General features: G+C 40.0%; 2 protein-coding genes and 1 long non-coding RNA gene across 6 annotated transcripts; 1 reads left to right on the top strand and 2 right to left on the bottom strand.

The window, feature by feature from the left end:
- Positions 1–4,967: 4,967 nt before the first annotated feature.
- Positions 4,968–124,445, top strand: ROS1 (ROS proto-oncogene 1, receptor tyrosine kinase). 2 transcript variants are annotated; one of them, XM_027551129.1, is made up of 44 exons: positions 4,968–5,534; positions 17,581–17,625; positions 20,043–20,102; positions 22,663–22,689; positions 27,523–27,583; positions 29,927–30,075; positions 31,026–31,164; positions 34,127–34,328; positions 34,990–35,066; positions 36,549–36,671; positions 36,829–37,013; positions 38,153–38,250; positions 40,120–40,616; positions 42,041–42,253; positions 42,955–43,065; positions 44,040–44,218; positions 46,358–46,549; positions 49,894–49,994; positions 60,590–60,804; positions 61,137–61,297; positions 61,659–61,803; positions 64,539–64,801; positions 66,934–66,997; positions 67,600–67,802; positions 69,571–69,776; positions 70,830–71,113; positions 75,482–75,661; positions 77,514–77,716; positions 79,440–79,584; positions 80,455–80,687; positions 80,775–80,951; positions 84,991–85,159; positions 86,149–86,266; positions 89,245–89,435; positions 91,382–91,465; positions 95,158–95,290; positions 96,573–96,735; positions 98,029–98,093; positions 98,978–99,107; positions 105,493–105,590; positions 105,804–106,007; positions 107,433–107,567; positions 115,257–115,420; positions 121,034–124,445. In XM_027551129.1, the coding sequence occupies exons 1-44, from the start codon at positions 5,412–5,414 to the stop codon at positions 121,342–121,344; spliced, it is 7,026 nt and encodes a 2,341-aa protein (XP_027406930.1). In that variant the 5' UTR covers positions 4,968–5,411; the 3' UTR covers positions 121,345–124,445. The 2 variants fall into 2 exon arrangements, with proteins under 2 accessions (XP_027406930.1, XP_027406931.1); XM_027551130.1 differs by having other exon boundaries at positions 75,485–75,661.
- Positions 46,457–99,194, bottom strand: LOC113898205. The gene is made up of 3 exons (XR_003512575.1): positions 99,080–99,194; positions 81,228–81,283; positions 46,457–46,538 (listed from the first exon to the last, which is right to left on the bottom strand). It is a non-coding gene; the product is annotated as an uncharacterized LOC113898205 (long non-coding RNA).
- A 15,898-nt stretch (positions 124,446–140,343) lies between the features above and the next one.
- Positions 140,344–148,141, bottom strand: VGLL2 (vestigial like family member 2). 3 transcript variants are annotated; one of them, XM_027551134.1, is made up of 4 exons: positions 147,840–148,141; positions 145,276–145,588; positions 142,797–143,321; positions 140,344–141,541 (listed from the first exon to the last, which is right to left on the bottom strand). In XM_027551134.1, exons 1-4 carry the CDS (start codon positions 147,918–147,920, stop codon positions 141,501–141,503), a joined length of 960 nt encoding a protein of 319 aa, XP_027406935.1. In that variant the 5' UTR covers positions 147,921–148,141; the 3' UTR covers positions 140,344–141,500. The 3 variants fall into 3 exon arrangements, with proteins under 3 accessions (XP_027406935.1, XP_027406934.1, XP_027406932.1); XM_027551133.1 differs by having other exon boundaries at positions 140,344–141,686; XM_027551131.1 differs by having other exon boundaries at positions 140,344–143,321.
- Between the last annotated feature and the right edge of the window lie 140,217 nt (positions 148,142–288,358).

Below are 288,358 nucleotides of genomic sequence, written 5' to 3' on the forward strand. Positions count from 1 at the left end.
ATCCCCATTTTCCTGCAACATAATTAGTTATTGGGTAAGTTTTCCTGTGTTCCCCCCTGTTTTATTTGTTTCTCAATATCTGTATTAAGGATGATGTTGAAGTTTTTCCCACATCACTCACAGCTTAATAATTACAGCTATAATCCCACATTTCTTAGGGTGTGCAACTTCATTACAAGATAAAAGTCCTGGGACTTGGTTCTCATGGGTCAGAGTCGCTGCCTCCCTCACCTGCTCCCATGTCCCATTGAGGTTCCCTGGCTCAGTGAGCTGCATCGGTGCTTTCCTGTCCTGTGACCACCTTCTGTCCTTTAGCAGTTGCTCTCTTTGTTCTGCTCATGTATTTCATGCCTGGAGTAGGGTTTGAAACAGCAGCGGTTGTTCCAGTGGGGTGCTGGTGCTGTGCATGGCGGTCTGCAAGGTGGTGCTGTGCGATACTGCGGGGTTCCTGGGCCCCAGTGCCACACTTAGAGATGCTTCATTAAGAACAAAGGTTGGGACTTCCCTGGCAGTCCAGTCCAGTCTTAACGACACCGCACCTCCACTGCAGAGAGCACAGGTTCTATCCCTGGTAGGGGAACTGGGATCCTGCATGCTGTGGGGTGTGGTCAAAAAGCAGAAAAAAAGGAAGCAAAAGTTGGGGGCACTTTTGTCAGAGGGGAACCATGAGAACCCTGCTGTAGATTCTGACTCCTCTGATCTGGAGGCTGGGAGAAGAGGGCCTGATTTGGCTTTTGAAAACCTCTCAACTTTATTACAAAAGCAGTTTTCACTTCAGGGCTGGCTGTAGGTAAAATGTTAAGTGGTCATCCAGTGTCTGGATTCAATCTCTGAAAGGATTTTCCATGAAAACGCAAGGCTTTTTAGTCTCAATTAGATTTAAAAGGCTCAAAAAGTGCAAATACTTTCAAAATAAAACCGAAAAAAAAATTGGTAGAAATATATCAGAATATTTTTTCTCTGAGTGGTGAAGAAAGAAAGGAGAAAGGTGTGAGGGAGGGTAGGAAAGATGGGCGAGGAAGGCAGAGAGGGAGCTAGTTTTACTTTACATACTTGAGACCAGTCTCAGAATACATACATAATTTTATACATTCCTTTCTACCTAATATTACAGCATTAATTTATTCAAGCCATTAAAAAACTCCTCCTGAGGCAGATTTTTAAGAACCATTAAGTACCTCATACAAAGAGCAACCACTTAAAAACCAGCCTCCTAGAACTTGATGAATCTGAGAAAGCTCCAAACTTGGAAGCAGCAGGTAAACAGGCTCTGAACAACAACAACAATAAAATCCCCTGAGCACTCAGAGGTAAATAAATGTATGAGAAGAGCTGGAAAAAAAAATGATGTCTTTCTATTGTGATTTTTATCTTTTGTTGTTCTGTGCAAAAGGGGTGGCGTAATTGATCCTATTTCCACCTTCAAGTCTCAGGGAAGGAGTGTGGAGGACACAAGTGTCTAATAACTCCTCACTTGTGCATTTCAGCCACTGAGGTCCCAGGCTAAAATACAACTTAAATTTGATAATAATGTAGCAAATCCAAATTGCAGAGCAGAAACTGAAATGTGTGTCTCTGGCCTCTGTTCCTCCTGGCGAGGACGTTGGCTGTTGAACCTGAAAAGCTAATAATTTAATACTTTCCTCCTTGGCATGCTGTAGCATCACCCCTTCCTTGAGGCATGGAGAGGAGATGCACTGGCTCTGATGAATGTCAGTGGGGGACCACACCCCCTCGATTGATACCCACCATAGGAATAATTATTGTCTTGGTGATGGCTAGTGTATCTGTCTTTTTAGCCAATTTCAAGGTTCAGCACATGTGCCATGGCAGACCGTGATCAGGCTTCTAGTGGGTCTGATAAAGTAGTAACGCAGGATGGCAAGGCCATGTGCTGGAGTAAGAATTTGCTTGCATGGCAAATTGTTAGGCCATGAATGTTGACATGGCCCTTCTCAAGCCTGGTAGTATGAAAGGTCCTTCTCTGGGGCTCCTTTAGAGGATTGTAAAATTTTATTTCCCTGTAAAATTTCATTCCCCATGTGGTACTGATAGACTGCAACTGAATTAGAGGATGTAGATTGTATATTTTCAGCATATATAATTTCAAAACTCAGATGTATTTGATCACATCAAATCTGTTGTTAACCATCTGTAAAGCTTATTCTAACGAAATAGGATTAGAATAAAGTAAAGTGAAAGTGAAGTTGCTCAGTTGTGTCTGACTCTTTGTGACCCCATGGACAGTAGCCTGCACCAGGCTCCTCTGTCCATGGGATTTTTCTAGGCAAGAGTACTAAAGTGGGTTGCCATTTCCTCCTCCAGGGAATCTTTCTGACCCAGGGATCGAACTCAGGTCTCCCATTTTAGACAGACGCTTTACCATCTGAGCCACCAGGGATTATAAAGGAACATTTTAACAATTTCTCCTCTCATAGTGCCACCTCACTGATTCAACTATGAACCAGGCCATTGTTTCAGAATGTGATCTGTTCATTGCAGAATTGATCCCATGGGAAAGTCAATTTATTCTAAGGGATTTGCGGGAGTTTTAAGTCTTATTTGTTAGGATAACATTTTTAATGCATGTACAAAAATTTTGTTCAAAGCCATCTTGGAGAAACTTGTTTGGTGTGAACTCTAGTCATGTGTTTCAAGTATCCTATTCTAACTTGAGATGAATTTGGAGCTTGCAATCGATGCTTTCAAATTCTCATTCAGAATATGTTAAAAAGTTATTAATTTTTTGAAGCTGTAGTGTGTACACATGGTACAAAACTCAGACATTACAAATAAATATTAACCTCTTGTCAGATATGTGATTTGCAAATATTTTCTCTCATTCTGTAGGTTGCTTTTTCATTTTGTTGATGAGTTCCTTAGCTATGCAGAAACTGCTTAGTTTGCTATAGTTCTTTTTGTTTATTTTTGCTTTTGTTGCCTTTGTTTTTGGTATCAAATCCTCCATTTACATTTGATTCAAATATCACTTCCAGTTTTATCAGTTCTTATTTCTCTGCTGCAATTTTATCTTTGTCGGCCAATTCCTTTTTTCAATTATCCATTTTTCTAAACATCATTTTGCAAAATGTCATGTGGGTTTATCACCGGGAGACAAGGAGGCAACATGCCGCCTTGCTTTGCTGTCTGTGTAAGAGCGGAATAACAGATATGCAGTGAGTGGCCAATCACTGATAAACTTTGAAAGAGGTGACGTGACTGATATCTGATCTTAATGTGCATCTGTTATATACATCTGATTTGTGGACTGCAGAGATAGCAGAGAAGTTTGTATTTAATGCACAATACTCACAGGTAATATATTGTGCTAACTGAAGTTTGAACTGTATTGTTAGTTAACTAAACTGTGGTAACTGAAACTTCTACATTCCAGTCATGACTGCCTACACGGTGGCAGATTTTATTCCAAAGATGATGCAATAGTCTCTCCCATCCTACATGTTCTTCTAGGACTTTGCTATTCCCATCCCAAAAGGTAGGGTCTAACTCCCCTTTCCTTGAATCAGGGCAGTTTTGTGCCTTTCTGGTAACCAATAAAATGGGGAAAATAGCCTCATTTAAAAAAAATAGCTGAATGATTTCTAAAGATGAATCATGAAAGTCAATACACTTAACCCCAGCACACTTTTATCAAAGCTCTAAGTCACCATGCAAGCTACCCAATTGCTTGGTGACTATTGTGCTGTGAAGAAGTCCAAAGAAGTCTATTTGGAGAAATCACCTGGACAAGTTGTGTGAATTAATGGTTGATCCACTATTAGATTATAGATATTTTAGGTTAAGTCTTTTGCTAATATGATTAATTTTATAACAAACATCTTGGAACATACTTTATTTTTCACAAGTGCGAATCTATGTGCCAGTTAAATTTCTCAAATCAGAATAAGCACAAATCTTGATATTGAAAGGATATACCAAAAATTAGATTAAGTAAGAGTAAAGATTATATTTAGGTTTTCAAGGAAGTACTTAGTAGTCCACTTAGTGAAGTAACAGTTACAAATATTACTTGTGCTAATAAGACAGAAAGGGCTAGTGGCACCAGGAAAAGATACTTTTCTTTGGGAAGAGAAAATTCCATAGGCAATAAAGTTTATTCTCTAATTTAAACATGCTTTTGTAGAAAAATGGCTATATCCTCTGACCAAGTAATTGGAGAGTTGCATATTCTGTGATCTATGTTCTTTCAAATGCAGACAATGAACAAAAAATAGGCAGAGGGTGGGGAATTTTTTCAAGAGACCAGGTTTTAGGGGTCAATCTAGAGTCAGTTCATTCTTCTTCATGTTGGTCATCAGTTTGGTTAGCATTTACTAAAGGATGCTCAGCTCGAAACAAACCCTCAGGTGGGTGTTCCTCACAATGAGAACTTCATGTCATTAACACAAGGGTAAGTTACAACAGTATAATTTATTTAAGAAGACAAGGAAGTTGATTTGAAACTATAGATTGTCATGAGAAAAAATACCAACATGACAATATCTGGCCTTAAAGAGTTAACCCCTGGCGATCTAAAAAGTAGCTATCCAGAATGACTCACTTCTGTACGTTGCAAATATTTAAAATTCTTTGTTTTGGGCTTGAACTTTATCTCCATGCTGAGCAGATTGAAATTTGTACAATATTTCCTTTTCAAGACAATTACCCTCAGACATATCTTAAGTTTCTGTGGTGGCTAGTTCCAGTTCTCTGTCTCAATAGTCTTGATAAGGCAGTGTTTAGTTAATATGTAGTGAAGTTCTGAAAGTGCCTAACAAACTTCCTTGTCTTTAGCTGACCCTCAGAGTATCTGTCTATTAATTTCAGGCTTGTTTGCTTTTTTATTTTAAAGTATGTATGTTTGATTTCAAAGGGTTATGTTTTTCCTCTCTGCTGCATCATTTGATTTGGGTGCTTTGATTTTTTTTTTTTTTCTGATAATTCTTTATTAGAATAGTGTTACTGTTTGCTAAACATGCTTAAAATCCAGTTTCCTGCATAGCTGAACAAACCTCAAAGAAGTGAAGTGGTGGAGGGTCCACTGAGTCTGATCCGTCTCAGACTGTGCACGTGTCACATGCTTGCTGAAATGTAATTTGCCTTCTCCGCTTTGTTTACTTTCCTTGTGAAGCGCTCTCCTAAGACCTAACCTTTACTCTGTGGGTGACTTTCTTTATGAGAGTAAAAGGAAGCCTCGTTTTGAAATAGCTGTTATGGGAATGATACAAACTATCTAGTATTCAAAGTTCTGAACATTATTGAAAAGGCAAAGATATCCCAACACATCAAAACAAGACCAAAAAGTCCGCCAGCCACTCTTTCAACTCAAGTGATGAAACCCAAAGAATTCAGATAGCGAGATGGAGAAAATGAGAAGAAAGTTCATCTGAAAATCCGCCATCAGTGAAGTGATGAAGAACGTGTACTGGCTTAGTCTGAAACTTGTCAATTTTGCAACTCTTGGCTGCGTATGGATTTCTGTGGTCCAGTGTACAGTTTTAAACAGCTGTTTAAAGTCATGTGTAACTAACCTGGTAAGTTTTCCTGGTCTAATATTTGTCTTTATAGGAAGCAGAAGAGATAGAATTCAGCTTATTATATTGGTTGAATTATTTTCTCTTTATGAGAAGTTTTCTCATGAGAAATGATGGCAAGGCAAGAGTCCTTTTTCCAAAATAAGTTAGGAAAGTTAGTGATTATAGTAAGTAGGGCAGAGCTACTTTATTTCTTTCAAGTTGTCTGTTCATAGATTATTATTATTATTTTTGCAACAGGGGGCATGGGATTCGGGCAAAGGATGCGTAAATGAAATCAATTTGCACACCTTAAAAAATATCAGTTAAACTCATTTGTTACAAAATCATTTATATTTGTCTTGAAGCATGAAATAGGTTTGGCCACAGGGCAATACCTTGTCATTGCAGGCAAAAGTACTATTTATATTGTGGATAGACAATTGTATCGGGAGGGGGATGATGAGGGAAGCAGATGCGGATGCCATGTAGAACACTTTTTCTTATTATTAATCATTATGTATTTACATGTTATTTTATGTATTATATACTTATAAGATTATCATTATTAAATGATAGAATTGTTTGTAAATTCCTGTCTGTGCATTTATAATATTTTTGCTGAGTTTTTCTGGACGTTTATGATTTTCTCCTCATTTCTGGGTGTCATTCCTCCTAAATAGTGTTTCACATCTTTACAGTTATTGAGACTTATTTGTGCTTAAAACAGTCACTGAATCAACTTTAAAAGCCAAATACATTCTAGTCAGGGAAAGATACGCTCTTCTTATCTAAAGACCATGTGATAAGACTTATAGTCATATTTTTAAAATAAAAAAATACCAAATACGATTCATTATTAGGCTAAAGTATTAGAGATAGAAGTCTGTGGTAGAGTGAAAAAGGAAAGGTATTTGTGTTATACTCTTGGTTTAATTTAAACTATCATTTTAAACACTGCTTAAGCTTACTATTGTTTCAGCACTTTTTAAAAACATGGTTGAAAAAAAATAATAAAAATATGGTTGGTATTTTATAGAATTCTCTGCTGAAGACGTCACTACACGAATGTAGAAATATGTGCTTTAGGGTTTTATAAACCTAAATATCCAAATTTAAAAATGGAAAACTGGGACTATTAAATATTTTCTTTTTTATTACATTTTTTTCTCTGATTATAAGAACAATACATATTCACTGTAAAATGTTTATGATAGAGAAGAATAAAAGAAAAAATCCTGTACTTCCACAACTATTGACCTATAATTGTATTTTCTTTCAGTGACTTTTTTCCTCAAGTATGTATATAATTTTTCACACACTGTGCACCCAGCTCTTTCATTGAACATTACTTTGTGGATTTTCCTGTACACAGGAAAACAGTTTATTGCACTGTTTGAATGCTTGATGTTTTTATGGCAGTACAGTCCTTAATATATTGTAAATATTCCATCACATGAATGTGCCACTATACTTTATTTATTAATTTCCCGACTATCAAAACTGATGCTGGCTGTTTCTATTATTGGAGTCTCCATTTTGTGTTTTAGCTAAACTTAGTTTTATCTTATTTTTGTGTGTGGGCTCCTTGATTTCAGGGTTTGGCAGAAGGAGCAGACAGTCTGTTCCTTTGCTGAGTTGCCTTCCGTTCACCTCCTACAGAGAAAGGCACAGCTGATAGGGTGGCAACTGCAGAAGACACGGTCTGCCAGTTTGACTAGTGATTGTAATCATGTTCTCCATCTGTTCCTCCCACATCAGGGCAGGGGAGACAAAAGCTAGGTGAAGGAACAATGAATAGAGCCACGGATCAGAGGAACGACATGAAAAGTGCTGGAGTTTATTGCACTGTTTGAATTTTTTTTTTTTTCTATGCTATCATTTTTAGCTTGGACTTTGCTATGCAGGTCATCTTTGATGTCATTGGGTGGTTCTTTTTGTTAATTAATTTTTTGTTATCATGCTTGGTAAATAACGTACAACATACTCACTGTAACTGCCAATTCATGTATCTCAACATTTTTAGAAAATTATTAGTCATTATTTCTCAAAAGGTTGCCTCTACTATATCCTTTTCTTGCCTACTGATACTCTGTGCATGTTCAGTCACTCAGTCATATCTGTTTCTTTGGGCCCATGGATTGTAACCTGCCAGGCTCCTCTGGAATTTCCCAGGCAAGGTACGGGAGTGGGTTGCCATCTCCTCCAGCAATCTTCCCTACCCAGGGATCAAAACTGCGTCCCCTGCGTCTCTTACATTGGCGGGCAGATTCTTTACCACTGAACCACCTGGGAAGCCCTGAGACTCAGATTAGATGTATATTATATTATCATTCTCACTGGGTGATTCTTGATATTGAGGCATCTTTGCCTTTTAAAAAGAAACAAAAGTGTCTTGTAGAAAGGAATGTTAAAACTGCTGTCCCAAAATGCACAAATCATAGTTCTATGTTTGAGCGTGGGTTTTACACTAATGGAGGAATCTGTATGTATTAGTTGAATGTATTAACTGACCTGATATTTTAAGATTGTATGTGCCATGTGCTGCAGAGAACAAAAAAATAATTACTATTTTTCAGAACACTAGCATTGTGAGATCCTTTATGGAAAAAAAAAAGAGATTTATGGCCAAATAATCTATGGAAATGCTTTTTGCCCATACCCTCGTTTTGTACATTCAACAGGATACAACCTCATCTTGATGGCTTTGTTGAATCACAATTTTGTGATCTTCTTTGGCAATAAAACTTTTTTTTTTTTTTCGAGTAACAAATCCCAATAGTTGAGGACCTAGTGCTCAGAAGTGCTCTTTTAGAAGCCTCAAGTCAATTCAATATGATTGTCAGAAATAATGAGATTCAGAAGGTTGTCCTGTTTAAAAAAGTATATATATATGTATATATATAATACCTTTCTTATATATCAATATACAACTTTATAACATGTGGGCTAAGTTGCTTCAGTCGTGTCCAACTCTTTGTGACCCTATGGACTGTAGACCTCCAGGCTCCTCTGTCCATGGGGATTCTCCAGGCAAGAATAATGGGGTGGTTTGCCATGTCCTCCTCCGGGGACCTTCCCAACCCAGGGATCCAACCTGCGTCTCTTATGTCTCCTGCATTGACAAGTGGGTTCTTTACCACTAGTGCCACCAAACCGTAATTCCAAAATTCTATAAAATATCCAGAAATTAGTACAATATGTACCAATACAGGAATAGGCAAGCCAGTAAAACAGAATATGCTCCAGAAATTCTACTGTGTACATAAGGGAGTGTGGAATATGATAAAGATGATAATTGAAACCAAAGTGAAGCTATCCATTTAGAATGAAAAATAACTCCTTCCCTCAGTAGGTGAAAGAATAAGCAAACTGACAGTTCAGGTAAGGAAATATTATTCAAAGCTATTATAAAAAGAAATGAGCTATCAAGCCATGAAAGACATGGAGGAAACCTAAATGCCTAACTAAGTGAATGAAGCCAATCTGAAAAGGCTGTATGGCTCCAACTGTATGATGTTCTGGAGAGGGCAAAGCTACAGAGATACTGGAAAGATCCATGGTTGAGAGCGATGGCACTGGGCTGTGGGGAGATGAATGGGCAGAACACAGAGGATTGCCAGAGCAGTGAAAGTACTCTGTATGGTATTATATTATTATACTTTTGTCCAAATACCAAGACTGAACCCTAAGGTAAATTATGGACTTTGGGTGATTGTGATTATTCCACTGTAGGCTCATGCTTACTAAAAATGTGCTATTCTGGTGAATGGTGTTGATAATGGGAGAAGCTATGCATGTGTGGGAGCAGGGAGTTGATGGGAAATCTCTGTACCTTAAACTCAGTTCTGTCATACACCTTAAGCTAATCTAAACAAAATAAAGTAAAAAATAAAGTACTCCTTTCTTTGAAAAGAAAAGTGAAAAAAAAAAGATTCAAAAAGTTTCAACTCCTATTAACATATTACTACCAGATTAAAATAAATTCCATGAGGTATTTTAAAAAGATATAATTTAAATACAAACAGACAACAAAAACAGAACAAGACCTCATCCTATAAAATATTTTGATAAGTTAGGGAAGACTGTTTGTATAATCTTGGAGTGGGAAAGAAGTCTGTTTCAAAAACCTAGATTCACTAAAAGAAATTATTAATAAATTCAACTGCTTAGAAATTAACTATATGACAATAAACAGAAGACAATAAAAACAAAGTCAAAGAATGGAAAAAAGTTTTACATATGATAAACACAATTTTACCAACTCTTGTAAAGGAGAGTATTTAAATATTGTTCAGAACAAGGCGGCCTGCTTTTTAAAGAAAAGAAACATTAATGGCTAAAAAACACTAATGACTAAAAAATGTGATTGATGTTCAACCTCACAGCAACATAAAATTGCATAGGAAAAATGAATTATCAATTTTTATTCTATCAGATTTGCAGAGATAAAGACATCTTAAAAATTGGCCAAGTTTGGATAAGCTGGAACTTCCATGTGCTTTTCGTTAGGATGTAAGTTGATAGCATTCTAGAAAATAGTGGGTAAATAAATACCAAAATTAAAAGAGAAAGCTTACCTTTAACCCTGAACATCAAGAAATTTATCTGAAGAGATTATTGCATCACTAATGATATGTCTGCAAAAGGCTGTTTATAGCAAATTTGCACATAATATTAATAATAAATTTCTAAGTGCCTGGAACTGTACTATAATAATGAATGTATAATTTAATTTAATCCTCACAGAACTTTAAGCACTAATTATTATCCTACTGATGTTTCAGATGAAAATACCAAGTTTAAACAACGCAGCTAACTTTTAAAATGATCACATCAGGAGCAAATATATGTGGGATTAAAATGCAGATCATTCTGCTCTGTTTCATTAATAAGGTAGGAAGTGAAGAGTGAAGTTAGTTCTGCCTGAGGTGGGCAATATAAGGACACTTGTGCCAAGAAGTAGGAGTTGGGTTGAGGATTTAAGATCTGGGACTGGGACAGTGTCTTTCAAGCAGGTAATTGGAAGAGGTGAGCTCAGGTAAATGACGAGAACTCTCACTCCAAAGTGAGGAATTTGGTACAGATTAGAGGTGGCATCTGTGCTTTGGTTAAGGGCACAGGCTTTGGAGGCAACTAGGAGAAGGCGATGGCACCCCACTCCAGTACTCTTGCCTGGAAAATCCCATGGACGGAGGAGCCTGGTGGGCTGCAGTCCATGGGGTCGCGAAGAGTCAGACACGGAGCGACTTCACTTTCACTTTTCACTTTCATGCATTGGAGAAGGAAATGGCAACCCACTCCAGTGTTCTTGCCTGGAGAATCCCAGGGACGGGGGAGCCTGGTGGGCTGCTGTCTATGGGGTCACACAGAGTCGGACACGACTGAAGCGACTTAGCAGCAGCAGCAGCAGCAGTGCCCCATTAAAATCCTAACTCTTGGACAACTTACTAGACCTCCCTGTCTCTCAGCTGCAAAATGAAGTTAATAAAAGTATCTCCCAAATAGGGTTGTTGGGACGTTGAATGAGATTCAGTGTAGAACGCCAAGAAGAGTGCCTGGAACTTGAGACTCACTCACTAATGTTAGCTATGATTATGGGGAGGAGGGGGATGGAGAGGCAGTTGGAAATTAGGGAAGAGTGTTGACAAAATCATCTTCATCTGAACCCCCTAGACCTGACTCATGAAGCTACCTTGCCCAAGACCATTTGATGGGCACGCCATTAGGTTTATTAAACTTAATTTTGAGAACTGCCAACAGAAGGACTCAATACTATTACAGTGTGACTTAAAGGTCACCAAGAAACGTCTCTGCTGTTTCATTGTTTAAAAACTACCCAGGTATTCACCCTTTTGCTTTTATGAGCTAACACCAATTTTTGAAGGGATAGGAAAAAATTCAATTGCAGATTCACTCTCTTACATGTCATTGTATTTGGCTGTGTTTCAATCACATAAGGGGGAATCAAAAGCTTCATTTTGAACAAAATTATGAACACAAAGAACTAGGAAGCATTTGGTTGCACAATTAACCTAAAAGATACAGTTCTAACTCTCTATGTACTTAATTATCTAAAAACAAAAAATATTAAGCTTTCTTCTCCTTTCTCTACAAATATAAATGGTTAGGGAATGGAGATCAGAGGAATCTTTATTCACACACCAAATGAGAGGAAAAAAAGTCAACATTTGTCCTTTGGTTCCTATGTCTGATTACGTCTCAAGAAATGAGAGTAATCCCTCATGATCCTAGGCCACTGGGTGATGCTTCCAAGGTACTTCTGGACCTTTCCTGAATAGTAGGCCATCTTGAATTCTTGGATTTATTCCTTCAGCATATAGTTATGGAACACCATTATCTTTTTGGCATTGTTCTAGAGGTTGGAGAGAATGAGCAGCAAAGTGGATGGTGCTTACATGGAATGGAAAGAGAGGGCTCCATGAGCTCAGTGATGGTCTTCTTTTTGCTACCTTCTGAAAAGCACAGGATGTTCCAAAGGCCACAACAGATGCTTAAGCCACCTTCCAAGCCCTTTTAGATTTTCTGTTGTTTCTTGAAATGTATCTTGCTCGTAGTGCTGGGTCACACCAGGACAGATGGTGTGCTCCTTGCTAAACTAATCACCTCTCCAATTCAAAGGCTCAAATTCAGCAACTTTTAAGGAGAGGTTCTGGTCAGTACTGGACCTTCTAAGTGACTCAGTGGGAAAAGAATTTGCCTGCCAAGGCAGGAGTCACAGGAGGCACTGGTTCCATTCCTGGGTCAGGAAGATACCCTAGATGAAGAAATGGCTATCCACTCCAGTATTCTTGACTGGAAAGCCCATGGACAGAGGAGTCTGGCGGGCTACCATCCATAGCGTCCTAAAGAGTTGAACACAGCTGAGCGTAGGCTGGTGCTGGTTAGTGCCAGTTAGAGTTACTAAAAATATTCACTTAGTTTTCCTCTGCTTATAATTCTAAGTCAATGAGTAGGGCTGGTTGACAACAATATCATACTTATGTAAGGTCATTTGGGTGCATACCAGGTTATCATAGACTCAGCATTGCCATCTTTCATAAGCCTTTCTGCTCATGAAGGACTCCACTCAAAAATGACCAGAGAGAGGATAAACAATTTATAGACTCTTCCTTCTTAGTTTCCACTTATTTTCCTTCAGCAAAAAAAAAGTTCTTAAAATTTGTGAAAATGTGAGAAATAAACAGAGGAATCTCTTGTTTCACTATATGCAATATTCTGAATTGGTATATTTCCCTTTGCTCTTAATAAGACTGCTTAAAAAAAAAATGCCATGTGCCATGAGATAGGGTTAGAAGATCTGACCCCTAATTTGTCACATGGCAGCTGTTGCACTTGCTTGCACACATGTATGCAGACACACTGCCTCTGTGTAAAGTCTCAAATGTGTTTGAAAACTAGGCTTTAAGAATGAATATCAATCTCATATCTATCTATGAGAAAAATGAGACTTTAGTTTTTGTTTTTTTTTTAAGAAAAGAACCCTGGGCTTCAATGAACCATCAGCAAAAAATGTTGAGGCCATGACTATATGAATGAAAATAGGATGGTCTTCAATCAAAATGCTGTTAAACCTGCACCAAGCTTGACCTATTGTACTACTTGTGAACAATTTAGAAATTTCTGGGTTGTGATTGTATGCTAACTTGGTGATTCATGGGAAATCCAGATGGGAATCTAATAATTCTTTTTGCCCGGCATGTGGGATCTTAGTTCCCACAGCAGGGATTGAACCCATGCCCCCTACAGCAGAAGGGCGGAGTCCCAGGGGAGTCTGGTGGGAATCTAGTAACTCTTGACGACAATGGGTGGTATTCTGTTTCATTTTACAGTAACAGGCTCTAGTAGTCACGTACAAGTTGTTTTGTCTGTGAGATTTAAGCAATGTGAAGGAAGATGGATACAGATACTCAAAAGCTTAAATACTAAACAAGGTTGATGGCCCTTATATTTATGAGAAGCTGAGAAAGATGGAAAAAATGTTTATTTTTTTTTTAAGATTGGCATCCAAGTTATAGAGATATGAGTAGAGAAATCTTTTAAATAGGAGCACAATTTTAGACTCTGTGCCTTAAGTCTTCATGCAACTAGTTGAAAATGTAGCACTGCTCTTCATTTAACCATGGATAGTTGACATTTTAAAGGACTGGGTGGCAGAAAATTATGTTTATATAAAAATTGCTTCATCAAATGTGAACACTTTGCTAAGTGGCTTATCATGAAATTTGCCAAATCTCTGAAAAAGCAACAGTTCAAAATGAGGTTGAGAGTGTAATTTGAAACAGGATGTCCTGTTTTTTTGGTTTGGCCACTTTGATTAAAACCTTCTGTGAGGCAACTTTCATGATGGGCTGAGATGCAAGTTAACATGACAACAACATGTTGATCTAGAAAACAAAAAGCACAATGGCTCTGTAATCATGAACAGATACAGTTACTTCACTAATTAGTGAAAAGAGCACACCCTACCCCTTAAAAACCAGTTTCAGCAGTGGCTTCTTTTGGACATATATAAATCCCTTCATGGAAAAGTTACGAAACCCCAGGAAATCCCACTTGTGAATCATTGTAGATTTTGACCCAGAGGTTAGTTCCTATAATGCTCATTTCATGAAAAACTTCCCCCAACCCCCATTTTCAGTGGTTAGTTTGTATAAAAAAAGCTTAAGACTATAAACCTGAAAAACCATAATTTTCCCAAACAGGATTTTTAGCACTTAACAGGTTAAGCTCATTATTCAGACAAAGTCAAAGTCTCTGAGTATGATTGTATGTGTGTCTGTGCCTGCTTAGTCCCTTAGTCTTGTCTGACTCTTTGTGACCCCATGCACTCTAGCCAGCCAGGCTCCTCTGTCCGTGGAATTTTCCAGGCAAATATAATGGAGAGAGTTGCCAGGTCCTGCTACAGAGGATCTTCCTGACCCAGGGATCGAATCCATGTCTCTTGTGTCTCCTGCATTGGCAGGCAGCTTCTTTACCACTGAGCCACCTGGGAAGCCCCATGATGGTATAAGCCACAGATTAATGACTATGCTAATCACTATGCTAATCATGCATGTGATTATATATTGTTGTTGTTTAGTTGCTCAGTCGTGTCTCATTCTTTGCAACCCCATGGACTGTAGCACTCCAGGCATCCCTGTCCTCTGCCAACTCCAGGAGGTTGCTCAAACTCAAGTCCATTGAGTCAGTGATGCCATCCAACCATCTCATCCTCTGTCATCACCCCCCTCTCCTCCTGCCTTCAATCTTTCCCAGCATCAGGGTCTCTTCAAATGAGTCAGTTCTTCACATCAGGTGGCCAAAGTATTAGAGTTTCAGTTTCAACATCAGTCCTTCCAGTGAATATTCAGGACTGATTTCCTTTAGGATTGACTGAATTGATTTCTTTGCAGTCCAAGGGACTCTCAAAAGTCTTCTCCAACACAACAGTTCAAAAGCATCAATTCTTCAGCGTTCAGCTTTCTTTAGGGTCCAACTCTCACATCCATACGTGACTACTAGAAAAACCGTAACTTTGACTATATGGATCTTTGTTGGCAAAGTAATGTTTCTGCTTTTTAACATGCTGTCTAGGTTGGTCATAGCTTTTCTTCCAAGGAGCAAGTGTGTTTTAATTTCACAGCTGCAGTCACCATCAGCACTGATTTTGGAGCCCAAGAAAATAAAGTTTGTCACTGTTTCCATTGTTTCCCTATCTATTTGCCATGAAGTAGTGGATGCCATGATCTTCATTTTTTTGAATGTTGAGTTTTAAGCCAGCTTTTTCACTCTCCTCTTTCACCTTCATCAAGAGAATCTTTAGTTCCTCTTCATTTTCTGCCTTAAGGGTGGTATCATCTGCATATCTGAGGTTATTGATATTTCTCCCAGCAATCTTGATTCTAGCTTGTGCTTCATCCAGCCTGGCATTTTGCATGATATACTCTGCATATAAGTTAAATAAGCGGGGTGACAATATACAGCCTTGATGTACTCCTTTCCCAATTTAGAACTATGATTATATGTGTCATGTGGAAAAAATCATTCAAAGGACCCCCAAGGTGATGATGGAATAGGCCACCGAAACCTTGGGGTACTTTGAGTTTTTGCATGACACATATAATTGTATGTCTGATTAGCCTAGTCATTAATCTATTTCTGGTATGCATATTCTACATTTATGTTTCCCAATACCACCTTTGTCTCTGTTTGAGACAGTTTAAGTGACTTGTGTTATAAGGGCGTTGTGGCATTCTCCAAATCATGTGCTTGGCAATTTACTCAAGTAAAATTGAATACAATGTTTTTTCATTATTCCTCTTCTGGGGGGCTTCCAGGGCTTCCCAGGTGGCACTAGTGATAAAGAACCCACCTGCCAATACAGGAGACTTAAGAGATGTGGGTTCAATCAGGAAGATTCCTTGGAGAAGGAAATGGTCACCCACTCCAGTATTTTTGCCTGGAAAATCCCATGGACAGAGCAGCTTGACAGGATATGGTCCATAGGGTCGCAAACAGCCCAGCATGACTGAAGTGACTTTGCACACAGACACTAATTTTTACACCATAGCTTTATACAAAACTGTTTAATCTGTCTTCTGGTTGTATAGTATTTACAACAGAAATGTTGTATGTTAAATGGTGTACTTTTCAAGCAACCCAAACACCTGGTTAGCATAAATCTTTTAGTGGTAATGCCATTCCATTAGCTCCTTTGTTTCCAGAACTTCTGAAAATCCCTTTGCTAAAGAGTTGGAGAGTGACTGGTCATATAAACCTCAAATATTGCATAGCCCAATGACTCAGCTGGTAAAGCACTTGCCTGCTAATGCAGGAGATGCAAAAGACGTGGATCTGATCCCTGGGTTCAGAAGATGCCCTGGAGAAGGAAATGGCAACCCACTCCAGTATTCTTGCCTGGAGAATCCCATGGACAGAGTAGCCCAGCAGGCTACAGTCTGTGGGGTCGCAAAGAGTCAGACATGACTGAGCATGCATGCACACACACACACATTGCCTAGCCATGAGAATTAAGAAACACTGTTCATATTAGTACATGAGACTTTATGAAGAACAAAATCAAGTGTTTCTGGGCTTCAGGTTATTAACCTCATGGTCAAATAGTCTGTTTAGCTTATGATTTTATTTTTCCATTTCTTAATTCTGGATGCAAGGGCACTAATGATATTTATATAGGAAGTACTTTCTTGGATGGAGGAAAATAGCTTTTCACATTATAAAAAAAAAATCCAAGATAATAAGCACAGAAACACGAGGAAGAAATACACCTTAAAAAAACCTTGCCTAGGGCAGCTGTTATTCACACTTTGACCTTGTGTGTCGTGAACAAAAATGTATACAGATTTAGGTTAGAATATGAATGCATTTTTTGTATGGTTTGTTATATAATGTTAATTAAATGCAGTCCATTGTTGTTTTAGTCTCTTAAAAAAAAGAAAAATGCAAATGTAGTTCATCTCTAATCCAGGAGTCCTTGATTGACTAATGTCACAGGCTTATTTAATACTGTGTCTCCTCATTGGTCTTAACTACTTCTTTCGGCTACATGCTAACTCCCACTTTTATCATTTCTGCAGAATCTATAGGCATTGCATCTTATCCAGGCACACTTTGTTTTATTGCACTCTGCATATATTGTGGTTTTTTACAAATTGAAGATTTGTGATGACCTTGTGTTGTTTCATGATGGTTAGCATTTGTTAGCAATAAAACTTAAATTAAAGCATGTACTTTTTTAATAGTACATAATAGATTTTTTAATAGATCATAGTATAGTGTGAACGTACTTGTACACCCACTGGGAAGCCCCCAAATTTGTTGATTTCCTTTGTTTCAGTAGCCTGGAACCAAACTCATGGGATCTCCAAGGTATTCCTGTTAACTTGCAGAGGCATCTTGTCTGGTTTTATGACTGATTTAATGACTTTAAAACATTTGGCTCCTTAATTGACAGTTAGAAAACACTGGAGAGGCAAAAAAGGAAGCTCTTTTTTTCTTTTTTTAATGTTGTGGTGGTTACACCGTCCCTCCTTCTTCATTTCAGGGCAGACAGCTTGACGTCGGCACACCTCACAACCTGAGTGAACCGGTGAGTAATTGCTTCTACTGCCCGGGACTTTACAGTGTTTGCATTGATAAAAAAGGGACAAAAGTCAGGTTTGATTACTGTAATAATTCCTAAGTAAAAGCTCATTTAATTGTGCCCGATGGAGGAAGCTGGATGGAAAATAGAGAGAAGTCTGCATCACAGATTATTCAAACATGAGTTCAGGGACAGTGTGTTGAAGTGGAAAGAACATAGGACTAAGCCAAGACCATGATTTTGATTATACCTAGCTGTGTTCAGTTCAGGTCAGTTGCTCAGTCCTGTCTGACTCTCTGAGACCCCATGGACTGCAGAATGCCAGGCTTCCCTGTCCATCACCAACTCCCAGAGCTTGCTCAAACTCATGTCCATCGAATCAGTGATGTCATCCAACCATCTCATCCTCTGTTGTCCCCTTCTCCTGCCTTCAATCTTTCCCAACATCAGGGTCTTTTCTAATGAGTCAGTTCTTCGCATGAAGTGGCCAAAATATTGGAGCTTCAGCTTTAGCATCAGTCCTTCCAATGAATGTGGCTTTGGCCAAATTACTTAAAATTTCTGAGATGTAGTTAAAACTACTAAAATATGGGTATTCTAAGAGGGTTGGATTAGACAGTGTCTGCTCTTTTCTCTATCAGTTACATTTATAGTCTTCTTTCCTGAACCTGTATCCATTTACGCAATACGTGTTTGGTGACTCCAAGTATAGGTAAAAACCAGGCACTGTGCTGGGTAGTAGAGACTTAAGAATGAGTAAAATAGGGTCTCTGTTTCAAAGGACTCACAGTCTTGTAGGAGAGACAGACATGTACATAAAATCATAGCCAGACAGCATTGTGAGAGTCAGAACAGCGGTGGGTGGGAGGAGAAAGAATACACAGGAGGAAAAGCAGCTTGCTTGCCTGCAGGTCTTGCATGGCTAAAACTAGAAAGATGAAATGTTTTCTAGAAGGACTAGAGGGGAAAGGTACACTAATCAGAGGGAGCCCTTTGTATCCGGACCCAAAAGTTTGAGACAGCTGAGTTGTGCAGAAAAGGAGGGGTACTTCAGCTTGCTTGGAGTAAGCAAGTAAGGAGTGTGCGTGTGCAGAGACAGGAAGTAGAAGACTGGGCTGACAAGCTAGTTGGGCTAGATGGTGGAGAGCTCGGTATACCATGTTGGGAATATTTGGTTTCAATGACACATGGGGTTTTAGACAGGATAAGTATATGATTAGGTTTTGTTGTCCCCTATGAAGCTGTTAGCAAGCAGTGGTGGGCCCAGAAAAACAAGGACAGTGAGTGAGCAAGGAACCAAGACAGAGTCCAGGCAACAAAGAAGTGAATCCATAGAACTTGGTGATGGATTGTCTGTGAGGATGGCGTGGGAAGGCAGTGAAAGGAGGAGAAGCTGCCCTGACTCCTGGCTCAGGCAGCTCAGAAGACTGAAGCATGTTAATAGAAAACATAGGAGACAGCAAATTTGAGGGTACAAAGGGAGGAATTTGATGTTTCATCTGCTAAATTTGGGGCTTCCCAGGTGGCCCTAGTGGTGAAGAACCTGCTTGCCAATGCAGGAGTTGTAAGAGACACGAGTTCGATCCCTGGGTAGAGAAGATCCCCTGGAAGAGGAAATGGCAACTCACTCCAGTATCTGAGGTGTTTGTCAGGACTCAAATGGAACTGTTTAACAAACAATTGAAATCTGGGTCTGGAGCTCAGGAAGGGGTCTCCGCTGAAGTTCAGATTCGGATGGTTGATACTGAGAAGGGAGACGAACTCAGTCTTGGAGAACCTGAAGAGTGAAAAGAGAAAAAGTTGAGGATAGGACATAGACATGAAAGGAAAAAGGAGGAAAAAAAAATAGAGATGGCAGAGCAGAAGGAACTGAGGGAAGGGGAAGGCAATTGAGGTGTTATTGCAGCCTGGTCCACGCAATCACTGGCGCAGACAAACCAGGCAAGGAGGCACAAACTGCATCTGTCCAGTGGGAGGTCAGGGCAGCCGACTTCCCAGACTATCCACCTACCCCGGTTTTGATGTGCTGCTTCTGCTTGAGTCTCCAGCTTTAGGTTTTGCCTGTTGCGTGACACACCCCAAGGACCTATATAATGTGCTCGACACCACGCTGTCCTGGACTTCCCCTGCACCAGGTGCCCAGTGGACAGTGTGTTCCCAGACATTCTGTTGCTCCCTGGGATCTAGGCCTGCCCGCCCCAGGCTAGACTCCATTCAGCAACCCTGAGCCACTCCAAGCCCTCCTCTGTCTGTGAATACGACAGCTCTGCTTACAATCTCAAAAGTCCTGCTTGCTGCCAAGGCCACAGATTCCTTGGTAGATAGATTTCTACTTCGGGAACACTTTGTTACTATTTGCATTTTCAGGTGACTAGAAAAATCACACTTCTTCAGTCATCACTGTCTCTTACTCTCTCTTACAGTGCATCCAAGGATGTCATTTCTGGAATTCGGCAGATCAGGAAAACTGTGCCTTAAAGTGTGTAAGTATTAATTATGTTTCTGTTTTGATATTAATGTTTCCCTCAAGAGAGACATTCTCCACGAGGATTCCCATGTGAGTTTCCATTGGCTTTTAATTAGCTTGCTTGACTCTAAAGCAAAAGTATGAGAAATACATAATGGAAATGGAGTAATGGAGAAAATGAGATCACTTTTGTTTTTTTAATGAATTTGGCTTTGTGGGGTCTTAGTTGTGGCACATGGAGTCTTTGTTTGCATCATGGGAGATCTTTCATTGTGGTGCATAGACTCTTTGGTTGTGGAGTGAGCTCAGTAGTTGCAGTGTGAGGGCTTAGTTGCTCTGTGGCATGCGAGACTTTAATTTCCCAACCAGGGATTGAACATGCATCCTCTGCATTGCCAAGTGGACTCTTAACCCCTGGACCATCAGGGAAGTCCCAAAATCAACTTATTAATGCAACTGGTGAACTGGCAACCAAAAGAAGTTAATGCAAACCATGGAAGCCAGAATGACCAATTGCTCCAAACTATAGTGACCTTTTAGTAGAATGTTAAGTATTTGTTAAATGTCCTAGTCCTATACTTCTCAAATTTTAATATGCAAATATCTGGGATCTTGCTAAAATGCAGATTCTGATTCACTAGGTTTTGTGTGGGGACTAGAAATTCTGTGCTTATAACATGCGCCTAGGTGATGCAATGCTGGGTGTTTCCAGACCACACTTTGAAAGGACTTAGATCACATTCAAGGTTTCTCTGTGGGGAACATGGAAACAGTCTAACCCAGAGGGCACACACACCTAGGTTTACTTCACTTCGTGTAGGAAATACATTCCCTAATACTTTTTCATTTATCCTGGCTTTGCCAATTAGTGTGTGACTTCGTTAAGGTACTTGGTACTTTACTTTCCTAATAGGTAAATTAAGATAATAAGCAAATCCGTGCTAAGGATAGTGGTTGTTACACTATAATTAATTACTTCAATCTCATGGATAAGAGTTTTGTAATTTAAAAATGGGTTGCTTTATTCAGTTCAGAGATTAAATTAGGATCATGATAACTTAAGGTAATATCATTTTCTTGAACTTCCTTGGTGTCTGAGATGGTAAAGAATCCACTTGCAATACGGGAGACCTGGGTTCAGTCCCTGACTTGTGAAGATCCCCTGGAGGGGTGCATGGCAACCCACTCCAGTATTTTTGCCTGGAGAATCCCCACGGAGAGAGGAGCTTGATGGGGTAGAGTCCATGCAGTCGCAAAAGAGTTGGACACGACTGAGCTACTAAGCACACAGAATATCATTTTCTATTAAAGACTCAAATTACAGCATTGAGATTTAAATAAGGATATTAACGTCTTCTTGTGTATAGTCAGTCCTCACAGCTTTTCTTGTACAGGTGTCCTCACAGATCTCAGCTCCAGGAGTCACTAACACCCACTCTCCTGCTTGTGATGGTGTGCTTCATAGACTGGAAGTTACCAAAGGTTGGAGCAGGTGCTGTTTGGACTTGTGAACAATCACACACTCTACATACACTTTTCCAGGGACTTCCTGGGTGGCCTGGTGGCTGAGACTCCACACTCCCAGTGCAGAGGGCTGTAGTTTGATCCCTGGTTGGGAAACTAGATCCCACACGCTGCAACTAAGACCCAGTGCAGTCAAGCAAATACACAAGCGAAAAAATAAAAACACTGTTCCGTGTCCTTGGTAGCACATTGTCCAGATGGTAGTTTGAATCATTATTTGCCTAGTCATGTGTTTAATATCCTTTGCCGACATGTAGGGCCATCAGGGCAGGACGCTTTCTGTCTTGTTCACACTGTCCCCTGCATCAAACACAGTGAGGGGCACGTAGCTAGTGCTCAGACTGCACTGAACAAGTGAAGGAATGAGAAGTACCATTTGTTGGGGGAATCAGTCCAGCAAGCAGAGTGGATGCTGGAGTGGCCAGTTTGGGCAGAAGAATCTGCTGGCCTTTCCTAACCAGACCTATTGGTGGCTTTTCATTTCCGATTCTGTCGCCCTGGGCACCTACCAACATCCCTTCATTCTCTAACCTGGTCCATCGCCGATTACTGCTTATTTTGAAATTTTCTAGTAGACATCGTGTGTCCTTTTTTTTTCCCCAGTGATGCAAAGAGCATACTTTTTATAGCAGTTTGTACAGTGGCCTTCCTGCACAGAAGGCCCAGCTCTGGAATCTTTTGCTTTGGATTATTCTTTATTGATTATTTTGTCATGTGCTCATGCCCCATTGCTCAGCCTTATCCAACTCTTTGTGACCCTTTGGACCATAGCCCACCAGACTCCTTTGTCCAAGGGGTTTTTCAGGCAAGAATATTGGAATGGGTTGCCATATCCTCCTCCAGGTGGTCTTCCTAACCCAGGGATTGAAGCTGAGTCTCCTGTGTCTCCTGCATTGAAGGTGGATTCTTTTACCCACTGAACCACAGGGGAAGCATTTTGTCAATGGTGGGGCATAAATTAATTTGGTAGAAATGCCTAGCTAAGTGTCATTAAAATTATTTACAACTCTAAAGGTTTTAAGTAATTTTTCTTTCCTTTTTCCTCCATGCAGAATGAAACCTATGCTGCAGTTTGTGAGGTGAGTGCCAGTCACTTGCGAAAAAGATGTCATTAAACCCCACGTCCTTCTCTCTTATCCTTAAAACACGATTAAAATAAGGATGAAGAAGGCTGAGTCATCCTTGGTGCACAGAAATGTTCTTCCTAGGAGTGCTCTAACTCTGGGTGTAAAAATGACTGTGTTTCTATCTTTGATTCAGGTATTTGCTGTGCTCCACATATCTATGTGCATATATAAAATGCATATATGAACGTACATAGATGTGTGTATGCACTCATACACATTCACACGTGTACATATATATTACTCTAATCTGGTTTGAAAGGTTCTTCTGATTCCTGAAGCCTGGGTGGTGGGAAGAGAGGAAAAGGCACAGTGGGGATACCCTCATATCTGCTGATTTCACCTCTTCCCCCTAAAGCCTGTAGGTTATCATTAAATACAGTGCATTCGAAGATAACCTTTTATTTATTTGTTTATTTATTTTCTCTTTTGGCCACATTCCACAGCAGGGATTGAACCCATGCTATCTGCATAGGAAGTGCAGGAGCTTAACCACTTGACTACCAGGAAAGTCGCAGAAGAGTACTCTTGGGTTGCAATCTTCTTCCTTATTCAGCAAACTCCTTTGGCAACACAGCTTTTTAAAATTTAAATTTCAGTTAATTTACTTCTTGCTATGATAATAAGGGACCTCATACTGACTCTGGCTGCCCAGGTATCTTCCAATTACTCTCTCCTCTAGCCCCACGGGAGGTGTCTCCCCTGCACTTGACCTTCTTTTCCTTCAGTCTTCTTCAATTAAAATTTCCTGTCCAGGATTCTATACCCTGCAAAATTTATTTTAGTTTATTTGACAATAGGTACTTATGATGAAACTGCATTATTTCTCAGTTTCACATCTATGCTGTATTCTATTTAAAATGTCCTTGAAACCGGAAAACAGAACTATCCTATCATGCCTGAGGAAGAGATACAGATGAGCATTCATTAGTAAAATAGAAAAAATTCCTTCAAATAGAAAATAAAAGCCAAAAATTAAATTGGGATATTCTCTCAATAGTCTGTGGTGACCCTGTATCTGAGTGATTTTTCCTTGGGAGTGAATGGTGGTTGAGTTAGCTAAGAAGAAATAAAACAAAGAGGAAAAATTGCTCCTTATGTAAATAGACAATTAAAGCTCATTCCTGGATGAGATTTAAAAAAAACAAAAACAAAAAGACAAGCCTGAGAACTCTTTTATGTGACCAAAACAAAAGCAGCAGCCAAAATAACAGTCCCGTAGAGGATTGCGTTAGAAGCCAGAGAGAGCGAATGTGCCTGAAGCATCCAAGCAGTTCAGGACTGGGTTTCATTCTCTTTTTTTAAACTTTGTTAATGTAAAGCCTTTTTTTTTTTTCAGTTGGAGGATAATTGCTTTACACTGTTGTGTTAATTTCTGCTGTACAACAACGTGAATCTGCAGAATGTATACATATATCCCCTCCCTCTAAAGCCTCCCTCCCACTCCCTGCATTGCGCCCGTCTAGGTCATCACAGCGCACAGAGCTGAGCTCCCTGCGTTATACAGCAGCTTCCCACTAGCTATTTATGTTACATACGGCAGTGTATACTCATCAATGCTGTTTTCTCAATTCGCCCCACCCGGCTCCCGCCCTGTGTCCACACGTTCATTCTCTGCATTGGCATCTCTGTTCCTCGAGAACTCGGTCTCTAGTGTGATAGTTCACTGTTCATCACTATGCTGCCCCGTCCTGCTTATGTAATGTGTACCCTTGCTCTCTATCGTAACATGTAATCATTCTATTCTTTCCTATTATATTTTGATACTTTATACATTAAATAATGTAGACCTGAACAGTCATACATGCTCGATAGAGGTGGAGGTAAAGAGAGATACAGAGAGAGATATTTTTAACTCAGCTGCTCACACCTTTAGGAAATTTGAACTCCTTGACCATCTCAACGCTTCCACCTAGAAAGCTTGGGATTTGACCACACGTTTCTTGGAGGGAATAGTTTTAGAAGTGGTAGCTTGCAAGGTGTAATTCAGAAACTGATGTGAGCAAGTGAGATGGCTTATCCCTGATAATTTAGAACACAAATTAGATTATCCTGATCTAGAAGTTTCCAAAAACCTTTCTCATTGCCATTTAAGAAAAAGTACAAACTACCAGTGTTTGCTGGCTCATCCACCTCATCTTGCCTCCTGTTCCTTGTTCTCTGCACCAGCCATACTGGCTTTTCCCTCATCTCCGAGTCTATGTGGCATATTCCTCCCTCAAGGCATTTGCCCTTGTCCAGATTTTTTCAAGGCCAGCTCCTTCTAATCACTCAGGTCTTGTCTTTAAGGTCACCTCTGCGTGGTTCTTTCTGACCACCCTAACTAAAGTTAGCCCCCTTCCTGTCTGGTCATGCCTTATGTCTTTGACTTTTATATTCCTCATGGGTGCATGCTAAGTCTCCTCATTCATGTCCAGCTCTTTGTGACCTTTGGACCATAGCCCACCAGGCTCCTCTGTCCATGGGATTCCCCAGGCAAGAATACATTATCCAAGTGTACTTTATTTTTTAAGTTAGTTACTTTGTTATTGTGTATTTTCTTCTAAGAGAACATAAATTCCATGAAGTCAGGGAACTTACTGATCTTATACATTGCCGTAGCCTTAAAATCTAAAACAGTGCTTGGCATGTAAAAGGTATCAGTAAATATTTTTTGAATGAATGACTTTTTAGGAGATGAAGCCACAGTTCATATGGAGACTCTGCAATAGAGGCATCCAGGGAGGGTGGCGGGGCCTATCCTTGAGCTGCAGGAATAACAAAAGACAGCAGATGTGACAGTCAGGGAAACATAGGAGTGGAGCCAGAGGGATGATGATAAAAGTGATCTTACTGCCAGGAGAACAAAGACAGCAGATGGGTGTAGCCCCTGGGAAGGATGAACTTGGCTTTCACAGTGGGAATGGCAGCTCAGTAGCCTGGAATATGCTGTATAAATGCCCCATCCAGGGCTTTCGGCTCAGATTCTGTGGACTTCTTAAACCCAAATTCCTTTAAGTTCTCTCCAGGACAACTTGAGTTTGAGAAACACTGGATAACTTCATTTGAAGTCTAATGTTAGATTAGAGAGAGAGAGAGAGAGAGAAAGCGAGATAGAGGGAGGAACAAAAGAAGGAAATCCTATTCAATAGCTTTGCCTCCACTCGAGATAACATTTAAACTCTTTGGAGTACAAACTTCTAGTTATAAGATTAACAAGTTCTGGGAATCTAACGTACAACATGGTGATTACAGCTAATAACACTGTATTATGTTCTTGAATGCTGCTAAAGAGTTGATTTTAAGTATTCTCATCACAAAGCAGAAATGGTAATTATATGATGGAATGAAGGTGTCAGCTTATGGTGGTAATCATTTATCTTAATAAAGCTGGGAAAAAAAGGCAAGCTTCATTGAAGTAAACAAAACATTTAAGCTCCTGGATAGGTCAGAACTAGCTGTGTTACCACATACTCATTATTCCATTTCCTTCCTTCTTCCTCAGTTTTCTTTCTTGAAAAGAAAATCCCAGGTTAATGATAATTTTGCTGCCACTTGGTACATTTATTCTCTGCAGTTAATGAATGTGTTGAGTGTATTTTACTGCAACCTCAAAGAAGATGTGAAAAGTATACTAGACCCTTAAGTTAAATAATCCTGAGCCCAGACTGAAGTATTTAATCCTTAACTAAGCAAACCTGGGCTTATCAGGCTCCACTTCCTTGGAGAGCACAGATCAAATATGGGATAGTTGAATATTTGCAAATTAAACAGCCCTTCTCTACCTGGACATGCAGAGTAAATGCATTGAGTCATGGTTTCCCCTATTATCATGAGAAACAATAGAATGTTGTCCTAGGTATTATAAATATAAACTGAAAGAGAGAGAGAAGATTGATCATGATTGTGTTGTAGTTTTATGCTGTGCACCTCTTCTCCTTGTTTTTTCTCCTCCTAACTATTGTTAATGTTAAAAGTCGCAGGAAATTTGTGTCTCAGCCACCAAAATGTTTACTCTTTTTCAGTTAATGAGATGAGATGTTAATCACCATTAGGTTTTTGTAGATCTTAAAATTTAACTTTGGCCCTAAGTCATTCATTGAAATGTTCAGTTGCTCTAAAGTTTATAGTCCACTTTTAATTTTTCAAGGAAGGCATGGATACATAAAATAAATAGGCTTCATTTTAGGCTAGAGTTTTAAGTAACTCACTAAACCTTTGACTAAGATAGTAAACATATAATTGCATTGTTGAGCTCAGTATTTTGTCACCTTGTGGGGTGTCACCCGTTAGAAGGTTATGAAATTAACTTATTGAATAAAGAGTCACAATAAATAAAATGACATAGAATAGAACATATAAGATTGCATCATAGCTCAGGATTCCTTTTGGAGATAAAAATGTTCTAAATTCAGATTGTAATGATGACTTTACAATTCTTTGAATATTCTAAAAACCATTGAATTATGTGCTTTAAATGGTAGATTTTATGGTATGTAAAATATACTTCAATAAAACTGTTTAAAAAAGGGGAAAAACTACCATTTCAGCAATCTTTTTTCCCCAACTTGTATGTGTGTAAAAAGTTGTTTTGTTAAATGTATTTTGGAATTTGGGACATGGTCAAAAAAGATTGAAAGGTGTTGTTCTAATCCCACTAGCAAATGGGAACTTGAGTATTACAGTTCACATTCTTGATATACAGGTATAGTTATATATCAGGCATTCATATTTCAAAATTTGGTTGAAGCTTGTGAGCAAAAGCAGTACAAAGGCTGCGCTGACTGACACGTTATCTGTCTTCCATAGAGAGAATCCTGTGAAGTCGGCTGCAGCAGTGGGGAAGGCGCATATGAAGAGGAAGTGCTAGGTAAGCAGACTCACACAACTATTATTGAAAATAATCTACACCACTCCAGGGACCTGTCCTAATGTAGGGGCAATGAGCAAACTCTTAAAATATCTAGACTTCTATGTCTCAATATGATATATATATATATATATATATATATATATATATACACATATATATATATATACATATATATAGAATCGAATATATATATTTTTAATTAACTTCAAATGTGTAATCCATATTTAGAGACTCAGCAAAAGTCTTCTTTCAGAGAAAAATAGGGGAAACAGCATATGCCGTGTTTAGAATTTGAGATTTTGCCCTCAGTTCAGTGGATGCAATCACTTTTCTCTTAATATGAGGGACAAATGTGAATCCTGAGCAACTTGATTATCAGGAAATGCCACTGTTTTAATGAACTGAAAGTGTAGAAATATTTTATTTAATGTGAATTTCATCACTCAGCTAACTGTTATTCAATTGAGTGCCTTCTATAGTTATGGCTCCTTATAACATAGTGGGAAATTTGCAGAATGTATAGAAGTTATGCTTCCCAGTGTTAGATTTGGAGTAAGGAACTTGACTGTATATGTTTCCAGTTCCCTCTGACTTATTTCAGAGCAGGTTGGGTGTCTTCAAGAGACTTTGCCTGAGTGTTTTAATTCTCTAGTCATTTCTGAAGGATCAGCACTTTGATAAACTATAGCCTATGTTAGCAGCTAGGTTTTCCAGAATTCCCCAGTTTTCCCTCCCACTGGAAGATAAACAGTTCCTTCCAGAACAAGAGATGATTGGCTTTTCCATAAGCTGCAGTCCTTGTTTCAATGGTTGATGAAAATTGGCAGGTGGATCTTGCCTTGCTCTCCTGATTTGCTTCTGAATCAGAGTGGTGAAGAAACCTTATCTTCTAAGTTCAGGAAAAGATGCCTGCTTTTGCCACTTCTATAATACTGGATGTCCAAGCCAAAGCAAGTAGGCAAGAAGAAGGCATCCAAATTTGAAAGGTGGAAATAAAATTATCTTTGTTTGCAGATGATATGATCTTATATGCAGAAAACCCCAAAGATACCACAAAATACCCTGTTAGAACTAATAAACAAATTTGGCAAAGTAGCAGGAAACAAAGTTAAAACTAGAAAATCAATTGCATTACTATGCACAAATAATGAACCATCTGAAAAGGAAATTATGATGAAAATTTCATTTAGAATAGCATCAATAAAATACTTAGAAGTTAACCAAGAAGGTGAATGATTTGTAAAGTGAAATGTTCACAAAACATTTCTGAAACAAATTAAAGAAGGCAAGTAAATGGAAAGACATCCCACATTCATGAATTAAAAAACTTGGTATATTGTCAAGATGTCAGTATTATCAGAGCAATCTACAGATTTAATGCAATCCCTATCAAAATTCCAAATACATTTTTGCAGATGTTTTACATAGGATAGAAAGACCGATTCTGCAATTTACGTGGAATCTCAAGTGACCCCAAATTCTGAAAAGAACAGAGTTGGAGGATTCATACTTCCTGATTTCAAACTTATTGCAAGCCTATAATAATCAAAACAGTATGGTTCTGGCATTCAGAATTCTAACACTTATACAGCGTCTGGGAAGTAGTACCAATGACTGCATGTACCAATTGTAATGTTGCTAATGCTTAAAAGTCATGAAATATTTCACAATAAAAAAGAGCAGACTATAGGATCCTTTGGAGCTCAAACAGTTACTTGCACATATAAAAATAATATGTTTGACACAATGGGCTATAGGTGTATAGTGTAAAATTTAAAAATATCTTGAGATATGTGCCCTGGGTCAGTGGATGGTTCTGTTGCCCTACACATACCCTTGGCACCCACCCCTCTAAACTATATAGAAGTGGTATGATGAGAGAAAAGCAGTCTCAGAACACTCCATTTTGCTGGCCTGTAAGAAAAACTATCTTCAAAGATTAGATGGCTCAGTAGGTAAAGAACCTACCTGCAATGCTGGAGACACAGGATATGCAGGTTTGATCCCTGGGTCAGAAAGATCCCCTGGAGAAGGAAATGGCAACCCACTCCAATATTTTTGCTTGGAAAACCCCATGGACAGGGGAGCCTGGTGGGCTACATCCAAAGGGTCACAAAGAGTTGGACACGACTAAGCAGGTAGGCAGGATGAGGGGAAAAAAGCTGCCAGACCAACTGGTTGATTTAAAGAAATAAACCAACTGAATTATAGGCATAAGTTACTGTGCAGATGAATAACTGTGGGAAGATGTAGCAGGAGAGTGCTGAGATGAAGCAGGGACACACTGTCCTGCATCAACAGACATGGGATGTGGTGAATGAAATCTTGTTTTCTCCCCAGAAAACGCAGACCTCCCCACTGCACCCTTTGCTTCTTCCATTGGAAGCCATGGTATGACATTACGATGGAAATCGGCCAACATCTCTGGAGTAAAATACATCATTCAGTGGAAATACACACAACTTCCTGGAAGCTGGACTTACACTGAGGTATGAACCACTGCCCATGTACCTGCGTGCCCATTCAGTCATGCGACCGCATGGATTGTAGCCCTCCTGGCTCCTCTGCCCATGGGATTCTCCAGGCAAGAATACTGGAGTGGGTTGCCACTTCCTACTCCAGGGGATCCCAATCCATGGATCTAATCTGTGCCTCTTGTGTCTCCTGCATTGGTAGGTGGATGCTTTACCACCATTGAACTTCAATCTTTGCTACTCTTCATGTTAAACCTTTTATTTTTGAGGAAAATATATTATTGGATATAGATATTATTCCTTCAGCTCAGCATCACATAACCAACTACTCACATCATTGGTCATTATCTGTCCATCCCATTGAAAATGATGCCAACTAGGGTGGAGGTCAGGGAGGTCATCCGGGGGGGTCCCTATTAAGACAGCAAAAGCAGGTTCAGAGAACAGTCCCAAGACACCAAGTATTTTAACACAGAAAATTAAAGGAAAGCCTTGAGGTAAATGCCAAATAATTGAATCCATAATTTTGCAGGTTTGAAGACGGAAGGAATTTCAGTGTGAATTGTGTGGACTGAGATCAGGGTATCTCAGCTCTGAGCTCCAGGCCTCCTTTCCAGCTGGCCTGGCAGGCCCTGTGCTGTGTGTGCTTAGTCGCTCAGTCCTGTCTGACTCTGTGTGACCCCATGGACTGTAGCCCTCCAGGCTCCTCTGTCCATGGGATTCTCCAGGCAAGAATATAGGAGTGGGTGGCCATTCCCTTCTCCAGGGGATCTTCCCGACCTAAGGGATTGAACCCAGGTCTCCTGCATTGCAGGTGGATTCTTTACTGTCTGAGCCACCAGGGAAGCCCTGGATCACTTCATATCCGGAAGGCCATGCATCATCTACAAATGAATCTGTATTCTTGAGTTACAATATACAGAAGCGATTCCATAAATACTGATGTTTGATCTCTCATTGATTAGGCCGTGTCCAAGCTCTCCTATGTGGTAGAGCCCCTGCACCCCTTCACTGAGTATGTTTTTCGAGTGGTTTGGATCTTCACAGCCCAGCTGCACCTGTATTCCCCTCCAAGTCCCAGTTACAGGACTCATCCTTATGGAGGTATGGCATGCATACCTTGCTCGAGAAATCAGGGGTCATTCCAAAGCTTTGTTTAGTTCGCTTTTATTTTAAATAGTGAAACAGATTTATTCCTTTGTTAATCAATCCATCTAACAATGGGGTACATAGCTGGGTGTCAACTCGTCTTCCAGGTGCTCACCATGAAAAGTGAAAGTGTTAGTTGCTCAGTCCTGTCTGACTTTTTGTGACCCTGTGGACTGTAGCCTACCAGGCTCCTCTCTCCATGGGATTTCCCAGGCAAGAACACCGGAGTGGGCTGCCATTTCCTTCTCCAAGGGATCTTCTTGACCCGGGGATTGAACCCAGGTCTCCCGCATTGCAGGCAGATTCTTTACCATCTGAGACACCAGGGAAGCCCAGGTGCCCACCATACCTTTGATCAAAAGAAAAATCTCTGCTCTAGTGAAGCTAGAGCAGAGAAAGGAAAGGAAAGGAAATTTTGGTGGAAAGGAAATTCCCTCGACAGTAAATCTAATAAATAAGGAAAGTATACTGTGAGTAGGAAGACATGGGTTGCTATGGTAAGAAAAATGCTTTGAGCAGGGTCTGTCCAGGAAAAATGGGGAGTGCATTAAAGCAGTTGGTCGGAATAAGCATCATTATGTGATTAGGAGTTATGGAAGGTTTTAAAGGAATAATTGCTTCAAATGCTCCTTAAAAAGATAATTGGCAAATACACATAGAATGCGTTGAATGACATTGAGTGATAGAGACTGGGAAGTACAGAGGTAGGAAGACCAGCTGGGAGGTTATTATTGTACTTCAACTTTTGGTTAGAGATGATTTAAAAAAACAGTCGATACGTTGGAACATTTTCTGATTTATTCTTTCAAAGATTTGACTTCCATACTGGGAAAAGGATTCAAGCCTAGAGCCTTTCAGGGAGATAAATGCCAGGGGAAGACATTCAGGGAGAGTTGCTGGTGTTCTCAACATCTGAGTTAGCCGAGGGGACTTGGGAGGGCTTATTCCAAGCCAGATGTTGGATGTCCCTACCCCTCAGTTCTGGAGAATCAGCTGCATGCAGAGACCCTCACACTGAACTAGGCCTTGGACCAAACCTCAGCAGGACAGCTGATGAAGCTGGTTGGGGCATTTTCCCTCTCCCCTGATTAATGCCTTCTTTTTGCTTATAGATTTTAGGGTACATGTGGTCCCTCTGCTGATTATTCCCTGACCATCCTCAGGACCTCAGATTAGACACGGGTCTGGGGTGATATTTGAAATGTTCCAGATCAGAGTAGAATACCTAGATCCTTTTTGTTCAGAGCAGTGCCTCATGGACTCCAACACTATGGGAACATTTTCCAGTACTGGAGACATACTGTGGTCCAGGGCAGATGGCTAGTTACATCAAAGTAGCGAAGAAGGCAAATTTTGCTTTCCATTTCTGAGTCTTTCTCTGGATATGCAAGCCCCCAAACCCTCCATATGTTTCAGTTCTCATACTGGGTATCCTTTCCATGGATAACATCTCATGCTTCAATTCTGTCTCACTTTTTTAGCCACATCAAAACTTACAGAGTTATCCATTTGTGTTCCGTCACCTTGTGGCCCTTTTCTCTTTCAGCTATGGGAAATATATGACTTTAGATGGTTATTATCGCCTTTTAATTGGGGACTTTATGAAGATAATTTCTTAATCAGATGGAATAATCACCTTGCCTAACCTGACCAGCCTTTTCAGAGACGACTTTTGTCAGAGAGATTTGGACTACTCACAACTGGCCACGGAGGTGGCATGGAATGTACTTGCAGCGGGGTAGATCATGCCTGTCTGGGTGTGGACTAAAGGGTTAGGTTTTCTGACATCCTAATTCCGATTGGCTAGGAGATGATTCCTTCTTCCCGGTCCACCTGAGTCACTTAGTGCAGGGAGCTGAGGAGTGAGGCAATGATATCTGTGTTTGCTCAAGCTCTGTCTGAGAGTTGGGGAGGTACCCTATCAGAGATCAGTTGAAGAGCCTTTTTAAAACAGCCAGCAGGAGGGCGGCTCTGTCTTCCCTCTCCCCACTCTAAGGGGACAGGGGTGATGCAGTGCACCTCCCAAAGCCTGCTGAAGAGGACAGGGGTGATGCAGTGCACCTCCCAAAAACTGTTCAGAGGGAGAGAGCCTGCTGAAGGGCAAAGTGGTATCAGTCTGCCTTTCTATGAACAGAGGAAATAAACGGGTGGGGCTACAGGCACAGGAGGTAAGGGAAGCAGGTGCGGACTGGCTGTCAGATCATTTGTTTTCCTTTCTGTTCTTTGCCACTGGGGCAGATCCTACAGTCTGTAGGTGAATGCTTGGTTAGCAAATGCATGCTCATTTTCGTCCTTCATGAGGGAAGGGATGCTGCTAAGGCACAGAAAACCTGGATTTGGGGAACCTTGAGAACTTTGGGGAGGAGAGTACTGTCTGGGTCAGCAGAGCTGATGCCAGCAAAAGGGAAGCAGGCTGTTCTAATTCAGGCTTATCTAAATCCCTATCTTTAGCTAGAACTGGTCCAGCCACAGGACCCTAATGAGGGAAAAGGCCTCAGGCCTTACTTCTTTCAACTCATGTTAATCATTGACTTCAGTTTTGTAATAGAGTCTCTTCTCCTTCCTAACCTGGTTCCATCCCGTTTTTTAACTCAGTCAGGTATCTGGAGATTTTTAACATTTTTTTTTTCCCCTACAGTATTATCCTATTTGTATACTTCCACATTTAATTTTATGGCATAAATTAGAAGTGAGGAAAATAACACTTTCTTTAAAGAGTCCCTTAGAAGAGTAGCTAACTGACATTGTTTAGGGATCAAGAATTGCAGTTCATATATTACCACCTCCTACCACTTATTGTGACTATTAAAGAAAATATTCATTTATGCTGTTTTCAAAAAACAAGACTTTGACTCTACGCTGTTTACGTTTTTCTCTGTATATTTTCTGCTCACCGTGTTACCATTATCTCTTCTAGTTCCTGAAACTGCTCCTTTCATTAGGAATATTGAAAGCTCAAGTCCCGACTCGGTGGAAGTCAGTTGGGCTCCACCTCAATTCCCAGGTGGACCTATTTTAGGCTATAACTTAAGGCTGATCAGCAAAAACCAGAAACTAGATTCAGGGACACAGAGAACCAGTTTCCAGTTTTACTCCACTCTACCAAATACCACCTACAGGTAAGAATTTAGTGGTGCATGGAGAATGTAACCAGCATGGGTGCATTCATGATAATTATCTAAGAAATATGGCTACAAAATAATTTAAAATGTATTTTGAGAAGTCTCATTGACTTTGTGCTGCTGGTTTGAAGTTGTGGTTTCCCTCAAGTTTGTATGCTTATTAGATTACACCATCCTAGGCAAAAGCATTTTCAAGCCTTTCTATTATATTCAGAGAAAAATACAAATGTGAGCTAATAAATATGGGCTAAAAAAGACAACATAAGCACCATCAATATCATTTCTTCATTTAATCCAACATGAAAAAAGTAAAGAGGTAGAATTATGTTAATGGTATTTTTACATTAACTGTTAAGGGAATTATTTTATTATTGTTAGCTTTTCTAGCATTTACTAAGATCTCTGTAAATTAGGGCATGAGGGTCATGCAGATAGCAGAGTTCTGTTTTTGACCTCTGTGACCCTGAACTATTCTGTGGGGAATGCAAACAAGGACATGATTGATGGTCATTTTAGTGCTGAGCAGCAGCACCAAGTAACTAGATACACGCATTGCTACCTTGTCCTTTAAATAGAAACGTTATTGCTCCTTCTATTTTTATCCTAAGTTCACACCATGCCATGTAAAACACATCTCTCCAAATTGTTTTTGGAATAGGTTTTCTATTGCAGCAGTAAATGAAGTTGGTGAGGGGCCGGAAGCAGAATCTAGTATTACCACTCCATCTCCAGCAGGTATAGACTGGGGGTGTGCCTCCTGTTACTGGGAAGTTGATGGGTGGAAGGGTGGATTCAGATCTTACAGGTCCTGTGTCATCCAGTGTTCCTTAAGCCCCTACTTGTCTGCCCAAATAACTGTCTTGTGAATACTTGATAAGTTTCGATTTTAAATGAGAAATCAGTCCCAGCTGACAAACAGGAGTAAGTTGTCAGAGCAAAGTTTTCACATTGAAATTTAAAAATTAAAAAAAGGAAAAAAAAAAGGAATTAAAAAAATGGCCCCAAGTAAACTCTTGGTTTCAGTTAAAGTCACTAGTGATTATGACTTTCATTTACATACTTAGGGAATACATATATCCTACTCTAACCTCCGCTTTATGGGCCATCATTTAATAAAGATCAGATATCTTTTTCTTCCAGTTTCCTTTAGGTTTTCAAATCTATCTGGACTTAGTAAGTTACATTTTACTATTCTGATATTCAAACTACCAAATTAGCTTTTGTTATTAATTGGCAAGTATCTTTTTTTTTTTTTTTTCCGGCTTCAGCATTTTAACGTTTGCCTTGGGAGACTAAATATTTACTGCATGATTCCCACGTAAGCAAAATCTTAATAAAATAAAATGCTGTCTAAGAAGCACCAGAAATATTTTGGGGAAAGTTAGTTCAAAATGTTTGGAATAACACGCGAAAACTCAAAATACTAGGAGTGTGTTTTCTGTCTTGGTGGCAACCCTGTTTGCTGACTTGACCTCCCATTCCCTGAATCTGCCCCCAGATATGCCGGTGGGTGTTTATTGAATGTCATCCATTACCAACCTTTAGTTTCTTTGGCTGTTACTAGACTCTAGGAAAGGAGAGGTATTTTTGTTATGCAAGAAGCATCCAAAGGACGAGTTAAATATAGAGCAGGTTTAAGGTTGTTATTACTATGATTACTGCATAACATTTATTAATTACCCTAAAAGTGTTGATCAAGGCACAATGCATCAGTCTCCAGTCAAATAGGACATCACGCAGAGTTCTGCAGTCCTCAAATTTCATTATTACAGGCCTTTCTCCTGCCTCAAAGGGAGAGATAATTGAAGACAAAACAGAGCAACCAAAGTCTGTCTATATGTGTGTGTTATGCAACCAGCCCCTCCAGCCTGGGCTGGACTACCTCCACCAAGCAGTCAGATTCCCAGGGTGGAGGATAATGAGCCGAGCTCCTATTTGGGCAAGGCTGTTGAGAACAGTGATACTGCATGTGGTGTGATTTTGAGGGCATTCAGGGGCACATACCCAGAAATCCTACTTGGTTGACACAGTACTTCCCACCCCAATCATAGAATTGTGATTTATACCACAGTTGAAATACCCCAGTATCTTCAGAGAATATCTGGCAAAGCTCTTCCGTGTCCCAGTCCCCTTGTTTTTAAGGGTGATATTGATCTTTTTTGTGTCAATATGTATATGATTGGTCTGTCTGTCTATAAAGTCGTGTTGTTCTTTTAGTTCAAGAAGAGGAACAGTGGCTCTTTTTATCCAGGAAAACTTCTCTAAGAAAGAGGTCTTTAAAACATTTAGTAGATGAAGCGCATTGCCTTCAGTCAGAGGCCACACACCATAATATTACAGGTCAGTGTAATAGAGAAAAATGTTTCCTTAGTGTGTAAGGAAAGATCCAGGTTGGCTTTAATACCTTTGCTAACGATTAAATAAATGAGTTCTCTGTAGTGTCAGTGTTTTGTCTGGTTGTTACATAGTAACACGTGTATTTGCATCACTTTTCCAGGAGTATCGGTTAATGTCCACCAGCAAGCTGTTTATTTCTCTGAAGGAACTCTTATATGGGTGAAGGACGTTGCCAACATGTCTGATGTGTCTGGCCTGAGGATTTTTTACAGAGGCTCAGGATTAATTTCTTCCATCTCCATAGACTGGCTTTATCAGAAAATGTATTTCATCATGGATGAACTGGTTAGTCTGAGAATTTAAAGTGAACAACTAGATATTGAAAATCTAATACATATCTCGACATATTAATATTTATAAGTAAACATAATTCTTTCATTCAATAATTAATCATTGAGTGTTTACTATGTTTTAGATACTGGGTTAGCAATGAATCATACATAGAGTCTTATAGGAGGGTCTAGATTTTACCTAGTACTAAGTACTTTATTTAGTCCTGATATACCATTAAATCATCTTTCTTGTGATTTTTCAGAGCTGTGAGTTTTCACTAATGATAATTTGACTTCCATGAGACAGTGGTAACCTGAATTATCACTGGGTAACAACTGCCAATCATGATTAAAATCAGCTGTGAGCATTTTAAATTATGTAATAACCATGGATAACTTTAGTAGGTCTCTGAAAATATTGGTATTATCGAATCAAGTTTCCTTTTTTGAAAGAGAGGCTGGGCTCAGTCACTGTGGCTGGAAGCCCATAAGCTTCAGTTCAGTTCAGTTGCTCAGTTGTGTCCGACTCTTTGCCACCCCATGGACTGCAGAGCGCCGGGCTTCCCTGTCTATCACCAACTCCCAGAGTTTACTCACTCTTGTCCATGAGTTGGTGATGCCATCCAACCATCTCATCCTCTGTGGTCCCCTTCTTCTCCCGCCTTTAATCTTTCCCAGCATCAGGGTCTTTTCAAGTGAGTCAGCTCTTTGCCTCAGGTGGCCAAAGTATTGGAGTTTCAGCTTCAACATCAGTCCTTCCAATGAATATTCAGGACTGATTTCCTTTAGGATATACTGGTTGGATCTCCTTCCTGTTCAAGGGACTCTCAAGAATCTTCTCCAACACCAAAGTTCAAAAACTCAATTCTTCGGTGCTTAGATAGGCCCATAAGCTTAGATATAGCTAAAATATTAATAAAAGTAGTTGAGTGTCTCCACAAATATGAAAAATATGTACTTGTATTTCATGGATACCAATAGAATATGAACTCATTAGGATATAGGATATAAAACTGTCTTTTAAGGGCTTTTTTATGTTTTCAAAAAGTGCTCTGCGACTAGTGAAATTCTAAGCACAGAACAGTTGCTTAAGGAATATTTGTTGGCCAAGTTGACTAGAGACACTAATGCTACTGATGTACTTTTCTCTAGGTATGTGTCTGTGATTTAGAGAACTGCTCAAACATTGAGACAATTGCACCTCCCTCAATCATTGCACCTCAAAAAATTGTGGCTGATTCATACAATGGGTAAGTGTTAGCCTTGTAAATGTGAATTCTCTTCCTTTTGGCAAGAATCTTAGGGAAACTTGCTTGCTAATAATATCATAGTGCCAGATGAGCCAATCTGATTTCATATTTAATTAAATCCAGGCAAAGTTTTCATTCTTATAGAGCCAAGAGGAAATTTCTTTCAAACTTCACCCACAACTTTTCTAGGTAAGCAGGTTTTCCTTTCTCCTTTGCAGTAGCTTATGGGCATATGGGAAAAATCTCTTCTCTGGGACTCAGGGACCTGGCTTCTCTTCTTGGGTTTGTCATGATTTTATGCATGACTCAGAGTTTTATTCCCCCTCTGCTCTCCCCATGAGAAGCCCTTCCTGCCTATCTTCTTTTCATTACACCATTTTCTCTTGCTGAGCAGTTCAGTGCCTGTTTGTTTTTCTGGTCTGGTTATCATGGGTTTAGCATTCTTCCACTGACTCCTTTCTGCTGATTTTGGGTGGTTCTTCCCAGCTGTTTTTACTCAATTTTGGGGTACTTCATCATGATTTTGTAAAATGCTAACACTATTGCCTCACTTAATTGTAAATATTTTTAAAAGCTTGTTACTGTTGTTCAGTTCCTAAGTCGTATCTGACTCTTTGTGACCCCATGAACTGCAGCATGCCAGGCTTCCCTGTCCTTCACTTTCTCCAGGAGTTTGCTCAAACTCAAGTCCACTGAGTCAGTGATGCCATCCAACCATCTCATCCTCAGTTGCCCCCTTCTTCTCCTGCCCTTAATCTTCCCCAGCATCAGGGTCTTTTCCAATGAGTTGGCTTTTCGCATCAAGTGTCCAAAGTATTGGAGCTGCAGCTTCAGTACCAGTTCTTCCAATGAATATTTAGTGTTGATGTCCTATAGGATTGGCCTGTTTAATCTCCTTGCAGTCCAAGGGACTCTCAAGAGTCTTCTCCAACACCACAATTTGAAGGCATCAATTCTTCGGCACTCAGCCTTCTTTATGGTCCAGCTCTCACATCCATACTACTGGATAAACCATAGCTATGACTATATGGACCTTTGTCAGCAAAAAGCTTCAGTTCAGTTCAGTTCAGTTCAGTCGCTCAGTCGTGTCCAACTCCTTGCGACCCCATGAATCGCATCATGCCAGGCCTCCCTGTCCATCTGCAACTCCTGGAGTTCACTCAAACTCACGTCCATCGAGTTGGTGATACCATCCAGCCATCTCATTCTCTGTCATCCCCTTTTCCTCCTGCCCCTAATCCCTCCCAGCATCAGAGTCTTTTCCAATGAGGCAACTCTTCGCATGAGGTGGCCAAAGTACTGGAGTTTCAGCTTTAGCATCGTTCCTAGTCTAATACAAATGCAGGATTAGTATTGCTGGGTAGCAACTGTGCAAAATAATACCATGAAGTTTCAAAAAATGGCTTAAATGTTTATGTTTTCTTCCGTTTTGTCATTCACAACGCATGGGAATATTTATTGACAGATTTTGACTAAGAATTTCTGTGTATTGGAGAAAAATGTTTCATAATAAATGACAAGTTCAGTCATGTAAGTTTTACATAATATGCTTTCCTTTAAGAGTAGACGTCATTAGAAAACCTTTAAAGACCCCTATTGTCCTTAAATTCTGATTCCTTAAGAAGTCACATGTAATAATTAGGAGATTAAGATTATAAGAGAGGCTGACATTTTCCAGGATTCCAACTTCTAACTTAAATGAATAGAGCATATTTGTAATAAATGCCTTTACCAGTTTGCATCTTGGGAAACCCTGTACTTCCCCACTCTGGAGATACTTGGTTCTGATTGCCCAGCAGGATAAGACAATGGTGCTCCTCCTTCACCTGTGCACTGACTCACACCAGGCTTCTTTTGCTCCTGTGTCAGGTATGTCTTTTATCTCCTGAGAGACGGCATTTATAGAGTCGATCTTCCTGTGCCTTCTGGTGGGGGCTCAGAAGCCATGCGTATTGTGCAGAGTGGTACTTTAAAGGACTTTGCAATCAAGCCACAGTCCAAGCGAATCATTTATTTCAATGACACTGCCCAAGTCTTCATGTCAACCTTTCTGGACGGCTCCGCATCCCACATCATCCTACCTCACGTCCCCTTCACTAATGTGAAGAGCTTCGCTTGTGAAAACAACGACTTCCTGGTCACAGATGGCAAGGCCGTTTTCCAACAGGATTCTCTGTCTTTTAATGAATTCATCGTGGGATGTGACCTGAGTCACATAGAAGAATTTGGCTTTGGCAACTTGGTCATCTTTGGCTCATACACCCAGCCACACCCGCTGCCGGGTCGCCCGCAGCAGCTCTCCGTGCTGTTCGGCTCCCACCAGGCCCTGGTTCAGTGGAAGCCCCCCACGCTCGCCATTGGAGCCAGTGAGTTCCCTGTCCCCTGCCTGGAGGCTGGCCTTGTCAGAAGGAGAGGAAAACTTAATAGGCTTGGCATGGCAACTCAGCTTTGAGAGCCCTTATGTGATTATTTAGCCATTAACCCAAAGCGCTACTTAGCACTCTGTCTCCTCTCTCTCACACATACACACAGTGTTATTACGTTTGTTCTACATTTACCAGTTTTGATAAATAAAGAGAATTTCTATATTTTATCATGTACATCCCAACAGAAGGGTTGGAACATTTATTGAGTGTCTCCTTGGAGCCAGGCACTGACATTCTAGTTGGAGGGAATGCATTAGCCAGGGGAATGGAACACTTGGGTTGAGATTTTGTATCCAGGGAGACCTTGCATGAATTTGAGCCTAAAACTCTCGGGACTTGAATTTTCATCTCTGGAGAGGCAGCATGTGTGGTGGGTATGCAGGTGGGCTCTAGAGCCAGCCTGCATGGATTCAAAGGCTAGTCTCATCAATTATTAGCAGAATGACCTGGGCAAGTTACTTAGCCACTTCATGCATGTTTCCACTGCTGGAAATAAAAATATTAATTATATCCTTCTAAGGGATTGTCATATAGACCGAATTAAGATGTATAGGTAGAACCCAGAACAGCATCTAGCATAGCAGTTGGCAATTTTTTTTTTTTTAATAAAAGAAGGACCAGATAATAAATATTTTCTGTTTTGTGGGTCATACATTTTCTGGGATAGCTACTCAACTCTGTCTTTGTGGTATGTAAGCAGCCATAGATAATACGTAAATAAGTCACTGTGACTGTGTTCCGTTACAACTTTATTTATAAAAACAGGCAGTGGGCCAGATTTGTGGGCTGCAAACTGTGGGCTGCAGTTTGCCAGCCTCTGGTCCCCTAGCAAACATTGTCTGCTGCTGCTGCTGCTAAGTCACTTCAGTCGTGTCCGACTCTGTGCGACCCCATAGACGGCAGCCCTACTTTTACTTTAAGACCGAGTTAGTTATGCCTGTTTGTTGTATATATCAAAGATGGCTGAAAATGAATCAGCAAAATTTTTTAATTTTTATTTTTTGGGCTTCTAGGAAGTGATATTCTGCTGACACTGGAATAATACTAGAGATTTGTCATTAAACGTTTATTAGGAGCTTGTATAGTGTACCCTTCTGATAGTTCCACGCAGCCAGTGACACAGCACAGAGAGGGACAGTGGCCTCCCACTTGTTGGCAAGACGTCTCCTTTGATGAGACAAAATGAGTGGGTAGAATGGCCACTGTCCTAATCGTATCATCAGGTTAACCCTGGCGATTAAGGGGTAACAGGCCCAATTATCCTTCCACTCAAGGTGAAGCTGTAGATAAGTTTACTGAAAATCCTTTGTTTGCCCTTGCTGATGTCATCCTGGTGAGTAATATTGTTTAACTCTTCTGCGTAGGTCCTTCTGCCTGGCAGGACTGGACTTATGAGGTGAAAGTATCAACCCAAGACCTTCCTGAAACCACTCACGTGTTCTCTAATATAAGTGGGACCGTCCTTAATGTACATGACCTTCAGAGTGCTACAAAATATGAGGTTTCTGTGAGAGCGAGTTCTCCCAAGGGGCCAGGCCCTTGGTCAGAGCCCTCAGTGGGAACCACTCTGGTACCAGGTGAGAGAATGCTCCTGATTTAGGGAGTGATTCTGACAAAAAAGGCTTTCTCCCTGTCTTCTTTAAAATTTCTCACCTTAGGTGTGGTAAAGAAATGAGCATGAGGGTGCATTGACCCTTGAGCATGTTTATTGTCTGAGATTAGGAAAGCAAGTAAAGCACAGTGTAATATTAATGTTTCTAACGTTCTATTTTATACTGTCCAAGATGTTTTTGAACAAACAATATAATTTTCTTCTTCTTCGTGGTTTTCTCCTTTCTCATGGCTTATTAAGCTGTAGCACTGCTTGGATGCTGAAAGTCTCGACAAGAGAAGTTGAGGGGCTGTGAATTATGTTGAATTCTGTCCTCTTGGTTGAAAGAAAACGGAAAGAACTGACCCATTTATACTACTGTTGCTTCTGAATATCACCAATAGCTAAAGCAAAACAACAAAAAAATTTGCCATGATGTGACATTGCTGTAGTGGCAGCATCAATACACATTTCTCTTCACGTTCAATTACAAATATTTACATAAAAATCAAAGTGTGTTTAATATGATAGAGTATTCTTCTAAGCAGATATGATTATTCGTATACTTCCAGTGTATTTTTCAAAATGCTGATTTACTTTATAAAAGAAATCTAACAAACAAGATGTGTACCTAAAAATGTGTGTTTTCTGTGATATTTCTTTCAATTTTTTTTTTAAACCAAACAGCTGCAGAACCACCATTTATCATGGCCGTGAAAGAAGATGGACTTTGGAGTAAGCCATTAAATAGCTTTGGCCCAGGAGAATTCCTATCCTCTGATATAGGAAATGTGTCAGGTAAACACCAAGTTCCCTGTACACTTGGATGGCAGGTTTCTAGTTGTTAGACTTCCTGAGATATTCGACCAATCAGAAGAATTGAGTGTTTTAATATTAGGTCAATAAGGAAAGGAAAAAATATTGACTGAATTATACTGCCCGTGACATGATGAAGAAAATGTCTGTCCTCAAGGAGGAGGGCCATTTATTACTCCACAAAATGTGAGGTTATTTAATGATGTATGCCCATTTCAGGAAGGCTTTGATACACTTCTCGTGTATTTTAATCTCTCAGTGTCATCTCAAACTAACAGCCTATCCTGTTCCATGAAGATAGCTATAGTTAAGTGATTTGTTATGAGTTTGCTATAAGACTGGAGCACAGAACAGCTATATGAAGTTCTAAATAAAACATAAGAAAGAATTTCATGGCAAAGCAGATTATGTAATAAATGCCTAAGGCAAAACTACCCATTTATTACTTAATGGCATCTTCTGTAATTATCTAATTATTTGATTTCTTTATTTGGTCATTAAAAATTACCGTAGCACTTCTGACCAAAATGAGCTGGACTTAGGACGTAGTGTGGTACTAATGGAAAGAATGATACTTTGAAGTTGGTTCAAGTCTGGGTTCCTCCTCTTTTCATCTGTGAGACCTTGGGCAAAATAGATAATTTCACCTAGTCTTGGGTTTGCCATGTCAAAAAATGGAAATGATTTCTACTTTAGAGCTTTAAGAGTTGAGTGAGATACATAAAAGTGCCCAGGACGATGTTGGCGAAGAGTAGATGCTCAATGAATATTAGTTCCTGTGTCTAGTTCCAGGGCTTAAGATTTTAGAATAATGTTATTGAAGCATTCTTGACACATCTCTGAAGCTCTAGTGAATATCCATGTTATTGCTGAGGTGCATGTGTGATTTGCTGACACGCTGTGTTTACACTGGCATACACGAGAAAATAACTGCTACCAATTCACTTTGTTTTGAGACATGGATTGGTATAACAACAGCCTCTACTACAGCGACATGAAAGGTGATGTTTATGTATGGCTGCTGAATGGGACAGACGTCTCAGAGAATTATCACATACCCAACATTGCAGGAGCAGGGGCTTTAGCTTTTGAGTGGCTGGGTCACTTTCTCTACTGGGCTGGAAAGACCTATGTGGTAAGTTAAAGCCTGACATCCTACATGCTCTCAAACAATGCCTACCCACTTCAGTGACTGGAATGTCATTTTCATGATTTTTTTCATACTTGTGTTTCACCTATGTTATTATTTACTTAATATTTGTCTCTAAGCCTACTCACCTTTTAATTAAAATATTCATGTAGAAAGGAAAGTCTATATCACTATTTGATTAGTTATGTATTTTCAATAATATCTTGAAATAAATATATTAAAATGTTCACCGGTGGAGTAGTGTCCTGGGGAAGATGGCACACCCCAAAGGCATAATGAAAAGAAACTAAGGGAGGGGACTATTTTCAACAGCATGGACAGGGCTAAGGAAATGAGCATCGGATGGTGAAGCACGCTCTGGGCTAGCAAGTGTGGGAGGATATTACTGCCTCTAGGCAGAGAGGACAAGGGAAAGAAGGGAAAGAATGGTGAGGGCTGTAGCTTTAGCAGAGTTGCCAACATGAAAACCAGCCATTGTCAAAAGGTATAGTCCAGCAAGGAATGATACGATAGTACACATGTACCTCCATCCCTCTTTTCTTCTGCCCTCTGATCTTCTGCCACTGCTTCCATTGGCTGCACCTCCCTGGAAGCCAGAGAACAGGGAGCTAGGTTGGTGCAGGCCATCACTGTCAGGCTCAGGGGGCACTGAGGAGGGCAGACAGGGTGGGATTTGGGGGCCAGATGAAGACATCCTGTGCATTGTGCACACTGAAGAAAAGAACGGTTGATGATGAGATCAACGGTCTAATAGATCAAGAAAAAGATTGCTTCAGTTTTACGATACAGAAGAGTCATTTTGGTTTTATGGTACAAAATTGTTTCCTAATCAGGAGGGCACATATCCATTTGTTTATTTATTCATTATCTGTTACCAGTATGTTTAGAGCCTTGACAATTGGCATAGTAGAGAATATGAGGAAAATAGTAGTCATGTCCCTGCCCTTGAAAAAAATATATCAGCTTTGTTGAGATATAATTTATGTACCATAAAACTCAACCTTCGATTATATAAAATGCAGTGGTTTTTAGTGTGTTTGCTGCACAACCATCACCACTTGCCCCTGCTCTTTTCATGACATAAAAATAAATTCATGGGGACTTCCTTGGTGGTCTAGTGGGTAAGACATTCCCAATTCCTGGGGGGGCCTGGGTTCGATTCCTGGTTAGGAAACTAGATAGCACATGCCACAGCTAAGACCAGTGCCAAAAAAGAAAACATCGTGAATCATTAGAAGAAGCACACAGGGCATTGTTGTTGTGTGTGCTCAGTCGTGTCCGATTCTTTGTGACTCCATAGACTGTAGCCCACCAGGCTCCTCCGTCCATGGAATTTTCCAGGCAAGTATACTAGAGTGGGTTGCCATTTCTCCAGGGACAGAGCATTGTATTTAGAAGCAAAGTAATATGATATAGTCTGAATTCATAAGTGCCAATGACTTGAAGGCAGAATGGAGCTGAGTGGGGTTAATCAGAGAATGATTCCCAAAATGGATTAGTATGAAAATAGTTTTGAAGGAGGAAGTGGTAGAGTAGTATAAAAACTGGTCTCAAGTATTTGCTCTGTTTCTTATAAAATGATTTAACTTCTTGAAAAATCACTTCACCTCTTTGAACCCAGCTTTACTTGTGAAAAAGTAGGAAATGGAAATTCTTTACAGGCTTAATGTGAGGGTTATAATAACTAATATTTTAAAGATAAAAAAGAAGTACGGTGCCTGGCATATAATAGGCACTTAATTATAGTAATTAATATTAGGGAGATTAAACAGAGAGGAGCAAGGAGAGACATCACTATTTGGAGTATACATCTTTGGGAATCTAATCAAATACATTCTTATGTTTTGATTATGTGTTGATTGTCTAGGTGTATGATTAGAAACAGCAAGTATTAACTCAAAATAAGTGTATCTCCTTTCTCTTTGGAGACATGAAAAGGAGTAAGCTTCCTTGTAATTACATTCCCCAAGCTAGGCGCATGACTCAGCACAGAGTGCCAGTAAATATTTATGGTTGGAGAAATGAATGGATGAATGCAGTAATTTACTAACAATTGCAATAAACTATTCAGAAATAATGATGCCATTTAAAAATCACTAAAACTGAGTTATGATTATTTCATAGATTCAAAGGCAGTCTGTGTTGACAGGACACACAGACATCGTGACTCACGTGAAGTTGCTGGTAAATGATATGGTGGTGGACTCGGTCGGTGGATATCTCTACTGGACCACGTTATATTCAGTTGAAAGTACCAGGCTAAATGGAGAAAGTCCACTTGTATTACAGGCACAGCCTTGGTTTTCTGGGAAAAAGGTGAAAGTTCAAAACATAAGATCTGATCATTTAATTATACTAAATAATGCTGTTGTATAGTTATAATAATACTATTTCCACTTGTTGTGAATACTTCAGGTAGAATCTGAAAGGAAATACTACTATGGTAAGATCTTGGTATAACCAAATTTCTCTAGGTCTTATTTGATTGTCATAATTGATTAAATAAAATATAATATGGAGATTTTTATATTTTGCTTTATCTTGAATGGACTCACACTTTAAGAGCATCTTAATTTGTCCATTTTTATAGTCTTTAGGAATTCTATCAGATATTTGAGAACGTCTTCTTGGGTGATTATTAGGTGTTTTATTATTTTTAGTCAATTTCTGGTACTGACTGCTCTAATAACTATGCAGCTCCTAGGAAAGTTATTTGACTTCTCTGTGACTGCTTCATTAACTGAGTAATGGGAATATTAACAATTGTCCTCCTTCTTAGGGTTGTTGTGATGATTAAATGAGATAATTCATGGGAAGTAGTGAGAACAACCACTCAATAGTTGTTATATTTTGTAACTCAATCTAAAAAATGCACTAATATATTAAGAGAAATGATTCTAAGGCAAATTTTTTTTTTACTTCCTCAACTTCTAGAAGCAATATCTATTTTTTTTTGATCCTGTTTAGGTTCCCTCTAGCTATCCATCTATATTTTGAAATTTTATTTTTTCTGATGATCTTAAGAATATGTCTACTGTAGAAATTTTAGAAATTACTGAAAAGTATGAGGAAGAAATAAATCATTCATACTATTTCTATCTATATAATATTTCTTAAAATTTTTATCCCTTTTTGTTGTCAGTAGAGATAAAACATACATAGTATAGGTATACCAGATCATTTATAAACAAACAAACAAATTGTTGAGTCATTTGATCCTCAATTCCAAAAGACATGCTGGTTATAATTCCTAAGATTTTCATATACAGATTATAATACAGGTATTTAAAAGAAATAGAAGTTTACACACCAGAGATTATTCATTTCTGTCAAATAATGAAAAGATCCCTTAATTGTATTTTGGGGCCACTTGAGTCTGAATACAAAGTATATTTTTTATGTTTCAATAAAAAAATTTTAGGGGAAAAACTCTTTTTTTAAAGGCATATTAAAGATAATAGTATCTCAAGAGTAACTTCCTATTCATCCCCTTGACTTCGTCTGCAATCACCCTGCTGTCCTGATCTCGTCCTTTGGGAAACATCTAATCAGGATTGCCCTGGAGTGGCCCTGGGAACTTTTCTATAAATGAGTGAATTTTTAGACATCTCAGCATGTTTGAGGAAATACATTTTTATTTAAAATCCACTCCAGATTTCTCTCTCAGGCTGGCTAATGGTGCTGCTGCTTGTGCCAATATGTGTTCTGGTTCCGCTGTTTGATGTTTTATTCATCTGTCTCTGTTACTGCTAGTGAGTGTTTTGAAGGTAATATGTTTTACACTGAGTAAAGCCTTCCCTCTCATTGTCATTCCTTTACATGTTACTCACAAATTTATCATGGAGTCATAAGATAACTTTGAAACCAACAGGTATAATAAAAGTCATTTATAGAAAGACTCATTTGTATGATGAAAAGGGAAAATGAAATGAGATATTCCTTTAAAGTGAAAAGATGTAGGACTCATAGTATATAGTACATTTTACCACAGGATTAAACTTCAAGGTTTTAATTTAGATCAAAGGGATTATTTCCAAGGGATGGGCTTTGTTAGACATAATGATGGTTTCCAAAGGTTTAAGGAACACCCTCTGACACTCTTTAACCATGGGCTCCAATGGCTTGTGTAAAGGAATGGGGTAATGACCCATCCCCTGAATTTGACTTATGGCTGACATAGTTTGTCGTATTTCAGCAAAGGGAGTCATAGAATCTTCTTTTTTAAGAGATAAAGTAGAGTTAATCTGTGATTTATAAAACTCGAGGGCATCTCATTATAGATAAAAAGCAATATTAACTTGGTTTCACTTTAACTGGAAAAATTATCAATAAATCTCTTTTAGCCTGAAGCAAGGACATAATTCAATTCCCCAAAGGCTGGGAATTGCTAGAATAGTTTTCTACCTTTTGGAAAAAGAGTAGGTTGAGTTTTCTTAAAGACAAAAGGCTGTGATTCATATGATGACTGAAGGTTCTGGCAGCCATGAAACTTGAGATTATTTCTTTATAGCAAGTCTTGGGTAACCAAGTACTTTTAGTTCTTGGATACTTCATTGCATTCTTTTTATATTTTTCCCTGATTGATGTTTTTGTTTATATGCTGTTATATCTTGCTAAAGGTATAGTCATCAACTTTATTTTATCTGATACCTCTTAGCCTCCAGGTCTGCTCTAGAAAGACTCCACTACTCTGAGGTCAGACTCCTTGTAATCTCAATACCTATAAAGCCAAAGAAAGCAAAAAAGATCCCTTGGATTGTAAATTCTATCTCTTGCACTCTATTTCATAGGAGACTCAGTCTTTCCACAGGTCTCACCTAATCAACTGGACTTAAGACACAAATTGTAACAAGAAGACAAAGAGAGAGTAATAAAAAGTGGTTGTAAGATGTCAGCTGGAAATGGGACTAAAGTTCCATATGTACACGACTCTATCCAATTGTATCACGTGAAAACCATGTCTATATTGTATTTTAGAAAATTATCAGCATGTTTTCAGTTGTAATTAACAGATATTAATATAATTTAAAATGGCTTGAATGGTTGGTTCTCAAACTTGGTGACACATTGGAATTATCTGGGGAATTTGAAGACACACTGGAGACTGGGTACCATCTCCAGAGATCAAAATTTAACAGAATGCCAGACTGGAAATTGATATATTTAAAGAATCACAGGTAATTCTAATCTGCAGCAATGTTTGAGAACAACTGATTTAAACAACGATCAGATTCACTGACTTATGTGGCTGAAGAGTCCAAAGTTGTGCTAGCTTTAGACAAGGCTTGGCACAGTGGTTCAAAGTTCCTCATTCAGTAGGACCTGGAGTGTGGTTGAAAATTTGTATTTGTAACAAGTTCCCAGGTGATGCTGATCCTGGTAGTCCAAAAATCAAACTTTGAGAACCACTAGAGATAAGTATATAGAAGTGAATAATAGATAGTTCCTGCCATTTGAGGATTTTTAGGAAACCAGTGCTTATATCCAAACTACATAGTAATAAGCATATATACATGATATTTATACTCAGTAAAAGGTAAAAATCACTAAGTTTATTATTCCAAAGAGGATGCTAAAGAGAAATCTGTAGCTTAAGCATGATGTAATCACAAAGATTAAACATGTATTTGATTTGTTTTCTTTCCTTATTTTCTATTTAGGTAATTGCTTTAACTTTAGACCTTAGTGATGGGTTCCTATATTGGTTGGTTCAAGACAGTCAGTGTATTCACCTGTATACAGCTGTTCTTCGGGGTCAAAGGTGAGTAATACTGAAGGTAATTGGTTGAAAAAGAGAAAGTAACTTGCCCCTTAGTTATAAATGATAGTGCTTAAGAATTCATTTATTCTTTCACTAAACATTCACTAATTATCCACTGTGTTTGCAGACATTGTGCTTGCAAGGAAAGATGAGTTTGTAAACAACTAATTAGTGTAGAACATGGTGAATATTCTATGGCTTTCCTCTTAGCTCAGTTGGTAAAGAATGTACCTGCAATGACAGAGACTTGGGTTCGATTCCTGGGTTGGAAAGATCTCCTGGAGAAGGAAATGGCACCCCACTCCAGTGTTCTTGCCTGGAGAATCCTATGGACAGAGGAACCTGGTGGGCTACAGACCATGAGATCGCAAGAGTGAGACATGACTTAGCTGACTAAACTGCCACCAGGGTGAATATGGCAATGGGGTATAAAGAGAGTCCAGTAGAGGCACTGAGGAGCATGCCCCTCAAGAGCCTAGGCAATGAGTGGATAGGTTTCTATGCTTCTTAACACAGCCTCTAACTATGATTATAGACAGGCCTGTAGACATCTTTTGGAGAAGGCAATGGCAACCCACTCCAGTGTTCTTGCCTGGAGAATCCCAGGGACGGCAGAGCCTGGTGGGCTGCCGTCTACGGGGTCGCACAGAGTTGGACACGACTGAAGCGACTTAGCAGCAGCAGCAGCAGTAGACCTCTTTAGTTGATCAATTTGAATGCTTTGTGTTTAGTATTCTTATCTATATACTTGATTATATTTCCTTTTGTCACTATAAAATATTCTCATTAATCTATGGTAATACTCTTAATCTTAAAGACTATTTTGGTATTCAGTTCAGTTCAGTTCAGTCACTCAGTCATGTCCGACTCTTTGCACCCCATGAACTGCAGCACGCCAGGCCTCCCTGTCCATCACCAGCTCCTGGAGTACACCCAAACCCATGTCCATTGAGTCAGTGATGCCATCCAACCATCTCATCCTCTGTCACCCCCTTCTCCTCCTGCCCTCAATCTTTCCCAGGATTATGGTCTTTTGCAGTGAGTCAGCTCTTCGCATGAGGTGGCCAAAGTATTGGAGTTTCAGCTTCAACATCAGTCCTCCCAATGAACACCCAGGACTGATCTCCTTTAGGATGGACTGGTTGGATCTCCTTGCAGTCTAAGGGACTCTCAAGAGTCTTCTCCAACACCACAGTTCAAAAGCATCTTTTGCACTCAACCCTCTTTATAGTCCAAATCTCACATCCATACATGACCACTGGAAAAACCATAGCTTTGACTAGACGGACCTTTGTTGGCAAAGTAATGTCTCTACTTTTTAATATGCTATCTAGGATGGTCATAACTTTCTTTCTAAGGAGCAAGTGTCTTTTAATTTCATGGCTGCAATCACCATCTGCAATGATTTTGGAGCCCAGAAAAATAAAGTCAGCCACTGTTTCCACTCTTTCCCCATTTATTTGCCATGAAGAGATGAGACTGGATGCCATGACCTTAGTTTTCTGAATGTGAGCTTTAAGCCAACTTTTTCACTCTCCTCTTTCACTTTCATCAAGAGTTCTTCTTCACTTTCTGCCATAAGGGTGGTGTCATCTGTATATCTGAGGTTATAGATATTTCTCCCGGTAATCTTGATTCCAGCTTGTGCTTCTTCCAGCCCAGCATTTCTCATGATGTATTCTGCATATAAGTTAAATAAGCAGGGTGACAATATACAGCCTTGACATACTCATTTTCCTCTGTGGAACCACTCTGTTGTTCCATGTCCAGTTCTAACTGTTGCTTCCTGACCTGCATATAGGTTTCTCAAGAGGCAGGTCAGGTGTTCTGGTATTCCCATCCCTTTCAGAATTTTCCACAGTTTATTGTGATCCACACAGTCAAAGGCTTTGGCATAGTCAATAAAGCAGAAATAGATGTTTTTCTGGAACTCTCTTGCTTTTTTGATAATCCAGTGGATGTTGGCAATTTGATCTCTGGTTCCTCTGCCTTTTCTAAAACCAGCTTGAATATCTGGAAGTTCACAGTTCACGTATTGCTGAAGCCTGGCTTGGAGAATTTTGAGCATTACTTTACTAGCTTGTGAGATGAGTGCAATTGTGTGGTAGTTTGAGCATTCTTTGGCATTGCCTTTCTTTGGGATTGGAATGAAAACTGACCTTTTCCAGTCCTGTTACACTGCTGAGTTTTCCAAATTTGCTGGCATATTGAGAGCAGCACTTTCACCAGCATCATCTTTTAGGATTTGAAAGAGCTCAACTGGAATTCCATCATCTCCACTAGCTTTGTTCGTAGTGATGCTTTCTTTTTTATTTTTTTTTTAAATTTTATTTTATTTTTAAACTTTACAATATTGTATTAGTTTTGTGATGCTTTCTAAGGCCCACTTGACTTCACATTCCAGGATGTCTGGCTCTAGGTGAGTGATCACACCATTGTGATTATCTGGGTTGTGAAGATCTTTTTTGTACAGTTCTTCTGTGTGTTCTTGCACCTCTTCTTAATATCTTCTGCTTCTGTTAGGTCCCTATCATTTCTGTTCTTTATTGAGCCCATCTTTGCATAAAATGTTCCCTTGGTATCTCTAATTTTCTTGAAGAGATCTAGTCTTTCCCATTCTATTGTTTTCCTCTATTTCTTTGCATTGATCTCTGAAGAAGGCTTTCTTATCTCCCCTTGCTATTCTTTAGAACTCTGCATTCAAATGGTTATATCTTTCCTTTTCCCCTTTGCTTTTCACTTCCCTTCTTTTCACAGCTATTTGCAAGGCCTTTTCAGACAGCCATTTTGCTTTTTTGCATTTTTTTTCTTCGGGATTGTCCTAATTCCTGTCTCCTGTACAATGTCACGAACCTCCGTCCATAGTTCATCAGGGACTCTGTCTATCAGATCTAGTCCTTTAAATCTACTTCTCACTTCCACTGTATAATCATAAGGGATTTGATTTAGGTCTACCTGAATGGCCTAGTGGTTTTCTCCACTTTCTTCAATTTCAGTCTGAATTTGGCAATAAGGAGTTCATGATCTGAGCCACAGTCAGCTCCCGGTCTTGTTTTTGCTGACTTATATAGAGTTTCTCTCTCTTTGGATGCAAAGAATATAATCAGTCTGATATCAGTGTTGACCATCTGGTGATGTCCATGTGTAGAGTCTTCTCTTGTGTTGTTGGAAGAGGGTGTTTGCTATGACCAGTGCATTCTCTTGGCAGAACTCTATTAGCCTTTGCCCTGCTTCATTCTGTACTCCAAGGCCAAATTTGCCTGTTACTCCAGGTGTTTATTGACTTTCTACTTTTGCATTCCAGTCCCCTATAATGAAAAGGACATCTTTTTTGGGTGTTAGTTCTAGAAGGTCTTGTAGGTCTTCATAGAACTGTTCAACTTCAGCTTCTTCAGCATTACTGGTCAGGGCATAGACTTGGATTACTGTGATATTGAATGGTTTGCCTTGGAAATGCAGAGATCATTCTGTAGTTTTTGAGATTGCATCCAAAAGATGCATTTGAGTACTGCATTTCGGACTCTCTTGTTGACCATGATGGCTACTCCATTTCTTCTAAGGGGTTCCTGTCCACAGTAGTAGATATAATGGTCATCTGAGTTAAATTCACCCATTCCAGTCCATCTTAGTTCGCTGATTCCTAGAATGTCGATGTTCACTCTTGCCATCTCCTGTTTGACCACTTCCAATTTGCCTTGATTCATGGACCTGACATTCCAGGTTCCTATGCAATATTGCTCTTTACAGCATCAGACCTTGCTTCTATCACCAGTCACATCCACAGCTGGGTATTGTTTTTGCTTTGGCTCCATCCCTTCATTCTTTCTGGAGTTATTTCTCCACTGATCTCCAGTAGCATATTGAGCACCTACTGACCTGGGGAGTTTCTCTTTCAGTGTCCTATTTTTGCCTTTTCATACTGTTCATGGGGTTCTCAAGGCAAGAATACTGAAGTGGTTTGCCATTCCCTTCTCCAGTGGACCACATTCTGTCAGGTCTCTCCACCATGACCCATCTGTCTTGGGTGGCCCCACACAGCATGGCTTAGTTTCACTGAGTTAGACAAGGCTGTGGTCCGTGTGATCAGATTGGCTAGCTGTCTGTGATTGTGGTTTCTGTCTGTCTGCCCTCTGATGCCCTCTCTCAGTGCCTACCATCTTACATGGGTTTCTCTTACCTTGGATGGGGTATCTCTTCACGGCTGCTCCAGCAAAGCACAGCCGCTGCTTTTTACCTTGGACATTAATATTTTTGATATTAGGACATTAAGAAAGTCATAGCAGCATTCTTATGCTTAGTTTGCAGGGCATAGCTCTTTATCTCTTTACTTTCAATTTTTGTCTTTACCCTTAAAGTGTGTTCCTTGTAAACAGCATATAAGTTTTTGCTTTTTTATGCAGTCTGACAGTTTCTGCCTTTTAATTGGGGTGTTTGGTTCATTTACATCTAATATAATTATTTATTGATATGCTTGAATTTAAGTCTACCATCTTGGTGTTTGACTTCAATTAGTCTCATCAGCTATTTATTCCTCTATTCTACTTTACGCCTTTTTGACAGTGAATAAAACACTATTTTAGTATTCCATTTTATCTCCTCTCATGACATTTAAATTATGTGTATTTATAATTTTCTTTAGATTGCTTTAGAGAGTAAAATAAGCACTTTTGTTTTTTTTTATTTATTTATTTTTAGTCTCTTTTATTTTATTTTATTTTTTTTATTGAAATGAATCCGCCCCAGATATACATGTGTTCCCCATCCTGAACCCTCCTCCCTCCTCCCTCCCCATACCATCCCTCTGGGTCGTCCCAGTGCACCAGCCCCAAGCATCCAGCATCGTGCATCGAACCTGGACTGGCGACTTGTTTCATACATGATATTATACATGTTTTAACAGTAAACATCTTCAATTTACCATTGTCATATTCAAAGTGTTCTTATTTCATAAATGATTTTATTTTATTATATTTTTTAGTTTTTATGTTGCACTTTTATTTTTTTATTTTTTTTATTTTTTACTTTACAATATTGTATTGGTTTTGCCATACATCAACATGAATCCACCATGGGTATACACGTGTTCCCCATCCTGAACCCCCCTCCCACCTCCCTCCCCGTACCATCCCTCTGGGTCATGCCAGTGCACCAGCCCCAAGCATCCTGTATAATACATCGAACCTGGACTGGCGATTTGTTTCATATATGATATTATACATGATTCAATGCCATTCTCCCAAATCATCCCACTCTCTCAGAGTCCAAAAGACTGTTCTATACATCTGTATCTCTTTTGCTGTCTCGCATACAGGGTTATCGTTACCATCTTTCTAAATTCTATATATATGTGTTAGTATACTGTTTTTCTTTCTGGCTTACTTCACTCTGTATAATAGGCTCCAGTTTCATCCACCTCATTAGAACTGATTCAAATGTATTCTTTTTAATGGCTGAATAATACTCCATTGTGTATATGTACCACAGCTTTCTTATCCATTCATCTGCTGATGGACATCTAGGTTGCTTCCATGTCCTGGCTATTATAAACAGTGCTGCGATGAACATTGGGGTACATGTGTCTCTCTCCCTTCTGGTTTCCTCAGTGTGTATGCCCAGCAGTGGGATTGCTGGGTCATAAGGCAGTTCTATTTCCAGTTTTTTAAGGAATCTCCACACTGTTCTCCATAGTGGCTGTACTAGTTTGCATTCCCACCAACAGTGTAAGAGGGTTCCCTTTTCTCCACACCCTCTCCAGCATTTATTGCTTGTAGACTTTTGGATCACAGCCATTCTGACTGGCGTGAAATGGTACCTTATAGTGGTTTTGATTTGCATTTCTCTGATAATGAGTGATGTTGAGCATTTTTTCATGTGTTTGTTAGCCATTTGTATGTCTTCTTTGGAGAAATGTCTATTTAGTTCTTTGGCCCATTTTTTGATTGGGTCGTTTATTTTTCTGGAATTGAGCTGTAGGAGTTGCTTGTATATTTTTGAGATTAGTTGTTTGTCAGTTACTTCATTTGCTGTTATTTTCTCCCATTCTGAAGGCTGTCTTTTCACCTTACTTATAGTTTCCTTTGTTGTGCAGAAGCTTTTAATTTTAATTAGGTCCCATTTGTTTATTTTTGCTTTGATTTCCAATATTCTGGGAGGTGGGTCATAGAGGATCCTGCTGTGATGTATGTCGGAGAGTGTTTCGCCTATGTTCTCCTCTAGGAGTTTTATAGTTTCTGGTCTTACGTTTAGATCTTTAATCCATTTTGAGTTTATTTTTGTGTATGGTGTTAGAAAGTGTTCTAGTTTCATTCTTTTACAAGTGGTTGACCAGTTTTCCCAGCACCACTTGTTAAAGAGATGATTTAAAACTTTATAATGATATGTTTCCAATTATTACCCTCCACTCTTTGTGCTCTTATTGTCATATATTTTACTTTTACCTATACTATAAAATCCATGTTTATTACTATTTTTAGTTTAAACAGCCAATAGTTTTTAACTTCAAGGAAACAGTTACATATCTCAAATTAAAATAAGGACAAAAAGTCATTAGAGAACAGCAGTCAGTGGGAGAATTTAGAGGTCATATTATTTCATAGACGAGGACATTGAAACAGAGATGTGTATAAATTTGCTGACTGTCACACAGTAAATTGGAGAGGTAGTCAGGAAAAGGTTAAAGTAAAGCAAAAGGTCCTGCTCTAGGGCAGAGATTTCTAATGCTGGGTTCTTGGACCCCCATTCATGGCCGGCGTTAGGATGTGTGTGAGTGCTTGGAAGCTGAGCATCCATCATTTCATCAAATTTTCAAGAGTCTAATCTTACAAAGGCCAAAAGTTCCTGTTCTATGAATACAATTTCAAGATTACTTTTAGATTAAAAAATATTTTTGTTTGGCTTATGGAAAAATTCTTAATCATAGAGAATATGAAAAAGGAATATGTATACATATATAAACATATAATGGAGTGTATATGTGTATATATATATATATATGTATATATGTATATAAAGGTGTATGTATCCTCAGTCACTCAGTTGTGTAAAACTCTTTGTGACCCCATGGACTATAGCCTGCCAGGCTCCTCTGTCCTGGAATTCTCCAGGCAAGAATACTGGAGTGGGTAGCCATTCCCTTCTCCAGGGGATATTCCCAACTCAGGAATCGAACCCAGGTCTCCTGCATTGCAGGCAGACTTTTGCCATCTGAGCCACCAGGAAGCTATATATATATATGTATATGTATACCTATAATGCATATAAGCGTATACAGAGCAATCTGATTAATCATTTATTTTATATCAGCTATAACGTATAGCTCTAGCTAGTTTCCCAGTTGTGAACCATAGAAAACTGGCTATTCCTTTTCCTAGAAATTGTGAAGTACTGGCAATCTGATTATCAAAAGAATCTGTCTGTGTGATACAGACAGTGCTCAAATGACAGTGTCCTGAAGGATCACAATTCTCTGTACGCGTCTGCACATCTCAGAGGACAATCTAACTGGCGTTGTTTGAGAGTCCTGCTCTCAAGTGTCCAGAAAATCAATACTGTTGGATTCAGCAGATAAGAGAAGGGAGTTTCTCCTTTAAAAATGCATTTCTTTGTCTCAAGGTTAATTTTCCTTGTATGCATGCCCAATGGAGTGCAGCAGATCTTGACAAGGTTATACAAATGACAGGCATTTTGCCCTCCAAGTAAGTGCTGCCTTTTTATCACACCAGAAAAAAGAGTGGTAGATAAAGATAGGAATTCCAGAACCATCTTACAAGTAGAAAATTTTCCCTAATTTAAAACCAAAATTCCTTCTTCGGCATTTCAAGTTCCTTACCTCTAGTCTAGATCATCACTGCCCAATACAAATAATGTGAGCTACATACATAATTATAAACTTCCTAGTTGCTTCATTTTAAAAAGTAAAAACATAGGTAAATTATTAATGAGATATTTGCATTTTTTTCACATTAATTCTAATTAATAGCCTGGGTGTATTTTACAGACATAGCACATCTCAATTTGCACACTAAATTTTTATAGGAAATATTTGATCTGCAGTTAGATTTTATAAAATTTACAGTTGAAAAAGTTGATTTATGTACCCAAGTTTTTCCAAAATACTTAAAAGTTTTCTAGTAAATCATATATATATTTATAATGTATAAATAAAATATTAGCTTAAAATTTTAACCTAGGTTAACTAAGATTAAATAACATAAAAATTCAGTTCCTTAATTTTGGTAGCTAAGGGCTCAGTAGTCACCTGTAGCCTACCTTATTGAACAGTGTAATTCTAGCATACAGTAGAGATGAGATTGGGCTTCCCTGGTGGCTCAGTGGTAAAGAATTCACCTGCCAATTCAGGAGACGCAGGTTTGATCTCTGGGTCAGAAAGATTGCCTGGAGAAGGAAATGGCAACCCACTCCAATATTCTTGCCTGGAGAAATCCCATGGACAGAGAAGCCTGGTAGGCTGCAATCCATGGAGTCACAAAGAGTCAGATGTGACTTAGTGACTAAGCAACAATAGAGATGAGATTAGCTCTTTACTGTCTTTCAGCATACTCTGAACTTGATGACAACTGTAAGTGGCTTTTCAGACTGTTCTTCCCTCTGCTATGTACAACCATTCCCTTTGGTTTATTAAATAATGAATCTATTATCAGTATAACACCATATCTGTGTTGGAGGTTAAAAAGAGTGCATCTGTCATAAAAGTTCAGGCATATTTAGTCATGTCAGAACTGAGTATATTGCTCTAAAGTTGCCTATGCCTTGCTGTTCTCTCTGAATAAAATGGTCCCCAAACTTGCTTCTCTTGGTTAATTTGTGTTCAGACTGCATGGCTCAGCTTAAACATGGTTTTCTCTAAGACAGGCTTTCTCTGACCAGACCAGCCCATTCTGCCTTTCCATTTAAAGTGTCATTCAGTGATGTAGTTATTTGCTTCTTACCTGCCTGTTCTACTAGGCTGTATATTCTAGGAGAGCAGGAATTGCATTTGTCTTATTTACCACTGTATTCCTAGTGGCCACCACAGAACTGGCACCCAACACTTGCTGAATAAATGAGTAAACCTCCAGTAGAGTAACCTCAGCTGACCTCTATACGTATCTCATGCTTCATGGAAGGATTTACCTTTTAGTGATTTTTTTTGTTGAGCTTAGATTTAAATCCAGCTTTACCTGTTGCTGTGGACTGAAGGGTTTGAGGTACTGACTTCCTGCAAGTGAGGAGGTTGTGCTGAAATTGTGATGAACACCAGATGTCAAGAATTTTTAGATTGGCCCAGAAGATACTCACAGAATAAAAGTCTTCAGCTGGGCATGAGGGGCAATCCCAGCCAATGACAATTAAGGGATTTCCAGTCTCAGCCTGCAGGGAAGTCTCTGTCCTGGAGACTGTTTTGGGAATGCTGAATAAACCACTTGTGAACAAGGCTAACAGGAACAGATCTGTAGGATCTAGGCTGCAGCAGCCCTGTGCACGGTCCAGAAGTGCCGGCCTTCTCAGGTCAAGTGCATCCTGCTTGGTGAGTTTCCTTCTATATGGAATTTGGTTTTATATATTTCACCAAGAGATATACTGGAAAGGTCTCATGAGAAGTGGAAACAAGAAAGTGTAAAATTAGAAGAGGTGCAAGTCCAAAAGGCAAGCCAGGTGCTGTCTTCACATCTGAATCGGTATGAATAACGAATCTTTTACAAGAAAAAGAACTATGGGAATAGTACGCGTGAATGTAGTTTCTCTTTATAAGGCTCACAACTCCCAGGTCCTCTGAGGTAATTTCGGTTTTCTCGAGGAGGTATTATGAAACTCTCAAAACAAAACTTGTATTTATTTTTATTTTAAGTGCCATATTTTTCTAAAAGGGGAGTGTCAACACTTTAAAAGATTTAGAGAAATCATTTTTTTAAAATGAAATGACTACTCTAAAAGGCTGAGAATCCCTGAGGCAGTTATTATTGAGTACTAGAAAAGCAGAGTAATTAATACTAGAAAACCGGAGTAAACCAAGCAGATTTTTAAAGTAAAAATCATTATAAAATTCCTCATCATTGAGAAAAAACTTTAAAAGCAGTTTTAAATGACATTCTGTTTACTTGAATTCCCTGGTCTGAAACAGAGCATTTGGACTAAACTGTGGAAATTGGTAAGTATCAATGAAGCAACAGACAGTTGTGAATAGTATAAAGCGAAGGATGAAACAGCTTAGAATAAAGATTGGTGAGTAAATAGTATGACTAACCAAGAACAAGAGGAAGGCAGTGAGGAGAAACCAATCAGTGGGCTGTACCTTCGATGTGGGGTTATTACGAAAAATCATGAGGATTTATTAAGATCTGTGTAACACTTGCTATTGCAATATCACGTTCGTAAGGAAAGCCCTGGAAAATCTACTTTAGGAATATTTCCTGAAAAAAATGCAAAAAGTCAACTTTACATAGAATTAAGAATAACGAGAATTATTGTCGCAAAGTTTGTTCTCAAACACACACACTAAACAAACACACATTCTCTCCTCTTGAATTCTCTACTTGAATGTACCAACCTTTATCCCACTCCAGACACACACGCTAATTGGCGTCCTGTTTCAGCAGTGCTGGGGATACCACCATCACAGAATTCGCAGCCTGGAGCACCTCCGACATTTCCCAGAATGCACTGATGTACTACAGTGGTCGGCTGTTCTGGATCAATGGTTTTCGGATTATCACAGCTCAGGAAATCGGTCAGAGGACCAGCGTCTCTGTTTTGGAACCAGCCAAATTTAATCAGTTCACAATTGTTCAGACATCCCTCAAGCCTCTGCCAGGTACGATATTTTATTCCTGCTTACCCTCTCTTCTCCATACTTTCTGTTAAATAAATTTTAAGGTTGGGTTTTTTTTTTTCCTTTAAAATTATGTTTTAAGAGGGAAAAAAAGCTTTAGTAGTTTCTGTTGATTTGCTTGCAATCCTTTTAACTCCTAACCCAAATTTACAGCCTGAAACAGTCAGAAAAGGATGATTTTCAGAGTATATTAAAGGAAGGAAAAATTTTATTTTGGTTCTAATTATCAGTGATTTTTATTAATATTCCATGTGTCTGCAATAATTGATAATCCCCCCCTTTTTTTTCTCTCTGTTCTTTCTTTCATCCCATAGGGAACTTTTCCTTTACCCCTAAGGTTATCCCAGATGCCATTCCAGAGTCTTCATTTATGATTGAAGGAAATGCTTCGAGATTTCACATCCTCTGGAATGCTCCCCCAGCAGTGGATTGGGGCATCATTTTCTACAGTGTGGAATTTAGTGCTCATTCTAAGGTATGGCATTGGTTCTAGTAACTTCTAGTTTTCAAACAGACTGTACCATCTTCATCAGGCCTGCCTATACTGATTTGCACTTTCTTAGCTGAGTCCATCTCCCTCGCTGTTCTGTAGCATTTGGTTATAAAGATTACTCCTGAGCATTCTGTTTTACAGCTCGTCTCTGCTGTATGGTTAGTGTTAACCATTCGTGTGTTACATACACTAGTGTTGTGGAACAACATGGACTGACCAACATTAGCATTTCCAAAACTGCAAGGTTAACTTTCATGTGGACCAAAGTTTAAAGATTGTAATGTGGAAAAAAAAGGTTATGATTCTCTTCCTAAGAAAATAATATTTTGTGCTTCTATTTTAGCTCCTGGCTAGTGAACAACAATCTAAACCTGGATTTACTGTGGAAGGGCTGGAGCCCTACGCCTTATTTAATCTCTCTGTCATTCCATATACCTATTGGGGAAAGGGTCCCAAAACATCTCTATCACTCCGAACACCCGAAACAGGTACAGGGGCTAAAATCTCTTTTTAGAAAAGGTAAAATCTTGCTTTCCATGATTTAGAATGGATAATTAATCATTTTTAACAATAATTTTTAGTTTTGTGTAGATGTATTTAGATTCAATACTCTTTCAGTCACTTTTTGGGGATTAGAATAGCACAATTAAATCTGCATAATTCATTTCGAAATAATATTTCAGATTCCTTAAAGACTGTTTCACTTGACTGTGATGATGTATGTATGTAATGCAGAAATATTAAAATTTCAGGTTATTTGTAAAATGCTTCATAAGGACAAAGGGGATTTAAGAATGTAAAAATTTCCTGGAAGGCAGGTTTACCAGGAAGTGTTCTTACAGATGGTAATTCAGAATCTTCTGTAGGTGAACAACCGATGTCTAAACTTTTAAAAAAATGTTTTTCTTTGGAATATATTTTTAAAAAGAAAATTAGCTACATCTTTACATGTGTATATCACTTAAAAATGTACAAAGTACATTTATATGTATCATTTCTTTATTAAACATTTATTACATCCCTATCATGTGTCAGAAACATCATTGTATCATTTATTTGATCCTTACATAGCTCTGCTGTAGGTAGAACAGGTGTTATTATCTCCGTTATGCTAAGAGATAACAATCTCTTAGCAGGTTATTATGTTATGTTAAGCCTAGAAGTTGCCCCATGTAAGAGTTGGTAAGTGGCGGGGCTGGGGCTTACTCTGAACTTTTCACTCTAGTTTCTTCAAATCTCCATTCAGTCATTTTTGTAAACATTGGCAAATGATCATATCATGTTAATTTAATTTATATAAACTTCCCAGCATGGGACCTGGCAGGCAGTAAGAGCTCAATAAACATAGAAATACATTTGCCATTGCATTTTTTTTTAACTGTTAAGATTTTATCAGCAGTATTTATTCATGAGTCTCATAACAGGAGCATAGTGGAACCTGGGCAGGTTCTGGAGTAGTTAGTGTTTGGATCCAGGTGTGCACTCTTTGAGATTGTCTTGGGATGTTAGCTTTGGTAGAATTCTTCTGTGGAAATGGACTTGACTGCATCCATCAGGGGATGCACTGAGACCAACGGATCTTCAGTACTCAGGAATAAGGAAGAATGATACGATTTGGCACTTGCCTTGGGGGAAATTTATAATATAGTTGGAAATTATTCAAATTGACAAATATTTATTAAGGACTTACCATGTGCCGGTCCTCTACTAGATTTGGGGGGATTTAATAAGGATCAAGAAAAGGTGCTTTCTCTCTTTCTCTGATGAAGCTCATAAAACAGTTATGAGTTCTGGGGATCAATGTACATCATGGTAACTGTAGTCAACAATACTGTATCATATACCTGAAAGTTGCTAAGAGAGTAGATAGTAAATATTATTGCCACATCAAACAATTATAATTATGTAAGTTGATGTGTTAATTGACCTTAATCATTTTGCAATATATATGTGTGTATCACACCATCACACTGTACACCGTAAACCTAAACGTTATATGTCTATTGAAAGTATTAGTCACTCAGTCGTATACGACTCTTTGCAACCCCATGGACTCTAGCCTGCCAGGCTCTTCTGTCCATGCAATTCTCCAGGCAAGAATACTGCAGTGGGTGCCATTCCCTTCTCCAGGGGACTTTCCTGACTCAGGGATTGAATCTGGATCTCCTGTATTACAGGAGATTCTTTACCACCTAGGAAAGAATTCTTTGCCACTGTCTGAGCCACCAGGGAAGCCTGTATATCAATTATATCTTAATAAAGCTGGGGGAAAAAGTTAAAAAAGACACAGAGAGAAAAACACAGATACTGCTAATAATAATAGAAATGAGACAGTGACAGTTGACTAGCAATAGCATAGAGCGAATAAACAAGCCACAAAACCTTCACCTCTATCAAGTGAAGCATTCTTAAGAGAGGGCCGTGCTTGTGGACTGGTGTGGCCAGGGAAAGCCTTCCTTCGGGGAGTGGAGACTTTAGCTGGGTTCTAAGGGATGAAGCAAGAAGAGGTTTATCCCATGTACGTACAATCTAAGAAGGCCTGGGGATTGGATAATGATGTGAGGGCTGAACATTAAGGAGCAAGGGGATTGGAATGACAGAGAGAAGACCTTGTGGGGGAGTCCTGAGAAAGAAGAGGACTGTCTTGGATGGCACGACTTGGAAAACGGGCAGAAGAGTTTCTCTTGATTGGCATACACACAGAGAGAGAAATTAATTAAAGGACTGTGAGAGGCTCAGTTGCTTGGTTTGGCTCTAGAATAAATGGCAACAGTCAAGCCATACTCTTAGAGAGGGTTCAAGATGAGATGACCTGGACCCAGGATATGCTTTATTTTATACCCTGAACTGGCTAAAATCTAGGTAGAGATAGTGTCTTCCTTCCAATGGAGACTGCCATTTCCACCTCCAGAATGAGAGTAAATATTGTATTTTATAAGGAGAACTAGCCAGCTTCCATGTACACAAACACAGACTAGAAAGATGAGCCTCAATCATAGTAAGCAGGATTTGGGTTGGAGAAAAGGAAGACTAGCAGAAATATCAGGATAGGTTCCTGAAGAAATCTATGGCATATTCTCTCCAGAAGATCTTTAAGGACAAGATAGATGCACCTTAACTGTCTGGAATGAGAAATATTTATTACTGTGTTGCTCCGTACCCTCATCGTGAGTGATAGAAGTTGACCTTATACTCTTTTCTGCCCTGTATCTCTGCTTTTCAGTTCCATCAGCACCAGAGAATCCCAGAATATTTATATTACCAAGTGAAAAACACCGTAACAAGAATGTAGTTGTGGTGGAATTTAGGTGGAATAAGCCTCAGTATGAAAATGGTGTGTTGACAAGATTCGAAATTTTCTACCAAATATCCAACCAAAACGACACAAACAAAACAGTTGAAGACTGGATTGCTGTCAGTGTCACTCCCTCAGTGATGTCTTTTCAACTTGAGGGCATGAGTCCTGGGTACAGTGTTGCCTTCCAGGTACGAGAGTGAAAATGGGGATACGGGGGTCTTAGTGTAAACAGAGAGTGGATTAAAGGACCAGGTTAAGAAGTCTGCTCTGTTAATAACCTGATGTATGCTGTACTCACAGAGGTCAAGTGGGCAGCAAATATAAAGCAGGGAGAGGGTACAGCTAGGATAAAGGACATCCTGACACTTTCTTGCTTCCAGATTCAGAACAAATCATTATTTTTGGCTCCATCACTAAAGGCCATGTATCACGGTAGGTGCTTTTATATTGATTATCTCATTCGATCTTCACATCGTCTGTGAAGAAAAAGCCATGTCCCTGGGTGCATCGGTGAGGTACCAGAGCTGTGTGGTTGGGAAGTAGTGTGCTGTTTGGTCTGGCTCCTAGAATCCTCTCCATCACATCACATCACATCAATTCCTGGGAGGCATCCAGCAAGTGGGGATGCCCTTACTTCCAGTTATCGAAGGAAATAAAAGCTGAGGGTCTAGGTAGTTGACATCTCACATTTTTCACCTGGCTGCTGAGAGAGAAGAAAGTGAAAGAGAGTAGGAGTCAAAAGGAAAAAGCTACTGCCACCTGTTTGGGCATTTTTAATTTAATATGACAAAGCTTTCCCCTTATGGTAGATGGCTTGATGATTTTTACATCCTCATTATGTATCAGACTAGTGACAAGGTTGTGCATATTTAGAGTTATTTTCCATCCTTTTGGGGAGAGTTTTAGAGATTTGTGATTTCCAGAAGATCTATTTAATTTTTATAAAATTTTAATTCAACAATTATTTTTATAATAGGTTAATATATACTAATAAAAATTATACATAAAAGTGAGAGATAATACACATTCTTATTTGTTAAGAATTATGTGTGTTCCAATTAAACAAATATTCTGGTTAAGTGTACTTGCCTCTATGGTTTGTTGATGTTGTTTAGCCTCACAGTTGTGTCCGACTCGCTTGTGACCCTGTGGACTGTATCTCACCAGGCTTCTCTGTCCATGGGATATCCCAGGCGAGAATGTTGGAGTGGCTTGCCATTTCCTCCTCCAGGGGCTCTTCCCACGTCTCCAGCATTGGCAGGGAGATTCTTTACTGCTGAGCTATATGGTTATAGTTGTTCAGATCTCAGCACAGAACTTTGCAAAGTGACACACATGCATAGGCATGAGTTTTACTTGAATAGTCCAGTACAAAAGTGAAGCCTGCTTGATATATATAAAAATATGTGTATATATACATGCACCACATTACACACACACACACACACACACCAGGGATAGATAGTAATAAATAGAATACAGTAGAATTGATTTAATAGAGGTATAATAAAAATGAACCAATATTTTGTTGATTGAGACAACCCTTGAGGATCTGTCTTTTCCAGGTCATCATTATGGACGGCAATTTTCTCGTAGGCTATAGTACACAGGCAAGGTTTGGAAGTGGAAATAATTATTATATAATAAAAGACATTTAATAAAAATTGTTAAAAAATGTTGCTATTGGAATGCAATGTGGCGCAGTGGGAAGAAATGCACACAGGCCTCAGAAGACTTAGTTCTCATGCCAGTCCCTCCCTGTGTCCTTTTGGCTGGGTTACCTACCCTGATGAGGATCTTTGTCCAGTTTCTACTCTCAGTAGTTGTGGAGATGATCTATGTAAAAGTGGTTTGAAACACACTATTCATTTTCAAACATGAGGGTTAATTACTATTTTCTTTTCATAAATCCCCTTTTTAAAAAGTACAGGAAATTTAGTTATCTGAAACTTCATGTTGATTTCATGATAAGTGGAAGTTTACCATAATCTATATAGTTTTGTTTCTGTTAAATATTCCATGTAACTTAATTTTGGAAATAGCTAAAAACCTTTTTAAAAAACTTTAGATCTTCTGCAATAGGGATTTGTGCCATTACTTTGTACTTTTCTGGACAAAAAAGCCCTAGAAATCATAGTTTAGGACAATATTTTTCCTCATAGTTTATTGCTGTATACTTAGATGTGACTAACTGAAACTATTCATAACGTATCCCATAACTCTGAAATGAAGCATTCAATAATTTATCAGTCTCAGAACTCAATTATTGTCACTCAGGACACTTCTGAAGGCACTGCTTTATATTCTTTTCTTTCTTTAGGTTCGAGTCTTCACATCCAAAGGACCTGGACCATTTTCTGACATAGTAAAGTCCAAAACATCAGGTATTTATTATCTGAAACCTGTACAAATGTTAATAACAATTAGTGATTTAATTATAAAATATCAATATTAATTTTTATAAAAGTATTAATAGTATATTAATTTTATATAATATAAATTTGATTTGATTATCAAATATTAATAACAATTAGTGATTTAATTATCAGGAACTTCCCTAATAGCTCTGGGTTTGATCCCTAGGGTTGGGAAGATCACCTGGAGAAGGGAATGGTTACCCACTCCAGTATTCTGGCATGGAGAATTCCATGGACAGTCCATGGGGTCACAAAGAGTCAGGCATGACTGAGTGACTTTCACTTCACTCTCTCTCTAGTGATTTAAAAACATTTTGACCCTTAGTATTCTCAGGGATACCCACGTACTATCTCTGAGCTGAAATTAAAGTCAAACAAAGTAATCGACTTTTATCATCACCTAACCTGCTTATATAAACCTAGGCTTAGAGTGCCTGGGCAGTCTCCACTGAAACAGGTATAGGTGTAATCCATGAGCCCAGAGACTCATGGGTTTCAAAATGGTCTGATACAAGGGGTTTTGCTAAAGTTCTTTTTCTCATACATATTATCTACATGTTTGTTTTTAGAAATTAACCCATTTCCATACCTCATAACTCTTGTTGACAACAAGATAGCTTTGTTAGATATGGATCGAAATCAGGTCACATGGACGTTTTCGGCAGAAGGCGATGTCGGTGCCATGGGCTACACAGCTGATGATGCAGTGGGGTACTGTGCTCAGGGAGACTCCCTCTTCCTCCTCAGGATGGACAACCGGTCCAGCACTGAGGTATTTTGCTATGTAATTCCTTTGAACGAAAGTGGAGTATCTGCCTATCACACAAACCTGTGATTAAAATGACTGGCCAGTGGTTGAGACATTAAGATTAGAATGGCTGAAAAAGACAGGTGTTGTACAATTATTTAGTTACAAATGATTTCAGGTTATATTTGGGGCAAATGTGATTCAGGCTTAATTTAGCAAACAGTGGGTTTAAGGCACTGTGTTACCTGAGATAGAGGTAAAAAAAAAAAAATAGTCACTGTCTTTGAGCAAATCCAGTCTTGCATTAGTCTAAGATAAGGAAGACAGGGTTGCATAGTGGTTAAGAGGGTGAGCTTTGAAATCTGACAAGCTAGAGTTTAATTCTGACTCTATTACATGCTAGATCTGTGACCGTCAGCAGTTTCTTTAACCACTGTGGTTGCATAGTCCCTCATCTTAGGGTGAAGATTAATGAGCTAAGCCTTGGAAGGCACTTGGCACAATGCCTGGCCTGTGGTAGGCATTCACTGAATTTAGCTAGTAGAGGGGCTAGACAGAAGACTGTAAGTGCTGTGCCGAGGGCAGGATGCAATGGGACTGCAGAGAACGGATACTTAACCCAGGGTGGAATGGTCGTGATAGTGGCAGAGTGGAAAGACATCTTGGGTACAAAGATGATGTATCAGGTGAAAGTGGGGCATGGCTGAGAGATCAGCAAAGTCTGGGAAACCAGAGAGTCACAGCCTGTTTGGGGAGCTGTAAATAGAAGGAGGTCTTCCCTGGTGGCTCAGCAGTAGAGAATCCGCCTGCAGTGCAGGAAACGGGTTTGATCCCTGGGTTGGGAAGATCCCCTGGAGAAGGAAATGGCAACCCACTCCTGTATTCTTGCCTGAGAAATCCCACAGACAGAGGAGCCTGGCGGGCTACAGCCCATGGGGTGGCAAAAGAATTGAACATGATTTGGTGACTGCACAACAAGTAGAAGGAACTTGGAGTGGAGATGGAGGTGAGGGGGCACAGTGAAAGGCAGGTGTTAAAGCTGAAGAGGTGGGCAGGGGCCTGAATGTAATGGGCCTTCTTTACTGTGCTAAGGAGTTGAGTGTCAATTTTAAAGCCAGCATTAAGCTGTTCAAGACATTTAGTGGATTATTAATGCAATCGACTAGTGTTTCAGGAAGACCTCTTTGTTACCTGTCTCAATAACCTTAAAGAAGGTTAAGTCGGAGGCAGTCAGGAGGCTATCACAGAAATCCAGATGGGAAATGTTAAGCAGGAAACGAGAGACAATGAGTGAGAGAGGAGAGGATAAACTTGGAAGATATTTAAAATAGGACTAATTCACTATGGGTAGTAATGGGAGGAAGAAGTCAAGGGTGAATGACAGTTGTCAAGATTGTTCCTCAGGTGAGTCTTGGAAATCCATAATAATATAAAATGCAGGAGAAAAGGAGATTTGGGGGTGGAGTGATGCACTCTGTTTCCTGGGATCATTCATTTGAAGATTTTCAGTAGGTAGTTTGATATTTGAATCAGTAACTCAATGAGCCATCTTGCCTGAAGATGTAGATTTGTAGCACTGGTCTGTGGATTACAGTTGAAGCCATGGTGATTGAAATTAACCACGTGTGAAAAGAGGTCCAGTGTTACAACGGTGCACAATCCAGAGTTACCAAGATTTGATATTACAAAAGAGAAGTGCAGTTAATAAGTAATATGAATGTTTAAAAAAAGTCATCAGATTTGAGGAAAATGACCACTATCTTCTTGATTGTGCTTACTACCTGTTGTTAAGATTTTCAGAGATGCACTGGTTTTCAATATCACATTTATTACAATTGACTGGATTTCAAGGCACCTCTACTTTGTGCTGAAAGAATCACAGAACAGAATGCAAATATTTGATATGGATCTTGAGAACAAGGTGAAATATCCCAGGAAGCTGAAAGTTTGCAACAGAAATTCAACAATAACTTCTTTTTCTGTGTATCCTTTTTTAAGGTATGTGAAGTGTATCTGTTTCTATCGTGATGAAATAGACATAAACATATTTAATGTGATATCTTTGGTTTAATATCAGAGTCAATGATGGGACAATAAGATGCTTAATGTTCTTGATGTTAACTTACAGTAAGTAATTCTATGTATGAATAATGAGCCCATAACCACCAATATATAAAATTAATCCATACTGAGAACTACCAGCAGGAAACTGGAGTGTATTTTTAATCCAGTGAATTTAATAAATACCCCCAGTTGGTAAGGACGGGAAGGGGATTGAGACAGTGGTAGGAAATGAGCAGGAGATAGGCAGTTTGTTTTGCACAGTAAATGATATTCTGGGCTCATTTGTCTTTAATTAATGTCTTCATTAGATGAATTTTAAGACCTCCATTCAGCACCCGAAGGGAAGTTTTTCAGGCTGCTTATGTTTGTGCCATTACCATGGTTATAGTCTGTCTTGAAACTAGATTGGTAACTAGTATTAAGAAGTAGAAACAAACTTAAGAGAGGAATGGCGATGGTGTTGATGCAAAGTATGCAAATGTATTTCATATTTAGAGCCTTTAACGAACCATTTAATACAATACCTAAGATCATTAAGGCTTCCTTGGTGACTCAGACCGTAAAGAATTCACCTGCAATTCAGAAGATACAGGTCCGATCCCTGGGAAGATCCCCTGGACAAGGGAATGGCTATTCACTGCAGTATTGTTGCCTGGAGAATTCCTTGGATGGAGGAGCCTGATAGGCTACAGTCCATGGGGCCACAAAGAGTCGGACACAAATGAGGGACTAACACACACTTATAAGGCCATTATAGTCCAAGGCTTTTGTTGTAAACACATTTATTGAGAAATTGTTGGAAAATGCTACATACTGGACTTCATGTGACCTTTTCCATCAGAAAGTTTTTGAGCACTGAGACATGTCCTCTCTAGAGGTGGCATTTGTTCCCACAGTCATTAGAAATGATTTCTCTTCATTAGAAAGTGATATGTGTGATGGTAGGTTTAACTGATTAAATTGGAGGGTCTTTTTTTCCCCCAATAGTCGCCTATATTGGACAGAAGTTTTTGATTCTGGATCTCAGATGTTCTACTACAGTATTATCAACAAGACTGTGCACCGAATTCTGCAACCCCCAGTCATAAACCATCCAAACGGAAGCCAATGTTCTTGCAACGTGACTGAATCTGAGTTGAGTGGAGCAATGACTATTGACACCTCTGACCTAAAGAAACCACAGATATACTTTGTCAAAGGTCTAGAGATGTGGGCAACAGATCTAGAAGCATGTCAGTGTTGGCAAGTTTTCATCCTGCCTGTTCCACTTGGTAAGACACTTGTGTGTATGTAGATCTTCACTGGCGATGGGAAACCTTCCTATCCCATTAAAAAGGGGTTACATTCAACATATACCCAAATGGATATATATATATATATATATACACATACAAATAATAGAATGATGCTAAAGCTGAAACTCCAGTACTTTGGCCACCTCATGCGAAGAGTTGACTCATTGGAAAAGACTCTGATGCTGAGAGGGATTGGGGGCAGGAGGAGAAGGGGACGACAGAGGATGAGATGACTGGATGGCATCACTGACTTGATGGACGTGAGTCTGAGTGAACTCCGGGAGTTGGTGATGGACAGGGAGGCCTGGCGTGCTGCGATTCATGAGGTCGCAAAGAGTCGGACATGACTGATCTGATCTGATCTTATCTGATGGTATTTCCTCCAAACCATGCCAAATGTTTTTGTGGTCTTCAAGTTGTGTTCAGGCAAATTGTACATAGGCATTCGCATAATTTTCTGGACCGGTAGGAAACCTTTTTCTTCTTGTCATTTTACAGTTAACAGAACTATTAATACAACTTATTGAGCTCAATTACATATTCTAAACAGGTTACTAAATGCATTATTGCATTTGATCTTCAAAATACTTCAGTGAAGTAGATATTAATATATGCGTTTTACAGATAAGGAAACTGAGGCTGAGAAAGGTAATGTCACATGTCGGTAGGGTTACAATTAATACAGGAGCTGGTGTTTGAAACTGGGCTTAACTACAGCATCCCTGATCTTCCTACCAGTACTTCACTTCCATGTTGATGATCTCATTGCCTCCACATTTAGTGTGACTTGGTCAATATTTGACAGGTCTATTTGCTGAAATTCACAAGCTTATGGAGGAAATATTTTAAAGTCATTTGGTAGTCTCCTAATTAGGAGTACTTGTAAAATTTTAAAAAATACCCTAAACATCCCCATATATTCTTAAGGCTCTAGTCCTCACCATCCAATATAGTAATCGCTCATCACATGTGGTGATTTAAGTTTAAATTAATTAAAATTAAATTCTAAATTTAATTCCTCAGCCATACTAGTCACATTTTAAATGTTCAAAACCCATTAAGTGGCTAATGGTTACTGTATTGGGCAGCATAGATATAAAATATTTCCATCACCAAAAGTGCTATTGGGCATTTTGAAACTGCAAATGTGTGTGTGTGTCTGTGTGGTATAACTGAATGTATGGTTTTGTTGACATGCCCCAGAGCATTCTAGAAACAATTGCAATGTACTTTCAGTGGGCTTCAGATTAGAGATAATGTTTTGAACTTCTCTTACTAGGAGGATAACTACTTCTGTTGAGTCTGTGACAAAAGATTCACAAAGACACTCACAAAGACTCACAAAGATATAAAGACTCCTTGGTCAAACTTTAATTCCTTTTTTTCATCTGTGCCTCGTGACCTGCTGGACCTTAATTCCTGCACCAGGAGTCCAGCCAGTGCTTCATGCTGTAGAGCATGGAGTCCAGGATCTTAACCACCGGACCACCAGGGAAGTCCCTGATTAAACTTCAGTTCCACTCTTGTGAGGAGTGTGAATAAACTAAGCCTCACACTTGACCTAGCACGTCCATCCTTGCTGAGTCCAAGAAGCCTGCCAAATCAGTTTAGAGAGAATACCTCCCACTCAGTATCTGACTCAATTCTTTATCCCCCACTGTTGATGTTCTTGGCTTGCCTTTAGCAAAAATCCTAGTGGGCCAGTTTAGCAGGAATTCCCCGCCCCGGCCCCTTGATGCTTCCCCTCCTTGCTGGCCACTGCTCCCAGTCATCATTGTTGTATTTGAATTGTGCACATCTCCCTCCCCATTGCAATATTACAACAGCCTTGATTAAAGTCTTCCTGACCATTTAAACAAGTGTCAGAATAACTTTCCTTATCATCTGATACACAAGAATTATCTAACGGGCCTTTATCTTATAGAACTAGTCAGTCTTTCATGAAGCCACAATTGAAAGCCATAATCCCAAAACTGGAAAATTAGAATGACTTTAGAGATCATTTAGCTGACATAATATTGGAAGGAATCTCCTTTACAAAAACAGCCTTGAGCTCTTTTTTATAAAGCATTTACTACCTTATAAAGAGATCTGTTTAATTTTTGTGCAATTCTAAATATTATATATTTTTCTTATGTTTAACCAAAGTTTTCTCCCATTCCTCTATTCACTGACCTGAATTCTGACCTTTAAATTTACAAAGAATAAGTCAGTCACTTTCCACATGATAGCCACTTAACTGTACAAACAGCTGTCATAGCCCATGCTAAGCAGTTCCTTTAGAGGAAAAAATTCAAGTATCTATAAATACTCCTTAGGCAGTGTGGCTTCTAGATCTTTCTTTGCCCTGGTCACCCTCCTGAGATTTTACTCTAGCTGCTTAATCCTCTTAAATGTTGCCCCATAATAACTCACTGAACTTTGAATGTGTTTTGGTCAGCGCAGAGGACCTCTGACTACCCAGGTCTTCTTTTTGCTGCAGCTGAAAGTGACATTAGGCCTTTGAGCTGCCTGCCATTTGAAGAACTCATGGCCTTCTTTATGTTTTAATGATTATTAAGCCAGATTTCTTTCATTCCTAATTTACAGACTTAATTTTAACCTTGAATTTAGGATGTTTTATTTGTTATTAAATTAAATGCTATTAAATTTCCATCCATTTCATGATTCTGCTGTGATATTTTTGATTGGTAAGCCAAACACTGAATGCACTAGCAACAGTATGATTCATGTAATATCTGCAAACTTGATAAATATGTTTGTTCTGCATTCATTCTCAATTATTGATAAAAATATTGAGCAAGGCATTGAGTCCTGAGCCTCTTCTCTTACCTCCCTTCAGTCAGTGTTGTTTGATGTGAAATGACACAGTTCAGTTCAGTCACTCAGTCATGTCCCACTCTTTGCGACCCCATGAATCGCAGCACGCCAGGCCTCCCTGTCCATCACCAACTCCCGGAGTTCACTCAAACTCATGTCCATCAAGTCGGTGATGCCATCCAGCCATCTCATCCTCTGTCGTCCCCTTCTCCTCCTGCCCCTAATCCCTCCCAGCATCAGAGTCTTTTCCAATGAGTCAACTCTTCCCATGAGGTGGCCAAAATATTGGAGTTTCAGCTTCAGCATCAGTCCTTCCAATGAACACCCAGGACTGATCTCCTTTAGCATGGACTGGTTGGATCTCCTTGCAGTCCAAGGGTCTGTCAAGAGTCCTCTCCAACACCACAGTTCAAAAGCATCAATTCTTCGGCACTCAGCTTTCTTCACAGTCCAGCTCTCACATCCATACATGACCACTGGAAAAACAATAGCCTTGACTAGATGGACCTCTGTTGGCAAAGTAATATCTCTGCTTTTCAATATGTTATCTAGGTTGGTCATAACTTTCCTTCCAAGGAGTAAGCATCTTTTAATTTCATGGCTGCAGTCACCATCTGTAGTGATTTTGGAGCCCCCCAAAATAAAGTCTGACACTGTTTCCACTGTTTCCCCATCTATTTCCCATGAAGTGATGGGACCAGATGCCATGATCTTCGTTTTCTGAATGTTGAGCTTTAAGCCAACTTTTTCACTCTCCACTTTCACTTTCATCAAGAGGCTTTTGAGTTCCTCTTCACTTTCTGCCATAAGGGTGGTGTCATCTGCATATCTGAGGTGATTGATATTTCTCCTGGCAATCTTGATTCCAGCTTGTGTTTCTTCCAGTCCAGCATTTCTCATGATGTACTCTGCATAGAAGTTAAATAAGCAAGGTGACAATATACAGCCTTGATGTACTCCTTTTCCTATTTGGAACCAATCTGTTGTTCCATGTCCAGTTCTAACTGTTACTTCCTGACCTGCATACAGGTTTCTCATGAGGCAGGTCAGGTGGTCTGGTATTCCCATCTCTTTCAGAATTTCCCACAGTTTCTTGTGATTGACACAGTCAAAGGCTTTGGCATAGTCAATAAAGCAGAAATAGATGTTTTTCTGGAACTCTCTTGCTTTTTCGATGATCCACAAGTGAGTTTTAAATACTGGTTCTGCCCTTGGATAACTTTGTAGCCTTGAGGGGATTATTTCCCCTCCAAGCCTCAGTTTCCTAATTACAAAATTAGACTAATAATAATAGTATTTGCTTTGATAGGGCTTGATATGGCAAGTTGGCTTGATATGGCACTACGATGAGAAAATATCTGGAAAATGCTTAGGCTAAAAACTCAAAATAAAATTATTTTTTATACTGAAATAATACTTTCAAAATTGATCAGAAAAAAGATTTTCATATATTGCTTAGAGCAGAAAATGTCAGCTATGTATTGTGTTCTTTACGTTCTTTCTTTCACTTATGTTTTTCATCAGCAGGAAAAATGCTTGTTAGCTTGACTGTGGATGGAGAATTTCTATATTGGATCTCCAAAGTAGAGGACAGCACACAGATTTATCAAGCAAAGAAAAGCAATGGGGCCATCCTTTCCCAGGTGGAAGCCCCAAGGAGTAAACATATTTTGGTTTACAGTTCAGTTCTACAGCCTTTTCCAGGTAGGAAAGTCACATTTTTTTATAAGCTTGTTCTCCCAGTTTAGGGTCAGGAAAATCTCATAATGTCTCCTCCTCCAGGGCAGTCCTTCCGGCTCATCACTGTGCTCTCAGCATTGCTCCAAATGGTCAGGGTTTGGTGCACACAGCAATCGCTATTTGCCTGGGTCACAGTTTATCTCTATGTGTACTCGTGGCTTGGGCTGTGGCAGACCACTTTAGATGTGGGAAATCCTTGGCCTGTCAATCTCTCTGTTCTCTTTCTCTTCTCAATCACATAACTTCCCTTCTTTTTGTCTTGTGTCTCCCCTGATGGTATTTTAGACTTCCCAGTGGTGTCAGAAAGCTTTGCATTTAATTTCAGGTCTTTTTCAAGGTGAAGTGACTTATGTATTATAGTATTATATATGTCAACTATTTAACGTGTGTACATGTGTGCTACTATTTTTATTGTTTCCATCTTGCTTATTTCATGTGTCACTCATGAAGTTTTCTAGTGTTGTGCTCCTAAATCTATTTTCCCCACAAACCTTCTGGATTTTGTTTAATGCAATGACTTTTAGGAATGTATGTATCAAATTATCCGGGCTAGACCCACGAAGCGGAGAAGGCAGTAGCACCCCACTCCAGTACTCTTGCCTGGAAAATCCCATGGATGGAGGAGCCTGGTAGGCTGCAGTCCATGGGGTTGCTAAGAGTCAGACACGACTGAGCGACTTCACTTTCATTTTTCACTTTCATGCATTGGAGAAGGAAATGGCAACCCACTCCAGTGTTCTTGCCTGGAGAATCCTAGGGATGGGGTTGCACAGAGTCGGACACGACTGAAGTGACTTAATGGCAGCAGTATCATATTATGGTGGAACTGACTATATTTCTTGCTGAGAGTCATAATAAAAAATGTTTGAAATATAAAAACCAACCAACCAAAAACAAAAACAGCATCATATAGCCTTATGGGTGACATTCAAATCTAAAGTGGTTTTCTCAAGTTCTCTCTTCCATTAAAGTCACAATGTCATTCTAAATTCAGTATCATTCCCTCTTAGAGACAGACAGAAATGAATAAAAGAAACTCTCCTTGCTTAAATGTATTCAGTTATAAAATATGTAAGTTATACAGTATGAAAAATGGGAGAATTCATAAATAAGCTGAATGTATATTTTGGTAAATAATTCATTAAGAGATTCAAAAGGCACGTGCAATATCTGGTTGAGGTTGAGCACACAGGCATATCTGTAGAATCAAAGTCCTAAAGGTGACACCAGTTTTCATCCTAGGAGTGCACTGAAAAATGTGATTGATAGAATACTCTCATTGCTTTATTCAAATAAAAAAGGGTCCATTTTGCTACTGTCTAGGTACATAATTAGGGATTCCCTGGAGGCTCAGTGGTAAAGAATCTACCTGTAATGCAGGAGACCCAGGTTCGATCCCTGGGTTGGGAAGATCCCCTGGAGAAGGGCGTGGCAACCCACTCCAGTACTCTTGCCTGGAAAATCCCATGGACAGAGGAGTCTGGCGAGCTACAAGCCATAGGGTCGCGCAGTCGGACACATCTGAAGTGACTAAGCAGCAGCAGGTACATGATTAAGCGTACTTTAGCTCCATCTGCTGGAAATTGTAAGCAATTACCAGTTACTTTGCTCTTTCCCCCAGGCGTTTATCATCTTCAAAATACATGGGAAAAAAAAGTGTCTTCCTGTCCAGAATAACATTTCCAACACTCTAATATATCATACCTTATCAGTTAAATAAAAATGAAATGCGACATTATCCTTGATGTTAGATAAATCTGCTATTTCTCTCTTATCCATGTGTGTATATGTTTAATCATTTTTATTATTATTTTAGATAGAGCATTTCTGTCTCTAGCTTCTGATATTGCAGAGCCAACTATACTTAACACCACTAACACCAGCCTCACAATCAGATTGCCACCTGCCCGGACAAAACTCACATGGGATGGCATCATCAGTCCCACTCCCACATACCTGGTTTATTACAAAGAAGTAATTGACATGAAGAACAGCTCTGAACTGAGAGAGAAAATGCTGGTAAGGCTGAAGCCAGTTGTCTTGTCTTTTCCCAAGGTGCCCTATTTTGATATAAAATCCTCAGCTGAAGTATTTTCTGCATAATGTTCTGAAATATGCTATTACTCTGATTTTTAGAGCTGAATCATCAAACCATTCTGGATTCTAGTCTCTTGCCTAGGAGTAAGTTAAGCTCTAAGGAAGTACATTAACTCTAACCAATGGTAGATTGCCTTATAGTAACCGTTCCCTGAGTGTCCTAAAAGAGCTGGGTTTGTTGGCTCTCTAATTTTATATAATTATATGCAGAAATTGATAGAGACCTGTTTTTGTGGCCATCCCAACAGATGGAAGGGTAAGAAGTAAATTGGACAGAAAGAACATTATTGTGTACCTCGTATATAGCTAGTATACAAATTGTACATTATATTTTTATTTTCTATATGTTGTGAAATGTGCGTTTAGGCAGGGACTACCTTTTTATCCAGGCTTCCCTGGTGGCTCAGAGTTTAAAGCATCTGGAGACCTGGGTTTGATCCCTGGGTTGGGAAGATCCCCTGGAGAAGGAAATGGCAACCCACTCCACTACTCTTGCCTGGAGAATCCCATGGACAGAGGAGCCTGGTGGGCTACAGTCCACAGGGTCGCAAAGAGTCCGACAAGACAGAGCGACTTCACTCACTCACTCACCTTTTGATCCATCATTGTATTCCTAGCATAATACTTGCCATTGTATAGGCATTTACTAGGTATTTCTTGAATGAAAGAATGGACACAATTCATTCCATCACTGATCAATGATGGAACCCAGTGATTCCATCACCAATGTTCCAATTCCATGTGATGGAATCATGTATTTCTAGTATTTTTCTTTGTACTTATATTTTGATCAAGTCAAAAGGTGAAATTGACCATCATCTATTGGAGGTAACAAGCACTGTACTCTTTGACAGAAAGTACATCTGATTCTTGTTACTTCATTTGTCTATTTAAAAAAAATACATTATTTATTTTTGAATTTTGTCTATTTTAATCTTCTTTACACATTTCTAAAAGGAGTTGTTTCAGAGAGAGATTAATCATTTGGCTGACTAAGACTGGCATTGGAATTTCTCTTATTAGAGCTAATCTATCATTTTGGCTTCACAGTGATTAATAAGGATCAAAGGCAGTGAGTGGTTCTCAACCTTGATGGTTCACTGGAGTTTGTAAAGTCTCTGAGCACATGCTTCACCTAAGACTAATGTGATCAGATCTCTAGGGGTGGGACCCAGGCCTCAGTGTTTTCTTAGAGTTCCCCAGATGATTCCAAAGTATAACCAAAATTGAGAACCATTGGTTTAAGGAGAGCCTTTTCAGTTTCTTAAGTTTTATTTCTAAGAATGATTAGGTAACGTAGCTTACTGTATTAACTTATGTGTCACATTCTCACAATACCTTCCTGCTGAATTTCTAATGCAACGCTAATAAGACAGTTTTGTCCTCTGGGAATTTAACATCCTACATGAAATAATTAAGTCACAATTGACTGAGGGCTGCCAATCATTTGGCATTTATTCCTGGAAACATTAAACAACTCAGGTCTGGGCAGATTAGGACAATGAAGACCGTCAGTCATGATCCAAGATTTAAAAATAAATTAAAAAATATGAGTCTTTTCCTTTTTCTCTCTTTGATTAAATAATTTCTCCCCATTTGTACAAAAAATAAGAATAAGATATTGATTTTTTAAAATTAATTACAGGAATTTCAGGGGAGTATAGCCCTTATTGAAGGTTTACAACCATTTTCAACATATATGATACAGATAGCTGTAAAGAATTATTATTCAGATCCTTTGGAACAAATACCTCTGGGAAAAGAGATTTGGGGAAAAACTAAAAGTGGAGGTGAGTTATGGGCATGGTGTGGGTTTCTAGAGTGGGATTTTGCAATTAATGTGATGTATGAGCTTATATTCGGTTTTTATCTGGATGTTAAGAAATCTTTCTTATGTGAGTTTTTTTAAACTTAGTAAGAAAAATGTGTTTGTAGAAGAATATTCTGATGACATCCTTCCTCTCTAACACCAGAAGATGATGGATAACATTCCATCGAAATGAAAAGCAACTATATAGCAAAACATCATAACCAATTCTGTGTTACTGGAAACACATTCTTTGGTCTCACCACACAGTGTCACTCTCTTCCTGTATGTTTACAGACCTCTGTACACGTGGTGAGACCCAGGAAAGTCAAACTTTTTCTCTATGTGAATTTTAAAATTTTTGTTTATTTTTTAATTGAAGTTTTAATTTAGTTGCTTTACAGAATTTTGTTGTTTTCTGTCAAACCTCAACATGAATCAGCCATAGATCTATGTGAATTTTACCAAGGGCTACTGAGATACAAAGTCATGGAACCTCATTGCCTTAAAAAAATGGATTTAGAGTCTGAAAATGTGTTGTAAGAGGTGACGATTATGATGAGGAAATGCCATTTCTTTCACATGTCTCCGATGGCGTTCACAAAACTCACCAGCATTGGCCAGATCCTTGAGCTGGAGTCAGAGAATGATTTAGTCATTAGTCAAAAATAAGCGAGAGCCTTTCAGGCAGCCTGGTAGCTTACCGTTATATAAGAGGCTGGCTTTCCCTTGGAACATCTGTCATTCATTCTGCTCACATGATACGCTTATTCCTCAACCAAGACCCTATGACTTCTTTCCATCTTGCAATGCTGTTGCAACATCCTTTATTGTGCACTGCTATTTATTTCAGTACCAGAGGCAGTTTGGCTCATTAACACAACCGTGCAGTCAGACACCAGCCTCGTTATATCCTGGCGGGAATCTCACAAGCCAAATGGACCAAGAGAGTCCGTCCGCTATCAGGTGGCAATCTCTCATCTGGCTCCCATTCCAGAGATTCCACTAAGGCAAAGTGAATATCCAGATGGAAGTCTCTCTCTCCTCGTTACTAGACTGTCTGGTAGAAAACTCTATGTGTTAAAGGTACGGCCAGTGGATTGGGTACTTTAATTACCACTCTCGAGAGCAAGGTTCGAGAAAGGTTAAGCAATTGTTCTCTTTTACTAAAAGGTTCTGGCCTGCCATGCCGAGGAAATGTGGTGTGCGGAGAGTCACCCTGTCAGTGTGGAAACATTTGACTCGCCAGAGAAACCTTACGCCTTTCTTCCAGAGAACACTAGTTTGCAGTTACATTGGAAGGCTCCATCAAATGTTCACCCCATCAGATTTTGGTTTGAACTCCAAAAGGTACATCTCAACGTACCCTTTTAATGCAAATCTTTGTTTTATGCTACAGAATAAATCAAAAGGCTTTTCCAAAAAATATCTTGAGGGCATTCACTTGTATTAAATGAGTGATATATTTGACGACATTCATTGGTTCAGATTTTCCAGGTGGATGTGGTAAGCTATCTAGACTGATTTCTGATGGAAAAAATTCCCAGAGAGATTAATTTGCTCTTAAAAGGCTCCACATAAAAGAGTATAAATTACGGTTTACTGGTTTCATAATGTTTTACTTACTTTAGATGTTATCAGCATGGTTCTCTGGTTTGAAGTCCGTAGCAATTTGTTTTATTCTATGGAAAAAAAAATGGAAAAAACTGAACAAGCATAAACCTAAAATCTGTTTATAAATGTTCTTTCAACCATTTAAGGACTGTATAGCAACAGGAAAGAAGTAAGTGATAAACTAGTTTATTGTAAAGTAGTTGGATCTTGGCTTGAAAACTTTAAATAGTTCTTCATTCAAAAATCTTCATGCATTAACCAATGTAAAGAGATCCACTGAATTTAAGCATCAATTAATCTAATTAATTCACTTCTAAGGAAAATCTACACTGATTTTTATATTGACATACTTAATAGATTATTGAGTTTTTATAATTGTGACATTGCATTTTTCACTACTATATATTTGTGTGTCCGTGTTTATAAAGACTGGTTAGGAGTGTTTTGTAAAAACAAATCAATATGGTCATGACTTCATTTTTTTAAAAAATGAAGTTGCTCCCCAGAGGTTTTAAAATTTTACTATATAAAATATTTTTTAGAGTCTTGTACTTTTAGAATCTTTGTACTTTTAGATAAAAACTATGAAAAATAAGAAACAGCAGTGATAAGTTGCTCTAAGTATTAAGTTGATAAGACCAAGACCATAGTTTAATTTGATTTTTTCCATTGAGCATGTTTATGATGATTTGTTACCTATTTAGAAAATAGTCATTTCATAAAAATTCAGTTTTAAATTGGAGAAATTGAAGGATCATCTTTTTGGGGGACATCTATTTAAGTAAGAGACATTACTTTGCCAACAAAGGTCTGTCTAGTCAAGGCTATAGTTTTTTCAGTGGTCATGTATGGATGTGAGAGTTGGACTGGGAAGAAAGCTGAGCGCCAAAGAATTGATGCCTTTGAACTGTGGTGTTGGAGAAGACCCATGAGAGTCCCTTGGACTGCAGGGAGATCCAACCAGTCCATTCTGAAGGAGATCAGTCCTGGGTGTTCTTTGGAAGGACTGATGCTAAAGCTGAAACTCCAATACTTTGGCCACCTCATGAGAAGAGTTGACTCATTGGAAAAATCTTGATGCTGGGACGGATTGGGGGCAGGAGGAGAAGGGGATGACTGAGGATGAGATGGCTGGATGGCATCACCGACTTGATGGACATGAGTTTAAGTGAACTCCAGGAGTTGGTGATGGACAGGGAGGCCTGGCGTGCTGTGATTCATGGGGACGCAGAGTTGGACACGACTGAGCGACTGAACTGCACTGAACTGAATGCGGTTCAGCTTGAAGTCAAGGGGAGGGATGTAAAGTTCATTTCCCATATCAAAGGTGTGAACTGACGAAGGACCTTAGAGGTGATTCCAGCCTCTCGTGTTACTGATGAGAGGCTAGACACTCAGGCAGGTGGCCCAATGAGTCAGAATCACAGCTGGGCAGGGGAGGACCCTCTGCCTCATTGCTGACTCATCGGTACAGAGGCTTTCCTTAGTCCCTCTGCAGAAGGAACATGAGTCATCACCACCCACCCCACTTCTTAAAGTTTAGGAGAGGGGCAGCAGACAGGGGCCACCTGGTTCTGTCCTCATGAGTTTCATATGATGCTTTTGTGTCAAGACCTCCTCTACCCTTGCTCAGAACAGGTTTTTAGATAGACCGCTTGAGAAACCATGAAGCTGAAAATGTAAGATGGTAACTTCTACGTGCATGATCACCTACAAGTACTAATGTAGAAGGCTGTGTTCTGAGAGGGTTGGTGATGCCATCTAGTTGGAAGGTCTATTTCTTTTGAGCAAGTTGAACCTACCTTATCATGGTAGGAAGTTAGAAATAGTCTTGTAACTCCACACGGAAACTCTGAGGGGTGAGTGGCAAAGGTGAATATGCATATTTTAATTAATCTTTTTTGTTCCTTTCCACCTCCGCCCTTCTCCTTTCTGAAAAGGGAGAAAAAGATAAACTTCCAGTCTTCATCTTTTCCTTACATGGAAAAATGAGAGTCTTAGAGCACAAGGGCTAACCTTTTATCTTGGTCTTTAGATTTCATAGATGCTTTATTATAATAATGCACAGAAAAAGAACACATTCAATTTAAGATTGAGGAGGAATAAATAATTTTGCTTTGGTAAATTTTTTTCATGAAAATTCATTAAAATTGTCTTTTTTTAGCTGTCCAGGGGAATCCCTACCAGAACTGGACATTTCCGAAATTTCTGTCTCTGAGACATAGTCTGCACCATTTCCCTCACACCCTTGCTCAATAATTTGGAAATCCTCTCTGGTAGCCTTCCCCCCTGCACTTGTTGGCCTATGATGAATGAAGATCCCAACTCCCTTGAGGTTTACTGGGGTAGCCCATGGCATCTCTACAAGTTAGTGATCGGCCCAGAACATTCATTGCTGTGGTGAGGTCAATACTCTACAGTTTTCTAGCAAAACCCTTGGCCAAATATCTCCCTGACATTCCAAGGAGTTCTTATGATTTCTGAGTGGTGTGGGATATTGGGCCATCTAGACTACTCACTGAAGGAGGCATTAAGGAGGCAGGACCAAAAAGGGCTAAAATTTTTCAGCCAGGACTCAACATCTCCCTTCCTCCTTCCCCCTCACCCCCCTCAGAAGGTTCAGAATAAATATTATTCTGCATCTGCATTATTTCATTAGGCTATATGAATCAGTGAGACTGAGACACTTAGGAGTCTAACAGGAAATGTCTCTGACATCAGCATTTCTGGTTTTTCTTTTCGTTCCTTCTGTTCCTCTTTCTTTCTGTAATAAGGTGATCTACTTCCTGAAGGGGCTATACTGAATTATTTCTAACTGAATAGAAAACTAATATAAAGTGCCCATCCAATGAAATGGCATGACCTTGTGAATGCTAAATGAAAAAGGAGATGTAAAGTAAGGTTTATTTATGGAAACTGATCTTCTTAGGAAACTGTACTGGGGAAAATACATGAAGAACCCTTGACAGAATGCCGTATCCTCTGTCTTCTCCTATTTGTGTGTTGAAAAAAGTCATCGTTTTCATATAAGATATTAAGGATCTTGTATCTTATTTAAAATACACAGATATTTAAAAACACACAGATTCTTTAAAAGCAGTGCTTCAGAGAAAAAATTTTAATATAGCTATAATTACAGACCCAGTGAAATGAAAGTAACATTTCCTATATTTAACTTCTAACCTTGCTACTTAGTGATTGAGTGACAATAGGCAAAGATTTCCTTCTTTTAGGGAACTAGGCTTCCTATGTAGAAAAATAAGGAATGTTGCTTAGATGCCTGAAGAGGGTGTGGGGAGGAAAAATTAAATGTTTTCACTTATAAGTCACTGTGGACCTCTTCAGAATGTGAAATATTGTGAAAATATTACTACTTTGAAATCAGCAAATGTGTGCACTTGAAAATATCACAGTTTTAATCCATCATTTCCCTTCAGCTATGAATTTGCATCCTTAGCCATCCTGATTTGATAAAGAAGCCTATGATTAGGGATACCGAGAAGCCAAATAATCCTCCCGATGATAAACAGTCAGAGGTGCACATCTCACCTTGGACTTATCCTCGGGACCATTGTTCAAGTAACTTACAGCTTGTCATAAAAAATAAAATTGCTGTTGGTGGAAGGGAATACTATCTGGGACCTTGCAATAATAAAGAAGTTCTTATTTTAGTATAAACTTTAAGCTTTAATGCTTGCTATAGGCTTTTGAATTTCTATGTTTAAGAAGTTTTTCTTAAAGAAACAAAAATGTTAATTGAGACTTCTTTTCCTAGTGGAAGCACAGTGAGTTTTACCATGTTAAAGCTTCGTGCAGCCAAGGTCCTGCTTATGTCTGTAACATCACAGACCTACAGCCTTACGCGTCCTATAACGTCCGAGCAGTGGTGGTGTACAGGACAGGAGCAAACAGCACCTCGCTTCCGGGAAGTTTTAAGACTAAAGGTGAGTACTAACATAGTCAACACTTGGGAAACTCTGGACATTTCTCAATTCTTTTCTCATCGCTTACTTTACTAATCCTAGAGGTTGAGATTTTTCTTAAAAGAGTAAATGACTATCTTTAGAGACTGACTGAAGAAATTGAGAAGGGGTAGGGGTTTCTTACAGGCAGTAATGAGATAATACTCTTCTGGTTTTGCAGGATCCTAAACTGGGAAAAATTATTTCACCTTTCATTATTCTGATTTTCTGTCTAGCTATGGTATTTTGTAGTAAGAAGTAAATGAAAACAGTGTCACTGGGTGTTCAAATATTTACGTATAGACTACTACAACCAGATGTTAAAAATAAAAAATCTAACAAGTATATTAAATTAACCAGTGTTTTAACAGCTATACCATAACTCCAAGTTGATCCCTGTAAGAATCAGTGGAAAATGCTCCAAATCTTACAATCATCTTTTTTACTTGCATCACTTATTTTGTGTCAGGCTAAGATCTATTGTTGCTGCTGCTAAGTCACTTCAGTCGTGTCTGACTCTGTGCAACCCCATAGACGGCAGCCCACTAGGCTCCCCCATCCCCGGGATTCTCCAGGCAAGAACACTGGAGTGGGTTGCCATTTCCTTCTCCAATGCATGAAAGTGGAAAGTGAAAGTGAAGTCGCTCAGTCGTGTCCGACTCTTCGCGACCCCATGGACTGCAGCCTACCAGGCTCCTCCATCCATGGGATTTTCCAGGCAAGAGTACTGGAGTGGGGTGCCATCACCTTCTCTGAAGATCTATTGTTACTCCTATCATAAATCTATCTAATCCGTCACTAATAAAAATCTTCACGTACTCAATTAAACATATGCACTCATATGAACGTATTTATGAATATTTCTTTAATGTATTTGGCTTTTCTCTTAGTAAATGTTGTCTATAGAAAGATGTTATGCAGAATATTTTATACTTCTAACATATCAATCAAATTTTCTTTTGTTTCCAAAGCTGGACTCCCAAGTAAACCAGGGATTCCAAAATTATTAGAAGGGAGTAAAAATTCAATACAGTGGGAAAAATCTGATGATAATGGAAGCAGACTTATGTACTATATCCTTGAAATCAGGTATGTCTGTTTACAAAAGTGCTTTGTAAATTACAAAGACCTAAGCAGTTGATTGTAAGGTATTATTAGATCAAAATTAACAATATTTATGAATGTGTATTTATAAGTAAACATAAGGGATCTTTAGTTTAAGGGTCTTGCATGCCTCATTACATTCTTTGCACAATTCCTAGTGGTCAGCCTTGGCATTCAGTTACAAGGCAGATAGTCATTCTTCTCAGAAATCTGCAACAGCTTGTCAGTGGAAACAACTCAGTCTTTTGAGCATGCACCTAATATTTACTTGATATCGATTCTGTTTAAGAAGCTAAATTGATGTTTGATGTTAGATGATGGTATGTATATAAATTTCTGAGACTGATTTGTTTTAGAAAGATGAATAAGATCTAGTGAGAACTGACAATGAGCTGGTATATTTCAGAAGGTAAAGTCAAGTCAAGACCCGAAATGGTCTGTTGTGTACAGGCAACCCAGGATTCTCTCTCCATTTTCAAGGTTACAGTTTGTAGTGTGTTCCCAGGGACTAAAATTGTGCCTTCGATGAAAACCTGATGAACATATGCAACCTCAGATCCGGCCAGTATGGGGAGCTCTGTGAATCATAACTGGCTCAGATGAGCTGATTTCGTGCCAGCTTGAGGAGAGAATTCCAAATTCCACAGACACTCCCCTCACGGGACTATGAAACCATCTTTTAAGAAGCTCCAAGGACAAAAGTCACTTCCATAATTATAGTCCTGGCAACTTGAGCTTTAGATCTATTTTTGCTTCATCTTGCTCTGGCATTCCCATAACCTTAAAAAAATTTCCTGCTCACACTAGAGAATTATGTTTGCTTATTTCTAACTGAAAACTTCTTGAAATGTCTGGTACTTTTTAAAAACAAAATGCAGAGTGAAGTACATTCTGACCTGTAGAACTGTCTTGGTGGTCTATGACTGTAGTTATGTTCACCAACCAGGCCAAACCATAGCCTTGCTAGGAGCACTGCAGTGTATTCCCCTAAGTAACATGTTTAGTGCATAGCTCCGTAAATACTCTGCATTTCCTTGCCCCCAAGTCTCTACTCTCAGGAGAGGGACTGTAGAATAATATAAAGTGTCATCTATCTCAGAAGATCTCATAGTATCTCAGAGTAACTTCTTCGGTCAGGACATTTGTGTGTATTTGCTCATGGTGTACTGGTGGTCTTAGTGCAAAGTGCATGCACTTGGGAGCTGAGTAGATTGCATGAGTTTCCCAGGGCAGCCAGAACAAAGTACCACCAGCTAGGTGGCTTAAAACAACAGATATATATTCTCTCACAGTTCTGGAGACTGGAAGTCTTAAGTCAAGGTCTTGGCAGGATGGATTCTAGGGAAGCATCCTTCCTTGCCTCTTCTCAGCTTTCGGTGATGGGCCACAATCCTTGGCTTTCCTTGGTTTGTACATGCATCGCTCCAGTCTGGCTCTGTGGTCTCATGTGTTCTCCTTGTGTGTGTCTCTTCTTAAGAGGGCACTGGTCATTGGATTTAGGGCCCACCCTAAACTAGGACCATCTCATCTTGGCTTAATTACATCGGAAAAGACTCTGTTTCCAAGCAAGGTCACATTCACAAGGTCTGGGTGGCATGAATTTTGAGGGGGATTAGCCAACCCAGTACATAGACTATTTAAAATCCTTGCTCTATTTCTTTTTTGAACTTGAGCTTTCTCATCTGTAAAACGAGATGATGATATCTACCTCTTCAGGTTGTTGTGAAGATTCAGTGAAATGATACAGCATAGGAAAAGCCCCTGTATGATGTGTTGTGAATAGAAGGTACTCAACCAGTATAAAAAGTCTTCCTTCTCTTCCTTAGTGGCCAATGTCTGTGAAGAGCCACTTTATACGTTTAAAAAATGTATTTATTTTTAACTGAAGGATAATTGTTTTACCACTTTATACATGTTTAAAGGTCTTTCTTTTGGATCAGAGTTGTTTGGGTTGAAAATTGAAATTGCCAGTTCCCAACATGAGGCTTCACATGATGCAGGAGAAACAATGTCCCACAGCTTTACTTAGGATGGTCCCAAGGACACTTAGCTGCTGGTCACAGTTGTAACCATCGCTGCTGTCTTGGTCCTCCTGATGTCCTAGCTCATCCTCTGTCCCTTGGAGGCTCAGCTCTTGCTGTCCTTGGTACTCTTTCAGGACACTCATTCAGTTAGTGGGAGCAGAACTGGCTTCCATTATTTATCTTCAAGCTGACTGTGGGTTGGTACCATGCCCTAAAACTGCTGTGGTCTGAAAAGTTTTAGACCTTCTCAGACTTGAAAAGGTCATTGTCAGAAAAGACATAATGGGAAGGCCTTGAGCTTACCTTCAGTCTATGATTCTGTTAAAAGTCATTTTAGTATGTCTTTTGAACCCAGCTCTGTTCTCTTCCCATGTTTCATTAGGGAGAGTAATGAGGACTGATACTGAGGTAGGGTGTAGGCTAATTGGAAGCAATGAGGCTCGGAATCTCAGATACAATGATAATTTTGGTAGCCGAACTATTTTATTTTCTTTTTCAATTTTATGTTCTGTATTTTATCCAGATATGGTATCAGTAAATGATAGGTAGCATAAGAGACTGAAAATTAAGAAAAATTTAAAAATTTCCAGTTAAAAAGTATGAAATCATTGTCTTATGTGTTTGGAGTTCTGAAGAAAGTTTGCACGCTCCAGTAGTAAGAAGAGGCTCTTCAGCTGTCTCTCAGCCATTGATTATTCGTCATTTTCCAGATGGGCTGAGTTGGTTGGCTCCAGGCATTGCTGGGATGACTTTATAAGACTCTGCTATGTTCTGTAGCCAAACCATGTGAGAGGAATGAGATCAAGGGCAAAGTGTGCAACAGGAGACGCTCTGGAGTTCTGTCATTAAAATGATATATGAGCATCTAGAAATAACACATATATTGTCTTGTATATTTCCTGTATTTATGATTCTGCTCTTTTTTTTTTTTTTTTGCAGAAAGAGCACTTCAAATGATTCAAGGAACCAGAATTTAACATGGAAGATGGCATTTAATGGCTCATGTAATAGCATTTGCACATGGAAGTCCAAAAACCTGAAAGGAACATTTCAGTTCAGAGTAGCAGCTGTAAATCATCTGGGGTTTGGTGAATATAGTGGAATCAGTGAGGATATTACATTAGTTGGAGGTATGTTACCATGTCTGTCTACATACTAACTTATTACACAAGGATTCAGAGATAAAGATAAATGTATTCTCAGCATTAGCAGTAATTGAGTGACTATATAACTTCACCAAACTACCATAGAAACTATTGAACTATTCATTTTATGTGATGAGAGCTTCCTGAAACATCAATATCAACATGTCCTTTTTCTCCTCAGTAACCGTCAGCTGATCTTTAATGCCTACTGCATGAAGTCCATGCTCCTAGATGGACTTCCAAGGTTGTTCGCAGTCTGGTTTTTATCCCGCCTTATTTTCTGTTCCTGGTTCTCTCATCTGCTACACAACACACCTGAAACTCAACTTTGTCTCTTCCCCAATATCTACATCTTCCACTGGGTAGCCTATTTTTGTTTATAATGCATCGTCTTTCTGATCACATAGGTTAGAAATCTCAGTACCATGTTTGATTTTCCCCTCTATTCAGTCACCAAGTTCTGTTGACTTTATTATCTTGATTTCTATCTACTAAGTTCCCTTCTTCCTGTTTCTACTTTGGCTTTCCTAACTTAAGCTACCACTTCTTGCCCGTGCTCTTGGCTTAACCCCACTCCTGACAGCTAATCCAGCTGAAGCACAAGCTGGATCACTGCACCGCTCTCTGAAAATCTTGAAATGGCTCTCCATTCACTGCCTTCAGAAGCTAGTACAAACTTTTCTGTGGCATTTAAGGCCTTCCATGATTTGCCCTTCGATTGTGGTTCCTCTTTCCCAATATTTATCCTTACGGCTATAGCCATACCAAACTGGTAAACAAACAAACAAACAAACAAACAAACAAACTTCCATGAAGTATGTTCCCTCAGCCTCAAATGCAGGCTTGTACCACCTACCACTTGCCCTTAACTGGGATTTTCTTTCCCTTACTTTGTCAATTGAAATTCTTCTCATCCATCAGTACCCATTGTGATGCTTATCTGCTGCTCCTTAGACACACACAGCACATTACTCTATGCAAAACTGAAGTCATTCTTATTTGTATTATAGTTAGTTACCTGGAGAAGAGCTCCACAAACCTTTTCCGAAAGAACCAAATAGTAAATATTTTAAGCTTTTCAGGCTACATTCGGTCTCTGTAGCATCTTCTTTTTTTCCTGATCATATTTTTAAAATGTAAAAATTATTCTTGGTTCATGAGTAGTGCAAAATCAGGTTACTATGGCCACATGTGGTCTGCATGCCATAGATTGCCTAGCCCTGGTCCCCAAGTCTTCTTTTCTCAGTGAAACTAAGAGCAGGTGCCATGTTTTCACCAGGTGGCGCTAGTGGCAAAGAAGCCGCCTGCCAGCGCAGGAGATGTGAGAGGTGTCGGTTTGATCCCTGGCTCGGAAGATCCCTTGGAGGAGGGCACATCAATCCACTCCAGTATTCTTGCCTCAAGAATCCCGTGGACAGAGGAGCCTGGCAGTCTGCAGTACATAGGGTCCCACAGAGTCAGCCATGAGACAAAAGTGACTTAGCAAGCACACACACACACACACACATCATGTTTTCATGTTTATATTCTTCGGTTAAATACTCATGGAATTAAATGTATATGAAGACGTTATAGAGGAAATGATATTCCCAACTATATGATAAATGAAAGTTGAGACTTCTTTGTCCCAAATTCATTAAAAAGATTATTCATGTTTTATCAACCATTTTAAAGTAGAAAATAGGGTGGGTATATCCCAATGATATATTGGAAACCAGATCACTGGAAATGAAAAAAGAGAAAAAAACCCTTGACTTTGATTACTCACAGTGTAAATATACTCTCTCCATGGATGATTTCAAGCTACTGATGGTTTAACTATTGGCTTGCAAAAATTCAGTAGGGGCTAACTTTGGCATATTCTGGCATAATACTGAGGCAGTCGAGTTTTACTCTTTGAATTATGTTCTTTTTCTCATTTATTTTATTAGATGGTTTTTGGATACCAGAAACAAGCTTTATACTTACTATTATAATTGGAATATTTCTGGTTATTACAATCCCATTAATCTTTGGTAAGTATAATAGATTTAAAAATACATCAATAGGTAATAAACTGCTTACTTGATCGTATTAATTGATTTATCTGAGTTTAATTTATATCTGATTAACTTTCTACATGAAATAGATTCATGAAATTCACAATGTTACCTTTGGCTATGCTTCAATAACCACTAAACCCTGTGAATTTTTTTTTTCTAATCTGGGGTAACCATTTTATGAAAAGTATATCCATATTTATACTTCACAGTATTCTTTAGGTAAAACCACTTGCTAAGGCACCAACTTCTAGCCTTTTTTAAAACAGAATTACAGATTGGCTATATAACAAGTGTTTGTAACTTATAGTTTGAAAAAAGTAAAAGAAAAATAACTCTGGGTATAAAAAAAGTGGAGGATTAAAGGGAGACCAGTGATACCCTTGTTCAGGATAGTCTGGGTCTCCAAGCAGACAGCCCAGTTTAAAATGAACAGGGCCTCTTGCAGAAGATCCATTTCTGGCTTGTAGCATTCACTCTCACTTTTGGATGTCTGGTCTATTTGTTTCAAATCTCTGCTCATTTGTAAATAACCAGGAAAGTAGAGCAGTTTGGCTAGATTGATAGAAAGCTAGCTATTTCTCATCACTAATTTTATACTAATACGTTAGTCTTAAAAGTCTTTATTTAAACATTTAATAATGAGAAAATACAGGGACAAGCCCCCAAAAGGTGATTAAACATTAGACCTATCAGGTTATCATACATCAGGCTTCCCTGGTAACTCAGTTGGTAAAGAATCTGCCTGCAATGCAGGAGACCCTGGTTCGATTCCTGGGTTGGGAAGATCTGCTGAAGAAGGGATAGGCTACTCACTCTAGTATTCTTGGGCTTCCCCTGTGGCTCAGCTGGTAAAGAATCCGCCTGCAATTCAGGAGACCTGGGTTTGATCCCTGGGTTGGGAAGATCCCCTGTAGAAGGAAAATGCTATCCAGTGTTCTGGCCTGGAGAATTCCATGGACTATATAGTCCATGGGGTCACAAAGAGTCGGACATGACCGAGAGACTTTCACTCTCAGGTTATCATAGTTGATTATACATCCTGCTTTATCCCCATCATTCCATTATAGTCATTACTACTACTTTCTTTCAGTCTCCTAAAATGTCCTGATTTGGATTATAAGATACACAGTCACTCTGTCATTAACATATGAGCCTCTGACATGCTGAAGCATTACAAAAAAGACATGATATTTACCAGAAACCAACACTCAAGCATATAGTCAGGAAATTGGGACTTCTTCTTTTTTTTTTTTTAATAAATAGGGAAAAGTTTAAGGAAAAGTTACAAACATAAAGTTGAACCCTCAGGATAAAGAAAGTTAATATTTCACTCCATGTCCTAAATCTGTATTATTTCCCCAAACTGATTAGAGTCATAGCTATTAGCATGTTGAAACTTGAATTGAGATTTCTTTTCAAACATTCCACAGCAGACAATATATGGAATATATGATTCCTTCAGCTAACTTGGAAAGCTAAAAATTTCATCTGACCCTGCCAGGATTTTAACCTGTGGTTCCAGGGAGTCTAAGTACTGCACAGCTGATGTTTGTGCCACTAAGCCAGCCCCTCCAGAATTATGCATATGACTGTAGTATATTTGGCAGTTGGCATATAGGCTTGACTATTTGTCTGCTTTCCTACTGGGAAGGAGTATTATGTGAAGGATCCTTCATCTGACCTTTGCCTGCCTACTTGTACATCATTGTCTAAACTCATGACTCTAGTGGATGAACGTGAGATAATTTCAGACAACCTATTGTGCTTTCAAGACACTTCATGGATATCTGACTTTCTCAGGACTTAAAGGTCTTTATTCTACGTGGAACTCATGCATTTTTGAGTAGAGCTAAGCTAATCTGGTTCTTTTGCTTTTAGTCATAGTGCATGTGGTTTTACTGGTAGAATTGTGTGAGTGCATGAGGAAAGATTGAGTTATTCAAATAATGAAAATACCAATTGTTTAAAAATTTTAATTGTGCTGAGGGTTCTCGTAAATACTTATAAATACAAAATTGAAACAAAGATTTTAAAATAAGCATCAACAGCCTACTCTTTGGTGAGTGGTTGTATCTACTGTGCAACATGAGCCTTACACTGGGAGCAAAGGAAAATAAGCTGTAATGGTGCTCTGTGATAACCTAGAGGAGTGTGATGGGGAGTGGGAGGAAAGTTCAAGAGGGAAGGGATATATGTATATTTATGGCTGATTCATGTTGTTGAATGGCAGAAACCAACACAACATTATAAAGCAAATATCCTCCAATTAAAAATAAATTAAAAAGTATAATTGCTGACCTCAGGAGCTTGTCGTTTAATGGGGGAGGTAAGACATATTGGTTTCCCTTGTGGCTCAGCTGGTAAAGAATCCACCTGGGTGGTAAAGAACCCAGGGAGACCTGGGTTTGATCCCTGGGTTGGGAAGATCCCCTGGAGAAGGGAAAGGCTACCCACTCCAGTATTCTGGCCTGGAGAATTCCGTGGACTGTATAGTCCATGGGGTCACAAAGAGTTGTACATGACTGAGTGACTTTCACTTTCACTTTCAAGATATATCCTGTGCAGAAAGTAAAATAAGACAGATGTGTTAAACAGCAATAAAAGGAAGTAGTAAATGGAATGTAGAAGACAGTGACACAGCCATTCTGACTGAGAACCACAGTTGGTCTTATAAGTTCAGAGATGAGATATCAACAGAGGTTGCAGAGGTCTTGGACAGCATCCCTGAGGATATGGAGTCTTGAGCTGGGTCTTTAAAAATGAAAGATGGGTGGTAAGAGCATTTCAGGTTTAGAAAAATTATATTAGCATAAGTACTTAAGATCTTTTCCTGTGTGGTCCCTCAGATGAAATTTCACTTGCGTAAAACTCTCACCTGTTGGGTACAGAAGCTACTGTGGAATAAAGTTCAAATTTTAAGCATCATCTTGCAAAGCATCCTTACTGTTTTCAACTTTTGTGTCAATATTCTAGTATAGATGGGCAATCTTAATGACATATGTATTTTAATCTTTGAAAAATATAACATGTTTTATGGTTATAAAATAATATTTGCCTGTTGTATGAAGAAAACAATACAAATCACCCATGATTCCACACCTAGGGAGGACCATTGCTAATACTTGGTAGATTTCATTCTAATAATCTTTCTATATACGTGAGTATGTGTATTATGAAAAACAATGAATATACACTCTGTACTCTGCATTTTAAAATAAAGCATGCCGTTATATAGAAAGCATCCTTTAGGTCTGCTGAGGAGAATAACCTGGATGTATCTGGATTCAAAAATGAATTTGTTCACTAACAATTATAATGCAGATTTGCTTTGGTTTATTTTGATTCTAGACTATGAGTGATTTTGTGAAATAAGTTCTGATAGTAAGATACTTCCACGTGTTTATAACAGCAATCGGAAATATATTAAGATTTACACTGAGAAGTGAGATAAAATGTGATGTGGTATAAATTATACTTTTTCATATGACTTTTTACCTGGATTTAGTTAGTTTTTCTATTATGGGCCTATTTTTTTCAATCAAATTTGGTTATTCTATCAATAATGTTGTTCAGTATAAACTTTAAAAATGTATTGTTAGCAGCCTTTTCTAAAGAAAAAGAAAGCAATATTTCATTTGGTAAATTATGCTTTTTTTTCTTGATAGTCTGGCATAGATTAAAGAATCAAAGCACTCCCAAGGAAGGGCTGACGGTTCTCATAAACGAAGACAAAGAATTGGCTGAACTTCGAAGCCTGGCCACTGGAGTGGGGCTGGCAAACGCCTGCTATGCGATACAGTATGTAACCTGTGCTGGCATTACGGGACACCTAGATGAAGAGTGTGTGCATGCTAGGGCGCTTCAGTCGTGTTGGACTCTGTGATCCTATTGTGGGCTACTCTAAAAAGAGTGTTCATGAGTGCCACGTTGCCCAGGACTGTCCTGGTTTATGCTCATTTTTCTGGCATATTCAAAAATAACATCCCCTTTCATTCTCAAATGTGACCTGGGATGGATGGCAAATTATGTTGTTATCCTATCCTAAGAAGCATGAACAAAAATCAAATGTTTCCTAGTGTTTTAGCACATAATTTAAAAATAAGTAAAACAAAGAGATAAATACTATGTGGAAGGGAGTAGATGGTAATATGGTTGATTCAATAAGAAGAGACGGATTCTCTTGTGTGTGCTATTAAGTCAATTTTTTTCTGTTTTCAGAAATTGTATGGTGATTGTCTACAAAACTTCTCTAAAATATATGAGGTTTTAACTTCCATTGTCATCATAATTTAAGACAATATTTAAATGTCTCATTTAAAAGACAAACACTATATTATGCTCCATGCAAAAAGGATTGTATATAGTCATAGGCCTTGTTTCTAGAAATTTATTTAAAGACATAAGAACACAGGACTTGGAGTAGACACAGAGGTGACTTAAATATGCTTTTCAGAGATGACTTTTCCTTGAGAAAATATGCAGTGTATCTGATTTTCAAGATTCTCTTTTAAAAGCTCAAAGCATTTTTAATGCTGATGAATTTTCTCCTGCTCATAATATTCCAAGTGAGAAACTTGACTTTCTAAAAGTTAATCTGATGGACAAGAAATGATGTTGCGATCATAGTAAATTTTGTATTACATGAGAGATTAGGTGTATGAAGTAAAGTAAAAGCTTTGAGCTCATGAGCCCAGCTGTATTTATTACTCATTTGCAATAGCTTTTTATACAAATAGGTGACCTGAAGAAAATACGAGCTGATAATTTTAACAAAACAAACTACAGTGAAAAATTTTGAGGCAATGAACTCACAGGCATGTTATCAAAAGGAAGCTGCCTAGAAGTAAAGTAATCCACTCTGTCTGGGTTTCAGAAGACAGAAGGAATATTCTAGAAGGTGGAATAGGACTGGAATAGGAATGTAGACACAACACCATGTCACACTGAAGGCACTACAGTGTTGCCAAGCCATGAGATTTCTCTTCCCTTTCTCCTCCTTTTTTATTCTCAAACACTAACACCCACATCCACTTATAAACCGTATGCATTTTGGGAGACCAAAAATAACGTTATTTTCCAGTACTCTTCCGACCCAAGAGGAGATTGAAAGTCTTCCTGCCTTCCCTCGGGGAAAACTGACTCTGCGTCTCTTGCTGGGAAGTGGGGCCTTTGGAGAAGTGTACGAAGGGACAGCGGTAGACATCTTAGGCGTTGGAAGTGGAGAAACCAAAGTAGCTGTGAAGGTAATGTGGCTCTTTTAACTCCTCGGCTTGTTATGTCTGCATTATTGACAGGGACTTATTTTAAATATAACAATGAGAAAAAAGGAGTGATCTTGACTGAAAAGATGACTAGGAGAAGGTAGAAGTCTATCCATGGCTACGGAAATCACAGTACTTTTTCCATTTCCTGCATAAGTTCTGTTATGAACAGTTACCTCTGAGGTTACTAATTCGCTAAGACCAGCAGAGAGTTTTCCCCTTCAAATATACTCTAAGAGAACTGCGGTGCTTGGTGCTAGAGCAGATGGTAAATATTTTAGACTTGCTAGCCAGATGGTGTCAGTTCTGGCTATGCAGCTCTGGCACTGCAGTGTGAAATCAGCCACAGTCAATATGTGAATGAATGGCTGTGGTTGTGTTCCAGTAAAACTTTATTTATAAAAATGGAAATTTTCATTTCACATGATTTTCATGTGTTATGCAGTCCTCTTATTTTTTTATAACTTTTTCCAACTATTTCAAAATGTAACAAGTTAATTATACCTCAATAAAACTAGAAAAATAAAAATGAAACACCTATTTTCAGATTATAACTATACAAAAATAGATGATAGTCTAGAATTGGTCCACAGGTTGTAGTTTGCTGACCCCTGTACTACAAAATTATTCATCATAGTGTATTTGATGCAGTTAAAAGGAAGCACTGGATATACTCTTGTATTTTTGTTAAACTTTCTTTTGATCAACAGATGACGTATCTTTTATGTAATTGAGTATTATCCTGATTATTGTTTGTTAAGAATTTATTGCTTTGAGAAATTGTCAGAGAAGTTGCAAAATTCTCTCCATTTCCAGTTGATAGCATTTTAACATACTTTAATCTCAAGTGGTTTAAACAAGTGTTTCTTTTTCTTACATAACAAGATGACTTCTGGCTTTGGTATAGCGCTGTGTCAAGCCAGAGCGAGTGTATCTGAAATTCTCTCGACTTTGTACGTGAGTGGGGCCTCATGGTTCCAAGATGGCTGCCAAAGAATCAAGTATCACATCTTCATTCAGGATATGGAAAGGGGGAGGATAGTGTGAGATGTATATGTTCAGGAAAGTAAAAAATTTCCACACACCTCCTCAACAATTTACTCCTTACATTTCATTGATCAGGACTGAGTCATATGACCACCTTGCTTGCAAGAAAGGCTGGGGAATTGGAGAACATAGTTTTTTAAGATACAAAACAAAGGTTGTCTCCATTAACCTGCTTAGCTCACAGAAATGTCTGCTATACTGATTCCTGGCTTGTTTTATGTTATGCAGACTTTGAAGAAGGGCTCCACAGACCAGGAGAAGATTGAATTCCTGAAGGAAGCACATCTGATGAGGTATTAGGCAGTTCTGAAATAATTTCCCCTTGGTATGGGTAGGAAGCTTTTACATATGATTTGTGGATTTTTAACTTTCAAAATCAGCTGACATAACAGATTATGTTCAAAATAAGCATGGCTGAAATTTAAAAGGAAGTATGTCTGGAGTGACAAGTATTCTGTAGAATAGATTTTTATGATAGATTCTCTGAGTCTGGGCACAGGCAGTCCTTAGACAATAGGTCTTTTCTTTTACCTCCAATAAGAAGCATGTTTTGCAAGGGATTTCTGAGGCTGATAAGCTTTAAATATGCTTATGTTTTTCTAAATGTGTAATCATAAGTCAAGTATCCTTGGTCTTGGTAAACTTGTCTTCAAGTTAGAGTTAGTTGACAGTAATGAAAACGACTCAGGTACATTTTAATAACCCTGAGGCGGTGGTCGACAGGGTCCCAGGTTGTGGGTTCTGACCATTTGACTGGGGCTTATTTGCTTTGACCTCTTGAGAAAACAATTGTAGCCAAAACTGCGTGTCTGAATTGTTTCTCTAAAAGGGAGAGAATTATTTCATATTTGTCATGACCAAAAATGTAGTGTTTTTTAAAATGTCTTTTGAAGAAAGGTATTAGTTAAAGTTACTTTCCCCCCCCCAAACATAAAATACTTGATATAAATGCCACTTCTTCTGAAACTATGCCTATTCTATGCACATGCCTTGGCCACTAGGGGTTGCAATATTACCTCTGTAAGGCAGGCATGAAAAGGAGGCTTTCATTTATTAGAGGGAGAAAAAAATCAGGGGTTGAAAGGAAATCAGAGATAAAGATTTGCTGTTTCACAAAGGCCTTCACAAGACTTCTGTCGCTGACATGTCAACCTGCCTGTCTGTTTCCACCTTTTAGCAAGTTTAATCATCCCAACATTCTGAAGCAGCTTGGAGTTTGTCTGCTGAACGAACCCCAGTACATTATCCTGGAACTGATGGAAGGAGGAGACCTTCTTACCTATTTGCGTAAAGCCCGGATGACGCCGGTAGGAAGTGGGGTCCACACTATTGGTTTGGTAATGCAGATGACCTTTAAGTTCCTCTTAATCTTCTTTTAAATTCAATAGACTGCAGTTTTGCCTGATGGTAGAAATTTAGACGACTTTCATCAGAAAAATTCTTGTATTTACTTCATGTTGGATTACTCAAACTAGAACCCTGGGCTAATGTCTGGCCTTTTCTGGCTGATTGAGCCTGTTTTTAGTATCTAATGGAAAAATAGGTTCCCCACCACCACCATGCTGCCAGAATCATGTTCTCTCAAGAACAGAGACTGTGTGGAGTTTCTCTGTAGTTATTTTACCTGCCTTTATGTCACAACTTGAAATTTCCAGCCCTCATTTCTTTACCAAGTACTAGGTTATACGTTCCTCCCCAGCTGACATTTTCCGTATGGATTTTCACAGGCATCTCAAAAACAGATCTCTTGATGTCATGCATCCTCCTTCATGCCCCCCATCCAGCTCCTTACTTTCTCTTTTCCTACCATCATGCTAAGAGATCCTGTCTGCTCTGGGGTTCCTCTTACAACACGCAGCCCCAGTGCATCGTCCCCGTCTCCCCCAGGCCGAGAGCAGCACCCCGCACAGATGGTCGCTGGAAATCCTGTGACCTGCGTGTTGAATCAGGCTCGGGGACGGGGGCGGTGTCTCAGCTCCTATGGAATTTGCTTTAGGTCTCAGATGAGAAACACCTGAGACAAAACAAATAACTGAAATTTAAATCTGTAGTTTTAAAAATTCTGCTTTTTATTTCTATCAAAGTACATGTGCGTGCATGCGTGCTAAGTTGCTTCAGTTGTGTCCGACTCTTGCCACCCTATGGACTGTAGCCTGCCAGGCTCCTCTGTCCATGGGATTCTCCAGGCAGAAATACTGGAGTGGGTAGCCATTACCATCTCCAGGGGATCTTCCCAACTCAGGGATCGAACCCAGGTCTCCTGCATTGCAGGCAGATTCTTTACCGTCTGAGCCACTAGAGAAACCCAGCAAAGTACACATTATATGCGTAAAAAACTGAACTATATGACAAGGTTTATGGTGAAAAATAGGTGTCTGCTCATTCCTTCTGGTGTTTACCTCTGCGTTCCTAAGTGCTCTGCGTATATGGTACACAGTGAGTTTTCAGCCTTGGGGGAAATCTATTGACTGTCTACCATGAGAGGCGAAGATTTAACCTAAGAGTAGTCATGACTACTACTCTTGACTAGAAGTAGTCATGTACCAGCCCAGCCCCATCAGCTCTACACATAGAAAAACTTCATTTTCCCCATTCTTTGACAGTCACCCCAATTTGCAGATAAATCACCTTTGCAGGTTTACATTGCTATGCCTATTTAATTATTATTTGCTAAGATACTCAAATACTATGATTGTGATTTTTCTCGAGTAGTTTAATAAATGCCTCTTTCCCCCCATTTGCTTAGCTTTCTATATACCTAGACTTTCTGGCAGAATTGTAATCCTTTCTCAACATGGTTAAATGTATCAGATAATCCAGCTCCTCCCAATTTTTCCCCTGGACACTTCCCTCATGGAGTTGATACGGGCACTTTGTCTTCGGGTCTCTACAGTGCTGTTATCCAGGGGTTTCCTTCACGTTTACCCTGGTAATTTCCACGTTGGGCCCTTATTTCCTCAATTCCATGACTTTATTCTGTTTTAGAAAAGAGAAAGCACAAGAGGCAAAAATCTCTTTTTTTTTCCACTTTGAGGAAATGTTCTTTTTCATTCCCTCACACTGGATTAATGATCTGCTGTGTTCTAGGTTGAGAATCCCTTTTCCTCAAAACTAAATCCTCTTTGTCTTTGTTTTCTAGCTTCTACGATTGTCTTTAAAACCTTTTATGCCATTCTGATTCCTGGACAAATGATCAGTGACCTGCTTTTTTGCCCTTCTCTTTGGAAAATTTTAGGAACTTCTCCTTATCTGTGGTACTTTTTACTCATCTGGATGCTCAGCCTGGAAAATCATGACTTTCAGTTCTGGGATTTTTTCATATCATTTCTTTGGCAACTAACTCTTTGTTTTCTTTATTTATTTGTTCTAAAAATCCCATTACTTGGATAATAGTCATCTTTGTTTTATCTTTTTATTAACTATTTTCTCCTATTTTCTACTCTGCATCTTTGCTCTCAATTCTGGTATATTTCCTCAGCTTTGAAATAGAATTTAAAAATTTAATTTTACACAGACTCATTCTTATATTTTGACTGCCTCTTAAAATAGTATTCTGATTTTTCCATACATGCAAAATCTTCTTTTATCTTTCCTAGGATACTAATTATAGTGTTTTTTTTAAAGTGTTAATTTGCTTCCTACATTGTCTTGACTTCCTTTTTGCCTCTTTGTTCTGGGATCTGTTTGTAATGTGAGAAGCTTTTCTCAAATGTGTGGTAATTTGTGGCCGGTCTGCATATTTAATAGTGAGCCCTAAGAAGCTGATTGGAGCCTATGTGTCCAAGCAGCTTCCTTTTGTTGTCAGGTGGGACCCTGCTGTTCTGTTGGGGTCCCCTAATGACAGCATCTGGATGTCTTCCCTGGCATATGCCAGTTTCCCCCAGAGAGGAGTCTGCTGGTCTCCTGCTTGGGCAATAAATGCATGAGCCTCAGTTCAGAGAGTCAAAGCAGGGAAGAGAGCTGAGGGGTCTGAAGGCTCGGAATGAGGATGCTTGTTTAATTCCCTTCTCCATTTTCAGCACAGAGCCTCAGCATGACTGGTATCTTTGAACCTGGAATTGTTTTGGTTCTGTGTGTATGTGTGTGTGTGGGGTGGGGGTGCGGTTTGCAGAGGAAAGCCTCCTGATGCAGTGAGGGGCTCTAGTTAGCTCATAGACAAGCTTTTAAGTATTCACCCTGCTCTTCACCCTACTCCTCACCCCTGCATTCAGAGATACTTACTGCCTTCAATTCCAGAGTACTTATAGGGTTCTATAGTGAAAAAACAGAGAAGGCAATGGCACCCCATTCCAGTACTCTTGCCTGGAGAGTCCCATGGATGGAGGAGCCTGGTAGGCTGCAGTCCATGGGGTCGTGAGAGTCGGACATAACTGAGCGACTTCACTTTCACTTTTCACTTTCATGCATTGGAGAAGGAAATGGCAACCCACTCCAATGTTCTTGCCTGGAGAATCCCAGGGACGGGGGAGCCCTGTGGGCTGCCGTCTATGGGGTCACATAGAGTCGGACAAGACTGAAGCGACTTAGTAGCAGCATAGTAAAAAAAATAAATCTCTTAATTCTTGCCTTCTTCTCTGCAGGCAGCTAGCTTTCATTTCTATGGGCTCTGCTAAATGACCATGCCTCCATCTGCTTTCCTTCCTCCAAAACGTTGGCTTGTGCTCTATCTATTCTCATCTGTTCATCCTCATGAGATTATAATATTCCCTTTACAAGGTCACTTTAGTAAGGTTTGGGAAGAGACGTTAATAAGAAAGTTTCTTGGTAGATTTCTTCGTTTAGTTTTTTGTTGGAGAGAGAAGAGAAAACGAAGATGGGCTGAAGGAACTCACAGCGCTGCTTTTCTCTAATGAATCCTATTCAGCTAGTGTCCTAGTGGCTCCGATGATCGGTTTTCAAGTGCACGTTAGTCCTTCTGTTGTCTTTCCTGCTGGCTACCCAGGCAGCTTCCATGCTTGTCTCCCTTGCAGGACCCTATAGGACAGGATGCCCTTAGGTGCTCAGTGCTAGAATTAAGGTCTGGGGTCCGCAGCAGAGCACTATAGGCTCTAAGCTCTTACCAGCCTAAGTTCACGTGGGGCCAGCCATCTCTTCACAGAGGGTACTCAGAGGCACCTTTCTAGATTTGCACAAGCATCCTTCTCCCCATCCCTGCTCTGAGACTGTTTTGTTGAGTTGAATGCCTAAGGATTGACTGCAACTGGGTTTATAAACCTTAGGCTAGTCCTTCATTTTCAGGACACTCAGTTTCTGCATCTGTAAAATGGAATATTGAATCCAAAACTTTCTCAGCTCCTTTTAACGTTGACATTCTAAGATAGAACTAACATTCTAAAATGTACTAAGATAGAAAAAGTGGAAAAAAAAAAAGAGTGAAAAAAGAAAAAAAAAAAAGCTCTATCAAAAAAAGCTCTATAGATACAAATCTATTATTTGTATCTATAATACAAATCCATAGCCAGATACGATTCAATTCATGAAATTTCTGCTGCATATTTATTTCATTTAATACAGCAGTGGGGGATGTGGCAGTTGCTTTCAAGGACCTCGCCAGTATGGTAGGGTGGGTAAGTCACATGTGAATAACTCATTTAAGGTAGAATATAAGGTAGAAGGTTTATTAGAATGGAGTAGAGAATATGCTGCTGAAGCTCAGATAAGAGAGAGAGATGTCACCTACTGGGAAGATGCAAGAAGGGTGCATGATGGAGGTCTTCTATTTGGGACACTACCAAGGTGCGAGAGAACAGTTTCTGAAGCTACACCCGTATGAGTTATAAAAGGCTTTGACTAGCGATAGACTGAGATAGAGATTCAATACATCTGGAGAGTTGGCAGGAGAAGACAGATGCCCAGGGTAGCATCTGGAGTTAAAGAGGCCTGACATGGGGTGATGAGGTGTCCCAGTAGGTTGTCAGAGGGACTAATAGGTGTAAGTTATAGTTAGAGATCCAGGCAGGCAAGGAGCATCTGAAAATCCGTCAGCAGAGAACAAGGCACCAGCCATCAGACTGTCATTCAGGAGGAGGATTCTCTGGGAAGAATGTCTTCAAGAGTAGAGTAGGTTTTGCCAGGAGTAAAGCAGTTCTGTTCGTCGAGGAGCCAGTGAACCTGAGAGGACACCCAGCAGGACTCAGACACAAGGCTGTGAGACAGGCATGTGGTAGACCATGAAGGGGCTGCACAGACAGATTCTTGGGAGTAAAATCGGGTCGAGTTATAAGATGTAGGTGTGGTTGAGTGGGATCATGGCAATACTGAGTCCCAGATCATCAGGATTCTTCCTACTCTGGGGACAAGACATGAGCTTATCAGAGGCGGCAGAGGGAACAATATTTAAGAGCACCCGTCTATGAGGAATCAAGGGATTTCAAGGTTGTGAATCCTTTGAGATGCTCAGTGAAGGATGTTGATGGAAATCAAGCATAGGGAAGGCCTTCCAGAAATGAGAGCAGGAATAATGTACAGAGGTTGAGAAATGCAGAGCAGGTATAAGGAGCTGCAAATGGCCCAGTGTGACCGAAGCACAGATTGTGGGAGGAGAATCTATGGAAAATAAATAGATATGAGGAAAGGCTGGTGCAGCCTGGGGCTTCCACGGAGGCTGTGCTCAGGGGTCTCTAGTAGATTCTGCAGGCAGTGGGTCACAACAAAGTAAGCTAATTAAAGCACAGGGGGCTGGAGACATGGGAAGTTTGGGAAGCGTCAGATAGGGATGATAAAGGCTTGAAATAGGGTAATTTCAGGGAAATAGTAAGGAACAGACATATGAATATAGCCTCCAGGAAGGGACTTTGAATTTTTTCCATATGGTCCTAATAAAAACTCCAACTGGCTTTTTTCATGTAGAAATCATTGCAGCTAGTACAGGCTCAACTATGCATTTGTGCTGGTTCTCCTAGATGAGAGGAGTAATCTGTGACCTTGAAACAGAGGATTGCTCACAGTTTCTATGCGGCTTATCTGGAGAACAAGCCCATTCTCATGATGGACATTATTGTGTGACATTGGGCCAATAATTAAACTATCATAATTACTACTTATGAGAGCAGCTACTGTTTATTAAGTTCCTAGTATGTCTCACCAGATTACATATCTCATCTCAGATCCAGCACAATCAGTCTTATTGTTCCCATTTTATACATGAGAAAGTTGTTTAGTGCGTTAAGCCCTGTAAGCAAGTTCACACAACTTGTAAGTAGCAGAAATGGGTTTTAGCATAGTCCATTTGACTAACACCCTAAGAGCTTTCCAATGAAGATTCTACATTGCCTTAGCTTATTAAACATAGTCTTATTTATGTATATTTTGGTGGAAAGCCTATAAATATAGCTCTTTTCCTCTGTTTGAATTCCTTAACTGTAGCTAGAAATTCCTTTAAAACATCATATATATGCAGTCATATGAATGTGTGAATGCTAAGTCGCTTCAGTAGTGTCCAACTCTTTGCGATCCTATGGACCCCCCAGGCTCCTCTGTTCATGGGATTCTCCAGGCAAGAATACTGGAGTGGGTTGCCATGACCTCTTCCAGGGGATCTTCCTGACCCAGGGATCAACCTATGTCTCTTAAACCTGTCTCCTGCATTGGCAGGAGGGTTCTTTACCACTAATGCCACCTGGGAAGCCCAGCCATATTTATATATAGTGCAAACTGGAAAAGTGCCTATAATTTTTCTTTTGTTTCCTGCAGTTTCATGGTCTTTTACTCACCTTGGTTGACCTTGTGGACCTATGTGTAGAGATTTCGAAAGGCTGCGTCTACTTGGAGCAGATGCACTTCATTCACAGGTATAGTGACTTTCTGGATACCGGGTTCTTATGAATATTGACACAATAATCACCTTAGTTTGGGTGAAACTTAAGATAATTAACATTTTCATTCCTTCAAGACAGCAATACTTTCTACTAAAATCTCTCTTCTCTGCAGACCTACTAGTGTTGCTTGTCTGATCTCTGGAACTTCATTGTTATTATTATTATTAAATATAGCTTCTGCTCTAGGGATCTGGCAGCTCGGAATTGCCTTGTCTCCATGAAAGACTATACCAGTCCATCAAGGATAGTGAAAATTGGGGACTTTGGACTCGCGAGGGACATCTATAAAAACGATTACTATAGGAAGAGAGGAGACGGTCTGCTCCCTGTTCGGTGGATGGCTCCAGAAAGTTTGATGGATGGAATCTTCACTACTCAGTCTGATGTATGGTGAGCTTACAGGGCACAGGGAAACGTGGGCAGCACCATCAAATATCAGAGCCAGAAGGGACCTTAAAAGGTCATCTTGTTTCGTATGTGAGAAAACACAAGACCATAGAGGTTGAGTGATTTTCCTTAAGCTAAAGTGAAAGCTAGAGGGTAAGAAGGGGCTATTCCTGGGTCTCAGCGGTTTATACCAATTCTTTTTGATCCGTTAGCTTACTGGTGTGTGTTCAAGAGATCTGTTTACTTCAGCTATCTTACTACTCTTCAAAAATGTAGAGGCTATGACTAATAGGAATTGGCACCTATGAATTAATGTCCAAGTTTGTGTCCAAATGCCTACTATTTGGGGATGTTTGGTCATTAATTTATAAGCAGAATTTCAATCATAGATCTCAAAAGATTAGGACATGAGGGAGGTTTGGACAGCTCTTTATTATTTGAATAGAACCCCTCATTTTTGCTTGTTGACTCCAAACTTTTGATTAGAGCTGCTCAAAATGTAAAGATGTATCCAGTAACTTAAAAAGTGATTTTATTTATTTATTTATTTGGCTATGCTGGGTCTTTGTTAATGCTTGGGTTTTTCTCTAGATATGGTGAGTGAGGGCTACTGGAACGGGGGCTGCTACCTAACTGTGGTGTGCGGGCTTCTCGTTGCCGTGGTTTCTCCTATTGCAGAGCACAGGCTCTAGGGCGCTCAGGCTTCAGGAGTTGTGGCTTGTGGGCTCAGGAGTTGTGGCTCCCGGACTCAAGGGTGTCACAGACTCAGTAGTTGTGGCACACGGGCTTAGTTACCCTGAGGCATGTGGAATCTTTCTGGACCAGGAATTAAACCCATGCAAATCCTTGCATTGCATGGGTTTGCATTGCAAATTAAACCCTTGCATCGGCAGACAGATTTTCCACCAGGGAAGCCCTCCAATAATTTTTAAGCTAGACTGACCTCTGCAAAATCAGGGATAAGATAAAGTTGGCCCTTGGTTTGCCAGTTTTTATTCATGCCTTCCCTCTCCACTTTTGCTAGCACTCAAACTCAAGGAGATGAAACGCTTTCTTGCTCACCCCTAGTGTGTTTACATAATGAAGCTATGAAAGCCATAGGTAATGGAGGTCTGCAGTGCAGGTTCAGCCAGGGAGGAGGAGCAGAGTGTGTGTGTGTGGGTGTGGGGGTGTGTGTGTGTGGGTGTGTGTGTGTGCCCCTACTAAGCCTTCCTATCACCTTTGAAGTGTTGGTAGTAGGCAGTTGCTTGTTCTACTTTTTCTTGAGGTTGACTTGCTTTTAAGTCCCCCATTTGCCTTTTATGGGGCCAATAATGCCAATCACAAAGTAGACTCTTGATAGCCCCAGGAATAATTATGTTGGAAAAACTACTGTAAACATGATGTTTGTAATAAGTATAATTAAAGCAAACTGTTTAATATCCTTAGGTCTTTTGGAATTCTGATTTGGGAAATTTTAACTCTTGGTCATCAACCTTACCCAGCTCATTCCAACCTTGATGTTTTAAACTATGTGCAAACAGGAGGGAGACTGGAGCCACCAAGAAATTGTCCTGATGATCTGTAAGTTAATTATGTTCCCATAAGCATCTCAAAAACAAAAACACATGTACATGCATTCTTATGCTTCATTGGTATGGTATTTTTAAATAAAAACTGGAGTTCATGTATTTGTATATCCTATTTAAAATGTAAATTGTGACATTTAACTCATTAAATATATGATGATATCTTTTTATTTATATATATACACACACATAATACTTTACTTCAGAAGCAAAATCTAGAACAACAATATGTTTACTCTTGGTTAAGTGAATTCTAATAAGTAAACAAAAGTGCTTTGTGTGTTTGTGTGTGTATCACATACATACTCATTTTATTTTGGAACATCTGATTTGACTAACATCTTAACCTGCATATTTAAAGGTTCTCTTAAATAGGAGTATATTGTTTAAAAGCTGAATTGCTTTTGTTAATAAAGCTGATATTGGGATATACTACTACTAAAAATATATAACAACCTGTATAGGTTGTTATCTATTTATGAACTTAACATAGAGTAAGTGTTAGAGATTCTACCAAATTGGTCCTGGCAGCTCCTGAATTCCAATAGATTTGTGATCCTTGGAACAGTCGGTGATTTTGATCTAATAAAGGGAAAATACACCAGGTTATTTTGCTGTGTACTAATCTACCCTCTTGTGAACAACCTTTTAGCAGAAATAGGAAGTCTTGATACTTTTTCTAAAAGGTGTCTTACCCATGATGTTTCTGAAAGAACATAGAATCAACAAGTATAAACTCCTCTGTTGTATGTACTACACCATGCTACAGATTGTGTGGAATACAGAAGTGTTTCAACCAGAGCCACGGCTCAAATGTATTTTGAAAGGACAGACACACACATGGAGCAGTTGGATAAGAAGCCAACATGTAATAAAGTGCTAAACTGTGCGGTACAGACAAGTGCAAAAGGAATTAGCAGTATGCGGATACACACCATGGCTGCACGGCCTTGACCATGCTGTGTTATTTAGAGGATTATTCAGACTGGAGCCAAAAGATGATTAAGAACTGGGCACCTTGGTTGGATGTTCTGTGGGTGAATGTTTTTGTATTATTTAAATCTTCCAGCTTGAAGAAGATTGGAATCACTGTCTGTTTCTGATTTAGCTTTTATAGCCTCGGGGATATTTACAGAAGGATCAGTTATACACATATCTGAACGAGTTTGGTGGCAGTGCCTAAAAATATGATTCATGATCCTTTTGGGGCAGATGGAAAAACTTCTGTAAGTTAGGGGTAAGAAATTTATATAAAATTTTTAAAAAGTTAGTCTAGGGCTTGAGGGGAAAAAAAAAACAACCTAGCATTCCTAAGTATGAAATACATTTGTATCAAGTGGTTAGCAAACTGATCACTGTTTTGTACCTCTTATACATCTATTGAATACTCAGAAGATTTCCCCCAAATTTTAGTTGCACAAAATTTTCCTTGTGCTGTTAGAATTCTATTTGGCATATCTTCCCCTCTAGGGAGTAATGTATCTCATCATAATTATGCATTTCTTTTTTTGATAGGCACTCTAGGAATCACTGAATTATACATTTTGATTAATGTGTTCATTTATTCTGTTTGGGGAGGAAGAAGGTAGATAATTAATTGTCCTATTGTAAGGAAGAAAAATGCAGTTATGTTGAACTTTGCCCTCTCCAAAGGTATCCAGAAATTTAACTAGAAGGAGGAGGAAGAAGGAGTGCTAGAAAAGTTCTAGAAAAATATTCCTCATTACGAGTGAAAAAAGATAATGTTCTATATGATTTTATCTTGAGTAATTATTCATTTGGATATATTATTGCTCTAATTTTATGAAAGTATAGTTTCCTTGAAGCCAAAATTTCCATTGCTGCTTTTGAAGTTCATTTGAACATCAGTAATTAAAAAGCAAACAATGCTCTACACCCTCCAAAGGCCGCCTGCTTCAGATCCCCAGGAAGGGTTAACAATCCATGGCCGACTAGGGAGACAAACCCTGCTAAGGAAATGGAGCTCTCAGTGATGCCATTCATCTGGCCACAGCCTTAAGTTGTCATGATAAAGATTAACTACTCTCCTTAGAGTACAGAGGAAACTGATTTTTATTTGAAGCCTTTCTCTGAGATCACAGGCCCAGCTTAGAGGGTTGAAAGTCTGCGCTGAGCCGGTCTGCACCTTCTATTCACTGCTTAAATACTCAGCACCTGGATGCACTCTGGGTCAGGTGAGCCCATAGATGGCTACGCTGTGCTTAGCTATTAATGGAATGTGAAAGTTCAGAGCATTCCCGCCCTTCTTTCCATAGTCTGGGACGTATGGTGCAAAGCCCAGTCCTCAGTGTTCTCTTCAGCTTTTAGTTTGCACAACAACCTTAACACTCTCAGGAATAAATGGGATCAAAGGGCAATCTACATCAAGTGAGAGCTCTTTGGGGTTCTCGGCCACAGGTATCACAGGGAAACTGAAATTACCGGAGAGTTTCTCCAATGCAGGAGGTCAAAATAGAGAACATGGAGCCTCACCATCTTATTTTTACCCTGTAAGAATATGTGTAAGTGTTAGTTGCTCTGTCATGTCTGATTCTTTGGGATCCCATGGACTGTAGCCTGCCAGGCTCCTCTGTCCATGGAATTCTCCAGGCAAGAGTACTGGACTGGGTGGCCTTTTCCTTCTCCAGGGGATCTTCCTGACCCAGGGATCGAATCTGGGTCTCTTGCATTGCAGGCAGATTCTTTACCATCTGAACCACCAGGGAAGCCCAAGAATATGTATATCTGGATGTTAATTGCATCTTTCCAGGAGTGCATATAATGAGTAAGGGATTTTTTCAAATCTGAATTTTATATGATTTGCTTAAATGCCTATTAATTAACCTGCCCTTAATTCTGAAAGATGCCATGGAGTTTTCATCTGTTAAATTTCAATTGCTTTATGAATCCAATAACTTAACTCATAAAAACTAATAATGAACATGGTTAATGAGTTTTGTGCTATTTTGGAAGAAATTGAAGCAAAGAGGAGTAAAAGGGTTGGTATGGTGAATGGAAGAATTTGAACTGAAACACTTAGCTAAATGAGATGTTTCAAGTATCAGAGTATCTGTTCAGAGGTAGAACCATCCCAGGTAAATTTTAACAAAATTGAAGGACCTGTCACTTTATTTAGACTAATATGATTGAGTATTTGTAACTATAACTTGGTAAAAGTATTTAATGCATGATACTGAATTGCGACAAGTAAGGAAAGACCCCTTTTTGTAAGGAAAGACCCCTATACCAAAGAAATAGTTGTTAATTTACAAGATGCAAGAAATGCATTTTGGGGGTTTGATAATATTTAAAAGCCTAGTCATTTATTCCATTGCCATTTTAATATTGTTTAAGAGCACAAGTTGTATGTGTGCTCAGTTGTGTCTGACTCTTTGCGACCCCATGGACTGTAACCTGCCCTGCTCCTTGGTCTATAGGATTTCCCAGGCAAGAATACTGGAGTGGGTTGCCATTTCCTTCTCCAGGGGATCTTCCCGACCCAGGGATCAAACCCACGTCTCTCGTGTCTCATCCATTGGCAGGCAGGTTCTTTACCACTGCACCGCCTGGGAAGCCTGAACAAGTTGTGCTCTTTACTTTTAAATGACTATTGCTTTATAGAGCGTGCCTCTTTTCTTAATCTAGGGCAGTCAGTACTCATTTGACCCTGGACAGTGGGAGAGAAAGGTGTTATATATTTATCAGGTCACTTGTTTTTGCCATTAGAGAGTTAAGAAGAATAATGTAAATTAAAGCCTCCATAGATGAAAAATTAGGAATATCTGCTTAGATAACTTACATAAATTAAACTTTTGCAGGAAAGTGGGAGTGGGTGAGGTGCAGAGTGGAGAAGGGGCAATTGTCTGGGTGCTTTCTCTCCTCTCTCCCTCCTCCCTTTTCCTCCTTCCTTCTCACTATATCATCTTCGTTAAGTGTCTTGAATACTTTGTAGAATGAAGTGTATTATAAATAAAGTAAAAACTTCATAATTGAAATATGACAAGTCTTGAGAGATTCCACGTATCCTTTGATAATATCTCAGAATTCCAACTTTGTTTTTAGAAGAGGTTAGGTTTCTTGTGGCAAGTTACACTTTACTTTCTCCTTTCACCTGTGTGCTGGTCGCTCAGTTGTGTCCAACCCTCTGTGGCCCCACAGACTGTAGCCCACCAGTCCATGGAATTTTCCAGGCAAGAATACTGGAGGTGGTTGTCATTTCCTACTCCATAGAACCTTCCTGACCGAGGAATCGAACCTGCATCTCTTGCACCTTCTACATTGGCAGGTGGATTCTTTACTGGTAGCACCACCTTAGAAGTCCACCCTTAGGTTTATCATTAAGATTCTATTTTAAAATTGGTTTAAATTCCATGATCGGGGTATCAGTTACATGATATTATTTCAGAGTCAAATTGTCCTTCTTTGAGTTATTTGTTTCATTCCTGTTGCTAAATGCCAAAGATTATAAAGCAATATGTAAAGGATTAGGTTCTTAGTGATGATTCTAACCTGTAAAAATACAGCCATGCTCAGTACTCTATATCCAGAATGTAAATTGTAATATAAATGAAAAGTCATCAGATCAATACTGAAAAAGATCAATATTAGGTTTCTCTATAATACTCTGATATTAACACTGACATGAGGTGCTTGTCAAGAAATAAAAGAGATAGAAGTGGAATTTTTGTGCCACATACAGATATTACTATTCAATCAATACCTATGATGGTTTCTGGGTCATTGTCACCTAGAGATTGAATGTATTTTCACTCCATTGTCATTGCTTTAGTCCAAACTACCATCGTCTCTCACCTGCTGCTGCTGTTGCTAAGTCACTTCAGCCGTGTCTGACTCCGTGCGACCCCATAGACGGCAGCCCACCAGGCTCCCTCATCCCTGGGATTCTCCAGGCAAGAACACTGGAGTGGGTTGCCATTTCCTTCTCCAATGCATGAAAGTGAAAAGTGAAAGTAAAGTCACTCAGTCATGTCCGACTCTTTGTGACCCCATGGACTGCAGCCTACCAGGCTCCTCCGTCCATGGGGTTTTCCACCTAGTCTTCTCGAATAACTTCCTTGCTTCCAACTTGCCCCTCTACAGTCAATTCTCTATATATATCAGCTAGAGTCATCCTTTAAAAATGTAAAGATCATGTTCCCTTAAAAATCTTTGACAGCTTCCATTGTGTTGCATAAAATCTAGCGCCTAGGCTGATCTTTGACTTTTGTGATCTCGCCTTCCTCTCCGGCCTCATCTCTTACACTCTCCCCCTCAGTGACTGCTCTACAGCTATACTGGCTGTCCTTCACATTCTAAAATGTGCCAAGTTCTTTCCAAAGTTAGGAATTTACACATGCTTTTGCCTCTTCTAGTGTGTTCCCTGACTTTCATCCCCACCCAGTTCCCATGGCTAGCATCTTATTTTTCTACAGAGTTCATTGGCTTAAACGCCACCTCCGCAGAAGTTCTTCTATAAGCAACTTACCGAAAATGTTCCATCTCTAATTAGCGTTCACATTTGTTTTCTCGCACAGAAGTCGGACATGACTGAAGCGACTTAGCAGCAACAGCAGCAGCAGTACCATTTTTAGAACTTATAAGTTTTAATTATATATTTATCTGTTGATATGGTAGTACTAAAATTTTTAAATACTTCCCAGTTTATGTTTCTTTATTAGCCTTTCTCTCTCTGCCCCCGGTCACCCTTCTAGCTCCAGAGAGTGAAAGAGGAGAGCAGGCACTTGACCTTTTTAGTGAGTCAGCAGACTTGGAAACGATGCTTAGAGCAGAGAGAGGCTTATGTAGAATCCTTTAGCTCCTTGTTAGTTTGCTAAATGGCAACTTTGAGCTACTAAACCTATAATTCTATATAATCTAACAAACAAGAAGAAGAGAAACTCCACTCCTTCTAAGCCCTGGACAAGGGTAGGAAGAAGAAACCTTGACAAGATAAGAGGGTGAAGATGTTGGATATTTAGGTCCTGAAACCTCTGTAGGCTTCAGTTAGATGAGGTGACACCAAACACAGGGAGCAACTGCCTACTCCTCCCAGTCTGGCAGGATGGCAAGGAGACCCCTGAGCACGGACCCCCTGCGTTGACAGGGACACTCAGCATCCTGAATAGGATGGACTCCATGTCCAGAAAGAGAACATGTAGCTTTTGCTCCCAAGCCTCCTTTGTTTCCCTGTGTAAAGTGAACATTTTGTTGAAAGCTAGAACTTTGGCTAGGGAGCATCCTGTAGGCATGCAGCAGAAACAGGAAAGGGTTCCCTGAGCCTTGTCAGCAGATGTAGGATGTGATGCAGTCTCAGAGAGGCCTGCAGCTAGAGAGAGAAACGGGAGGACCAGTTCCGTGAGAAGGACCAAAAGAGCAGGTAAAGAGATCATGGATTGCAGATAGCAGTCGATGCCTGCAGGAAGGACCAGACCAGTCGCTCCTTACGGAATTCCTCATCATTCCACTCTGAGACTAGAGAAGGCCTGGAGGGCACAGTGGGGCCCAAAGCATCCTTCACGGGGCCAGTACAGCTCATGCAAATCCTGACACCACCTTGGAGAGGAAGACAGAGGGAGTAGGAATGGCCTGAAGATAAGAGACAGCAAGTTATTAGCCATAAAAGACCAAGGATTACCCAAAAAGGGTGGTTTTCAGAACAGACTAGTTCATAACTGGCATTGTTCTAAATGAAGTTAATTTTCTTCTGCTGGGTGAGGCTTTGTGAATCAGTTACAAAGCTATCAAAAGAGCTACGTTTTCCCCCTGTTCCTGTGAGTTGTAGTGGGTAAATTTTGCCACCCTCTTATATGTGCTTTATATATCATATGAGGACAGGAGCCACACTGCCACATCACTTGCTCTTGATATCCTGCTCGTATATAATGTGTCCAACAGATCTTTGATGAATGAATGAATGAACACTCATTGAGAGTTCTGCACAGACATGTCTTAGACAATCATTAAGGAAAAGATAATATTAAACAACCAGCTATTTATGGCCAGGGGAACTGAGCATCTTATTTAACCTGGCACTGAAGAACTGGATCTGATTTCTGCTTCTGGTTCTGCCACTAAATATCTGTGTGGCTTGAAGTACATCTTAGATTTTGTTTCAGATATCAATGTATAAATGTAAAATTTAATCTCAGCTTCTTCAATAATTTAGCTGTTGGTTTTCTATTGGTTCGGTAAACATTTTCTAACCATATATTTATCTATCTATTTATTTGATTAATAACTGTTAAATGTTGGCCTTTCAGAAGGAAGATGTTTTCTAATAAAGGTAGTTATATTGTCTGCAACTGTTATCTTCCTGACCCGTGGCTCAGCGGTTAAAGAATCCACCTGCAGTACAGGAGACATGGGTTTGACTCCTGAGTCAGGAAGACCCCCTGGAGAAGGAAATGTATTCTTGCCTGGGAAATCCTACGGACAGAGGCGCCTGGTGGGCCACAGTCTGTGGGGTTGCAAAAGAGTCAGACTCGACTGAGCAACTAAACAACAACAACAAATTAAATAAATAAGAAACAAAAGCTTTTGTTCTGGTTCAGTTATATTAATTGTGGAAAACTGGCAATAACTCAAATTCTTTTCCGTCTGAAATGACCTTACGCAGGTTATTGGTAATGGCTACCTAATGATATCCAGTCACCATTTACTTTCATGTCTTTACTCATATATCCAGGTGGAATTTAATGACCCAGTGCTGGGCTCAAGAACCTGACCAAAGACCTACCTTCCATAAAATTCAAGAACAGCTTCAGTTATTCAGAAATTTTTCCTTAAATAGTATTTCTCAATGCAGAGGAGAAGCAAACCCCGGTGGAGTCATAAATGAAGGCTTTGAAGGTAAGTTTGATTCTTCTTCAGAATTTCTGGGTTTTCTCTCCAGTGTTAACTGAACAAGGTCAAAATGGGATGTACCTGGAAGATATCTTACAGTGCACAGGAGGAATAATACACTGGCACCATCCTCATAATTAAGTATTTATTATCCTCCTCTTTGAAAGTAATTTTGGTTTGTTCATTACATTAAAAAAAAAAAAGAATAATGATATGGCCCCTGGATTTATAACCTAAGATAGTAAGAAAGAGAATTAACATGTTAGACTATATTTCCATGGGGCCTGTTCTCTTCATTCTCCACTTCTCATGCCAGTTTCGACCTCAGTGGCAGAGCTGAGTTAATTACAGTTGATGGTGCATTATCATCATTGGTCTATGCAGGGTTTCTCTTTCATTTGTTTGTTTAGCCTCTTATTTCCATATTCCTCTTCTGTTCTAGTTCCTCTCTCTACCTGCCAGGTAGCCATTTAATGTGTCTCTGTTAATTTGTATGTTTTCTACAAAATGTGTATTGTATGGATGGATACTTTAGTGTTATACAGTGCTTCTTTTCTTCCGTTTTACATTAATACTGTGTTTTTAAAAGCCATCCATGTGTATATATCTAATCTAGTACTTCAAACTGCCTAGTTAGTTTGCTGTGATTATTGTAGTGGGTCATACCCTGATAAAGGCTAGTGTAATTCCACTTCAGTAGTTTGGTATTAAAACACAATAGTCACTTAATTCATTTCCAAAGACAGATTTATGATACATTTGCCTAATTGGCTGCAGAAAAATAAATTTTAAAATGATCCTTTCCAGCTGTTCTTAAACTCCATCCCATAATTAAAAGTTCATAGGACTTTTTTCTTTTTTTTTTTCAAATGCAAACATTCTTGCTGAGAAATAAACCTGGCAAGATGGACCATGACTCAGAATCCCTCAGAAATTAAGCCTCTTGGCTCAGCACTGATTGATTATTCAATGGCTGATTGTTGCCCTGGAGGCATCTCTCTACAGTGAGACCTTCACCTTGAGTGATGCACTTGACTAATAATAGCAGGGAAAAATAAGAAGCCCAGGATGATGATCTGCTTGTCTTGTTTGCAGTGTTTCTAACTACACATTTTGAGTAAATTTTGATCCCTGACATGAATGCAGATTAGACTCTGATCGTGACACATCTTTAACATGAACAGCTAAGCGACAATTTGGAAAGAGATGTGCTTTGAGCATACATCCCGATCCTCCTCAGAATAAGCCAATTTCACATTGGTGCTACCTGCTATCTCATCATGAGGCTGAGCTGATGATTCTCAGAGTGTCAGTGGTAGAAGACAGAAGACTGACTGACTTTTCTTGATGGGCACTGAGAGAAGTCAGAATGGGAAGAGGAAGGTTGTCATGGAAATTGAAAAGAGAGAGACTCACAGTCAGGAATGGTCAAATGCTGCAGAGAAAAAGAGTTCTGTGGGGTATGAGGAATTTACAGTTGACTTGTGTTATATTTCAAAATTCAACTCTGCTCACAGAAGCCTTTCCTTCTAATATGTATGGACATTTGTTAAAAAAAAAAAAATAGCAAAGGCTGCCATAATGGGTGTTAGAAGACCTGAGAGCTTAGCTTTACCTTAGGGTCTACCAGATGTCTCCATGAACCCTTACAGAAATCTTTTTACCATGTAGCATTACCTAGTTTCATCTATGAAGCTGAGGTAAGTACCAAACTGCTCACGGTATCTATAAAGGACAACCCCCTTTTAATGAATGGCTTTTAATTTCAATATTATGTAACTTTATTTCTAGCACTTTTGAATATACCACTTGTGCTATTTAACTCATTAAATCCTTACAATAGCCCTATGAAGTAGGCATTATAACATTACCATTTTACAGATGAAAAGACTGAGGTTAGTAACTTGCCCATGGTCATCCTGCTGGATGGGGCTGGAGCAGGATTCTATTCTAGAGCCTTTGCTCTCAGCCTTCACAGAGTGGTAGCAAAGGCAAGGAAACTTTGTTATCTTTAGCGTTCTGCATAGCTAGGGGTGGTGAAAGAATTTGCTACTTTTGGCCTGCTAGAAAAGATATAATAATCTTTCCTGGTTATATCTAATTTATTGAGGAGCCAAGTTGTTGACAGACTGAATTAAAATTCTAAAGGATATTTTTAAAAAATAGAGAAGCAGACATAACTAGGCAGAATAAGGATACTGGAAGAGGTTAACAGGGAATATAATAAAGCTCTAATAATTTTTTAGAAACAAGTCTGTGCCATGACATATATATGATTTTGGTAACAAGAGAAATTCACATTCTGAAATCTACAACAAATGTAAATTGTGACCATAAGGAATGGAAAGATATGGGGATCACCAACATTTTTGATAATTGGCATGTGTCTGAAAAAAAGTGACAGAGAAGCGAGAAGAAATAGAATGAAAAACAGAGTTTGAATATTTGCAAAGGATAGAAATCATAGAACAGTCACTTTAAGGCAAGCTTAAACTTAATTAACTTTTAAGTAAAAGAATGTGTTTAATAATAGTTTGCTGTTTTGCAGACTGGTAGATGTATTTAACAAAACAGTAAGAAGTCTTCTTTGTTATTGTCAGAGATATATAAGAAGACAAGTAAAGCCACTGGGAGGACTTTTTTGAAAAAAAAGAAAAAAAGGAGAGGGGCATTAGGATTAAGGGAGCAATAATACCATGCCTATGCTATGGTCCTACTGACCTAATGGGGTGGAGAGGGGATAGAGAGAAGATTAGTAACATATCTGGGCATCTAGTAAAAATATCCCAGTGACTTCATCCAAACATTTGTGTAAACATCACCTCATCAGTCCCAGAGAGTTCTACAGGAAACAAATCTAAATGCTTCTCTGCTGTTCTAAACATAGCCAGTCAGCCGGCATATGTCTCGTCTGTAAATACCCTGTCTTACTTGGAAGTCTTTATTTTAATATTTCCCTCTTAAACCAAGAGTTGCCAAGTGCATGCCGTCTTTGCTCAGGATCTCTGCTGTAAGGACCTGCAAGTTTTCTATTCAGTAGTTTTTAAATCAAAATAAACAACCTGCCCCATCTCTCATAAATTCCTTATGCAATAAGAAGATGTACTCATTGCTGAAAGCTTGCCAGGGTCAAGTTACTAAATATTGTCCTAAGTACTATGAAGCGATGAAATAGTGAGCTAATGATTTTTCTTTGACATATTGCACCAGAATTTGTAAAAATAGAATTTATTTGCCTTATGGAAAAGAATTTTTTTCCAATGTAGGCAAAAAAATTAAATCATGTTTCCCAATATGGTATTTAATGAGCCAAAGTTATGGCAGTGAAGCGGCTGATAATGTGAGTACCTAGACCTATGTTGTAAGCATATGTTTTTGTTGAAATTTTAAACTCCTTTAGCCTAATTTCTTTAAGCCCTTCAGGAATATCATCCTAATTTCCTCAATAATCTGGGCCACTGGGCAATTTAATCCTATTTCTTCCTATCATTTTTTGATATTTTTATTGCTATTTTCATGCATAGCAAGTTATTCTTGAGTACATATTGACAATAATCATAACAGTTGGATTCTTCCATTGATATTCAGCTCATAGGCACTAACCAAACTCAACATCTGATAAGCTTATTTTTATGGGGGAGATATTTTAGAAAAACTGACTATTCACATGATAGAATGGTGTCGGTATAATGAAGAGGAACATGGAATGATACCAAAGAGCCTGCAGCCTGGCCTCTGTGTTATTCAGCAGTGGGTGAGGGCCTGAAAAACTAAATAAACACCTACTAAGACAGAGCAAGAACAGTGATTCATATGTTTTGATAATAACATAAGCTTTGTAGTTAAGATTTGGAACTTGGTAATAGGTGTGTGCATGCGAGCTAAGTCATTCAGTCATGTCTGACTCTTTGGGACCCAATGGACTGTTAGCCTGCCAGGCTCCTCTGTCCATGGGGATTCTCCAGGCAAAAATACTGGAGTGGGTTGCCATGCCCTCCTCCAGAGGATCTTCCTGACTCAGGGATCAAAACCGTATCTCCTGTGTCTCCTGCATCGCAGGCAGATTCTTTACCCCTAAACCACTGGGGAAGCCCTGGTTAATAGGTAGATCCATTAAATTCCATCAGGGAATAAATAGGTGCAATGGTGCTTCCCTTCATCCTTTGAAATTGTTTAAATTTTTCCGATATTTCAATTTAAATGCATTCCAAATAAATCCAGCCTGGGGTATGCACAGAAGCTTGGCAGCCAGACTGGTCTCACCCACACATTTGGACACTCTTGTGCTGGAAGTATCATTAGGAGAAAGGGAGGGACCTTCATCTATTGACTGAAATGTTTCTGATTTGTAAAATGTGATGCTGAGTGAAAGGACAGTTATATTTCTGACTGTAAACTTTTCATCCAGGCAGTAACACTTAGGGACTGGAAAACATGGATAAAAAACAAATAATTCCTTCAATATACATTTGTATGTTTATCTGGTAGAGTCCCTAGAATTTTGTGGAATGTTTCAGAATCTCTGCTATTAGGTTTCAATAGAATTCTTATACGTTTCTAAGTAAGAAGGTCAGCCTTTAAGTAGAGAAAGACAAAATAATATGAGCACAATTGTGAAGAAGGTCAGATTTCCCTCTATCTGTTTTTCTGCAGGCACCCCCACCTCACACATGTATGTCTGGAGTCAGTCCCTCTCAAGAACTCCTGTAGGGCACACTGCCCACCACCTCCTCTGCACATAGCATGGCAGCTCCTCTCTCAGCTTGGGGAGGTGAACGTGAGGACCGACTAGAGCCAGACAATTTGGGTTCAAATTCTAGTTGTGTGACCTTGGGAAAAGTATTAAGCTCCTCTGTCCTCAATTTCCTCATGTGTTGAAAGTGGATAGTGCCAGTACTTACTTAATAGGGGAAGAATGAGTTAATATATGCATATAGCTTAGAACAGTGCCTGGTATGTAATTAGCACTCTATACGTATTAATAACAATTATTATGATTATATTTCATGTCAGTGTTTATTGCCACCTGACATAGATTTAGTTGTCCACTAGTTTATTGTCTGTACCCCCCCATTAGAGTGTAAACCCCAAATAGAAACAAATGTGTTTCGTGCACAACTATCTCATCAATACCTAGGACATGGCCAGGTATGCAGGATGCAGGCAATAAATATTAGCTTAATAAATGACTGAATTCCTTGACTTAAAAAAGTACATCTTTAAAGGTAGATATTTTAGCCAATGTGGCAAGATGAAAGGGTAAGCACTTTATGCAAAAGGGCCATCCTAGGGCCACTTAATTCCTGTCACAAAGACCAGACCTGTGTCACCTGTTATGCAATTACCTCTATATGCTCTTACTGCTTTGCGTATTCCTTTCTTACATAAGCACACATAACCTTCCATCGCATTTTATTACTTCTGCTCTCCTACTAGCCTGTAGTGGTTATCAAGGACAGGGAACATGTCTTTTATCTTTGTGTTCCCTCAGTGGTCATCATAAATGTTTACTGAACCAATGAGCAAGGCTGGTGTTTTTCTAATTTTCATAGAACCTGAATATTACAAATACAGGAAACCAAATACATGCTAGAATAATGTTTGTATTTTTTTTCACAGATGAAGACGGTCATCCAATTTGTTTGAATTCAGATGATGTTACGTCGGTTGCTTTAATGGAAACCAAGAACCAAGAAGGGTTAAACTACATGGTACTTGCTACAGAATGCAGACAAGGTGAAGCCAATTCTGAGGGTCCTCTAGGCTCTAAGGAATCTGAATCTTGTGGTCTGAGGAAAGAAGAGAAGGAACCACATGCAGACATAGCTATCTGCCAAGAAAAACAAGTGGCTTACTGCCTTCCTGGCAAGCCTGAAGGCCTGAACTATGCCTGCCTCACTCACAGTGGATATGGAGATGGGTTTGATTAATAGCTCTGTTTGGGACATGCAGGGTTGAGATAAACACTCCTCCCATTAAGTGGTCATGGAAAGAAAACCTAGTAGAGTGATAGATGTTGTGGTGTGGTGGTCTGTGACTCCAAATTAACACCGGAAGTTCCTGTATTCTAATTTTGGTTCTAAGAGCCATTTGGTTTAGGTTGAGACAATCTCCATACCAACAGTCTAACCTTGAGCAGATTTCTGTGGTGAACCTCTGAGCATTTGAAAAGCTTAGAAAGACTAATGAGTCTGGAAATGAAACTGTGATCCTTTGCCCCGAGGTCTCTTAGGCCACTTCCCACCCTTCAGTCTGGGCCCTAAGAGAAACATCTTAGAAAGAAAACACGTACGTTCAAAGACCTGAAGGAGGAGAACAAGTGTGCTCAGGGGGCCAAGTGAACTACAGATTATCCCAAGCAGGACAAAGGAAATGACTAAATAACTCTACACATACAGAAGGAACCAGCACCCGAGACACAAGTCATTAAGAAAGCTATTAATACAATAAAATATTGTCCTTAATGACTACTCTACAATATTTTGTTTTTTGGAGTCTTGGAACAGCAGTTTCAATCATATTGCAAAGAGGACCATGAAGATCTCTGTGTCCTAAAGTTTAGCATTCCATGATCTTTGGATCATATACAAATGACTCTGTGATTTTTGTGCTATTAATATTATGGAAATTAGCTAATATAGAGATTTTTAATTTGCCATATCTATTTTCTACATTAAACGCTTAAGATTACATTTACTATGAAATTGTCCTTAAAATTAAATATAAATGACAATATAATGTTAATTCAAGCTATATGATTTTCAGCAACCATACAAAATAATAAGCACCTAAATGAGAACTATTAAAAAATTGATTCAGGGAAACACTGATTTAAAGCCAGTCATTCTTTGCAGTTACCCATTTAAATCTGGAAGCCTCAAGCGTTCTAACAACAAATCTAATGAAAGTATTCGATGTGTTATTTAGTTGCAGCATACAGAGTGTTCACAAGACACAAAGAACACTTTGATTATACTAATAACATTTGCTAAAAACTATTGTGGAAACAGAACATGGATCCGTTTCTGCTTTGGATCATTTAGTTCATTTTTAAATGTGTCCACTGCCTGGGAACTTGCAGAGATGACAGGCTGTATGGTGAGGTACACAGGGAAGTCGGTGTGTTTGTTCTGTGGTGAACAGCCCCCAAGTAAAGGTCCAGGATTTATGGCCACTCTATCATATCTAGTATCCACTGAACAAGGCAGAATATTTTCCCTCTGATCTTTAGACTTTTTAATGGGCATTAATCATTCTTTTTGTTGGCCTACCATATGACGCCCCTTCCCCTGTTGGGGAGTTCCTCTACCTTCATCTTCAGATTGGGAGCCGTGTTCTATTTGCTTCCCTAAGATCTCATGCAATACGAAGGCAGGCAGTGACCCTAGCCCCCACCTCTCAGACACACCCACCACAGGCTTCTAATTGAGAGAGAAGGAAGCAAAGAAACAGGGACCCCGGTGAGTCACGCCTGGTCATGGTGGCAAGTGCAGTTAGTCTGGCTCCCAGAACGCAGCGTCCAGGGCTTAGGGGAGCCGGGAGAGCAAGCCTGGAGCCTGGTGCCTCTGGCAACCAGGGCAGGCAGACTGGGGACTTGGTTCTGCTGTCTGCTTCTAGCAAGGGTTCCCTGCTCCATAGCCTCTGAGTTCGGTTCTTAAGCCCTCCCAAGGATTCTGTGACTTATCTCCATATCCTTTTAATAAATGTTTTTCTTTTAAGTCAGAGTCAGCTTCTGCTTTTTGCATCTATGACTTTTTCTCTGCCAAAGCAATACAGAAACTTTATTTTGGAATGCACAAAGAAATGTATTGGAGAATTGGATTTTCAGTACAATACACTTGCATTACAATCTGTATAATAGAGAAATTTACAGAATATCTGAGGAGAACAGCCCATAAAGTATCATGCTTTAGCTAGGATATAAGTGCAAATTATTAGACTTTTAAAAATAATTCATAATAAATGATATTGGTAGAAATATTTACTACAACATAAAATAGACAGTGGCTGAAATAGCATAGGAAAATTTATTATAAATCAAAGTAATTGATAAAAATACAAATGGCTGATAATATTGAAAACTGTAAGTTTATTCTGGAAAAATTAGATTTTGTAATCAAGAGGGAAAAATTGGCTATGGCTAAAATCGGCACTAGTTAAAATGTGTTATTCACTTAAAAAAAAAAAAAAATACTGGGCTTCCCTGGTGGCTCAGACGATAAAGTGTCTGCCTGCAATGCGGGAGACCCAGGTTCAATTCCTGAGTTGGGAAAATGCCCTGGAGAAGGAAATGGCAATCCACTCCAGCACTCTTGCCTGGAAAATCCCATGGACGGAGGAGGCTGATAGGCTACAGTGCATGGGGTCGCAAAGAGTCGGACATGACTGAGCGACCACTTTCACTAAAAATTAACAGAAGAATAAAATCTCATTGACAAGTTTTTTTATCTGCAAAAATGACCTGGGAATATTAGACTTGAGAGAAATTATGGCTCCCAAAGGCAGAAGTTATCATTGGTATAAACAAAACAATACAAAGCCAATCAATAACTCTAACCTTAATTTTAAATTGTTCAAGGAAAAGAAACAGTCTGTAAGAAAAATATTTAGGTTGAAAATGAAAGACATTTTTTTAATGTTGCCAGTTGAACAAAGATTTACCTGGAGAAAATTAATATGTCGCTATAATTCTGCTGCAAATGCTTTATTCAAAATGTCCTGGAGAAAAGAACCTGTCCTTGATCTCAGATATTCTGTGTTGCTTATGCATCCTTGTTTTCCCTGGCCTATTGGAATGGTCTCATCTATTCTTCTCTACTTATCTAAATTCCAGACATCCTTTAGGGTCAGCTCATATTCCAACTTGTTGGAAAGGCTTGTCTCTAACTCCCTCCCCTCCTTCTTATCAGAATTACTGCTGCTCTTGTCTTTATGCCTTGTTAACTGGCAATTATGGTATTGTGGTATGGTATTTCTACCTTATTTCTATGTGTTTTATTAACTTGAATAAATTGCAAACTTTCCAAACTCAGGTGGTGTCTTTTGACCCTTTGTATCTTTAATATAAAGTAACTATTCATATGTAATGGGTGAATTGGCTTTCTCAGGACTTCCCTGGTGGCTCAGATGGTAAAGCGTCTGCCTACAATGCAGGAGACCCAGGTTCAATCCCTGGGTCAGGAAGATCTCTTGGAGAAGGAAATGGTAACCCACTCCAGTATTCTTGCCTGGAAAATCCCATGGACCGAGAAGCCTGGTAGGCTACAGGCCATGGGGTCGCAAAGAGTTGGACACAACTGAGTGACTTCACTTTCACTTCTGGCTTTCTCATCATCCTTTTCCAACACATTTCACAAGTTTTCACTTTTAGCTCATAAAAGAGATGCCAGAAGACTGGTATATTGCCGAGAGGGATACTTATGAGGATTCTTTTGATTCTGAGTTATCTGAGACCTAGATATATTACAGAAGTTTGTGGACTGCTTTGAGTTTCAGATCAGACTTAGATGAGCCTGAAATGCTGAAAGTCCTTGAAATGATGGTAAAGGATATTAGAGAAGACAAAAAACTATTTTTCTCCCTCATTGTAAACTCAACTTTTATCCTCAGAATGGCCTTATGGATGCGGAATAAATGTTAAGTTGTCCTTGACTTCTCTTTGATTTTCTCTCTTTGGTAAAGTGGAGCCCATTCAGTTTTGCTTTTTACAGTTGATCAAGCCTCTGGGTTGCCCAAACTAGAAGACCTATTGCAATCCTTCTAGGCTTCTTTACAACCAGAAAAAACAAAGGGCCAACATATACAACACAAATGCCATTGTATGTAATTCAGACTCCAGAAGTTTCCCCAGATACCCGTCCCCACTCGAGAGGAACACTGAGTTTCCTGCCACAAGTCAAGAAGAGCCCTGTTTTCCCCTTGTCAACTCTAGATGCGGGTTGATTCCCCTGCTTCGTCTGGAAAGGAATGCCGACATCACCGTCGCACTTCAAGAGGAGGATGGTCTCTACTTGAAACTGGAGGGGAACCCGGGGGTCTTGTCACAATTCGAAAGACATGAATTTCCCCATCCACTCGAGATAAGGCCTGATTCCCTTGCACCCATTCGAATGTCACCCGAGAATCAACTCACAACACGAAGGGAGGACTGATACCCCAGTTGCAAATTCGAAAAGAGCCCCAGGTTCCAAATTCAACTCGACTGGAGGCCTGAAACCTCTTTGAAAACTCTAGAGGAAAGCAGAGTTCCATGCCTCCACACAAGTCTAGACCTGACTCCCTGTTTGAAACGGCATACACACCCCAAGACCCAAGTCAGAACAGGAGAGGAACCCTGAGGTTCCCACCTAAACTCAAGATGAGGCCCTCTTCCATTGCACCGACCCCAGAGGAATCCCGAGACGCCCCTCCCAACTCAAAAGTATTCCTGACTTCCATAGGCACCATGAGAAGCTCCCTGAGGTCACCATCACAACTCGAGGGAACTCAAGAGAGTTCCAGAAAAACATCTATTTCTGCTTTATTGAATATGCCAAAGCCTTTGACTGTGTGGATCACAAGAAACTGTGGAAAATTCTGAAAGAGATGGGAATACCAGACCACCTGACCTGCCTCTTGAGAAACCTATATGCAGGTGAGGAAGCAACAGTTAGAACTGGATATGCAGCAACAGACTGGTTCCAAATAGGAAAAGGAGTACGTCAAGGCTATATGTTGTCACCCCACTTATTTAACTTCTATGCAGAGTACATCATGAGAAACGCTGGGCTGGAAGAAGCACAAGCTGGAATCAAGATTGCTGGGAGAAATATCAATAACCTCAGATATGCAGATGACACCACCCTTATGGCAGAAAGTGAAGAGGAACTAAAAAGCCTCTTGATGAAAGTGAAAGAGGACAGTGAAAAGTTGGCTTAAAGCTCAACATTCAGAAAACAAAGATCATGGCATCTTGTCCCATCACTTCATGGGAAATAGATGGGGAAACAGTGGAAACAGTGTCAGACTTTATTTTTGGGGGGCTCCAAAATCACTGCAGATGGTGACTGCAGCCATGAAATTAAAAGACGCTTATTCCTTGGAAGGAAAGTTATGACCAACCTAGATAGCATATTCAAAAGCAGAGACATTACTTTGTCAATAAAGGTCCATCTAGTCAAGGCTATGGTTTTTCCAGTGGTCATGTATGGATGTGAGAGTTGGACTGTGAAGAAAGCTGAGCACCAAAGAATTGATGCTTTTGAACTGTGGTGTTGGAGAGGACTCTTGAGAGTCCCTTGGACTGCAAGGAGATCCAACCAGTCCATGCTAAAGGAGATCAGTCCTGGGTGTTCATTGGAAGGACTGATGCTGAAGCTGAAACTCCAATATTTTGGCCACCTCATGCAAAGAGTTGACTCATTGGAAAAGACTCTGATGCTGGGAGGGATTGGGGGCAGGAGGAAAAGGGGACGACAGAGGATGAGATGGCTGGATGGCATCACCGATTCAATAGACGTAAGTCTGAGTGAACTCCGGGAGTTGGTGATGGACAGGGAGGCCTTGCCTGCTGCAATTCATGGGGCTGCAAAGAGTCGGACATGACTGAGCAACTGGACTGAACTGAACTGAACTGAACTGAAGCATCCATTTATAATTAAAAACTCTCAGCAAAGTGGGCATAGAGGGAATGTTGAGATCAACATAATAAAGACAGTATATGACAAACTCAGTTAACATCATAATCAACAGTGAAAAGCTGAAGCTTTTTCCTCTAAGGTCAGAAACAAGACAGGGATGACCACTTTCACCACTTTTATTCAGAATAGTACTGGAGTCCTGCTGCTGCTGCTGCTGCTGCTAAGTTGCTTCAGTCATGTCGAACTCTGTGCGACCCCATAGACAGCAGCCCAGCAGGCTCCTCTGTCCCTGGGATTCTCCAGGCAAGAATACTGGAATGGGTTGCCATTTCCTTCTCCAATCATGAAAGTGAAGAGTGAAAGTGAAGTCGCTCAGTCATGTCCGACTCTTGGCGACCCCATGGACTGCAGCCTACTAGGCTCCTCCGTCCATGGGATTTTCCAGGCGAGAGTACGGGAGTGGGGTGCCATTGCCTTCTCTGGCTGGAGTCCTAGCCAGAGTAATTAGGCAAGAAAAAGAAATAAAAAACATCCAAACTGAGAAAGAAGTAAAACTGTCATTATTTGCAGATACTATTATATATAGAAAACTCTGAAGACTCCATAAAAAGACTATTAGAACTAATAAATTCAGTAAAGTTACAGGATACAAAATTAATGCACAAAAGTCTGCCACCTTACTTTACATTAATAATGAACTATCAGAAAGAGAAATTAAGAAAACAATCCCATTTATGACTTCAACAAAAAGAATAAATCTAATCAAGGAAGTGAAAGAACTATATTTTGAAAACTATAAGACATTAACTAAAAAAAATTGAAGAAGACAAAAGACCTTGATTAGCCAAAGCAATCTTGAGAAAGGAGAAGGAAGCTAGAAACATCATGTTTCCTGATTTCATACTATATTACAAAGCCATAGAATTAAAATAGTGGTATTGATATAAAACAGAAACATAGCTCAATGGAAGAGACTAGAGAAGCCAGAAATAAACACAGGCATATATGGTTAATTAATTTATGACCAAAAAAATGGAGGCAAGAACGTACAATGGGGAAAGGATTGTCCCTTCAATAAATGGCATTGGGAAAATTGGACAGTCATATGCAAAAGAATGAAACTGGATTGTTGTCTTATTTACAACTCCCTTTAGTTAACAAAAGTTAACTTTAAATGGATTAAAGGCTTAAATATAAGACCTGAAACCTTAAAGCTTCTAGAAGAAAATAGGTGATAAGTTCCTTGACACATGTCTTAGCAATGATGTTTTGAATCTGAAACCAAAAACAAAAGCAAAATTGAACAAGTGGAACTACACCAAACTAAAAAGCTTTTGCACAGTAAAAAAAAAAAAAAAAATCAACAAAATTAAAAAGCAATCTACCGGATGTGAGAAAATAATTGGAATTATAAATGTGATAAAGGGCTAATACCCCAAACATAGGCTTCCCTGGTGGCTCAGACAGTAAAGAATCTGCCTGAAATGCAGGAGACCCAGGTTTGATCCCTGGGTCGGGAAATCCCCTAGAGAAGGGAAAGGCTACCCACTCCCTACTCCAGCATTCTTGCCTGGAGATTTCCATGGACAGAGGTGCCTGGTGGGCTAAATATACAAAGAATTCATATAACTTAACAGCAAGTAAAAAGAAAGGATGGAGAGGAGAGTGCTAGTGGGGGTTAGACTATGCAGGCCACTGTATGGACTTTGGCTTTTTACCTGATAGGAAGACACTGGGGGGTTCTGAACATACAAAATGCATGATTTGACTTTGGTCTTAAAAGAATCTTTCAGAGCCTGTGTGAAGAAGGGACTGAGAGTAGAGTGGGACAGAGAGGTAAAAATAGGAAAATCAGAAAGTTATGATGATTAACCATGAGGTGATGATGGCTTGGCAGGGAAGGAGATACAGCAGTAAAAGTGAAGAGAGTGGTTGCTTCTATGTTTCTTCTGAAGGTTCTGCTGATGGATTAGATATGGAGTACCAGAGAAGAAAAGATTTAAGATTTTTAACCTGAGCAGTGGGAGGAACGTAAGTTACTGCTTATCAGATGGGAAAGACCGAAGGAGAGAAGATTCATCTTGAGAGGTGAGGTGGCAATTAGAGGTTCAGTTTAGGATGTGTTCATTTTGAGAGGATTCTTAGAGACCTAAGGGGAGAGGCTGAATATGCAGTGGGAGAGGGGGTTAAAGAGGGGGTGCTGGCTGCAGAGCTGTCAGCGTATTGACTAGCCACCAGACTGGCCCAGCTCAACCAGCAGTGCGGATAAATAAGAAAGAAGGGCTGAAGGCAGAAGCCAAAGTCTTTCCGTGTTTAGACATTCCGGAGCTGAGGAGAGACTAGCAAAGAAGACTGAGAAGGAGGTGTCAGAAAAGCAGCATGAAAATCAAGAGCCTGTGGAATCCTGAAAGTCAAATAAACACAGTGTTTGAAGAGGGATGGAATTATGAACTGTGTCAAATATTATTGGCAGTGACGGTGACCATATGTCTTAGTTTGCCTGGATACTCCCAGTTTATGCCTTTGTCCTGGATTATTACCCATGTTCATTTCACATTACAAGTGATCTTGTTCAGACCATAAATTACATGGTCCCCTGTGGTTGGACACGGAGGTGTGCTGTTTAGATCATCTTTCAAGAGAACCTGCCTTGGGGAGCATGGCTAATTGACACGTCCAGCTGCTGTACCTTCAGATCTACTGTGACATTCATGCCAGGTCAGGCTTCCCGTGGGCCATTTCCAGCCACTGACTAAACACAGGAGAGTACCAGAAATGGGCCATTCCTGCCTGATCTGGACATTATCTGGCCACTGTCAGGCCATTCTGACTTGGGGACTGACACCCGCTCAGTCTGGCTGACACCTACCCAGAACAGCACTGTAGTTCCAGGCTCTCCTCATCCATTCCTCCTGCCTCTCTGTTCTTAACAGGTTTCAGGCTTGAATTGCAATCTGAAGGTGTTTTTGGTTTTTTTTAAACCTACTCTTTCTCTCCCTCCCTTTATCTTTCCCAAACATTTATCCCAACAAATCATTTGCACATCTATTCTTCTTGGCATCTGTTTCTTTGAGGCCCTTAACTAATATAGATAGTAGCAGGAAAAGCCAAAGAAAACAGGTAGCAAGTTGGGGTTTGGGGTCTGGCTCATTCATCACGGGGCTAAGAGGACCGCATCATGAGGGATATTGGGACGTGGACAGTCCTGGGCACAAAGTGGGGGCCCCAGGAGCTAAGGACTTCACCAGTGGTGAATAAGAAAAATGTCCCGTGGAGGGGAACCTCTGCCAATGCGATGATTCAAGCTTTTGAAAGACACAGAGGTGATGATGTCTATGAGAACAGTGGAACTGGCTGGCTCTTATTAAGTTGCCCTAATTCCCTGAAGAAGGATCATGAGAAATCAAGGTTATGTAGCAAACAAAGGCTAAGTGTGAGAGCTAGAGGACGTCTCTGATAGGTTAAAAAGAGACGTTTATAAACTGTCAAGTAAGAGCAAACACAAGTAAGGGGGAATCCTTGCATGTGAGAGTTACAGAGCTCCAGAGAGGTGGGACGGATCGGTCAAGGTAGGTCTGTTGAGAAAACCTACGACCCTGAAACTCTGGACTGGGGAAAAAGACTGGATGGATGCCCCCAAGGAATTTGGCTCAGCAGACCCCTCCCTGCTTGTCAAGATGGCTCATAGCTCTAATGTAAGAGCCAGCATTCTGTACAGGAAGATACTCCTGTGGCCTCTCCACAGCAAGAAACATGGGCCCCCTCAGGAGCTGCACACACCTCCCCTGGACACTACCAACTTGATAACCAGGTTGAATTCCAAACTAGCCTGGCTTGGGATAGACTGGATCTGATAGAGGAGGAAGAGACTACACCTCAAAGGAACTACATTAATTAACTAATACCTAATGGTGGGAGCCCAGAGAAGGCGATAGCACCCCATTCCAGTACCCTTGCCTGGAAAATCCCACGGACAGCGGAGCCTGGTAGGCTGCAGTCCATGGGGTTGCTAAGAGTCGGACACGACTGAGTGACTTCATGTTCACTTTTCACTTTCATGCATTCGAGAAGGAAATGGCAACCCACTCCAGTGTTCTTGTCTGGAGAATCCCAGGGACGGCGGAGCCTGGTGGGCTTTCGTCTATGGGGTCACACAGAGTCAGACACGACTGAAGTGACTTAGCAGCAGCAGCAGCAGCAATGGTGGGAGCCCGGCATCCCTGATGGCTTAGTGGTGAAGAATCTGCCTGCCAATGCAGTGGACACAGGTTTGACGCCTGGTTGGGGAAGATCCCACATACCTGCCATGGGGCAACTAAACCCATGTGCCACAATTAATGAAGCCCGTGTGCCTAGAGCCTGTGCTCCACAATGGGAAGCCACCGCAATGAGAAACCTGAGCACTGCAATGAAGAGTAGCCCCCACTCGCAGAAACTAGAGAAAACCTGTACAAAGCAATGAAGACCCAGTGCAGCCAAATAGATAAATAATTTTTTTTTAATGTGTAATAGGGATTGACATACTTGGTGGTTGGCCCACTGCATCTTTGACCTGTGGGGTGAAATGTATCATGGTGTGTGGAGGCCAAACAGACAACTCTGGAACTGTGCCTCTCCTCTCTTCCTTCCCTTAGCCGATACAGTAAGTTAAAAATACAATAGGATCCCGGGGAATTACAATGATTAGCACCAGCATTTATGTTAGAAGGTCACAGTGTTCATGGCTTCTGTCTTATTTCCTTTTATCTCACCAGAGCTCCTGAAAAGACCACATGGACTCGGGAGAATAGCTTTAGTGTACCATGAGGCAAATCAAATACTAACTCCGATTGCAGCTGCCATGCCAGGTGTAGTATCTTTGCTGTGTGCTGTGCTTAGTTGCTCAGTCGTGTCCAGCTCTTTGCAACCCCATGGGCTGTAGTCTGCCAGGATCCTCTGTCCATGGGATACTCCAGGCAAGAATACTGGAGTGGGTTGCCATGCCTTCCTCCAGGGGATCTTCCCAACCCAGGGATCGAACCCAGGTCCCCTGCATTGCAGGATTCTTTATCATCGGAGCCACTGTCTTTGCTAGAATAGATTAATAATGCCTCAAGTACATGGTATGTGTCTTGACATCTGCTTATCAGAGGTTCTTAACTGATGCATCATCCTACTGCTGAGAGAAGTAAAAGGTTATTGAGAGCTGATCTTCAGGTTTATCTAGAACTAGCTGATGACCTTGGCAAGTGTGTGTAGTAGAATCTAAGCTAGAGTTGGTACAAGAGAAGATGTAAAAGTTAGTGGAGAGAGCAAAAAGATGACTCATTTAAGGCCTGTTGCCACTTAAAGGGACAGAGAAATGAGTTACTAAGTAAAAAGTGATGTGCTAAGTCACTCAGTCATGTTGGATTCTTTGTGACCCCATGGACTATAGCCCTCCAGGCGGCTCTGTCCATGGGGATTCTCCAGGCACAAATACTGGAGTGGGTTGCCATGCCTCCTCCAGGGGACCTTCCCAACCCAGGGATCGAACTGGGTCTCTGACATTGAAGCTGTATTCTTTACCAGCTGAGCTACCAGGGAAGCCCAGTAACTAAAAGGAGATGGGGTCAAAGAAGGTTTTTTTTTGAGGCAGGAAATATTGCAGCCTGTTTTTATATTAATGGAAATGATCCAGTAGAGGGGGAGAAGTGATGGTGCAGGAAGAGAGAGGACAATTGTTGAAGGGACGTCCTTGAGCAGAAGACCCAGACTGAGGATCCGGATAGAAGCACAGAAAAAGGATGTGTGCATGCATGCCTGCTCAGTCGTTCAGTCGTGTCTGACTCTTGTGGCCCCATGGACTGTGGCCCACCAGGTTCCTCTGTCCATGGGGTTTTCCAGGCAAGAATACTGGAGTGGGTTGCTATTTCCTACTGCAGGGGATCTTCTCAACCCAGGAATCGAACTTGCCTCTCGTGCATTGGCAGGCAGATTCTTTACCACTGAGCCACTTGGGACACTAATTCCCTCCTAAAAGTGACAGAACCTCTCCCCACTCCTTTTATTAAAAGGATTTTTTTTTTTAACTGAAGCAGGCTTTTAGACTATTTTTTTTCAACTTGTACATAAACCTTAGACGAACCTATATTTTTAAATTGCTTTGCACATAATAAAATAAAACAATTAATGCAATAATCTGTGTATTTTTCTCACAAGAGTTGGTGGTACCTGCTCAATGTACTTAATATCTAGTTGCTGCTGCTGCTAAGTCACTTCAGTCGTGTCCGACTCTGTGCCACCCCATAGACGGTAGCCCACCAGTCCCTGGATTCTCCAGGCAAGAACACTGGAGTGGGTTGCCATTTCCTTCTCCAATGCATGAAAGTGAAAAGTGAAAGTGAAGTCATTCAGTCGTACCCGACTCTTCGCGACCCCATGGACTTCAACCTACCAGTCTCCTCCGCCCATGGGACTTTCCAGGCAAGAGTACTGGAGTGGGTTGCCATTGCCTTCTCCGAATATCTAGTTGAGGGGGTAAAGAACATTGAAGTCAAGAGAGAATGAGATAATCTTTAGGGTTATTGCAACCTTTTAACTCCTGAACTCGTGTCAGAAGATGTTAAATAATAAATGGAAAATACATGGCATAGACATTAGGTAGCAAGAGTTCTGATACAGGTGAGACCATTCACTGCGTCTAGTGTGGAGACAAGGCTTCACGTAAGAGGCAGAACTTTAGTGAGACTTCGAAGAATTGATAGCATTTGGATGAGAGGGTAGTTAGGTTGAAGGTTTCCTAATAGCACAGGAAGGAGGAATTTACCAGGAAGCTTCTGTAGAATATAAGAAAGACATTGCTGAGTGTGCTAACCCAGAGGAGCAGTCTAGTAGAATTGTTAAGATGATGTACCCTTGAGCTGAAAGCATCTGATGGTGAGCTGGGTGTCCTCCTGGGAACTGTCACAAGACAGATCTAACCTCATTCTGAGCATCCATATGGACATAAGGGCTAGGAAGCATAGGAACTAGATCAGGAAATGAGCAGACAACATGGAAAGCATTTTTTATAATGTCACTTTTAGAACTTTTCTGTTTACAGTAAGTAAGAAGAAGGAGAATAAAGCTTGTGTAATTGAGTTTAGAAAGTCCTCTAATAAAGAAGTGACAAAATTAAATTTGCACTCTAAAGTAGCAGTGAAAATGTAGTCAGAAACTTTCATGATCTAAAGAACATACATTATTAAGTGGTATAATTTTAACTTAATGTCTTGCCCTCGTTGTTGTTCTGTGACACATGGAGAGTCAGTGGTACCTGTACTTTCTACCTCAGTCTCCTGAGACCCAAAGCCTATATTAGCCTGCAGCCCTGGTATTTTATGGTAATGAAGCATTATTTATTTTTTGAGTTTTTATACATTTTATTTTTTATCTTAATTTTTATTGGAGTATAGTTGATTTAAAATAGTTTCAATACAATTTATATCACAAATAAATATACAAACAAACAAAAAAGGAGATGGTAGTAACTTACCGGTGGATTTAAAATTTTTTCAGTCCTTAAACATCAAATACCCAGATGTCCCAAACTTCAGTGAAAGATGATGGAGCCTATATTATCATTTTTAAAATTTATTAGAGAGTTTGAAACAGTTAAGTGCAAAATTGTGAATAAAAATTTCCTTCTCATCAATCCCAAGTAAATATGACTGTATCATGGTTTTCCCTTAGGATACAAGTCTGACACTTCCCTACACTCTTTTCTTATTCCTTTCAAAAAGTACAAGAATGTGTTTTTAGAAGAAGCCTTTGAACAAGGAGGAACAAATATCAAAAGCCCTGTTCTTTGTGTTTCTTACCAAATCTGTCAACGGCCTCTGTCAGTTTCTGAGTGTGGAGGAGAAACTTCCTGAAATAAAAACAGGATTTCACACTCCACAAAGCAAGGTGGAAGAATACAAATAATACAGAACCTTTAGATATATGGAAACAACCTTCCAGATATGTCAAGAAATTCCCCCCAAAAGTTGGTACTATGAAAAAAGTGCTGTTACCAAATGAGAAAACATCCCATTGTTTTCTGAGATGTATTACACAGTGGGTAAAATGCGCTAGAAGAAAAAAAAATAGGATCGTGCCTAGTAAAAATAAAAAGCAGTAACAGAAAGTTTTATTTTTTGTTTGGTTTCCCCTGTTTCTTGATAATACCATGACTGGCACAGGGAAAATAATGTCGTTGCCCAAAACAAGGGCAAAGCGGTAATAATGAGAATTAGCAGAAAAATAAATAAGTTCTGACATTCCCATCAATTATAATGCATATCTTAAGCAATTGTGAGTTTATATTTTTAAGATACTTGATTAGTTCTTCCTAAGTGAAAACTATTTTTATGTGAAGTATTCTAAAGAAGCTTCCAAATTATGAGGTAAATAGAGTGTTTTACTAAATACATATAAGGACTATAAATACATATATATGTATTTGTACATCTATAAGCTATAAATACATATATGATGTATACCTGTAAATACATATATAAACTATGTACTCGTTAAATAAATGTTGGTAAAAATCTCTAAGTGGTAACTAGATCATTAGTCATACAACTATTGATTAGAAATAAAAAGTTAATATTTTAGTTTTGTTTTTCAAATTTTAGCCTACCTTTCACCTAAACTTCTTATAGGTAATAACAATTGTATACTTATTAATTATACAGTTTTGATAGGAAATGGAAATGATAATGACAGAGGAGGATAGTTTTGAACAAAATCACTCTTTAATGAACTAGAAATTTTGGGAGAAAAGTAGGACTAGGGCTTACTAGGAGATTCTAAGGACAAAACGAACAGAAAATATGCTGCTGTTGTTTTTCTAGATGAAACAAGTGAATTCAGTATGATAAAGGAAATTGGCTTCTGTTTTAGAGGAGCTTAGTTCCATAAGAGTTCACTGGTAGATGCCTGGAAACACTGTAATTTGAGATAGAACATGACACCATGTGTGGAGAACTTTAGATTTTTCTCTTACTGAGTTAAAAGTTATAAAGTGAAAAAAATCCAAATAGAGGATGATGTTTTACCAAAGTATTAATTATTCAAGTAAATTCACTATATATATTGCTCTGAACAATGTTTCCCTAAACATTAATTCTTCAGTCAAATATTTAATTTTTTTTCCCCAAAGGGGATTTGTCTATTTTCTTAAAGTGAGTTTAGATTAGCAGAATCACCTCTGCCGACTCTCATCGGCCACTCTGCCTGGATGCAGTGTCTCCACTGGGGCGGAGGTCAAGGCTGGAGACAACTGCGTGCTCCTCCTGAAGGCTGCCTTGCCTTTTTAGGGTATGAGGGTCTCTCTGTGTTTAGGATAACATGATTGACAGCTCCGTTCCAGCTCCAATTAGCACCCTATAATTTATTAGCTTCTGCTTTCAGATTATGCGTTAACTTTACAAATATTCCAACCATGGAAACAGCAGCTATCAAGTGTCTCTTTCCTGATCCAGCCCTCTGGGGCTGGAGTGAAATACAAGGAAAGAGTGATACAGTTGGTCTGTCAAGTGAGAATAATCATTTGTGTCTGTGTCTGTCTGAGGGCAAGGGGTCTCTGATTTCTCTTTAGGCCTGCATTAGTGATGTGTGTATTGGTAGATAAATAGATTTTATCATGTGTGCGTATACGGTATTTGTAGATACACAGATTCTATCGTGTGAGTGTGTGTATGTGGTATTTGTAGATAAACAGATTCTATCGTGTGGATCCTGTATTTGTATTATGAATTTCATTTACTTATGGGACAGGAAGTAGAACTGGTAATGAGGAAATATGAAATTTATGTTTGCTTTACCCTGTTGTTTGTTAAAAACATCAGTTACGTGCAGAGAGCAACTGTAGTAATGACAGTGCCTTTAGGATGCTTTTTCCTTAACTCCAGATTTTAGAAATATGCAACAAATAATGAATGATGATAAATCCTAAAACTCTTGCAAGGAAGAAGGGAATATAGAGAGCAAAGACTTTCACAGGTATAATCAAAACAGGAATTATCTGCATGCAAATGATCTACAGATTGTGAAAGCAATTTTATAAAGAAATCTTATGTTTTCTGGTTTCGTTTAAAGTCTTTTCAAATATCTTTCCATTTTTCCTCCATGCTTTGATACCTGGTGAGTTATGTTTAAAAATGCAGCTTATGGAAATGGCATTCATATGGAAAGCAGCTTAAGTTTTATTTTAAAAAATCTCCTCCAACTCTGAAGTAACCAATCACTAAGTGTTTAAAAAAAAAAAAAAAAAGCTTGTTTATTTTGACAGAAGGTATATGGGTGCCTGCATATAAGCACAGGATTTATGAATCTAAGTATTAATAAGTGGGAGGTTAAAATTACCTTACGAGTTGTGTCTCCCAGTTTGAAAGGGCACAGAAATGCAGTACTTACCCAGGAAGAGTGGCCAAGGAAGCTTCCAGTCAGGCAGTCTGCGTTCCCAACACCCACCACCTCTGCCCTCCCTCCCATCCAGGCCTGAATCAGTCTTAAGTCATTGCTAGAATTTGCCACGCATTGAAATAGAACTTCAAAGGGGAAATGAGACAAGACGGCAACTCCTATTAAACCAGAGGAGTAGAACAGATAGAGTTCCCTGCAGTTGGGTGACGGAGTTCTCAGCCAGAGGGCAATCGGCAACAGGATTACTTGGTAGCGGAGAGCTGTCTCTCCCCTTTTCGTCGCCTCTCCCTCAGCGGAGGCCAAGTGCAAAGGGAAAACCGTGGGTAAGGAGGGCACTGGTGCCAACTGGGATGATTAGAGGAGAATCTCATCTCCCTGAGACCCCCAACCGGGTATAATATATGCAGATACATCATGGTTACCTTTCTCATGTCATCCCTCCTTTCCTTCAATGTCTTTTTTTCAGCTACTAGGGCCTCCTCTAGTCTCATGGTTTCACGAATACTAGCAAGACAAGCATGAGAATTCATCCTTTACATGACCGGGTAGGCCTACAAGAATGTTGAAAAAATGTCAGTTAGGGCTACGAATTCACCAAAGTTCCCTCTGAAACTATTACGCAGATCTGAACGATGGGAGTCCCAGGGCTTCTTGCGTTTCTACTTCGGGAACGTAAAACATGGAGGGAAGCGCTCTGCTCTGCATGTTCCACGCGCCAGGTCACTGGAGCCCTGCTCGGCAGTCTGGAAGGTCTGTTTAGGACTGCCCCGAAGGCCAGTTCCAGTGAATGAGTCTCCTCACCTGCAACCTGATGTTCAGGTCAGATGCAGCTCAGGAGAGAGGCTTCAGTAATCAGAACCTCGTGGCTGAGAAAAGGCTCCCTGTGGGTTCTGATCAGAGATCTTGAGTGCTAACATAGGTGGAGCTCAGGGAAAGCTTCTGAGAGAGGGAAGAGACTACTAGGAAAAGATGTCCAGCAGAGAACACACTTGCTGTCTTCATCTGTACACTCATTGGCAAGTTTTTAAAAGTGCGCTGAAAGGGAATGCATTTTATTTATGCTTGTATACACTGGTGATCCATGCCAATGGAACATGGATTTAAAAAATCACAGAGAAGTCCAAAGTTAATTTTAGTTATTGCTTCAGTGTCCAAACCTCAGACTAACATGCTTAACACGACTTGGTTAGTTTGGGTGTGAAGAGCTTCAGAGCAAAGAAGGCTAAAAATACTGAAATGAATTAATAAGAGATGCAATAATAAGTCCTTCCTAGAGATGAATGGAACTCTGCATCTGGTTGCATGGTCTGCAGGTGGGAGTCTGGACAATGTCCTGTGATACTTCCTTTAAGACCTGGGATTCTATACATTCTAGAATGCCAGTCTTCGCCGCCCTGCCTCTTTTCTCTTCTTTATTCATCTTCTGTGGAGGAGAAAGTAAGCCCAAAGTTGAGCATCTCAAGACAAGTCAGAAGTGGATCAGCAGTTAGTGTTGTGGGTAACAGTGCAGTCTCTGCCCCCTGGATGCCTGGGTTGGTTTCCTGGCTCTGCCACTTACTAGCTATGTGACTGGGCAGATTATTCCTCTTCTGTGAGCCTCTGTGGTAATAAGTACCACACAGAAATGTTGTGAGGTTGAATTAACCTATATATAAAGCCCTCAGACCCGTGCCTGGAAAAATGATAAACAATTAATATTTGTTATTGCTATATACAATGCATGGAGAAGGCAATGGCACCCCACTCCAGTACTCTTGCCTGGAAAATCCCATGGACGGAGGAGCCTGGTAGGCTGCAGTCCATGGGGTCGCTAAGAGTCGGACACGACTGGGCAACTTCACCTTCACTTTTCTCTTTACATGCACTGGAGAAGGAAATGGCAACCTACTCCAGCATTCTTGTGTGGAGAATCCCAGGGATGACGGAGCCTGGTGGGCTGCCGTCTATGGGGTCGCAGAGTCAGACACGACTGAAGCGACTTAGCATAGCATACCATAGCATATACAATGCAATTATTATTAGTTATTACTGACTGCTATCACATCTGGGGAAATATAATCATATAGTACCTTCCATCTGAGCAAAACCAGTAGCAGGTTCTTTAATGATCACAGTCTACTTAACAGGTACCAAAATGACAGAAAGAAGAGATGGGTAACTCTGCTAAGCCATGCTCTGAATAAGGTCCCTAACTGCACCCAACTCTTGAGAATATTATCCAAGATAAATGGTATTTGCCTCTTGTGTTATAATGAAGGAGGAGGAGAATCCCCATGGGCAGAGGAGCCTGGCGGGCTACAGGCCATGGGGTTGCAAAAAATCAGACACATTATAATGAAGATCAAGATTTGAATTAATATTTTATGCTTTAACAGCCTTCAAGGGCAATTTGGGAACAACATTAACTCTCTCTCTTTAGGGAAAGAACACAAATAACTTTGGCATCAAGGGAACATAAAACCATTAAGTTCTTAATAAATTCTTTTTTTTTTCTGGCCTAGTTGTACGTTTGGTTTCTTAGCCTAGCTGATCAAAGTATAAAACAACCAAGATTTCAAAAACATTTTTAAACTGAGTACTTTACTATCTTAAGAGTGTGGAATCTAAGAAGTAATGATAATTCTCTTTTGGAGAATTATGTGTGTATCTGGCTGATGCACAATGGTGCACAAGCCGGTTTTCCTATGCATCTCTTTTACTTGATGAAGGCTATCAGGTAACCTGGGCTTCCTTGGGCCATGATTTTCTCATTTATGAAACAAGGTGAGAATACCTAACTTGTCCATCTCCAAGGTTGATACAAGGTGGATTGGAGTTCTCAGATTTCATGGCATGGCAAACACTTTGGAAAACCAAAAATACTTATACAAAGTGAATTTACTTACTGACATCAGGTCATACTACTATAAATTATTTTATTCTATTAGAGAAAAACTAAGACATTTGTTTTCCTTTGAAGAAATAACACAGCAACCTAGTGGTAAACAAACATCTTTAATGTTCGTTTCTTCTTCCTCATCACCTTCAGTTTTGCCCACACATGAACCCCTTCCCCTGTCCCAATACTAAAGTGATCAAATCATGACCATAGAGACAGAATATTTGAGATACCCAAGACTCCATGGACATCTCTTCCCCTGTGGTGATTCCTAGTTCTTCTTGGAGACCACTGGGGTCTCTAGAGGCTTAATTTTTTTTTTTTCCTTCCATCCAGAGGAGGATAGAGGGAGGGACAGAACTTGTGGGAGAGAAGGCAGAGAGAGTTTTTTCTTTCATCATAAAATGTCCTTTGTAAAAAATATGATATACACACACACATGTATAAAACATATCCAGTGCAATTGCAATTGTTGTGCCAAACACTGGGAAGTGCCACCTTGGTCGATGTATTTCTGGAGTTTTAAACAGTTGTCCTACGACAGCTGCATTTCAGTAAGACTTGGGCAGGTGGCTCCAGATAAGCCACTTGCCACTCACATTCAGGCCGAGGCTTCTATGTTCACAGTCCGAAGGAAAAGGCGTATCTTTGTGTCTGGAGTGGGTGTTGCAGGGAGAGAGTGGGCAGGAAGGGAGCTGGAGGCTACAGGTGAGGAAGAAAGAATTGGCTTCTTTTGACTTCTCTACCATATAGTCTTCGATGCAAATACAAAGACATTTTCAATGTGAGGATATTGACGTCAGCAGTGCTGTGATCCCACTACTTAATGAAACAATTCACACCAGCACAAAAAATATTCACACCAAAACGTCTCTTTTTCTTTCCTTCTTTCCAAGAAAACCATGATATCTTGTCACCTGAGTGATCTCACCACGGATAGTTCCAGTGATTTGCCCAAAAGTCACTGAGCGTCATTCAGAGTCTTTGGGTCTGCTCTTTTGGCAGAAGGTGTTCTTTTTAGATGAAAACTCTGTCGCGTGTGTTTTGGTTCTCCCCGATACACGGAGCAGTTTGAAGTCTCTGCCTTCCCCCATGTCCTCATCCATGAAGTGAGAGGCACAGATGCTGAGCCTCCATGGCTGGTCAGAAGGGAAGGGGCAAGGGGAAGGTCAGCAGATCAGCTCAGGAGGGATGCACCACAGAGGGAATAACGACGAGCTGCAAACCAAGATCAGAAGCTGTTACAAACCCACTTGATTTCAGCTCTGAGTGTCACCAATTGCGCTATGCAGAGACCTACAGGGAAGAAGGTGGGCTGTCTAAAACCAGTACAGATCCTTGCTTTTGTCCTGAGGCTGCAAACCTGAAAACAGAGAGAAAATAAAAGGGAGAGAGAGAGAGGGAGAAGAGACAGACAGAGGGAGAGAGAAGGGGGTGGGGAGGGGAAGGCACAAGATATTTAAAGAAAGAGAAGACAGACACCACTGTTTTATTGTGAAAGTCACAGAATTCATCTAAAGAGCATGAACGAAAGTAAAAGCAAAGCAAACAAATGTCACATCTGCACCTGAGGGAACAGAAAGCGGGGCAAGACTACAAGCCAATTTATTATGCAATTTTTTTTTCATTTTGCCCTAAAAATAAAGCAAACAAAAAAGTAAACCCTTATTTGAATGTACCTTTCAAATTCAACTCTTTAAGCTAGGGACGCAATGTTATCACTAATAACGTATTCTTGTTAAGTTTTCTGTTTTCAAGAGACCTATGTCATTTAGCAATTAAGTTGTTATCAGTCATGGGTCATATTTGTATGACTTGTAACTATCACTAGGTGACAAGACCCTCTCCGCCCCTCAAGTTGTAGAGGATTTTAAACTACATTCTTAGCAGGTACTCTAGATCAGCGCTGTCCAATAGAAACAATGGAAGCCATGGGTATAATTCTAAATTGTCTGGCAGCCACATTGAAAAAAAAAGTAAAAAGAAACAGGTGAGAATTAATTTAGTAATATATTTTATTTAACCCAATATATATTTAGTATGCAATGTTGAAACATGCAATCAATATAAAATATAATGAGATGAATTTTACATTCTTTTTGGGGACAAAGTCCTGAAATCCAGTGTGTATTATACACTTACAGCACACCCCAATTCAGCCTGGCCACGCTTCATGTGCTCAGCCGACACACGTGGCTGCTGGCTACGGTACTGAACAGCACAGAGCTAGAACCTCTCCGACAAATTTTATTCTTAAAAAATCCTCTGTAATATTAACCGGCCACTTTCTCATTTTGTCCACACCGATGACAGAGTCATCTGTCTGCTGAAACACAACCCTGCTACGTGCAGACCTTCGCGCCTCAGGGTCACTGGGGTCTCCAAGGAGAGCTAAATGGGGTCCCCGGCTCAGCCCAGTTTGGGGCACAGGGCAGGAGGGGCCCGGGGATGCCACATCCCCTCTCCCGCTTACCTGAGTCCACGCTGAGGCCCAGACCCCCGGGCACGTCCCCCGCGGGGCTCGCGAAGGGTCCCCCGGGCGCGGCCCACGCCGCGCTGGCCGGCTCGCCCTTGGCGGAGAGCTCGCAGGGCGGGCTGCCGGGCGCGGGGGCCGGGGCCGGCGCGAGGCGGGCCGGACGCCCGGAGGCGGCGGGCATCAGCAGCGGCCCGTAGCGCGGGTCGAAGTGCGGCGCGTAGACCTCGTGCACGGCGGCGGGCCGCGGGTAGGCGGCGGCCTGGGCTCCGAGGGCGCCGCCCAGCGCGTACGGATGGTGCGGGTGCGCGTGGTGCGGGTGCGCGTGGTGCCAGGGCTCAGCCGTGCCCTGGTGCAGGTGGCCGTGCAGTGCGGCCGGCGAGTAGGGGTCGGCGGCGGCGGCGAAGGGCAGCTCCGAGTGCGCGGCGGCCAGTGGGCTGCCCAGCGGCGCGGGCACCGGCGTCTGGTAAGCGCTGTTCCAGAAGGAGGCGGGGAAGCTGCGCTGGCTCATGGGGTAGGAGCCGTCTTCGGGCGAGCGAGGCGGAGGGAAGGGAAGAGAGAGAGGAGCGCGTCACCGTCGGGAGACGGTCGCCGACCGACCCCGCGCGGCAGCCGCAGAGCTGATCGCTCCGGTTGGGCGAAGGGCGGGAAGGGCGCTTGTCTCGCGGGGCTCCGGCCTGGGAACGCGAGGTCGGGGAGTGCCGCTCCCTCGCAAGTGGCGGACGTATTCCCGCTGCGGGAACCCCGCGAGTGGTGGGGAGAGGAACTGCGGAGCTTCCTTCCCCAGCCCCAGTTTCGGGGCGCGGGGAGCTTCCCTCGGACTCCTATCCGGGCCACCTCGGGCAAGAAGCGGCCTCGCCTTCCCGGCCGGCAGCCTCTTCTCAAGCTAAAGCTACCTCTTCCCGCTCTTGGTTGGTCGCCTAGCGATCTCACTACCCCCTCTCGCATTTCAGCCTCCCTTGCTCCAGAAATCGTGCCCCTCCAAGGCCTCTGATAGACTGGAAGTCCATCGACATATTTCGGAGTCTTGCTATTATTGGCCTCCTTTCTAGAAACTTTCTTTCAAAAGGCTTTTTTTTTTTTTTTTCTAGAAAGTAAACTTGATATGTTAAAAGTGTAGCTGTATTATTTGCACAGAGGGACACTAACGGACAGGTCTTTTCCGTTTTAATGAACAAACTTTATGCATCAAAGTGTGGGAGCCAGGAATAATATAATTATAATAATTATTATTGTCCGTGTCATTGTTGACCCCTAGTGTCTGGAAGCATTTTAAGTGAGAAGCATTTAGATCAAATTTGTTGCCTTAGTGGGGAGGAAAGGAAGGAAAGGCATTTAATGAAAAGGACCTTGGAGAAGGCATCTGCACTTCATAGTCGATAATTTAAAATGCTTCGAAAATGCATTCTAAGTAGTGAGCAGTCTATTAAAAACATTTAGGCAACTGGAGAATAAAAGGAATGTTTTGTTTTTGGATCTTGTCTAGGCAAGGCTTGTACAAATGATCAGATTTAAGAAAAAAATGGAAGGTCGATGGTTGTCATTTCCCCCAAAATGTAATACCTGTTTTCCTTTTTACAATAAAGTCCTCATTTCTCATCTTGGTACACATCAAAAACTAAGATTAGTGAGAAATTTTACCAAATAATAAATAATACCTCCACCCTTGTCTCGGTAATAAAGGGAGGTGGAGGTTTCAGAATAGAAGGGAGAGCTCCTTGACTTGTCCAAGAAGCCATTGCCCCAGGGTAGCTAAAGCAGGGTTTTGTGAGAATGATAAAGTAATAAAGAGGGGATGTGTTTGGGGAAAATCTTTAGAAGTGTTTTGGCTACCCTTAAAGTCTTATTTCTTTTTTACTTTACTTGCTTATTGAAAGACATTCTCTGCTTCAAGATTTCCCAATTAACTGAAATCTGGCGAAAGGCATAAGTAGGTTTTAGGAGACATTCTTCAGCAGGTTTTGCTTGCAATGCATTCTCAGACATTTTTCTTTGGAGATATTTTCAGAAAGGGACTAAGGGCCCTGAAAGCTATTGTACTTGAAGATCCACCTCCCCCAACCCCCACCCCTGACTTGGGAAACCTCATATTTCCACAGCACATTTCCATATATTTTCTAGTTGCCTTACTGTCATCTCCAGGGGTAGTTAAGAGGGCAAGTGTTATTCTAATTTTAGAGACCAGTAAATAGAGTGACCTCCAAGAGGTTAAGAGACTTGCCCAAGGTCATATTGCTAGGGAGTGGTGGAATCCAATGCACAATCCAAGGGCTCCCAATTCAAAGCTATTGATTTTCCTAGGCCATTGCTCTGCTCTACCTCCTCAAGAAGAGATCTTATGCCTGCCTGTATTTATTCCTCCCCCGATGCCCCATCTCACCTCTTCTCTAACACCTATAGTTCTTTCAGCTGCCCCTGCAGGTGGACCCCAGGCTATGCGAGCTCTCAATCCCCTCTTGTTGGTGAGGCCCGTACTTACCCCGCCAGGGCCCGGAGCTCCGCGGGGCTTTGCTGCTTGTACAGCTTGGGGAATAGCTGCTAGGCTGGCTCAGGGCCCTGCTGAAGTGCTCGTCTACAACGGAGCTGATGTCTCCTTGGAAATAGGTGAAAAGGACGCAGCGGGAGTTGATGTACTCCGCCTCTGGTGGGCGCTCTTTCTCCGGGCTGCCTTCTTCTTCTTTTATACTAGCTGGAGTTTGGCTGGAGAAGGAGGAGCTGCCACTGCCGCTGCTGTTGCTGGGGCTGGCGTTGCACTCCTGGGCTTCTTGCATTTTGGAATAATAGGCTAGTTTCTGCTCAAAGGAGAAATAATAGAGAAGTCAATTTCAAAAGACATAACAAGTTGGGCTCTGACTGCACTCCCTCATCCGGATCCCTAAGGTAACCAGGAGCAACTGCCTTCTGTGAGTGCCTATGCCGGTTCTCAATAACCTCAATAATGTGGGCCGCAGTCCGCAGGCCTTTCAACCTGCAGCTGAACAAAGGTGGGGTTCCTGAGAGGTGGGGTCCTTCTTGGAGCTTGTCTCCCCAGAATTGTTGCTAGGACACAGAGAAAACTGTCTGAAGGTGTCAGGGTGAAGGTCCTGGAAGAAGCCTAAGCAGTTTGACCGCAGAGGCAGGCTCAAGGCAGATATATTTTTAAAATCAGGCTCCAAGGGTAAAGGGCACCCAAGTCCAGTTACAGCCTGACTGTTCCTTGCTGAGAATTCAGGGCAGACGTACAAGATGCAGGATTAAGCATCTTCGTGATAGAATATGAAGGTAACAAAATCCACTCCACACAACCAGGATGTAAAGGAAGAACTGCTATGGGGTATAAACATGGAATAACAACGTGATATGGATCAATTTAATAAATGGAAGTTGGTATGTGGTCATCCATGAACTGGCTATTTTAAAAATCTCAGCCTCTAGAGAGACCTTCTTTTGAGAAAGGAAAAGCCAGTGGGCTATTTCTACCCTCACCATCAGTGTGTATTGAGGAAAAAAAAAAAAAATGAAAAGCAGCAGAGGATGATCTTGGCTGTGAGGTTGAGTAAATCATGACTGATAGTAATTTACGAAACCAAGTGTGGTTGCTGAAAACATTTTCTTAGCAATGAGCAATGGACAATGCAATGCTAAAGCAGTATGCAGACAGAGGTGTCCTTCAAGGGAGACCCTGATCATTCAAAACTGAACAGAGATCTTGGTGATATAGATTGGCTGGGGCTCAGGGAGGAGAAAGGACCAGATAGAAAACCAACCCACCTTTTTCTCTTTGTAATACTCCCAGCCTGGGAAGAAGCTCATCTTAGACACTGAAGCTAAAAGACTGAAGTTATTTAGCTACATCACCATTTCTACCATATTCCCACTTGGCTTAAAATGAGAGACTCTGGTGGTTCCTAAAGTTAACATTGAGACTAAATAAACTCCTAGTTGCAAAGTTTTACAAACGAGAGGAGGAAGGGAAAAAGCAAAAACCAAAAATGCAAAATCTACCCATTCCATCATTAATTCATCAGGAAATTTTCAAATATATATTTTGCAAGCAAAATTTGGCAAAAATGGGCTCAGGCACCGGGGTGTATTTCAGTTTTCCCAAAACAGGAGTCCAGACTCTCACTTTGGAACCTGCTCAGGACTCCTAGGGGATCCCCCCTCCACCCACTGGAGTGTGTGATCTTATTCATTTCCTTGACTACTGTCACCAGTTTCAACTACATCAGCTGAGGACTGAAAGAAAAATGTTCAATCAGAAAATTCCCAGAGAATAGAAAAACTGGAATAATTAAACAAAATTTGAAGAGTTTGCAGAACCGGGGCCAGGGGTCCTCTCGAAAGTGAGTTTGTTGATGGCAAGGCAGCCGGATTCAGCTACTTAGGCTAGCGAAAGGCGAAGTATTAATATTATCTATGAAACTGGTCCCTACAGGGTCAATCATACCCAGAACTTTGGGTCAATAATATTCCCCAGAACTTTGCAAAGCAAAGATTGTAAAGTTAGCGAGTTTCGTGCGGTTCTCTTTATAACGAATTCGCTGGTTCTGAAATTAACTGCCCTGATCGCCTAAGAATTGAGACGGGGATAAAAAAGGCTTTGATAAGCTTGCATGGATGAGAACGCGAGTCTTTACATCTCAGAAAGACAGAGGCAGACCCTTGCCTTTGTTTCGTCGTCACTCTCACCTTTGGGACCAAAGTTTGGTTTTCTCTGCGTGAGCTTTGCTGGCATCTCCGCGAGCCGGCACGGGGCTCGGAACAATCTGGAGTCCAACAGACTCCAAAGAAACAACGCGGTCCGCGAGATCCTGGACTGATTATTCCTAGGAAATCCGGGGCGCGCATTAGCAGGGCTTAGCTGCCTTCCCGAGAGAGCAAAGGGGTTACCTCAACCTATTGGGTGGCAGCGCAGGCAATCCCCGCATCCGAGGCGCCCGCGGCTGGTCGGCCTCCCTTGGACCTGCGCGGAGGTACGGGGGACCTCGGAGCACTGGCAGTACTTGGGGAAGCTGGGGCGCGCCACCTGTCTACACGGTCCGGACGAGAGGAGACACGTACCTGGTGGTAGGGGGTGTAGGCGGCTGCGAAGTAAGGCTGGGGAGGACCATAGACTTGGTACATAACATCCAGACAGCTCATGGCTTCCCGCAGCGGAGACTTTTAAGTGTTTTATCGTCAACTCTCCTCGGACGGCTGAGGGCAGGGATGCTGCCTGGGCGCCACTTGGACCCGAGCTCCCGAGTCATCCGCGGCGGAGCGAGGGTCAGCGCGCTCCGCGGCTCGGGATCCCGCTCGCACGCTGCCTTCCCACCCCTGCAGTTCCAGCCGCCACCGCGCTCCGAGCTGGAAGCGCCCGGGCTCCGGCTAGTGGGCATTTAAACCCCACGCGGGGCAGGCGTGCTGACGCCACTCCTGAGCCGCAGAGGCGGGGGGAGGGGGGCGTCGGGGGCGGGGACCGGGGGGCCAATGGAGTGAGAGGGACTAGGGACCGAGGGGCTGCCGGTGCGTTTTCCCGGGACACCCGGCGGCGAGCCTATGCCCAGGGGTGAGGCGACCTGCGCAGCCCGGAACTTGAGCGCTGAGACTTCGCACCGTTGAGGACTAGGGATTTTCCAGGCTAACGCCGGAGGGGCAGGAGGACTGAGAGGAGAGGGAGGAACCGGGGATCTTACATTTGGAGAGAGGAAGTTGTGGCGTGGTGGGGAAGGGTCTTTGGGGAGAGCCCCGACCTCACAGTGGAGAATTGAGCGTGTGCATCCGGGGTGACGAGGTGAAGAGTCTCTGCGCTCGGCTCCTGGGGGGAGGAACGGCGCCATCCCCAGGAATACCCTAGGAGATCCGGATCTTCGCAGATAGGATGTCAGAGTCCGGGAACTCCTCTCCGCGCGGAGGAGCTCCCTCTGTGGGGAAATGGCTGCGGCCGAAGCCAGTGTAACCATCGCCCTGGGGCACCTCCTTTGCGCCCCCTCGGAGCCGATCCACTCGCCGTCAGCTCCCACACCTCTCTTTTCCATTCACTGAGGCGGGTCCCTACTACCCTCTAGAGTAAGATCCCCGCCCCTTTCTCCTGGATGTCCTCCATCCGAACCCGCTGGGTCCGCGCTCTTCGCGCCCCGCCTCCGGCTCCTCCCGGTACACTCTGCTTTCGAGGAGTCCAGGAGCCTTACCCAGCCCCCCGGCCGCGCCGAGTCTCCTCGGCCGGCATCCTTTTAAGTTTCAGTAACTTTTTGGAACAAGGACTCGTTGGCTGCAAGAGGAATTATCTTAGGCACTGCAGGGAGATCAGAGAGGGCTTTTGCTGACTCTTCAGTCGGTAGTAACAGCAGCTGTGAAAGAGGATATACTCCAATTGTGAAACGCCTTGCGCCTCGCCGTTCTCTTTACTTTTCAGAGAGCTCTCCCGGCTCGGACCGGCTTTCTGCGACGCTTTCTTCCTTTTCAAGCACCCCTCCCCCAGCTCTGGTGTGCTCGGTCCTTAAAGTTTAGGAATGTATTGAGACGAGGCTTTTTATACATCCGGTCAGGCGAGGGAAACCACGTTACGGAAATACCTGTGGGGCGTACTTGGAGAGTAGAGCGGGTAGCGTTTGCGAGCTTTGAGAGCCCAGACCCAAGGAAGTGACCGCGTGGATTACTGATAGAAATGAACTCTAGTGAATAACTAGAGTTTAAATAGTTTAAATACAACAGAAAGTCCCACAGTGATTCACAGGCTATTAAAAACTGCGAACAAATGCGCCTTTAAAGATACATTTGTATTTACAACGTATTTTAAGCCAAATAGTTTTGGGGTTGAATTTTGGTTTTGCCCGATTTATAAGTTGGCTTCATATCTCCAGTTCGGTTTATAAATGGTGAGAAGTCCTCAGTGACTGAAATGTTTTTTTCTTTTTTAATTAACTATAATGCAGTTCATTAAAGAAAATTAAAATAAAATAAAGACACCTCTGTGGTACAGTTTCAGGCAAGTCTGCTTTTAGCGGCCGGACTGTCTTGTGGCTGAGCTCCACGGTTTCTGCAGCCTACCGCGGTCCGGGCGCTCAGGTGAGGCAGAAAGAACATCCCTCCCACCGTTACTCAGGAGGGCAACAACCGCTTTATCCGTTTCTCTTCTGGGGACAAAAAAGCGAACACTCAGGGAAGACCACCCTCGTTGCTGGGACCACTCCGCTTCGCACTGCCCTAGGCCCAGGGTGGGCTCGACCCGCAAGCCCCGGGTCAAGTGTAAGGGCAGCGCAGCGCTGCGTGCGGGAACGGATCACCACCAGCCGGCGCAGCCTCCGTGAGTCACACTCCCCGCTTTCGCTCAGGTCCCGCTGTCCATCCTTGAACATACGAGTTTCGACTCTGGCTTCCTTGGGTTAGGGCATCTCTAGGCCCGAGCATTCGTCGCCTGAGCGCGCTCCTTGCCTCGCAGCCTGGGCTCCGCAGCGTGGCCAGAGGCTGGCAGTACTGAGCTGGGAAAACCGGTAGGAAGCGGGCACCGAATCGCAGGTCTAGCCAGTGCCAGGAAGCTGGAAACCTGTCCCTGACTACTTCCTAGTAACCACCTCCTATCCCCCGTACGTCCTCAGGTTGACATTTTAATTCTACTTTGGCCATGAACTTTACCTTTCCCACAAATGCAGGAAACACACACACACACACACACACACACACACACACAAAACCAAAAAAACCTTTCAGACTCAGCAAGGCCCAACGAATTGTTATTTTTCACAAGCATTATAGGAGCAACGATTTCCCACATCTTGAAGGAAGGAAGAAAAGAGAATGTGAGGCCAGCTGCCCCGGGCTGGTTTCTGTTCACAGTTCTCAATCCTCTCTTAAGGGAAACAGGTTTTAAAAACATCACTGAACCTAACTAATGGTCCAAGGGACTCTAAAGAGTCTTCTCCAGCACCACAGGTAGAAAGCCGTGCTTTGGCGCTCAGCTTTCTTTATGGTCCAACTCTCACATCCATACATGACTACTGGAAAAACCACAGCTTTGACTACACAGACCTTTGTCAGCAAAGTAATGTCTGGGCTTTTTAATATGCTGTCCAGATTTGTCATAGCTTTTCTTCCAAGGAGCAAGCGTCTTTTAATTTCATGGCTGCAGTCCCCATCTGCAGTGATTTTGGAGCCCAAGAAAATGAAGTCTGTCAGTGCTTCCATTGTTTCCCCATTTATTTGCCATGAAGTGATTGGACCTGATGCCATGATCGTTTTTTGAGTGTTGAGTTTTAAGCCAGCTTTTTCACTCTCCTCCTTCACTTTCATCAGGAGGCTCTTTAGTTCTTCTTTGCTTTCTGCCATAAGAGTGGTGTTATCTGCATATCTGAGGTTATTAACATTTCTCCCGGCAGTCTTGATTCAGGCTTGTACTTCATCCAGCCTGGCATTTTTGCATGATGTACTCTGCATATATGTTAAATAAGCAGGGTGACAATATACAGCCTTGACGTACTCCTTTTCCAATTTGGAACCAGTCCATTGTTCCATCTCCTGTTCTGACTGTTGCATACAGATTTCTAAGGAGGCAGGTAAGGTGGTCTGGTATTCCCATCTCTTTAATAATTTTCCACAGTTGGACTGCAAGGAGATCAAACCAGTCAATCCTAAAGGAAGTCAGTCCTGAATATTCATTGGAAGGACTGAGGCTGAAGCTGAAGAAGCTCCAGTACTTTGGCCACCTGATCCGAAGAACTGACTTATTGTAAAAGACTCTGATGCTGGAAAAGATTGAAGGCAGGAGGAGAAGGGGACAACAGAGGTTGAGATGGTTGGATGGCATCACTGACTTGATGGACATGAGTTTGAGCAAGCTCTGGAAGTTGGTGATGGACAGGGAAGCCTGGTGTGCTGCAGTTCATGGGTTCGCAAAGAGTCTGACCCGATTAAACTGAAGTGAACTAAGGGTATTGACTGCACAGGAGCTTAAAGGAATACGGAGAATTGGGCCAGTGAGCATCAGTCCTGAATTTAGGCAAGAAAAAAATCTTCCTCCAGATCCAAAGTCAAGAGAGGAAAGGGAAAAGTCAGCAGTACATCCAAAGCATATTCAGTCTTTTCTGTATGTCTGAAAAGCTGTTTATTTACATGTGGGTGGTATTTATCAATCTAATGAGGTCGCTTCTTGTTTCTGTGTTGAGGCAGAAAGTAAAACAAGTAAATTTAACCCTTCTACTCTCCCAGCCATTCAAACTGCCAAGACATTAGCAGGGTCAAAAGAGTCAGGTTTTGATACAGAACCTTGGGCATAGGTTACAGGTTGAAGGAGAAAACTGGGAGAAAAGTTTCTCTCCTCTCTCTCTCTCTCTCTCTCTCTCTCTCTCTCTCTCGCTTCCTCTTTCACAGTTATTTTAGGAGAAGAGACTACAAACCAGAGTTGAATGTCTCAAAACTTGGATCCTGAGGAAAAAATGTACTAATATCCCCAGAAAAATCAGCTGTTTTGAATTGCATCTAATCTAATTGTCTCAATTTCCTAATTGGGCTGAGGGAATATAAAACTACTTTTAGAAAGGAATTCAACTTTATGATAGCTTAATGGTAATTTATTGAGCTGCCAAGGTTGGGATGGGGAAGTTGCTATATGAAAATTAAATTAATTCCATCAAAATTCCCTTTGAGTACCCTAGTTCTCATGTACAATTCTAACAATATTTATAACTGTGAAAATAAAAGATGTCTTTACTCTCAAAGTTAATAAATGAAGCCAAGTTACCTTTGAGTGAATACATTTCAAGGTAGCATCACAATGAAATTTCCTCTTCAGAAGACCTGCCTTTCATTTTTTAATAAGCCAACTGACTTCATTACCTTCTGATTTTTTTCTGTCCACCTGTATTATCTCTTATTCTGAAAACTGCAAAGAAGCTGCTTTAAGGGAAAGATGTATGGAATAGAACTAATTTACAGCACTGACCTGCAGCTAGCCCAACCCCTCTCTTGGCCATGGTTTATTTGAATCATTGAGCGCTGGCATTTTATGCTGCCTTATTCTGCTAGCCAAAGAGGATGAACACATGGTAATCTCACAGGCTGTTCCCCCCCTTCCTGCCCCCGCTAAACCCATCATTGCCTGTTTTACAGAGCAGGGATGTGTTTGGAATTTGGAGAGTAGCTGACAAGATTTTGTGGATTCAACTTATTATAGTATTAGTTGAAAACATATCTGCAGAAGCCAGCTTTTTCAGTGTTACTTAGTAATGATACTGTAGTGATTAATGGGACTCTGAATGGTGGTTTTATTTTAAAGAAATAAAAGAAAAAGAAATTCCTGTTCTCTGAAATCTCACTAGACTGCTAAGTGGAGGAATTCCAGTTTGCCTAGTGAAAAACCAAGAGAAAGAGTGTTCAATTATTTTCATATAAATTAAAGTAGCTCTTAATAGTGTTTTCAAGTAAAAATCCTCCATGGTCTATCCTGATGAATAGATGAGGCTACTTTGTAATGATTAACATATATTTGATTATTATAAGAATGTTAAACTTTTCCTTCTTTATATTTTAATGACTATTTTCATGTTAGGTGTAAGAAAACTTTAGCTTGGCTAAATAATCACAACTTTCTGAGTTTCTTGTCTTGAATTCATGTTGACAATCAACAGTTCTAGGACTTTAAGACCAAATTCATCTTTCAGAAATGAGTTCTTTTTACTGGGTCTCTATGAGATGCTTAGTATAAAGGTATTATTATACAAATATAATTGACAAGACCCAAACCTTTAAAATGATAACAAATGACAAAAAGGTAGATTTGGAATAGCTGTGTGTAAAATACTTTGACTTGTTAGATTTTTACAAGAGGACGAATATTAGAAGGAAACTTACATCCTCTGATAGTTGTTTGGACACAAAGAGTTAATTTAGAGAGTATGTATAAGTTATTTCTTAATGGGAAGAATTTTTCATCTTTTACTTAACTGGAAAAGTCACCTTACTTGTCTTTTATTTCTGACTATAGTCTATCTGACTCACTGATAGGAATTTTTTTTTTCTTTAAAGACTCACAGTCTGAAGATAACAGCCTAGACACGAACATAGGCTGGAAACTAACATGCATGTGAAGCCTCTTTTGTAAGATGCAGAGACATAGAGGATTTTGCACATTCTGAAGGTGTAAGTAGACTGAAGGATTTAAATTGTTGACTTAGATATTTGACAGTATTGGTGTTGATCCATCCCCAAACTTCTGTTTATAAACTTCATTTCAGCAGGATGCTAAAGGGATTAAAAGGAGACCACAGAAATAACAGACAGAAGGTGAAGATACCCATCTGAGTGTGATGCCCTGTCACATGCCTCAAGAGGGCTTGAAACGGCTTCTTAGAAACTCACTCATAGCAAGTTTCTCTTGGCATGTGTGGAAGAAATTTTAGCACTGACTCCCAGGCTGGCAATTTTCTGTTTTTAACTTCTTTGGTTATCATGATTGATTTTTGAGTATATTTCATCGTGGTATAAATAAGTTGGCTTAACTATGTTTTAAGTATAACATGTAGAAAGAAGATAGATGGTGCACATAGCCTAGCAGACCTCAAGGCAGACTTCACATTTAATTTTGTTCTTAACTTTATGCTATAAATACTGGGCATCATATTTGAAAGTAAAAGTTTAGCTATTGACCATGACTTTTTTATCTTTCTTTATGAGAGGAATGAATCAATTTGTAAAATAACCTAACCCATGACGTTACCTGAAAAAAATTGAAGTTTTAAAAATTTGAAATGTACACTTTAAGAACAAACAGTACATCCTATTCAATTTATATGCCTCATGCAAGATGTTGCCACACAGTGAATCGAAGTGAAAATTTGGGGCTTCCCTGGTGGCTCAGTGGTAAGGAATCCCCCTGCCAGTGTAGGAGACACGGGTTTGATCCCCAGTCTGGAAAGATGTCACATTCTGTGGAGCAAGTAAGCCCATGTGCCACAATTATTCAACCTTTGCTCTAGAGCCTGGGAGCTGCGGCTACCAAAGCCCACACAACTAGAGCCTGAGCTCTGCAACAAGAGAAGCCACCTCAATGAAAAGCTCGAATACCACATCTAGAGAGTAGACCCCTGCTCACCACAGCTAGAGAAAAGCCCCCGCAGCAGCCAAGACCCAGCACAGCCAGAAATAATAAATAAATAAAAGTATGTAAAAAGAAAATTTGGCAGTCATCCGCTAATTTGGAGTGAAAACCAGCTAAATATGACCATGTCAGAAATCAAACTGAGAAATTCAAATCTCAAAGTGGGCTTTCACCAAGGAAGTTTCTTATTCTTCTGAGTGCTTATACTCTTGAGCACAGCTAATTCTCCAAAGAAATCATGTACTCGGAATGTGGCCATGACCTCAGTAGTGTCTGTTGGTGTTTGCAAATAGTTTAAGAAGATGGTGATTCTGAAATGGTTCAAAATGAACATGTATTTTTATCTTTTAGCCTTCTTTTTCTCTGCAAGAATTCAGTGGTTAAAATAAATTTGAATCCCCGACCTACATCAATGTGTGTAGCTTTGTTTCTGGGCGTATGAGGGAGTAGCGAAAAAGCAAGGCACTGTATTATTTTTGTAATGGATGTGGTAAACAGCTTTTCAGAAATGGTCTAGGATAACTCTGTTAGTAAACAACTATTGGAATGGTAAAGAATCTGCCTGCTAATGCAGGAGATGCAAGAGACATAGGTTCAATCCCTAGATCGGGGGAAAGATCCCTGGGAGAAGGAAATGGCAACCCACTCCAGTGTTCTTGCCTGGAAAATCCCATGGGCAGAGGAGCCGGTGGGCTACAGTCCATGGGGCTGCAAAGAGTTGGGCATGACTGAGCGACTGAGCATGGTCACAGGCACTTGCTATTAGAAAAATAGGCTGCAGCTGTACATTTAAAAGAAAGGCCTGTCAATAAATTAGGGACTTTCCCGGCAGTCCGGTGGTTAAGGCTCTGTACTTCCAATGCAGGGAGCGTGGGTTCCATCCCTGGTTGGAGAACTGAGATCCCATATGCCAGAGTGCAGCTGAAAAGTTAAAACATGAAATAAAACCAAATGCTAAATTAAAGAAACTCTCCCAACAAGTTAAAGAGAAACCAAGATCCTTTCCTCCCATTTTTTACCCTGGATAGTAGACCTGAAAACTACACAGAGTTATTTCAGTAGAGAGAAAATTCCAATAGCTGATGTCAAAAAGAAGACAGTGGGCTTCCCTGATGGCTCAGTGGTAAAGAATCCACCTGCCAGTACAGGAGACACAGGTCTAATCCTGATCCCACATGCCTTGGAGCAACAAAGCCCATGCATCATAACTATTGAGCCTGTGCCCTAGAACCCAGGAATCACAACTATTGAGCATGCGTGCTACAGCTGCTGAAGCCTGTGCCCCAAGAGCCTGTGCTCCTCAACAAGAGAAGCCACCGCAATAAGAAGGCCTCCCACTGCAAATGAAGAGCTGCAACTAGAGTTGCAAGTTGCAATGAAGAGTTGCCCTGCTCATCACAACTAGAGAAAAGCCAGTGCAGCAGCGAAGACCCAGCACAGCCAAAAATAAAATAAATAAGTGAATACTTAAATTAGAAAAAGAAGACGTTTCAGGGCACATGTCAAATAGTTATGTGAACAAGCAGTTGAAGAGCTGGAGAGACCCCTTAGCTCTTAAAAGGAGAGGGGAAAGGTGGAAGGGCATGCTGCTGATTGCCACCTTTGAAGCACAGAAGGCTGCAGACTTAATCCCTGGGTGCATGTAGCTGCAGAGGTCACATACTTTGGGATCTCGGCCCAGTGGCCACATTTCATGGGACATTGCCCTGTCTTCTCTCTGAAAGTAATACACCCTTAACCTGATGACACCATCTTAGTTACTTTCCTAAGAATGGAGGAGGCTAATGAGTAGCATGGAAGGAGTGATGGACTGGATATCAAGACACTGGGTACTGACCTGTGGTGTGAAATGTTGTCACCTCTTAAGCCCTCAGTTTGCTCATGTCTACAAAGTAGAAACTGGACTAGGTGATCTCTATCGAGGGATATTTATGATTCCAAACTCTGAAATGGGAACAAACTCACATTTGATTTGAAAATAGTGTATAGTAGTTTTTAAAAAATTTCTACTATGAGTGTACTTCCAACTGAAGATCCTGTTTGAAGATGTAAAGATCAACTTTACTTGAAAATGTCCTGTGTTTCCCAAATCTCACCAAGCAAGGGCCTGTTCTTAAATGTTGGACAGAATTAGTTAGCCAGGGATCCTTTAGAATTCCAGGGAAATGTAATACAAAAGGGAGCTGTGTCTTCCAAGCATCACATGAGTAAAGCTGAAATCTCTGGCATGCAGTATTGGAAGGAAACCTCTCATTACATTTGCTTTCTGTGGGCCTGAGTACATGTATGCATATAGTGTCTGTTCCTTGGGAAATAAAAGTACAGCCTTTCTGAACTTCAGACCAGGAGCAGAAGATAACCATGTTTTGTTTAATCTGGTAAAGCTGAGACTTTGAAACTAGAACTTTTTCAGTAATATGTAATTACCATAATTTCAATGTGCAGTAATATGTAACTTACTTAATGGAGGAAACAAATTACTAGAATTATTAGCTGTAATATCCAGCTTAGTGAGTACCCATGAATGCCCTTTCTCAGGACAGGTGAAATGATGAAATGGTAGATTACTGGAAGAAAACAGGCAATAACACACATTATGTTAGGAGTCTTAGTTTAGATAGAAATTGTGTTATTTGGTTTTTCCTAAAGAATACATGAAAATCACTTTCTGGAGAGATGAGAGTGAATTAACCATTAGATCCACTCCTTTTGCTTCAACTATATACAGATAATAAAGAAAATGTAAAAAGAGATAACCAGAAAGCACAACAGGACCCCAAAATGCATTCTAAGATAAAAAATAAGAAAACTCAAAGCTGTGAGCCAGGCGGATGCCCTGGGCGCCTCCTAGTCTGCAACCTGGTCTTAAGTGTGTTTTTCAGAGCTCCTGCTGCTCTTGGATAACAGACACCGTGGGTCTAGGCACTGGGTCAAAAGCCATCCGACCCAGTGCTTGTTCATGAGGCTGTTGCCTGTCTCTCCCTTCCCCCGCCCAGCCAGGATGAGAGCTTTAATAAAGATATAGCCATTTCTCCTTTCAGCTTCTTTGTGGGTATGAAAGCCCTAGAACAAGCCAAGCCTTGGTTTAGGTAGAGAGGCCAGCTCAGAACTTTTCATCTGGTTTCCCTTCAGGAATCAGGCACCTGTACATTTTTATGGGTAGGTAAGTAGTACAGTTGTCCCTCCGGAGCCTTTGCGGGATTGCTTCCAGGATACCCATGGATACAAAAATACATGGTGCTCAAGGCCCTTATCCAAAATGGTGTATTCTATAACCTACAGACAACGTCTTGTATACTTTAAATCATCTCTTTGTTGTTGTTCAGTCCCTAAGTTGCCTCTGATTCTTTGCGACTCCATGGATTGTAGCCCACCAGGTTTCCCTGTCTGTGGGATTCTCCAGGCAAGAATACTGGAGTAGGTTGCCATGCCCTCCTCTAGGGGATCTTCCTGATCCAGGGATTGAACAGCATCTCCTGCAGCTCCTGCATTGCAGGAGAATTCTTTGCCACTGAGCTACCAGGGAAGCCCTTATAATACATAATATGATGTAATTGCTATGTAAATACTTGTAAATATAATATAAACGGTTGCCATCATATGAAAAATTCAAATTTTTGTTTTTGGAATGTTTTGAAATTTAAAAACATTATTTATTGAAATAGTTGATTACAATATTATTTTAGTTTTAGGGGAACTACATAATTATTTGACATTGCATATTCTGAAATGATCATAAAGATAAGGATGGTAACCATCTGTCTCCATACAAATGATCACAATATTATTAACCATAGTCCTTATGCTGTATATTACATTCCTGTGATTTAGAAGTGTGCCTCTTAATCCCCTTAACCATCCCCTCTCTGGTAACTGTTCCTTTGCTTTCTGTATCTATGAGTCTGTTTCATTTTGTTTTGTTTTCAGATTCTACATGTAAATGAGATCATGTAGTATTTATTTTTCTGTTTCACTTATTTCACTTAGAATAATGCCCTCTACATCCGTTCATGTTGTCACAAAGGGCAAGATTTGATTTTATTTTTCATGGCTGAGTAATACTCCTGTGTGTGTGTGTATAGAAATTAGTGTTTTTGTTTGCTTTAGGTAAATACTCAGAACTGAAATGGATGGATCATATATCAGGTCTTTTTAAAATTTTTTGAGGAAAGTCTGTACTGTTTAATCATAGTGACAGTACCAATTCACAATCCCACCAACAGTCTATGAGGGTTCCCTTTTCTCCACATCCTTTCAAAAACTTGGTATTTTTTGCTTTTTGATAATAGCCATTCTAACATATGTGAGGTGGCATCTAATTGTGGCTTTGAATTGCACTTCCTTGATAATTAGTGATATTGAGCATCTTTTCATGTGTCTTTTGGCCATCTGTATGTCTTTTTATTTTTTCATCTGTATGTCTTCTTAAGAAAAATGTTCAGGTCATCTGACTATTTTTAAATCAGGTCATTTGCTTTTTTTGATGTTTAGTTGTGTGAGTTCTTTGCATATTTTTTGTATTAACTTAATATATATATAGTTTGGAAATGTCTTCTCTCATTTGAGATATGCTGCCTTTTCATTTTGTTGGTAGTTTCCTTTGCTGTGCAAAAGCATCTTTGTTGTAGTCCCATTTGTTTATTTTTGCTTTTATTTCCCTTTCTTGAAGTCGCATATCCAAAAAAATATTGCTAAAACTAAAGTCAAAGTGCATACTACCTATGTTTTCCTGTAGGAGTTTTATGATTTTCGCTCTTACATTTAAGTCCTTAATCCATTTTGAGTTGTGTATGGACAACAGAGGATGAGATGGTTGGGTGGCATCACCGACTCGATGGACATGAGTTTGAGCAAGCTCCAGGAGTTCATGATGGACAGGGAAGCCTGGGGTGTGGCAGTCTATGGGGTTGCAAAGAGTCAGACGTGACTGAGGGACTAAACTGAACTGAAATTGTTGTCCTGCTTGATTTATTTGCACATAGCTCTCCAGTTTCCCTGGCACAATTTACTGAAGAGGTTGCCTTTTCCCCACAGTATTGGGTTGGCCAAAAAGTTGTTTGGATTTTTCCATAAGATAGAAAAACCTAAATGAATTTTTTGGCCAATCCAATATATTCTTGCTTCCTTTGCTGGAGATTAATTGACCATATAAGTGTGAATTAACTTCTGGACTCTATTCTGTTCCATTGCTCTATGCATCTGTTTTTGTGCCAATTCATACTCTTTTGATTTCTGTAGCTTTGTCCTGTAGTTTGAAATCAGGATGCTTCCATTTAAATGAGATAATTTTTTCTCTTAACTATTAAATAAGATTTGAAATGCATCTTTCTGAGAGATGGCCAATAGATCTCTGTCCCTTGGAGTTTCTGAAAACCTACCACTTCAGGATATACCTGCACATATCAATTTTTAAGGAAGCAAAAGAAACAGTTGAATTTTCCAGCTAATGAATATATTGATTTAGACCTCTATTTTCTTTACATAAGGAATCTTTAGGCCAATGAACTTACTTAAGAAAAACTTTCATAACTCAAACAATAACAGAAATATCTTGTGACCATTCTAAATTGTCAGGGCCCCAGATAAACATAGTTGTTACTGATGTAATATTTTAATAATTGCATTAATAATAGATAACATTTTGAATACTTAATAGGCACTTTGCTTATATTTTATGTAAGTTTTCTAACAGTCCTCTTATTTAATTTTATTTATTAGGGAACTAATAAATAAATTACTGAACTCCTTATTTTTAGGAGTTCAGTAATCCTTCTGACGGAGAAGGCAATGGCACCTCACTCCAGTACTCTTGCCTGGAAAATCCCATGGGTGGAGGAGCCTGGTAGGCTGCAGTCCATGGGGTCGCTAAGAGTCTGACACGACTGAGCGACTTCACTTTCACTTTTCACTTTCATGCATTGGAGAAGGAAATGGCAACCCACTCCAGTGTTCTTGCCTGGAGAATCCCAGTGACAGCAGAGCGTGGTGGGCTGCCATCTATGGGGTCGCACAGAGTCGGACACGACTGAAGCGACTTAGCAGCAGCAGCAGCAGCAATGCTTCTGAAGTCACAGAGTAAACAAATGAGAGAGCCAGAATTCATATTTGCATTTTACTGATTTCATGACCTTTTCTCTGAAAGATGATTAGCATAGCTTTTCCTGCTGAGTCACAAGAAGGATTTATGTAGATTTAAGTTTTATTTATTTTATTTAGGGAAATTCTCTGTAAATGCTCAGTTAAGATCTTAATGGTTCTATAATTATCCAATATTTACTTAGCAGGGCCTCAAATTTAAACATCTATTAATATCTTACCTCGTAGCTCAGTGGGTAAAGAATCTGCCTGCAGTGCAGGAGACCCGGGCTCAATTCCTGGGTCAGGCTGTAAGAGTTAGGGCTTCCTTGGTGGCTTAGATGGTAAAGCGTCTGCCTGCAGACGCAGCTTGTGGAAGACCTGGGTTTGATACCTGGGTCAGGATGATCCCCTGGAGAAGCAATGGCAACCCACTCCAGTACTCTTGCCTGGAAAGTCCCATGGAGGGAGGAACCTGGTAGGCTACAGTCCATGGGGTTGCGAAGAGTCAGACACGACTGAGTGACTTCACTAGCGACCAAACCACCACCATTAATATCTTCTATCTTGATAAACATTGAACTGTATGAACAACTTAAGGTATAACTAGATTTCAACAGGTTTATCATAGCAATCTTCTTTGTATGTATTTTCTTTTTGTGTTTGACAAATATTGTTTAGTCGCTAAGTTGTGTTTGACTCTCTTGTGACCCCATGGACTATAGCCCACTAGGCTTCTCTATCCATGGAATTCCCCAGTCAAGAATACTGGAATGGCAATCTTCCATTTCCTTCTGCGGGGGATCTTCCTGACCCAGGGATTGAACCCTCATCTCCTGCATTGACAAGCATATTTTTACCACTGAACCACCAGGGAAGCTCCTAACAATTATGTCCTCGTTATAAATTTATAAATTATCTCTACTACATGAAGTTAGAGGCTACTGGCTATTTTTCTTAAGCTTCTTTTGAGATAAATATTCTTGTATTGTGTAAACAATAATATGGATCAGAGTTCTGTGGTTTTAGTGTACAATTTGTAACTAAAGTCCTGTCCACTGAGGAAATGAAGAACTGATCTCTAAAAATTAAAGATTCAACTGAGTGAGAAAAGTATTTAACTCAGTGTTTAAATAAAGCATTTTCTTGTTTTTTTTTTTTACCCCAGTTTTACCCTGTGTGATGCACATGGTTAAACAATGTATCATTTAGTTTTGTCTCTCTATGACTTCATGTAAATTGACTCATACTGTGTGTGTCCATGCTGCTTTCACTCAGATTTACGTTTTTACTATTTAATCAGGTTGATATCTAAAGCTGTAGTCCGTTTTCTTCCTGTTGTGTGTACTACTGTATGTAGTCTGTTGTAGAGAATAAAACTACACTTCTATTCATTCTATCGTTAAGGGGCATTTCAGGCATTCACAGTTTTTTGTCTGTCTGTCTGTCTTTTGGCCATGCCACTAGGCTTGCACAATCCTAGTTCCCTGACCAGGGATTGAACCCAGGCCCTGGGCAGTGAAAGTGTGGAGTTCTAACCACTGGGCAGCCAGGGAATTCCCAGTGTCCACAGTTCTTTGATACTGAAGAAAATGCAACTATGGACGTGTCTCCTGGTACATACAAGTACAATAATTTCTCTAAAGTGTGTCATACCTGGGAGTAAAATGGCTAATCATAGGGTTTTTGCATGTTTAAGTAATGCCAACATGTATTTCTAATTGACTGTAGCTGTCATTGTTGTTCAGTCACCCAGTCATGTCCAACTCTTTATGACCCCATGGACTGTAGCACGCCAGGCCTCTCTGTCCCTCACCATCTCCCAGAGTTTGCCCAAGTTCACGTCCATTACATCAGTAATGCCTCCAGCCATCTCATCCTCTGGTGTCCTCTTCTCCTTCTGTCCTCCATCTTTCCCAACATCATCTTTTCCAATGAGTCAGCTATTTGCATCAGATGACCACAATACTGGAGTTTCAGCTTCAGCATCAGTCCTTCCAGTGAGTGTTCAGAGTTGATTTCCCTTAAAATTCTGTTTTGATAGCTTCATTGAGTTACACAAGCCCCTTTGCCACGACAAGGGAGTGATCCGTGAAGCAGGTACCTGTTTATACTCCCACAAATAAAGGATGAGAGAGTTTCCATTCCTAAACATTTTCACCAGCACATGGTCTTGATTATTAAATTGGCCAATATGCTGTGTGTATCAGAGTCCAAAATATCCATTTTCTTTTTCTTGATTACTTATGACAATTAGCTGTTAATGTTTTATCTTGATTATTAAATTGGCCAATATGTTGTGTGTGTATCAGAGTCCAAAAATATTCATTTTCTTTTTCTTGATTACTTATGACAATTAGCTGTTAATGTTTTGTCTTTCATGAAATGTTATGTATTCTGCACACTTTTCCTATTTGGTTGCTTATTTTTTCTTTTAGATTCATAGAAGTTTCACATATATATATGGAACACTAGTCCTTTGTACTATGCAATGTAAATATCTTCTCCCATTTGTGGCTTGCCTTTCCACTCCTTTATGGTAGGGTGTATTCACATACCTTGTGGTTTCTCTTTAGAGCATCCTGGATATATTTCTATTTTGAATCACCATATAAAATTTTAAATTAGCTTGCTAGGTTCCACGAAAAATCTTCTAGATCTATTTGGGGGATCATTGACATGTTTTTGCCATTGGATATATTCTGTGCGAATACACGAAATAGCTCTCTATTTATTTAGTTCTTTTAAAATGTCTTTCAAGATGTATTCCTAGGCATTCTCCATTTATTGTTCCTCTTTTTAATGATATCTTTTTAAAATTAAAATTTCTAATTTATTGTTGATGGTAAAGACAGATAGTTGTGCATTGATTTTTTTTTTAATCTAGCCAACTTGCTAAATTTGCTTATAAATACCAATAATTTACTTATAGATTTTTCAGTATATTTTATGTGGACACTAATATCATCTATAAATGGTGATGACTTTACTTCTCACATTGAATGAATTGAAATGACCAAACTTTCTCCTTAATCTGTTAATGTGGAGAATTCCATCAGTTGATTTTCTGTTGATAATATTAACCAACCATGGTGATGATGTCTCATTATTTTTTCATAATTTTTTGGATTTGGTTGTGAATATCTTGTTTAGGAATTTGTATATATATTCATGACTGAAGTTGTATTTTTTCTCTTTTGTAGTATGTTTAGCTGACTTTGTTATCAAGACTATGCTAACTTTGTGTAAAGAGTTGGGGATGTTCCCTCATTATTTTCTAAAATAATTTGCTAATGATGGAACACACATGCAAATATTGCTTGCAAAGATCAACACGAAAGCATCTGAACCTGTTCCTGAAGTCTCGTTTTTAAAAGATAATGTGTATGACTATTTAAAGAAAATTTAAATCCTTTCAACTTTAAAAGATTTTAGTTTGGGAAAATTATAGCAGTAGAGAAATTATATCCTGTTCATCTAGTACTGCCTCTCTTTGTTTCTGTCATCTAAATTCTTCTTTATGATGAAAAGAATTCACATCTATGCTATGGGGTAATTTATACTGAATTTGAAATCTAATATGAAATCTAATATATGAAATCTAATAAAAGTTAGATACAGGAAAAAGAGGAGATACTAATTCACCATCTCCTAACTGGTCAGTAGTCTTGGAAAGTATCCAGCAACTTGAGAAAAAAAGTTGCTTGTTAAAATTTGGGGATTTCCTTGCTGAGGAGGGTGGGTAGACTGACAGACTGGAAAAGTGGCCTGGGAAAGTCACAATAACACTTCAAGCCTTAAGATTGTCAGCTTCTTGAAAAGGAAGGAAATCTACTTTAGTTTATGTAATCAAATACACTTTACTCTGAAAGTCAGAGAGCAGAGTATAATTATCTTCAGGAACATGTGTTCTTTGTTTAACTATTGCATGGTTGAAGCCCGTGTTTGTTAAATTGGGTCACCATACCAGTTGATTCCAAAGGATTATCTTGGCAACTGATTCCAGACAATTTTCTCCTAAACCGTTATTGTAAAAGTTCAGCTCCTTTATAACTGCCAGAAGATTGGGTTACTGCTTATAGTAACTGCTCATTTATGTTCTTCAGTCTCAAACCATGGACTTTCAAAACATTTTACTTAATGCATTCCATTTCTACATAAAAAGGCTTCAAGTGAGATACCTTTTTAGTCTGGGTTACATTTGAGATATAAATATGTCAGCACTTAAATGGAGTGGAATAAATAAGTGAATTGTGCATTTTTATCTCCAGTCTAACTGCCGAGTTTTGTCAAGACAGTCTGAAGATACATCAATAACTTATAGATACTCTTGACTTCCAACTGGCAGTTATGATCTAAGATTCACAGGTAGTGAGTGGAGTGTCAAAAACTGAAGATGCAAGAAGCTGGAGAAAAATCGCCAAATTATAGCATTGTAACATTTTAACATTTCCTTATATTTTTCTTGCCCTTTGTATTCAAAGAATTAGTCACAAGAACAATCTATCATTATACTTTAAGAAATACCTGAATACTTTTTTGTTTTAATTTATTTACTTACTTTAGTTTTTTTGGTGTGTGTGAACATTTTTTGCATTCATTTTATTTGTTTACATTAAATTTTTTTTATGATTGTTGTGTTAGTTTTTGCCGTACAATGCAGATCAGCCACCATTGTACATACATCCCGTCCCTCCTCAGCCTTCCTCCCTTTCCCCTCCCATCTCTCCAGGTCATCACAGAGAGCCAGACTGGGCTCCCTGTGGCACTCGGCAACTTCTCACCAGCTGTCCATCTTACACCTGGTAGTATATATATGTTGGTGCTACTTTCTCAATTCGTCCCATTCTCTCCCTCCCCTAATGTGTCCACAAGTTCATTCTCCACCTCTACATCTCCTTTCCTTCCCTGAAAATAGGTTCATCAGTATAATGTCTCTAGATTTCACGCATATGTGTTAATACACTATATTTGTTTTTCTCTTTCTGACTTACTTCACTATGTATAACAGGCTCTAGGTTCATCCACCTCACTAGAACTGACTCAAATTTGTTCTTCTTTATTGATGAGTAATACTCCATTGTATGTATGTACCACATCTTTATCCATTTATCAGTTGATGGACATCTAGGTTGCTTCCATGTCCTGGCTACTGTAAACAGCGCGGCTATGAACATTGAGGTACGTGTGTCTTTTTCAATCATTGTTTTCTTGGAGTACCTGCCCAGCAGTGGAGTTCCTGGGTCATATAGTAGATTTATTCCTAGTTTTTTTTTTTTTTTAAGGAATCACCATACTGTTCTCCATAATGGCTATATCAGTTTACATTTCCACCAACAATGTAGGAGGGTTCCCTTTTCTCCACATCCTCTCCAGCATTTATTGTTTGTAGATTTTATGATGATGGCCATTCTGGCTGGTGTGAGGGAATACCTTATTATAGTTCTGATTTGCATTTCTCTGATAATTAGTGATGGTGAGCATCTTTTCATGTGTTCATTGCCCATGTGTGTATCGTCTTTCGAGAAATGTCTGTTTAGGTCTTCTGCCCATTTTTGACTGATCTTTTTGTACCATAGTATTATAATCCCATTTGTTCCTTAGTAAGAGAATAAATGATACAATTAATTCAATACATTTTATAGTTTATTTGTGCTTGCAGGAGATGATTAATTGCTTGAAGGCTATAGTTTTTAACTTTACCTTTTTTTTCCTATTCTTTTTTCTTTTTTTTGTTTTGGTTCCTAAAACTTAAGAGGTAGTGGATTTGAGGGAGGAAGACAGGTCTGTCTTGGTATCACATTTGGGAAAGATAGACGATTTCACTGCTCTTTTAGTAGAGAGAATAATTAGGATCTTAGGGAAATTTCCATTTTTATACATTCATGATGATTTTATCCTGTATTCCTAATCTTTCTGACATCATCTTATGTTAGCTAAAAAACATCAAGAATTGTTATTCTTATTCTTTTTTTTTATTCTTCTTTCTTAACTGATGTTCTTTGTGGATGGTTTTTGTTTGGTATCATGGTTTTTCCAGTAGTCACATACAGATGTGAGAGTCGGACCATAATGAAGGCTGAGCACCATAGAATTGATGGTTTCAAGCTGTAATGCTGGAGAAGACTGTTGAGAGTCCCTTGGACAGCAAGGAGATCAAACCAGTCAATCTAAAGAAATCAAGCCTAAATATTCATTGGAAGGACTGATACTGAAGCTGAAGCTCCAATACTTTGGCCACCTGATGAGAAGAGCTGACATTGGAAAAGACCCTGATGCTGGAAAAGAATGAGGGCTGGAGGAGAAGGGGATTACAGAGGATGAGACGGTTGGATGGAATCACCGACTCAGTGGACATGGGTTTGAACAAACTGTGGGAAATAGTGAAGGACAGGGAAGCCTGCCGTGCTGCCGTCCACGGGGTCACAGAGTCAGAGCAACGTGCGACAGAACTGAGCCACAGAACAATGTGTAGTCTAGGGTTTATGAATTAAAGTTTGCTAAGAGTTACTGTGAAAGTTTCTAAGCTTCATCGTCTAATCCAAATCACTTAATTTGGTGTGGAAAGTCAAAACACAGAAAAGATTGTCTTCAGAATAATGAGATCCTGCTTGGTCATGCTGTTTTACTTGTTTGGTTTAAGCTAGCAGTAGAATCTTTCTTTTTATTGCATTTTTTGAGGAGGTAAGGAAAAATATTTTATTGTCATTTTTATGAAAAGAGGAAAAGGAAAGGGACATTTAAAAATATTGATCCTAAGGAAGGGAAAATGAAGCATGTCATTTATTGGAACTTGACAAATTTGAGGACAGCTCATTTTCTGCACTGTGTATGCACTACCGTACATGTTTTCCTGCATGAATTCTACTCTTAAATGTTAAGAATTGTTTTCTGTAGGTCCAAAAAGCGAATCACACTCCTTTCTAAAATACCCACATGCATAAGCACACACGCATAGAACTTTACCTTTCAGATTTCAATTTAAATCAACCGACTTTGTCAATTAATTTGTCCCTTTTTTCAGTTCCCAAAGAACTGAGAAAATGACACCAAATCCCAAATGAGAGGGGATAAAAGAGTTCATAAAAGAACTGAGATTACTCAATGGCTCCATTTCAGCTGTCACTGATTGGTGAGTGAAATGATTATAATTTTATAACATACGCATGTGTGCGCGTGCGCACCACCCCCCCGCCGCGCCCCCCCCCCCTCCCCCGCGCCCCCCCCTCCCCCGCCGGTGGCATGGATGTAACTTCCTTCAGGGCAATGACATCACAGCAGAAGCATACTTCAGATGAACTCACCAGGTGCTATGTATTTCACCTTGCCCCTACTTGTGGATCACAGCTGACTAGTGTTACTTGAGTTGTGGACAGGGCTGATGTAATATAAGCCATGAGTGTGGAAAGAAACGTGGACTTGGAAATGTAACGTCTGAGGTCAAGTTCCACACTGACCTCTTACCAGCTTTTTTACCTGAGATTGCTTGCACCTTTTCTGACCTTTCTGGCTTTTGCCTCTAAAAGGGGCACTATACCACATATCTTTCTTCCCTAGGATTTCAGATGAAATCATGAAAGTGAACAATCTTTGTAAATGCTGTGCATAATTCAAGAGAAAGACAGTACTAATATTATTCTATCACTGTTAACAACTATAAAACTTTTGAGAATCAGGGTGTGAAAACAGTGATGAAGGGCAACCACGGAAGACGTACACATCCTGAGTACAGAGAGAATCATATCACACTGAGGACATTTGAAGAAGCACTGAATGATTGCTTATCTTGTTTCTTTCTCACTTTCTCTAAATGATATTCATGGCGCCTAGGAACCCACGTCTCCTCCTTCTGGAACTTCCTGAATTAATCTCAAAATACTGAGAAAACTTTAAATCTCTTTTTGGGTTGCCACGATAGCTCAGTTGGTAAAGAATCCACCTGCAATGCAGGTAGACCCTGGTTCAATCCCTGGGTTGGGAAGATCCACTGGAGAAGGGATAGGCTACCCACTCCAGGATTCTTGGGCTTCTCAGCTGGTAAAGAATCCACCTGCAATGCAAGAGACCTGGATTTGATCCCTGGGTGGGGAAGATCCCCTGGAGATGGGAAAGGCTACCCACTCCAGTTTTCTGGCCTAGAGAATTCCATGGACTGTATAGTCCATGGGGTCCAAAGAGTTGGACAAGACTAAACAACTTTCAGTTTCTTTTTTTTTTTTTTTTCACTTTTCGCAGTGCTTTCTCTTTCTCAAGACTTTTCTATCCCTCTCTTAAAGACTGAGTTATGCTGGGATGTTAAAACCTTGAACTGCGCCCCACCCCCTGCCTCCAGTGAAGGGATGGAGAAAGTGGCTGCACACTGAAAAATGCAAGGCATCTGGAAAGAGTGCCCAAAGGCTGTAATGTGCCCTGATGACCAACTGGCTGCCTGTATCCTGTTCTCTCATTCTTTTATTCCCTCCAGACATCCTTGGTTTCTTTTCCAGCCCTGAGTAGTAATGACTTCTTCATCTGGCACAGCCACTGGAGAGGGAGAACGAGGGCCTTCCCAGGCCTTGGGGACCATGTCCCGCTTCTATTGGCCGGAAGAGATGATGGACGAGCAGCAGATGCTGCTGTCAGCTCATCCCCATTGCTTTGCCTCCGGAGATTATTGATACACAGTAGAGGCTGGTCAGCTGTTTGGTGGAGGAGACCCAGGGTCAATATGAGTCCCCAGTCTAGGAATATTGGAGTTCTCAGAAAGCAACTGCTTTTTAGCCGTACACATAGAATGGCAGTGTCCAGAAAAGTGAAGTGAAAGTCGCTCAGTCGTGTCCGACTCTTGGCAACCCCATGGACTGTAGCCTGCCAGGCTCCTTTGTCTGTGGAATTTTCCCGGCCAGAATACTGGAGTGGGTAGCCGTTCCCTTCTTCAGGGGATCTTCCCAACCCAGGGATCGAACCCAGGTCCCTTGCATTGCAGGCAGATTGTTCAACATCTGAGCCACCAGGGAAGCCTGACAGCATCACCTCAAAACTTGACACTTAAGTGTACTCCCCAAATATACAGTCGCAAAAAAGCAGCCGTGGAAAATTCACTGATCTGTCCATTCCAGGGTCCTTGGATGTTGCCTCTTTCTTGTCCCACTTCTCCCTACCACCTTACTCTAGTTGCAGATTTAGTGACAGTGGCATTGCTGAGACACGCCTGACAGTGCCGCCAACCCCGATCTGTAAAACACTACCCACCGATTAGCGCTGACCCAGTATTAGACTCCAAGTGCCTGTTCCAGTCCCTTTGCTTTTACCTCGTTTTCTCTCAGGAACTAAGGTTGGCCTGTTAATTGCCCGTTTGCACCTAAGTCTTTGATAAACTTACAGCCCGAGTCCCTGGTTTGTGCTGTGTTTGTAAAGGGAAAAGGGGATGGAGACACTGGTTTTTCTCTGACCCAGACCTCTTAGCTTCAGGTGAAAGTGCACAGGTTGCTGGCCCTCTACCTGGTCTCCATAATGCACAGCTGAGTGGCCTCCTGATGTATTTCAGTCCGAGATCTCTGTAGGGTGGAGGTGAAGCCTGGGACTGACTGAGGCAGCAGCTGCTGCCGTCCATCACTCTTTGTCTGGCCAATAGGCAGAGGGGAGGACCTGCCTATAGGCAGGATAGGCTGAGTGCTAACGCACAAATGAAGGATCGTCATTCAGGGTTGTAAGAGAAACCTGGCCTGATGGGATGTAAGTCTTTGATAGTAGACCTTTGCTCCAGTGCTCCTTTGATAGGTCAAATACTTTTCAGATTCAGAAATGTCTGTTGACAATGTGTCATTGATATGAATTCCTTATGATCGGATTGCATGGTTTAGGGGCAGGATGTTATTTTGGGAAAAATGACATGGCTCATAAGACTACCTAAATATATCCTTAATGCTGAAGACTTGAAAATATGAAACATAAATTGTTACAAAGTTAGCCTGACTGGCAAAAGTAGTGCAGAATTAACTTACACTTCAATGCATAACAAATAGTTTAAAGCAAATATTTTTTTAAATGAGAGAGACATAAAGCATTTAATTTTTTCTTTCTTGCAGTGACCTTTCTGGTATTCTTGCCTAGAATGAACTCGTATTCTGGGCATAGTTTCTTTGCCTGCCCGTGGGACCTCAGCTAGCACCACTATCCAAGGCCACAGCACCCCCTCTTTGGGACGGCCTGAAGTCCAGGACTTGTCAGTGGGGTGTGTAGTGCCTCATGCCTTTGCCAAGTAAGGTCTTGGCACAGTTCGACTTCCCCCTCTGCCCGATCCTGCTTCCTTCTCTTCACTTCTCTTTCTCTCAGCAGGTATTGATCTAATGAACACTCTTCAGTGAACTTCCTGCATACAAATCTGATAATCAGAGTCTGCTTCTTTTTATTGAGAAACCCAATAAATGACAAGGAAAGAGTTTTTTAAAAAATTATTTATTTTAATTGGAGGATAATTACAATATTGTGGTGGTTTTTTCATACATCAACATGAATCAGCCATAGGTGCACATGTGTCCCCTCATCCTGAACCCCCAATCCACCTCCCTCCCCCACCGTATCCCTCTGGGTTGTCCCAGAGCACTGGCTTTGAGTGCCCTGATTCATATATCGAACTGCACTGGTCGTTTATTTTACATATGGTAATGTACATGTTTCAATGCTATTCTCTCAAATCATCCCACGCTTGCCTTCTCCCAGAGTCCAAAAGTCTGTTCTTTACATATGCGTGTCTTTTGCTGCCTTGCATAGAGGATTGTCGTTGCTATCTTTCTAAATTCCATATATATGCATTAATATACAGTATTAGTGTTTCTGTTTCTGCTTACTTCACTCTGTATAGTAGTCTCCAGTTTCATACACCTCATTAGAAGACAAGGAAAGAGTTTTTAAAAATTAAAATATTAAATTCCTGAAGTGTAGACAATTAAATAGAAAGACTGGTAGATGATGTCAAGAAAATCTCCCAGAACTTAGAATAACTAAGTGAGATGTGAGAAAAAAATCTGATGTTCCTCCAAAAGGAGTTTTGAAGAAGGAGGGAACAAGGAAAAAGAATAATTAAAAAGATAGAAAAGAATTCCCAGACTTAAAAGGACACAAATCTTCAGATCGAAAGCATTCACAGAGTATTCAGCTAGATGGATGGAATGAAGATTCACCTTTATTTATTTATTTTTAATTATTTGGCTGTGAGGCACAGCATGTGGGGTCTTAAGTTCCCTGACCAGGGATTGAACCTGTACTCCCTTCAGTGGAAGCACAGAGTCTTAACCACTGACTGGGCCACCAGGGAAGTCCCAAGAGTCATGTTTAGACACATCGTCATTCCATTTTAGAACATTGACAATAAAGAGAAGGAAGAAGAAGGAAGGTTTAACTGCCACTTTTAGGGAATAGGTCTGGGGAGGAGGCAGGGAGGGTGTAGGAGTTTTTTATTTTTCGTTTAATACCACTCATATACTGCTTGCAAGAATTACTTTGTAACAAACATACAGATGAGTAAATAAAATCATCCATCTTTGATTCCATGTAATTTAATTGTCTAGGAAGTTACAGGGCTTCCCTGGTGGCTCAGACATTAAAGAATTTGCCTGTAATGCAGGAGACCTGGGTTTGATCCCTGGGTCAGGAATATCCCCTGGGGAAAGGCATGGCAACCCACTGCAGTATTCTTGCCTGGAGAATGCCATGGACAGAGAAGCCTGGCAGGCTACAGTCTGAGTGACTAACATACAGGAAGTTACAGAAGATTTTTGAGTTCAGGCTCTGGAGTAAAACTGCATTGGAACCCTGACTTTCCTGTGTTCTTCCTGTGTGGACTTGGACAGTTTCCTTAACCTCTCTATGTCATCCATCCCCTGTAATAGGGATAATAATAGAACCTATTCATAGACTCTGTGAAGCTTAAAGGAGGTAATATATGCATTTAGCTCAGAGACAGGCGCATAGTAAGAAAAGCAATGAATGTTAACTGTTACTTTATGAACATAAACATAATAAAGGTACAGATAAATTTATATACAAGATATTTATTCCAGTATACTTTGATAATAAAGACCGGAAACAATTCAAATGTTTAACAATAGGCAAATGTTTAAATGGTATGTGGTATTTATAAGACAGTAGTCAGCTGTTAAGAAAAATCTCGTTTCCTAAGAGTGTTTATCGACATGAAAAAAGACAGGTATAAATTACCTATATCTGCATGCAATACACATACATATTATGTATATAGATGTACATTCTAATTTCGTCAAGGAAAAATTCTAGGTATATATCGATAATAAAGCCTGAAAGAAAATAGCTACAGTGTTAATGGTGATAGTCTCTAGGTGATGGGGTTACAGGTAATGTTTACTGTCTTCTTCATGGAGCTCCCAGGGGAGGGGAGTCTTTTGTCTTGTTTGAAGAGAGTACCTCCCTAAAGTGGAGGCTCTCCACGCGGCCTGTGGTTGCCTCTCAGATGCTGCTGGAGTTCTGCTGCTGTCAGCTTTGTCTGTTTCTCACGGAAGCACCGGACAACGGACGGGGAGAGGAGAGAAGAGGGAGGAAGCGGATGGGCAGAGTGGGAAGGTTGGCAACTGACTGTCTTCAGGGCTGTGATAGATCAGCAGGGACAACTATGACACCATGTGGGATCTGAGATGTGAGGAAATACTCTCTATCAAGATCCACAAGGTTTGGTGAGCAATGAGGAGTTAGGAAAAGTGAGTAGAGGCTGTGCATCTAGATGTGTGGCTTAGAGGACGTTTGAAGAAATACGTATTCGGGTTCTTTGCTCATTTTTAAATTGAGTTGTTTGATTTTTTTGCTTTTGAATTATTAGCCTTTTGGCTATTAGCCCCTTACCAGGTATATACTCTGCTAATGTTGCTTCCCATTCCATGAGTTGTGTCTTCATGTTGTTCGCTTTGCTGCTTCTCACTACTTTCTAGTTTCATTGCCCACGTTTCCTCAGCAGGACTCACATTCCTACCAGCCTGGCTGGTATACAGACAGACCTGTCATTTCCCACACCTCCTTCCCTGGGTCATTCACTGTCTGCAGGGTTCCTGGTGGCTCAGTAACGAATCTGCCTGCAGTGTGGGACACCTGGGCTCGATCCCTGGGTTGGAAATGTCCCTGGGAGAAGGGAATGGCTACCCACTCCAGTATTCTTGCCTGGAGAATCCCAGGGACAGAGGAGTCTGGTGGGCTACAGTCCATGGGGTTGCAAAGATTCAGACATGACTGAGCAACTAACTCACACACTCCACTGCCTGCAGTGCCTTCTCCTCCTTCACCTGATGAAACACTAGGCTGTAAACATTTGCTGGTGGAAAACCATGTCTTCATCACTTTCATCTACCCTAAGCCTCATATAGTGTTTGCACTTAGTGAATATTCAATAAATATGCACAGCCTCCCGTCCTCTTTGCGAAGGATCCACCAGGTATCCTTTGGCTCGGTTTCACCCTTCAGGTCCTTGGTGGCCGAGCACTTATCCCTGCACAGGACACACACATGTCTTTCAGTGCTGCCCTCTCCTTCCAGCCCATGCTTGCCAGCCCTCCTTTAATCTCCTGCCTTCCAGCAGCCTGCACACCCAGCGCTCCACGCATTCCACCGGGTCAGGACTCGGCTCCCAGGGCTCTGTCATCATTGGAAGACCGGACGGTTGTTGCTAAGCAGAGTATACACGGCACAACTGTAGCCAACTGTTTAACTCAAGCTAATTCATGGTATTTCTCAGTTTGCCTGGATTATCAGTGGGGGAAGCAATGATTTCCCAGTTTACTGCAAAGTTGATATACCTCGATGACCTGTTATGAAAATGATAGTTATGACTTTAATTTTACTCAGACCCCAGGAAACAAACATTTATTCAGTTTACATTATTTGTGGCCTAATGGTTAGCTCTGCAGGAAAATAAGAAGTCACAGGAGAAATAAGTGACATTGAACCTGGGTTAGACAGTAAGACCTCATTTTTGAATCGGAACAGATTGGCATTTATGTGGTTGCTTTTTCTTCAGTTTTTTAAAATTGAAATACAGTTGAATTGCAATTTTGTGCTTGCATTTTGTTCCATTTAGCCAAGCGGCAGAGTTAATTGTGTATGCCTGCACAAGTTCTGAACTCTGACACGTGGAGATCGCTTGAAATTAAAGAGGACTAAAATCAAATTCTGGTTCCACCTTGTACGAGCGTTGTGATAGGTGGCCAGTTGTCTAACTTCTCTGAGTCTCTGGGCTTCCCCAGTGGCTCAGATGGTAAAGAATCTGCCTGCAATGTAGGAGACTGGGGTTCGATCCCTGGGTCAGGAAGATGCCCTGGAGAAGGGAATGGCTACTTACTCCAGTATTCTTGCCTGGCAGATTCCATGGACAGAGGAGCCTGGTGGGCTGCAGTCTATGGGGTTGCAAAGAGCAACCAGACATGGCTGTGTCCAGTTGCCCCAGACACGGAGCGAGTAATACTTTGACTTTTTCTGAGTCTGTGAAGAGGAGGTGATAATAGTCACTGTGAAAGTGAACAAATAGTCAGTGTGAAAGTAGACATGTCTGTAAAGGGGCTTCTCTGTGTGCACCTACAAGGTCACTGTGCAGCAAATGAGTGCCCCTCCCCCACCAACAGTGTCTGTTATATGGACTTCAGTGTAAAGCTGAACTTTGTTTTAATCCTGAAAAACTGCTAAAATAGTCGATATTTACTTATTAAGGAATAATAAATACTATGAGGATTGGTACAGTGGGAAATGGAATGATCATTTGGAACTTTCTGTCCTGACATAATTTCTGACTTAATTCAAACTGAATGTCATTGATTGTGGAGAGCTGGCTGGAGACCTGATGAAATAACTCCATGGGTCTCATTTTCCTAGTTTTTACATCTATGATAAAATATCATACAGCCCAACATTATCAGATTCCAAGATCTTAACAGTTAAATGGATGGGAAATATCAAGCCTGGTGTCTTTATCAATATAGACGAACATTTTGTTGTTGTTGTTGTATGATGAAGGCATAGTGATGTTCAGGCTGGAGGCTGTGACTGATTCTGTGTGTGGAGTCGAGGGATGTTCACTGTGGGAGAGCTCTCACCTGCTCTGGGGTAGGTAATAGAACAGCCTTTAAACATCCTCCTCCTGTGACTGACAGACTGTTGACATTTATTGGATGCTGCTGGGGTGCTAATCACCTCACTCATTTACATCCTTATCTCTTTCATTTCTCCCAACCATGCCTCCCCATGGACTATTACTGAACCAAATCAGAGCAGTGTCTCCACAGCTTGGAAAATTCACACATTTCCCAAAGCCCTCTGGGCAAATTTATAGTCATCGACACATAGAGGACAGTTAGGTGGGGGTACCAGTGTAGGGGAAGAAAGCTAAACCAAACCAAATTAAACTGGAGCATAGTGAGAGCGTGACTGTCAGAGAAGTAGTAAGGAAAGGAAAGGAATACTTGTGTAGTGCCAACTGTGTATTTGGCACTCTGCATACACGACCTTGAAAGAATCTGTTGCAATGTCTTCCCTTTTAGATCCCAGCCCTCTTTATTGCATAGGATCTTTGAAATAAACATGGACAAGCTGGAGAACTTTGTAGGGTGTAGGATAGAGAGGGGAAAATGTCAAGGGAAACTGCCTCTTTCCTGTCCCTAAAGTTGGCATAAATCTGTCACCATACTCTGGGGTGTCCTTCTTGAGCTTAGAAGTGATGCCTGATGGGGAGAGCATGATCTCAGGGCTTAATTCTGGCTCTGCTCTTCTTACTGTATGACTTTAGGAAGCTGGACTCTGATGGTTTCAGCAGCCTCATGTGCAAAATGGGGATAATATGTACCTCAGAGGGTTATTTGAGGATTAGAAACAATGTCATTAAAGTGCCTAGCACATATTTAGCACTCAAAATGCTGTGGTTATTACTTGAATCTATAACTATCCCTATATCCAGTGCCATATAATCACTTGCTGAGATTATATAAATTTTTTATGTTGATCCACTAGTATTGTTACCTGATTCAGCATCAGAGTGATCTTTTTAAAATACAAATTTAGTGTTCTTTTTCCACTTCCGAATCTTAAGTGCCTCAAACTTTAGTGTTCTTTCTTAAGGCATTTAAAGAGCTTTAAAACTTGTCCCCATACTATTTGAAAAAGCTTTCTTTGTATCCTCCATCCCCAAGGCAGGCTTCTCAAGCACGCATTTGTACAGTTACACAGGGCCCTGCTTTCAAAAGGGACCCCATCCTTGGTCAAATGCTCTGCTATGCACTTCTTGAAATTCTTGATGATTTTATCTTTGAAGTTCTATTCTGTGAGCTACCACCCAAGTATCAATAACAATAGAGCATGGGCATAAGCAGTGCAGACATGGTAGGCTGTAGTGTACTCGTGAATGAGCTCAGCTCTGGTGCAGCTAATGTCTGCATTGCCTGGCCTCCTGGCATGTACCTCGGACAGTCTGGGATGACTTGGGTTCCCCAGGGGGCATCCAGATTTAGAAGCTGGACCGAGATTGGCAGTGGCCATGGCGGCGCTGGAAGCCGAAGCTGTAGCAGTGGAGGCAGTTATGTCCCTGGGACAGAGGAGGGCTTTTGTATGGGGTGAGCACCTGCACTGTGGTGGGAGACAGGCTTCTTGTCCATCCCTGGAGCCCATCCGTGTGCATTTGCACAAATATGAGCTGGATCTCCAGCCTGAGTGCAGGGTCAGGAACTCTGGAAACCGGGCAGTAAACTTTTGTTTGTAAATAATTACAAAGTCAAGGCATACACACAGATATTGCAATAAAGCATATCAGGAAGTTATTAGAATTTTTCTAAGAGTTTTGAATTTCTGATTTTGAAAACTGCTGCAGCATTATAAACCAAATATCCACAGGCTTAGAAGCAGAAATTAAATTTAAGAATGATCACATTTGACAGAAAAGAATGCTATTTTCATGTGACACTTCACATGAATCATTTTAAGGAGACAATTACAAAATCAGGTTTTCCTTGTAATTGAAGATACAGAGATGGATTGCATAAACAGGTGTTTTGAATTATATGCAAATCATGAAGCTACTTTTAGCTTCTTATACAACCTCCACTAGTTTTAGGAAATGTCAGAGGAAACATTAAAATGTCATTGTATAAATTTACATTTAAAATTAAATTGAGATCTACACGAAATTGATTCACAGGAAAAGTCAAATCTTTAAAAAAATTGTCCTGGAATTATTGGCTCTAGATGTACTAAAATTCATATTATGAAATAATTTATCAGAAATGTATCTCAGTGTAGCCACTCCATATGGAATACCCTTAACAATTTAAGTAAATTTGTGTCAGCAGAAAGACCATTAGGAATTATCAAAAAATATTTGTGGTCTATTTGTGTTAGCAGCTGACATTGCTTTTAATTATATTGTTTGAAAACTAAGTTCCTAAGAGTACACATTCTTTGTTCTTTGTAAATGAATTTGTAGAAAAATGAGTTAGAAACCAAGATACCACATTAATAAATATTATTATTCATTGTGTTACATAAAATTATGACACAAAATATTATCTTTTTTTCAATTTACAAGTATATATTCATATATTACTATTATGAGCCTATTACTTTTTTTTTAAGGAAAAAGCTTTTTTTAGTACCTTTAATTGCACTTTTCCCCCTGGTTTTTGAAGTAAGGCCTCACAAATATATAGCTGCCCATCCCTCCTACCATTGTAGGTGTGGTAGTTGCTCAGTTGTGTCTGACTCTTTGCAACCCCATGAATTGTAGCCTCCAGGCCCTTCTGTCCATAGGAATTCTCCAGGCAAGAGTACCGAAGTGGGTAGCCATTCCCTTCTCCAGGGGATCTTCCCTGTGGCACAGGGATTGAACCGGGTCTCCTGTATTGCAGGCAGATTCTTTACTGTCTGAGCCACCTGGGAAGCCCCCTTCTCTGTTGCCCCTACCATTGCTCACCTCCTATTAGGCACTGAACAAACTTCTTTCTAACATTTGAATCCACAGTGTTCTTCCATATTGGCATTTCTTTGGTTATGATGTTTCTCCTGCTGAGAATGACCTCCATGCCCTCTCTCCTGTACAAGTCCTACCTATCCTTTAATTCTCAGTTCCACCTGTAGACATATTCTTATAGCACTTTTACATACATTAGCTATAGCCTTACTATTTTGTGATATCATTAGTTGTTTGTATGTTTCTTACTTTTGCTAGATTCTGATCTCCTTGAGGGCAAAGACTCTACTTCTTTAGTGGATACTGTTTCTTAGTACCTAATAACTGGGCTATTCATATTTTAGGAATTTAATGAATATGATTAAACAGAGTACTGAGCAGAACAGCAGTCAGCATCATTAATAATAAGGAGGTACTGATCATTTTGCTGAAGCATTGATGCAGGTTTGTCTACCTGATCAGCAAACATCCTTGCTTTTTCGATGCTGTATTCTTGGAGAAGTGGCATATAATCCAAAGTCTGACAAAAGGGAGGAGATGAGAAGAAGGCAGCCTCAAAGCAGAAGGGATACCAGATGTACAGACCCAGAGACCATGGTGAGTCCCAGGAACTGAAGATGCTTTCTTCCTCAAATACATCCTTGTCCTGAGAAGGTGGCCTTCATGAAGAGAGAAGGAATGTTTTTTGACCAAAAATTCTAGAAATATTTTTGTCCCTCTCCAGGACCCCCAAATAAACTTTTAGAATTTATCTCTAGGTCAAAGATGATGGCAGTCAAAATATTTAACAAAGTATTTAATGTAATGGGTGTGTGCTCAGACGCTCAGTCATGAACAACTCTTTGCAACCCCAGGGCTTGCACGAGACTCCTCTGTCCATGGGATTTTCCAGGCAAGAATACTGGAGTGGATTGCCATTTTTCTCCTGCAGGGGATCTTCCTGACCCAAGGATCAAACCTGGGTCTCTTATGTCTCCTGTGTTGGTAGGTGGATTCTTTACCACTAGTGCCACCTGGGAATCCCAATGTAATGGGTAGAATTTGCTTTATCCCTAAAGTTTGGGCTTCCCTGGTGACTCAGATGGTAAAGAATCTGCCAGCAATGTGGAAGACCTGAGTTCAGTCCCTGGGTTGGGAAGATTCCCTGGCAGAGAGCATGGCAACCTACTCCAGTATTCTTCCCTGGAGAATCCCCATGGACAAAGGAGCCTGGTGGGCTGTAGTCTATGGGATCGCAAAGAGTTGGACATGATTGAGTGACTAAGTACAGCACAAAGTTTGAATCATTAGGTGTGTCCCTGGATGCTTTCCATCCACCAGCTCATTAGCTAATCAGTGATGTTATTGATCCAATTGGATGGTCTCCTGAATTAATTAGCCTTTGTCACAGAGGTTCACTTCTGGGTATGGGATGGATAAGGATGACTTAGGTCTGTAGTTAGATATGGTGTCCCAACCTTCTGTGTCCAAGTCACAGTAGGGAACAGGTAAGAAGAAAGGATGATGGCAAACACAATCAGCACAAGAAAAAAAAAAAAGCTTCTTAAAAGTCTTTGCATACGAAGAGGAACTGAGTGTGGTTTTCTAAATCCAGTGTGAAGGTCGTATGTCTCCTTGCATGGGACACATACCTTAAGAGTTTCCCTAGGGTAAAATGCTTTTCTTTCTTTCTTTTTTAGTTCAAAACTTTAATTACATCTTAAAATATTGTAGATGTAGATGTAGATGGTTGTATTATTTGTTGATTCCTTGATTTTGCAGCTATATTTTAACTAACAACTAGAAAAAAATCTGAAAAAACCTAAAGATTTTATGCTAATTAAGGTCACAGGCCTTCTTTGTCTTTTCTAATCCTTGAGACTTTTGTTTTTATGTGTCTTTCTTAAGTAGTCTAGGGAATCAGTCCTAGAAAAGGCATTTATAAATACGATATTTTTGCATTTGTCCCATAGTGTCTTCAGTTCAGTCTTTCAGATGTGTCCGACTCTTTGCGACCCCATGAATTGCAGCACGCCAGGCCTCCCTGTCTATCACCAACTCCCAGAGTTTACTCAGACTCACATCCATCGAGTCGGTGATGCCATCCAGCCATCTCATCCTCTGTCGTCCCCTTTTCCTCCTGCCTTCAATCCCTCCCAGCATCAGAGTCTTTTCCAGTGAGTCAACTCTTCGCATAAGGTGGCCAAAGTATTGGAGTTTCAGCTTCAGCATCATTCCTTCCAAAGAAATCCCAGGGCTGATCTCCTTCAGAATGGACTGGTTGGATCTCTTTGTGGTCCAAGGGACTCTCAAGAGTCTTCTCCAACACCACAGTTCAAAAGCATCAATTCTTTGGCACTCAGCCTTCTTCACAGTCCAACTCTCACATCCATAGATGACCACAGGAAAAACCATAGCCTTGACCAGACAGACCTTTGTTGGCAAAGTAATGTCTCTGCTTTTGAATATGCTATCTAGGTTGGTCATAACTTTCCTTCCAAGGAGTAAGTGTCTTTTAATTTCATGGCTGCAGTCACCATCTGCAGTGATTTCGGAGCCCAAATACATAAAGTCTGACACTGTTTCCACTGTTTCCCCGTCGATTTCCCATGAAGTGATGGGACCAGATGCCATGATCTTAGTTTTCTGAATGTTGAGCTTTAAGCCAACTTTTCACTCTCCTCTTTCACTTTCATCAAGAGGCTTTTTAGTTCTTCACTTTCTGCCATAAGGGTGGTGTCATCTGCATATCTGAGGTTATTGATCTCCTGACAATCTTGATTCCAGCTTGTGCTTCTTCCAGCCAGTGTTTCTCATCATGTACTCTGCATAGAAGTTAAATAAGCGGGGTGACAATATACAGCCTTGACGTACTCCTTTTCCTATTTGGAACCAGTCTGTTGTTCCATGTCCAGTTCTAACTGTTGCTTCCTGCCCTGCATATAGGTTTCTCAAGAGGCAGGTCAGGTGGTCTGGTATTCCCATCTCTTTCAGAATTTCCCACAGTTTATTGTGATCCACACAGTCAAAGGCTTAACATATGGTAAAAGTTTCTGTAAAAAGGGTATGAAAGCCCCAAAAAGTAAAGGAGACATGAGCATACAACTAAATTTAGGTATTTATAAATACAAGTTATGTTTATAGGCTTATAAATAATTTTCTTATTAAATATGCTTCAGTTACTACTGATAATCAGCAGAAGGAAAGATAAGAGTGAGAATTCATATTTCACTTACAAAAACAGCAAGTCCAAACGAAAGTCAGTAAGTGAGAGAGGAAGAATGTGTTTGTTTTGTATAGTAAAAGATGTTAAGAGTATATATTTTAAGCTGAGGATGTCTTAGGACTTTAAAGATGCACCCTGTGAAATTTTAGAAGTTATTGATGAAATAGTATACCAAGGTGAACGATATTAAAATACTTTTGCCAGCCATTCCAGAAATCGTGGTCCAAGCTGGCACAGCAGTCAAGGCTGGTAGGTCATGCACTTTTGACTGTCGCTTGGATTGCTGGGAGACACATCTTCCTCATTAGTTTCGGATGACAGCTCAGTTCACTGTACAGGAGAGAGCCACTCGTAGAGAAAGAGAGGAGAGGGAGAGGAAGATTTAGCACTGCATTTTCACAGGGCAAGAAATTCCACCCCAGCTCCAATGTGTGTTGGCTCATTGCCTGGGATCTCGTTAAGCACATGACCATCACTCTCCTGCCTATTTCTGGCCTGGATTTGGAGCTTGGTGGCTAAGCAAACTCTAGTCGGAGCTAAAATTAGGCAGCCACATTGTGACAAGACATACTTGTCTTCAACAAAGAGGAGAAATCTATTTAAGAAAAAGTGGGGACTTCCCTGGTGGTGCAGTGGATCAGAGTCTGCCTCTGAATGCAGAGGACATGGGTTTGATCTCTGGTTTGGGAAGATTCCATGTGTGAGCGATTAGCTCAGCCCATGTGCCACAACTGCTGAGCCCACGTGCTGCAACTGCTGAAGCCTAGGCACCTAGAGGCCATGCTCTGCCAACAAGAGAATCTACCACGGTAAGAAGCTATACACTGCAATCAAGAGTAGCCCCTGCTCACCACAACTAGAGCAAAGGAGCAGCAATGAAGACCCAAGGCAGCCAAAAGTGGATAAATAAATATTTTTTTTTTAAAGAGAAAAATTGGATCTATCCTTGGGTCAATGTCAGTTGCATGCATCTTAGCAGTCTGTCTGTATTGTGCAAAATCTGAACTAAAATAAACCAACTAACTAGACTGCATTCAGATTTCCAACCCTCTAGTACTACCACAGTAGCCCAGTTGTGTTAGAAACAGTCTGGTTTAGCTGGAGAAGAGTTTAAGGAGTGCAGCAATGTAACGAACTATTGACATGGATGGTGAACAATTGTAGGAATAGTTATAACCCTATCCTTTGGATTAAGGTAATTTTGTGATTTCAAAGATGTCAAAAATTTGAAGTCATTTGCATCATAGCAGAAGTGTATTTAAAGTCTGAGAGTTACAGCATTCTCTTTCACTTGATGAGCATCTAATAGAAGAGGGATTGTCATCAAAACTAAAGCAAAGTATAGTAACACTATGCCTTATTTAAAACATATTTTTACATATACTTTTCTAAACATCTCAGCCAAGATCTTTTGATCATCCACTTTATGACTGATTGACTGAGATGAATCAGAGATTTCTCTGGCTTTCTAGGAGCATAGGCTATATATTTAGAGGCAAGAAATAAACACGGAAAATAGAACAGCCATAAAGAATTCAATAGCAGTTTGAGATAATATAGAGGCAATAGTTGTTATTGTACAGGAGGTACAGAGCTGTACACTTACTTGAGAGATGAAGCCACTGTAAGTCCAGAGGAAGTCTAAAGACAGCTCTTTAGCTGTTTTGTGCAAGGTCTCAAGCTCGAGGAACCAGACAACTAAAGATTGTTACTCTTTACACTACACAATATATAACTCTAGGGCCAAAATACAAACAACAGCAACAAAAATGAGCCAAACTGAATCACCCTCTTCTCTCCTCCAAATATAACCACGTTAGGGCCCCTGGTAATGCTAGGTTGATACCTCCTTTTCTGTCATTGAAGTGATTCATCCCATTTCTCTTAAGACAGCTCACGTATACTACCTCATTATGATCACACTCCCATCTCTGTTCTTGCAGGGTATCTTAGCTCTGTGAATTGTATTACTATCCATCCAGTCTCCTAAACCTTTGTGTCAGGATTAAGCTTTTGTCTTATTGACTCCTTGTCATGTCTAGTCCTTCTGTCTAGTGGGGAGGCAGAGATTTAGCAGAATAACACCGAAGTTATACTCTAGTGGAAGGGGGATCAAATTAGGAAGGGAGACATGTGCTTATACTATGGGTGCTGTATTCTGAGAAATACCAGGATCCCCTACTGCTTTCCCAGAGTAGAGGCAGAACTGAGTTTTGCCAGCTTCAGACAAAAAGGGTTGGAATCTTGCTGGCCTCAGCGACAAGGGGAATGCAGTTGCAGGCTGGAGCCTGGACTGTCAGGGTAGTACGATAAAGGAAGGAGGTTCTAGGCATCTTTATGAGGCCAACTATTTGAACTGAAATAGGAAAAAATTGTTTTATACCCTGCCTTTAATCCTAACCCAATAACTAACTCAGTAAAGGTAGTTTCTGTTTGGTGACAGATTAAGTCTTCCCAAACACTACGGAGCATGTAAGAGCAAGGTTACATTGGAAACCTCTGGGTCATCATTGATCCATTGGATTGCCTTGAAAAAGTTCATGATATTTCACTTCTTCCTTATTTCAGGTATCCAATTGCCTTCTAAAATCTATAAATTCTTTCTCTTAAAGATTTTTGGATCAGTCCAACTCTTTGCAATGCAACTAACAGTCTCTTAACATCAGCTCCCACTTGGATTCCCATCATGACATATTAAATGGCTTCACTACCTTTAGCTTTGATCTCTTGAAACCTTCCTCCAAGCAGTGGCCACCACTTCTGGTCAGGCCATTCCCTTGCTTAAAATTCGTCTGTAGTTTTCCACTGCCCTCTGGGTCAAGACATGTTAACTCCTTTTAGGTTGTCAAACGTGCTCTACCTCTTCTCAGAAACTTTCAACATTTTCTCTTTCTAGCCTAGAAGACTATTCCCTCTGTTTTTACTTCAGGAATTCCAGCTCCTCCATCAGGTCTTTCCTACTGCCTCCCACTTCTGTCCTGTCTTAGGTTATGTGTTCTTGTTTCTACAGCATCTTGTACTCACCCTCCCCCACAACATAGCACCCATGATGTTTTTTATAGTTGGTTTTAAATTTAATTTTTAAAGTAGTCTTCCCCACAAACCTATAAGCTTTGTGAAGTCAGGGACCATGATATTTTGCTCATGGCGGTATGACCTGACTCATAGTTAATCAATGAAAGCTTAATTAAAATTAAAGGTGCATTAATTTTTTTAAACACCATCCTTGTAGAGAAGGGGGACAAAAAGAAGCAAATGTAGAAAAATATGGGAAACCTATTGAAAATATGTCCATTTCGCCAGTACCCCTCTACTCCCCCATCCTGCAACAAAAAATTAGTGCAGCCCATATTTTCATCAAAATTCCACTGTAACTCAGAAAGCAATATGGCTGGAAGTCTCCTGGTCCCTACATGGGAGTGCAGTTTTTATAGATATTAAACAAAATCTCTAAATTAAATTTGCCTTTATATATTCTTTTAAAACATAGAAGCCACGGGTCCCCCAGGCAGCCGCCCTCCAAGGCCTCCAGTGTCGGTAATGTGACAGTCTACTTTTGGTTCAAGTTTTAACAAAAATAAAACTCTAGTTTTAATAAATCCAAGAGAGACCCCTCTTATTATACTATCAACCAAATATAAAGCATTTTGCATGAGGTGAGATAACCTTATAATGACTTCTATAAGGTATTTTAAGCAGCTGCACAATAATTAAAACAATCAAATCAAAGCATCCAAGGAAAGTATAAACTTCTACTGATCTTGCTTATTTCATGTCACACTGAACAGTTGTATTCATTTAATCCAGTTTTGTTCTAGGTATTGGGAAACAAAAGTGACCTCAACAAGATTTTTCAGATGGCTATTATCTGTGCTTTCATGGGGCTTCATTCTAGTGGGGATAGACAGACAATAAAGTAATAAATATCAGTGAGATAATTTTACTTATAAAGTGTTAAAGCAGACAATGGGAGTTGGAAGGCAATTAATCATGGAAATGGTATTGGAGTTGAGACATGGATGAAGACTAAATATATGGTCCTTTGTTGGCAAAGTACTGTCTCTGCTTTTTAATATGCAGTCTAGGTTGGTCATGGAGAAGGCAATGGCAACCCACTCCAGTACTCTTGCCTGGAAAATCCCATGGTCGGAGGAGCCTGGTGGGCTGCAGTCCATGGGGTCGCTAAGAGTCGGACACGACTAAGTGACTTCACTTTCACTTTTCACTTTCATGCATTGGAGAAGGAAATGGCAACCCACTCCAGTGTTCTTGCCTGGAGAATCTCAGGGACGGGGGAGCCTGGTGGGCTGCCGTCTCTGGGGTCCCACAGAGTCGCACACGACTGAAGCGACTTAGCAGCAGCAGCAGACTAAATATATATATTTATTGGAAATATATATCATAGAATATATATATATATATTCCTTATTCTATGATACAATATCATAGAACCCCAAAGAACTTCTGTTTATATAGTTATATCTATTGAGATTTATCATATTAGAAATTAAAACTGAGAATTAAGTAATATTTGCTTATTAATTTACTAAAAATAAATCTATTACATGTTAACATATTTTTTATAAAATATAACTATATTTTCCAAAACAAAATAATTTTGGTGAGAATAGTGGCATTGTTGTTTAGTTTTTCAAGTCTCTTTAATATCTAGCTTAACAAAAGAGTTGGATTCTCATATCTGCTTCTGTATTTAATCTGTTGCAATATCACATGTCCTATACCCTCTGGAAAACTCCACTGTTTACTCATACAAGAGTAAGAGAGAAAAAGACAAATAGCATCTTAGTAATATTATGAAAATAGTTCATGGATTTTCCCTGAAATGGTTTGAGAGCCCTAGGGTTCCCTGAAACACATCTTGAAAACCATTTCTTTATACTTGTCTTATTTTTTCCCAGAGTGTGGGGCCTAAAGTAGATGTTCAATATATATCAATATTTATTTACACATAGAAATTGAAATGTGGTTTAACTCTTTTTCTGCTTGCAGTTTTGTTTATTATCCTTGCATATGAAAAGATACAGAAATCCACCAGTTTTCAGCCAATGCAGAATTATAACTGTTTATGTGGTGAAGTGATGCAATGTAAGCATGTGGAGGGGTGGGGAAGACATGTAATGCACACACTGCCCTGTGTCACCTAGAAATGTGCACACGTGGGCAAGAGAAAGCTGGGACTGCAGGAGTTTCAGGAAGCTGAGAGAGTGCAGGGAGAGATGGATATGGAGCCAGTACTTGGTGCATTAATACAAGAGGTGCTTAGTCAGTGTGATTTTAATGCTCAAGAGAATGGAGTAGGAGTTGGTGAGGTCTCATGGGTCATGAAAGATCCACTTGCCAGGCTAGGGTGAAACCTTGTGGATACAAATTCTCTCTAACCATTCATAAATCTCAAATGGCTTGTATGTGTGCGTGGTAAGTCGCTTTAGTCATGTCTGACTCTGTGCAACCTCATGGATTGTAGCCTGCCAGGCTTCTCTTTCCATGGGGATTCTCCAGGGGATCTTCCCGAACCAGGGATCGAACCTGTGTCTCTTATGTCTTCTGCATTGGCAGGCAGGTTCTTCAGGTTCTTTACCACTAGCACCACCAGGGAAGCCCTCAAATGACTGGACTTGTTATTAATATTAAAGTACTTTCAAACTTTGTATGGCACTGACTGTAGCATCTAATCAAGTTTAATAAAAGTCATAAAGATGCTGAGAAATGGGCACCCTCAACCTCCTTACAAATGATCTTTGCAGAAGAGCTTACCAGTAAGGTTTGCAAATGAGAGAGCGCCATGTAACCAGGGGTAATGATGGTTCTCACAGAGGAAACCTCTCAGCATGGACATCTAACAAGCCAGATGACAGATTGCTAACCGAGTAGATTGTTTTGAGGGCCTTTTCTCTAAATTCCTGGGCTTCCCTGGTGGCTCAGATGGTAAAGAATTTGCCCAATTGCAGGAGACCCAGGTTCAATCTCTGGGTTGGGAGAATCCCCTGGAGAAGATAATGGCTACCCACTTAAGTATTCTTGCTTGGAGAATCCCAGGGACAGAGGAGCCTGGCCAGCTACAATCCATGGGGTCGCAAAGAGTCATACACAACTGAGAGACTAACATTTTCACTTTCTCTAAATTCCTATAGGAATGAAAAGCTCCATAATATTTTATGGAGTATGTGATATTTCTAAGTCTGGAGGGTTTTAGTTACACTGTACTGAGGACACGTGAAAGCAAAGACCCTTCTGAAGCTTTTAAAAAATGTAGGAAAGTACCAATTTACTCCCCAGAAATCTAGTATTGTTACTTTAGAAAAACATCACAGAAGAATAGAGGAAAAACTGAGGGACCAATGATATTTCTAGTGAAATTGGTGGCCAGCCTTTGTGCAGAGTCACAGTAGTGATGATAATTCTTTGGTTAAAATTCAGACATCAGAAGATGTAACAGGAAGAGTGTAAGACACTGAAGGAATCTCTTAAGGATTTATGTATCAAGTATTTTCTAATAAGTATGCATGTTTGGCCTTTTATAAGTGAACTAGAATGCAAGTGAGCTTTTCCCCTGAAGCACCTCTTGTGTTGCTCAATTCAGGCATGACCTTGACACTTGAGAAGCCAGCCATTCTGTTTCTTTCCTGAAGTCATCTGTTAACACCAGAAGTGTCCAGGCTGAGGGGAAATGAGATTTATGGTGGGCCAAGAAGATGGAGGAAGAGATGAAAAGTTTTATGAACATCTTATGACTTAATTTTACATCGCTTTCCGTAGACTGGAAGTTCAATTAGAAAATAAAGGATGTTTAATTGACTCTTAAGACACTGTTGAAAAGTGCAAAATTTATGAATCATACAGTCATTCTAATGTGACTGATTTTTTCATGTTGACTTTCCCCCTCTTCATTGCATTAACCTAACTTTCCACTGGTCATGTATGGATGTGAGAGTTGGACTGTGAAGAAAGCTGAGCGCTGAAGAATTGATGCTTTTGAACTGTGGTGTTGGAGAAGACTCTTGAGAGTCCCTTGGACCGCAAGGAGATCCAACCAGTCCATTCTGAAGGAGATCAGACCCGGGATTTCTTTGGAAGGAATGATGCTAAAGCTGAAACTCTAGTACTTTGACCACTTCATGTGAAGAGTTGACGCATTGGAAAAGACTCTGATGCTGGGAGGGATTGGAGGCAGGAGGAGAAGGGGACAACAGAGGATGAGATGGCTGGATGGCATCACTGACTCGATGGACGTGAGTCTGAGTGAACTCCGGGAATTGGTGATAGACAGGGAGGCCTGGAGTGCTGCGATTCATGGGGTCGCAAAGAGTTGGACACGACTGAGCTACTGAACTGAACTGAACTATGTGAATTAACTTGGAGGTAACCTTAAGATATTCAGTATGCCAGCTGGTTTTTACAGAATATCTTAAAAGACTTTAAATCCGGTACTCCATAGCAGGATGAAGGCCAATATTTTACAGGCATTGTGCTAAATAGAAATTTCACTGTTGTTCATGAACAAGATAAGACTCTTTCCTGATTTGGGGTTTCAAGGAATTCCTTCGATGTGTTCCTTGAGTCATCAACAAATTAAAAATATAGAAAATATCTGTAGAAAATGAAACAACATTCCATCCCCCCAAAACCAAACAATGAAGGACAGCTGCGGACAGGGAGATTGGATTAACAAAGGAGCAAGTGTATGAAATGCAGCGGTATTTGCCCAGACACTGAGTTTCTTTCAGCCTCTCGGGCTGGCAGTGGTGACAGCCATCTGTCCTATCGTCTTGCCCTCTGCAGTCAGCCATCAATTTTCCACAAGGGCTCTCAGTGACAGCTCCCTCATAGTGACCATACTTGGACACGGGGTGTATGATACGTTTTATGAGAGTAGCTTCAAAGATTCGGGACGTAAGATACTGAATCTGTGGAGAAGGAGGAGTAGAAACATTTGTAGACAAGTCAAAGGCAGATGAACACTTAGACATTTACTTATTTGAGGAAGCTGCTATATTTCTTTGTTATGTTTGATCTTGAAATCTCATGCTGTATGGGTCTGACTCTTGGTTCACATATAGTGGGGCTTGTTGTCTGAGTAAATCTAGAAAGATGCTAATAGGTTGTTCCTGAAAGTCAGAGAAAAGGTAAAACACAAACTTTCCTACATCTCACTTTGAGATGATTTTCCTTTTTTGTTTTAATAGCAAGGTCCACAAAATTCTCCTCTACTTCCCAGTTCTCTCTCTCTCTCTTGCAGCTGTTCTGCCCTCACTAGAAATAATATGCATAAAAGAGTATTCTACAAATATGCATCAAAATTGGCATGCTATTTTCCTCCTGCTTGCACTGATGCTAGAGAGCACTCAGGCTTGGGTTTTAGAGCTCTAGGTTTCATGAAGAAAGATTTCAAGGATACATTTAAAATAATCTCCTTGAAATATTATTCTGATAAAAGAGCATGAGGTCATTGTGAATAGCCCTGGAAAACCAACATTTCATTTCAGGGAGAATTCAATAACTACTTGGAATTGCTTTTGGTTGTTCTGAAGTTTTATCATCTCCAGTGCTGTTCATAATAAGTGAACTCATTTTCCGGGTAAATAAGCATTTTTGTGATTTGAGGAGATACAAAAATGTAGGAATTTGGGCTAGGAATTCTATTTTTTTCTGTGTGTGTGCTGTAGAGGACAGAACTTTATATGTCTGAGATCATTTGCAAAATGTCTTAAGACTTAGGCTAGAAATTAGCTTAAACTCTATAGAGAAGAAGTTTACTAATCAATATGCTTGATTCTAGTTGGTAAGAAACAAATTTTAGAACAAAGAGTTTTGGATGACTAATATAGTATCAGCAAATGTCAGAGGTCAAAGAGGAGAAGATTAAAAGACACATAGAAATTAAGAAGTTAACAAAACAAAGAGCAGATTAAGAGAAAATGCAATGCAACAAAATATGAAGCTCTCTGAATATAAGGAGCTCCTACAAAAATGTAGGATGATGTAAACACAAAAATGAGCCAAGAATATAGTCAAATAATTCACAAAAAGAATAGTAAAGGTTGAATAAATAAATGAAAATATGTTCAACACAATCAATAATTGGAGAAATACCAATAGAAAAAAGAAAGATAATTTTGCCTATTTTTTGGAAGGTAATAAATATATCCAGTGTTCGAAAGAGGGTAGAAAAAGAACAAAATGTATTAAGAGGACCTTTGATCTAACTTTACAAAGACACACAGCTATACTGAGACAATTGGAGAAATTTTAAATATGGGTTGGTTATTAGAAGGCATGAGGGGACTGTGGTTGAAAGATCAACCACAATCAATCACACAATTGGTGTGATATAGCTTATAAATTGGAGAAGGCAGTGGCACCCCACTCCAGTACTCTTGCCTGGAGAATCCCATGGACGGAGGAGCCTGGTGGACTGCAGTCCATGGGGTTGCTAAGAGTCGGACATTACTGAGCGACTTCACTTTTCCCTTTCCTGCATTGGAGAAGGAAATGGCAACCCACTCCAGTGTTCTTGCCTGGAGAATCCCAGGGACAGGGGAGCCTGGTGGGCTGCCGTCTATGGGGTTGCACAGAGTTGGACACGACTGAAGCGACTTAGCAGCAGCAGCAGCTTATAAATATGTAAAAAGTTCTTATTAAGATGTAAAGTAAAATACTTACAGGTGATACTGCATGATGGTCTAAGATTTGCATTAAAAACACTCCAGAATAAAAAATATGTGGGTGTGGGATAGATGAAATCAGATTGACAAAATATTGGTAATTTTTAGAGGTGAGTGTATTAGTTTACTACAGTTGTAGTAACAAATACCACAGAGTCGTTTAAATAACAGAAATTTATTTTCCACAGTTCTGGAGACTAGAAGTCCAAGAGTAGGGTGTCAACAGGTGTGGTTTCTTCTGAAGCCTCTCTCCTGAGCTTGTAGCTGACTGCATTGTTCCTGTGTCATCATATGGTCTTTCCTCTGAACATACACATCCCTGGTGTTTCTTCTGTGTGTCCAAATTTCCTCTTCTTATAAGGACTCTAGACAGATTGGATTAGGGTTTACCCCAATGACTTCAGTTTAACACAATCACCTCTTTAAAAGCACTATCTCTAAATACAGTCATATCCTGAGATACTGGGGGTTAGGGCTTCCACATGTGAATTTGCGAGGGATAGAATTCAGTCCATAACAACAGTAGAAAATGAGTTTATATGGATTTATTATGCTTTTCTCTCTACTTTCGGTACTCAGTGGGTGAACATTTCCATGACATATTTTTTTAAAAGCACATTTGCTTGTACTATTTAGAAAAAAGAGGAAAAGAAAAAAGTGAACTAAAACCTATTCCCTATCTACCTTCTAATCCGTCTACGTAATTGCAGAAAGGGCTTCCCAGGTGACACTTATGGTAAAGAACCAATCTGCCAATGCAGGAGGCGTAAAAGATGCAGGTTTGACCCCTAGGTCAGGAAGATCCCCCGGAGGAGGGCATGGCAACCCACTACAGTATTCTTGCCTAGAGAATTGCATGGACAGAGGAGCCTGGCGGGCTATGGTCCATAGGGTTGCAAAGAGTCAGACATGACTGAAATGACTTAGCGCACACAATTGCAGAAAAAGCGGGTGGCAGTACATAGACCAAACTGCTAACAGCTGTTACTTCTGGAGAGGGTAGTGGCATAAGGGGAGGTAAAGGGGTCTTTTATATTTACTTTATATTCTTCTATACGTTCACCATATGTTTTTTGTTCTTTGCTCTCTCTGTTGAATTGACAGTTTGCTTCTTTTTTAAACACAAAAGAAAATTTAATCTTTTATTATAATTTGGTAGCTTGAAAGTGATTTTTGAAAAATACATACCCACTTAGGTAAATATATTGAAGTCTTCCAAACAATAAAAGATATATTACTTTATTATTTCACTTACTACTGTATAATTTTTAAAAATATGTAACTTTTTATATTAGTTTTACGGCTTCCCTAGAGAAGGCAATGGACCCCACTCCAGTGCTCTTGCCTGGAAAAGCCCATGGATGGAGAAACCTGGTGGGCTGCAGTCCATGGGGTCACTGGGAGTCGGACCCGACTGAGCAACTTCACTTTCACTTTTCACGTTCATGCATTGGAGAAGGAAATGGCAACCCACTCCAGTGTTCTTGCCTGGAGAATCCCAGGGACGGGGGAGCCTGGTGGGCTGACATCTATGGGGTCACACAGAGTCGGACAGGACTGTAGTGACTTAGCAGCAGCAGCAGTCTGGTGGCTAAGACTCTGTGCTTCCAATGCAGGAGGTGGGAACTTGGTCAGGGAACTAAGATTCCACATGCCATGTGGCGTGGCCAAAATTTTTTAAAAATTAAAGTAGTTTTAGGTTCATAGCAAAATTGAGCAGAAGGCAAAGAGATTTCCCCTGTGCTGCTGCTGCTGCTGCTAAGTCGCTTTAGTCGTGTCCAACTCTGTGCGACCCCATAGACGGCAGCCCACCAGGCTCCCCCATCCCTGGGATTCTCCAGGCAAGAACACTGGAGTGGGTTGCCATTTCCTTCTCCAATGCGTGAAAGTGAAAAGTGAAAGTGAAGTCGCTCAGTCATGTCCGACCCTTAGCAACCCCACGGACTGCAGCCTACCAGGCTTCTCCATCCATGGGATTTTCCAGGCAAGAGTACTGGAGTGGGGTGCCATTGCCTTCCCCCATGCTACCAGCTCCCATATGTACACAGCCCACTCCAGTATCAAAATCCTACACCAGACTGGTACATTGGTTACAATTGACAAACTTACACTGACTCGTCATTATCACTTAGAGTCCTTAATTTATGTTAGAGTTTCCATTCTGTGGATTTTGACAAATGAATGATGACATGTATCCACCATTAGAGTATCGTACAGAGTAGTTTCACTGCCCTAAACATCCTCTGTGCTTCACCTGTTTATCCTTCCTTCTTCACCGACCTCCGATGAGCACTGATTCTTTAACTGTCTGAATAATTCCTTTTTCAGAATGCATTATAGCTGGAGTCATACAGTATATAATCTTTTCATTTTGTAATATGCAGTTAAAGTTCCTTTGTGTCTTTTCTTGGCTTGATAGCTCCTTTCTTTTTAGTGCTAGTAATCTATTGTCTGGAAGTATGACAGTTTGCTTATCCATTCACCTGCTGAAGCACACCTTGGTTACTTCTAAGTTTTGTTAATTATAAATATGCTGCTATAAACATTCATGTGCACGTTTTTGTGTAGACATAGGCTTTCAGCTCCTTTGTTAAAAATCAAGGAGTACAATTGTTGATCATGTGATAAGAAGAGTATGTTTAGTTTTATAAAAAACCGCAAACTGTCTTTCAAAGTGTCTGCACCAATTTGCATTCCCACCATTGTGATTGAGAACTCCTGGTCCTCTGCATTCTTGTCATCATTTAGTGTTGTCAGTGTTCTAGATTTTGGCCATTCTATTAAATGTGTAGTGGTATCTCACTGTTATCTTGTTTTCAATTTTCTAGATGATATATCGGAGAAGGCAATGGCACCCCACTCCAGTACTCTTGTCTGGAAAATCTCATGGGCGGAGGAGCCTGGTGGGCTGCAGTCCATGGGGCCGCATAGAGTCGGACACAACTGAGCGACTTCACTTTCACTTTTCACTTTTATGCATTGGAGAAGGAAATGGCAACCCACTCCAGTGTTCTTGCCTGGAGAATCCCAGGGATGGAGGAGCCTGGTGGGCTGCCATCTATGGGGTTGCACAGAGCCGGACACGACTGAAGCGACTTAGCAGCAGCAGATGATGATATATGATGTGGAGCATCTTTCCATGTACTTATTTGCCATCTGTATAGCTTCTTTAGTGTGGTGTCTATTCAGGTCTTTAGTCCATATTTTAATGGTTGTTCAGGTTGTGAATTTTCTTATAGTTGAGTTTTATTTTTGCTTCTTCTTTTTTTCTCTGGTGCTATCGATCTTATTATCCTTTATTTTAGATTTTTTGGCTCTTTTAATGATTATCCTTAGTATTTTAATATGTCTTTTAAAAGCTGATGTCTGAGAATCATCTGAATCTGTATTTTCTCAACGAACAAACAAAATGTTTTAGCATAGTTTTACTGTCTATATACATCACTGTTTTTGTCTCACATTTTGCAACCATTTGGATTTTTAGATTCAGTTAGTTAATGATTTTATTAAACATTGTTAATCAACCATTGTTTAGACTTGATTATATGATTGATTTATGTCTTGGTTCACTACAGTTTCTTTAATCCTATATCATTCCTTCTCTGTTTTTTTTTTTTTTTTCTCTCTCCAGAAAAAGGTTTGCAATGAATAAGTATTCTCAATTCTTACATGTCTGAAATGACTTTTGCCCTGAACTTAATGCTAGTTTGGCTGGGTATGGAGTTGTAGGTCAAAGTATTTTCCTTCAGGTCTTCAAAGTATTGCTGTATTATCTTCTAGATTCCACTGTGGCTTGTTTAGAAGTCTCATACCAATTGGAATCTTTTTCCTATTAAAATAACTTTCTCCTTCTTTCTGGAAACTTTAAAAATATCCTATTTATCTTACGTATTTTGAAATTTCACAATGATTTTCTCATCTATAAATCTTTTTTATTTATTATGACTAGCATTGATGGAAACTTCAAAATGAAGGCTAATACTTTTATAAAGTTCTAGGAAATTTTCTTTGATCAACTGTATTTTCTTTTCTTTATAAAACTTCTATTAATATGTATACAGAGAATGGAACTTCTAGACCTACCCTTGTATGTCTTAATTTTATTCTAAAACCTCTTTGTGGGTTGTTTTTTTTTTTTCCTCTCCATAATGTTCTGGAGTAATTACGAGATTTGGTGGGGCAGCTTACTGATTTGTTTTACTTTTTGATTGTTATGCTAGTTAATTCATGCATTGAGTTTTAAAAAGCAACAGATTTAAAATTTCCAAGCTCTTTAGTAGTTTCTTTTTCAAGGGGAGGTGTACTACCATTTCAGATCTCTCTGAGGATGTCAGTAATACTTGTTTTCAATTATTGTTGTTTGTCCTGTTTTTTAAAAGTGTATTTATCTTTTCCCTTGAGTATTAGTCATTTCTGCTTTCTTTAGACACTTGGTACTTCCTGGTTGTACACTCAATTTTGTATTTGATAATTCTTTTTCATGTGTTTATAGAGCCTAGTTCTGTGTAAAAAATAATAATTTGTGGATTTGGCTAGATGTGCTATCAAATGTTTGTATCTTTCTTGAGTGAGGGTTCCCTGTTCTTCTAGTTCTATCTGCTAGTTGGAGCGTCACCTATCTAGGCTAAGTTCCCATACTTACTTTTACTTGACAATGGATCTATATTACTTAGTAACTTTAAAAGCAATAAAAATAAATTTTAAAGCATTAAAATATTTAAAAGATGGAATATCAGTGTTTTACTGCAATGATTTCTCACTGCCTGAATCTAGCCAGTGCACCTTTAAGTTTACATTTCAAAAAAATGGTTAGGGTGTGATTACCTCTTAATAAACAGTGTGACAGTTGAGAATCTTTACCTTCTAATAAAACCTTTTAGTGAGAAATAAATATATATGATATTAAATATATATATATAAATTTATTTTTATAATAGTTTGCATATATTTGTGTTAGTATTGTCATTTCTTACCATTCTTTGATGTTGTCCTAGGGAAAATTCTTACTAACTTGAGTTTTATTTGTCAGGGCAGGAACTAAATCTACTATACTATTTGAACAAGCACAACTCTGAAAGGTTAACCACTTAAGGATTATTAAAAGTAAGTCACTCAGAATATTTTGTAAGCATAATTTTGGGAGGAAGGTAATGAGACAAAGATAGAAACTGAAATTATTTTCCTTACCAAAAATCAGCAATAGATGTATAATCATTTCTATATCATTTCTGTAGTGGGAGTTTTAAATAGTGATAGTCAGGAACAAATATAAACTCCCAAGCATTGCAAACATAGATTGTCCTTAATACCATACCATTTATTCCAGTTAGTTTGAAGATTATCTGAAATATGTCACTATTGATATCCTTAACTGATAACTACTACAGCAGAGATGGTCAGTCATTTTACAACTAGAAGACTTAAGGCTCAGACTTAACTATCCTTATCAAAAACACACACAATTAAAAATGTCTGAAAAGTAACTTGGATTCTAGATGAACAGTTTTTGTTATTCTCTGCACTAGATTGATTTATTTATTCTTTTATTCATATAACCACACTCCACTCAACTATCTGATATTTAACAATAAATACTAAACAATGTAGTTCTGCACATGTCTGTTGGCTGTCCCAAGTCGTTTATGTTTTGAATAAAATTTGAAAACCTACTAGAATTGATACTTTGATTCAGCATGTGCTAAAATGAGTTATGTCAATCAGCACTTTCATGGAAGTTTCCTTTTAAAGAGTAATGTTAAGTGGAAAAGAGTTAAACAGAGTTTTTACTAAAGGACTTTTTCAGAGCTTTGACTAAGCTAATGGTCACTGTTCATATCCTAGTAGGAATAGTATACCAAGTTTTTCAAACTTATTTTACCAAGAAGTACTTTTTTATTCTCCCCAAAACATTTTGTTCATTGATGTTCTGTGGGATACACTTAGTGTTACTGGGTTGAGAATTACTTTCTTCTTTTTGTCTTATGTAACATGCTTTGCTTTTTTCTTTTTAGATATTCTAATAATATTGTGAGTAGAATTAATAATTTTCACTTTAATTCTTTTTCTGTAAATATGCCATTCTATGACCTATCAAGTGAATGCAGAATGATACTGATATATTGGAATCCTGGTGTAGATACTGCTGTGAAGGTGATTTATCTCTAATTGAAAACAATACTTGTCTTTTTCCTTGGTGGCCACATGAGGGAGCTAAAAAGAATTAAAGTTTTACTTTTTTTCTTTAATAGGAAATTTTTTTATCAACTTTAAAATACTTATTGATGTGAGTGACTTAATATCAGATTTTACTTTCTTCAAGTTCATTTTTAAAAAGTATGTTAACAATATTATCTCAGAGAAGAGAAAAGTATCAACAGAGGAGCAGTACTCTATATTGCCACAAAAATTCAGGTGAGTATGTATGTGTATGTGTTTGTGTGATTCTCTCTCAGTGGACCAGAGGCTAAGGTGGTATAAACTTTCAGAAGGAAATCTGTACATTTATATATTTAAGATTTAAGGTTGTATTTTAATATGATACATATTTTATGTTTTAAATTACTTACAGTTAGTCTTCTGAGCATTTTTTCCACAATATAATATTATATCTAAAATTCATCCAAGTTGTGCATGGGAGTGTATTTCACTTGTTTTCACTGGTATATTAACATTCCATTTTTTTTTTGTCCCTGCCACAAATTGTTCACCAGTTTTATGTATGTTTTATGTGTGTTTCTTGGATTTTATTTTTAATTTTGTTTGAATGGAGATTACATTTTAATATTATGTCTCACGGTGCAAATTCAAAGTAATTTTCCAAGGATAGTCTGAATTCCTTGGAATAGAGTTGTGCACATATTTGTATTAAAAAGATAATTCTAGAAGTGAATAAGAATTCCTATTGCTCTATATCTTTGCCAACACTTGTTTTTTTCACAATTAAAAATTTTACTAATTGAGTATATTTCAAGTCTTATTTTATTGGTCTTATGAACATTGCTTTAATCTCTATTGAGATTTTTAATATATATATATTTATTTTTCAGTTTTATTTATTTATTTTACTTTACAATATTGTATTGGTTTTGCCATACATTGACATGAATCTGCCATGGGTGTACATGTGTTCCGCATCCTGAACCCCCCTCCCACCTCCCTCCCCATCCCATCCCTCTGGGTCATCCCAGTGAGTGCACCAGCCCCGACCATCCTGTATCATGCATGAAACCTGGACTGGCAATCCGTTTCACATATGGTAATACACATGTTTCAGTGCCATTCTCCCAAATCATCCCACCCTCGCTCTCTCCCAGAGTCCAAAAGACTGTTCTGTACATCTGTGTCTCTTTTGCTGTCTCGTATACAGGGTTATCGTTACCATCTTTCTAAATTCCATATATATGTGTTAGTATACTGTATTGGGGAGAAGACAATGGCACCCCACTCCAGTACTCTTGCCTGGAAAATCCCATGGATGGAAGAGCCTGGTAGGCTGCAGTCCATGGGGTCGCATAGAGTGGGACACGACTGAGCGACTTCACTTTCACTTTTCACGTTCATGCATTGGAGAAGGAAATGGCAACCCACTCCAGTGTTCTTGCCTGGAGAATCCCAGGGACGGAGGAGCCTGTTGGGCTGCCATCTATGGGGTCGCACAGAGTCGAACACGACTGAAGTGACTTAGCAGCAGCAGCAGCATACCGTATTGGTGTTTTTCTTTCTGGCTTACTTCACTCTGTAAAATAGGTTCCAGTTTCATCCGCCTCGTTAGAACTGATTCAAATGTATTCTTTTTAATGGCTAATACTCCATTGTGTATACGTACCACAGCTTTCTTATCCATTCATCTGCTGATGGACATCTAGGTTGCTTCCATGTCCTGGCTATTATAAACGGTGCTGCGATGAACACGGGGGTACGTGTGTCTCTTTCAATTCTGGTTTCCTCGGTGTGCATGCCCAGCAGTGGGATTGCTGGGTACATATATTTATTTATTAATGACTGTGCTGGGTCTTTGTTGCTTTGCATGGGCTTTCTCTGGTTCTCGAGTGAGACCTATTGTTTGTTGTGGTACGCAGACTTCTCATTTGCGGTGGCGTCACCTGTAGCGCAGCACGGGCTCAGGGTGTGCAGGCTTTTGTAGTTGCACCTCCTGGGCTCTAGAGCCCAGTCTCAGTAGCTGTGGCACGTGGGCTTAGGAGCTCCTCAGCATGTGGAATCTTCCTGGATCGAACTTTTGTTTCCGGCATCAGCAGGTGGATTCTTACCACTGCCCTACCAGGGAAGTCCCTATTGAGATTTTTTAAATAGGCTTGTTGGGCATTTGTGTTTCCTCTTTTGTGAAACGCCAATTTATGACCTTTGTCTATTTTCCTTTTGGAGTGTTTGTGTTCTCATTGTTTCATGCAGTTTTTATCTTCTACATATAAATCTTTTATGGCTATATGTACGTTTTGCCTTCTTATTCTCCTTATGGTATATTTTGATAAAAAGATCTTAATTTTAATTTTTGAATTTATCAGTTTTTCTTCACGGTTTGTGTTTTTTTGTGCTCTTTTTAAGAATTTTTTTAAAAAGATTTTTTGATGTGGACCATTTTTAAAGTCTTTATTGAATTTGTAACAATATTGCTACTGTTTTATGTTTTTGTTTTTTGGACCCAAGACCTGTGGGATCTTAGCTCCTCCACCAGGGATTGAACCCACATCTCCTGCAATGAAAGGAGAATTATTAACCACTGGACTTCCGGGGAAGTCCCTGTGCTCTGTTTAAAAATCTTTCTCTGTATGTGTGGGGGAGGTCATTAAGATAAGTTGTTTTTCTAAATGTTTACATATTTTGATTTTCACATCTTCACTTTTTTTAAAAATATAAATTTATTTATTTTAATTGGAGGTTAATTACTTTACAATATTGTATTGGTTTTGCCATATATCAACATGAATCCACCACAGGTATTCACGTGTTCCCCATCCTGAACCCCCCGCCCTCTTCCTTCCCTGTACCATCCCTCTGGGTCGTCTCAGTGCACCAGCCCCAAGCATGCAGTGTCATGCATCAAACATCTTCACTTTTTAAAAAACCTAAATTGATTTTTGTGTAGAAGATGATAAAGGGATGCAATTTGATTATTTTTATATTGTTAATCAATTTTAACAGCTTCACTAGTTGAATAGTTTATCCTTTCTTATAACTAGCCTCCTACATTAAACTCTCATTAATTCTAATAATTTGTAGGTTATTTTGGAGTTTTGTATGTTAATCTGAATATTATGATATTTCTGTTTCTTTCTTTCCCAATAATTGTACCCTTCGGTTCTTCTTATCTTTACATATTTATCAGGTATCTTGTCTCATTCCTTATTTTAAAAAGAATATTTCCAATATTTCACCATTAAAATAATTTGATTTTTGGAGGTTAACCCTTTGCCAGCTTAAAATATTTCCCTCTATCTCCAGTTTGGTTAGAATATTTACTAAAAATGGGTGCTGAATATTATGAAATCTATCCTCTACATTTATTGGGATTGTCATAGGTTTTTTCCCTAAACAGTTAACGTGATAAATGACATCAGTGGATTTGCTAGATTTGATTTACAAATATTCTAAATATTTTATTAAGGATTTTGTGTTCATGTTTATGAATGTCCTAGGAAAGTAATTTTCTTTTCTTTTCTTTTTTTTTTTTTGGTGTCAAGCTGTATTAGCAACTTAGAATTGGTTGGGATGTATTTCCTCTTTTGCTCTTTCTGATAGAAATTGCATAAGGTCAGAGTGGTTTATTCCTTGAAAGTTTGACAAAACTTGTCTGTAACTTGCTTAAAAGTTTGATAGAATTAGATGCTTCCTTTGTAGAATAACTTTCAAGTGTGATACAATTTATTTAGTAGGTCTTTCTTTTGAAGACTATACAAGCTTTCTATTTCCTTTGCAGTTGATTTTGGTAAGTTTTAAAAATAAGAGTTTAGGTATTTCATCTTAGTTTTCCAATTACATGAAAGAATTTATAGTAGTAGTTTCTTAACTTTTTAATTACTACTGTATCTGTGACTATATCTTTTCTTTTAACTAGTATTTTATATACTAGTAATTTTGATTTTTTCCCCCTTTGCTCAAACTTGCTAGAGATTTGTCAATTTTATTAGTATGTTTAAACATTCAAATTTTGGCTTTATTGGGCCTCTCATAGTTTTATTTCCTTCCTTTAAAAATAAAATTTTGCTTTATCAAAATTTTCTGAGCACACAACTTAAGCAGTAAAGTAATTTTAAAAATTAGTTTTAAGAAAATCGTAGGCTTCTGACTTCTTTCTCCCATTCCTTCCTTCTTGGACACATCACTTTCATTTCTTTTAGCTGATTATTTTGATATTTATTGCCAAGACTCTAAATGACAGGTTTTTACTGTTACTTCCTATTTTTTTAAGGTCAGTGTTAACAGTTATAAATCTCATTCTAGTCTCCCATCCTTGTTTATTTGTAAGTTACTAGTCCAAGAGTAAGAATCTGGCTCTTATTTATTTAGTTAATTGCTTAATTCTTATATATATACATGTATGTATATGTTGGTAGAAATATCGGAATTGTTAATTTGTACCTTCATGGGAAATGACTTTATTAACTACAGAATACTGTTTATGTGCTGTTTCTTTTGCCTTTTGATTCACAGACTCCACTAATTTTTAAGTTACTGAGGGCAGCGTACCCCCCTACTCCCCAACTTCAGGGGATTGTTTCATACATTTGTAATAGATCGTGTCACATTCTGCCTTCCATTCTGTGATTCTCCTCAACCTTCTAAATAATTTATAAAAATGTGCATTCATTAATGTTATTCTTTGTGCTGTAAAGTTCTATAATAGTAGTCGCTCAGTTGTATCTGGCTCTTTGAGACCCCATGGACGGTAGCTCTCCAGGCAGGAATATTGGAGTGGGTTGCCATTTTCTTCTTCAGGGATCCAAACCCAGGTCTCCTGCATTGCAGGTAGATACTTTACTGTTTGAGCTACACGGGAAGCCCAAAAAAGTTCTATGGATTTTGACAAATACATACTATTTTGTATCTTTAATTACAGTATCATATAGAACAGATATCATACAGTATCATATAAAAGTCACCTGTGCTTCTCATAGTCAGCTCCTTCTCCTTATCCTGAAACCTCTGACAACCACTGGTGTTTTTACTTTTGCATTTTTCAGAATGTCATAGAGTTGGAATCATACAGTATGTAGACTTTTAGATGCTCCCTTTAACTTAGCAACATGCATTTAAGGTTCATGTATGTTTTTTGTGGGTTGATACCTAATTTCTTTTTTAAAAAAATATTTATTTGGTGCGCTGGGTCTTATTTGTGGCACGTGGGATCTTTAGTGGTGGCTTACTGGATCTTTTCTTTTAGATGGGCATGTGAATTCTTAGTGGCCATGTGGGATCTAATTCCCTGACCAGGGGTCAAACCTGGGCCCCCTGCACTGGGAGCACAGGGTCTTAGCCACTGGACCACCAGGGAAGTCTTGCTAACTTCCTTTTAACATTGAATAATGTTCCATTGTATGAATGTGACATAGTTTTTTTTAATCCTTTCACCCATTGAAGGACTTCTTCATTGCCTTTAGTTTTGGAAGATTATGAGTAAAGCTATTACAAATGTTTGTGCACAAGATTTATGAAAACATGTTTTAAATCAATTGGGTAAATACCCAGAAGTGTTGTTGCTGGATTGTATGGTAAAACTATGTTTAGTTTTGTAATAAACTACCAAACTGCCTTCCAAAATGGCTATGTCATTTTGCATTCCCAGCAGCACTGAATGAAAATTCCTGTTGCTTTTCACCCTTGCTAGCACTTGGCATTGTCGGTTTTTTGTATGTCAGTCATTCTAATAAGTGTGTAGTGGTATCCCATTATTGTCCTAAAATAGTTTTAAATAGTGAATTAAATCAAAACCATTTGTATTAATTAGTGATTTGGATTAGCTAATATATCTGATTAACTTTTAATTGTTTTTAAAAATAACTTGATTGCATTAAAAAATATTACTTATTTCATTTTTAAGATCTGCACATATACCTCAGATATTTAATGGAATGTAAACACTTGAGAACTAAAGAAAAAGACATGATTCTTCTATATAAATATATTGAGATCATTTGCCTCCTTATAAAATGCAAGATTAATACAAAGATTGATTTTTAAATTTTCTTATATGGCATATTGATAATTCAATTTATTTAAGAACCATTTGAATTATTATTTTTCAATTTTATATTAAAATGTTTAATGTTTTAAAAAGACCAAACTAATGGGGGAAGAGACCAAGGTATTGGCATATCCCCACAAAAGGAAAATCCTATAGAAGTGAAATTGCACAATAATAAGAGAACAGAAGGAAACAGAAGAATGAGAGAGCCTGTGTACTGTATTGTTTGTTAAATGTTTGCTGAATTATGAATGAATTCATTCATTCAATTCAACTATTTTTTGAGCCTTTCCTATATAGTAAACAGCTGGGAACACAGCAGTGAATAAAAACAGGCAAGATCCCTACTCTTATGCAACTTCTAGGCTAGTAAATGAATTTGGAGGATGAATGAATGAGTAAATACTACAACATTCTTTTATGGCCATGTCATAAGCTCTTGCAGTCTTAAATAATTTGAATGAAATATTTGAAATTTCATCTCACCAGATGCTACTTGTGCTGTGACTGCTTATCTCTTTGCCCATTTTTAGGTTAATTTTGCTCTAGAAATCCCCAGGCTTATTCATGTGCATGGTTGCTGTCTGCAAGGTAACATCCAGAGAGCTTATTACATCCATACGCTGGGGGGATAGGGAACATGTTTCTGGGATGGGTGAATGATTTTTCACTTCTGTCAGAGAGATCAAATTATCAGCAGGGCTGCTAATCTGCCTATCTGCAAAAATAGCCAGAAATATGCACAAATGTAAACATAAAAGGAGACACTCATAATTTGCATAGCTCTCGTGTTTGTCCATCAGTCACCCTAAGTGCTTGTAAGCTGTGAGGCTGGACACAAATGTGCTGTAGCTTGAGGAATTGTCGTTTTATCTTCCGATGAGATACTTTATTATCACCATCAATTGATTAAACATTTTCAACACTCTCGGAGTAAACCCGTCACGCCGTCTATTTCTACCTTGGGCTTCTGTTGATGGTCAGAGTGTGCCAAACATCCAGACTAAATGAAAATATACCCTCCAGGAACCACGCGCGGCATCCTCATAACAAGCTACAGCACCTCTCTGAAGCACGGCTGCTATGTCGTGGGGAATCCCGGGAATCTTTAGCTTAACTCACGGTGCTAGGAGGACCGGAGCGTGAGTGGCGCTGGAGGCTTCATGCGTGCGGATGATTGGCATACTTAAGTCCCTCATTTTGAGGGCAAAGGAGCAGTGTCAAGGCACAGATTAGGTACCCTGGGATAACTGGGATTTGTGACGATCCCTCAGTTAACAATGTGAGTTCCAGCCAGATCTCCGAAGCTGTCCCAGGGCTGAGCTTCTGTGGTTTGGTGGGTTAAGGGAGGGTGCTGATTTCCCTGTTGCATGTGCCTCCCCTTTAAAATTCTCTATCAAATCCAAGTAAAGAGAGAAATGATCCTGCTCCATCTCCAAGATGGTTCTAAAGCCTGGGAAAGAGAGTGGGGGTGGGGAACGGGAAGAGCTTGGCTAAATGGAAAGTGTTGAGATGATTCAAAGGGCTTGTGCTGACAGAGCAGGGGTGGCTTGACCTTCTGTGGGGGCTGCGGAGGCAGCTTCCTACTGGTGGTTATTTTGGGTGCTGGAAAGCCTGCCTGCCCTGAAATATCTCTCCGTGCCATCTTGCCAGGTTCTGAAATTCCCACAAGAGTCAGCCACCACTTAAAGGCATTGTGTCTCCAGGAGGCCCGGCCAGGGGCACAGCCACCCATAGGGCCACTGCACACAATTAACCCGTAATCGCCCATAAACCCGGAACCTGGATGCGGAGAACAGCTCCCAGCTGTTGGTAACCCAACACTGCCTTGCTAAGAGAAGCTTTTCGACAGCCTCTTCACATAAGTGGGGGAAATGGGTGCCGCAAAGCTCTGGATCGGGAGCGTAATGGCTTCCATGGGAGCAGCCAGATCGCCACAGTGATGGTGTCTCCATTCCATCCACCTTGGGTAGGGAAGGCTAGACTGCAGCTACTGAGAGGAATGTGGAAATGCAAACAGCATCCAGGCAGTGCACGTACGTTCATGGGTGATGGATCCTATGTGGAATCAGGGAGCGCTTGGGTCACACCCTTAGCTGGTTAACTCTGAGGGAAGAAGACCACTGTCTACCGTGATTTGGTGTTCATCCGCCCGCCCGCCCCCACCCCCAATATCCTGTCATTGGTCAGTAAATATGTCTGAAAGTTTCGCCATGGTTATTTCTTTGGAGGTTATTTCTAGGAGGCACCTGTTAAAAGGTAAACATGTTCTCAGAGAGGGATAACCTGGCATTTTTCAGAATTGAAAGCATTCACGAGAATTAAATCATCTCATAGGATAGTCGGAAAGAAAGCTTGGAAGCTTGGTATGCTGCTGCTATGCATGAGAAAAACATTCTTCGCAAAGTACTGGAACCCGCCAGCCAGCTAGCGGGGGGAGTGACCCCCTTCCTACTAAGGGTGGTTAGAGGGTCACGTGCTCTCTTCCTAAAACTAAATTCTTAGGATAGTTATTTAGGGCTGCCTTTCTCTCTTCTGGCTTTGCTTCTCTTCTTTCTTTGTCTTGGTGTCTCTTTTTTAATTCCCTCCAGGGGATGGAAAGCTGCACCCGCATAGCCCCCTCTACTTTCCTCATTTTCTCTTGGGCGCTCTTTGCACAACCCAGCACCTGGTTGGACAGAAGAGCGCCACCGCAGGCGCAGGCAGGCTGCCCTTCCTTAGAGCATGCTTCTGGGAGCTGGCTATGTACCTGTGCCTCGCAGGCAGCCTACCAACAGTGTGGCAGTTTAGGAGCAGACTCCCTGAAGGGGCCCTGCTGGCGACTCTTCCCTAAAAGCACAACTGTGGGTCTCAGTAGAGAAAGGGTAGCGAGCACGCTCCCCCAGGGGACAGACAGGAGCCTGCAAAAGAGCATAGAAACAAAGTCAAAGAGTACTAGGAATGCCAGAGAGAGAGCAAGTAGAATTGGATGTGAGAAGAAGTCAGATGGACTTGGGTTTAAAACTCAGTAAAGTTTTTAAGTGTGCCTCCTTGAAGTTACTTAATATCTTTAAGCCTTTATTTTCTTTTACAAATGATAGATGAATAGTAATATCTGTTTCATGAGGTGTAATTAAAAGCACATGGTTGATCAGCACTGAGATTCTGGCTCAAATAGGCATTTAAAATATTCATTGTCAGGCTGATTGTTAACAGCATTTTCAGTAGAGTGGTGGACTGAGTGTGAATAGGAAGTTAGGAAGTGAAGTCCAGTTGGAAAGTGAGATAGAGTTACAGGATTAACTTTTGGCTCAGGTGGGGTTGAAATAATGATTTTTTTTAGGTTGAAGGAAACTTGAGCATGGGTGTATATTCAAACAGAAGTTAGAGATGTGATATTCAAGAAAAAAGGATAGTTTATAAATCAATAATAACTAAATAATGCTGAATAACTCAATAGGAAGTAGATGTGATCTCAAGACAAGGATTATTATCCTAAAGGAGCAGGGACATATTTTACTTTGAAAGAAAGGGAAGCTTTGTAAGAATGGATAAATATTTCATGAATTTTGAAGTGGTGGAAACAGAGGGAATTTGAGAGATTTGTGCCTCGTGGATTCGAATCTATAGAAAGCATTGGTAGTAACTATAGGATCATGGCCTTTGGAAGAATAATAAAGCCTTGCAAAACCACAAATCTACAAGCCAATACTCTTCATGATCCAGGGGCTATTACTGGACTTCAATGTGAGACATCATAAGGGGATTATACCAGAATGTAAATCAGTTGTATGGCTAAGGGCATTAGTTAATTCAGCTGTTTTTTTTTCCTTAGCAAGACTTTCTCAATGGTGGAAAGAGTGTTTTCTTTTACATTCTGGTGCTAGCTTCTTGCCTTGTCGTAGAATGGTAACACATAGTCACACATAGCCATGTAGACTGGCTACATAGAGTTGCATTGCTATAAGCCACTGAATTTTGGAGGGTTGTTTGTTGTTGCAGCTGAGACTGACCCAGTCATTTGCTATGGTCTGAATATTTGTGTCCTCCCAAAATTCAGACTTTGAAATCTTAACCCCCAAAGATGATGGTATTAGGAGGCAAGATCTGTGGGAGGTGCTTAAGTGGAGCCCTCAGTGAGTGTGTGTGTGTGTGTGTGTGTGTGTGTGTGAGCTAAGTTGCTTTAGTCACATCTGAGTCTCTGCAACCATACGGACTGCAGCCTGCCAGGCTCCTCTGTCCATGGGGTTTCCCAGGCAAAAATACTGGAGTGGGTTGCCAGGCCCTCCTCCAGAGCATCTTCCTGACCCTGGGATCGAACCCATGTCTCCTGCATTGGCAGGTGGATTCTTTACCTCCAGCGCCACCTAGGAAGTTCTCAGTGAGTATAATTAGTGCCTTATAAAAGAAAGTCCAGAGAGAGACTTCCAGCCAGCCTCTTCTGCCATTTGAGAACACATGGTGAGGAGGCTCTGGTAGGACCGGAACACCACCATGGTGGTGCCTTGATCATGGAATTCATGGCTTCCAGAACTGTGAGCAAAAGCCACCCAGCCTATGGTATTTCATTGTAACAACCCTAACAGACTAGAACAGCTAACACAGCAGGTTTGGGGAAATAGAAGAAAAGGCAAGGATAAGTAGATTGTAGTCAGGGAAGGAACATCCAGGATTGCAGATGCCAGGGGACTTGTGGAATGCTCTGTGTGCCTTAGGTGTAGGGAGGCAGAAAGATGGGTGCTAAAGAGAAAGCCCATAAATGGAATGTAATGGCTTTAGAATTCCAGTTGGAATTTGGTGTAGCATTCTGTCATCATTTAAACATTCTTTTTCCATGTATGGTGAGGACAGTTGGAGGACAGTTGTCTATGTCTATGGAGATTTTGGAGTTAAAACTGCCTCGACCTGTATCTCGGCTCCATCACTGTCTGGTTGTTGTCCTTGAGCATGACATTTTGCTGAAATTCGGTTTCCTCATCTGTGATCTTATGGACAACCCTGTGTACTCTACACTGTGGAGTATAGTTCATGATAACCCAGGATAAGACATGTAAAGCAAATGGTATCTGACTGAGCTCTTATTGAGCCCCCAACGCAAATGACTTTCTCTTGTTTCTGTCATAGCCAGAGTGGAGGCCTTCTTGATCTTGCTATATGGTCACTCTCCAATACAACTTTTTTGAAGTTATAGGGATGCCTATAATCTACACCTTCCAATGTGGTAGATGTTACCTCTATGTGGCTGAATATTTGAAATGTTTGCTAGTGCAGCAGAAGATTGATAGTTTAATTTTGTATCATTTCAATTAATTTTAAATTTGACTTAAATAGCTACATGTGACTAGTGGGTACCATATTGGATGGCATGGCCTATAGGCATTATTGTTCTAATCTGTTCCAATCTGTCTTTTTCTGGTCCATCTTCTGTACTGCTGTCTGGGTTAGCTTACTGAAGTACCTCTCTTGTCATATGATTCTTTCATCTCAAACATCTTTAGTAGTTCTGTGTTTCCTAGAAAACAAAGAGTCTGAGCAAGAAAGGAAGAGGCCAAGAAAAGAGAAGTGAGAGAGTCAGTCTTCTTTGGAGAAACAGAAGCAACAGAATATGTACATATATGTATGTGTAGATAAATAGATATATAGATAGGGATTTATCTTAGAGAATTGGCTCATGTGGTTGTGGAAGCTGGCAAGTCTAAAATCTGCTGGGTAGGCCACAGGCTGGAGACCTGGTAGAGAGTAGATTTTGTGGTCCAAAGACTGACTCCTGACAGAATTTCCTCTTCTGTGAAAGACCAGTCTTTTTCTAGAAGGCCTTTAACTGATTGGATGAGGTCCACACACATTATGAAGAGTAATCTATGTTACTGATTTAAATGTCAATCTCAATGAGAAAACTAACCTTCAAAGTAACATCTAGAATGATGTTTGACCAAATATCTGAGTACCATGGCCTACTCAAGTTAACACATGACATTGGCCATCATACCTAATAATTCCTCTGTCTAGACAGTCATCACCCATCCTTGGTATCAGAGAAAAAACAAAGTCGGGCTTTCCACATGGGGACAGCATTCTTTCTCCCATACTAGGCCAGGCATTTTAAAGCTTTGTTTTTCCTTCAAAACCTTTACCCCCTGTCTCTTTGACCATCTCTGTGGACCACACCCAGGTCTTTGGCCCTTTTCTTGTTTGCAAAAACCCAGCATTTGGCTCGGAGAAGGCAATAGCAACCCGTTCCAGTACTCTTGCCTGGAAAATCCCATGGATGGAGGAGCCTGGTAGGCTGCTGTCCATGGGGTCACTAAGAGTCAGACACGACTGAGCAACTTCACTTTCACTTTTCACGTTCATGCATTGGAGAAGGAAATGGCAACCCACTCCAGTGTTCTCGCCTGGAGAATCCCAGGGACGGGGGAGCCTGGTGGGCTGCCGTCTATGGGGTTGCACAGAGTTGGACATGACTGAAGTGACTTAGCAGCAGCAGCCACAGCAGCAGCAGCAGCAGCATTTGGCTCTGCTCTCTCCATGTGGGTTCTTGTCAGACTGATTCTGGAAATGACCCCTGACACTGGGTCTGCAGGGTCTTGGCCAGCAGCATGTGCACTTTGGTCTCTTCTACACTGGGCTTGGCCTGATTAAAACCAGGGACTTGGAGGGGAAAAATCTTTATATCTTGTTATCAGTTCACTGAGTCATTTAGCCTCTGCCTGACTGTAAATATGATGGTGTTACGAACAGCTTGAGCCCAGTTTGATTTATTGGTGAAATTAAATTCTATACTTCCACAATGATGTCAGTACTTCCTGGGTCTTAAAAACACACACACACACATAAGGCAAAGCAGCAACTGCAAGCTTAACTGGTTAATCCATAAGTTGTCCAGGCCAGTTGCTCTCTAGATGTCAGGAGAGCAGTGCACTGCCCATTTGGCTCTGGGGAACACAAAAAGAAACCTCACCTTCAAATTTCCAGTGCAGTCAAGCTGTTAAAATAAAATACTAAGCCCTCTCTCAATATATTTTGGGGAAAGATTGTAATTTGCACTTCTGACTTTTAATGACATCTTTTAATGATGGGATTATTATGAAAGCAAGTTTTCTTTCTCCCAGTATGTAACAAGATTTTTCAAGGAGATAAATATGTGAAGCACAATTTATTATTAATATGGAAATTAAGCTGGCAAATGTGGTCTACTTGACAATATGAAGATGACAATCTGTTATAACTATGAAGATCAGTAAATTATGTGAGCGTTTCTATACTCTGCAAAATTATTTCTGTCATTCTCACACTGTGCTTTAGGAAAACCCAGCTGAGGAAAAAGCTGTTATACAGTTAAATAAAACACAATTGATACAATTGCTATGTTCATCTCAAAAATACTGACATTGGGGAAAGAATTTGGATAGTCCATTTTAATAGATGACACAGCCCACCCGCCTGGTAAGTGTAACTAATGGGGAAAGACAGGATGGTGAAATCTGAGCTCCCAGCATCTCCAAAAAACAGATTTTTACTCATGAAAGTAAAACGGGACTTATAAAAAGTAAACCTTCATGTAAGTCTATTATTTCTTTGTGGACGTGTAGAGTGTGACTCTATTAGTCAGGTCCATGTTTGTTTGAATTGAAATTGAGCAGCCTGTTTGGATTAAGGGATTTTTGGGGGTCCTAGAAGATGGGGGTAAATTGACTTCAATCTTGTACAGACACCATTGTTAAAAAGATGCGATTTCAGTGTTATAAAGTGGTTTTGTATAAAGTGTCTGGTTGCAATTTGGAAAAGATTGCATGGACTATGAGCGCACAATAAGGATGAACAAATCCAATTAGTGCTGTATATACATACATGACTGCTTCTGATGAGGAGCTGAATATCACGGGGTCCTTGGCTGCCTGTTGCCCAGATCTCGAGAGAGAGGCATTTGAGACACAGGAAGACACTTCAGTCCACCAGTGTTTGACCTGAGATACTATCAGGCCTCCTAGCCATGTCAAGCATGTTCTTCAATCCCAGGAAACTGTAATTATGATCAAGTGATTTAAACCAGTGTATTGTAGACCAGAGCTCTACGATGCAAAGGAAATCCATTCTTAAGAAATCTGATGGGAATGGTGTAAATGTGAGCATGCAAAAAGTGAGGCAGAAGTTGAAGCCAGAATAAGTGGGATAAAATATTGGATTGGATTCAGATGTGCATTTGTTTGAGGAAATCTGTCCTGTCTGGGTGGTCTGGGCCTTTTGTCCTTCTCCAAGCCTTTGCTATAGAACAACAATCACTCTTTGAGGTCAGAGTCAACTTTTTATTTTCCTTTCATGACATTCAGGCAATTGTACATGTTGTTGTTGCTGTTCAGTCACTAAATTGTGTTCAACTCTTTGTGACCCCATGGACTGTAGCACACCAGGCTCCTCTGTCCTGCACTATCTCCCGGCGTTTGCTCAAATTCATGTCCATTGAGTGAGTGATGCTATCTAACCATTTCATCCTCTGCCATACCCTTCTCCTTTTGCCTTCAGTCTTTCCCAACATCGGGGTCTTTTCCAAGAAAACCATTTCCCTGGGTGTTATGCTGTTGAACTGAGTTGCCTTGTTTATGGTATTTAGAGCTCCCTCAGGCTTGACTGTTGGAAATCTCCAGTAGTGTTTGAATTAGGATTTAAAACTAGAAGCTTAGCATTTTAGGAAAGAAATAAAAAGAATGTAGTATACATGTGTCTGCAAAACTACAGATGGTGAGGCCACACGTTATACGTGAGCACTATGCGTGTGTGTGTCTAGCACTGAGCATCTGTTTATATTCTGGGAAGTAGTCATTTTGGAATCTGGGTCCAAGTACACAGATTTTCTCAAGGCACATCTGTTGGGCTACTTTAAATATAGTCATAAATTAAAGGAACTTAAGATAAATTTTCCTTTATTCTATTTCCTTGCATACATTTTCCCCTGATGTTTTCTTTCTAGATGGTCGAAGCTTTGTACTGTATCAGTTCAGACCAAGTTTGGATACAAGTAATGTAATACTTCAGAGAGATTTTTTTGCTGTGGTATGAAGGATTCTTGAAGTTAATGGTGCAGGCATGCATTCAGCTTCTCAATGATGTTATGAAGCCATATGTTTATCCACATAATTACATTCTAATTTTTTTCTCCTTTATGATAGCATATCATTTTGAAATGTTGCTTGGTATTTACTTTTCCTTTTTGGAAATCCCTTTTTCTTTTCTTTTTTTTTTTTAAACAACTCTGTAGCTCTTCCACCACTACAATAGACAATGATTAAGTATTTTTGGTTTCAGGAAGGGAATTCCTGAAAGCAGCAAAGAGCCAAATTATTGGCTTTTGAGCAATTAAGTAGACTTTATACCAGAGCCAATATGCTTGAAAGATATGACTTTCAAATGGAAGAGTCAGTTGTGCCCTAGATAAGGTTATTTTGGAATTCACTTAAAAGTATTTGTTGAGTACTTACAATGTGCTGGGTGCTGTAAATATTAATAAAAAAAATACCCTACTCTCATAACACTTATATTCTAGCCAAGAGAAGAAGACAAGAAATACGATAGGACATAAGCAAATTATTAGGAGGTATGGTGGATATAGTAATGTTCCACTGGAAAACTCCTTCTAGAACGAAGGACTTACTTGGCTTCTATCTTGGCTGCTGATAGAACCTGACCTTCAACTGTTGGTCTCCTCTTGGGATTGCCTTTAAACAAAACTCCTCACTCAAGGTTGGGTTTCTTTCCAGAGGTAGCCCACATCCAGACACAAAGGCCCAACCTTTCGTCCTAACTTGGAATATCTGAGCTCCATAACTCCCAGAAGGCCAGCTGAGACCTCTTCACTGGGATCATATTACTGTTCAGCCTTTCCCCTCTCTGCCCAGCCCTGTTTCCCTGCCCTCACTTTCACAGGTACCTGGTCACAGGTACTCTCTAATGAACATTCTACTTGCTTTTCAACATCTGAAAATCTGCAGCTCAAGGAAACTATCTGAGATAGCAGATGATAAACACGATGTTAAGAGAGGTGGGGAAGAAGATGGGCAATTAATTTGAGGTGGGGCAAGGTAAGAGATGGGAATACCAGACCACCTGACCTGCCTCTTGAGAAACCTATATGCAGGTCAGGAAGCAACAGTTTGGAACTGGACATGGAACAACAGACTGGTTCCAAATAGGAAAAGGAGTACGTCAAGGCTGTATATTGTCACCCTGCTTATTTAACTTCTATGCAGAGTACATGATGAGAAACGCTGGGCTGGAGGAAGCACAAGCTGGAATCAAGATTGCCGGGAGAAATATCAATCACCTCAGATATGCAGATGACACCACCCTTATGGCAGAAAGTGAAGAGGAACTAAAAAGCCTCTTGATGAAAGTGAAAGAGGAGAGTGAAAAAGTTAGCTTAAAGCTCAACATTCAGAAAACAAAGATCATGGCATCTGGTCCCATCACTTCATGGGAAATAGATGGGGAAACAGTGGAAACAGTGTCAGACTTTATTTTTTGGGGCTCCAAAATCATTGCAGATGGTGACTGCAGCCATGAAATTAAAAGATGCTTACTCCTTGGAAGGCAAGTTATGACCAACCTAGATAGCACATTGAAAAGCAGAGACATTACTTTGCCAACAAAGGTCTGTCTAGTCAAGGCTATGGTTTTTCCAGTGGTCATGTATGGATATGAGAGCTGGACTGTGAAGAAAGCTGAGCGCTGAAGAATTGATGCTTTTGAACTGTGGTGTTGGAGAAGACTCTTGAGAGTCCCTTGGACTGCAAGGAGATCCAACCAGTCCATTCTAAAGGAGATCAGTCCTGGGTGTTCTTTGGAAGGAATGATGCCAAAGCTGAAACTCCAGTACTTTGGCCACCTCATGCGAAGAGTTGGAAAAGACTCTGATGCTGGGAGGGATTGGGGGCAAGAGGAGAAGGGGACGACAGAGGATGAGATGGCTGGATGGCATCACTGACTCGATGGACATGAGTTTGAGTGAAGTCCGGGAGTTGGTGATGGACAGGGAGGCCTGGTGTGCTGTGATTCAAGGGGTCGCAAAGAGTCGGACACGACTGAGCGACTGAACTGAACTGAACTGAACTGAAGGTTGTAACATGAATCAAAGTGTTCAGAGTAGGCAGCATGGAGAAAGTGGGATTTGAGCAGAGATAGGAAGGTGTTGAGGGAGTTATCGAGATTTTGGGGAGCAGAAATTCCAGGGAGAGAGAACAATTAGAGCAAAGGCCATCAGGCATAAGGTGCATGCCTGGTGTGTGCAGGGAGCATTAGGAAGGTCAGGAGGGCTGGAGTTAGGGAGGTCAGAGTTAAGAGGGTTGAAGACATACATGTGGGGCCTTGGAGGCTATGGTAAGGTCTTCAGCTTTCACTGAATGAAATAAAGAGCAACTTCTAGGTTAGAAAAGTGTATCAGAATCTGACATGTTTTAGGCAGATTTCTCCAGCTTCTTTGTGGAGAACAGATTTTGAGAAAATAAGAGTAGAAGCAAGGAGGCCAGAAGGAGACTTAATGCATTTGAGCTGCTATAATGGAATGCCATCAGTTGGGTAGCTTACAAACAACAGACATTTATTTCTCACAGCTCCAGAGACTGGAAGTCCAAGTTCAGGGCATATGGCAGTAGTCCAGGTGAGAGGTGATAATGACTTGGAGTAGAATGGCCGTAGAAGAGACAGTATGAAGTTGGGTTCTGAATACATGGTGAAAGGCCTCAGAGCCAGTAGGGTTTCTTGATGATTTGGAAAAGAGAGCTGGCTTACAATTTTAAATAATCTGGCCTGAAAGATCAAGTGTCAAAAATGGAATGAGGATGCCATGGAGTTTATTTCTAAATAATGCACTATGAGAAGAATATACCATGAACTCTGAAAGAAATGTAAAGGCTGACCAACTCATGGCAAGGAGGAGATCTGGAGAGGATGTAATCAATTTGCAGTCTGTCTTTGAGAAACGCCCAGTATCCTCACCCTTCCTGCTCTGAAACCCTGGGGGTTAACTGGGCAGTGAACACTCTGGACAGGCTGAGGGGAAGGTGAGGACCATTGCCAGGCTTCCCATACAGCCTGGAAGGTGGAAAGAATAAGGGAGAAGATCCTCATCCAACACAGCGTTTGAGCAATGGTTTATCTGTGAGTGAGGGGGGCATCTGGGTAGACGGGCCTGAGAGGAGCCTTAGTGGCCTGTGCCTCAGAGTGGTGTGCGGGAGTGTCTGAACAGAGAGAGCCATAGGCAGGTTGCACATAGTAGGGACCTGTATGAATGAAGGAGACCCAGCGCCCAGTGAGCCCCAGTGAGTAGAGGTTGTGGTGAGACCAAGAACATCAGTGATGGACACCAGTACATGACAAGATAAGCTGAGGCAAGCTGTCCCTCAGAGGTTTGTTTAGATGGAGGAGAGCAGTGGAGTCATAGACTCTACCTGGGTGCCACAATGACACACAAGGCAGAGGTTGATGTTGGGAGAGAGTGGTCTACTTTGCATTGTCCACTTTGAGTTTTCTATTGTAAAACCTTCGATGGACATGAGATCTCAAGAGCTAAATTAATTCCAGTTAATATAAAAGGAAGAAGAGTGCATCTTGACACCCTGAACTCTTATGACTTGAAAATTCATACCTAGTAGATATTTATTCGTTATCCAAAATTATAGTGTAAACTGAAATCTTTGGCATTTTTAGTGTCTAAAGATATTTCTTTGGCCACCTGATATGAAGAGCCAACTGTTTGGAAAAGACCCTGATGCTGGGAAAGAGTGAGGGCAGGAGGAGAAGGGGATGACAGAGGATGAGATGCTTGGATGGCATCACTGACTCAATGGACATGAGTTTGAGCAAGCTCTGGGAGATGGTGAAGAACGCGGAAGCCTGATGTGCTGCAGTCTATGGGGTTGCAAAGAATTGGACATGACTTAGCAACTGAACAACAACAAAGATATTTCTGAATTAATTTAGTGCTAACAGTTATATATATATAACATCCTGATGACATGCTGTTTTTCACAATCTACACTGATTATCCTAATCTCTTTAGCATCTTCAGGGTTGACACTATAAATTAGAAGTATATCAAAGAATGCTGTTTTTTTGTCCCCATTTCTTCATTAGTTAAATCTATAGTTACCCCCACTGCCCACTTAATTAGGGGTTTCCCAGGTGGTGCTAGTGGTGAAGAACCCACATGCCAGTGCAGGAAATGTAAGAGGTATGGGTTCGATCCCTGGGTTGGGAAGTTTCCCTGAAGGAGGGCATGGCAACCTGGAAAATCCCATGGACAGGGGAACCTGGTGGGCTACAGTCCATAGGGTCGCAAAGAATCTGACATGATTGAAGTGACTTAGCACCACTTAATTAAATTCCCTGTAGCTAAAACTTAGACTCATTCATTTGAAAAGAAGCCCAAATTCTTTTTTTTAAATTGAGGTATAATTTACATCTAATGAAGTATACACATTAAAGTGAATATTTGAAGTGTTTAGATGAACCCCTGGTGGCTCGGAGGGTAAAGAATCTGCCTGTAAGGCAGGAGACCCGGGTTCGATTCCTGGGTTGGGAAGATTCCCTGGAGAAGAAAATGGCAACCCACTCCAGTATTCTTGCCTGGAGAATCCCATGGACAGAGGAGCCTGGCGAGCTACAGTCCGTGGGATTGAAAAGAGTCAGATACCACTGAGCGACTCACACACACACACACGAAACCAAAAACCATCACCACAATCAAGATGGTGGCCATTTCCATCATCTCCAAAAGATTCCTCATGATTCTTTGCTCTCTCCCTCAGCTGCTAAATCCAGGCAGTCACTGATCCGATTTCTTTCACTACATATTCACATTTTCTAGAATTTTACATAAATAAAGTCATCAGTATAGACTTTTTTTGGGTCCAGCCTTTTTCACTTGGCATCACAGTTTTGAGATTCCTCCATGTTGCTAGCTAGGTGGAATATCACCCACTGTACTGATATAACACTTGTTACTCACTCACCTGTTTTTGTACATCCCCACCTACCATGCGAAAATGAAAGTGTTAGTCTCTTAGTCGTGTCTGACTCTTTGCGACCCCATGGACTGTAGCCCACCAGGCTCCTATGTCAATGGAATTCTCCAGTCAAGAATACTGGAGTGGGTAGCAATTCCCTTCTCTAGAGGCTCTTCTTGACCACACCAGGTAGTGGGTTAAATTGTGTTCCCTAATCCCATGTGTTCAAATCCTAAGCTTTAGTACCTGAATATGTGACCTTATTTGAAAATAGGGTCTTTGCAGATATAATTGGCTGACGTGAGGTCATCCTGGATTAAGGTGAACCTTAAATCCGTTCACGGGTGGCCTTATAAGAAAAGGACAGACACATAGAGACACGAAGGGAAGAAAGCTATATGATAACAGGAGAAGAGCTCAGAGAGATGCAGCTGCAATCCCAGGAATGCCAGGGATTGCTCAGCAACCCCCAGAAGCTAGGAGAGAGACATGGAACAGATTCCTCCCTGGAGCCTCTAAAAGCAATGCATCTGCTGACACCTGGTCTCCTGAACTGTAAGAGAAATCAATTTCTGTTGTTTAAGACACTTGGTTGGTGGTAATTTGTTACAGCAGCTCTAGGAAACTAATATATCCAGTTTTCAGCAATTTGACTTAGACCACTATGAATATTCTAGACTTCCCTGGTGGCTCAGATGGTAAAGCGTCTGCTTGCAATGCAGGAGACCTGGGTTCAACCCCTGGGTTGGGAAGATTCCCTGGAGAAGGAAATGGCAACGCACTCCAGTACTCTCGCCTGGAAAATCCCATGGACAGAGGAGCCTGGTGGGCTACAGTCCGTGGGGTCAAAAAGAGTCGGACACGACTGAGTGACTTCACTATAAATATTCACATATCATGGTGTGGATGTATGTTCTCATTTCTTTGGGATAAATACCTAGGAGAGAAATGGCTGGAACATAGGTTTAACTCGCATTTTAGTTCCCCAAACAGGGATTGAACCCCTGTCCCTTCCATTGGAAGGCAGATTCTTAACCACTGGCCCACCAGGGAAGCCTCAGGTTTAACTTTTAAAGAAACTGCCAAGTAGTTTTCCAAAGTGATTGTACCACTTTACATTTCCACCAGCAAGGTATGAGCGTTCCAGGTGCCTACCTCTTTGAGGAATTGTATTACAGCATTGCCAGTATTTTAAGTTTGTCATTCTAACACGTATGTAGTAGTAGTCTGTGTGCTTTAAAATTTGTTTTGTTTATATATTTATGAAATTTAATCAACTTACAATTACTATATTAGATTCAGGTGTACAATATAGTGATTCATTATTTTTACACATTATAAAATGATCACCCCAATAAGTTTGGTTACCATCTGTCACCATAGAAAGATATTACAGTATTATTGACTATAGTCCATATGCTGTGCATTGCATCCCTGTGACTTATTTTAAAACTGGAAGTTTGAACATCTTAACCTTTTTAACCATTTCACTCATTCCCCCTACCCCTTCCCTCTCCTCTGGTAACCACCAGTTCATTCTCTGGACCCATGAGTCTGATTCTGTTTTGTTATATTTGTTTATTTTGTTTTGTAGGTTCCCAAAGAAGGGAAATCATACAATATGGGTCTTTTTCTATATGACTTATTTCACTTGGCAAAATATCCTCTAAGTCCATCCATGTTGTAACAAGTGGCAAGATTTTGTTCTTTTTATGGCTGAGTAATATTCCACTGTACATATGCACCACATCTTCTTTATCCATTCATCTATTGATGGACACTTACATTGCGTCTATATCTTGGTCACTCAGTTGTGTCCGACTCTTTGTGACCCGTAGCCCATGAACTGTATCCCGCCAGGCTCCTGTGCCCATGGGATTTTCCAGGCAAGAATATTGGAGTGGGTTGCCATTTCCTTCTCCAGTGGATCTTCCTGACCAAGGGACTGAACCCGCATTTCCTATAATGGTGGCAGGTTCTTTACCACTGAGGCTCCTGGGAGCCCTCCTTTATGTTATTGACTTTCAATGCTGCTATCAGAAAAGCTGTATTCAGTTTCACATCTTGCTTCTGTGATTGTTCCTTGTTGTTAGAGACTTTAAAAGCAACATCTACTAATTGAGAAGGATTCATTTCAAATACAACATCTAATTTCTATAATTTTTTAATCTCTGGGGCACTTTGCCTGATGAAGTTCATATTTATCATCCTTACGTTCTCAGGGGCTTCAGGGTCTATATCTGGGTAGCACCTATAAGTTTGATAAATCCTTTCTAGAAACTCTAATGGATCCTCAGTTCAATTTTGTTTTATCTCCTAAATTTTGTTTAACCTCTTTTATCTAGGTTCCCTGTTTTGAGTTTTTCTTCAGACCTCCACACCATATGGTGGTAGTCCTCTGACTCTTTTTTCTCCTGATGCAATGTTATAAATGCTTCTGCATATGGTATCTCATCTCTTTTCCCTGATCTTTTATAAAACACTTCTAACTGTGAGATGGCATAATAGTTGAGTGAGCCATTCAAAGGCCATTGCTCTTCTGTTCCTAACATATATTGGGTCCACACCCTATTACAGTAGTGTAGTCATAGGCTTACAATTATATTTTGCCCTTTTATTCAGTATATGCTCAAAAGGGCTCTCTTTTGAGATAGATGGAGTAACCCCCACTTATAGGTGGAATACTTCCCATTTTTAAAAGTATGACCATACCACAACATGTATAGCAACTCCAATATAAAGAATTCTACAAAAAAATTGCAGCATCGAAGCACCAACAAATCGGCTCTCAGCTCCCAAACTTACCGTACAAGCCAAAGGATAATTCCAATTAGGGTAGACACCCCCACAAGAACTAGTTCCCCAATAAACTGGTTCCAACCGAACATGTTCCCAACTCAGGTAAATAAACTTACCCTTCTGTATCTTGGCTATTTTAAATAATGCTGCAATGAACATTGGGGTGCATATGTCTTTTTGAATTAGTGTTTTAATTTTCTTCATATAAATACACAGAAGTGAAATTGCTGGATCATATGCTAGTTCTAGTTTTAATTTTTTGAGGAATCTCTATACTATTTTCCATAGTGGATATTATGGTTTTAATTTGCATTTCTCTAGTTCCATTTAGCCTTTTGTATATCTTTTCTCTGTTCAAACCTTTTGGGAGTTTTGTCTTATAATTCTGAATAAAAATGTTTTTACATGCATGTGTATGTATTATATATATATATATATATATATATATATATAGCCTCATTATATCCTGTGTTCACCCTTTTATTTTTTAATGGTATCTTTTAAAAAAGTATTTATTTATTTTTATTTATTTGCCTGACCTGGGTCATAGTTATGGCACGTGAGGTCTAGTTCCCTGACCAGGGATTGAATCTGGGTTTCCGCATGGCGAGTGTGGAGTCTTAGCCACAGGACCACCAGGGAAGTCCTTTAATGGTATCTTTTGAAAAGAAAAAAAGTTCTTAATTTTGATTATGTAGCATCAATATATCTTCTGTGTTTTCTATCTTTCTTGGCCTTTCTAAAAAGATGTGAAGTTCACTTACACCCCCAGTGACAAATACTTGCTGTGTTTTCCACAAATGTATGTTTCATAACTCTGCTTCTATGCTTTGGCATGCACAATGCTTTTTGTTTCAGTGTTCTATCATGTCATAATATTTTAAAGATATTTTAAGCACAATTACAAATTAAAGATCCACATTGAGTTAAATCCAAATAGCTCAACCAAGGTGGCAATTGAATGAACTGACTCATTTGGCAAATCCGTCAGTAAGTTCTCACGTGCTTCGCATCCTCCTATTAGTGGATGGTATCAGGAGGTGCTGACATTCATCCACTCACCCACCTTCCTTCACTGCCGATGTGTATGGACATTGACATTACAGCTCTAGCCTCTGTCTGGGGAAGGAGAGAGGAAGGCAGAGACAAAGAAGGCAGATGAGGAGCAGCAAAGAGTAGTGAAGGGCTTTTTGCCCAAACCACAGCCATGGAAAGAGCCAGTTGCAGTTTTAATATAACTTTGGCTGCTGTGGTCAAGACAAAGCACTTTCCCTTTAAAGAAACTTGACTGCAACAGTTGCTCTTTTAGAGTGTTAAAAACTGGGGATGAGGAAAACATTAAAAAAAAAACACCCAAGTTGTGTGGTGGTGTGAGGATGGATGGAGGGTTTAATTTCATGGGATGGGAGAAAATATGAAGTTAAAAATCTAAAGATGCTTCCAAAAAGTTTTCATCTGACTTATGTTGATGTACAGTTGGATTCTAATTAAAGCATGTTAATTCTGTAATGTGGGCTTCCCGTCGTTCAATGGTAAAGAACCTGCCTGCCAATGCAGGAGATGTAGGACATGTGGGTTTGATCCCTGGTGGGGAAGATCCCCTGGAGGCAGAAATGGCTGCCCACTACTCCACTCCAGTATTCTTGCCTGGAAATCCCATGGACAGAAGAGCCTCGCGGGCTACAGTTCGTGGAGTCACAAAGAGTTGGACATGACTGAGCAACTGAGCACCCACGCATGCAATTCTTTAATGTGGCAAGCCTACAGGAATGATCAAAATCTAAAGTAACCATAAAACTGAATTAAGGACATGTAATGTAATTGTCCATAATCGGTTATTTAAGTTTATACCACAAGCATAACACTTTCACTAATTACAGTTTCATTGCCATATGATGCAGCTCATTTCTCTCTCCTTTTCACACTCCTTGGCACCCCTTGAAGCTGGATTGAAGGACTGAGTGATGGAGTGGGAAGAGGTGTTAAGAAGTTTACATTTTGCAGCTATAAAAGACAGCAAATGTGGTAGAGCTGGGAGTTAGGGAACTGCTGCCTTATGGAATTCCAGAAGGATTTAGTCAATTTGATTTTCTGTTTGACTCCCAGTAACGGGAGACATTCCAATCCCACTGCTTTTTGTGGATCAAATGTATTGTTTTTTGGCCACCCAGCTGGGTGACTGGAATTTGGCAAGAGTAAGAAATAGTCTCCTGAAGAGTTGTGAGCCCCTGGAGGAGGGGTGAGTGCTCCCACCGGAGTCTGGGCTATAACGGCGTTGCAGAGAAACGTTAAAGACGAGCAAAGACACCTACTCTGCCGTGGTCTGCAGAAGTGTCAGGCTCTGAGTGTGACTTTGGATTTAAAATGTCCTAGGCAACTGAAATGGGAATCACATTGGAAACAAGGAGGTAACTCGTGTTTCAGTGACACTGTAACTCACAGTGTACAAATGCAGCAGCAGCAACCAAGGATAGACACTTGATTGCTCATCTTTTGTGGTACCCATGCTCCTCTCCAATTTCTACCCATTCATTCAACCGGTATTCACTGGGAACACGTAGTGCATATGGGCACTGTTGCAGGCACCAGGCGTACAGTTGTGAACCAAACAAAACCTCTCCTCTAGGAGCTACCATTCTAGGTGGGGGAGACAGGCCACAAACAAACAAGCAGATATTCCATGCCAAATCATGAGAAATAGTATGGGGGAAAAAATACCAGGTTAAAGACAGAGGCAGTTTTAGGGTAATACATTTTGGAATGTGAACAAGCTTTCGTCCTTGTTAAATTGATGCCGCTTACAATGTGTGAAGGCCAGGCAAGGTGCCTGACAGACACATTTGTTGGGCACCATGTTATTTAACGATACCTATGAATATTGTGTTTTCACTTGTATTTCCTTTCTGGCTGTCACAACCACCCCCACGTGGGAAACAGGATAGGTGTGCTGCTCCTGGGATACTGAGACATGGAGAGGTTAGTGATCTGCTCACCGATATGCACTTGGTTAGAAGCAGACTTTAGATTTAAGTAATAAGTGACTTATAACATGCTTATATCACACTTAATTTTTCATTCACTCAGCAAATATTTATTTAGTGCCTGGAATTTTGTGGGTCTGGTTTTGATTTCTGTCTCAGTGGCCAAAGACATAGATACTGATCCAGACTCATGGAGTTGAGAGTGTTGTGGGGAGACAGATATTAAGCAAATGATTAGATGTGACATAAAAGTTAGGAAGAAATGTTTTGAGCTGGGGAATCTAGACAAGGGAACCTGACCTTGTCTAGCCTAAGAAATAGTCATCTGAATAATCTAGTTATAGTTAGAAAACCATAATGTAATCTTGTTACATTAAAAATTCCTGAATAGTGGAAAAAATGTTCGTTGCTCACTCGTGTCCGACTCTTTATGACCCCATGGACTGTAGCCTGCCAGGTTCCTCTGTCCATAGAATTCTCTAGGCAAGAATACTTAGTGGGTTGCCATTTCCTTCTCCAGGAAGGAATGACCTAGGGGTCGAACTGGGTCTCCTGCATTGCAGGCAAATTCTTTACCAACTGAACCACCAGGGAAGCCCAAATATAGCATATTTAAAGTTAATTGGTTGACCGAAATTGTAATTTTTGTGTGCACCATTAAAAATTGAACTTCTACCGTCATATATTTGTGTATGTATGCAGTTCTCCCTTGGCCATTACTGAATACCTCTAGCATCACAGCACCTTGGAGATAATATCCAGGTCTTTTCTTGGTGTATCGTGAAGAAAAGACCACTGCTTATTTGTTAGCTTTTTAGTGATGGTAATTGCCCTTTGTGATGGTTGTAAAATGGTAAAGAGCTACTCAGAATATTTTATCATTATTCTGACTTATGCAAAATTTTGAATACTTGAAATTTTACCCATTTACCCATCATGTCTTCTCAAATAAATAGTAATGATTAGCTTCAGTGGAGCCCTTTACTGTGTCCTGGTCACTGAGTGAGACAGTATTCATGTAGTATTCACCTATGAGGCAGGTTCTGTTAAAGCCCGTGTTTACTTGTGGTTAAATGGAAGCACTAAGGAGTTAATAAAGCTGCTCAAGGTTATACGGCTGGTAAGTGGGGAAGCCGGAATTTGAATGCTTAACTTTTATGCTATGATGAATGAGTAAGAGCAAAGCTGTGAGTGTAAATGAAGTTTGATAGTAGCCACAACTGCTTTTGTAGAAGCAGGTCCCAACTAATCTGTGCTCACTGTGGGACTGAAACATATGCTGAGATTATGTGGACATCACTAGGGGACATTCACTGAGAGACTGAGTTGGCAATGGAGGAGGAAGTCACCCAAAGGGAAGCAAGCTTCAGGAAGCAGCAGTTTGGTTCAGGGACAGCGGTCAGCGTTGGAAGGCGGTCGTAATCCCAGCCAGCCCCACGACTGTCATCTGAGTGCTCTCTGACCCTCTGGCCTGCCCCTGTGCCTTCATGCATGAATTCTGGGGCAGGAGTGCGGATGCTGGGGGGCTATGGGGAGAAGGATCAGTGTGTGTCGGGGGAGCAGAATAAGAGTGTAAGAACTCTAGAATCCCTGTGGGAAGCACAGGTTGAAACAAGAGCATCAGTATCTGTGCTATTAGGGATGGAGAATGACATTTTAATGTTAGGAGAAACATGGAAACACTGACCATGATAATGTGTGGAAGAGACTTTTCTACACTTACCCAACTCTAAGCCTCAGCTCCTCTCCAATCCTACCTCAGTAGGCTCAGAGATGGGATAAAAAAACCCTCTCTTGTTTTGTATCATAAACTTTTAAGGATGTATGACATATGTGCAGAAGAATGCACTAGTTATAAATGGACAGCATAGTGAGTTTTCATGAAGTGGACACCATGTGAAGACCAAGAGGCAAAACTTAAATGTATCCCCACAGACCCCTCACTCTCCACCTCACTGTCTTGACTTCTTAACAGCGTATGTTAGTGGAAGATACTGCATTTTTAATATTTTTAATAAAATTAGTTCAAAGACCAATGAAAGTCTCCCAACTGCAAGCCTCTTTTTTTTCTAGTTGATAAAATAATTTTCAGCAACCAAATTACTTAGTGATGGAAACTTTTCCAAAATATTCTTTTAGACGCATGAGTGTCTTTCAAAAAGCAACTACTTTCCTCCCTCATCTCCCTTGTAAGAAACCCATTTCTGAGTTTCTGACAGGAAGCCTGGAGTGGGGCCCTAGAATTGGTATTTTTAACAAGGTCCCAGGTGAATTGATGCTTCTAGTCTGCCTTGAGAGCCTTGAGCATGACTGCTTGAAGCTAAGAGCTAATGGGGAAAAGATGAATAGGTTTGCAAGACTCCAGGCTGGAAGCCAGAATTTATTTTAGCTGATGGGTAAGGAGTCACTTCGCCCTTTCTGGGCGAGGAATATGGAGGCCTGCCTATGCCAAAGATCGCCACACTTGGCAGTCTCCTTCCAGAAGCTTCAAGTGTCTATGAGCAGTGCCTCCGTCACACTTCCCTTTGAGACCAACAAGTATGTCACATGCACATCTTTTTTTTTGTTGGTTTCTTTTTTTTTAAATTTTTTAACTTTACAATATTGTATTGGTTTTGCCATATATCAACATGAATCCACCGCAGGTATACATGTGTTCCCCAACCTGAACCCTCCTCCCTCCTCCCTCCCTGTACCATCCCTCTGGGTCGTCCCAGTGCACCAGCCCCAAGCATCCAGTATCATGCATTGAACCTGGACTGGCGACTCGTTTCATATATGATATTATACATGTTTCAATGCCATTCTCCCAAATCATCCCACCCTCTCCCTCTCCCACGGAGTCCAAAAGAGTGTTCTATACATCAGTGTCTCTTTTGCTGTCTCGTATACACGGTTATTGTTACCATCTTTCTAAATTCCATATATATGCGTTAGTACACTGACCCAGCAATCCCACTGCTGGGCATACACACTGAGGAAACCACAATTGAAAGACACACGTGTACCCCAGTGTTCATCACAGCACTGTTTATAATAGCCAGGACATGGAAGCAACCTAGATGTCCATCAGCAGATGAATGGATAAGAAAGCTGTGGAACATATACACAATGGAGTATTACTCAGCCATTAAAAAGAATACATTTGAATCAGTTCTAATGAGGTGGATGAAACTGGAGCCTATTATACAGAGTGAAGTAAGCCAGAAAGAAAACACGTGCACATCTTGAGAAACTGTTTAGAGGGTCTCTTTTATTCATCGTCTCCTAGGTGCAGATGACAATAGTTTATGCCAAATTGTTCCAATTTTTTTACTTTATACCTGAGATATATATGATTTATGGAAATATCACATTGATTAAAAATTTAAAAAAATTCTATTTATTTATTTTTGGCTGTGCTGGATGTTTGTTGCTGCTTGGATTTTCTCTAGTTGCAGTGAGTAGGGACCACTCTTTAGTTGCAGTGCATGGGCTTCCCATTGTGGGGGCTTCTCTTGTTGCAGGGCTCTAGGGCTTTCAGGGGAGAAGGCAATGGCACCCCACTCCAGTACTTTTGCCTGGAAAATCCCATGGACGGAGGAGCCTGGTAGGCTGCAGTCCATGGGGTCGCTAAGAGTCGGACACGACTGAGCGACTTTACTCTCACTTTTCACTTTCATGCATTGGAGAAGGAAATGGCAACCCACTCCAGTGTTCTTGCCTGGAGAATCCCAGGCACGGGGGAGCCTCATGGGCTGCTGTCTATGGGGTCACACAGAGTCGGACACGACTGAAGCGACTTAGCAGCAGCAACAGGGCTTGCAGGCTTCAGTAGTTGTGGACCTGGGGTCAGTGCAGCTTCCAGATTCTAGAGCACAGGCTCAATAGTTGTGATGCATGGGCTTAGTTGTTCCGAGACGTGTGGGATCTTCCCAGATCAGGATCGAATCCATGTATCCTGCATTGGCTGGCAGATTCTTTACTGCTGAGCCACCAGGGAAGCCCTTAATTTTTAACATATATAAAATATCCTATATTTTCCTATTTATTCTTATTCCTAAAATTACTTCCTATTTATGTTGTAAATCTCATTAGGAGACAAGACCATTATGCTTGAATTTTAAAAACTCTATTGCCATAACTCCCCACGGTATTTTAGAGCTCTTATCGTTTACTTTTCCTAGGCACTTGTTTTCATCAGAGTTCTGATTGATTAAATACTGCAGGGTGTTTTTTGCTTATGATACATCCACATTGAAGATACAAGTTATAGATCTGTAATTAAAGGGAGCAGACATTTGAAATGAAACATCAGTATTGATAAAAGAGAATTATATGATGCTGATAAGATTGTGTGTGTGTGTGTGTGTATGTTTATCACTTAGTCATGTCCAACTCTTTGTGATTCCATGGACTGTAGCCCGCCAGGCTTCTGTGTCCACGGAGTTCTTTGGGCAAGAATACCGGAGTGGGGTGTTATTCCCTTCTCCAAGATTGCTTATATACTACATCTAATATTTGGGCTGAGTCAGAACTAGGGTCAGACTCTTTTATCCTGTCACTGCAGTGACTTGCAATCTAGAAGAGGCTCTCTCAAATGTTACCCAAAGTTGACTTATTGCAAATGAGCTGTGAGCAGTTAGAATTCAATCTTGGAAACAAAGTTTTTTCTCAATGATAGGGTTATATGGAAAAAGGCTGTGTGGAGCACCGTAACCTCTGCTGTAAATATTCTTTCAGTTTTAACGATAGGTATTACTCTGGCCATGAAATCCTACCCATTATCTACAGCTGTTCCTCTTGTTCTCACCTGGTGTGACAGAACGGTCACTGGGAACACAAGGCGAACTACTCTGATGCTCTCGGAGGGTTAAATACTGCTTATCCACATCTGCTGGGATCTTATGCTAGACTTTACTGCAGGCCCCGGTTCCTTCCACTGTGGAGTTTACTCCTGCTGGTACTCACGCTCTTTGCCATGTAACTTTCAGTGACCGTTAACTATGGGAGGAGAGTCTCTCTCTACACCTTGGCTTTTGCTTTAACATGTGCCTTGTTTAGGCTAATAGGATGGTCGGAAGTAATGATTTGCCTCTTCCAAACCTAGGCCTCAGGAGGTCTGACATGTTTCTGTCTGTTCTCTTGTACCTCCCGTCATCATGAAAGAACATCTGGGATAGCCTATAGATCCCAGCATTAGAATAAGACACATGTATCTTAATTGCCCTTTCCAAGTTGTACTGGCCAAATCCAGCTTAAAGAAGAGTCACCATTCAATCCTCAGATACAGGAGCAAGCTAAGCCTAGTTCAGTTGATCCCCCGCTGACCGTAGATGTATGAGCAAACCTGGCTGCAATCAGCAGAGTCATACAGCTGAGCCACGCCTGGATCAGCCAATCTGTGGCCAGCTCACAGATTGCATGAGCTATAATAGATGATTGTTGTTCTGGAAGCCACCGAGTCTTGAGGTGCTTTGTTATGCAGCTGTAGCTGATTGATATGTTTTCTGATGCCAAAGAGATCAACAAAATGTGACAAAAAAGGAAATAGAAACTGATTGTGTGGAGAACTGAAAGCTAATGTCATACATTTCTGTGTAAAAGATACATCAGTAGTAAAAGGAACGGGATTTCAAAACAGGAAGAAAAGCAAAATGAACAAAATGTAAGACAAGGATTAGCCAAAGGTATGATAAGATTAGATATATCATTGAACAAAAACATATAGAATAAATGCACAGTGGATGGTAAAAAAAGTGCTGTCTGAGGATTCTGGAAAATCTTCAGGCTTCCCAATTAAATGACCAAACTATATACTTTCTGGAAAAAAGATCTACTTGAGGAGACAGAAGGCAAAAATGTTGAAAATTTTACTTAAATAGTAACTTTTAAATAGTAAATCATTTATTCAACCCAATGACTGCTAATTTCTAGGCATGAAATGTTCATAAAACTGCTGTTAATTGAAGGCATTTTGCTCCAATAGGGTAAAATTTAATCTTAAATCCATGGCATTTAAACTTATTTGTATGAGATTCTGGTAAACGCTTTTTGGACAATGTCAGTCCTTAGAAATGTGTGAGCTTTTGTTTGTTTTTGCTCAATATGGATACCATGAGGGAAAACATGAGCTCATTGGATCAGTATGACTAAAACAGCTTATATTTTTGTAGTCAATTCCTAATTTGCAGTGTATTTTCTTATTGACAATGTTGGTGATGTTATTATCATCCTTAATTTATAAGTAAAGTAAATTACTTGAGACTCAGAGAACTTACGTGGCTTGGGATTCAGTTACTTCTGGCTCTGGTTTCAGGTACTGACGTGTCCATCAGCATTGCTCTTCTTTATAAATTTATTATTTATTTATTCATTTTTGGCTGTGCTGGGTCTTCGTTGTTGCATGGGCTTTTCTCTGGCTGCAGCGAGCAGGGGCTGTTCTCTAGTTGCAGTGCACAAGCCTCTCATTTCCACGGCTCCTGTTGTTGCAGAGCACAGGCTGCAGGGTGCATGGGCTTTAGTAGCTGCAGCATGTGGGCTCAGTAGTTGGGGCTCTTGGGCTCTAGAGCGCAGGCACAGTGGTTGTGGTGCACGGGCTTAGTTGCCCGGCGGCACGTGGGATCTTCCCAGACCAGGCATTGAACCCATGTCTCCTGTACTGGCAGGCAGATTCTTCACCACTTAGGCACTAGCGAAGTTCAGCATTGCTCTTTTTAACATAAATGTTGGAGACAAGCTTGAAGCAATACTTCAATCTGAATTATAGGAGTTAAGATGAAAATATTACCATTCTGACATAATTCTTTAAAAAAAATTATTTATTTATTTTAACTGGAGGCTAATTACTTTACATTATTGTAGTGGTTTTTGCCATACGTTGACATGAACCAACCATAGGTGTACATGTATCTCCCATCCTGAACCCTCCTCCCACCTCCCTCCCCATCCCATCCCTCAGGGTTGTCCCAGTGCACTGGCTTTGAGTACTGTTTCATGCATTGAACTTGGACTGGTGATCTATTTCACATATGGCAATATACATGTTTCAATGCTATGCTCTCAAATCATCCCACTCTTGCCTTTTCCCGCAGAGTCCAAAAGTCTGCTCTTTACGTCTGTGTCTCTTTTGCTGTCTCACATACAGGGTCATCGTTACCATCTTTCTAAATTCCATATATATGTGTTAATACACTGTATTGGTGTTTTTCTTTCTGACTTACTTCACTCTGGGCTCCAGTTTTGTCCACCTCATTAGAACTGATTCAAATGCAGTCTTTTTAATAGCTGAGTAATACTCCATTGTGTATATGTACCACAGCTTTCTTATCCATTCGTCTGCCAATGGACACCTAGGTTGCTTCCATGTCCTGGCTATTATAAACAGTGCTGCGATGAACATTGGGATACATGTGTCTCTTTCAATTCTGGTTTCCTTGGTGTGTATGCCCAGCAGTGGGATTGCTGGGTCGTATGGTAGTTCTATTTCCAGTTTTTTAAAGAATCTCCACACTGTTCTCCATAGTGGCTGTACTAGTTTGCATTCTCACCAACAGGGTAAGAGGGTTCCCTTTTCTCCACACCCTCTCTAGCATTTACTGTTTGTAGACTTTTGGAGCAGCCATTCTGACTGGCATGAGATGGGACCTCATTGTGGTTTTAATTTGCATTTCTCTGATAATGAGTGATGTTGAACATCTTTTCATGTGTTCGTTAGCCATCTATCAGAGAAGGCAATGGCACCCCACTCCAGTACTCTTGCCTGGAAAATCCCATGGGCAGAGGAGCCTGGTAGGCGGCAGTCCATGGGGTCATGAAGAGTCGGACACAACTGAGCAACTTCTCTTTCACTTCCATGCATTGGAGAAGGAAATGGCAACCCACTGCAGTGTTCTTGCCTGGAGAATCCCAGGGACCGGGGAGCCTGGTGGGCTGCCGTCTATGGGGTCACACAGAGTCGGACACGACTGAAGCGACTTAGCAGCAGCAGCAGCAGCCATCTATATGTCTTCTTTGGAGAAATGTCTGTTTAGTTCTTTGGCCCATTTTTTGGTTGGGTCATTTATTTTTCTCGTATTGAGCTGCATGAGCTACTTGTATATTTTTGGGATTAATTCTTTGCATTCTGACATAATTCTGAGAGAACTCTTTAAACTCTGAAATAAGATGTATTAGAAATGGTTAAGGGTGGAAGGAGGCTCAAGAGGAAGGGGATGTATGTGTGTGTATGTATATATATATATATATATATATACACACATATATATATATATAATATATATATATATAAAAAACTGATTCTCATTGTTGTACAGAAGAAACTAATGCAATAAGACAATTATACTCCAATTAAAAAATAAAAAAAGGAAATGGTTAGGAATTCTGGGGAAATATTCAATATAGACTATTCTGAGATAGCTAAAAATTTGTCATATATTTAGAGTGCTAGATTGAATAACACTCAGCATTTAAATTGTTTGGTTTTGGCACTTGGGTGCACACTGCCTTTTACAGTGTGTTTTATGGATATGTCTTATCTACCCATATGATTATTCCACTCATGTATTTTCCCAATTTCTTAGAAGGAGCCAGAAATTCTCCTGGGGCCTTTCACTAATGTTAGTTTTCTTTATCCCACAAACTTATTTTAAAGGATGTCTGGCCCACTGCAGGTAGGAAACAAACATTTGTAAAATCAGTAAGCGTGGCCATGCTAAGGGGCTGCTTGCTGCCAGCAATAATTGTGAATCTGTGTGATAAAAATAGACTGCCATTGTGCTAGGTGCCTCGCATATGTTATTTCCATTCATCTTTGTAACAATACCATCCAGTACACATTCTTTTCCCTATTTGCAGATGAGGAAAATGAGGCTCAGAGAGATTAAGCTGTTTGCCCAAACTTGCACAGCGTTAAGTGGCCAAGGCTAGATTTATATCTGTGTTTGAAAGACCAGAAGCCTAAAATTGTTTGTCTCTAGCTCTTTTCCTGGGTTGGGAAGTTTTCTTGGAGAAGGGAAAGGCTACCCACTCCAGTATTCTGGCCTAGAGAATTCCATGGACTGTATAGTTTCATGGGGTCGTAAAGAGTCGGACATGACTGAGCGACTTTCACTTTCACAACTCCTTTCCTCAACAAATCAAGAAACCTGAGCTGTTTCCTTATCATTCCTGTAAAAGGGAAGAAAATAATGAGCTGTAAAGGCAGTTTTTATTGTGTTCCTTTATGTTTAACCTGAAGTAGATCTTTCAGGTGGGCCCCAGAGATCTTAGGTCTTGGTCCAAGCTCAGGGCTTTCCCCAACCATCTTCTACTCTTTCTTCTTCTTCTTTTTTTTTAATTTAGTATACTTGCTTTATAATGTTGTGTTAGTGTCTGCAGTGCAACACAGTGAATCAGATATATGTATACATATATCTCCTCTCTCATGAGCCTCCCTCCCACCCCCACCATCCCACCCCCGTAGGTCATCAGAGGGCACTGAGCTGATCTCTCTGTATACACTTGACTCTTTCTTCATGCCCATGAGCTGATACTTCTTGATGATTGCTCACAAACATGCATTCTGATGAAACTCAGAGCTTTCTCAGATGCTTGCTTGCCCATGGCTCTTTAGAGATTTTCTAGCAGCTGAGTGCTCTGGACAAACCTCCCCTCCTCACTTCCCCCTTAGCATGTCACACTTCCAGACTTGGCCCGGTTTGTGGGATGGTGTAGCTGGGTGGGAAAGGGGAGCAGCAGTGGAGGAATATAATTTCAGAGGACCTTCCAACAAAGATCAAGTTGGTGGGCACAGTAGCTGAGCAGGGATTGGATGTGAAATATTTGGTGATCCCCAGTTATTTTAGTAGACCTTTTCTTTAAGCTTGTGAACACTTTGTCTTCCCATGAGAATATCTTCTGTGATACAGCTGAAGGGGCAAGCTGGAAGTGACTGGGACCTTGCTGATGTGAAACCCAAGCTAATATATAGATTGTTGATTGCTAGGATTCTGGAAAGAAGAAAAAGGCCAGCTGATGGATAATCCTGGACTTCCACCAAGACTCTATTTTCCACTGATTAAAAATAGGAACTAAATTTGGTATGAAACCACCAAACAAAAATCGACCAAAGAATGCAGTGTCCGTGTTTTTATACTGGCATTGCAGTCATCCCACAAGCCAATGATAATAATTTCCCAAGTTGCCTTTGGCCAGGTCTAGGCCCTTTGCCTTAAGCATGTTTCCCTCTTGATGTCATACTGTCTCCTCTTTGGCATCTTACTAGATCTTGTGGGTCTCCGCCAAGGGCACCAGACAAGCTTTCTGTCAGGAGTTTTTCCAGGCTAGGAGCCAAAAAAGTGGCTTGGGGTTGTCCAAAACCTCCTTAACTGTTCTTTTCAGCCTCATCAGTTATAATAGACGTGAGAGGGTGCAGGACACAATGGCTTATGTCATTGAGTAGGTTTGCTGACTGTTTATTAATTGGCAACATATAGAAATCTGTAAGAAGAATGTGACTTGTTACTACCAGCATGCAAGTTATGTCTGGCAGGAAGAAACTAAGAATTGGAAATGGGAAACATCTTCCAATTCGATCTGTCTTCACCAAAGGAAGGAAAATCTTCTGGTTTCGCCAGTGTGAAAGCTCCAATTGCAACCAACAATCAGCTTGATATTTGAGTCCTGTGTTCATTGTGGTTTTCACGTTGTGTGAAGTCGCCCGGACTTACATTGTAACACAGACATCGCACTGGAGCTTTCAGACCCCAGGTGGAAAGTTGAGCTGCCTATCAGTAAGCAATATTTTTAAAATCTTGGAGCCTTTTCATCATGACGTCATTTGGGTTCACAGCTCAGATTGCTTCCTAGCTGATATTCTTTCCATCCAGAATTGCAACGTGCGCCTTGTGGTGCTTGGGAAATGCCTTGAGACTTTCACTCTGCTTTTACTTATAAATAGATTTCCACCATTACCGTATAAATCAAGTTAAGATTAAGTCACCTTGTATTAGTATCCAGAATATTACCATAAATTGGAATGTGGAATAAGCTGTAATGAGATCAAACTCAGTTAGTGGACACAAAAATATGAGCAGCTAACATACAGACTCACAGTTTATTCAGTTAAAAATATTGTTTTAATTAAAAATATTTTTTTAATTCCATTTCATCTAGCTCAAGTTAACTTGCTTAGGTTTCCATTTTGTATCATTTCTTTTAGGGAGATTAGAAAATCATCATCACTTGCCTCCTGGGGTTATTTAATTTGAATTTTGAATTGCCTGTTTATTTACAGGATACCTGAAGTTGATAGTTTAGACTGCAAAGCACAGTTCAAAAACAGGCAAGCAGCCTCAGAATAAATACTCCAACTTATTTTTTTCATAGATTGCTTAAATTCTGTTATATTCAACTGTGTAGAGACAAACAGAGAGTGCCTTTAGCAAGATGAGCCATCGCTTTATTTTTAAAGCTCGCTTATGTCAACGCTTTCTATCCATGGCTAGGTTAGCCACCATTATTCAGGGGTGAGATCAGAGTCCTTTTCTTTCCTAGAGCTGCTTGCCATTTTCTCCACACCTGCCTTACAAGTGACAGCTCTGTGGGTGTCCTCATAAATTACAAATCATGTGCCTTGGTCCTGATGCCTTGGGACAGGCACAAAGTTAGAAACTGTCCTGTAACTTTAGAACTGTAGCTGCAGGATGGGACAGCTGAGTGGAGAACAGAGATGCACAACAGCAGGGGTTCTGTTAAGACACTCTCAAGCCCCCTGCCTGGGGCTGGTGGACAATTTGTCCAGTTTGTACTGGAAACTCAGTAGAAGTTGTAAAAGGAAATGGGATGGTCAGCAGGCAAAGGGGGATGGGAGGATGCATCTGAAAGGAAGGGTTTTTCCTTTTAGGGTAATAATCAGGTCTGTGATCATGTGGTAAACATATACTCCCATTCAGCATCCTCACTTTGTTTAAAAACTTACTGGATTTACTGAGACCGATGACATTCTGATATCTGAATGGAATAAGGATTTAAATTTCCTCCTTTAAGATTTCTCCTCCCATAGATTTCATAATACAAGCTTGAAGTAGGCCTAAGAACAGCCAAAAATGTGGATGTATATAATGAATAACTTTTTTTTTATATCTAGGAAAAAACATAATTTTTCCTAGATATACCACATAACTGACGCACCTATAAGGAAACACAATAAATCAGTTAGCTCTAGCTGTGTAACAAATCACCCCCAAAGCTTACTGACTTAACAAAATCATTTATTATTTTTCATGGGTCCACAGTTCTGATGGTCAGTTTTCCTAGTCTGAGCTGCAGTCAACTGAACTCATTCAGGAATCCATGATCAATACCAGGTCCACTAGGCAGCACTGTTAATCTTGGCCAAATCGTCTCATATATCTAGGGCTTCAGTTAGGACAGCTGGGCAGATCTGACTTTGTTCCACATATTGCAAACATACCTGAGCATATAATCATTGTGAAAGTTTAGGAATATAAAGACAGTAGATGTGCAATAAATGTGCAAAAGCTTTATAAAATCTCTGCTTATGTCAATTTTCTACTGCCCAATTGTAAGAAGATCCAACCAGCCCATCCTAAAGGAAATCAGTCCTGAATATTCCTTGGAAGGAGTGATTCTAAAGCTGAAACTCCAATATTTTGGCCACCTGATGCGAAGAACTGACTCATTTGAAAAGACCCTGATGCTGGGAAAGATTGAAGGCAGGAGGAGAAGGGGATGACAGAGGATGAGATGGCATCACTGACTCAATGGACATGAGTTTGAGTAAACTCTGGGAGTTGGTGATGGACAGGGAGGCCTCGCGTGCTGCACTCCATGGGGTTGCAAAGAGTCGGACACAACTGAGCGACAGAACTGAACTGAACTTGAAGCAAATCATATGGCAAATCCCAGAGTTAGTGTGGGAGGAAAAGTGTAGATACATGAACACATAAAAAAGGATTTTTTTTTTTTTTGGTATTCAACACATGGCAAGCAGCCTAACTCTTCCAACTGAATTATTGATGTAATAGAATGTTATGATTAGAGCTGTACTGACCAAGAATGGTGGAGGCAGTCTGAAAGACCTCTCCACTCTCCCAACCCCTACCAACCTGTCAGGTGTTATTCTTCCACCTAGAATAAGTTTATTTATAATATTAGGACTAAAGTATAAAGGTCATGTCTTTGAAATTCCGTGGTTGTATTACAACAGCAAATCTCGATTATTTCTGCCTTTTTAAATGAAGAAAAAGGTTAGAAGGAAGGTTAAGGGACTCTCTTCTCCCCCTGCCCCACACCTGAAATATGTGTTTTCCAGGAATGGAAGCTGCAGTTGACCTGCACTGATATTTAATAGTTCATTCCTAGGATAAATCAGGCGCTTTGCTGATGCTACGCTTAGCAAGGAAAAAATTAATCAAGTTTTGTGACATATGGGTTTTACCAGGTGTCTAGTTTGGTCTTGATGATAGAGGATTTTCTCTTTTGCCCCCTGCTAGGGTGGAACCAAGGCTTAGGGCCACACAGGCAGACATGCTGTATGTTCTGATTTAGAAGCAGACCTCATCTTCTCCAAGACAGAGCAAAATTGTTCATGGCCTTGATGAGCTCCACCTGCCCTGTTTTTGTAGTGTGGTGGAGGCAATTTCATCTACTGACCACCCAGTGTGTGTGTGTGTGTGTGTGTGTGCACACTTGTGTGTGTGTGTTTAAACTAATAATTAAGTAATGATCAGTGTTTCTCTCTCTGGGACAACACTCTGTCCTGGGAATCTGAAAGCTGGGTGACAGTTTGGTGCTCTCAGCGTGTGGACCAGCAGCCCCAGGATCATCTGCCAACTTGTTTGAAGTGCAAAGTCTGGAACCCTCACCCCGTTCCTACTGAATCTGAAACTCTGAGTGGAGGAAGAGATCAAGCAATCTGATCTGTGTTTTAGCAGACCTTCCAGGGGATTCTGATGCTTGCTAAAGTCCAGGGGATTCTGATGCTTGCTAAAGTTGGAAATCACTCATTTGGAGCTTCCGTAGCTGTGCTGTCCAGTATGGTAGCCACTACCCACCTGTGGCTATTTACACTGACATTACTTAAAACTTAAAATTCAGTTTCTCAGCCACACTAGCTATATTTCAAGTGCTCAATAACCACATGTGGCTAGAGGTGATTACATGGTGCAAATCTGGAGAATTTCATCTATCACTGCAGTTCTGTTGCACAGTTCTCTCCTATAGCATTTCAAGTCTCCAGCTAACACTCTGGGACTTTCGGTCCTTCAAGTACTCCTCTCCAGGGTGCTTCCCTTTTCAACTGGGAGGGTCTTGACTCTTGTTAACTCTGGGGTCTTTTGTTATCTTGGGTATCTTGTACATATGATGGTTTCCTTTCCTCCTTGTCTAATGTTCTAATTGGCACATGGTGGCGCTAGTGGTAAAGAACCTGCCTGCCAATGCAGGGGATGTAAAAGAGACGTGGGTCGGATCCCAGGGTTGGAAAGATCCCCTGGAGGAAGGCATGGCATCCTACTCCAGTATTCTTGCCTGGAGAATCCCATGGATAGAGGCACCTGGTGGGCTACAGTCCATACGGTCACAAAGAGTTGGACATGTCTGAAGCGACTTAGCAGGAACAGCATGCTTAACAATGGAATTAATTTCCATCACTAGAAATTGGGATTATTTCTTAAACAAAAATTTTCATTTATCTCCAAAAAAACTGGAATATCTGACCACCAGACTTCTACCTGCCTGTAATCTGCTGGGCGGGGCAGCAGTTTCCCTCTCTGGTTGGGTGTGTGCACTTCAGTTTGCCCCAAGCTTCTACCCAATTCATTCATTTATGGTCCCTACCTCACACCTCACTTGAATTTTGGATTGCCTGATATAGGCTTCCCATCTTCTCTTCCTTAGTTCCTCATTTCAGGGGCCACTGGGATTCTCAAAATCTCTGTAAAAGTCTCTGACAAGTTCTCTGATGACAGATTGGATTGTAGTTCCTCGATGAAATAAGTTTTTTTAAGAGAACTTTTAACAGGCCACCCAAAGTAACTGAAAGAAGCCGATCAGTTAGTATTCACGGACACCATCTCACTTCTGAGGCAGGATCCATGACCACTAACTTCCGTTTGACTCAAGGCAAGGCTATCCGGGTTGCACTGAGGAGTCTTTAAGACTTTTCAGGCAGGGCCTGCCTCAGGAAGCAAGAGCACTTTACAAAAACCCTGTAGAAATCTTCATATGTCTTTATAGAGAGCAGAAAAATCTGAGATAAATGTGTATAATGCAAATGGAAATCTTGAATTACGAAAGAAAAGCTGGGGATGTATTTTCAAAAATTGAAGTATAGTTGATGTACAATATGATGTTAGTTCCAGGTGTACAGCATAATGGTCTGGCAGTCAGATACATTAGGAAATGATTAGCACCACAAGCCTAGTAACCATCTGTTACCAAACAAAATTATGGCAATGTTTTTGCCTATATTTCTTATGCTATATATTATATTCCCGTGATTTGTTTATTTTATACCTGGAAGTTTGTACTTCTTAATCAGCTCCTTCTATTTTGTTCACCCCCCAACCCATACCTCTCACCAGTGGCAGTTACCAGTTTGCACCTCTGATTCTGTTTTATTTGTTTGTTTGTTTTGTTTTCTAGATTATACCTGTAAGTCAGATCATACAGCAGTTGTCTTTCTCTGCCTGACTTATTCGCTTAGCATAATACCTCTAGATCCATCCATGTTGTCACAAAAAACAAGATTTTATTCATGTTTATGGCCAAGCAATGTTCCATTGCATGTATTAATATATAGCACACCTTCTTTATCTTTTTATCTATCAGTGAACATTTAGGTTGCTTCCATATCTGGCAACTGTATGTAATACTGAGATAAGCTCAGAGGTACATATATCTTTTCAAATTAGTGTTTTTGTTTTCTTCAGTTAACTAACCAGAAGTGGAATTGCTGGACCATATGGTGCATGAATGCATGTGAAGTCACTTCAGTCATGTCCAACTCTGCTGCCTTATGGACTGTAGCCCGCCAGGCTCCTCTGTCCATGGGATTCTCCAGGCAAGAATACTGGAGTGGGTTGCCATTTCCTTCTCCAGGGGGTCTTTCCGACCCAGGGACCAAACCTGTGTCTCTTAGTCTCCAGCATTGGCAGGCGGGGTAGTTTTATTCTTAATTTTTTGATGAAGCTCCATTTTGTTTTCCTTTTCAGTTGCACCAATTTACAATCCCATTAACAGTTTATGAGGGTTCCCTTTTCTCTACATTCTCACATACACTTGCTATTTGTTGTGTTTTTTAATGATGGTTATTCTGATGGGTGTGATGTGCTATCTCATTGTGGCTTTGGTTTACATTTCCCTTATGATCAGTGATGTTGAGCACCTTTTCATGTGCCTGTTGGCCATTTAAATATCTTCTTTGGAAAAGATGTCTGTTTAGGCCTTTGACCATTTTAAAATTGGAATATTTCATTTTTTGTGGTATTGAATTGTATAAACTCCTTATATAATTTAATATTAACCTTTTATCAGATATATCATTGCAAATACTTTTTCCCATTCAATAGATGGACTTTTTATTTTGTTGATGATTTCCTTCACTGTGCAATGCATCTTAGTTTGATGTTGTCCAGTTTTTTATTTTTGCTTTTGATCCCCTTCCCTGAGGAAACAGATTTAAAAAAAAATACTGTTAATACTGATGTCAAAGTTTACTACCAATGTTTTTTTTCTATGAGTTATGGTTTCAGTTCTTAGATTTAAGTCCTTAATCTATTTTGATTCTAGTTTTACACATGGTGTAAGAAAATGGTCCAGTTTTATTTTTTGTATATAGCTATCTAATTTTCCCAACAACAGTTATTAAAAGACTGTCTTTCCCCACTTGTATACTCTTGCCTCAATCAGTAGGGACTGATTGACCACAGAGGCATAGGTTTTTTTTCTGGGTTTTGTTTTCTGTACCATTGGTCTATGTTTCAGTCTTTGAGCCAGTACCATACTGTTTTGATTACTGTATTTTTGCAGTATAGTTTGCAAACAGGGAGTGTGATGTCTTCAACTTTGTTCTTTTTTAAGATCAATTTGAATATTCAGGGTATTTTGTAGCTCCATACAAATTAAAAAATTTTTTGTTTTGGTTCTGTGAAAAAAAATGCCATTGGCATTTTAATAGGGGTCACACTGAATCAGTAGATTTCTCCGGCCAAGGTCAGAGTCATTGCTGGAAGGCACTACCATAGGTTGTGGATACATGAGTGTAAACAATAAGGAAATCAATCCATAGTAATGTTTAAGAAATATATAGAATAATTACATTTTATACATTGAAATATAGTAAAGAGGAGATGATGCTTTTCTCCAAGGGCATATTATAAACTCAATCCAGTTTAGTGAATCCTATTTGATCACTATTTTCTCTAGGTTGTAAAACTGGGATAGTAATTCCTACTGCATAGTATTTTTTTGAGAACTATGTGAAATAATTAACATTCAGTCTTTTCACCAGGCTTGGCACAAAGTCATCCTCAGCATTCACTTATTTCTTTTTTCTACCTTCCTCCTATCTCTAGACTCCTTAGTTTTTCACTATTTAACTATGTTATATGAGGCTATTGAGAGATATTTCAGTGGCAGAATAGATGTATTTCAGAGATGAATCAACTGACTTAGACATACAGAGGTAGTATCACCTTGAAATGCCTTAAAAAGAAAATTCTCGTATTGTATAACATCAGTGAAAAGCACAACTCATCATTATTACATATCACAGTCTTTGCCAGGAGTTGTGGTCACATTCTGATCCCACGTACTTTGTTTTATGTGAAGATGTTGCTTAGTAACCTTGTATTAAGGGCAAATGGGCAAGAAAGCTGTCTCAGGCATTTCTAACTCAAGTCAATACCACTATATCCTTGGTGTGAAATTGGGAAATTCTACTCAAGGTCAATGGACTAAATAACATTCTTCCTTGCTTCCAGCCTTTTTCTCTGTAACGCATGATTTAAACTTGAAACATTAACTACTAAGCAGGTCTAAATCATCATTAAACTCAGGTTGAATATCTTACTGTTCTTTGGGACTTTGCACTTTTCTTGAGACATAATAAATGCTTAAAATGGATGGATTGTTCGAACTTTAGCAACTATTATAGAAAGTCCAGTTAAAAAAGATTTAATTTAAAAGTCAAAGGGGATGACATTGCCTCTATATTTGTTTATAAAGGGTATTAGCATTTATTCAAGTTTATAAAATTTTGTACATTCAGTGTCATTAATATTTATTGAGTGTCTTTTGAGTGTAAGTTATTGTGCCAGCACTAACTGCTGAAACTCACAGGGAGGTCCTCATTGTACAGGTCAGTTAAAACATTAAGGACAAAACAATGCAGTGACAGTGAACTAGCAAACCCCTAACTCACGGTTAGTATGTTGAGTGTCACGATTGCTTTATGTCCTCTGTTCAGGTATTCAGTCTCCACACCAGGTCTGGAATCAGCTGGGATTTATTTCTCAGTTAAGAGAAGGGTTGATTGATTGAAAAATGTACATGTCTTTGTTTCAGAATACTCATGAACGACTGTAATTATTGACTGGTCAAGATTAGGTCTCATTTCTATTCTGCTGGTTTGTGATGGTAGGAACTGGCCAAGGTAGGACCCAGGACTCCCTTTTGTTTAGGATGGCAAATAATCTACTATGATTATTATTCCACTGTGATGACACAAAATGCTGCTGCTGCTGCTGCTAAGTCGCTTCAGTCGTGTCGATTCTGTGCAACCCCATAGATGGCAGCCCACCAGGCTCCCTCGTCCCTGGGATTCTCCAGGCAAGAACACTGGAGTGGGTTGCCATTGCCTTCTCCATGACACAAAATGGGGGTGAGTAATTTCTCAAATTAAAATAGGAATGAGAGGATATAGAAATGGATACTGGTTGGATAAAATAGGACATGTCTAGTTTTCAACCATATGGCATCTAGCAACCTCAATGATTTGTGATATCTGTGACTTTCAGAATATTGTGTTCTCTTTCAACATTAGAGATACAAAAATCTACTCCTCCTTTTCGACCTTCTCAAATTTCACTTTTCTCCTTGATGACCTGCCCACTTTTCTGAAGCAAAATAAGGAATTGGTCATATACTATCTGACAGATGCTTAGCTCATAGAGGCCATATCTCACACATCTTCAAAGCTGCAATAGCAGGAAGACACCATCCCCACACTCCAGCATCTCAAAGGCCTCCAGTCTTGGCTTCTAGGCAATTAGACTTTTGCTTCTGTCAATGAGAAGGGATTCAGCCTACCCTGATGAAGGGGTCCAAGAAAATCTTCCCAGGGCAGAGGCATGAGTTTCCCACCTCTCCTTTCAAAGGATTTTTCCTTCCTATTTCCACGCCTGTTTACATCTCCTAATGGATTTGCAGAGATGTAGACTTATTCACCTCTTCTAACTAGCTTGTTCATCTCACTAAATTCAGACATAAAACTTGAATGCACAAGTGTCACTATAAGGTGCAAATTAGAAATCAACAAAGGAAGAAATATTTTCCTTTGGAGGGTAAAGTGCTGATCTCTTAGGTGGGTTCTTATAGAAGCAGACCTTGAGACAAAGATGTGAGTGCAAGTAGCTACTTGTTTGGAGTCTAAAAAATAAAATCCCTTCTCTTGCAGAAGTGGAGAAAGACAGATACTCAGATGTGTGATTGGCAAACAAAGAGGTCAAGGCAAATTCGACTGATACAAATAATTAACAAAATTCTCCAGTTTCAACCCCACCCTCACATATATTGCCTTCCCCAGCTCCAGTCCCTGAACCTTTCTTGGGCTTGTGTTTCATCTGCATTTCACCTTTAGCACTTCAGTTAGGCTTGCTTAGCTATAACTCAATGCCCATTTGTCCACTTATTTTCCATCTTTCAAATGTTGTTGGCACTTATTAAATATTTTTGTCTCTTTTCTCATTTGCAAACTAATTTATAAATCCTCTGTATTGTTCTAAAGTGTGGTTTAAGGAGGACACAGAGATAGAATACATAGGTACAGCTAGATATAGATACGGATACAAATATAGATATAAGTGACTTCTCTTGTCACTCAGTCAGGAAAGAATTCACCTGCAGTGCAGGAGTCCACATGTAATACAGAAGACCTGGGTTTGATTCCTGGGTCAGGAAGATCCCCTGGAGAAGGAAATGGAAACCCACTCCAGTATCCCTGCCTGGAAAGTCCCATAGACAGAGAAGCCTGGCAGGGTACAATCCATGGGTTGCAAGAATTGGACACGATTTGGTGACTAAACAAGCACTGTAGATATATAAAGAGGCAGAGAAGAGTTTGGCTGTGGTGCTAAGCTGGGGACATCTCATATTGTCTAAAGTATGCTTCTAAGAAATAGTGGACATCTTTAATTCCTGTGATCTAGTGGACACAAATGTTTGGATGACTATATGATATTAAGAGAGCATATAGTCATACAAGTATTTGTGGCCACTAGATCCTGGATTATGTAGTCTCCTACTTTCTTACCAGGTAGAGTAGAAAACAGTTTTGTTAAAATTAAAAGAAGGAACTATTGAATTTCTGTTCCCTCTGCTTGAAACATAGACAAACAATAAGCTGTGGTTTTAGTGGTATTTGGGAAAGGAGAGGGATGTACACACACATATACACACAAGTATGCATATACACTATTTTTTTCTGAGAACTTAAACATCTTTGTAGGTTCTGTGCTTTACACAAGAAAGTTTGGTCTGTAAAAATAGAATTTATTGAATTTTTCAAAGAAGTCACTATTTCTGGTTTCTTCTCTATTAGTGAGATAAGGGAATAGGGGCATAATGAAAAATTCATCTAGAATGAAAGTCGAAGCCTTGAGCCAGGGTACGTGTCTTTTCACGGACCCAGCTGCTCAGGAAACATCAGACTGAGATATGTCCAAATACATCAATTTGGTCTCTCATCCTGGGCTTAAATTTACTAAGCGTTAGTAAATGTCACTGCAGTTCCCAGAGACTAAAGAAGCATCAACTTCTCTACGTAGCCTGTAAGCCTCCTTGTAAGAAAACCATTATTCTGCTACTCAATTAACTGCTATGGAGACAGAGAACTATGTGCCCAGAAGAGAAAACCTTCCTTTGTGGGCTAATCAAAATCCAATGGCTTCTGAAAAGGGCTTGAAAAGATCTTTAATTAGGAAGGAGGACTAAATTTGGCATTCAAGGAAACGGTATACAAGTCTAACAATAAAGGCGTAAAGAATAAAGTCTACAGACTATCAGGAGGTCTGGGCTCTTCCTGACGTACCCACTAAGGCTTCTGAGCTCCATATGTATCTCTAATTACTGTTTAACCATTTGAATTTGATGGTGGGGTTCTTAGGATCCTTTATATATATTTATCCCTCTGATTTTTTTTTTAACCACCACACCCCGCATCAAACCAGGAATGGGAAACAAAGGGGCAATTTATGTATTAAATTGTTATAAGTAAACAATTTAGAGGAACATGGGATGTTTGGTATTTTAACAACCATTTGAAGATGACTTTTTGACTTCAGCCTCTAGGTGATAGATAGACCATCAATGTTACTTATAGAAATGATCCAAATATTACTTATTTCCTGTGTCAAAATCATTCTAATTATCTGTGGATTGGACAGATCACTTGTGTGAAAAGATGGAAAGAACACAGAAGTTGAATGCAAAGAGTTTGAAGCTGATGGGGTTGCATAATCGTATGCAGATTCCCCTTGGATTTCTGTTCTGCCTATATCCACAGAGTAACTGGAAGGGTCTCTGTTAAAACAGGGTGTGAATCTGATCTGTAAAAGCCTCTATGAAATGCAACTAAGTATAAGAAAAAGCTCTTTTGCATTTTATAAGTAGGAGCTTCAGAGTAACATTTAATCACAATTTTTGTTTTTGTGCTTTTTTTTCACCCCAAAGATCATTTCCTGAAGACTTAAACTCCCAACTTCACCTACCTGAAATATAAAAATAATGAATTGGATAGGGATTTTTGTTCTGCGATTAATGATTAGTGTTTTGATCAACTTGTGTTAGTTTATATATTTTATTGGCAGTTCAAATTGTGAAGCTATCTTAGAATAAAACTTGATTGCCTTAATAAAGAAACTACCACTGTTCCAGTAGTATAATGTTGATAGTTTGTTTGCCTTGCATGTGAGAATCCAGGGAAGGTGACCCAAATTGGTGGATCTTTCTGCTCCATGGTCATTCAGCCACCATGGTCCTATGCCTTTTATATTCTGCTATCCCTTAAAGCATTGTTTGCTTTAGTCAAAACTAAGTTATTGTTATAGTAGGGTGCAGCTGGCAAAAGAACAGTTCTTTATTGTCCCAAGAAGCCAGTCCTACGTGGCACATGACTTCCATTCACTAGCAAACTTTAGACCATGGCTAAACTTCTCCAATGGCTCAGCAGGTAAAGAATTTGCCTGCAGTGCAGGAGACATATGAGACACAGATTTGATCCCTGGGTCAGGAAGATCCACTGGAGAAGGAAATGGCAACCCACTTCAGTATTCTTGCCTGGGAAACCCTATGGACAGTGGAGCCTGGCGAGCTACAGTCCAAAGAGTTGCAAAGAGTCAGACACGACTGAGTGGCTAAGTACACCATCTTAACTACAAAGGAGGCTGGGAAACATGGCCTAGAACAGTAGTCAAACTTTTCCTAAGGGTCAGATAGTAAATATTGGCCAGACTAGTTCTGCTGTTGTAGCTCGAAAGCAGTCATAGGCAAAACGAAAAGAATGGATATGGTTGTGTTTTTATAAAACTTTATTTACAAAACAGGCTATCAGCCTGCCAATCCCTTACATGCCCACCAAGCCTATTGTGATGGAAGAAGTGGCAAAGACCTTTGTACAAAGCCAGCAGCTTCTGCTGTAGCAGCAACAGATTTTCAAAACCAGCCTTATGTTTCCTATCTAAATAGAACTTTTGTTAATTCTACATATAGACCCATACCAGGCTAATATTTGGTTTGTAAATCTCCTTGTAGATTAGATAAAGAGAATAGGAACAAATAGCTAGACCAGAGTTGTGATATTTAATGAGACTCAAAACCTTTATTTATTGTTTCCTCAAACTGCACTGAATTTGGAAGTTGGAGAATATTTTTATTCTCATGAGTTTTTCCAGATGTCTTTATGCTGAATAAGAACTGGCTGATTTTTGTTAAAAAATTTAAAAATTTGTATTTTTTGATTATTTGAATGTCTTTCACGCATTCATGTGCATGCATGCTTAGTTGCTAAGTCATGTCTGACTCTTTTGTGACCCCATGGAGTGTATAGCCCATCAGGCTCCTCTATCCATGGGATTTCCCAGGCAAGAATACTGGAGTGGGTTGCCACTTCCTTCTACAGGGGATCTTCCCGACACATGGATCAAACCCAAATCTTCTGTATTGGCAGGTGGGTTCTTTACCAGTGAGCCACCAGGGAAGCCTGGATATCTTTCATAAAAATACCTCCAATAAAGCTCCTGCAAATTCCTATCAATGAATAATTTTAAAGTCTGTACTGTATTAGCAGACTCTTGAAGTCAATGTTTTGTGTATCAAAAAAAAAAAAAAGTGGTTGTGATAAGGTTGTCACAAATCCACAAAATCTTTGATGGCATTCCCATTAAAAATTTCTCCTCCCATCCAGTCTGGGATGAGTGTGTGACTGTTGAACAGTAGAATATGGTGGAAGTAATACTGTGCCAGTTTCCAGGCTCGGGCCTTGAAATATCAGTGGCTTCCATTTCCTGTCTCCTTTGGCACTCTCGGGAAGATCTGAGTCACCTTCTTGAAAGTCTGATGACCCTGGGAATTCCCTGGCAGTCTAGTGGTTAGGGCTCCATGCTTCCACTGCAGGGAGAACAAGGTTGATCCCTGGTCAGGGAACTAAAATCCTGCATGCTACCATGAAGCCAAAGGAAAAAAATGTCTGATGATACTGAGACCTTCATGTTTGAGAGGCTAGTGTAAGATGCATCAGTTGACAGTTCCAGCCTAGCCCTGCCCTCCAGCCATCCCACCTGGACCCAGGCAGAGGGAAGCTGTCCTGGAGCCTCGGGCTCAGCCAGTCGGCCAACTGAATCCTGCCCAGTGACTTCAGTCAAAGCCACGTGGGGCATAAAAATGGACCGGTTAAGCAAGACCTACTCTAATTCCTGACCCACAAAAATAATGAGATATAATAAAACGGATGTTGTTTTATAGTGCTAAGTTTTAGAGTAATTTGTTCTGCAGGAACAGATACCCAGAAAAAGAAAAATGGAAAATAAAGGGGAAAATCTCACCATTTGGTCAATTGTTGCTGTATGATTTTTTTCTTAAATTTCACGCTAATGCTAGTTGCAATTAATAGCAATTTAAATTAGATCCAAGATATTTTCATAGTGACAATATGGTCTAAAATTTTCCGTAAGGAAAGAAAATTGTCTCCCCAGGGATAAAAGTGCCTTAAGAATAAAGTTTAAAAATGTGAAACACCAAAAAGGATCCTGATTGAAGATATATATGTAATTCAAAATGGAAATCTATGAACAAGGCTAAAATAGCAGAGTGAAAATAGAAAATGTCTTGCCAAGTGTTTGCAAGTGGGAGATGACATGTTTTGTGGAAGGATTCGGTGCTTTGCAGTTAGACCCAAGGTCATAATCCATCCAGTGGTTGGGTGACCCAGGGCAAGTTACTTATCCCCCCTGAGCTTGGGTTTCCTGAGCTATAAAATGGGGATAAAACTGCCTTCCTCATAGGGTTACTATGAGGATTAAGAGAGATAATGTATACAAAGCACTCAGCAAAACACCTGCCATGTGGTAGGTGCTTAATGAATGGCCATTCCCTTCTCTTTTTCAACAAGAAAGTGAAAAAACTGAATGCACTGGTATTACACAGGGTAGTTCTGCATGGAAAACCTCTTCCACTTCTGATTCTGCAAATTATGGTGAGATCCAGTTTCTTAATATGTGACTATCCTGAATATAGGCCAATAAAAAACGGAGAGAAGGATTTGAGAGGCAAATGCATTGTTTGTTAATGCAGAAAACGTAGGACTTTAAACAAAAAAAAGTTTGAAAACAATAGATTTTGGAAAATCTATGCTTTTGAAATGCTGTGTTCATCCAAACTTATATAATTTTTGTTTTCAATTTTAGAAAGACAAATGTCAAATATTAGCTTGGATTTGATAAATTGGCGGAACATTAATATGTGGTAAAAATACTGGAATACTGGCTCCCTAGGCTTGGTTTCTATGGAGTAACATGTCCAGAGCAAAAATAACAGGACTTTTCAGAGCTCACTCTGAAAAACCTCGTCTTCTCAGACAGGTTGTTGAAAATTACTCTTTTCAGATCACTGTTCTCATGATTACCTCCTTCTTTAAAGTTCTGTTAGGTGTGGTAGAAAGCTGAAGTTGTAGCCGTGAGGAGTCAACTTTTAACCTTACATTTTCAGTTTTGCTTATATTAGAGTTATAATAGCTGGCATCAAGAATGTGAGGTGCTTGTATTTAAAAATTTCTCAACAGCTGGGCTTAAATCAGGAATTATATCTCTTCAGTTTTCCTAGACAAATATGATTTAGTTGAATGTAGTTATTTTCAATAAACATGATTCATTACTTATATGTACTTTTAGATATATACTTTTTCTTCTTTATTCATTTCTATTCCACCCTTTTCAAAAAGGATTCAAAGATTACATGAAACTGCAAATTATGCAAAATTAAGATCAGTAAGAAAGAAAAGGAGAAACAAGTATAAGTAAAATGCAACTAATGAGCAAAATGCAACTAGGAGTGTGACTATCACAATGGGGATAGACTGTAGCATGTTCTTATTTAATTATATCCTTATAGATTTTCAGAAAAAGAATCTCATAAATCTGAAAAAAGTCATATTACCTGTCCCGATTTTGGGGTCAGGAAATGTCAGCAACATATACGTAAATGAAGTGATTTTCTGAGATTCCTCAATGGAGGAAGGCAGCAGGTGAGGGAAAAGTTGGCTCAGCTGGCGGGGTCAAAGGCTGATGGTGAATGTATCATCACTCTCACGGTCCATTCACAGGGAAAAATGGTGGGCTTGCCCATCTGCTCTTCCATACACACCTCTCAGGTCTCCACAATGTCTTTCATCCGCTAGAATCCTCCTTATGCAAGATTCGTTTGAATTCCTCATCTCCAGAAGCTTTCTGTAGCCCCTTTCACTTTCCCTTCCCTTTGCAGGTAGAATTTATGCTGCTGTTCCCACTGGTCCTGCAATACTTTGTTTACAGAGTCAGCACAGTTTAATAGTATTTTAGAGTTGTGCAATGTATCTCCAGTCTCCTCCCTGTCCATGATTGTGAGTTTTTAACAGGGAAGGACTGTGCCTTTCCTATTTCTTATTCTGTTTCCCCTTTCCCATCGCAACCCACTGTCTAGACTCTAGAATATCATCTAACCGTTCTGCTGCTAAGTCGCTTCAGTTATGTCCGACTTTGTGCGACCCTATGGACTGTGTAGCTCACCAGGCTTTTTTGCCCACGGGATTCTCCAGGCAAGAATACTGGAGTGGGTCACCATTTCCTCCTCCAGGGATCTTGCCAACCCAGGGATTGAACCCACACCTCTTACATCTCCTACATCGGCAGGCAGGTTCTTGAACAGTTAGCAGCACCTGGGAAGCCCTAGAATATGCCTAAACATAGTAGGCAAATAAAGAAGGTTGTACCGAATCATCTTCCTTTCAGAGTCTTCCATGGTGTACAGTTCAGTTTAATCAGTTATACCAATAGAAGTGTTGAGATGAGGATGGCAGAGGGGGGTGATTTGTTCTAGCTGTTGCTGTCTTGGAGAGAGCCCCCATTCCTTGGGTATTTATTGTAGAATTCTGTTTTAAGATTCTAGCTTGGCTCATGCTCTCAGGAGAGTCTGGCTCAATCCATGATGTTTGTGCAAGGTAGCTTGTTGTTCCATATAAGTTCCGTGACTCTTGTTCCATATACCCCAGATCTGGTTGATTTCACTGAGCATCATGGACTTTACATTTTTGTCATTTTTTAAAAAAATGTATGACTTGCTTAGCACCCTGTGCAAAGCTGTTAATAAAAATTAAAAGCCCATGGAAGCTTTGCTAGTTTACTCCTCTCTAACTGGCAGGTGTATGGAAGCTGCTTGTATGCAGCAAAGCTTCCGAAGCTGCGGCTGTTTCCTTTCAATGGAAGGAGAATGTTGGGCTTTAGTCTTGTCTGATGAAAGAAGATGAAAAGAAGCCTAAAAAACGTTATGGAAAGGGAACAGACCCAGAGAATAGCTGAGAAGTCACAAAAGGAAGATGTGAGGGAGCAGCAACCCTGACTGTTTGCTAAGCAGTTTCTAAGCAACTTTTAATGGAAGGTCAGACATAAGCAAGATAAAGAGAGGAGGAAACAACATTATTTGACACAATAAAATGACTGTGAATGCTGTCAGTTAGAGGGAAAAATAGACTGATCACTCTTGGCACTTATTTATGTGTGTAGGTTTTTTTTGTGTGTGTGAATACAAATGAAAATCTTTCATAAAAGAGCCTATCTAATTTGAACAACTGTCATAATCCTGGCAACATGTATATATTATGATTAAAAAAAGGATTTTTGTGAAACACACTGGGATTTACCAACAGGCACTGACACTCTCCTTGCTCCCCATGCCAGTCCACAGGCATTTCATTCACTCATTTTTCTTGTCTGGATTGGACACTGTGCTAGATCCAAAGAGAGAGGTGATCCCCAGGCTTTGACTCCGGGGTACTCAGAGTCCAGCCCAGTCCATCAGTGAGTACAGGGCAATGTGGGAAATGGCTCAGGGTCCCTGGAGAACAGGCACTGGGGTGTCCCTGGGGATATCAGGGAGGACTTCCTAGAGAAGACAGATCAAAGCCAATTTTCAATCAGTTTTCTCAGCTCTGGCTTAGTTTTCTTCATTCAGGTAACTTTGGAATGTTATTTTTTTCTTTCATGGGAAGAATAGAAAATGACCTTTCTTTTTCCTTCAACTTGTCTGTGCAGAAGAGAATGTTAAGTGAGTACTTGTGAATGTCAACACTGAAATTTATATAAAGTCATTAATGGTGTCCCAACTACTACATGTAATGGCCTTTTGGAAATTGTCTTATTTGACATGGACTAATTCTTTGACAGGTGCTCTCTTCTCTAGGCTGCAATTACATTGGATTTTTCTAGTCATGCTCCTACCTCTCCAGGTGATCTGTCTCTCTTCTAGTCCTTTTCTCTCCTCCTATTCCCAGAATCTGCTCTTTCCCTCATCAATTTAATACTTTCTCATGCCTTGAACTCATGAGTTTATGCTTATACTTCTCAGAACTTTAGCTCTGTCTTCTCACACAGGCTCCAGCTCCAGATTTATAGATATTCCAGGGTATTTTCAACCCATTCCAGTATTCTTGCATGGAGAATCTCATAGCCTAGACAGAGGAGCCTGGCAGGCTGTGGTCCATGGGGTCGCAAAGAGTCAGACATGACTGAAGTGACTGAGCACAAGCACAAGGGTATTTCCACTCTGATATTTCATCATCACTTATAATCAGCCTTTTCAAAGCAGCAACAACAGCCCAAGATCCATAAAACATGCACAAGCACCCCAGTAATATACAATCCCCAGCTGGCTTGCATGCGTGTGTACTAAGTCATGCCTGACTCTGCAACCCCATGGACTGTAGCCTGTCAAGCTCCTCTGTCCATGGGATTCTCTGGGTAAGAATACTGGAGTGGATTACCATGCCCGCCTCCAGGGGATCTTCCCAACCCAGGGATCGAACCCACGTCTCCTGAGTCTCTTGAGTCTCCTGCATTGGCAAGTGGATTCTTTACCACTGAGCCACCTGGGAAGCCCCCAGCTGGCTTGGGGAATCCTGTATTGTCCATCCAGGAGGAAGGGATGGATGGTGGTGGGCAAGACACGGTTGAAGTGTGAAGGTGGGTAGTGTAGATGGAGTACAAGGTGTGTGCAAATCGTATTGTTTTCCTAAACCATGCTCTGAGGAATAGTGAGGAGAAATTTAATCTTATCATTGCTCACTTTCACTACATCGAATAGAAATGGAACAAAGGAATGTTATTCTGGTAACTTTGGGCTCCTGTGTGGGAAGCTGAAGGATATACAGACATAGGTAATACTTTCATTTCTTCTTCTAGGCATGATCTCAGTGAATTCTTAGATTTATTCCAGAAAAGATTTGAATCAGAGAAAATATGGACTTGTTTCTGGTTTATTCTAGAGAGGTGATCTCCCATAGAAGGCTGAAATGAATTTAATGAAGTTTCTGAAATTTAACCAGCCTAATCCAGGGTTTAAAAACTAAAATTTGAGGTTTTAGGAGAATATCCAAATACAGTCAGATACTATGAAGGATAATATACATGACAAAGAGAGATAAGCAGCCATGAATAGTATTTTGCCAGAGAAAATAAGAAGGGCAGCTATTACAATCATGTTCCTAACTGGAGTACATATTTGAAGTAAACTCAGAAAGTTCTTTTGACCAGGGTTTCCCAAGATGTTGAATGAATGAAAGATTAATATTATGGTAGCATTTTCATAACTTTTTTCTTAATGAATCCCTAGAAAAAGCCCAATGGACATGAGACCCTCTGACATCATCCAGCAATAATTTGTCCTTTTCATGGGAAGTGAGCTCCATCCAAGAAGCTTTATTTCTTAAAGAATAGGCCCTATACTACAACAACAGATAAAAAATGTTATGTTTGCAATTTTTGTAGTAGGAACAGCTGTTTGTTTAGCAATTGTGCTGGCTTAATTTTCGTGCATCATGATAGAATAAATTTTTTCTTCTGTGTCTTGAGTGCTAAATTAGATGGATACTTAGGGCACATAATATCTGCCTCAAGAGGACAAAAATAAAAGGAATTAGACTACCTCCCCCTTTTAGGAATAGTGTCCATTTTCCCTTACAGAGTTTGGCTGTGAGTTGCTTCAATTTTCTTTGGGTTTTCCCATCATTGGACAGCCATGTTAGTGGGAGGCCTGGAGGTGATCAGAAATTGAAGAATTCCGCCTTAGAAGAGGACTGGAAACAGCAAGGGAATATTTTAATGTTGATTATGATTATATATTTTAGGAAATAAAAGGGATTATGATATCCTGTTACTGGCTTCTGCCTCTCAGTGATCTGAAATCTTCATTTCATTGTAATGAACAGAACCAAGTTAAGATCTAGCCTAATTCTAAGATTTAAGATAGTCTTTGAAGGATAATATGTGATCTATATTAAGTGAACTATGACCTAGCTTTTTGACATTCATTTCAAAATATTTTACTTGATAATGTAGATTTTCAGATCTGGTGGGGGGAATAGGTTCCAGGTGGGGACTAGCAGTGAAGTCCATGATAAGCAAGTGAATTCCTGACAAAGCATCCTAGATCAGTTGCTCTCAGAGTGTGGTCCCTAGAAAAGCAGAATCTGCATCCTTTGGGAACTTGTTAGAAATGGAAATCTTCTGGTTCCACCTCAGATTTACTGAATCAGAAGTGTATGTGTGTGTGTATGCGTGCACACGTGTGTGTGTGCACATTCAAGGCAGAGCAATCTTTGTTTTCATTTCCATTAGCACTCTAGGTGATTCTGATGCCCAGTAAAGTTTGAGAACTCTGCATATAATCCAAATACTCAAAGATGAAGAGTTTATTAGGCAGATTTTTGGTGCCAGTGCAATGGACCATCATGTTCTCATTAAAAATAGCATTTTTTGTAGATAAACAAAAGAATAAATTCAAAACATAGAACTCAGAATTACATATAAATTATAATATGAGGTAATTAAATTGTGTATAACAGGAAATCGGAATCCCAAATTTGTAGAATTGGAGATAGAGGATTGCTTTGATTGCACACATGTAATCATTTTATTGTCATTTTGTTGAGTAGGAGTTTAAGGTAAATACACATTGAAAAGAAAGAAAATATGCCTACCACTAGAAATAACTTATTTAAAATAAATAATAAAATATAATTATTTGTTGACTATATTTAAAATGCATATTAATTGCTAAAAAAGCAATATTTAAAGTTTCTCAGATTGAAAGGCCAGTTACTTTGGGGTATCTTTGTTGTTTTTAAGTGAAACACACACAGCTGGGAGAAGCAGAGGCTTTCTTGCCAATACATCTGCTTTCTTTACACTGTTCATAAAATACTTCACACTCTCCAGTTGGAAAACAGCTTTCCCCAGGGTGCCACAACTGAAACATTCCAGTTAAAATACTTCATAACACTCAGAGGTTGGAATCCCCCCACGCTCTTTTTTCTTTTTCTCAACCTCTGACTTGCCAAAGGGGAAAAATCCATATATCCTGATTTCATGGATATAAATGCAAGAACAGAAGCAAACATATACCATTTGATTCACTAGTATCTGTAGATTATGGATGATTCAATTTTTAAAAGTTCATGATGTCTGAGGATTGGGTTATTTGAGAGCTTTCACTTAAATTAAGGGCCTTTCACCTCAAAATCATCATTTAGAATCTAGACATGGACAATGACAAAGTGCTATAAACTCCTGACCCCTAAGATTTGTTCCAGTTCTAAATGCTTGTTGATTCTATGATTCAACTGGTGTTTCATGGCTATGAATATTTTGCAGTCTCAATGTGTTTTGTGGAACAGAATATACATTATGTCATTTAGGAAGATATTACAACAGTCCAAGAGCAAGGCCATGTTTTTCTGACTGGAGAAGTGACAAGTCTGAACAGATAACAACTAAGTGTTGAAAGAGATGCTGTAAGGACTCATAATCTAGTCACATATATACCTTAGATCCCTATAGAAGAATGTTCAGGGAAATAAATTTTCATAAGCAAAAATAGATGGACAGAAGGCCCTCCCCTTCAAAATATGACCTCATCACACTCAAACTGATCAATGTTCTAGCATATCATAGAGTGTTTGGAGCATATATATTTTGTTTCATGGTTTAATCTAATGGCATCCAATATATCTGGAAGTATTTATATGGCATCCAATATATCTGGAAGTATTTATATGGCATCCAATATATCTGAGGTGTGGAGAGAATATATTTACATTAAAATTGTACCTAGAAATAAGAAAGAAATATGCTTTACTTCTCCTTCATTGACTGTGCTAAAGCCTTTGACAGTGTGGATCACAACAAACTGTGGAAAATCTTTAATGAAATGGGAGTACCAGACCACCTTAACCTGTCACCTGAGAAACCTGTATGCAGGTCAAGAAGCCAACAGTTAGAACTGGATGTGGAACAACTGACTGGTTCAAAATTGGGAAAGGAGTACATCAAGGCTGTACATTGCCACCCTGCTTATTTAATTATATGCAGAGTATACCATGCAAAGTGCCAGACTTGCTGAATCACAAGCTGAAATAAAGATTGCTGGGAGAAATATCAACAACCTCAGATATGTAGATGATACCACTCTAAGGGCAGAAAGTGAAGACAAACTAAAGAGCCGCTTGATGAGGCTAAAAGAGGAAAATGAAAACGTGGCTTGAGAGTCAACATTCATAAAATAAGATCATGGCATATGGTCCCATCACTTCATGGCAAATAGAAAGAGGGAAAAGTAGAAACAGTGACAGATTTTGTTTACCTGGGCTCCAAAATGCAGACAGTGACTGTAGCCATGAAATTAAAAGACATTTGCTCCTTGGATGGAAAACTATGACAAACCTAGTTAGCATATTATAAAACAGAGATACCACTTTGCCGACAAAGGTGTGTGTCAGATCAGATCAGATCAGATCGGTCGCTCAGTCATGTCTGACTCTTTGCGGCCCCATGAATCACAGCACGCCAGGCCTCCCTGTCCATCACCAACTCCCGGAGTTACCCAGACTCAAGTCCATCGAGTCAGTGATGCTATCCAGCCATCTCATCCTCTGTCGTCCCCTTCTCCTCTTGCCCCCAATCCCTCTCAGCATCAGAGTCTTTTCCAATGAGTCAACTCTTCACATGAGGTGGCCAAAGTACTGGAGTTTCAGCTTTAGCATCATTCCTTCCAAAGAAATCCCAGGGCTGATCTCCTTCAGAATGGACTTGTTGGATCTCCTTGCAGTCCAAGGGACTCTCAAGAGTCTTCTCCAACACCACAGTTCAAAAGCATCAATTCTTAGGCGCTCAGCCTTCTTCACAGTCCAGCTCTCACATCCATAAATGACCACAGGAAAAACCATAGCCTTGACTAGACGAACCTTTGTTGGCAAAGTAATGTCTCTGCTTTTGAATATGCTATCCAGGTTGGTCATAACTTTCCTTCCAAGGAGTAAGCGTCTTTTAATTTCATGGCTGCAGTCACCATCTGCAGTGATTTTGGAGCCCAGAAAAATAAAGTCTGACACTGTTTCCACTTTTCCCCCTTTCTATTTGCCATGAAGTGATGGGCCCATATGCCATAAAAGGTGTGTATAGTCAAAGCTATTCTTTTTCCAGTAGTCATGTATGATGTGAGAAAATGTAAAGTGAAAGTGTTAGCTGCTCAGTGGTGTCCGACTCTTTGTGACCCCATGGACTGTAGCCTGCCAAGCTCCTCTGTCCATGGAATTCTCCAGGCAAGAATACTGGAGTGGGTTGCCATGCCCTTCCCCAGGGGATCTTCCCCACTCAGGGACTGAACCCAGGTCTCCTGCATTGCAAGCAGATTCTGTACCTTTTGAGTTACCCGGAAGCCATGGATATGAGAGTTGGATCATAACGAAGGCTGAACGCTGAAGAATTGATACTTTAGAATTGTGGTGCTGGAGAAGACTCTTGAAAGAGCCTTGGAGTACAAAGAGGTCAAACCAGTCAATCCTAAAAGAGATCAATCCTGAATTTTCATTGGAAAGACTGTTGCTGAAACTGAAACTCCAATGTTTTGGCCATCTGATGTGAAGAGCCAATTCATTGGAAAAGACCCTAATGCTGGGAATGATTGAAGGCAAAAGGAGAAAGAGGCAGCAGAGGGTGAGACGGTTAGATAGCATCATGGACTCAATGGACATGAGTCCATTTCATGCTCAAATTCCATGCTCAGATGGAATTTGAGCAAACTCCGGGAGATAATGGAAAACAGAGGAGGCTGGTTTGCTACAGTCCATGGAGTCAGAGAGTAAGACACAACTTAACAACTGAATAACAACAGCAATGCTTTACTAGTATTTAACATGTAAAATGGAACACATGCCTTCGCTCAGTCCATATGCTACATTAGTTATGTAAGGTATCCCAAGGAAAAGGTGAAAGTTCCACCAATAAAGAGGTTGACAATACAGCTTCCCTCATTCACTTGTAGGTCATTTTTCCATAGTTCAGTTAAGTGAATGTAGGAACTGTATTATTGAATTATCACTAAGTAAAGAGGACAAAGATTTTAAAATAGCCCTCTCCCCAGCACAAAACCCAAAATATGGAGTGAAGATGATACTGATAAGGCAAGTACAAGTGGCAGAACTGATATGAAAATTATATTCAGTTCTGAGAAATTCTGACAGTCATGAAAACCAGAGTATCAAATGAAATGTGTTGAATGTAGAAGAGAACTTTGAATTGTTGAATCACAAAGTATTACACCAAAATTCTTCAGAAGTGATGAAATATTTTCAATCAGCTTGTTCTTATTAGTAAATTCCATGACTGGATGGTGGTGAAGTCCTGACTGTCCACCAAGCCTTCTCTGACAACTTATGGCAGCCTGTTGAGGGTGAAAGTCTGGGCTCTTGGCATTTGTTAGCATGGGTAGAGACGAGACCAAGGTTTCTTCTAGGTGTCTGATTGGAATAGACCATTTGTTGTCTAAAATCTTTCTGTCTTGCTAGGCTGCCCCTATCCCAGCTGTTTGGCTAAAGTAAACAGGCTTTTGTCGGTGGGAATGTTTTTGAGAGTCATTTTTGTTGTATATATGTTGATGCTTTCAAATTGTGGTGCTGGAGAAGGCTCTTGAGAGTTCCTTGGATAGCAAGGAGATCAAACCAGTCAATCCTAAAGGAAATAGGGGATATTCAACCTGAATATTGATTGGAAGGAGTGACGCTAAGTACTAGTCCATTGTATGAATGTACAATTTGTTTATCCATTCACTGGTTGATGGACAACTGAGTTGTTTGCAGTATGGAGTCACATACAGGTCTTTGTGTGGGGATTATGTTTTCATTTCTCTTGGATAATGCCTTGTTTCATTTTTGAAGACCATATCAAACTATTTTCCAAAGTAGTTGTGCCATTATGCATTACCTTTAACAGTTTATGAAAGTTCCACTTATTCTACATCAACATTAGGTATTATATCCTCATCATATGGTATTGTCAATCTTTCTATTTTTAGCCATTTTGTTAGGCTTCAGTCCAAAGGGTCACAAAGAGTAGGACACGACTGAGTGACTGGGCACACACATAGGTGTGTAGTGGTATCTAATTGTCTTTTAATTGCATTTTACTCATAATTTAATGCTGCTGAACATCTTTTCATGTGCTTATTTGTCATCTGTATCTCTTCTTTAATGAAGTATTTTTATGCACTTTTTGAATTAGTCTTTATATTGTTATTAATATTTGTTTTGAAAGTTCTTTATGTGTTCTGGATGCAAATTCTCTGATACACATATTGCAAATAATTTTTATTGTCTATTATTTCATTTTTATTTTTATTATATAAATATGTAATACATATCAATAATGTTATTTGATATGATACACTATGTTAACCCTGTTTCCTTTTCACTCATTCTCTTTTCCTGTCTTTTTTTTCCCCTAGTAATTACAGTTGGTTCCAACCAGCCTTTCTCACCACTTGCCATGCTAGTTTTTATATTTTCCTTTGTGGTGGGTGGATTAGGTACCCCAAAAGTAATGAGGGTATATATGAAGGTTGGGATAGAATTAACCTTATTATATCATATATCTATAACATATATATTGATTATTCAGAGAAAATGTAACTACTTTACTTTTATTTATTTTTAATTGAAGTATATAATATTGATGTATAATATTATATAAGTTTTAGGTATATAACTTTTTAATACTTTTTAATTATACTTTTTCAAGTATACTTTAATACTTTTTAAAGATTATATTTCATTTATAATTGTTATAAAATATTGACTATATTTGCTGTGCTGTATCATATGTTCTTGAGCTTATTTATTTTATACATAGTAATTTGTGTCTCTTAGTCCTCCACCCCATCTTGATCTTGCCCCTCCCCTCTCACCTCTCCCCACTAGTAACCACTAATTTGTGAGTCTAGGTCTTTTTGTTGTTGTTGTTGTTATATTCACTAGTTTATTTTTTGGATTATACATAAGTGATAGCATACAGTGTTTGTCTTTCTCTGAGTGACTTATTTCACTCAGTGCAATTCCAAGTCCATCCATATTGTTGCAAGTAGCAAAATTTCATTCTTTTTTACGTCTGAGCAGTATTCCACTGTGTATATATGCACCACATCTTTGTTTAACCATTCGTGTGTTGATGGACACTTATGCTTCCATATCTTAGCAATTTTAAATAATATTGCTATAACATTGTGGTGCATATATCGTTTCATAATAGTGTTTTTTTCTTTTTGGGGAGATATATACTCAGGAGTAGAATTGGTGGGTCATATGGTAGTGCTATTTTGAGTATAAACACTTTTAATATATTTTATTCATTGATCATTAAGTGATTCTAGATAACTAAAAGCAGGCAAGTGGTCTGAATGGAGAATAAGAATTTTTCTCTCTGTCTTCATTTATTCTCAAACTATATTCTTCCTATTGCCTGAATCCTGACCCTTCTAGTCTCTTTTCAGTAAGTAGTACCACTGCAAGGTGGTCATTGCAGCCAAAAACCTGGGAGTTAGCCTAGCATCGCCTTTTCTTGCAAACGACTGGCGATTACATCTTCCTAAATGTTTCTTTATCTTTTCTCTCTCCTCCAGCCTTCCTTTCTCCTACTGTCCTATTAAGGGTAACCTATATTGCCTGATCCAATGATTCTTAAATTTCAGTATGATCAGAATCACCTTAAGATTTGTTGAAACATAAATTCTTGGGTTGTTAAAACATAAATTCAAACAAAACATAAAATTTGTTAAAATATAAAAATTTGGAGCCCTCCGAGTGTCTGATTCAGTCAGCCTGGAGAAGGGCCAGTGAATTTCTATTTCTATCAAATTCTCAGCTTTTCTTCTAATGCTCATCCAACCTTTCCATGATGGTTGAGCCTCATCAAACTTCACTGACATTCCACTGCTCTTCACTAAGCAGTGATGTTGGTAAGAATTTTAGTGAGAGGCTTTGACCATGAGTGCAGAAATTGTCTTCAGTGCCTGAAAGAATATTTGGGCATGCCACCTGATAGTAGGTTTTTTGGAGAAATTCTCAACTTTGTTGAAAACCAGGGATCCTTGTGATACTTACATTTTTGTATTGAGAACTGAACTATAGGTCTGCCACCACCCAGCAGCGGTATCATAAAATCCCCGCACGTTAAGCTGGGAGGGGTTGTAAATGTCAGTAATTTATCATCCCCAGTCACTGTCCATGACTGGATTCTAAATAGGACTGGTGAGGTAAAAGACTTGCCACCAAACAAGCTCATCCTCAGGTATCATCTTTCTAACCTTGGGTCATCTATAATTTGTTTTGAACTCATAAAGTCACAAAACCTGAGAATGTCACGGAAACTCGTGATGTTCTTCCTGCGAACAGTATCTTTAGGCCTCTATGAGAACAGCACCACAGTACCTGTCGAAACCCAGAGATGAACCTGGCATAATGCTGTCCGCAGAGTTAGATCTTCATCTTTCTTTGGCTTTTGCCCTTTAGAAGTCTTGTTTTTATAAAATAAATAGTGAAATACCACTGTTTATCATGTGTGGAGTGTGTGTATATGTGAGGGGGCGAGGAGGAGAGGAAAGACAGAAAGTGACAGAGATACAGAGAGAGACAGAGATACAGAGAAGAAAAGAGGGGAGAGGGAGATATGTATATGTGAATATTAAAGCCTGATTGTGTGATTTAACATTGAAAACCTCACATTCCTCCTATGACTTGAGGGAGTAAAAAGAGCCTATTATCGTTTTCAGGCCAGATGTTTTACTTAACTGAGCCAGTCTGATCCCTGCACCTGTCTGGGACCAGCAGTTGCAGGATTAGTGTAAGAGGCTGAATTTTAAAATCTGGACAACTGTTAGTGAACGAGCGAATGGTGTGAAAATGAACAGGCTTTCAGCATAAAGGATTTACTGTTTATGACATAAGGCGGTGCATCACTGGCCGGGGAACGTGAGCAAGCCCTGTTACCTCTGTGTCCACGCTCGCCCGGATCCATTACCAAGTGACAATTACAGGGACTGTGAGTGAGGGGAGAAAACAGAAGTAGGGGCTGGGGGTAATGTTGGAGGAAACAGAGACATACTATACCATCCATCTGTGAGACAGCCGTAGAGCGACATGGAATTATGTATTATTTCTGGTGGATTATGACAATTATAAAAAAGAAAGCAGGCCCCACCCCTATAAAGACTTTTTTTTTTAACCATAAAGCCTCAAGGAAGCAATGACTTGTTACCCAAAAATAATTCCTTCTTAAAGAATAATTTGCCTTCCTCATAATATAGAAGGTAAATATACTAAGTTTTACAAAAGCAAAATGAAAATAAACATCATTTTCATCGGGGTAAGACTAGATGTGAATGGGGAATTCTGACCAATCTCAACAGCTAAGTAGCCTTTTCCTCTCATTTTAAAGCAACACACACACACACGAATGCATATTTGCTTTACTCATCTGGCTAAAATATAAAATATAATGCTATCCTTTAGAGTAAATGAATTTTAGCATGTTCCTTGTTTTTCAGCTTTCTGTCATATCTGATTTCATACACACACACACACCCCCCCAACATATACAGGTTTCAATAATACTTACTAATATTAAAGAATAATTAATATGGATCACATGCTTATTATCTTCGGAAGAATTGCACTAAATTTGGAGACAGAGACTGGGGTTTGTGCTTGGCTTCAACTCGCCCTGTGCACACGTGTGACCCTGGGCAAGGCACTTAGCCTCCTTGAGCCCTGGGTCCTCTGCTCCAGGATTTCTGTAAGGATTAAGGAAGCTAATGTATATGAAAAGCACTTTGTAATTCATAAAGTGGTTTACACGTGTCAGCTCTTACTTTCAATTAAATTTATGGAAGAAAATCTGAAATGAATCTGTATAAAATTATTTCAGGAATGGTGATGAGGATGAACAACAAGGTCCTACCATATAGCACAGAGAACGATAATCAATATGCTGTGACAAACCATAATGGAAAAGAATATAAAAAGTATACATGTAGGTATAACTGAATCACTTTGCTCTACAGCAGAAATTAACATTGTAAATCAACTATACTTCAATGCATTTTTTAAATGATGATGAAACAAATTCACGAATGATAAATACAACTAATTTATCTTTCAAACACATCTGATATACACAGTTGCTCTCAAATAGGTTTAAAAAGGAGAGTTTTTCTTTCAAGCATCTTGTCACTTTAGTGTCCTCTTATTCATTCCAGTAATGCAATGGGACACCGGCCGTGTGGAAGCCCCAGGGACAGAGTGAGGAGCAAGACACGGTTCTTTCTCTTATGCAGCTTCAGGCATCTTGAGAAAGGAGACGGCAGACAAGCAGTTATAGAAACAAAGTTATATGAGACAAATATATGGTGACTATCATTGAGGTGTTCTATGGAAGGGGATGCGTCAGTGACAGAATATAACAGGTGTATCTGACCCAGTGGGAGGTGCCACACAGGCTTCCCTGAAGTGGTGTTTAAATATTATAGTCTTTTGTATAACAGAAGCCACACATGCTTATCTTTAGTTTCAGGCATGGTTTGTATTTTTGAACTGTGGCTTATTATATTGTTTTTTTCAGACACATGCATGTGAGATAATGCAGGGTTTGCATTTTTTAAGCTTTGATAAGGTTGTAAGATGTCCTTTTCCCAGGCTTCTTTTGATTGCAGACCTCTCTTGGTTGCTCCTTTTGAGTCTGGAAGTTGAATTAAAGATAAAGGGGAATGTGTTGCCTCACATAACTGGATAGTACTAGGACTCCACATTCAGGTATGGTTGGATATTGGGGCAGACTATATAATCAGGATTAGGGCTTACTCTATCTCTTATTCTCTTCTTCCTGTGACAACTGTATTCTATGATGGGCTTTCTCCTTAATCTTCTCCTTCCCAACGGTTACAAAGGAAACTCCAGAACAAAATCCTTTTGGCCAGATCAGGTCATGTGCCTGCTTCTAGAGGTGAAGTGTAGAATCAACCCCATACCAGTCACGATGAGAAAAGGGGAGGAGCATATGTTTGTGGCTGTTAAGGCTGAGGTCATCGCTTGCTCCTCTCAGGTCCTAGAGTCAGCCCTGTTCATTGACACACCAAGGGGCTCCCTCTAGCAACAGAAACTTTCTCATGCTTCAAATCTCTGCCTTTCTTTTCTGTGATCTTTACACATATATTTAAAAGTTGTATATATTCCATGTATACATATATTTATTTACTTTCTCTTTATAAGGAATCAGCTTATGTAATTGTGGGACTGGCTAGGCAAGCCTGAAATCCTTGGGACTGATGGCAGACAGGAAGGGAAGATCACAAGCAGGATGGTATTCAATGGACACAGGTCAAAGCAGACCACTTGGAAAACACAAACCAATAAATCTCATTCTTACTACCCAGAGAAAGCTGTCTTTATCCCACATTCTTCTCAGAGAACTGCATAATGTCAAGATTGGTTATCTGTGGACTTGAAGGCTGAAATTTGAATTTCTTCTTTTTGTTTGCCCATAGTTTAAGTTTTTACAATGAACACATAACATTTTGTAATAAAAACCAGTATCTACCAAATTTCTTCTTTAAAACAACTTTCACTGTTGCCTCTATTTCCTTTAGTATCCATTTATATTTAACTTCCTTTGAAAAGGCGATTTCTCCTGTTTTATCATTTTTATAATCTGACTATAGAGCATATTAATGTTATTATATAATATATATTGCACCATATTGATCACCTTTAGCATTTTTTCTTTTGATGCTCTTCTCTTGTTTGTTTCCCATTCTGGGTTGAGGATATAAAGAAAATTCAAACTAATTTCAAAAGTTTTATTCATTTTTAAATAAGTGAATCCTGTGTTTAGAAAAGAATGCAATCCCTTTCAATGGAGTTTCTCATTTAAGTTAACTGCATCCGAATGTTAGTGTCAGGAGAAAACCTTGGCAGACAAAACACAGAATTACCTGGTTAGCTTTGTCGCATAACTCAGCCCTGCTTTACCTAAAGATCCTCAAGGAAAAAAGACTTTGTTTTTGTTACCATGGCCTAATTCAAGCCAATAAGGAGAGTGGCTTTGAGAAGCAGCAGGGAAAGGATTAAGTTGCCAGGTTAGGTAACGTATTCCTAAGATTCTTGTGCATTCAGTACAAAACAAAGGAACTGCACCATATCTTAGGGTCATTCCATTTCTCAGTGACTCACATTTATGTACAGAGTTTACTTTTTAATTAAAATGTATTCCTTTTCCTTTTGTGACAAATATTCTAGGTCACCCACATAACACAGACCTCTGCAAAATACATTTCTGTTATCAATAGGTGTTTAGAAATGGTGAAAACACATAAAGAAAAGTCCACCGTTACTTCTAAATAGGTCTTAATATGCATTTTCTTTGTTCTTCTTGTTCTTAATTTTATCAATAAAATTTGTAATTCAGAAATTCTTAATTAAGCACAATTTTCTGTCATTATTATATGTTATTCTGTAGGTAAGAAATATACTGGCATCTTTTAGAGCAGGAGTCAGTAACTCTTTTTTGGAAAAGACCATTTGATAAATATTTTAGGCTTTGTGGACCATACCCATCTCTTTGGCAGACGACTTGACTCTGCTGTTATAAAGAGAAAATAGTCATATATAACACCTAGATGAATGGGCACAGATGTGCTCCAATAAAACTTTGTTTATAAAAAATTGGTGTCAAGCAAGAATTTCTTATTTAGAGTAATAAAAGTCTGTCATTCAAGGCCACTCTACCCTTGTCCAGCCTGCCTTTTCAGATTCAGTTTTACAGTTCTCCTGTATGAATTTTTTGCTTCTAAAATCATTATTAACTTGCTTGTTGTTCCCTGAACCAACGATTAGATTTCTGTGTCACTGTCCTTCCTGGAAGGTCATTTGTTTCCTCTATGCCCTTCTGCATGAAGCCTACCCTGACCACCTCTCCCATGAGGAACTCCTAAAACTAATTCCATGAATCTCTCATTTGTCATCCAAGCTTCAGTTCTCTTTTGAGGGCTCTCATAAGTTTACTGTGGCCTTTGGACATTGGCTCAATTTATGCCCCTGTAGCTAAACTTGCCTGCAAAATGCTGCATTAAAAAGCTAGAAAAGTATTGGAAACAAAGTGATTTACTCCCAAATGTGGAAAGTCTCTTACCCCTAAAGGAGAAGACGGCAAGTGAGGAGGAAGCACTGTAGCCTGGAAAAGTAAAGGTATCAGGTACAAATACTAATGTGTCTTAAGAATCCACAAACACAAACAAAACCAGGAGAAACCCATCGAGCGTTTCTGGGGCCACTAAGGCAATAACCAGGAGGACTGGAAAGAAGAGTGGAGAATGGAAACAGGGATAAGTTTGCCTGCTGGAAAGACCACAGGGCACAGGTCTAGGAGTGGAGAAAATAATAACATGGGCATCATAAAATGGTAGAGCAAGAGGCTGAGACCAAGCTTATTTCAAAAGAGCTTCACAGAGATGTACATGGAGAAGAGAAAGAGAAGGAAGAAAGATACCAAGGCGTCCTTGGTAAGAGCGCGGGTTTTGGAGTTAGATCTGGATTCAAATCCTAATACTCTATTTGTTTGTTTAAATATTTACTATTTCTTTCTTACTGTTTTCTTATTAGTAAAAATGAGAACAATAATATCTACCTTATAGAAGAACTAAAGAGCCTCCTGATGAAGGTGAAGGAGGAGAATGAGAAAGCTGGCTTAAAACTCAGCATTCAAAAAGCTAAGATCATGATATCTAGTCCCATCACTTCATGGCAAATAGATGGGAAAACAATGGAATCAGTGGCAGACTTTATTTTTTGGGGCTCCAAAATCACTGAAGATGGATGCCTGCTCCTAGAAAAGACAAACCTAGACAGCATATTAAAAAGCAAAGACATTACTGACAAAGGTCTGTCTAGTCAAAGCTATGTTTTTTCCAGGAATCATGTATGAATGTGAGAGTTGGACCATTAAGAAGGCTGAGCCCTGAAGAACTGATGCTTTTGAACTGTGGTGTTGGAGAATACTCATGAGAGTCCCCTGGACAGCAAGGAGATCAAACCAGTCAATTCTAAAGGAAATCAATTCTGATTATTCTTGGAAGGATTGATGCTGAAGCTGAAACTCCAATACTTTGGCCACCTGATGGGAAGAACTGACTCACTGGAAAAGACCCTGATGCTGGGTAAGATTAAGGGTAGGAGGAGAAGGGGACGACAGAGGATGAAATGGTTGGATGGCATCTACTCAATGCCTACTCAATGGACATGGGTTTGAGCAAGCTTGGGGAATTGGTGAAGGAAAGGGAAGCCTGGTGTGTTACAGTCCGTGGGGACACAAAGAGTCAGACACGACTGAGCAACTGAACAGCAACAACAACCTCATAGATCTATACTGAGATATCAAAGTAAGCAGTTCTTGACACACAGCAGAAGATTTGCGCTACTATATAATAGTAATGATTACTGTAATGCCAAGTCATGTCAAGACTGTTGTGCCTGACACAGACAAAAGTGGTTAAGGAAAAGAAAAAAAGAATTTATTCCATCAATAGGTCATGAGTGTGTCTGGAACATTATGCTTTTCAAAGATTTTTTCCACTACTGTTTACCCATTATTCACATTCATAATTTTAAATTCTTTTTACAAATGCATTTCATTTCTATGGCTATAACTTGGGATTCCTAGAACATTCTCTTGATGGTTCATGATGTCTGCATGTTACAATGGAAAAAACTTGGCCAGTGAGAAGAGTGAGTTCCAATCCTGGCTTTGACCACCACCAGCTGTGGGAGCAGGAAGTCATCACTTACCTCTCCTGGCCTTTTTTTTCTCATTATTGAAACAGAAGTCTTTACTTTCTTCAGCTTTATTTTCTCTTTTTTAAACCATTTCTTTTCCTCTGTTAATACTTAAGAGCACACTTTCATACTGACCTGCAAAAAACCTCATGGTCTCTGCCCTTAGGAGATGTTCTGTCTCATGGTCCTACAATCACAGGGTTGGTGTGTGTAGACCCAAGAGGGAGCCTCACTTTCAGCTCTGCACCCCTCACTTGCTTCACTTTGGTTTCATTTTGACCACCTCTTCACTTGTCTACAATTTCCTCCCTTGGAGGCAAGGGACTTTCCTTACAGGGGAACTGGAGTGATTCCGGCTTGGTTCCAAAACCTTTCCAGTGTATTTCAGCTTTTGGTGGGAGTCTTTGGCTGCAGGAGTAGAATGAGACGGCATCTCTAGACTATGGCTTACAGAACTTCTGGATTCCTTTCTGAATCAGGGGCTCTCATTTTGTTAATAGGATTCATTTTAAAATTAGCTACTTAGAGTTCACTTGACTCTTTACTGGCTCCATGTTAGAGTCTCTGTGGTTTATTCCATTGACCAGGACAGTCCATTCAGTATTCCGAGATAAAATATTAATAAGGGCTAACAATAATGAAACACTTTTTGTGTGTTGGAAAAGGTACTAAGCACTTCACTTGGGGGGCTTCCCAGGTGGCACTAGTGGTAAAGAACCTGCCTGCCAATGAGGAAACAAGAGATGCGGATTCCAATCCCTGGGTGGGGAAGATCTGGAGGAGGACATAGCTACCCACTCCAGTATTCTTGCCTGGAGAATCCCATGGTAAGAGGAGCCTGGAGGGCTACAGTCCATAGGGTCGCAAAGAGTCGACTTAGTATGCAAGCACTTAACTTGGATTATCTTATTTAATGTTTGCAGCAACTCCCGATGTCAGTATCTAGTTCTCCCACTTTACAAATAAAAGATTAAATTCTAAAGAAATTAGTTTACTTTCCCAGGATCAAAAAGAAGTAATCAATTATGTTGGAATTCAAATCTAGGTCATAGGACCCAAGTTCTTATTAAAATATGGTTTTTTTGGTAGACCCCAAAGTTTCTCTAGTTCAGTAATTTTCATTTTTTAGGGATTTTTTTTCTTCAAATGAAAGCTTGTGCAAAACCCCCATATGTAAACCAAATAAACTTAGAAGTGCTTTATTTTGAAATGTGTGGGGCTGGGGCAGATAGGAGGTACAGGTTAGAGTGAGATCTAACTAAATTCTCTTCTTCACCATCTTCCCCCAGTTTTGAATTGCATTGTGTCCTTCTCTCTCACCCCTTCCACAGCAACTAAAAAGACATCTTAAAGTCCTAACCCCTAGTCCATCAGAAAGTGATAGAATTTGGAGGTAGGTTCATTCTCTATGACTCTAGGCAGAAATGCAGTCAACAGCCATCATGCAGAGCTGTGACCTCAAGAAGTACATAGATTTGGAAACCAAGGGATGGAAGCAGGAATGTCCCAGCAAATACCATATTTCCCAGTGATTGCCTTTGGGAATTGGTGCTTGCTGCCTGTACAACTCTGGGCTCTGTGGGTTTAAGATCCTGGTTCACAAAGAGAGAATGCTTCCAACAGAGGACTCAGCAAAAAATCCCACTGAACTTTAAGCTGTGGCCTACGCCCAGGCATTCTGGGTTCCTCCTGCCAGGGATTTGCAGATGAGGAGTCACCATCCTGGCAGACACCATTTACCCTGATATCAGGAGGAGGCACAGGCGTGGCAGGAGGGATGTATTTGGCAGCCTAAGGTTCCACTTGCACATCTTTAGATGCTCTTTTGCCTAACGTTGATAATAAGTGGACAATTGCAGAACCTCAGCCTGAGTATAACATGGGGACCAAGAATTCAGACACCTCCAATCTGAAGGTCTGGTTCAATCCTCCCAGTAACCCATCAAGACCCAGAGGCACTACTGGTGACAGGGAGAATCTGGAATGAATATTGGAGGAAGGAAATGAGGAGTCTCATTTGTGATCCTGAGAACAACTGCAGGACTATACAGCTGCCCACTAGCCTTCCTCTCATAAGTTTCCTTCAGATAAAGAAGGCCTCCAGAATTCTAGAGATGCTGCTCTCAGAACTTCTGGAAAGACTTGAGTCAATTTGCTACTGGTTCCCACTCAGAAGTGCTACCAACTGATGACCTTCAGCCCCCTTTTTTGCACAGCTGACTGGGAGCTTTGTCCCAGCTCTTTCATCATAGCCAGCTCTTCCTTCTGTCCGGTCCTGCTTCTTTTTCTCCTCTCACAGGCATTGATCCTAACAGCACCTACTATTGAACTTCCTGCATGCTCATCTCCATGCCATAGTCTATTTCTCAAGGAATCTGACCTATAGTCAGTTGTTCCTATTATGCTTAAATACATGAGATGACTTCATTCATTCATTCAGAAATATTTACTAAGTGCCTCATTTACACTGGTTCTGTTCTAGACCCAGACTGGTTGAGTGAATCAGGCAATGTTTCTGCTCTTATGAAGTTTACATTTAGAAGCAGGAGGAAAGTACCAAGCAGATAAACTAATAATGAAGGACTACCAGACAGTGATGAGTGCTATGCAGAGAATTTAAATGGTGTGTTCTGATAGAAAGTGACTGAATGGTTACTGTTAAACCTGGCTAGGAAGGTGCCTCCAGAGCTGAGATCTGAATATCCAGGACCCAGCCACATAGAGATCAACGGCAAGAGCCTTCCAAGTAAAGTGGATGGCTTGTGGAAAGCCTCAAGGTTGAAATGGGGTTGGTGTTTAAAAAGCAGAAAGAAGGCCAGTGTGGCTAGACCTTAATGGTACCAGTAAAGCATGAAGATTCTCAGAGGTAAACAGGGCATAGGGAATGGAATGCAGGAGATTTGAAAAGGAAGGTTATGATAGGAAATAGTTTATTTGGAGCGAGTAAAATTTAAAAATTCTAGCCAAATGTGGCAGAATTGATAGGCAGTGTTGAGGGCTCATTTGGGATATGGGTCCTGGACTTATGAGAAATCCAAACTCTTCATAAATGGGAAGAGTTGTGTATTTTTTTCCCAGCAGTGTTCAGCCACTGATGCTCGCAAGAAATGGGCAGATAGGATTACACATGTTTAGCCCTTTGACACGAGGAGAACATGGGAGGGAATGAAAAGTGTCCTGGGAGAGAAAATCTAACTTGGAAAGAGGGAACTAGGGACACAGTGCTAATGCCTATGAACTGAGGATCCAGATGAGAGTTACTTGAGTAGGAGTCCTGAAGCAGGTGGGTAGAAGGCAGGCTGGAGGGTAGCTAGAATGGGATATCAGAAATGACTCTTTTGGAGACTGTGCTGTTGTTGGTTATGGCAAAGTCAAGGGTAGGAGTCTAGAATGAGGTGGAATGAGGGAATAAATATTTTTGCTGGTCAGTTTTGTTTTTTTTTTATCATGAACATGAAAAGTTATCAGATCTCATTCTGTGCCTTGAAATGAAAATAGATTTGTTATTCTCTCTCTTTAAGCTGTCCAGAGTCATTTGAAGCAGGTCTGCCTACCTTTAACTTGTCCCTGTTATACTAACATGTGGCAGCTTCAAGGGGCTTCCCAGGTGGCAGAGCGGTAAAGAATTAGCCTTCGATGCAGAAGATCCAGGAGACGCTGTGGATTCGATCCCTGGGTTGGGAAGATCCCCTGGAGGAGGGCATGGCAACCCACTCCAGTATCCTTGCCTTGGAGAATCCCATGGACAGAAGAGCCTGGCAGGCTATAGTCCTTAGGGTTGCAAGAGTCAGACACGACTAAAGCGACTGAGCGTGCACACACACACGCAGCTTCAAGGCAAGTCCCAGATCATTGCCCTTAGTGGGCAGATTTTTCTCAAGATATTCTGGGCAGACTTGGTTGCTGTTAGAAAATTACCTGTGATCTAAAATTTATGCTAGGGGTTACCCTCTGGGCTTCCCTGATGACTCAGTGGTAAAGAATCAGCCTGTAGTGCAAGGACATGGAGGCTCAATCCCCAGGGCAGGTTAGGAAGATCCCCTGGAGGAGGAAATGGCAACCCACTCCAGTATTCTTACCTGGAGAATCCCATGAGGAACCTGGCAGGCTACAAATAGGTTGCAAAGAGTTGGACATGACTGAGTGACTGAGCACACAGCACCCTCTTTCTAAGACTGTAACTTGAAAAAGACATAGCAAAATTATAGCCTTACAAAGGACAAATAGATGTGAAAACAATCTCAGAATATGAGCACTACTTATATGGCAAGGAAAATTCTGTGACTTCTGTGAAGTCTATTAGGAAATTCTTTTCCTTTCTGGCTAAAATTTCTTCCTAGAAATTATAAATAACACATAACACAAAAGAGCAGGATTTTTTTAAAAAACTGGTAATTAATTAAACTCAGAGTTATGATATTCTTACTTTATATAAAATACATGTGGGGTGGGACATAAAAAGAAAAATATTTTCCAGAAAAATATGCAAATATTTAGAATATAAAGCGATCAATGCTAAGAGTAATGTGAGTAACTCAGATAATAACTTTCCAAAGGAGAAGTTTTTATAAATTACATTACACATTCTTGGCTTGCTTTATACCCTACAGTGCATCATGGTGATGTAGGGATAATGTTTTTGAACCCCTGTACAGCTAAAAAAGGAAAGTGATTATGCCAAACAACATGCCTTAATAAGAAAAAACAGGACATATTTTCAATAAGGTCTTGCTAAAATGCAGTGTAATATTTGCCCAATATGAGCTTCAGGTCAGTGTTTTTTTCTCTCTGGCAAAGGCTGCTTTGGTAGGAAAATCAAGGAGGACTATCCACTGCACTTGCTTTGAACAATGCTTCCATTAGGAGAACTGTCACCGTTTGTAAGTGGTTTCCTTCCCCTTGCATATTGCCACTGGGTTTCATAGCCTTAGGTCTTTCAGAACATGAAAGCAACAACTTTCAAAAGTAAAGGCTGCCTTGAACTTTGTAGTCTATCAAATGGAAACTCATATGTGTATTTCTGAACCATCTTGGCTTCTACTTCTTGAAGGAAAAAGAGGATGAAGACACTGGTCTGCTACTCAGATGTTTTTATTTTTATTACTTTTAACCCCATAAGTTTTACAGTTCTCATGATAAGCCTCTGGGTCTTCGCTAAGCAGTTCTGAAAGAGGCCATTGCTGAATTTTGGATTTGCTTTCATTCCCTCACATTTATGCTGTACAATTTGCTTATCTCAGCTCCTAAGGGCTTCCCAGATAGCACTAGTGGTAAAGAACTCACCTGTCAATGCAAGAGACATAGGAGACCTGAGTTCAATCCAGGGTCAGGAAGATCCCCTGGAGGAGGAAATGGCAACCCACTCCAGTATTCTTGCCTGGGAAATTCTGAGGACAGAGGAGCCTGCGGGGCTACAGTCCATGGGGTTCCAAAGAGTTGGACACAACTTAGCATGCACACATGTACAGATCTTAAACTAAGCAAGAAAACCTCTTCTATGATCTCTGGGGTGCTTCTGATGAGGTATAGAGAGGTTTCTCATCACTCCCTCTGACCTTGGGTCATCTCTCTATTTCTTTTCCTATCAGTATTTGTTGTTATTTAGTTGCTAAGTCGTGTCTGACTCTTTGTGACTCCATGGACTGCAGCTCGCCAAGCTTCCCTGTCCTTCTCTATCTCCCAAAGTTTGTTCAAACTCGTGTCCATTGAGTTGGTGATGCCATCCAACTATCTCATCCTCTGTTGTCCCCTTCTCCTCCTGCCTTTAATCTTTCCCAGCATCAGAATCTTTATTATTTATTATCAGAGTCTATCAGTATTTAAATATGTTCAATTACCCCTAAGTTACAAAACAAAAGAAAACAGAAACTCTTCCTCAACCGTATATGGTTACTCCCTATGAAGAATGATATCATGTCTCCTCCTTAATTTCTCAACTCTCCTTTATTCTTTTATTCCTGATAACTGCCCTTCTTCTCCGCTATACTTAAAAATACCAAGGTCAATGCTAACTTTCTTACTGCCAAGTCAAATGAACCTTTTACAGTCCTTATGGAGTTTGACCGATTAGCAGCATTTGAAACACCCACCGACTCTCTAATTTTATTGAAATACCTTTTCTCTTAACTTGAACTATATCACATGAAAATGATTTTTTTGCAGAGATTCAGAATGCCTGGTTTTAGACTCTCCTCCTTCACTGAGTAGCTATACAACCTAGACATGTGACATAATTCTTCAGCCCCACTCCACCCCCGTTTCATCTCAGTGGGGAATATACTAGGGTTGTTGTGGTGATTAAAGAAATTAAATCTAAAAGCACTTAGAACAGTGCTCACCAGGCTTATTATAAAGTATGCGATGAATGTCACCTGTTATTATGTTTCATTATTTGATTTTTTCCTTTAAAACTTGTTCCCTCTGCAGCCAGAGAGACTTGGTACTTGACACTTTCACTTTGAAAACCAGATTTGGTGTCCAGACCACAACTAACATAAGAGCAAGCCCTGGCAGGAAGAGGAAGTTAAGGAATCCCAATTCTGTCAAAAAAGAGGATTGACACAGAGTCAGAAGTAGGAGAATAAAAAATTAAAGATGTGTTCAGATTTCAGAATTGGAGGACTGTTAAGTAAATTAAATGGAGAACTCCTTTAACAGGGCATGAACCCCACTTTCTGGCTACTCTGGGTTCTTGGGTAGTGGGGATGCAGGGACAGCTGACCCAATGCTCCAGGAGAAGTAAGAAGGAGTTAAGTTGGGAACCATTGGGCTGGTTTTAGTGAGGGCTCATAAGCCCTGCACAGAGGCTGGGGTGGACCACTAAGCCTGGGTTGCCATGAGAAGGACCTGGAAGAGACTCAGGGATTTTTAGTGGCACCAAGAGCCCTGGGGAGGGCTGTCAGTCCAGGTGTATTATCATCTCTGACCAAGCTAAAAAGAATCAGATACCAGATTACACTAGCTGCTGACTTTAGCACTGGACCCACTGGAATGCCAGCTGTGGGAGGCCAGAGGGCAGGATGGGGACATTGCTTGGATCTGAGGACCTTTCCATCCTGAGGTCAAAAGGTCCCTTGAGACTGGATGATTTTGCCTCCAACATACTTCTTGAGTCTCTCTTCTTTATGCCTAGAATAGGAACCTTCTCTTCTCACCTAGATTCCTATAGTAATAATTAGTTCATCTCTCTCCCGCCTTGCTGCTGTCAACCTGTTTGTAATATTATAGCCAGACTGAGCTTTCATTTTTCCTCAGGCTGATTTTTTTGAACCCACAAATCTGCTTGTGTGGCTTTTCTACTGAAAACCCTTCAGAGACATCCTCAGAAAGCCAGAAGAACTTGCGCTGTCTTTAGCTTCACCACCTGGTCTCTCGTCCACTCTCTCTATGCTTCCGTCCTCCTGCACTCCCTCCTGAATTTCTGCTGACCCTGCCACATGGCCATGTTGCCCCCAGTGTCTCTGTGCGTGCTGTTTTCTATTCCAGGAATGGTCTTTCCATGCTTGTGCTTTTACCTGGATAAATGTATAATAGTTCATAATTTTTGCTACTAGCCTTTCTGACTCTTCGATTCTTGGTTAAGATCCCCCTCTTGTGTGTTGTCACAGCACGATATACTTCACAATGGGTTTACCCTCTGGGGACATTGTTGAGACTTTGATGGGACCCAGTAATTAACACCTCTCTATCCTTTCTTGGCTTGGAGCCACAGAGAACAGAAGACAGAGGAGACAAACTTCTCTGTCCTCAACTTTTTAACCTTTAGAACTATATTCTGAAGGCATGGCTTACAGGAGGACAAATAGTTTTTGAACTCTCACTCAAACTGAATATATCCTGCAAAATGTCATTTGTTCTCCTCAGTGAGGCCAGTCATCACTTGAATGCCCCAAGACAGAGAAGGAGGAGCCAACTTGTACTTTCCCAGGTCCTTCTGAGCAACTCACCAACCAGGGAAGTCACTCCTACTCCCCTGGGAAAAGAGAGTGAGGGGATGGGACCAGAGACAGAAGAGTTATGCAAGTGAACACCCAACCCTTCCACTTGGAATCGTAAAGCTGTGCAAGAAGATGACTTAAACCCCAAGCTCTTCAAAAGAGGGAGCATTGCATCCTGTTCAATGCCCTATCTCTATCATATAGCATAATGACTGGCATGAGTTGGCATTTACAGCAAATGCTCATTGAAAGAACATTTTCTGTAGTTTTTTTTTTTTTTAATTTTATTGGGGTGTAATTGATTTACAATGTTGTATTAGTTTTAGGTGTACAGCAAGGTGAATCTGTTGTGCAACAGTAGTTCTGATACAGGTCTACCTTCATAGAAAATCTGGGCCAAACGTCCTCTTGAGATTTCCTTTCATTGCCATGAGATAAAGGGTTAACTTCTGAGTGGTTGCCTTTTTCAGAATGTGTTACATTCTGAATTAATAGCAGATGTAATTACATTCTGATGTAATAGGAGAATTACATCGTAGTGTCTTGTAGTTCTAATCTAGACAGCAGACATTGGTCTATTTTTCCTGTCCAGTGATTTTAAAAGATTTTGAATTAGGATATCAAGAAGTTTCACTCTTTTACAAGTGGTTGACCAGATTTCCCAGCACCACTTGTTAAAGAGATTGTCTTTAATCCATTGTATATTCTTGCCTCCTTTGTCAAAGATAAGGTGTCCATATGTGCGTGGATTTATCTCTGGGCTTTCTATTTTATTCCATTGATCTATATTTCTGTCTTTGTGCCAGTACCATACTGTCTTGATAACTGTGGCTTTGTAGTAGAGCCTGAAGTCAGGTAGGTTGATTCCTCCAGTTCCATTCTTCTTTCTCAAGATCGCTTTGGCTATTCGAGGTTTTTTGTATTTCCATACAAATTGTGAAATTATTTGTTCTAGCTCTGTGAAGAATACTGTTGGTAGCTTGATAGGGATTGTGTTGAATCTATAAATTGCTTTGGGTAGTATACTCATTTTCACTATATTGATTCTTCCAATCCATGAACATGGTATATTTCTCCATCTATTAGTGTCCTCTTTGATTTCTTTCACCAGTGTTTTATAGTTTTCTATATATAGGTCTTTAGTTTCTTTAGGTAGATATATTCCTAAGTATTTTATTCTTTCCGTTGCAATGGTGAATGGAATTGTTTCCTTAATTTCTCTTTCTGTTTTCTCATTATTAGTGTATAGGAATGCAAGGGATTTCTGTGTGTTGATTTTATATCCTGCAACTTTACTATAGTCATTGATTATTTCTAGTAATTTTCTGGTGGAATCTTTAGGGTTTTCTATGTAGAGGATCATGTCATCTGCAAATAGTGAGAGTTTTACTTCTTCTTTTCCAATTTGGATTCCTTTTATTTCTTTTTCTGCTCTGATTGCTGTGGCCAAAACTTCCAAAACTATGTTGAATAGTAATGGTGAAAGTGGGCACCCTTGTCTTGTTCCTGACTTTAGAGGAAATGCTTTCAATTTAACACCATACACAAAAATAAACTCAAAATGGATTAAAGATCTAAACGTAAGACCAGAAACTATAAAACTCCTAGAGGAGAACATAGGCAAAACACTCTCTGACATACATCACAGCAGGATCCTCTATGACCCACCTCCCAGAATATTGGAAATAAAATCAAAAATAAACAAATGGGACCTAATTAACCTTAAAAGCTTCTGCACATCAAAGGAAACTATTAGCAAGGTGAAAAGACAGCCTTCAGAATGGGAGAAAATAATAGCAAATGAAGCAACTGACAAACAACTAATCTCAAAAATATACAAGCAACTCCTACAGCTCAACTCCAGAAAAATAAACAACCCAATCAAAAAATGGGCCAAAGAACTAAATAGACATTTCTCCAAAGAAGACATACAGATGGCTAACAAACACATGAAAAGATGCTCAACATCACTCATTATCAGAGAAATGCAAATCAAAACCACTATGAGGTACCATTTCACACCAGTCAGAATGGCTGCGATCCAAAAGTCTACAAATAATAAATGCTGGAGAGGGTGTGGAGAAAAGGGAACCCTCTTACACTGTTGGTGGGAACGCAAACTAGTACAGCCACTATGGAGAACAGTGTGGAGATTCCTTAAAAAACTGGAAATAGAACTGCCTTATGATCCAGCAATCCCACTGCTGGGCATACACACTGAGGAAACCAGAAGGGAAAGAGACACGTGTACCCCAATGTTCATCGCAGCACTGTTTATAATAGCCAGGACATGGAAGCAACCTAGATGTCCATCAGCAGATGAATGGATAAGAAAGCAGTGGTACATATACACAATGGAGTATTACTCAGCCGTTAAAAAGGATACATTTGAATCAGTTCTAATGAGGTGGATGAAACTGGAGCCTATTATACAGAGTGAAGTAAGCCAGAAGGAAAAACATAAATACAGTATACTAACGCATATATATGGAATTTAGAAAGATGGTAACAATAACCCGGTGTACGAGACAGCAAAAGAGACAGTGATGTATAGAACAGTGTTATGGACTCTGTGGGAGAGGGAGAGGGTGGGAAGATTTGGGAGAATGACATTGAAACATGTAAAATATCATGTAAGAAACGAGTTGCCAGTCCAGGTTCGATGCACGATACTGGATGCTTGGGGCTAGTGCACTGGGACGACCCAGAGGGATGGTATGGGGAGGGAGGAGGGAGGAGGGTTCAGGATGGGGAACACATGTATACCTGTGGTGGATTCATTTTGATATTTGGCAAAACTAATACAATTATGTAAAGTTTAAAAATAAAATAAAATTAAAAAAAAAAGAAGTTTCACATACACTTATTGCTTTCCGTTGTGCCTTGAAAACACTGAAGATATGGTGAAATAGGGTTGTATTTTCAAATATCGCACACAGGCTGTTTGAGATCCAAGCAGCAGTCGCCTCTTGGGTCAGGCCTAGCCCTCACATGCGGGCTTGGTGCCCCACCCCCACCTCTTGCCCTGTACTTAGCCTCATTCTATTTGGTTATGTTTCCTACCTGAGCCTATAAACCACTGAAATTTGTGACTCTTGTATTCTGTTTCAGGAAATTGCAAATTTAGGTTTTCCCTGGCACAAAGTGAATGTTTTTCTCTTAAATATGTAGTACATACTTTCTCTTTTTTGAAAACCCAATGACTAATCAAACTTCATTGCTATGGAATAAGTCTTTGGATGCCTTAAAGTTTGATTTGACTTGGAAACAAATCTTCATTTATTAGAATCTCTTCATTTCTCTTCATTTATAAGAATCCTTAAGGAAGCATCTATTGCATAAAGCAAAGCGTATTTGATAGTAGAAAAATTACGTGATTTCCAGAACTTGGACTTCTTGCTGTGTGTGTAGCTTGTCTCTAGGTGTGATTTAAGACTTTTCTTTGCCTGACAATTTGTCTGAAAGGTGGTGTTGCTATTCTTATAAAACGAGGGCAGTGATTCATATTGGCTGTGGTAAACGGTGTGTTTGCAAAACACTTGGAGTTTCTCTTATCAAAGGGGCTATACAAATTCTTTGAAAGGAGTAAGGAGATAATTGTGATCCTATGATCATAGAAATTCATATCACACATGAGGAAGCAAGATGAGTATTTATAACAAAAGCATTCACAAGGATTCATGTAATTCAGAACCAAGGTAAAAGGGTCTCATGTCAGAAATAGTACTATTAGCAGCCAGATCATTATAGAGGTTGTTTAATTAATTCTTTACTGTGAGGAGAAATGCCATTGACACTTCATTATTTTGATACTGAAACTACAATTGGGGGCTTTCAAAATGTGTATGTGAAACCACAAATAGATCCCCTCGGTCCTTTGTGAAGGGAGCTCCTGTTTCTGTATTCAAAAGCACTATCTTCTGAGGATGTCCTTGTAGTTCTTTCCTAATATATTTTCACACTTTGTCCCTCGGAGTCGATGTTTGGGTGAATTGTTAATTGTGGTTTTCATAATTTAAGAAATCATATCCAAGGAATAGGATGGATGAAAAATAGGATGAAGAACAGATTGCTAGTAATTTATAAAAATAGTTTTATTCAAACCACAATGACTCATAACCAGAAAAAAAATTCTTAAACTATTATTTTATAGAAAGCAGAGTAAGCCCAAATTCAAGGCTTTTGTTATTTTACACTTTGTACCTGCTTATTACTTAAAATATTTTATATGATTGATACTTAAGATGGTGATTTTCCTATAAATCTTTTATTTATTTATATATTTTTAATTGGGGGATAATTGTTTTATGATGTTGTGTTGCTGTGCTGTGCTTAGGCACTCAGTTGTGTCCAACTCTTTGTGACCCCACGGACTGTAGCCCGCCAGGCTCCTCTGTCCATGAAGATTCTCCAGGCAGGAATACTGGAGTGGGTAGCCTTTCCCTTCTCCAGGGGATCTTCCCAACCCAGGGATCAAGCTCAGGTCTTCCCCACTGAAGGCGGATTCTTCATTGTCTGAGCTTCCAGGAAAGCCCAAGAATACTGCAGTGGGTAGTGTATCCCTTCTGCAGGGGATCTTCCCAACCCAGGAGTCCAACCAGGGTCTCCTGCATTGCAGGTGGTGGATTCTTTACCAGCTGAGTCACCAGGGAAGCCCACAATGTTGATTGATTTCTGCCATACAACTTGAATCAGCCGTTAAGTATACATATGTGGCCTCCCTCTTGCCGTTCCCTCCCACCTCATCCCGCCCCTCCAGTTGTCACAGAGTGCTGGGTTGGACGCCCTGTGTTATGCAGCAGCTCCCCACTAGCTGTCTGTCTCACACATGGTGGTGTGTGTGTCAGGGCTGCTGTCTCAGTTCCTCTCTCCCTTTCCTTGCCCTGCGGTGTCCACTATGTCTGCATCTCTACTCCTGCCCTGCATATAGGTTCATCGAAATCTTTCATTTAAAAGATGGATACTTAAGAAAGTGATTTAAAAATTATAAATTTATTGGGCTTCTCTGGTGGCTCAGTGGTAAAGAATCCACCTACCAATGCAGGAGACACAGGTTTGATCCCTCATCTGGGAAGATTCTACATGCTATGGAGCAGCTAAGCCCATGTCACAGCTATTGAGTCTGTGCTCTAGAGCCTGGGAGCCACAACTACTGAGCCCAGGAATTTTCGTAAGGTCTTTTTGTTTTTGGTTTTTTCCTCTTATTTTAAAAAAGTAAATTATTCACTAGTCTGGTCATTTGCATGAAGTTTTTTGGATGTATTTTTGGTTTCATAATTTAGGAAGGCATTTAGGATATAAAGTGTTGTTTCTTTGCATTTATTATTTCTTCTCATTTCCTTTAGATCTAAAATTGCTCTTAAGTAAATGTTTAATTGTTACATGACTGGTAGAGATAAACTGTAAAAGTATTGCTTTAATAAAGATATGGGGAAGTATTAATAAATGATAGTAAAAAAAGTAATAAAGATTTTTGGCATATATGAACAAATAATTCAACCATGAAATATTTTAAAATTTTACATTCTGTGCTTAGTGTTTGAAAACTGGAAAGTGTTATAAATAGCAGTAAAGGCCTGGCAAAAACCAAAATAAAAAGTAAATCAAGTTCTTGAGTAACTTTTGTAAAGTGTTCTATAAACTGTAAGTATAGTTCAACATGGGCTTCCCTGGTGGCTCAGCAATGCCAAATCTGCCTGCAGTGCAGGAGCTGCAGGTTTGATCCCTGGGCAGGGAAGATCCCTTGGAGGAGGGCATGGCAACCCACTCTAGTAATCTTGTCTGGAGAATCCCATGGACAGAGAAGCCTGGTGGACTACAATCCACAGGGTTGCAAAGACTCAGATATGACTAAAGCAACTTAACATAGCATATAGTTCAACATAGCATAAGATGAAAATAACTGTGTATGAAAAAAATACTAAAAGAACTGAAGGAAATATATATAATTTCAAGTGCTATATTCTATAAATACATGCTATATTGAATTTATCTGGATTTCCTAAAAACTTACTGTACCATTGTCGATGAAATTATACAAATTAACAATCCACTTAACATTATTCAGAAAATTCTGGAGACTGTGAAAATCCTAAACTGATAACTAACTTAAAAACTGCACTAGATCAAAAGTCCTGAGCTATGTTCCTTTTCCGTGAACAATTATCTGTATTTTATATATGGCACAGCCTTGGGAACTTCATTAAATCTAATTTAACAAAAGCCCACTTCCTCCTTCTAGATGCAAATAGTAACTCAATTGTGTTAAAATTCAGCACCTCCTATGTATATAGCCATGTAACCTATATTAGGATACAAGATAAGACAAAATGCCTCTCTCAAGGTGATTTGGGACCTAGGACAAAACAAGCCAGAGAATAAAACAAAACGATGTGTTACGGTAGCAGCTTACCTGTCTTTCAGAGACAATAAAGTCTTCCACACAAGGAACCGCTGAGTGACTCACAAAGGTTATGAGGAGTTAAAGAAAAGGCAGAGTGAAGAGCATTAACAATACTCAGATGTGGGAGAGCTTGTCACCTGTCCAGTGCAGGAAATGCTGGTATTTCAGAGCGCTTGGGGGTGATGAGGTTACAGTTTGACCAGGTCATGAAAAGCCTCTCCCTCCTGCATCCTCTGAATTACGAGGCAGTGCAAATCTCACACATCTACCGATCTGAAACTATTGAGGGAAGGATTGTCTTTATCTTTATATCCCCACTACTTTTAAATATTGCATTGTTTATAGTGGAAAGGCAATATTCATTGAATGAATGACCAAATTTCCACCAATCTGTCTATTCCCACTTACTATTTTCTGTTGAATTTTTTTTATAGCTATCTGATAATCACCCGATGATTTGTAGACTCAGATTGCTCTTTAGCTAGATTGGCTGATTCTATTTGATATAGTTAATTCAAACAATCCATCAGAATTCAAATATATCTTGCTTCTGAAAAAACTGTAAATCTGGACCCTTAAATCTTGCATCCTATATGAGAAACAGGTAGACTTTATATACAACTCTTTTGCTCTTGACAATTGTTATAGCCTATTTGATCTAGTTAGTAAGGTCGTTTAAACAATTTCAATTTTTGCAGAATTTGTTCATTTGTTGTGAAACACTACCTCCTTAGAGAGGAACCATATATAAGTTGAGTTTAATAGATCTCATTATGTTAGTGATCCTTCAAGATCATTTTTTGTAATTTTTTGGTGAGAAATTATAGTACAAACATAGTTTCAAAGGACAACTTCTGATTCTAGAACCTGGAAAATGAAGCCAGATATATTCCATTCCGCCAGTGCCCTTGAATCTGTTGTAGTCACTACTGAATTCCCAGAACTGTCCACAGAGCTTATCACATAGTAAATTCACAGTATACTTTTGTTTAATTAATGAATAAATCAAGGATAAGGTATTGGATACAAGCCCTCTAGTCATTAGCACAGTTGAGATAAGTCTTCCTCTAAATTGTAAGCATTATAAGATTATCAAGAGCCTTGAAGAGGCAACTGCACAGGATAGACAATTACTTTCAGATAAGAGTTTAGTATGGATTATAAAGTTCTGTTTTAAGCCTATAAAATTTAGGATTTTAGACAATTCCAAACAACTTTATTTACTATGCTATTTCATGTTTTAATCATATTCCTGTTCAAAAATTAAGCTGTCTGGAGATACCATACCAGAATTTTTATGGTGGTGTTAGTTCATTGTTTATTCTGGCCATCATAGTTTTCCAGGCCACGGTCAAGTATCCTATGCTTTCTGGTACAAAACTTTGGAATTTCAATAGAGCATTTATTAAAATATTTGACCGAGTGAACGCAAGTCACTCAGTCGTGTCTGACTCCTCGCGACCCCATGGACTGTAGTCCATCAGGTCCTCTGTTCATCAGATTCCTCAGGCAAGAACACTGGAGTGGGTAGCCATTTCCTTCTCCAGGGGATCTTCCTGACCCAGCGATCGAATCCAGGTCTCCTGCGTTGTAGGAAAATTTGTTACTGTCTGAGCCACCAGGGAAGACCAAAACATTTGAAAAGATCCCTAAAGAAATATTCCTTAGAAATTTAAAAAATCTATTCTGTAACTGGTTCTCTGTAAAAAAAGATATGAATCAAACTAGTTTATCTTCATACAAAATTTCAACTTTTCCTCTTAATCACCTGGAATATGACAGCTATAGATATCTGTTCAATGAAAAGCAGAACACCTTTCTTGCAAGCACTTAACCATCTCACTGTCAAATGCAGGGCAGATGCTACTGATGGATGTTGGGAGTGTTCAGAAGCTGGGCATCCCAGTAACCTGTGCAGCTTGATATCAACAGATTCTCAAGCCTTATCTGTTGAGATTCTGATTAAATATTCCACCAATTTTTACATATTTAAAGCACTCATCTAGAACAGAGATTTGAAAACTACTAAAATCATACTGTTGAAGAGGACTTATATATAATTTAACTCAAACTTCAAGTTGAACAACAGCTAGGCCATCACAGAGAGGTGAAGCTCTTCCCCTTATGTAAATTTTATAGAAACTCATGAATCAATTTCTCTTTACAGTATATCTTACTGTCCATTGCTCACTTATAAGGTGCAGATTATCACCTTATATTTGTATATTGTACATTGCATGTTTTCAAATGAGGACAGAATACTGGAAATTAGAAGATCAAAAATCTTTTTTTCAAATCAGTTCAGTTTAGTTCATGTCTTTGGAAATGGTAAATTCTGATGTTTTAGAAGGTCTGTACATAAACATCCTCACACATGTGTCAGCTGATAAAGTATAGATTTGCAAAGAGCTTCTTCTCTTTGTTACCAGTAGTTGTTACTGTCCATTGCAAACCTATGAAAGCATTTGCTCTTTACCTTGTTTACTGTGAATTCTCAATGCCTACAAATGCAAACAGACAGATTAGGAAAGTAGGCAGCCATTGCTTTTAGCAGGGCTTGTAAGTACCACACAAATTGCACCTCAGATGCCTTCAGGTGTGGAAAGAAGCGCATCTTCTTTTGTGTAATTGTGAGGCCAGTAATCAGCTTCTAGCTAAAAAGAACTAGTAAGACTTCCTCTCTGATCAGACAGAGAGATAAGAGTGAAACACTACCTAACAAAGTTTGTCCATGGTCCTCAGATAAAATGACAATTTTAATGGACTACGGTAAGCTCATTTGCCTTAGAGGTGAAGGAAAACTCCTCATGATGAAACTTTCCCAAGAACCAGGAAATTTAAAGCAAGTATCAAACATATTTATTACACTTACTGAATGAAATCGGTAGATAGGGGCAATGAGTGAGCACTGATACATAACAAAAAGGAATGCTTTTCTCCCCCCTCTGTTTTGAAATACAGACAGAGGGGAAAGCCAGGCTCTGGAGTTATGGTTTAAGAGGGTATGTTGGAAAAGCCGTGTGGAGAATATATATTAAACAAACTCACCTGCTGACTTCCTTCATTGGAGCGTGTCTACAGGCAACATTGGAAACTTACATGTGGCAAGAGGCTCTCTTGAAGCTGATGTCAGATACTTAAAAAGGAGGCTCAAATGGCCAGGATCCTGCCTTGTGCTAGTGATGTCTTGTTGAAGCTCTATGCCACTAAAGAGTAGTTTCACATCTCAGCGACTGACCAACAACAACAAAACAAAAGCTTTCTTGGTCTCGCACTCAGAAACCTACGGTGGAAATAGAATGCCTCTGCTCTTTTACTGCACACATGAAAGGAACAGAAAAGAGGTAGGAGCATTCTGATCCTTTAAAACAAGCTCCTAAGCACTTTACTATCTTTTGAAAACCCTGTGAATTTTCTTCCTGACACACAGGTCTGAGTCGCATTGTGTGCAGTGCATTAACCCAGCACTTGTTCTGCACTTTACCTGCCGCCTGGTTGAAATGTCCACCTTCATGAGCTCTTTGTGCCAGGAGTCCCATCGTCTAGCCTGGCAATGGCATGGCCTTGGGCAGTGACAACTGAAGCCGCACTTAAGGTGCGTTGATGATAGATGGTAGTCAGGGGTCTTGGTTTTCTTCCCTGCCTTTCCATAAATAATTTTTTGTCCCAAGCAAGTCACTTTGCCTTCCTGGACCTTTGCTCCTATATCTGTACTTCCTGGTGTTGAACTGGTTGATTCTAAGGTACATTCCTTCTCTATAATTTTAGACTGCTACATGGCAAGATAATATCAGTAGGCAATAATTATATTTGAAATCTTCCCTTTCCCCTTTTGGCAGGCTTTTTACATCCCTTTATGATGGGCTTCCCTAGTGGCTTAGATGGTGGCCTTCAATGCAGGAGACGTGGGTTCGATCCCTGGGTCAGGAAGATCCTCTGGAGAAGGAAATGGCAACCCACACCAGTATTCTTCCCTAGAAAATTCCATGGACCGAGGAGCCTAGTGGGCTATAGTCCATGAGGTCACAAAGAGTCAGACACTACTGAGCAACTAACATGGAAGAAGATAAATTTCCATGTGCTGTTTTATTTTTTCAAAGAGTCAAACAGATGCTGTTCAGTTCAGTTCAGTTGCTTAGTCGTATCCAACTCTTTGCGACCCTGTGGACTGCAGCACACCAGGCTTCCCTGTCCATCGCCAACTCCCGGAACTTATTCAAACCCATGTTCATCGAGTTGGTGATGCCATCCAACCATCTCATCCTCTGTCGTCCCCTTATCCTCCCACCTTCAATCTTTCCCAGCATCAGGGTCTTTTCCAATGAGTAAGTTCTTTGCATCAAGTGGCCAGAGTATTGGAGTTTCAGCTTCAGCATCAGTCTTTCCAGTGAATATTCAGGACTGATTTCCTTTAGGATTGACTGGTTGCTGTTCATGTGTAGTTTAACATTTTAATTGTGCACTACTTGGCTTTCAAGTATTCTTAAGAATGCAAGTGATTTAGCAAAGTCTCATCCAGCTCAAACCAGCTCGGATTTGATTTCCAGAATTCTTTACACTGCCCAAATACTTGGATCAAAAAGAAAATGATAGTTTTGAACAGAGATTTAAAGTGTGTTTGTGTTATCCACACCCTGAGAGACAGTGGCTCAACAGTTTTGGGGAAATAAATCCTTCTTTTATCCCTGCAAGGTGTTCTCTGCTATTTAGCCTGCTCTGGTAAGATTTACCAGGGAGGAGAGAAAAGAATTTATGCTATATCATGAGGGTAGCCAGCCACAGACTGGAGGAACAGAGTTCCTTGAATACAGAGTTCAATGGGAGTGACTGTAATCTGTTTATCTGAGCCGTTCTTTGGATGAGTTCTTTACCTTTTCATTTTCTTTTAAATTTTTATTTTTATCAAAGTGATTTATATTACTTAAAAAGAACAAGTTGCCCTAGAAGGCTTATTACAATAAATTGTACACCAGTTCCTGGTACCCCCTTTCCCTAACTATTCTTCATTTATTCTCCTAGCACATAAGTTCATATGGCTCTTACTTGATTATTTAGCTTTAGACATGGGTAAAGACTGGCTGGTGCTCTAATCATGCTAGTTCTTCTCTTCTTCCAGGGTACGGACAAAGACTCCCAGTTCCTGAGGGTTACAATGGGACCAAGAAAGATCTATTTATGTAAGCAGGAAATGATGGAGCAGGGCAATCTATACTTAAAAAAAATCTTTTCCACCCTCCACAGGTGAAAAATCTGGGTTAAAACTCAACAGTCTAAAAATTAAGTTCATAGCATCTGGTCCCATCACTTCATGGCAAATAAGTAGGGAAAAAAAGTGGAAACAGTGGCCGATTTAATTTTCTTGGGCTCCAAAATCACTGCAGACAGTAGCTGCAGCCACAAAATCAGAAGAAAATTAATTTCTTCTCCTTGGAAGAAAAGCTATGACAAACCAGGACAGCATATTTAAAAGCAGAGACATCACTTTTCTGACAAAGGTCTGTGTAGTCAAAGCTACAGTTTTTCCAGTAGTCATGTCCAGATGTGAGAGTTGGAGTATAAAGAAGGCTAAGTGCTGAAGAATTGATATTTTCAAACTGTGGTGCTGGGGAAGACTCTTGAGAGTCTCTTGGACTGCAAGGAGATCAAACCAGTCACTCCTAAAGAAAACCAACCCTGAATATTCATTGGAAAGACCGATGCTGAGACTGAAGCTCCAATAGTTTGGCTACTTGATGTGAAGAGCCAACTCATTGAAAAAGACCCCGATGCTGAGAAAGATTGAAGGCTGAAGAAGAAAGGGACAACAGATGATGAGATGGTTGGGTGGCATTGACCAAAATCAAATGGACATGAGTTTGAGCAAACTCTGGGAAATGGTGAAGGACAGGATGCCTGGCGTGCTGCAGCCCATGGGTCACAAAGAGTCAGACACAACTTAGCGACTGAACAACAACAGGCGGGTTTCTACTGTTCACCAACCTCTAGCTCCAGGGAGTACTGGCTGCTGTTCTTTAGGCTTTTGCCTTCATCCTAGGCTTTCCTTTATCATCCTTCTAGAAATTTCCATTACCTCTTTGCTGTGCTGGATGCCCTGAATTAATAACCCAATGTTTTCCTCTTGAACCATTCCCTCATTTTGCTGGTTAACATGTTCCA

Source organism: Bos indicus x Bos taurus, chromosome 9, assembly GCF_003369695.1.
Source record: "Bos indicus x Bos taurus breed Angus x Brahman F1 hybrid chromosome 9, Bos_hybrid_MaternalHap_v2.0, whole genome shotgun sequence".
NCBI lineage: Eukaryota > Metazoa > Chordata > Mammalia > Artiodactyla > Bovidae > Bos > Bos indicus x Bos taurus.

What these genes read in the sequence shown, in the direction of transcription:
- ROS1 (XM_027551129.1), top strand. Translation starts at nt 5,412, where the DNA reads ATGAAGAACGTGTACTGGCTTAGTCTGAAACTTGTCAATTTTGCAACT. An exon ending in AAGGAAGCACATCTGATGAG is followed by an intron (nt 98,094 to 98,977) that starts GTATTAGGCAGT and finishes TCCACCTTTTAG; the next exon opens with CAAGTTTAATCATCCCAACA. An exon ending in AGAAATTGTCCTGATGATCT is followed by an intron (nt 107,568 to 115,256) that starts GTAAGTTAATTA and finishes TCATATATCCAG; the next exon opens with GTGGAATTTAATGACCCAGT.
- VGLL2 (XM_027551131.1), bottom strand. Translation starts at nt 147,920, where the DNA reads ATGAGCTGTCTGGATGTTATGTACCAAGTCTATGGTCCTCCCCAGCCT. An exon ending in CCTACACCCCCTACCACCAG is followed by an intron (nt 145,589 to 147,839) that starts GTACGTGTCTCC and finishes TCCTTTGAGCAG; the next exon opens with AAACTAGCCTATTATTCCAA. An exon ending in GAGCTCCGGGCCCTGGCGGG is followed by an intron (nt 143,322 to 145,275) that starts GTAAGTACGGGC and finishes GCTCGCCCGAAG; the next exon opens with ACGGCTCCTACCCCATGAGC.